The 288358-nt window shown below is 45.0% G+C and overlaps 2 protein-coding genes across 6 annotated transcripts in view; both read left to right on the plus strand.

The window, feature by feature from the left end:
* LOC115083252 (multidrug resistance protein 1-like) overlaps nt 1–5233 on the plus strand; it is a 21770-nt gene extending 16537 nt beyond the window's left edge. The window contains 1 exon segment of the mRNA XM_029587061.1: nt 4063–5233. Coding sequence (XP_029442921.1) covers nt 4063–4260 — 198 coding nt within the window. The 3' untranslated portion in view covers nt 4261–5233.
* A 13272-nt stretch (nt 5234–18505) lies between these two features.
* Nucleotides 18506–229418, plus strand: LOC115084331 (ATP-binding cassette sub-family B member 5-like). 5 transcript variants are annotated; one of them, XM_029589048.1, is made up of 29 exons: nt 18506–18678; nt 53043–53089; nt 58648–58744; nt 74061–74121; nt 76585–76735; nt 84123–84168; nt 96994–97185; nt 97280–97451; nt 124060–124184; nt 124284–124458; nt 126509–126622; nt 132018–132128; nt 137294–137419; nt 137568–137771; nt 139328–139498; nt 154220–154381; nt 160052–160198; nt 160676–160819; nt 169191–169295; nt 175845–175922; nt 190717–190800; nt 195791–195994; nt 199851–199951; nt 204829–204969; nt 209756–209912; nt 212149–212346; nt 221683–221889; nt 223009–223155; nt 228000–229418. In XM_029589048.1, exons 3-29 carry the CDS (start codon nt 58689–58691, stop codon nt 228195–228197), a joined length of 3777 nt encoding a protein of 1258 aa, XP_029444908.1. In that variant the 5' UTR covers nt 18506–18678; nt 53043–53089; nt 58648–58688; the 3' UTR covers nt 228198–229418. The 5 variants fall into 5 exon arrangements, with proteins under 5 accessions (XP_029444908.1, XP_029444910.1, XP_029444911.1 ...); XM_029589050.1 differs by having other exon boundaries at nt 18507–18678; nt 84126–84168; XM_029589051.1 differs by lacking the exon at nt 18506–18678 and adding an exon at nt 62075–62173.
* The last annotated feature ends 58940 nt before the right edge of the window (nt 229419–288358 follow it).

Consider the following 288358-nt stretch of genomic DNA (forward strand, 5'->3'; position numbering starts at 1 on the left):
TTGAAATTGGCTCTCAATAGAATCTCCTCTCTCATAGAAATTTTGGAGTAGATTTTCAAAGGATTACGTGCGTAATTCTTTAAAACCTATCCCTGCGCGTGCCGAGTCTATTTTGCATAGGCTCGGCGGCGCACGCAGCGCGCACATGTTATAAAATCGGGTGTACATTTGTGCATGCCGGGTAGTGCACACAAATGTACCCCGCGCATGTAACATTAAAAATCTGCCCCTTTGTGAATATCCTCCATTAAATCTCTATGCATTTCTTCTGTTTGCGATGGAGGTCTGCATATTCCACCAATATAAATAGATCTTCCTTTCCCTCTTTCCATTTTAATCCAAAGTGCCACTTTCTTACCTCGTAACAATTATTTTCCTTTAGTATTATATTTTATACATATTGCCACTCGTTCCTTTCTTCTTATACAGTTCTTCCTGAATAGATTGTAACCCGGTATAAATATATCCCAGCCATATTTTTCTGCACACTGTGTTCATGACAGCCACTACATCCAAGTCAGCCAATAGAATGACAATTTTTAAACAGAGCTCCAGAGTGATCTGAGAAACTATAGATCAGTGAGGCTAACATCGGTGCCATGCAAAATAGTAAAAGCACTATCTGTAAAAACAAAATTATTGGTCATATGAATAGACATGGCTTAATGGGGAAAAGTCAAAATAGATTTGTAAAGGCAAGACTTCCTTTTGCTAAAACATTACATTTTTATAGTGTAAATAAACATGTAGATAAAGGTGAATTGGTTGATACAGGGTATTTACAAGACCTTTCTTTTCATAGTAAATTACAGCAGAAAAAGACCCAAGTGGTCCATCCAGTCTGCCCAGCAAGATTTTTTTTCTTTCAGAGTAGTAACTGCAACTCCATGCAGATTACCTCTCATGCCTTCAGTTAAGGGTAACAACTGTTGCTCCGTGCAGTTCACCCCCGCTCCACATCATGCCTTCTGTTATAACAAAAAATATCAGTAGAAAAGTCATTTTTTTCACAGATTATTTTATAACATTAAAATTCCCTGGAAAAATAAAATGAAAATTGAAAATGAAGGTCCCTATATATTTTTAGATTTTCAGAAAGCAATTGATGAAGTCCCTCATGAAAGACTCCTCAAGAAATTAAAAAGTCGTGGGAGAGGAGGCAATGTCCTATTGTGGTCTGGTAACTGGTAAAAACATAGGAAAGACAGGACAGGAATAAATGGTCACTTTCCCAAATGGAGAACTACAGGGATCGGAATTGGGACCTATGCTTTAAAACATATTCATAAGTTATCAGGAAAAGATAATGAGTGAATTAATCAGATTTGCAGATGTCACAAAATTATTCAACCTTGTTAACACAGCAGTGGATTTTGAGGAATTGCAGAAGGGTCTTGTTAGACCTGTCATTGTTGGAGACAGAATGCTGGATTCGATGGATCTTGCTCTGACCCAGCATGGTATTTCATATCTTCTGATGAGCCCAGCACTGAGTGCAAAGTGCCTTTTTTTTTTTTTTTTTTACTTTTTCCCAGCCTGAAATGTACTCCTATAGATGCCCACTTTTTAGGACCCTAAAATTAGGGTCCTAGTGACACAAGGGGGCTAATTTTCAAAGGATTTAGGATCCTAACTTTTGGAGTTAGGCTTCTAAATTGGCCCTTTTAAACATTTACTAGGCCTAAGTGCCTAAATTCAGCCTCATGGTTTCATTAGGCTCCAAAATTTAGGGCCTTAAATAATGGGTGGCTACAGGGCAGGGAGCCAAAGTTAGGGGCTTAGCATTGATTTTAAAAACTAAGCTCCTAATTTAGGACCCTAAATCTAGTAAAATATATAGCATTCCTAAATGTTAGGTCCCTAAATTTATGTGAATTTTCAGCTAAAATAAATTCCTAACTACTCTTCAGAAAGGCTCCTAATTTGGCCTAACGTGCAAAGTTCTTTGAAAACTGGCCTCACTATTGTAACTGCACTGAACTTACTGCTCAGTAGCAATAAGAATACTATTTTTTTTTTTAAGCTTACAATGTGCTTTTCTTGCTGTGGTTTAGCAAGAAATAAATTGACAAGAAAAAAATGTTTACATAACAAAGAATGGCCTAGATTCACTAAGCATCGATGTTTTATTGCAGGAGGAGTCCTACTATCGCGGGGGGGGGGGGGTTACCACAATAGTGGGGCACTTCCCCCCCCTAAAAATTATTGCAGCTGCATGGCACACTTTTTTGTCTCCTTGGTAAACACTGTGGGACTAAAGAATGCAGCGCATAGCCCTTTAACGTGATGGCGTCCCTAACCTCATGGGACCGCTGTTGCCTTAAAGGGTCTCTGACTCCCCAAAATGTCATGGCAAATGAGGAGGTAGAGTAGGGATCATTGTTGACCCCTCTCTCAACCTGGGGCTGCCTTGACACTCCCAAAATGTAAAACATGTAGGTACAAGGTGACAGCTTCCCTTACCCTCCCCCCAAAAAAAAAACATCGGGCCGGATTTTTAAATCTTCGTGCGCGGGGTACATTTGTGCAGCTACTCGGTCCATGCACAAATGTATACCCGATTTTATAAGATGCGTGCGCAGCCGCACGCATCTTATAAAATCTGGGGTCGGCACGTTCAAGGGGATGCAAACTTGTGCACCTTGCGCGGGCCGAGTCCTAGGGGAGCCCCGATGGCTTTCCCCGTTCCCTCCGAGGCTGCTCCGAAATCAGAGCGGCCTCGGAAGGAACTTTCCTTCCGCCCCCCAGCCCTACCTAAATCCCTCTCCCACCTTTATTTTTTTATTTACGCCTGCCTATGCCGGCCGAGTGCTAGCGCGCGATCCCCTGGCATGGTCGCTGTGCCAGAGGCCCCGGTCCTGCCCCCAGTCCGCCCCACCCACTCCCCGCCCCTTTTTTCAAGACCTGGGACATGCGCGCATCTCGGAGCTTGTGCACGTCGCCGGGCCTATGCAAAATAGGCTTGGCGTGAGCAGGAGCGGGTTTTAAAGGCCTATCATGTCCATGATCCCCTTACCCCCAAAGCTTAAAATGAAAAATAGGGTCTCTTCCCCTTCTGATACCACCCCCCAAGTGAACAATAAGGTTCCGGTCCCACCTTTCTATATCCACCCCATCTCTTCCCCAGAAGCCAGAAAATAAAGATTAGGCAGGACCCCCCACACACACCAGCTCCCCAGTCCCAGGACCTTAGCCCAGTCACATGACTGTGACAAGGTCAAGCCTCTGCCATTTTGCACCCGGCCCTGATGCAGGATCCATTTGGGAGAGTGTGGGAGGGGGGATGGGGGGTTGGGTGGGGCCTGCACCTAACGTTTTTATTTTCTGGTTTCCAGGGGAAATAGGTAGGTGGGGCTAGGACACTATATTTGACTTGAGGGTGGGAATGGGGATTGGAAGGGATTGAGACCCTATTTTGATGTTATAAGCTTCGGGATAGGGTGAGGGGCCATTGCCATTTTGGTCTGAGGGGGAGGGGATTGGGTGTGCTGCACTCTTACATGTTTGTTTGGGTTTTTTGGTTTTGTTTTGTTTTTACAGTTTGGGGGTGTTTGGGTTACATCAACTGGTGGCCCTGGGTTGAGTCTAGTCCCAGTTTGATCATGCAACTTTAAAAAATTTTTTAGCTGGCTCTTTAAATGTGAGGCAGGAGGCCTGGCTCACGTTTACTGTTTTTATAAACGTGTAGGTATTTTATCACAGCTGTCCACGATAAAATAGTTGCATAGGATTGCATATGCATGACCATCTTTGCATGCATTTGAATTATTCATGCATGCAAATCACATGTAAAGAAGGTCATTGTAATAGTGGAGGGAACATGGGCGGGGAGATGCAAAATATCATGTAAATCATGAAATATCACCGCAATAGTGATCTATCGTGGCAATATTACGTGACATATGTGATATAATGTGCGTTAGAGTCCTACTGCAGCTGGATGCATCTCCCTGAATGGCAGGAAGGTGCAAAAATACTGTGGAAGGATTGTGACTTTGATACTTACTATGTCAAAATAATTTTAGAGGAATAACCTTGTTCTCTTATTTTTTCCCATTGCAGATAGTCCAGCAAGCTTTGGATAATGCCAGAAAAGGTCGAACCTGCATTGTTATTGCACATCGCTTGTCAACAGTACAGAATGCTGACATCATAGCAGTGATTCAGAATGGAAAAGTGGTGGAACAAGGGACTCATAGCCAACTTCTTGCTAAGCAAGGAGCATATTATGCTCTTGTAAATACTCAAGTTTCTCATTAGCCATTATGTTGGCTTTTAGATAGATTGTGTACTCCCTTTATTTTTTACTTTAAGGAAACGATGTTCATAGAATTGAAGATATATTAATGTGGGCAGAATTGAACTGCTATAGTGCATTATAACATGGGGAGAGCTGTGACTGACAGCATCTTCCTGGGTGGGACGGATCCTGTTGCTGGCACCCAGAGGCACATAGAAAGAATGGAAAAGATGGACCCTCTCTGCACATAGCTCCTCTTTTCTCTCTCTGAATCTTCTGGGATAGCATTAACACGCTGAGTTCCAGGTTTCTATGTGGGGAACAAACAATAGTTCTTATACCCATGTCTTGCAATACAAACCTTCCTCTGTCCTCTCTATACCTCCTCTTTCCACCGCACTGATAATTATCACAGTCTTTCATCTAAAAAACACACTGAGAATCAGGGTGGTTTCCAACTTCTTTTATTGATAGTGGATTAGATGACTGAATAGTATTTACAGCTTCAATTTGGATTCCAGTCATAGTCAATAATAAGACAGCAAGAAGGATAATAAACTTGTGACCTCACTACTTTAGCAAAGCTTCTCTCGCTTGGAAGCTCTCTCTCTCTCTCTCTCTTTCTCTCTCTCTCTCTCTCTCTCTCTCTCTTTCTCTCTCACACACTTCAATTCCTTCTTTTCCCAGTTACTCCAGTTACTTAGATTGAAGTAATCTTCTTTTGGATTCCCAATTTATATCCCAGCTCTTCCCACTGTAGGTGGCAAGAATTTATTATCAGAACTTAATTCCAGCTTAAATACATTTCCTAACTCTTCTGAAATCCTTTGACTCCTTAGGCACTTCGCTCTCATGTGTATTCTAGCTGAGTTAGCAGCAGCAAAGTTCTTGTTACCTTCAGTCTCCTTCCCTTTGTTCCATTGGCTGGGATCATCTCTTCTAGATGAGCTCCTCCACACCTCCAGGGTCTTTCAGGAAGAAAACACCACTCTCCCAATGGAGAGTGGTGTTTTCTTCCTGAAAGACCCTGGAGGTGTGGAGGAGCTCATCTAGAAGAGATGATCCCAGCCAATGGGCACCAAGGGCCATCAACTCCCAGAGGAACAAAAATAGCCTCTGAACCCAAAAAGGAGAAAAATCAAGCAAGAGACAGGAAGGGTGGAATAAAACTTCCTTGCCTCCAAAGGAAAGATTCCAAAATCCAGTTAATTTAAAGTTTAAATTCCTCTGCATTGAGTCCTCTGAAGGAGAAATAGCACACTGCCAGTCTGCCTTACATGTGTTAAAAAAAAAAAAACCAAAAAACCTGTAGACTTTCCATGGACCCAGGCAGTTTTAAAATTCTCCTCATAATGGAAAAGTCCAGGGTGCTGAAGAACCCATCATAATCACTTCCACCACATTGAGAGAAAAGGCTGCTGCATGCCCAATAATTAATTCATTTTTTCAGGTGTTTCTCTTGTTACTCCTGTGGTTAGGGCTCAGACTAAGTGGGTCTCAATAACTGTTTCACCATCAGAGGTATCTAAAATGCATTTGCCTGTTTTCCTCTTTCTATTGTAAATACTAGTATTGTCCAGGAAAGGTGGGCACATTTTTCTGTATTTATTCTCTTTCTCTGTTTTATCCTAAGTTTATGTTCCAGTGCCTTCTCCCCCAGGATTTTGTCCCTTAAGCTTTTTTTATATGTATATTCTCCTTCCTAGCAAGGTCTGAGGGGCTGAAGGTAGGAAATGGAGTTCCACAGCCTCCCACCAGTGTTAGAAATGAGTGAAAAGACTATGAAGCACAGCGCTGAGCTCATCAAACAGCAAGAGGGAAAATTTCAGTCCCTTGGTGTAGCTTGCAGGTCTGGAAGGGGTGCAGAAGGGCAGTTCTTTGCACAGCTAATCATGTGTTTCCCTCAATATTAAGCTTTGAGAATTGTCCTTCCCAAAATCATTGTCCTTGGGTCAGCTTCTGAAAGTGTCATCCTATATCTCAGTACATTGCTACTTAGCACTAACCTAACTCACGAAAGAGGAATATTTCACCAGTAAACCAAGCAGACAAGTCATAGAATAGCTTCATGTAAGAAACCAAAACATCTCAATTTTAGAAACTTATTTTTATCACCTGGAAATCTGCTTTAAAGTTCAATTTTCAGATTTGTTCAGACTGTAATAAGCTATCCTCAGATCATAACACCTAAAGCACCTTGCATCAAAGAAAGGTATGAGATCTATGGAAGTCTGGGATCTATAGCATTCTGACCATATAAAATGAATGTCTTTTTTTCTATATCGCCCCAGATTTATACTCAATTAAGACTGTTACAAGATCAGCAACCATAGGTACTGAAAGAGATTGCAGTTTTCTTAAGTGTTCCAACTCTGAGACAGGTGCCTACTGCTTCTAAAAGAGGGCTTATAAATATCATGTTATAGCTGAAATATAAGGTTTAAAATCTTGTGCCATTTATAATGTAATTGCTCATTATATTTTATCAAAAACAAGTGTTTTTATATTTAACATTTAAATATTTAAATAAAAATATATTTTGCAAATAGCATGGATGAGATTGCAGTCACTAATTAATTTGAAGGATGCTAAACACACTCATGTGCTTCACCTTTTTGTCACAGTTTACTGTGATTTATTTATTTATTGAGGTCCTCATATTCAGCACCACTTAGCTGGATAGGACCAGATTTATGGGTGGCGCCGTGCCAGTGTATGGGTGCTGCAAGTAATCTGGCGTCCGCTTACCCAATGTTGGGGAAAGCCATTACCAGGGATGAGATCAACAACTGGATCGGAATTGAGGTGGGTCTGAGACACAGCAATGTCCTGCTTAGGCTGTGTGGCCCGATAATGCCATTGGAGTGATCACACTACCTGATGACATTGGGATGGCTACGCGGCTTGATGATTTCAGGTCCAGGCAGAGTGGTCGTGCGCTCCCTCCCCCCCTCCTTTTGGGGGCACTTCAGGCGGGGGGGAAGAAACAATGTGTGTTGGGCTGGGGAGGGAGGGGGGGGGTGTAGTGGCCCATTGGGCCATTTTGAATTTCTAAACATGGCAGAGAGCTGAACCAGTGGGTGTGGGGGTTTAAAGGCAGGGGCAGCCCTGGGATTCATTCTTTTCCTTCCTGCTTCTCATATCACAGACACTGCAGTTTCCCACCCACCCCTCCTATATTGATCGCTTCACCCACTGATGATTAGAGTCAAACATCTATTCAGAAGGCTTCTCGTTGAATTACCAGATAGAATTAAATGTCTAGTTATAAAGTTTATATTAGGCTTTCTCATATTATTGCAATTGTTTCTTTATTGCTCATGCACTGTTCTATTATCGCAGCACTTTGAAGCTGGTGCACCCAAGCTTAGGAAATATTTGCCCCTAGAGGGGCAGGAGGTGTTGGAGTTGAGTTGCCAGAATTTGACGTCACTGGTCAGCCAGGGGCTCTGTTCCACTGTCAGTGTGGCATCAGGCCGATCATCCGTATTAGGTTACCAAGGTGGGCTGATGAGTGATGCCCTATAGCTTAGCCAAATGAAGTTATCAGGACTCTGCTTGATTGCAATGGGTCAGGCAGTTCCGAGGCAATTTCACATCACCCTCTCATCCTCTCCCCCATTAGTCCCTTTGTATCGTAGAATGACTTTGTCTGTGGCACAGCTGTCTAGGATATTTAATGCTAATTGTAACAAAGTTTCAACCATTATTTCCCAAACTAATTCTGCACCAGTATATATATGATTTTGAGAATGCTTTGGTTGGAGGTTTTTCTCCCCTCCCTGCAGCGGGTAAGTTGCAGTTTCCTAAACTAATCTGGCTAAGTGGCGCTGTTTGAATATTTGGCCTCATTCAGCTGCCACTATTTAGACAGATAACTATGTATCTAGCTAAATTATCTGGCTACGTGGTGGGCGGGATGAGGGCATTCCAAGGTAGCCAGGTAAGTGGTAATATTCAGTCTTATTTGGCTAAGTTAGCCAGATAAATTAGAGGAGCAGGTCTAAAGTTAGCTGGATAAACTTATCCAGCTATCCGTTACATGGGTATACTCAGTGATGTGGCTACGTTGCTGAATTTTGCAGATAAGTAAGCTTGATATTTTTATCCAGATATGTTTATGTTCAGCCAAATAGTGGCTGACTATGGACCTCTGAGTTGGTATAACTTAAACTGAAAACCCTGTATCACTATAACATTAAAGCTGCAAACACAGTTTTATTAGACGCTGTATAGCTTCCATGTAGGTATATATAGTTGGGTACATTGGATATGTAGATGTATAATAGACTCCTGCTTATATGATTTTAGACTAGGGCACAAAAATACTGTAAAATTTAAAAATATAGGATAAAGCCCTAAATACGAATACTGAAGTCAGGGGTTCTCAAATTGTACACAAAATTCTGTAAAACCGGGACATAATCAATAAACACAAGAATGGTAACCTTGATACCAATGTGCGGGCACACAGGAGGAAAAACACATATGCTGGCTCACGCTGAAAGATGCAGCCATTTTATAACATAAGCGTGTATATGCATGCATGGTATAAAATAGCTGTACGTGCACATATGTGTGCACAATTTTATATGGATGCATGCATGTGCACGCAAATGCTGCTTCTACCACGTAAGTGGGGGGATTTTAGTAGGCGCGCACCGACACAATTATTAGTTTCCCCAGTTCAATCTCAGTTCGCCCAGGTAAAGGATAGGACCTCCTAACCCTCTAGTTAATTAGCCTCTTTTTTTACCCTGTTAGCCCCTACCCTTAAAAACCCACTGACAAGCCTATTTTTTTTCTTGTTTTAGGAATTGCACACAGAAGTAAAGTTACGTAGTAGGGGACCCCATGAGCGCTTGAGCGCATAAGTACTTATGCACTGTTGTCATTTATAAATCCTGGAATGCCCATGCCCTGCTCATTTTTGCGAAAAAAAAAATGTGTGCACATACCAGGAGATGTGTGTATGTGGGCACCTTTTAAAATCCACACGGCATGCGCCATCTCAACTTCTGCGTGTATCTCCTGGCTTTAGTGTGCGCTAGTCTTTTAAAATTCACCCCAAGAGGATAATATTAGGTAAGCTGGCAAGCAGACAAGTTACCAGGCTGAAGGTCCCACTGAATATCCCTGATTATAGTTATCCCGCTACCTGTAGCTGAAATAACTTTAAATCTAACCAACCAGTTTTTGAAAATGGCCAGTTAGGTTAAAAGTTATCTGGTCATGTGTGGCACTCCTATTGAACAAAAAGAAAATAAAACAAAACTGTGGGCCTACTGACCCAATTCCTTCCCCCCCCCCCCCCCCCCCACTACCACCAACCCTTCTAATTCCTGCTATCAGAACCCCCCGCAAACCTTCCAACACAAAAAGACCTCTAATAATGCTTGCCTGACATTTCTGGCTGGATATCCAGTCGCCATCTTTTTTTTTTTTTGTCAAAATAGTTTTTATTGAGTCAGGAGCAACGATCAAACCGCAAAACAAACAAAACAGCTGCATACCAACTTCCGAGGTACAAGGAAGAATACCAAGCATAAACACAACCCTCTCACAACAGCATATTCCCCGGAATGGCCAGCAGCGTACACAAACAGTAACGTACCGACCGCTGACCCGTGACCCCTATTGTCTTTTCCTTATTTTCCCCCAGCACAGACCCCGAATCAGCAATAGCAAGACCCCCCTCCCCCCTTAACCAAGCCCGCCATGTAGAGCTTACTCTGCTCCCTACACGACTCACGCCACCTATCCCCCCCCTCCCATCCCTCTCCACCCCATACACACATTTGCCCGCCCGTCCCCAGCCCCCTCCCCCCTTCCCGACCTAAGGTCCATGGAATGGATTAAGTCCAATCATTAGAATAGCCAGAGATGAGCAAGTTAGCTTGAGCCCCGCCTGGGAGTCCTTGAAAGAAGGCCTGCCAACAGTCTTCATATGTCTGGTCCCGTGTACGGTGCCCCGAAATGCAATCCATACGCTCCATCTGCAGTTCAAAAGTCATCCTGGCAGACCAGGCCTCATCAGTAGGCTTACCCTGTGGCTCCACCCACACCGAAAGTATGGTCCTGCACGCCAACAACATTGCCAGCCGTGCGAACCTAGCCCTGCCAAGTGGGCATGGAGTCACAGCATACAATGGGTGGGTAATCAGCGCCCGTCCCTCGCAGCGGCCGTGCAGTCCAGTGCATTGAAAAATAGTCTGCATCACCCGGGTCCAAAAAGGAGCAACCGTAGGACAGAGGAGGAGCCTGTGGATCAAGCCCCCCTCCTCCCCCCCACATTTGATACAAAGTGGGGTATCAGTTAGCCCCATCCGGAACCTCTTGATATCATCACAATAGGACAAATGCAATATACGATACTGTAGCTCCCTCAGGCCCAGGTCCGGATTTTGACTATGCAGGGTCTGAAACCAATATTTCAGTTGTTCAGGAGTCACTGGGTTATGTAAAACCGCTGTCCATCGGGAAGCCAAGATAGTTAGGTGATCCGGCCGTTTGTAATCCATACACAAGCGTTTCCAGTGTTTAATCGAATTAGTCACACTGATAGCGTCCGATATTGTGGTAGCGAAAAGAGATTCCGCAGCCACGTCGTCTGTGGACCAACGAAAAGTTTGAGTGTAGTGACGCGCCTGGAGATACCCAAAGAAATGCTTAGGAGACAGTTGGTGTGTTCTAGCCAAAGTTTGAAAGTCCAAGAGCTCATGAGTGTCTGAATCAAACAAGTGATATAGATATTCCACGCCCCTTGAGGCCCAGGACTGAAAAATGCCACGGCAATCCCGCCCGGGTCGAAAATCCAGGTTGCCCAGAAGCGGGGTCAAGAGCGAGGAAAGGCCTTTCAACCCAGTCAATTGACGCAGCCAGCGCCAGGCCTTAATACACGGGGACAGCAGACATCTCGGGTATTGCAAAGCTTGCAGTGTCTTCGCATCCACCTGAATGAGGGAAAGAGGCAACCAGGGAGCAGACATACTAGCCAACAAACCCTCTTCGCAATAACAGTACTTCCCCGTAAGCCATTCCCCCACAAACCTCAGCTGGCAAGCAGCGTTATAAAGCCGAAAGTCAGGCACTCCATACCCCCCCGCCTCCCGGGTCTGTTGCAAAACCGTATATTTTATCCTTACACGTTTTCCTTTCCATAAGAACCGTGACAAACCCCATGTAACCTCCGCACATCCCTAACCGTCAACCAGCAGGGGAGCATGTGGAGCAAATATAAAAGTTTAGGAACCAAGATCATCTTAAGCAGTGTGCACCTGCCGAAAAAACTCAGTGGGAGGAGAGTCCATGCCTGCAACTGTATTAAGATGGCCAAGACAAAGCTCCTTATCTTTTCCCCCAAGCCCACTTCCCTTCTTCCTACTTTCTATGTTTCTATGGATAATACGATTGTCATCCCAGACCCATTAGCCCATGACCTTGGAGTCCTCTTTGACTCTCTTCTCTTTCCGCTATGCATATCCAAAACTCTTCTAAAATGTGTCATTTCTTTCTTTATAATATTCCCCAAATCCGTCCTTTCCTTTCTGAACACATTACCAGAACCCTTATCCACTCTCTCATCTCCTCCGACTTAGACTATTGCAACCTGCTCCTCACAGGTCTCCCAGCAAGCCATCACTCTCCACTGCAATCTGTCCTAAATTCAGCTGCATGACTTATCTTTCACCAAAGTGGCTATGCTCACATACCCCCTCTTCTGAAGTCACTGCATTAGTCCCTATCCACTCCCGCATGCACTTCAAGCTCCTCCTCCTCATCTACAAATGCCTTCACTCTGCAGCACCTCACAATCTCTCCTCTCTTATCTCTCTCTACACCCCTCCTTGTGCACTGCGGTCATAGGATAAGTCACTCCTATTTGTGCCCTTCTCCTCTGTTGCCAATTCCCAAATCCATGCTTTCTGCTTGGCTACGCCGTGTGCTTGGAGTTGTCTTCCTTAACTGGTGCATCATGCTCCTTCTCTTGCCATGTTTAAATTGTGGAATTTAGAGAAGAAAGACCCTCATTTTGTGGTTCTTAAGGTCTCCATATCTTCATAGGTCAGCTATACAGACTAAAACAGTGCTACATACATACATACATACATACATACATATATTTTGCAAAACCTATCAAGTCTGCTGTTTACTAGAGATGTGATTCGGTCGAACCTTTTCGTTTGGCCTTCATTATCGGCCTGCCATGGGAAAACTCATTTCCCGCGGTTTTGGCCCACTTTTTTTTTTTCAGCTGTCCCGAACTGAAAAACCTCCAAAACACCCCAACTCTTCAGATTTAATTAATTACAACCCCACCCTCCTGACCTCCCCAAAACTTGCCTAAAGTCCCTGGTGGTCCAGCAGGGGTCCCGGGAGTGATCTTCCGCTCTCGGGCCATCAGCCGGTGCTGTCTTAAAAAATGGCGTGGGCCATCCATTGCTGCATGTGACAGGGGCCGGCCAATGGCACCAATAGCCCCTGTCACATGGTAAGGGCAAAGGGCCATCTGTGCCATTTTGATTAGTGGCAGCCAATGGCTCGAGAGGGGGAGATCACTCCTGGGACCCCGCTGGACCACCAGGGACTTTTGGTAAGTCTTGGGAGGGGGGGTCGGGCAAGTCTTGGGTGGTGGGGAAGGTGGGGGGTTGCAATTAATTAAATTTGAAGGGTTGGGGTGGGCTTGGGAATGTTTTATGTGCCCTTTCTCCCCCCAAAAATGATAAGAAAACCACAAAAGTTTGTGGGTTTTCCTATCATTTCGGTGCCCCCCTGAAACGTGACAAAATAGGAAATATTGTCTATATTTCCTATTTCGTCACAAACACATGCACATCCCTACTGTTTACTAAGTTACTGAAATCTTATAAAATGATGTTGCAGTCTTAGAAATAGGGTTATTTATTTTTAGATCTGCAACTAGACCCATCGTTGTAATACAGTGCTAGCAATTTTTTTTTATAATGAAAAACATTACAAAGTGTTGTATTAGTTTTGCATCAGTTACCCCAGCATGGTATGGCTGAAATCTAGAATGGAAGTCTGAAGCAGCAAATGTGGCAGGAAAAATCCCAAGGCATTGATAGAGGGTCAAAGCAGTACAAAGAATGGCAGGAAGACCCCAAAGCACCATGAGAGATGTAGAGCCTGGAGTATGACAGCAAGGCAGAGTTACAGAAAGACCCCCAAGCTGTACCATTAGGGGTATTGCATAAGGCAGACTGGCAACAAGACCTCAAAGGTGTAGAATCAGGGGTATGACAGAAAGGCAGGAAAACCCTTATTCCTCTTCTCCTGCCTTTCTTCTGCCCCCTACCATTCCCCCCTCAATCTTTTCCTTGCAGTGGCATGAATTTAAAGTTCTGGCTACTGGGGTTTTTGATATCACAATATAATTTATGAATATTCTTTAGTGTGTTCATCAGTACCACTCTAATGCTTACTGCATTGTCACAAACAAACCAGTTGAAAGGCTGAGTGCTTAGCAAGCACTGACATAGTACACATAGGGGCGGATTTTAAAACCCCTGCGCGCGTAAATCCGGCAGGATTTATGCGCGCAAGGCCCTCGCACGCCGGCGCGCCTATTTTGCATAGGCCGCCGGCACACATAAAGCCCCGGGATGCGCGTAAGTCCCGGGGCTTTCGAAACGGGGAGGGAGGGGGCGTGTCCGGGGGCGTTCCCAAAATGACGTGGCATTTCAGGGGCGTGGTCAAGGCCTCCGGACCACGCCCCCGGGACCGCAGGACGGAGCGGGGCTGCCGGCGACGTGCGCAAAGTTACGCTTGCTGAAAGCAGGCATAACTTTGCTGACAAAGGTAAGGGGGGGGGTTTAGATAGGGCCGGGGGGGTGGGTTAGGTAGGGGAAGGGAGGGGAAGGTGGGAGGAGGGCGGAGGGAACAGGCAGGCCGCGCTGGGCTCGGCGCGCGCACGTTGCACAAATGTGCACCCCCTTGCGCGCGCTGACCCCGGATTTTATAAGATACGCGCGGCCATATGGCCATATGGCCATATTGCCGTACGGCCGGCGCCATTTTGCCATACGGCAATATGGCCATATGGCCGTACGGCAAAATGGCGCCGGCCGTACGGCAACACGATTCGAGTGCAGGAGGTCGTTCTCGGACCCCTGCTGGACTTTTGGCAAGTCCTGTGGGGGTCAGGAGGGCCCCCCAAGCTGGCCAAAAGTCCCTGGGGGTCCGGGAGCGATCTCCTACGCTCATCACGTCGGGGGATAGGAACCAAAATGGCGCCGGCGCCATTTTTCTATCAACGCACCCGTGGCCCGAGAGTGGAAGATCACAACGGGCCCCCCCACTGGACCCCAGGTAATTTAAGACATTTGGGGGGGGGGTTCGGGAGGGTGGGGGATTTATTTTAAAGGGTCGGGTGGGTTTTAGGGATGTTTTAGTGTGCCGGTTTTCCCACCCTCCCCCTTCCCCCGATTTACGATTTTTGACGATAAATCGGGGGAATTCCTATTAAATATCAACTCTAACGATTTTTGACGATTTAAAATATATCGGACGATATTTTAAATCGTCAAAAATCGGTACAGTGCGTGATACAATAGAAATTTTCACGATTTATCTGTCACATGGTAGAAGCACAAGATGGCGCCGGCCATCCAGTGCTCCTACCATGTGACAGGGTCCGGCCAATGGCACAGATACCCTGTCACGTGGTAAGGGCAAAGGTCCATCGGCGCCATTTTGATTAGTGGCAGCCGACGGCCCGGGAGCAGGAGATCGCTCCAGGGACCCCCACTGGACCACCAGGTACCTGTAAAATGTTTTGGGGGGGGGGGTCAGGAGGGTGGGGGAAGCTAAGGTATTAGTTTTAAAGGGTCGGGGTGGGTTTAGGGGTTATTTTTGTGTGCTGTTTTTCCCGCCCTCCCCCAAAACGATAAGAGAACCCCCATGATCAATATCGTTTTGGGGGAGCCCCCGATTTCTGACTATTTTGAAAATATCATCTGATATTTTCAATCGTCCGAAGCCCAATTCACATCGCTAGTGAGTGGGGCAAGATGGTGTTTCTTCTATTCCTCTTGTTGTGGATACGGTTTTGTCAGTTCCTCAACGTACTCTCTAAAGGCATAGAAGAATTCATTCTTTGTAAACCTGCTACTATAACCTTGGAATCTATTTTGGAAGCAATTTCTGGTCTCTTCTCCCAAGTGGATCAATATGTTGTCTCTCAGCAATCTCTATCTGTATCCCTGCAGACTTCACAAAATGATTTGGCTAACCTTTAGGTACAGTTTCAGAAGTCCCAACCTAAGAGCTCTTCGTTGCAAGAAAATATTGGGACTTTATTGAAGGGACATATAGATCTGCAATATAAAATAGAATCAATAGAAAATGTGGTTAGGTCTAAAAATATCGGACTGATAAATTTTCCTATAAAAATCTATATCACCAACAGAGATCTTGAGAATGTATTTTACTGAAGTTTTGAACATTTCTGAGCTAAAGCTTATTTACCATTAGCAAAACAATTCCTCATCTTCTTCCTGATCTACAAACTTCTTTAGATGTCCTCAACATTACAGATTTTCTAGAGAGTTCCGCCACTGAAGGAATTACTGCCTCAACTTTAGTTGCTACATTTAGGGGTGGATTTTAAAAGGGTTACGCGCGTATATTACGCACGTAACCCCGAAAACCTGCTCCTGCGAGCGCCGAGCCTATTTTGCATAGGCCTGGCGACGCGCGCAAGCCCCGGGACGTGCGTATGTCCCGGGACTTGAAAAAAGGGGCAGGAAGTGGGCGGGGCAGTCCAGGGGCAGGACTAAGGCCTCCGGCACATCGGCTGTGCCGGGGGATCGCGTGCTGGCACTCGGCTGACGCGCGCAACCTATGCCTGCCCAGAGGCAGGCGCAACTTATTTAACAAAGGTAAGGGGTGGGGTTTAGATAGGGCTGGGGGGCGGGTTAGGGAGGGGTAGGTGGGGGGGCAGAAGGAAAGCTCCCTCCAAGGCTGCTCAGATTTGGAAGCGGCCTCGGAGGGAACAGGGAAAGCCATTGGGGCTCCCCTAGGGCTCGGCGCGTGCAAGGTGCACAAGTGTGCACCCCCTTCTGCGCGCCAACCCCGGATTTTATAACATGCACATGGCTGTTTTAAAATCCGGCCCTTAATGTGGAATCAGATCGGGATTCAGTGCTGAGACACTTTCTATGGTAGATTAAATTCTTTTTTGAATTATCGGGTTAATAAATATCCAGATGTTGCAAAAGCAACTCAGATTAGAAGAAAGAGGTTTTTGTTGTTGAGACGTGGGGTGCTGAAACTTGGGGCTTTGTTCTGGCTAAATTTCCCCTGTAAGTGTGTGGTAAAATTGCAAGGGGTCAAATATATAGTTTTGATTAGAAACAATTGTCTAATTTTATAATTCAGAGACAAACCCTTGTTCCCCCTCTGGTTTCATCTTCTCCTAGTTTACCATTGCCTAGATTGGCTGCCGCTGCCGCTGCCATTGCCTTATTGGCTGCTTTTATTTTTCTCTGTATAAATTTCATTCATCTTTTTATGGTATCCTTCTCCCATTGTGGGCTAAAGTTTGATTACATAGTTTGGGTTTTTTTAATATATAATGTATTACAGTGGTCCAGCAGTGAGGAGATCACTGCAGGAATTATTGTGGTCAGGTCTGATTTCTCTATTTATTTATTTATTTGATTTATATTCCACTTTTCAGACACTTCAGAGCAGATTACATTCGCATACTATAGTTATTTCCCTACCTCCAGAGGGTTTACAATCTAAGGCTAAATTTACTAAACCACAATTATGTGTGCTAAACATAGTTTAATGAACATTAAATGCTGTTTATTATGCAATATCTCTATAACGCAATGATATCGCGTGATATTGTGTGATATCACGTGTTGTTTTTTTTTAAATTCCATGAATGCTTTGCATGTATTTGTATGCATAAAATTAACTAATCAAGGCAAAGCAGTTAATTACTAGTCAATTTAATGTAAATAAAATAGCACAGCTGACAGAAAAAATTCAACCCCATTATTTTATTGCATTTCAGAGATGAGTAGTTATTTTTTCCTGGAGCCTTCTGGATACTAACACGCATCCCAATGGCTCCAGGATGATCTTTAAAGTGCCACGTGGCCCGAAAGTAATGCCTTCCTGGAAGTGACAACCCCCTCCCAGGGGACCTACGGGCTAAAGAGCTTTTACGCATTGGGAAGCTGTTTCAACCCTTTTATCATTTGGTTGACCTTCTCTGTGCATTTTCCAGTTCTGCTATATCTTTTTTGAGTTGGAGCGACCAGAACTGCACACAATACTCAAGGTGTGGTTGCACCATGGATTGATACAGAGACATGATAGATATCCTCTGTTTTATTTTACATTCCTTTCCTTATCTAAAATTCCTTTTCCTTTTTTGACTGCTATCACTGGGCCAAGGATTTCAGAGTGTTTATACATGATTCCAAGATCCTGTTCCTGAGTGGCGATGCCCAGTATGGAACCTAGCGTCATACCTTTCGTGTGGATTATTTTCCCAATATGCATCACTATGCACCTGTCCATATTACATTTCAGCTGTCCTTCAGACGTCCAGTTTCCCCATTCTGGCAAGGTCCTTTTGCAACTCCTCACAATAGGCTCCTAATCTGACAATTTTGAACAATTTTGTATCATCTGTCAATGTAAACACGTCACTCACCACTGCCGGTTCCAGATCATTTATAAATATATTAAAAAGTCTCGGTTCCAGTACAGATCCCTGGGGCACTTCACTATTTAACTTTCTTCATTCTATCCTGCCCTCGGTTTCCCATCCTCTTGTTTTAAACCTGGTTATCCTATAACTTTGCCTAATACTATCGAACTTTGTCCAGACCGCAAAAGATCGAGATAGCGCATGAAAATTGCAGCAGCTCACGTCGTGTGTTTTCAGAGAGCTGCGGGCGAAAACGAAATCTTTCCTCAAATCATGAAAAAAACTCTGCTGGCTTCTTTGTCCAGCAAAATACAGACAGGCGCGTAGTATAAGGACAAGGGTGTTTGAATACCGCGATGTCATCCCTAGCGAAAAAGAGCCTGGCCTTGGATGCAAATAGTGCAAGGTCCTGCGGCGCAGCTTTTCTTCTCCGCTGGAGATCGGGCGCGACGAGAGGAAACGAAAGCTCAGCTCAGCCCAGACCGGGAAATCCTGCGCCCTGTGGGGAGGGAGGTTCACTCGGCAGCCCCGGGGGGGGGGGGGGGGGGGGGGTGCAGTGTGCCTGGTTTGCCGGCCCTCCGGGATGTGTGCTGAGGGCTCGAGGATTAAAGGGCGATGACCCGGCGCAATCCCCTCCCTCCCCTTCACCTCCAGCCTGGGCAAGAAGATGATCCGATGCCTGAGAGATCATTAACGCCTTTTATTCCCTCTTCTCACGAGGAAGCAAAGTCCCCTGCGGTCGCTCCCGGTCAGTCTCTGTCTACCTCTTTATAGCGCTGCTAATCTCTCTCTCTCTCTCTCCGTTCTCCTGCGTAGTACTGAGGTGCATCCTGCATCTCCTCTGTCTAGAAGGGAAGGATACACTACTGTGCAGTAGCTCTTCAAGTGCTTTTTTTTGTTTGTTTGTTTTAATGAACATAATTGTTTGACCTGGCATTTATCAGTTCCAGTATGGCAGATTTGGAGAAAAATCTGTAGCCTTAGGTCTATTGGAATAGTTTGAAATACTGTATTTTATGAATATATTGTACAGTTTAGTGCAGTGTATGTATGTATGTATTATTATTGTTATTTTATGTCTCTTATTAAATTATATTTTTCACTTGCTTTGAATGGATCTGATAAGGTGACATATCAAATCAAAATAAATAAAATAAATAACGATACGATTTTGGAAAGTGTCAGAGCATCAAAGGCAGGGCAAATGGAACTGCATAACCAAAGTCTGTTGTGTATGTGCAAAGTAAGTAAACCTCGCAGAGTTAAAAACAAGCCTTGAACCAAGTCATATCAATAAAGTACTTATCAGTCTGACCTCAGATATAATGCCAGTAGGGAATCTAGTTCCTATACTTTCTCTCCCATGTTCTTCAGGGCTGTGAATTATTAATTCGCTAGCAAACCCTGAATGGTCCAGCACAGGCTTCTTGTCTGGGAACCGGATACTAGTTTTCTTTGTTTCAGTTCAGTGTTATTAGTAGTTGTTGTTTTTTTAACTGATGATTTGTGAAGCTTTGAAATAGAAATAGACATACCATTTTATATTAAATTCAAATCTCTTCCAAAATGGAGATGAGTTGGAAGTGGCAGCAGAGTTGGGGGAGCAATCCAGTAATCAAATAGGAAGAGACTACAAACATTTCTAAAAGTTCTACACATCAGCAGTGCTGACCAAAAGTACCTAAACCCCCCTAGAAGAGTGTGTGTGTGTGTTTGTGTGTTGAGGGGTGGAACAAATCAGATGGACCTAGTGGGGGCTATCATGTCAGTAGTTTATGGATACACTGTCAATCAAACTGATTGACAGGTGAGATAAGGATGATGCCAGCCAATCAGCGCTTAAATTCTTTTTTAACACCTTCCACTCTGACCAGACCTGCCTATATGCACTCATTCACTCAAATATCAAATATTTATGCCTCTTTTATTTTCTTTTAACATTCTTCAGGACAGACAATACATGCTAGAGGAGGGCTGTAGCCAAGCAGTTCCCATTTTTTCTATGGGAACAATTTTTACACTTTTTAAAAATATTTTTTATACTTTGCAAAAAAAATAGGAAAACTATCTTGAAACCATCAGAAAAAACATTAAAAAAGTGTCCTATATTTTTAAACATTGCCTGATGTTTCTCCATGCAAAGGTCATGTGACAAAGCGATAGCTAAAGCCAGAAGAATGCCTGGCTGCATAGAGAGAGGAATAACTAGTAAGAAAAAAGAGATGTTAATGCCCTTGTATAGGTCCTGTTGCGAGCGCAGATGGACGCTCAAGTGCATGAGCCCCTGTGCTGCAGCATAACCTGCACAATCCCAGAGCTGGCCGCAGTCCACACTGCTGGCAGACAAACATATCTGGGGATAAGCTGACTGGATCGGGAATACTCTTGTCTTGGAATTAGGAACACACTTGCTTTGGAACAGGAACACCTGGATATCTAGCACGCACCAGGAAGGGAGACCCAGCAATGCAATGCTGGTCTCTGGGGTAGCCCTTCAGCCACTTGAAAGCCCTATCGGACTGCCACTTGGAAGCAGTTTGAACGTGAGGATAGATGGAGGCTGAGAAGATAAGACATGACGGAGGCTTGAACATAACTCTGAAGACAGAACAAGGTAAAGACTTGGAATTACACAAAGGCACTGAAGACTTGGAACTAGATGATGGCACTGAGGAGGTCCAGCACCACTGCACACCTTACACAACCTGTGGGCTTGTCGTAGACACTGGACTCAGGAACGAGGAATGTGCCTCATTGTTAACCGTTGTGATGGTTCCCAGCTTAACGACGGTATATAAACTAATTTAAATAAATAAATAAATAAACAAACAAACAGGATTCAGGAACTTAGATTCAGGATCTCGGAACTCAGACTCAGGAACTTGGACCAGGAACTCAGAACTCAAACTTAATAACCAGAGATGGACATCCGAAGATTTGAACCAGCAAACAAAGACACTGAAGACTCTGGACAGGATCAAGACTTAGAACCAGGAACAAGGTAAGGATATGGATTCAAGAACAAAGTGAAGACTTGGATTCGGGAACATAACGAAGAGACCAGGACATCACAGGAACCAGGAGACCAGGAATATAGAACAGGCAACTTGGAGGATCTTGAAATTGCAGGCAGAACTTTGCGAAGGCCAGGAGCAAAGACCTTTTATAGGGCAGATGCGCGCATGTTATAAAATCCAGGGTTGGCGCGCGCAAGGGGGTGTACACTTGTGCACCTTGTGTGCACCAAGACCTAGGGGAGCCCCGATGGCTTTCCCCATTCCCTCCACCCTCTCACACCTTCCCCTCCCTTCCCCTATCTAACCCGCCCCCAGCGCTACCTAAATCCTCCCCCCCACCTTTAATCTTTTATTTACGCCTGCCTTTGGGCAGGCGTATGTTGCGCGTGCCAGCCGAGTGCCGGCGCACGATCTCCAGGCCCAGCAGCAGTGGAGAGGCCTCTGGCCATGCCCATGCCCCACCCCAGGACTGCCCTGCCCTGACCACGTCCCATCCATTTTTTCAAGCCCCGGGACTTTCATGTATCCCGGGGCTTGCGCGTGTACTCATGAGGCTGGTAGCTACTGTCAAGGTTATAGCTTTTGCAGTAACAAGCTAGTGAGGCCGGCAGAAAGCCGATGCCGTGGTCCATGAGATGCAGGTAACCCAGTTGAGGCACGAGCGTCAAGGCACTCGAAGAGCGAGTACCTAGGCGTCCTTCTAGAAGGGGTACCTGGAGAAAAAGAATAGACGACCCCCGTGGAGCAGGTGTCCAGTCGATAGTAAGCGAGACAGCCCCAGAGGGTAGATAGTAGTGGCAGGGCTCCCGAGGAGCAGGTACCCAGAGCGTCCTGGAATCAGCGTGAACTCCGGAGGATAGTAGGAGGAGTTCCAAGCGGGCAGCGTAGAAGCGGTCAAAATGAGCTGGACCGGAATCCTTGCTTACTCGTAGCAGTGTTGGGGATCAGAGGCTAAGTACCCAGAGGAGGTGACGTCATGCAGTGGGGACACCCCTGAAGTTCCCGCCATATTGCATTCAAAGGTGAAGGTAATGCGCGCGAGCCCTAGGAGGCCTCAGGAAGAACATGGCGAATGCAATTGCCCATACCAGTCCGGGGACACCGGAGAGTACGGCAAACTGAAGCGGAGACAGCCATCTTTCCCAGAGGAGAGGAGAGAGGGATATAAGAGGTGAGACAGAGAGGTTGCAGCCATCTGCGACCAATGGGCACAACACCAAGACAGTTTTTGCATTTTCCTCCCATGGACTCCACCCTCCCAGGTAGCTGAGCAGGCAAGATACCGTTTTAGTTCATACACAGCAATCCTCCCCTCCCATATCCAAACATAACATCCCACCATTATCCAAACAGCCACCAGCATCTGTGCAACTGTTACTTAAATATTCAACCTTCTGGATCCCTGTTGCTTTTCCAGATGATGGCACCACCAACCTGCTGCACCAAAAGACATAAGAACATAAGATATGCCATACTGGGTCAGACCAAGGGTTCATCAAGCCAATCATCTTGCTTCCAACAGTGGCCAATCCAAGTCACAGCACCTGGCAAGTACCCAAACATTAAATAGATCCTATGCTACTAATGCCAGCAACAAGATGTGACCATTCCCTATTGATTAATAGCAGCTTATGGACTTCTCCAGGAATTTATCCAATCCTTTTTTAAAGCCAGCTACATTAACTCCCTTAACCACATCTTCTGGCAATGAATTCCAGAGCTTAATTGTGCGCTGAGTGAAAAATACTGTCTCTGATTTATTCAAAATGTGCTACTTGCTAACTTCATGGTGTGCCCTATAGCTCTTTTATTAACCTAAAGAGTAAATAACTGTTTCACACTTACCCACTTACCCATTCAAGAACTTTCATGATTTTGGGGACCTCTATCATATCCAACTCAGCCATCTCTTCTCCAAGAGGAACAGCCCTAACCTCTTTAGCTGTTCCTGATAGGGGAGCCATTCCATGCCATTTATCATTTTGGTTGCCCTTCTCTGTACTTTCAACAGTGCAACTATATGTTTTCTGAGATGCGGCGAACAGAATTGCATACCGTATTCCAGGCGCGGTCTTACCATGGAGCGGCACAGAGGCATTATGACATCTTCCATTTTATTTGCCATTCCCTTCCTAATAATTCTTAACATTCTGCTTGCTTTTTTAACCACCACAGCACACTGAGCCAACTATTTCAATGCAATATCAACTATGACGCCCAGATCTTTTTCCTGGGTGGTAACTCCTAATATGGAACCTAACATTGTGTAACTTCAGCATGGGTTATTTTTCCTTATATGCATCACCTTGCACTTGTCCACATTATATTTCATCTGCCATTTGGATGCCCAGACTTCCAGTCTTGCAAGGTCTTCCTGCAATTTATCACAAGCAGATTGTGATTTAACTACTCTGAACAATTTTGTGTCATCTGCAAATTTGATAACTACACTTGTACCCCTTTCCAGATCATTTATAAATATATTAAAAAGCGCCCGTACCTGAGGCACTCCACTGTTCACCTTTTTCCACTGTGAAAAAGACCATTTAATCCTACTCTCTGTTTACTGTCTTTTAACCAGTTTGCAATCCATGAAAAGACATAACTTCCTATCCCATGACATTTTAGTTTTCTTAAAAGTCTCTCATGAGGGATTTTATCAGATGCCTTTTGAAAATCCAAACACACCACATTTACTGGTTTACCTGTATCCAAACGTTTATTCACCCATTCTAAATAATATAACAGATTTGTGAGGCAAGACTTCCTTGGGGTAAATCCATGCTGGCTGTGTCCCATTAAATCATATCTATAATATGTTCTATGATTTTTTATTCTTTATAATATTCCTATGATTTTTCCCAACACTGAAGTCAGGCTCACTGGTCAATAGTTTCCTGGATCACTTCTGGAGCCCTTTTTATATATCGGGGTAACATTGGCCACCTTCCAGTCTTCAAGTACAACGGTTGATTTTAATGATAGGTTACAAATTGCATGTACTAGGTCTGAAATTTTATTTTTGAGTTCTTTCAGAACCCTGGAGTGTATACCATCTGGTCCAGGTGATGTGTTACTCTTCTTTTTGTCAATCTGGCCTACTACGTCTTCCAGGTTCCCTGTGATTTGAGTCTGTTCATCTGAATTGTCAGCATTGAAAACCATCTCCAGAATGGTATCTCCCCAACATCCTCATCAGTAGACTCCAAAGCATTCATTTAGTCTTTCCATGATGGCCTTATCTTCCCTAAGTGTCCCTTTAACTCCTCGATCATCTAAAGGTCCAACTGACTCTTTTACAGACTTCTTGCTTTGGATATATCTAAAAAGGTTTGTATTATGAGTTTTAGCCTCTATGGCCAACTTCTTTTCAAATTCTCTTTTAGCCTGCCTTATCAATGGTTTACTTTTAACTTTCCAATGCTTATGCTGTTTCCTACTTTTTTTCAGGTGGATCCTTCTTCCAATTTTTGAAAGATCTTTTGGCTAAAATAGTCACTTTTACCTCACCTTTTAACCATATCATCGATTGTTTGGCCTTCCTTCCATCTTTCTTAATGCATGAAATACATCTGGCCTGCTCTTCTAAGATGGTATTTTTTTTAAATGTCCCCGCCTGTTCTACACTCTTAACTTTTATACTTGCACCTTTCAGTTTTTTTTCTCATTTTATCGAAGTTTCCCTTTTAAAAGTTTAGTGCTAGAGCAGGGCTTCCCAAACCTGGCCTGGGGACCCTACAGCCAGTCGGGTTTTCAGGATATCCACAATAAATATGCATGAGGTAAATGTGCATTTATTCTGCAGTACCAATTTGACTAGCTTCCCTAATTTCTCTTAGCATTTTATTGTATGTCTCATCATTTTGGCCAGGTGGAAAGTAGTATACACCTATCACTATATTCTTCCCAACACACGAGATTTCTACCCTTAAAAATTAGGGATGTGAATCGGGCTTCGGACGATTGAAAATATTGGACGATATTTTCAAAATCGTCAGAAATCGGGGGCTCCCGATAAGAGAACCCCACAGTTTTGTTCCTGGAGTTCTCTTATCATTTTGGGGAGGGCGGGAAAAACGGCACACCAAAACAATCCCTAAACCCACCCCGACCCTTTAAAACTGTTCCCTTAGCTTCCCCCACCCTCCTGAACCCACCCAAAACGTTTTACAAGTACCTGGTGGTCCAGTGGGGGTCCCGGGAGCCATCTCCCGCTCTCGGGCCATCAGCTGCCACTAATCAAAATGGCGCCGATGGCCCTTTTCCCTTACCATGTGACAGGGTATCCGTGCCATTGGCCGGCCCCTGTCACATGGTAGGAGCACTGGATGGCCCGTGCCATTTTTAAAGATGGTGCCGGCCGTCCATTACTCCTACCATGTGACAGGGCCTGGCCAATGGCACAGATACCCTGTCACATGGTAAGGGCAAAGAGCCATTGGCGCCATTTTTATTAGTGGCAGCTGATGGCCCCGAGAGCGGGAGATCGCTCCCGGGACTTCCACTGGACCACGAGGTACTTGTAAAAAGTTTTTGGGGGGTTTGGGAGGGTGGGGAAAGCTAAGGGAACAGTTTTAAAGGGTCGGGTGTTTTTTTTTGTTTATCGGCTCAGGCACAGCCGATAAACAAAACCGCGATCGGGCCGCACAAAAAAAAATTAACAATGTGAATCGGAACCGGAATCGGAACCGATTCCGGTTCCGATTCACATCTCTATTAAAGATTCTATTGGGCATTTAGACTCGTGCAGGATTTTTATTTTGTTGGACTCTATGCCATCCTGGACATAAACCGCCACCCTCCACCAAATTGCTGCTCCCTATCATTGCAGTATTATTTGTAGCACTATTCCATTGGTTTTCCTCCTTCCACCATATCTCTGAGATGTCAACTAATTCTATCTCATCATTCACTGTTATACACTCTAACTCCCATTTTACTTCTTAGAATTCTGGCATTGGCATACAGATATTTCAAAGCGTGTTTTTTGTTTGTATTAACAGCCTTCTTTTCAGCTGGCAGAGATAATTTGGAATCTTTTAGCTCAGGTGATTCTTTACTTATAGGCACATGACATACTGCTGTTTTTATTGGAACCTCTGTCCTAATTCTTCTGTTTCATTAGTATCCTTCGAAGATACCTTTCTCTGAACTATGCACTGTTGAGCGACTGTTGGCTTTCCCCTTTGTTCTAGTTTAAAAGTTGATCTGTCTCCTTTTTAAAGGTTAGCTAGAGCAGCCTCATTCCATTCTGGTTAAGGTGGAGCCCATCCCTTTGGAAAAGACTCCCCTTTCCCCAAAAGGTTCCCCAGTTCCTTACAAAACTGAATCCCTCTTCCCTGCATCATCGTTTCATCCACACATTGAGACTCCAGAGCTCTACCTGCCTCTGGGGACCTGCATGTGGAACAGGAGAGCCATTTCAGAGAATCAGGATTTCAGCTTTCTACGTAAGTGTGAAAATTTGGCTTCCTGAAACTCGAGCCACATTTTTGTATTTTGTTGGTAGCCACATGTACTGTGACAGCCGGCTCCTCCCCAGCACGGTTTAAAATCCTATCTAAGTTGCACATTAGGTCCATGGAGAGCAGGTCCTTGCTATAGGAGCATATTCTGCTGCACAAGGTTGATGATTTCTGACCAGGAGACCTTCCAAATTGAAGGCTGCCAGACTGGAATTGAGACTTGGCTACTACTGTCCCTGAAGGTTTCATCTATATACTTCTCTATCTTTCTCAGCTCCTCCAGGTCTGCCACTCTGGCCTCCAGACATCAGACTCATTCTCTGAGAGTCAGGAGCTCTTTCCACTGGGTGCACACATACAACCTCTCCCTGGCAGGTAAAAAAAATCATACATGTATATGCTCTATGCAAAAGACTAGAAGGCCCCCTTCTTTCTGCTGATCAAACCTGATCAAAAGGAAGAGCATGTAGCTGCCAGACAGATCCAGCTACATGAGTACCTACATTTTCAGCCCTGTCCCCCCGCAGGTTGAGCCCTTAGATTCTAGGGACTGGTAGGCCTCAGGTGGGCAAGGTTGGGCATGATGGGACAGGCTGAACAGAGTGGGCAGGGCAGGCACAAGATGGAACTGAAGTCTGGCACAAACTAGAGATTGTGGGCAGAGACAGACTGGAAGCAGAGGTCTGGGTATGGAACAAGTAGGGAGGTGAGGATTGGATACTGGAACAGGCGCCTCCCTCTAGGTGCTGAATGTCTCAAATAGCTCCTCCCTCTGGGTGCTCAGTGTCTGGAATAGTGCCACTTTCTGGGCGCTTGGTGGCTACAGCAGTGCCTCCCTCTGGGCACTGAGTGTCTGAAATAACGCCTCCTTCTGGGCATTTAGAATCATGGATGGTACCTTCCTGGTGCTGGACATTTGGAGTGGAATTTCCCTGCCACTGGACATCTGAAGTAGCACCACTCTTCTGGCACTTGTCACCTAAAACAGCACCTCCCTGTGGGCACTGAATGCCTGGAACTGCATCTCCTTCCTGACAAATGACATCTGGAACAGTGCTACTGTGAAGCTGGGTGGTAAAAACAGTGTCCTTCTGGCTCGGGCTGGCTGAACTAGTTCAGCCAGCCCGAGCCAGAAGGACACCCCCTTTCTGGGGTGGAAAGGTAGGAAGGGAGTCCTGCAGAGGCTGAGGTAGGACTATGACTGCTGGATCAAGCTCCTACTGAAGCAAAGGCATTACCAGTGTTTTCTCATAGTTTGGTTGGAGTGAAGCACAAGATTTCCCAGGTGACTAGGCTGCTGCTGTGGTGTAGACAGAAAGCTGGAACACATTATGTGCATCAGGAGTGGAGTTAATTACTGGGTTTTGTATACTCAGGATGGGGCCAGCAAAAGAACATGCTGCTTTCTGGTGAGCCACAGCAGGTTTCATTAGCAGCTGCTTAGAGGCATCTGGTGATTGCTGGGTTCTGGCTGAGTCAGTTATTCCTCTCTGCTTCTGAGAATCTGTCGCCTAAGATCTGAGCAGGAGAACCGCTGAAGCACTGTAATCAGAGACTGGTAGGGTTTTTAAATTCACCTGGCATGCTTGAATTCTCTGTGTTTCTTAGGGGAGCTGTGCAGGATGTTAAAACAGAAGTGATTTCTACAGGTGCTTAGTTCTTGATACTTGGAATTACTTGGATCTGGGAAGTCTGTGGCTGAAATGGAGTTAGTTGTCAATTCCAGGGAGACCATGCTGAATAATTTTGGAGAGACAGCTCCTGTGTGAACAGAATTTAGAATTTGCATGGCAGACACTGAGCTAGCAAGTGTGGTTTTCAGAAAACCTGGACTAGATCTGGAAGCTGTCTTTGCCTCTGCAGAGGGAAATTTAGGCTTTTGCTGGTTGCATTTTCTTATATTTTGAAGTTCTAAGGTTTTTCTGGGAGCTGGCTTGGAGTCAGGGCAAATTGGACAGGCTCTGTCTTCAGGCAGATACCCAGAGATACATTGACACTTCCACCAGGTTGGATTAACAGAGCCACACCCCAAACAGGTAGGAAATAGCAGAGCATTTGTTGCCATGCATTTGCTGCATTGCTAATGTGCTGGGGTCTGAAGAGGACTTGCAACATCAGGCAAGGGTATTGTTAGTTTGAGATCAAGTTGGACTGTAGCCCAGCTGCAGACATTAGTAGGATTATTAGCCTAGCATTTAGAACAGCCCCATAATGTAAAGTTTGCAAAGTGACATACAATGCATTCTAAATAGTGTAGTGGCTTCAGGACCTGGCAGGTGGTACAGACAAAGCATCGCACAGAGCCAGGAGTGCATTGGGATACAGTTCGGAGACACCAGAGGGAATGCCTGTAGAATAATAATGAGACTCTGTACCTGATTTTGTATCTTGGCAAGGAGCCCTGGCTCCACTATTGTGGAGGTTCTTTGGCCTCTACATTCTGTCATGGGGTGCCTGGCTGGGGTTAGGATACATCCCCACAGGTGTGGTACAGGACTGTAGGGCTGGACAAGGGATGGTCTTTAGCCTAGCCAGTCCCCTCCCCTGCAGGTTGAGCCCTTGGGTTCTGGAGACTGGTAGGGCTTAGCTGGATGAGGCTAAACATGGGACAGGCTGGACAAGGCAGGACAAGCACAAGCTGGAACTGAGGTCTGGCATAAGTTGGACTTTGAGGGCAGAGATAGACTGAAGCAGAGGCCTGAGTATGGAATAGGCAGGGAGCTGAGGATTGGACACTGGAACAGGCTGGACAAGCTTGGAGAGGATACTAAGCAGGGATGAGGCCTGGATACAGACAAAGGCTTGGGCAGGAACTGGACTGGGCAGGGGAACACAAGACCAGAAAAGAACAGGACTAGACAAGACAACATAGAACAAAGAACACTGAGATCCGAAGGCAGTAATACTGAATGCCTGTGGGCCACTAAGCATAAGGCTTGGAGGCCAGAAGGTGAGGTAAGGCCTGAGTAGGCCACTGAGCAAGGTGCAATATAGAAGCAGACCCTAAGGACACAAGGCTAGGTTAGGCCTGAGTAGATCAAGGAGCAAATAGGAGACAGAAGGCCTAGAAGCCACAAGGCAAGGTATGGCCCGAGTAGGCCCAGAGCAAGGTACAAGGAGACAGAAGGCCCTGAGTCTAAGAAGCAAGATAGTAGGCCACAGAGCAAGGTTCAAGGAGACAGAAGGCCCAGAGGTCACAAGGCAAGGTGAGGCCTAGATAGGCTGCAAGAGAAGGAGCAAGAAACAAGAAGGCTCAGAGGCCACAAGGTAAAAGCAGCCAGGTCAGACAGCCAAGTAAAATAGGGTGCCCAGAAATGATAAATAAACAAGTAAATACCTGGAGTAGGGTCCAATGTCCAGAGCAATGGAGGAGAGGGAGACCAGATGCTGATACTGCTGCTGCAATCCTGCGAGTGAGCAGTGGTAAGCTGCAAAGAAGGAGGCTGGGTCTGCTGTTAGAGGGAAGCAGTGAAGTGGGGGGTGGCCGATTGAGTGGAATGGCGTCCGAGCTTAGCTGAGGCCAGGCCCTCCTGTTTCCTGTTGATGCCGCTCGTTCCCTTCTTTACCCATGCTGTATCGGAGACACGTCAGGGCCTTGGGGAAGCCCCGACATGCTGACAGTCCTGATTGTCGCTGTGGCTGCTGCTTCTGCCTACCAGGTCCATGATCAGGTGAATGCCCCATCCTTGCTGCTGCTATGCCATTTTTTGCCTACATTTTTTAAAATGTAGGCAAATGGCACCGAGGCCTTGGGGAAGCCCAGATGCCATGATAAAGATGTCCATAATGGGCTAAGAAATGATTTTTGGAACCAGTGGTGACCTGTATGTGTTTAGCAAAAATGGGAAATACGTTTTATATTAAAAAGAAAACTCAGTGAGCCTTTTTAAATTGAAAAGAAGGAAACAAATGACAAATGGTAGCATCCATCCCCAAAATTAGTGCACTGACCCAAATAGCCCAGAAAATCAAGGACTACCAGGACAACCTTGGAGATTCTGTAACCATCTCGAAGGTTATGTGGAAACTGCTTCACTAGCAACCGGTGAGCAGGTCAGCAGCATTAGAATGGGTTAAAGCACAGGTACAATTTAAGATATCAAGCATTGCTTTAATAAAATTAAAATAGAAATATTTCTGAACTTCTATATAGTTAACCCAGGGACATAAGCTGGGTTAACTATATAGAAGCTGACCAGCACTAATTTAGGGAACAAGCTGACCAGCACTAATTTAGGGAATGCCTAGCCAACATTAAAAATAGAACCTGACGGCATCACTGCACAGTGATCCAGTGAAGGCAGAAAAGCAAAAAAACAGTTTAGAATTTAAAGAGAACAGAGGCTGAACTTGACCAGAGAGGAAGCACAGTCAGAGAGGGGCTGAAAAGTTGTATGTTTTAAAGTGGAAATAACTTGTTCAGATAACAAGTTTAGTGTACAGAACACAGACCTACACATTTTTCAGAGCTTACAAGGAGTAAAGGTTAAGGTTACCGGGTTACAACAAAGTGACAACCCTGACCGAGCCAACCTCATATGCTACTAGCATAGCAAAAAAGAAATGAAACAGTTCTAGGCTTTGGGAGTCAGTGATAACAGTCTATAAATGCGAGTGGAAATGCTAGTAAAGTTCTTTCTCCTCAGATAGGGCCAAATAAATTATTCTTTTCTTTTAATATAAATAGATATACTGTAAACACTAACGGGTCGATACTCTAAGGCCGCGGTAGAAACAGTGCGGCAGTGTCAGGCGCACCCTCGTTCCCCGCACGCACAGTTCTCTTCACCTACCGCTCGATACTCTCTTCAAATTGCATGCAAATGCATGCCGCGGCTGCGAAGCCTTAGGCAAGCGTTAGGCCCACGCAACCCATTTTACTGTATAGAGCGCCTATACAGTATCCTGGGTTCGCGGGTGTAACGCTTCACGGCCGCGCTGGTATCTGTCATTTCAAATGTCATTTCAAATGACATTTGAAATGACAGGTACCAGGAAGTGGACAGTTATGTTCCCCGATGATCGGCAAACTATCCCCCAGTCCCCGCTCACCTGCCCTGGCCTCGTCCGGTCTCCGTTGCAGCCCCAGTCCTGTCTCCTCCTCCCGAAGCAAAAAAAAAAAAAAAACTGAAAAAGTAGCAAGGCTCGGGCCTGCTACGGTAGTCCCTTCTCCCTTCTCCTCTCCTCCCGATTTCGGCGCTCAAGGCGGCCGGGTGGGCGTGCATTCATCCAGGCAGAGGGAGCCGGCGGCGAAAGCGGCCTCCGGCTCCCTCTGCCTGGATGAATGCACGGCCCCCGCCGGCATTCATTCGCTGCCGGCGGGGGCCGTGCATTCATCCAGGCAGAGGGAGCCGGAGGCCGCTTTCACCGCCGGCTCCCTCTGCCTGGATGAATGCACGCCCACCCGGCCGCCTTGAGCGCTGAAATCGGGAGGAGAGGAGAAGGGAGAAGGGACTACCGTAGCAGGCCCGAGCCTTGCTACTTTTTCGGTTTTTTTTTGCTTCGGGAGGAGGGGACTGGACTGGGGCTGCACCGGAGACCGGACGGGGCCAGGGCAGGTAAGCAATGTTTTAACACTTTTGTTACACCATTTTTTACACTTTATTCCCGTTTTAATTTTCGAACACCACACTAACACCAAGTAGAGGGTAGCGGTAAACTAACAGGTTAAGGACGCGGCAAAATAGCGGGTTACAAAGGAGATAATCTGAGCGCGCGTCACAGTATCGGAGGGGAATAGCTAATTCCTTCATTATACAGCTAATTCGTTCATTTACATATCATATACATGCTGCGTGCGGAAAGGGTTATGCGTCTGTTTTAAGAAGCGCTAAGGACGCGTGAAACTGGAGACTATCGCTGAATCGCCTTACGCGTCCGAATTGTGCGCTCCCAGCACGTTACAGACGGGAAATCTTCAACCGCACGTTACAGTATTGACCTGAATGTTGTTGAGACTTGCACACTTGAGGGGAAGGGAGGTAGACTCTCTTGTTGATTTTGTTAAAGAGATAGGGAGTAGGAAGAGAAGAAAGCAGACAGAGGGAACTACCAATCAAGATAAAAGCTAGGTGTGTGCACCACACACCATCCCCAACAACTAAGTAATAGTTAATAGGTACCTCAAAGACATACAAGTAAAGATTAAAAGAAGATGAAACAAATATCAGTAAACATAGAAAAGGAAAGAAAAGAAAAAGAACAAAGTTATAAAAGAATGTATTCTTACCTGAATTACCTGGAAGACAACAGAAAGGAAGTTTCAAGTTACATTTCTGTCACCTGAAAGACACAATTCTTAAAATAATACACTTTGATAATTACAGAATATGCATTCTTAATGGTTTTAAAATATATATATATATAGAAAAAGATACATATCTGAAGAAAATGCTAGAAAAGAGCAAAGCTGGTTCTGTGATCTGGTTATATTCTGAAAAGAATGAAGATTGTTATCAGTTCTTAGTATACTATTTATGAAAGAGTTATTTAATAATTTATTAATAAATTGAATAAAAAAAACTAACAAACAGTGATTTCATCTCATTTTTCATCTAACAACTCTGCCTTCCTTCTCTTACACCAAGGGACTGTTTGGGTGGCTGTTATTCCCCTTGGTCCTAGGAAAGTGCCCTCACAGGAAGGAGGGTATTCCTCTTAGCCACCTCCCTTGTGAATACCTACTGACTCCCAACTGAAACCGTCTTCATAACAGTTCATTAACTCTTGGCCCTTGAAAGCAGGAGGATAGTCACGTCACAAGGGACCGGAGTTAAATAAGGGTGACCCCCTTGTAGAGGCATCTACGTTCTCACAAGGCAGGGTTAAATGGGGCTAGAGCTTGGGTGTGTTGCGAGCAGCAAGGAGAAGGCTGGCAAGGCTGTAGGTGACGCTCGCTGAGGACCCCCCAGTGTGGAGAAGACTACACCACAGACTGAATCAGGTGGCCAGTGAGCAGATGGCTCAGGTAGCTAGGAACAGAGCTCACTGGAGGCCTCTGCTGTTGGGGAGGTGACATAGTGGACAGGTTTAGGGCACAGTGAGGCTGCATGGCAGGCAAAACCGTGACACTGGATCACTGTATAACAACTAGCATTAATGACTATAGTATGTGTTCTCTCTATCAGACATAGGGGATATGTTTGTAAACACCCTTCCCACTCCGTGAAGGATGCCTAGTATGGGAGACTCTTGCTGCTATATCTGTCACTCCTGTGCTTGATGGTGATATCAAACAGACAGAGCTCTGGTGGGGTGAACATAGTCTGGGGAAATGCGAGTAACTAGATAGAGGTATTATATATCTGCTAGAGCGGAGCTTCCCAGACTTTTAGCCAATATGACCCCATTTTAACAGTTGAAATTTCTCATGACCCAGAGGATGACCAAAACAAATTAGCAGGGGTGTGGCTCCCCTTCAACAATCACTCCATTCTCACTGTCACCACACTCCAGCTGATGCTCTCTCTCATCCTTCACCTCTTCCAGAGTACCTACCCTCTAAACTCCACTCCTCCAGCTTATCCCCTCTCTCAATCTCCAGCCTGTTATATCTGCCAGGTCTTCTTTCCTTCCCAGCCTTTTTCATATCCCTCAGCTGATCCTCTTCCATCAACAAGCCCTTCCATCAACTTCTAACTGATCCTCTGTCATCCCCTCCCTTTCACCACATCCTCCATTCCATCTTCCCTTCCATCCTTTCTATCATCTATCACCTTCCTCCTATCCAACACTTCTCTCACATCTCCCCCGCTGAGTGATCACCCTTCTCTCTCCAGCTCCTTTCCTACATCTTCCAGTTAATCATCTTTCATTGCCTCTCTCTCTCTCTCTCTCTCTCACTCTCCATAGCCACCTCCTCTACAGCTGATCTAACCTTAAAACCCCTTCTAATCCCACCCTTCATACAGACCCTTCTCTAAACACTCTGCTGGTCCAGGGACAGGAGCAACATTTTTCTTTGGGGCCTAGGCTAAAGGTGGATGACAGCTGGTAAGAAGAGAGGACTGGCTGATAACAGAAGATACATTTTTCTCCTGGATAGGTTCAGTGGTGGATGAGAGGAGAGATGCAGTGGCAATCTTTACTAGCCCATGTACATCCAGCCATCCCCCTTCCCTCCCCTCATGGCTAGTCCTAAGCCCAACAGTGATATGCAAGCAAGCAGCAGTAGAATTAGTAACAAAAGTTGCCATGGGGCCTGTGAGCCAGTGCAAGCTCACGGGCCCTGCAGTGGCTCTAATCCCTCCTCATGCCGACTTCTCAGCTGAAGGTTTTATGATCTCATTTGGGATCCCAACAGTTTGGGAAGCCTGTGTTAGAGTATGCTAACTATGCATATCTCCTGCAAGATTCGACCAACTTCCTGTCTTCCTTTCACTGAAACAGTTAAGCAGAATAGTCACTCAGACTACTAGTTAGTGAGACACTTAGGGGCCCATTTATTAAACAGTGTTAAAGCCTTAAAATAAACTAATCACCATTAACATGCATTTCAGTTGTTTAATATGGATATTTTTTTCATTAATACTGATCTTTGCATTAAGTGATCTCTTTAATTTGCTTATCAGCTCATTTAAGCTTAACACAGCTCACTTTAATGGAAAAATGTGTAAATGTGACTATTAACTGTTCGGTCCCGGTCGCGAGTGTTGCGACCCGGCCCTTACCTCCATGGCCCCATTCCACCTTGGGGAGTCAGTGGCCTGATCCGCGGCGTTCCCGCGGGAGGGACACCGCCAAGAAGCCCCTCCGGGACACCTCCTTCCTAGGTATGAGCACGAGCCGCACTTATGAAGGCCTTTTCCCGCCACAGAAGACTCCGCCTCACGCCTGACGTCAGACGTGGCGGCCTATGTAAGGCCACCGCGGATCCCAGAACTTTGCCTTGCAACAGGGTTCCTTGTGGTTCTCAGTTGCTCCGAGCCCCGGAGTGTGCTTGCCCAAGCAACTCTGTTCCTGCCTGAGCCTCGCTGTGCTCTGGCTCTCGAGTCTTGCCTCTGTTCCTGCTTGCTTCCAGTAACCTGTCTTGCTTCTGTTCCAGTCCAGTCCCAGTAACCTGTCTTGCTTCAGTTCCAGCCCGGTTCCAGTAACCTGTTTTGCTTCCGTTCCAGTCCGGTTCCAGTACCTGTCTAGCTTCAGCTCCAGTCCGGTTCCAGTAACCTGTCTTGCTTCAATTCCAGTCCGGTTCCAGTACCTGTCTTGCTTCAGCTCCGGTCCAGCCCCAGTAACCTCTCCTGCTTCAGTTCCAGCCCGGTTCCAGTACCTGTCTTGCTTCAGTTCCAGCCTGGTTCCAGTAACCTGTTTTGCTTCCGTTCCAGTCTGGTTCCAGTACCTGTCTAGCTTCAGCTCCAGTCCGGTTCCAGTACCTGTTTTGCTTCAGCTCCGGTCCAGCCCCAGTAACCTCTCCTGCTTCAATTCCAGTCCGGTTCCAGTACCTGTCTTGCTTCAGCTCCGGTCCAGCCCCAGTAACCTCTCCTGCTTCAGTTCCAGCCCGGTTCCAGTACCTGTCTTGCTTCAGTTCCAGCCTGGTTCCAGTAACCTGTTTTGCTTCCGTTCCAGTCTGGTTCCAGTACCTGTCTTGCTTCAGTTCCAGTCCGGTTCCAGTACCTGTCTTGCTTCAGCTCCGGTCCAGCCCCGGTAACCTCTCCTGCTTCAGTTCCAGCCCGGTTCCAGTACCTGTCTAGCTTCAGCTCCAGTCCGGTTCGAGTAACCTGTCTTGCTTCAGCTCCGGTCCAGCCCCGGTAACCTCTCCTGCTTCAGCTCCAGTCCGGTTCCAGTACCAGTCTTGCTTCAGCTCCGGTCCGATTCCAGTAACCTGTCTTGCTTCAGTTCAGGTCCGGTTCCAGTACCTGTCTAGCTTCAGCTCCAGTCCAGTTCCAGTAACCTGTCTCACTTCAGCTCCAGTCCAGTTCCAGTATCCGCCCTGCTTTGGATCCAGACTCCGATCACCTAAGTCCCAGCGGCCGGGCTCCTACGGGCTCCTCCTGCGGGAGTACCGGCTTCCAGGGTGAAGCTTGTTCGTCCACCTCCTGCCTGGTATCCGCCTCCCGGCCTGTCCCTAGAAGAGACTATAGTCCATCTTCCTCCAGTCTCCTGCAGGCCGGCCCAAGGGTCCACTAAAACTGTTTCTCACAACAATTAACACCAAAAATTAATTACACCTCAAAAGATTTTCTTGAGAACATTGGAAAGCTAACACCTAGTTAGTTTTGTCTCATTCCTGGCCCTCCCACCACTCTTCTTAAAGTGACTGAAGAAAACCCCATTCAAAGAGCTCCCCTCACAGATTAAACACTCCCCCACTGGAGAAGGCCCCCCTCCCCACTTCCCAGGAATACTCCTTCTCCCTATGAAACCATCAATCCCTTCTAGAGCATTACTAATCCCCTGCTTGGCAAAAGCCTCCTCTCTCAACTAGATACTCATCCTCCATGTCCTCCATCTCCTCCTGGAACCAGCTTTATTAAAGGTCCTCCTTCCCAATATAAAACTCTCCCTGCTTGTTTGGGGACAGGGTCAATTGGCACTCACTCCTGTGTCCTGCTGGTTCCACAACATCAAATGATGCTGGCTCACCTCATGTTCTCCTTTGCCCTGCATGTGAATACTGCTAATGCATTCCCTCTGTTGTAACATCCATATCTTACCATCTGCAGTATAAGTGACTGTGACACTAATTTACTAATCTGGGCTTCATGGACCCTTGGTCTGATCCAGTATGGCAAGCCTTCTGTTTTATGCAGAATACACTTACAGAAGTTTAGGGAATAGCATGTTACGGTATATTAAACTCTCACATCAACATGTAATTTTAGCGCACTTAAGTCAAAAGGTCCCTTAAACAATTAACTAGCTATTGTCAGTAATTGACAGGGAGGGAACTGACCTGACAGAAGCAATCTCTGTGATTGACAGAGGCAGATTAGCTACTAGAATACATAGAAACATAGAAATATGACAGCAGAAAAAGACCATATGGTCTGTCTAGTCTGCCCATTCACACAACTGCTCAGCTCTACAATTCCTACCACTCCCCGAGAGAGGTCCTCTGTTTGTCCCATGCTTTTTGAATTCAGATACTGTCCTTGTCTCCATCACCACCTGTAGGAGGCTGTTCCATGCATCCACCACCATTTCTGTAAAGAATAATATTTCCTTAGATTTCAACTGAATCTATCACCTTTCATCCTTAACCCATGACCACTCATTCCAGATTCTTATTTCTATTGAAAGAGACCTTCCTTCTGTGTATTGATACCTCTAAGGAATTTAAATGTTATTGTCATATCTCCCTTATCTCACTTTTCCTCTAGGGTATATATGCATAGATCTTTAGGTCTGTCTCCATATGCTTTACAGTGAAGATCACTGACCATTTTAGTATCCATCCTCTGGACTGACTCCATTCTGTTTATATCCTTTTGAAGGTGCAGTCTCCAGAACTGTACACAGTTTTCCAAATGAGGTCATCAGGGATTTACACAGGGGACATATCACCTCCTTTTCTCTCATGACTGCTCCTCTCCCTATACAGTATACCCAAGCATCTACTTTACCCCTTCCCATAGCTCTTCCCTAAGACACTAAACCTCTCCATTATCACCAAAGGACAGAATTTGTTGAGACCCCCTGGCAAACTGAGGGCATGCAGACCAGCTGTAGCCACATTCTGAATGATTGTGAAGGGCAGGGACATTTTCCATGGGGTAGAAAATGGCACCCCCCTTTATACAAATAATTTCCCAAGGGCTAAGAGACAATATTTATATGGACATAATCATGTTAGCAATATAGTGTATCAACAAAATAAAATTCAGAAAGTGGAGATAATATCTGTAGTAAACAATTATATCAATACCATCACATTTGGGAATGAGGGGCTGCAAGACAACTTGCTTCTAGATCAATGTGAGAGAAATCTTCTCTCTGAGGAGTAAAAAATCAGTAAACCCTACAAATAAAATCAATCTTTTACAAATAATTATCCTAACATGGCCAGCACTAAATCAGTTTATAGAGTGCCTTTCTTTAACACCAGCTGATTACATTGTTACCACTTGGAACAGTTGCCAGATTTTTAGCTACTTCTGTGTTAACTCCCTTTGCAGTAACAGATACAGAAATCATATGCACTCCAAGAGAAAGAACGTTTTCTCCAAGAACGTTGTTCTTTGTTTTTCTTTTTCATTGTTTTTTTTTGTTTGTTTTTTTTTTTTTTACATTGATTTTCATTTGTTTTAACAAGCAAAACAATACATTATCCATGGAACTACATATTTAAACAATCTCATATTTGTTCCTGTGGAAAATAAAACAAGTTCTTACTGTTCAACTTCTTGGTTTTAAAAAGTCTGTGTTTTAAGTGTAAAAGACTAGGGTAACATAGGAGAATTTTAAATCAAGAGCTTGATGGTATTGTCTGTCCCCATATTATTGAGAAGTACAACATAGTACCATATACAACAAATATTTAAGATCAAAAGTAAATGGTCAAGGATTTGTATAACCTCTTCCAGTGAATTCCACGCATATGATACGACTAGGACTGGCAGGTCAGTCACATGGTTGGATCCCATTTTTAATTCCTCAATTCCCCATTCAGTCAGGCCGATGCAATATCAGATGCTAAGGTTAGCATGCTGCTGAAAGTGTGCGTCAACCCGCGTTTTGGATGCGTTAGACTTAGCCCAATGGAATACCGAGGTTAGCGCATCCAGAACACTCAACCAAACTAGCGCATAGCTAATAGCGTATATCACATGTAAATGCATGTTGATGAGGCTATTAGCTAGTACGTGATGTAAAAGGTTACTGCGTGCTGGACATGCAATTTTTTATGCTGAAAAATTAACGCCAGCCCTGGAAATGTATTCATCTGTTTGTGTTCTCTATGAGACAGGAACTTTGAGTGAACTTCTACAGTACTGTGTTCACAGATGCCATTATTTAAATAAAAATGATTAACATGACAAAAAAACAATTTGCCAAACACTCCTAGGTAAATTTTCAAAATGTTACATGCGTAAAAATTAGCATAGATGTAGTTAAGTAGCCACTACTCAAGTATTCCATATTTTATAAAAGTCCAATATTCATGTCTATTTTCATTTTCATGCACAGGGGTGATTTAGGGGTGTTCCTGGGCGGGACCAACGGTTTTGCATGAAAGCTGTGTTTTAAAAGACACTTTAAGCACATACATTTTCCAACTTACACCTGCTATATCCACCTGCATTTTTTAGTAGATTGCAAAAGGGTATAATTCAGATTGCAGTTGGGGCCCATTTCAGAACATATATGTTGCCACCCAACTTGGATGATTTCACCAAGAACATTCAGATAAGCAAGCTTGGGGGGGTCAAGCTGGCCAAAAGTTCCTTTTGGGTCCAACGAGGGTCCCGGAGCGAACGCGCGGGGAATCACGTGTTGTCCGCATCACTCCGACGTGACGCCGACGTCACGTGCTCCTCGCAAAGGAGTTCAGAAATGGCGTCCTGACTCCCCGCTGGACCACCAGGGAGTTTTGGTAAGTCTTGGGGGGGGGGGATTAAGGAGGGTGAGGGGTTTAAATTTTTATTTAGGATCAACAATCGCGATTTCCAACGTATTCAACATAGCTATGTTGAATAAGTTGGAAATCCGATCGTTTTCGCCTCATCACTTTTTTAAGTTAAAAAAAAAAAAAAGTTGCGTTTTACATATAAGTTCAAAACGAATGCACACCCCTAGATCCTATCAGGATCAGGTCATGAACCTGTGACCATAGATTGAAGATACTGGGAAGTTGCAGAAGAGCCATAGGAGATACATTAGCAGGGAAAGGGAAAAGCCAAGGGGATTTTACCTTCTGCTTACCAGGTAGTTAGACATTATAACCTGAGATCTTAGAAGATCTCATTGATTCAGCACAGGGCATGCCCTGATGAGTGATGGTGTATAAGGAGAGCTACAAGATTCACAGTTACTGGTACAACAGACTCCTGGGACATGTCCTTCATAACTTCAGCTTGCCTGGCCTTGTTCTGATGCTACATTCATCTCCATAGTCCTGCTCCAGTGTTCCCGCTTCTCATCCAGCCTTACAGTCTTCTGTTCCAGTATTCCTGCTTCATGCCTCTCTCTTGGATTCCTGAGCCTGCTCCACATTTACAGCTGCATATCAAAACATCTCCCAAACTAGGCCTGGTTTTACAGGCCTTGGCTCATCCTTCATCCGATCATACGGCCCCTTGCTCACATATTCACTAGGAACTGGACATACCCTGACAGCAAGTGGGAAAGTTACCCAAGTAAAGTCACTCGGATAACTTTATTCCAATATTCAGAAGATAGTTCTTTCACTGAATATACCCTGTTAAAGTTACCTGGATAACGTTTTCAGGATAGGTTTTGAGCAGTTACCTGGCTTTAAAGATCAGTGCTGGGGGTGTTCCAGGAATGCTCCCAGCACTGTTCTTTGTAGCCAGGAAGAGGGACAATATGTAAATCTACAGCACTAACTCTAAACTTTGTAAAGGGAAAACTTGATAAAATGAGGAAAATAAGAAAAAACTGAAAGGTGCAGCTGAAATGGTTAAGAGTGTACAACAAGCGTGGGTATTGTTTACAAATACCATCTTAGAAGTGCAGTCCAGATTGATTCAATGCATTAAGAAAGGTGGAAGGAAAGCCAAAGGATTACCTGCATGGTTAAAAGGTGAGGTGAAAGAGGCTATTTTAGTCAAAAAAAGCTTCCTTCAAAAATTGGAAGAAGGATCCATCGGAAGAAAATAAGAAAAAGCGTAAGCATTGTCAGGTTAAATGGAAAATATTGATAATACAGGCTAAGAGAGAATTTGAAAAGAAATTGACCATAGAGGCAAAAACTTATAATAAAAATGTTTAAAAATATATCCGAAGCAGAAAATTTGTGCGGGAGTCAGTTGGACCATTAGATGATTGAGAGGTTTAAAGCGACATTTAGGGAAGATAAGGTCATTGCAGGAAGACTAAATGAATTCTCATCTTCCATGTTTACTAATAAGAATGTTGAGGAGATACCAGTTCCGGAGACAGTTTTCAAGAATGTGATTTGGATGAACTGAACAAAATCATGGTGAACCTGGAAGATGTAGCAGGCCAGATTGACAAAGTGAAGAGTAGCAAATCACCTGGGTCAAATGGTATATATACCCCAGTGTCCTGAAAGAACTCAAAACTGAAATTACAGACCTATTAGTAAAAATTTGTTACATATCATTAATATGTACTGAAGACTAGAGGGTGGCCAATGTAACCCCGATATTTAAAAAAGGTCTCCAGGGTTGATTCTGGAAATTAGTGGAAAAATAGTGGAAATTATTCTAAAGAACAAATTCACAGAACATACATGGTTTAATAGGACTCAGAGAGCATGGATTTACCTAAGGGAAATCTTGCCTCTCAAATCTATTACAATTTTTTGCAGTGATTAATAAACATGTGGATAAAGTGAACCAATAGAGGTAGTGTATTTGTATATTCTGAAGGTGTTTGGCAAAATCTCTCATGAGAAGCTTCTAGGAAAACTAAAAAGTCATGGGGTAAAAGGTAATACCCTTTCATGGATTGTAAACTGGTTAAAAGACAGGAAACAGAGTAGGATTAAAAAGTCTGTTTTAATAATGGAAAAAGGTAAACAGTGGCGTGCGTCAGGGATCTGTATTTGGACCAGTGCTTTCCAATATATTTATAAATGATCTGCAGATGGATGCGATAAGTTAGGTGATCAAATTTGAAGATGACTCAACAATTATTCAAAGTAGTTAAATCACATGCGGATTGTGATAAATTGTGGGAGAATCTTGTGAGAATGGAAGATTGGGCATTCAAATAACAGATGAAATTTAATGTGGACAAGTGCAAGTTGATTCATATAGGGAAAAATAACCCATGTTGTAGATACACGATGTTAGCTTCCATATTAGGAATTAATAGCCAGAAAATATATCTAGGTGCCATAGTAGATAATACATTGAAACCATCAGCTTATTGTGCTGTAGGGATGTGCAGAGCAAAATTTTATGTTCATATTTTTTATGTCCGAAAGGGGGTCCCACTTGCGGCCAATATGGACATAAAAAAAATCCAATGAGTTGGGTATATGTACATATGTGCAAAAAAAAAAATTAAACCCCCTCACCCTCCTTAATCCCCCCCCCAGACTTACCACAACTCCCTGGTGATCGAGCGAGGAGTGAGGACGTCATTTCTGCAATCCTTGGTGAGAAGCATGTGACGTCGGTGGCACGTCGAGTGACGCGGCGTCACGTGATTCCCGGCTCGTTCGCGCCGGACGGCTCGTTCGGCCCAAAAAGAACTTTTGGCCAGCTTGGGGGGGCCTCCTGACCCCCCCAAGCTGGCCAAAAGTTCTTTTTGGGCCGAACGAGCCGTCCGGCGCGAACGAGCCGGGAATCACGTGGCGCCGCGTCACTCAGACGCGACGTCACGTGATTCCCGGCAAGTTCGCGCCGGACGGCTCGTTCGGCCCAAAAAGAACTTTTGGCCAGCTTGGGGGGGCCTCCTGACCCCCTCAAGCTGGCCAAAAGTTCTTTTTGGGCCGAACGAGCCCTCCGGCGCGAACTTGCCGGGAATCACGTGACGTCGGCGTCACGTGATTCCCGGCTTGTTCGCGCCGAACGAGCCGTCCGGCGCGAACTTGCCGGGAATCACGTGACGCCGGCGTCACTCGACGTGCCGCCGACGTCACATGCTTCTCGCCAAGGATTGCAGAAATGGCGTCCTCACTCCTCGCTCCATCACCAGGGAGTTGTGGTAAGTCGGGGGGGGGGGGATTAAGGAGGGTGAGGGGGTTTATATTTTTATTTTGGCTCAACAATCGCGATTTCCCACATATCGAACATATCTATGTTCGATATGTGGGAAATCCGATCGTTTATGTCGAATCAATTTTTTAAGTAAAAAAAAAATATGAGTTGCGTTTTACTAATGCGGTCAATCCGAATGCACACCCCTATTGTGCTGTAGCAGTCAAAAAAAGCAAACAGATGTTTTAGGAATTATAAGGAAGGGAATGGTGAATACAATGGAAAATGTCATAATGCCTCTGTATAGCTCCATGGTGAGACTGCATCTTCAATACTGTGTGCAATTCTGGTCCCTGCATCTAAAAAAAGATATAGTTGCACTGGATAAGGTACAAGGAAGGGTGACCAAAAAGATAAAGGAGATGGAACAGCTCCCCTGTGAGGAAAGGCTAAAGAGTTAGGGCAGTTCAGCTTGGAGAAGAGACGAATGAGTGGGGATATGATAGAAGTCTATAAAATCATGAGAAGAATGGAACGAGTAAATGTGAACCGGTTATTTACTCTTTCAGATAATACAAGGAGTAGGGGCCCTCCATGAAGTCAGCATTTAAAAGAAATCAGAGAAAAATGCACAATTAAGTTCTATTATTCATGCCAGAGGATGTGGTTAGGGAAGTTAGTGTAGCTGGGTTTAAAAAAGGTTTGGATAAGTTGCTATTAATCAAGATGACTTAGGAAATAGCCACTGCTTGTTGCCAACATTAGTAGCATGGGATCTATTTAATGTTTGGGTACTTGTCAGGTACTTGTAATCTGCAATACTTGATACATTGCCCATTCTGGGTGTGCAAAGAGGATTATATGGACTAGGCTTATGGAACACAAAATTTGCTTGAATACTAAAAAAAGATTCAGGCACTAATAGTCAATCATTGCTTCTCTTCTCAACATACTTTTTACCAACTTCAGTGGGCTATCCTTGAATACATTCCTATGCATTGGCACGGGTGTGACTATGAAGAATGGCATAGTTGTAGAGAGCAGTTCTCTTCTCAATTTTTACCCTGTGACATGTACAACCCCTTGGACTTAATAAAGTAACTGATTGTCATACTATACGGTAGTTTTTACTGATGTTATTTTTTCACCAATTAGCAGTGACTTACATGGCTGTTTGTTATTGCCTCTCGTTGCATTAAAAATGGGGTAACACAATACTGACTTCCTGTTCCCTGTGGGAGTATCATTTGGCTGCAGAATAATTCATTGCCCCTGCAGCACAGATGTTTCTTCAAAACGGTGTTGTGTCAGGATTTTAAGCGTGGTTACGTTTCAAGTTTCTGGACATGCAGTGAGGAATACTACACGTTTTTGAGATAAGTTTTGAGATACATCTTTTTGAAACTTTAGGCATATTTTTGGGACCTGTTGTTATATTTGAGGATAGTAACCATAACCAAAGCTATTGAAATGTAGCATTGGATACCCAACTGATTATGTGTGGAAGTCACAGGTTCATGTCCTGGGTCCATGATATGTCATGGTGAACATCCCTCTTCTTCCTGAAAGTCTCAATGTAATTAAACCATGTGAAACTTTCATATTACTTATACTCCCCAAAGATGGCAACTATGTAGGTCCACAAGGTAAAGATCTGTGAGATGTGTCCCTTGCAAACCATTGTAGTCAGACACTAGAAGGACCTCACCCAGTTTACCACTTCACCCTTGGCTGGTCCGATGGCTTGTTCCTCCTGCTTCCTCTCTTGCCTCATCTGGCTACACTTTCTATACCCTTGGAGTAGGCAGAAAATGTCCGTGTAATGCTGTCTCCTGATCCTGTGCCACAGGAATCTGGGTTGGTATCCCACAGCCTAGGGTAATCTGATGGTGCCAATCTCTCTGAAAGGAAAAAAGAGAATTGGAGTCAGATGACAGCCAACACTGAGCCCTGACTTTTACAGTCTGGGGTACTGATACACAGACATTAGGAAAAAAGCACAGGACTACATCAAAGGCAGTCCAAAACCAAAGCATGTTGAAGCAGCATTGTCTGAATTATCAAGATGGCTGCTCACCCTATAAAAACTTTGTTCTGGGTTTGATGGCTGTTTGGTTTTGATTGAAAAAACAGAATAAGGGATGTGAGTAGCTTATTAGCTATGAATAATGTCCGGTATTTGTAAAACAGGCATACACCATAACTGTGGTTATGCCGTAGGTTACTTAATATACCACTTTTAATTTCAAATTTTAAGATTGATTTTTAGACATCCAGTTTACATTTTTTTAAATTTTGTGATGCAGATACAATTGAAAAAGTCTGAATTCACATATTATCTTTAATCTCCAAATCAAAAGGCTCTCAAACGAAAGGCTCTCTGAAGAAAGTATATCTGTAAGCAGGTAAGAGCTTATCTTAAGCTGAAGAAAGCTGCGGTCTCTTTAGGTTCTGTTTATTTCTTGCTTTTCCCTGTTTTTACTTGCCCGACACTGCCAGCGTTTGACAATGGATGTCTGCTTCAGGGCCTAGAGAGAGCTGAAAAGATCAAAGATAAATCAAATACCATTATATTCCTGAACCAAATATAGCTATGAGTTTAGAACTTACTGTTTTTGCTGGTATCGTTCTCTTATATGGCCGCCATTTTCAGAGCGTCTGACGGCGTGTGTTCACTGAAAAGTTACAAAGGAGCATGGGCCAATCATAGTATACTCATCCAGGTAATTTCAAATAACATTATGGACACTCAGACAGATTTACTGCCGAACGCTCAGAATGATGAATGGTTGGAAATAGGGTCAAACCGCAGAGTGTACTGTATTTCTGTTGAATGACATGGAAATTAATAAAATATAGACCGGTCTACCTCTTTATTGAGGCCAAAGGGGGTACAGTGTTCCAGTTATAAATGAAGTGCTGTTCTAATTGCAACAGGTGAAGATCAAAATCACCACCTCTAGTAGAGCATTGTAATTGTATCAGACAGGCTGCTTTGACTTCCCCCACAGTATGCGATGCCTCTAGCCAATGTGCCATTAGGGGGGCCTCCTTTCTTTGATGTCTTATGCAACTTAGATGTTCTTGAATTTGCGTCCCAAATATACATATCTTCTTATCTATGTAGAACAAACCACAGGGGCACCACAGGGCATATACCACCCCCTCAGTAGAACACTTTTGATGTTGACAGAATTTGAAAGGTTTGCGATGGGGTAGAGTAAGTTCCTTATCTTGAAAAAACACCTTACAAATGTTACATTGCCCACATGAGTAGTGCCCTAATGACAAAGGCTCTTGATCAGTGATTTCTTGCCTATAATATGCTGAATGCACTGTGAGCCAGATTTCCAAAGGGGTACGCGCGTAAGATACGTGCATACCCCCTGAAAACCTGCCTGAAGTCCCCCCTGCACACGCCGAGCCTATGTTGAGTAGGCTCGGTGGCGCGCGCAAGCCCCGGGATGCGCATAAGTCCCGGAGATTTCCTGGGGAGCATGTCGAGGGGCGTGTCGCGGCAGCACATCATTTGGGGGCAGGGCCATGGGCATGGTTCCGGCCCGGGGGCATTTCGGGGCGTGGCTGAGGCCTCCGAAACGGCTCCCAGGCCTGGGAATCGTGCGCCGGTGGCCGGCCTGGTACGTGCAAGTTACGCCTGCCTCGGGCAGGCGTAACTTGTGCAACAAAGGTAAGGGGGGTTTAGGTAGGGCTGGGGGGGTGGATTAGGTAGGGGAAGGGAGGGGAAGGTGTGGGGGGTGGAGGGAACGAAGGCAGGCTGCATGGCTCGGCGCACGCAGGCTGCCGATTTTGCACAGCCTTGCGCGCGCCAATCCTGGATTTTAACAGATGCACGCAGTTACACGCGTATCTAGTAAAATCCTGCGTACTCTGCGCCTGGTGCGCGAAAAAAAGAACGCGTGTGCGCAAATTTGTAAAATCTACCCCTAAATGATCATGTAAATTCCTAGCTCTAGTTAGAGCAAAAATGGGAGGAGTAATAAAAATGGCATGCAGACTTAACACTTGCCAATATTTCTGGTTGCTAGCTTTCAATCTATATGTATTTGGCGTTTGGGGTAAAACACAAATACGTTTCTTATCTGCATCTCTTGCTGAAGGATGGAAGAAAAGCTGTCAATTTAACCAACGGGCCCTTTTGTAAGCCCACTTAATGATACAAATTGGGTACCCTCTTTCTGCAAAGCCATGTTCCATGATGGTTGCTTGTCTCTTATATTCTTCCACTGTGGAGCAAAGGCGCCGAAGTCTCAAAAATTGTCCTACTGGCAAATTGTCCTTCAGGTGTCTGGGATGAAAATTGGAGTAGTGTAATAGAGTAGCACAATCCTTGTCTTTGCGATAAATACTGAAACCAAACTCATTGTATGATAAAGAAATCTGTATATCCAGGAAAGATACTGTTTCACGACTGTAGGTGGAAGTGAATTTCAAATTAACATCCTGGTTATTTAACCAAACTACAAATCTCTCATGGAACATCACTTCACAGAACCCCTAGCCTTTAAGAAGAGGTAATTTTGGTTTGAATATAGTTACCTTTAACAGAAACATGAGGGTAACCTGCATGGAGTGGCAGTTACTACCATAAAAAGCTTACTGGCCAGACTGGAAGGACCATTTGGACTTTCTCTGCCATCATCACTGTTACTATGTTACTAAGTGTCTCCTTCAAGCAAGGAACCCTTCAATTTGAAAGAACTAGAACCTGCTTTCCCTGGAGCCAGAATTAGAGGATTGCCTCCTGTTTTGATTCTTGTGCCTGTGCTGAGCCATTGGCCCACTGATACTGTCACAGTGAGAGTGAGCCAGCTAGCTGTTCCAGAGCTGAAAGTTGTAAATATGATTGCTGCAGCAGACACAGTGGCTCTTTTTGAGCTAGAGTCTAGATTCTCTGGTGGAGGAAGGAATTATTGGTCTCTTATATCCACCATTCATATTGCTAAAGCTTCTGTCACAGGCAACTGAAACCTCACTCCTATGGACCATGAAGACCTGTCATGTCACAAGGTCACACTGGTGCAGTGATTTGAAGGAGAGAAATAAGATGGGGGGGGGGGGGGAATATCACCCCTGGCAAGAATTTATAGCAGTCTGGTATGTGCCTATGCACCCCTGCCTCCATTTCCACACTCATGGAGTCCTCCCAACCCACATGGTCCCCAAACTTATATCAAGGGGTGACCAGTACCTAATACCATGCTTCTCACAGTGTTGGCTAGAATCATGAAAACAATTGTAGTCTTCAGGATATCTGGGTGTTGAATGCTATCCTCATAAGTAAGCGAGACATCGCCTATAAGCACATTGCTCCCTCTTGGGTCCATATTGAAATGCCCTGTGCTCCCTATGGCAACACAGGTGTCCCTATCCAAAGGCCCACAGTCTTCAGAAGGGTCAGAGCTGCTCTCCCAATAGGTTGGGGCCTTTGTACTGAATGTTCCGAGGCTCTCAACCACTGGGCATTGTTTCTGCCAACCAAAAGACAATCATAGTGGGCTGAGGGAGAGAAGGCACTTATCTGCTCCTCACTTTTTCCAGGATGTTCCTCCCATACTCAGAATGAGGCATCCAACCTGTTCTTGCTGTGGGGGAAGTAAAGGATCACATAGGTACATATGGTCCTACCAATTGTTAAAGAGAACGTATGCACATAAGTCCACTTCAAAAACTAGGACTGAAAACTGTGTGCACTTTGTACACGTGGACTTCAGCATGGGCAGTTATATAATTATTCACTGAGAATATAATATAATTCAAATGCATAGATTAAATGTTAAAAAATACCATAGAAAAGTAATCTGCTTTAGGAACAAAAAGTTTTGAGAAAGTTAGAAAAAGAAAAGTAGTACTGCTCATGTTATCCCAGTTCTTGCGGTCTGTGGTATTTAATTAACCACATGTATCATCTTAATAGCATCTGAAATCCCTGTGACTCATTAAATTAAGCAATTTCTTTAGAAGGTGTGCTCCTGTATATTTTTTTCATTACAGTTCAAGCTTTAAGGATCACTTTCAAACAAATACATGTGACAGCATATACACGCATATCTGGCTGCGAGCAGATATTTGCAAGCATTTTATTACCCATGAATATGATATAGATGCATGTTATTAAATATGCATATCTCTAACTCCACAACATACGTGCATATGTAGGCTTAGGTGTGAATACATGTAATGATTTGAAATCATGTAATGCATAGAACGCACATATTTTTCCAAGCTATTTTAAAAATATATACTTGACTTGTATATTTTACACATGAAAGTAAAATAGGACTTACATAAGTCTCAATTTACATAGTAATTTGGCCAATTTTAAAACATGCGTGCGTAATTGAAATGCACCAGTTTACCAATGTTGCGTTCATGCCTGTTCTTGCCCTCGCTCTACCTTCTCTACCTTTGTGACGACTCCCTTTGGGTCTGAAGGACAGATGCTGCCACGTCTTCTCCTCGCCGCTTCTCCCCGGAATCCCCGGGCTGGCCTGACACTGTGGATCCGCCATGTTCCTGATGACGTAAGGGTGCGCGCATGCGCTCCAGAGTTTGTACCAGCAAGGGCGCGAACCTCGGGGGCGTCCCCTCGTAGTGACGTCATCCGCTTCCAACTTAAAAGGTCTTTGTTTGCTACTAAGAATCGAGTTAGCAAGGGGAATACTTCTCTGCTGCTCTGCCTCCCCAAACATACCTAGGGGTACCTGCTCATCGGGGGCCCCACTCTCTCTTCTTGATTTCAGACTGCTAAGACGGGATCCAGTACTCGCTCCTCGAGGGCCTATGTCCCTAAATGCTCAGAAGACTCCTTACTGCCTGGAAGCGATCGCAGACGTGAACACTGTGAGTTCTATTACAGATAGGAATCAGTAATCGCTCCACGAGGTCCTATGTTCCTAATCTCTGAAGACTCCCTTCTGTCTAAGATGTTATCGCAGGTACGGAGATCATGAGTTGTCATTGCAGATTGCAGATAGGAACCAGTACTCGCTCCACGAGGGCCCATGTTCCTAAAACCCTTCACGGACTCTCTTCTAGCTCAGAAGCTATCGTATACCTATATCTAGTACATTACTATTTCATATTGCAGATAGGAACCGGTACTCGCTCCACAAGGGCCCATGTTCCTACAACCCTTCACAGACTCTCTTCTATCTCAGAAGCTATTGCATACCTATATCTGGTATATTACTAATATAGTTTACAGATAGGAACCGGTACTCGCTCCACGAGGGCCTATGTTCCTAAAACCTTCCAAAGACTCTCTTCTATTACAGAAGCCACCTCATACACAGATATTGTGAGTTCTTATTCCAGACTGCATATAGGAACCAGTACTCGCCTATGGCTCCTGTTCCTGAATATACTGAAGACTCTCTGTTGCACTGAAGCCATTACAAGATATCTACAATTGTGAGTGTATCATCTACTACTGGTTATGTAGCCAGCATACCCTGTCTACTCACTATCTATAGTCTCTCTCTCTACAGCTCAGCAACCCAGAGATCTCAGTTCCAGTATCTGAGGGACTTCAGCCCTGCCGGGCACATCAATTCACTACTGCCACCTCTGGTGGTTTTACTTCCTGTCTAATAAAGAACTATCTGTGTTTGTCTCCATACTCCGGCCTAGCCGGTGGTCCCTCTCAGGATATCCTCCTGGGGGCGCTGTTATCTGCCATCGGCCCAAGGATTCACCAATTTCCATTAAGTGTTTATTCCTTACACTACTAGAGCCGTATCATACAGACTGCCACTCTGTGGGAGCTAAACCACATCAGATCATTAACTCCATCTACAGAGTACACCACTCTGCTGACTACTTTATTTATTTATTTATTTATTATTTATTTTTAATTTTTTATATACCGAGGTTCCTGTATAATATACATATCACACCGGTTTACAAGGAAATATAACTGTTGCCTCGAGGGCAGATTACATTGAAACATATAACAATAAAAGAATTTAAAGAATTTAAAGAATTTACAGAAAACAAACAAAGGCCTGATTAAACTGCAAAGTAGAACTATTAAGAAACATATGTACAGCAAGAGAAGGGATCGGGGTCTATAATGTATTCGTATTCCTCGGGTCTAGAATTCTGGGAAAGTTTGGGTGAAAAGCTAAGACTATTGTTACTTTTTGAGAGATCTGTGGCAGGGATTTAGGCGAAAGGGATCGGGGTCTATAATGTCCTCGAAATCCTTGGGTCTTAGTTCTCCGGGAAAGCTTGGGTGAAAAGCCAAGTCTTTATCTTCTTTTTGAATGTCCTATCGCAGGGTTCTAGGCGAAGGTCCGGAGGGAGCGAATTCCAGAGTAGGAGAGCCGTAGAAAGAGCGCGTTTCCTCAGGGAAGATTTTGCCGGTTGGGTGAGTAGCAAGTTCTTGTACGCATTTCTAGTTGGTCTCTTGGTGATGTACTGTTGGAATGGAAAAGTTAGGTTGAGAGGGGTGATGTTGTGAAGGGCCTTTTGCATCATCATAAGGGTTTTGAAGTGTATCCTGTGTTTAATCGGCAGCCAGTGAAGGTGCTGGAGGATGGGGGTGATATGATCCCTTTTGTTAGTGTTTGTGAGAATTCTGGCCGTGGCGTTAAGGACCATCTGGAGTGGTTTGATGGTGCTGGTAGGAAGGCCCAGCAGGAGTGAATTGCAATAGTCCAGTTTCGGGAGTATGATGGATTGTAGTACCAGGCGGAAGTCTCTGTGGAGTAAAAGTGGTTTTAATTTTTTTAATACTTGCAGTTTATAGAAGCATTCTTTTGTGGTGTTGTTTATGAACTTGCTGAGGCTGAGTCGGTTATCTAGTAGAACACCCAGGTCTCTTACTTGAGATGAGAAGTTTATTGAGGTGATACGACATTGGTTGGCAGTTGTAGGGATGAGGGGGAAGTAATTTTCTGGGGCTATAATAAGGATTTCAGTTTTGTTGGTGTTAAATACCAGGTTGAGGCTGGAGAGTAGGTTGTTGATTTCTGAGAGGCAGTTGGTCCAGTAAGACAAAGTTTTTTGGAGAGATTCCGCTATATGGATTACTCCCCTCTGGGGAAGCAGATCCATATCAGACTGCTAACTTCGCCTCCCTGGCGGGGTAATCTACATTAGATTGCCAGCTCCTCCCCTCTGGGGGAGCTGATCGCTAACAGATTACTAACTCCGCCCCCCTTGGCGAAGTGATCGCTAACAACCAATTAGTCCATCAGTTTGCCCAGTTTTTCTTAGGTCATTGAGACTTTCCTGGTTCTTCAACCTCATCTCCTCCCAGTTCACCCACACCTCCCACCCAGTCAGTATTGCACAATAAACACATTTAATATCCCTTATGCCAGATAATTAGCAGGTATAAAAATACGCAAGCGTAGCAAATGTATGCGCACAAGTGTCTTTTAAAATAGCAGCTTAGGTGCGTAAGTGTTGACCCTGCCCTAGAATGTCCCTAAACCTCCCCTTTTTTTACATGCGTATATGTGCGTGTAAAAGTGATAGTACACACATAATTTCAACTTGTATAAAATATGGAAATCGCAAGTAGAGGGTACTTACATGTTGATATGCTAATTTTTATGTACCTAAAGTTTTGAAAATTCACTTCTTTGATTGCAAAGAAATGTCATCATATTGCTGTGGGGGTGTATCCTTTGACTTCTCACTGCTATGAATAACCACCAATGAAATCTGAATTGCACTGCAGTATAATGATTGCCGAACCTATCTTTATTGCACTTGGCAAGCAAGACGAAATGACTCATTGCAGTATTGTGTAACATAGCCTCACAGATATTATTTAACAGGACTGAGACTAATTCAGCCTTCCTTTTTGTGTAGAGTGAGCATGCCATAGGAAGCACTCCCATCATTTCATCCCAAATCAGGTACGTATCCTATTTCTATAAAGTTAATCTGCTCTATGTAAAGGGGCACTTAATGTTAAAATATACTACAGTCTGACAGAGGCTAACTTCTTGGAAGTAACATATAATGTTAGCCAGAAATGGATTTTTTCAGAAATGTGGCACTAAAACCTCAGAGAGGACCAGAGGAGTATCCATTTTAGCTAGGGACCTTTCTTTACAGTTTTTCTTTTAATTTTCCTGGGAATTTATCAGTGTTTATTGTAAGAAATAACAAAAAAAATTGATAGAAAAAAAATGACTTATTTTTTTCCACTGATTTTCTCCCATTTACATTCATTATAAAAAAACTGACAAATTTCAAAGAAAAATACAATAAAAACTAAAAACTAAGGTCCCTATTTATTATTGGACCCCAGTGATCATGAGTGATAGGATGGTTCTTTCTTTCTTCTTTTCATTATTTTTAGTAGTTTTGATGTGGATATTTCTATACAGAAATCAAGGCACTCTATTACAAAAATTGAGTCTTTTTTTTTTGTTCTTTTAAAATTTTGGTTCTTTGAAAGTATTTTTTAAGGATATTTTTTCCTTTTTTACGATCCACTTTCTTTCAATGTCCTCATATCAACCATGCACCAATGGGAATGTAAAATAAGCCCTGCTTGTCACCATCTAGTTAGACTTCTGGTGAGCCTTAATTTTATACATACGGGTTTGTTCAGGTAAGTTTGCTCATCTTAAATTGTTTTCTTCACTTGTTCTCATCCACATCCAGTTTCCAGAATTATTTTTTCTGCCTATTAAAAGCCAAATACAAATGAAATTTAAAAGCATGATAACATCTTTAATGATATGGACTTATCTGTAAAAATGGAAACCCCTACTTATATTATGCTTACATGTTAATCACTATATACTGAATATTTATTTAAAAATGTTTCTATACGGCTTTTACAAACAAAGTTTAGTCAAAATGGTGTACATAGATATAAATCATAAAATAAAATAACATAACTAAAAATTACAAAGTCTCATATTAGTAAAATAGAATACATTAAGATAAAATTAATATGTTATAAAATCTAATCAAGTCAAACATAAAGCAGGCAAGAAACTCCATATCAAACATTTCATGTAGAAAGGTACTACTTATCATTCCTGTCACTGTAAATATTCGTTGAAATCAGACTTGTGGTCTAGTTTTCCTGGATCATTTGATGAGTCAATGAGCCCCCCCCTTCACTTAAAAGTCTCTTTTAGCTCCTTTAGGGAAAACTTCTTCTTACAGACAGCTGAGATTCAAAATCTGGATCTACTACAGCCTTGCTTCATTTCTTTAGAAAAATGTCCAGAATATATAGGATGTCAGTGGCAAAATATGTTGAAAATCTGTTTGCTTTAAGGTGAATTTTGAAAGCCCGATACACACATCAATTAGGGAATGTGCAATTATGTTGGGCTGGCGCATGTGGAGCCGGATTTAAAAGCTACCCCATGTACATGCTACTGACGCGCACAAATGAAAAGTTTCCCAAAAAGTGGCAGGGCTGGGAGATCTGGGATTTTAACATGAAAGTTTTGTGTGGAAAATATTTAGGTGAACTGGCGCACGCTGGGGGTTTCGCTGCCACGTAACTTTGCTTTTCTAAGAAGGCGTGTAAGTTATAAAACAAAAAAATCCAGGCAGATCAGGGTTTAAAGGTTAGTGCTAACATGGGTGAAGGGAGGCTATGAAACTAAGGGGCCTCATTTTCCAGAGGGATCGCATGCGATAAGGGACATTTTCGCATGTGAAAGAGTCCCTTATCGCGTGCGAGACCAACATGGGGGCGGAGTCGGCCCCGAAGAGGAGGAGTCAGGGCGTCACCGGGGTCAACTCCGCGAAGATGCCGCAGACGACAAAAAGATAAGGCCCTTTTCACGTCCGAGTTCGCACCCAATAGCTGCACCTTCTATTGTGGTGCTATTGGGTGCGAAACCGGCAGCGATCGCACCGTGACGGTGCGATCGCTGCCGGCTAGCGCAGCTCCGCCCCCCGTTTCGGCCCCCCACCCCTCATTCCCTAAAGTATCGCAGGCCTGCGATACTTTAGAAAATGAGGCCCTAAGTGGGTTTGCAAGATCTATTTCTTAAATGGGCGAACGAGGAATGAACTGGGAAAACTGGCCAATGGTGTCAGCGCAGGTCCCTTTTAAAATCCCCCCGCTTACGCGGTAGAAGTGGCATTTGCGCACCCAGGTGTGCACCCGCTTAAAATTGAGTTCACATGTGCACACGGTCAGGCAATTTGATAACATGCGCGGATATATATGCATATGTTATAAAATAGATGCGTCCCTGGGCACGGGCCACACACACCGCTTTGAAAGTTACCATCCCTTTGTTTTTTCTTTCTTTGTTTCAATGAGGCCGGCACCAGGAATTCCCCACTCTGTGAATGTCTAGAAGTGCTCAGCTTCTGATTATAGAAAATGTCCTTTTGGAATCCACTCCTTGCTTACTTCATACGTGGCTTCTACAAACCTACCACACTCCTACTCTTTCATAGGCAATTTGCATCTGGATGTCATCTTGGAGAAAAAACTGTCAAGATTTTTAACTTGACGGAATCATCAACTCAGATTACTGTGGAGGTGATGCTCTCAGGCCCAGGGAGGGAAGAGGGATAGCACAGCTGCGGTGACCCCTATCATCCAATGAGTGGTGCCAAGGGTGCATCTCAGGACTGGCCAGGATACTCTTGGGGTGGAGAAGGGGAACTGGCACAGACCACTGAAAGAGAATGATGGCAGACAAAACAAAATAGCTTAATTCCATCTAAGTGAGTTGAGTACTTAGAATATAATTTTTATTGAAGTCCAAGCATTTTTTTTTTTTCATAAAAACTAAAATTCAATTTCCTTTCCATGGGCATGATCTTAAGTATTTATTTTTTTTTTTTATGTCTGCCTATTCCATGAAGGAACAACTTTGTTTCTAGTTTATAAAATGTAATTTTAAAGATTTATAAAGGAGAGTATTTCAACTTCACTGTAAATTACTGTATATTAAAGTCTACTATGAATATGGAAAGTTATAGATACCATTGATGATATAAGCTTACTGTAATTAAATGGTTAAGATTAATGAGCTGTGGTTCATCATACAATGGTTTCTCATAAGCTCTTTGTCCATAATACTGACAATTTCTTGAGCCACACAAACAGCTGAAAGCCCAGAGGTATTTGACCTACGGCATTATTTTCTTCTTCTGCTGGAAATAAGATGTTCAGGCCAACACAGGTGATATTTTGTTCTGTCTCTCAGAGATTTACTCCAGTGCAGAAACTTTTGGAGCTCTCCAAAGTTCACAGAACAGAAGCTCCGAGAAAGAAGGAAGAGTTAGATCATTTGTATATGATTTATATGTTTAAAGTAAAATAAAATGACTAATTATAGCATTGTTTATGTTGGGCCTGGTTTCTAAAAGCTTTTTTCCCCCACAGGTATGAAATTAGATAAAAATAAACCCCTTACCAGCAAACTATAGTTTTGACATACTATTTTATGCATTTTGTTGAAACAAAGCGGAAATTTTAAAGATTTCTAATTGTCTTTCAATTCATTTTTAAAACAAGAGAAAAATAAAACAATTTAATTTAATTTTTTCATTTCATTTTGTTTTAAAAAATGCGGCTACTAGACACAGCCTCCCAACCTCCACAAAAAGCTAGAACTGCTACAATTTTTAAACCAAATCTCTCTCTCCCTCGGCATTCCCTGATACTCTCTACCCTACCCCAGACTCCCGCCTTTTAGCCCTGACCCTTAAAACCCCACAGATCTGCCTAGCAGGGATGTGCATTCATTATAAACAAATGTGCAAAATGCGACAAATAAGGCCAATTTGTTTCATCCAGGATGTCCTGAAATTAAAGAATTTTAGACCTTATAAGCAATAAAAAGGAGTTGATTTGTACACTGCAGTCCCTGCTAGCTGCATTTTACAAATTAAATGGTCCATATAGGGGTTGATTTTCAAAACCCTGCACGCGCAACAAATGAAACAAACCTTATTTGTTGCATTCTTTTTAAATGAATGCATCGGGCCTAGGCCTAAGCTCAAGGATGGGACCTTGCCTAGTACATAGGCTGAAGACCAAAGCAGGGCTGTGGCCTAGGTCTGAGCACAACACTAGGATCTTGGTCTAGGCCTGAGCCTCCCAAACAAAATTACCTGATCTTTTGGGTATCCATGGAAGTGGCCAAATCGGATACTGTCTCCTGGTCCTTGGCCTAGGTTGGAGCCTGGACCCAGGCCCAATGCTGTGGCCCAGCTTCCGAGCCAGGCCCTGGGATCAGGCTTCAGTCCAGGACAAGGCCCCGGCCTCAGGACCTGGCCTTTGGGCGGGCCATGGCAATAGGCGTGGGCCATGCTCCTCCCTATGCTGAGATGTTTGCTTTGCATAGGCCGTAAGTCCAAGTCTTCAGCCCGAGCCTAAGCCCACACTGGCAGATCCCCACCAGATCAGGTATTGGGAGCCGGGGGGATCCTGGCCCCAGCATTTTTCCAGGTGGATGGGAGGCCCGTTTTTGTTTTTTTGGTTATTTTTTTTCTTAAATGTTTGATTTTTTTTTCATATGAATGAAATGAATCAAACATTCCATGAACCAAAATGCGTAGGGAAATATCTTCCTGAAAACGAACCGAAAAACAAAAATATATATTTGTACACCTCTACTTTTTTTTATTTTTCAACTTACACCTCATCCATAGCAGAAGGAAAGCTACATGGCAGGGGACCCCAGAGTGCGCCAGCATGCATAAGTATTTACACACACTTCTCTGGTCATAACCCAAAATGCCTGTGCCTCACCTAGATCATGCCAATTCCTCACCCCTTTTTGAAAACTTGGAGATGTGCACACTCCAGGAGATATGCGCATATCCTTGATGGCTTTTAAAGTCTACTCGGTGAGTGCCATCCCAAGTTATTTGCCTGTCCCCTAATTAATGTGTGTACCAGGCTTTTAAAATTTTTTTTTGAACTGTGTTCACTATTTTAAAATATTACACTCATTTTAATGTGAATTTTAAAAGAGATGCGTGCTATAAAATACTTGAAAATGGTACCTTGATATGTGGTCTGTAATTACATCCTTGGAACTCCTGAAGGAGGATGTCTTTGGCATAATTCAAATACTGAGAGCATTAGCAGCTTGAAGCACATACCCAATATTCCCCTGGCTTTTGAGTGAGGTTCCATTTCCGTAATGATACGCACAGAATGAATCCATTTGAAGAAACTAGTAAGACGCATTGTAGCATTTTGTTTCACTTATCTTTTGGGACGAACGTTAAGGATGGCCTTTTAATTTTATATACCAACACAGCCATTTATTTTATGATTTTTTAAAAATATTTTATAATTGACAATAAAAAGAAAATTGATGCACCAAAGTAGTTTGTAAGTAGAAATCCTAATAACTTGAGCATTGTGGCCTTTCTAAGGTGTTCTCCATTTTTTCATGACTCGCACATCATTTTGAATAAAATGAAAATATACTGATTCTGCATACTCTGCACACTATTTCAGGTTAATAAATAGGAATCCTGGGAAAGGACTCTGCCCTAAAGATGACTAGAAGGACAAAAGAAACCTCTTTTCAAAATGATGTGCACAAGGATGCCACGTATGTAGCTTTACTCAAACTTCTCTCCACGGTTCATTTTTATTTGCTGCTTGTTCCTGTTTGATTTTTGCTTGTTTCTTTTTGCTAAAAGAAAGCTTTGTGCCAGTTACATAAAGCTGACACACATTTTACTTGTAGCACACCAAAGATAGAAAGATAATGGGTAGATTTTTAAATGACTGTGCATGCGCCCATGAATGTGCATATGTCGCTGTTTGGTGAGAAACGCGCTATTTTATAAAGTATGGGCCGGATTTTCAAAAGGCCCGGCGACGCGCATAAAGCCCCGGGATGCGTGTAAGTCCCGGGGCTTTACTAAAGGGGCGGGGAGGGGGCGGGGCGGTCCGGGAGCGGGGTCAGAGGCTCCAGGCACAGCGGCCATTTGCCGCTGTGCCAGGGATCTCACGCCGGCACTCAGCCAGCGTCAGCAACTTACTCCAGCCCCAGGGCTGGAGTAAGTTTGAAACAAAAACAAAACAAAAAAGGTAGGGAGGAAAGGGCGGGGGAGGTAGGGTAAGGGAAGAGAAGTTGGGTGGGAGGTAAGGGAATGGGAGAAGGCAGCGCGGCTCGGCGAGGGCTCGGTGCACGCAAGGTGCACAATTGTGCACCCCTTTGCAGGCGCCAACTCCGAATTTTATAACATGCACGTGCCTGCGTGCGCATGTTATAAAATTGGGCATACGTGTGCGCATGCCGGGTAGCGCGCGCACATGTATGCCCACGCGCAACCTTTTAAAATCTACCTCTATGCGCACAGGTTATAAAATAACCTTCACATGTGTATGTCTGCAGCTTTACACGCATATCATTTGAGAGCGAGAGAGAGAGAGAACCTCTTTATAAGGCTCAGCCTGACACTCAATATCAAGTAAATTTTCAAAGGGCCATGCCTGTAAAAAACAGAGGTTATGCTCGTAGCTGGGTCTTGCGTGCACCACGCGCATTTTAGAATGGGCCCGCCATGCGCTTAACAGGGTCCTGAAAAAGGGGCAAGCTGGGTGGGTTGGGATGGAGCCCGGCTGGGACAGCGACTACTAGCCACTGTCCCAGGGAAGCGCACACCGGCAGCTGGCTGGCACATGGAAAATACTTCTGCTCCGGAGGAGCAGTAAGTAGTGAAATAAAAAAATTTGGGGCAGCTCGGTAGAGTTTACAGGTTGGGGTGGAGAGGGGAAAGGGAAGGAAGGTTAGGTGGGGGGGGGGGGGGGGGTAGGGAAGTTTCCTCTCAGTCCACTCCTTAATTGGAGCAAACTAGGAGGGAATTGGAAAAAAGGCCGATCGTGTCGCCGCTCATAATTTGAAAATTCACCCCCTGCACGCGTGAGTTGTTAAAATCTGGCACGCATGTGCGCACGCACATTGGATTTTATAACATGCACGCTGTTATATAATTAGTGCGTCCATGTGCGTGCGCCGGGAACCGCACACACATAGTCGCGCACACAGGGTTTTGAAAATCGACCCCTAAATGGACCGTTTGATTTGTACAATCCTTTTCATTGCTTATAAGGTCTAAAATTCTTTAATGATGTCAATTTTACAATGACTGTTTCTGTAGCACCCCCCCAAGCCATAACCCACTCTCGCTCTCTCCCTCCCATGTTCACCAGATGCCTACTAAGGAGCTGCAGCAAAGTTAAATGCATAACTTACGCATGCTAGCTGAGGAAAATTAAGGGTTACACATGTCAGTGCTGGCCCCGCCTCTGGAACACCTATGCCCTACCCCCTTATCTGCCTACTTCCCGGCTATTTAAAATTCATGTAGCTTTCACGCAGCCCACTTGCTCGCATATATGGCTCTTTTTGCGCATGCAAGGCTTTTAAAATCTACCTCTAAGGGTTTCATGAACTCAGATTTGAGACTTAGAACAATTTCCTGCAGAAAGCTGTTTGACAGTGGCAGGAAGGGAAATATAGCCATATCCTATCTTAAAAATAGGTAGACAAGAAGCTTAGTGGCCCTGTCTATTTTTGAAAAGGGTGAATTGGGCAGAGGGAAGTGAGGTCGGTGTTTTTATTGTTTAAATATTGTATGTGAGGGGATGCATCTTCTGGGGGTTGACTTTTAAAGGAAGAAACTTGGTCGTATGTTTTGTGATTATATGTTCGTTATATAAAGCTGTGACTGTTGCATTGCAATTTCTTATTTGTGCACGTACTGGAAGATACGTGCATACTCGTGCACCTTTTAAAGTCTGCGCCAGACATACATACTTATGTATCTCCCAGTTCTGGCATGCGCCAGGCTTTTAAAATTCACTCCTATGCGTGCAAGTCCAAACCCCCTCCCCAGCTCCATCCATGAAAATGCCTCGGCATGAACAGGCAGTTTGGTCATACATTTACATAAATTTCAGGGGTCAGTTTTCTAAAAGGCCATTTCTATGGGTAAAACACTGTCATACCTATAAAATGCATTTGAAAATTGCACTCTTTATGATGAATTTTCAAAAGGATTTGTGCAAGTAAATAGGCTTTTGAAAATTGCCCGGGGAGGGGAGGTTTGTGTACATAAAAGGACACTTGTAACTCACATGCATATTTTTATGGGCCCAAAAAAAATAGAGACGTTCAAGGGGGCAGAATTGAGGTAAGGAAATCATTTACTTGTGCATTTCTAAAAATCAACATTACGCATATAAATTTATGCGGGGAAATTTACATCTCCTCTACAGCAGATGTAAATGCGTGTGTGTAAATTTAGGTACGTACTTCCGAAAATCAGCATTATGTGAGTAAGCCTGCCCTAATTTTCACAGCCCTAGTTTTAAAACAGATTAATGCATATGGGTCTACTTTGAAAATTTGGGTTAGAGTAAGCAAATACTTTTTAATTCAATTACTTTAGCCCTATTCGCATGGTTATTAAATTACCCTCCCTGAGGGGAAGTTTTAATCAGGCCATTAAATTTTCAGGCTGTTTTGTGCCCAAATTACATCAGTTTTCAAAGCAAACTTACATGTGTTTAAGTTCATTTTGAAAATTACAGTTAAACCCACTGGGTACATGTAGTTTTGCCAAGAGAATTTATGTGCATATTTTTTTCAATATAAGAATGTGAGTAAGTCCTCAAGGCCTTCCTTCCCCACAGATTCCAACCCCTGTATTCCTATCCCATGAGTGTAAAAGTATACTCATCCATTAATTTTATGTGCATATCAGTCACACAATTTTCTGTGGGTAAGGAACTACTTTACCCGCAAAAGTCCCTTTGAAAATTACCCTGCCCATGTCCATGCAGCTTTTAGGGGTTATTTTTTATGGATGTAAAGAAAATTTAAGTTACTTACAATGAAATTTAATCTGGAACCACCTTTCTAATCTAGAAAACTGGCATCCATGACTTATGAAATGAATAGCTGTTATGTGGAAAAAAGGATTTGCATTCAGACAACAACCAACAAGGACTGAACTTCACAATCTGGGTAAACAAATAAGTGTGGGGGTAGCTTGCTTATTGCAGTGGTTACTACCCTAAACCAATTAAGCCTGATACATCACTTTGAATACATATACAGCATTGCTCTCTGCTTCTATGGCAGGGGGAAATGTGAAAAAGAGGATTTGCATTCAGACAACAACAACAAGGACTGAACTTCACAATCTGGGTAAATAAATAAGTAGGGATGTGCTTCTTTTTTTTCTGCCGGGTCAGGCTACAGATCGGGCAACCCAAGGAAAACTTCATTTTCCAACGGGTTGTTTTTTTTTTTCTCTGTAATTTTCGCCGAAAAAAACCCCAAAAACCACCCCAACCCTTCAAATTTAGTTAATTACAACCCCCCACCCTCCCAACCCCCCAAAAACTTGCCTAAAGTCCCTGGTGGTCCAGTGGGGGTCCTGGGACTGATCTCCTGCTCTCGGGCCATCGGCTGCCAGTAAACAAAATGGCACCAGTGGCCCTTTGACCTTATCATGTGACAGGGGCTACTGGTTCCATTGGTCGGCCCCTGTCACATGGAAGGAGCATGGATGGTCTGTGCCATTTTCTAATAATACACAAGCAAAATCTATATATGTGTAGTTATGCCAATTTTTATACGTGTAACATTTGAAAATTCACCACATACTGTTGTGCCAGAGGTGGACACTTGGGCCAAGGTGGGGTTGACGCAACCCATAGGTTGCGTCAACCCATAGGTTGCGTCAACCTGCCAACAGTGGGGCCTATGGGTCCCCACTGTTGGCAGGTGGAAAGGGCTGATGAACAGAGGCAGCTGGAGCTTCACCAATTCACCGGCCCCGGTACCCATTTTGGGTACCGGGGCCGGCTGGACTTAGGTGGACCTCTATATGTAGTCGATGAGGAGATCGAGTTCAGCCCAGAGACAGCAGGAGGGAGATGGTACAGTCTTACACTGGACAAGGTAGTGTCCTGGAGACTCGGGCGCCTAAGGAACAAAGGCATACAGGGGGCGCCCGAGCAAGAGCAGGTCAAAACCTGAATTGACCAAGTCCAGGAGGTAAGCTGAAGAGGCATCGAGGAATAGGTTTGAGTCAGAACTGGCGGCAATCTGGAAGCAGTGGCAAGCAAGGCTGAGGTCTGATCACGGAGATAGTCTAGAGACGTAGTCAGGCAATGCAGAGGTCTGGGTCTGGAGAGAGGCAACGGCGTAGTCAGGCGATGCAAATGTCCAGGCTTGGAGAGAGTCAATGGCGTGGTCAGCGAAGCAGAGTTAAAATCTGTGTAGGCAATCCAAAGGTGCAAGGCAGGAGCGTAGGAACGAAGGGACAGGAACCAGGATCAAACGAGGAACAGGAACACAGGAAAGAGATGAATCTCTGAGGAGGCAATGAGTACTCGACCAGCGAGGAGACCCGTTGCAAAGGCAAAGCTAGGGAGCAGAGTCCGGGCTTAAGTACCGGTGCTCCGCTGACATCATCATCCGGGGCCGCACACGCCTAGGGAGGTGCGCGATGCCGAGTTGCAGCGTCTCCCCGCGGGCCATGTGGAGAGACCCGACGTGAAGCAATGGACGTGGTGGCTGAACGGGGAACGCTAGGGACAGCAGCTAAACCAGAGGCACCAGGGGAGGCCCGAGGATGGAGCTGGTGGCCTGCTGCCACCAGAGAGGAGGAACCAGGAGCTGGAATTACTACAGAGAAGTGAGGGGGCCGTGCTGCGGGTCTACCGCGGACGGCCGTATACCACATACTTTTAAATTCAAAATAAGTAAGCTTCAACTTCGCCTGAACTTCCCTTTCCCAAATGCCTTTCTCCAGTTCACATAAAGTTGCTTGTGAAACCGGATTATGAAAGTACTTTTACATGCACTGAGCCCTGGTCTAATTTACACAGCCATTTACGTCATAAGTTCGTGTTTTATGCATGTAAATAGCTTTGAAAATTGGGCCCTAAGAGAATAATTTTCAGAGCCATATCTGCAGGTAAAACAGTGCTTTATACATGGAAATGGGCTTTCAGAAAACTGCCTGCCTCAAATGTAAGTAAAAGTACATGTATAGGTCTTCAGTGTGTGTACCGCAGTGATAAAATTGTATGAGAGGGGTTGGGGAGGGATTTGCAGTTACGTGCACACTTTTGCATTTTTATGTGCATGCTTTTTCTTGAAAAAAATACCCCACAAATTAGCAGATATAAATGTGTTTAGGTAGTTTTTAGCAATAATTTAATTTTGCACAAATTTTCCCTTTTATAACTGGTGTAAAGTCAGTGGGTAATTGACTTTGAATCTATGGAGGTAGTAAAGAAATTACCCCCTAAATGCTGAAACCATCAATAGTGACCCCGTTTTTGGCAACTGAATAACAATATCAGTTTCAAATAAAAGGTTTCACCATTTACTTCTGCAAAATAGCCTACAAACCCACCTACAAACCCACAGGTGCTTTTATCTGCTAGCCTCTAAACTGTTTTAAAAGAGAAACTTTCAATAAAGTTACAAATTCCTACTGGAAGTATGGGCAGGTAATTAAAAATAAAACTCCCTGTGCCTGAATGGTCCTGCCTTCAACATCGCCACTTTTTACCACCAGAAAATGCATGTATGCTCATGTATTTTCCACATACTAGGGGGAAATACATTTCAAAAGGTTTGTCCATCTCATCGTCACAAAGAACCTACTTCTTATGTTGATACCCTGCTTGATCTGGAGTCAACAGCATAGTAGGTAGGTATCTTCTTCGCATTAGCAATGCATTGACACCCTTACATGTACTTGAATAACTCAGAGAAGTGCATAGGCAGTTAACCAGTGTACCAGTATCACATCAAAATTAACGTCCAGTCGTCTTGGTTGTTGCTGTAGCTGTGGTTAACTGTCAAACCCATAATTTTGGTGATAGTGGAGCAGACTAGTGTTTGCCAAATTGCATGTTTTGGTATAGCCAAATGTAATTGTTCTTGAAATTGTTCATTCTTGTTGCAATGAAATTGGTTGTACCATAATATTGTTGAATATGTAGATTAGCAGGTAAAATCATGAGATTGTAAATATCACTGAATGGACTATCCTCTTTTAATTGGTTGATACCATATGACCGTGGGATTCCAGCCTCTTCTGATTATTGAGGAAAAGAAGTGTGGCTACATTCCTTATCAGTTCTGGAGTGTTTATACCACAACTGTTGTATGCAAGTTTCAACATATGCTCATCTGTACTTTGGGAAAACAAAGAAACAGCTGATTCATTTCTGTAATACTTTCACAGAAATTCATTATCTTTTCTAATTTATCCAAGATTCTTCCACAAAGTTTACAGAGTATGTCTATCCTCACAAATATTTTGCATTTCTTGGTTGGTGATCATCAAATTCTTATTTCCTCTCATGTGCTTATTATGAACACGTCTACAAAATAATTAACGGAAATCATTATGATAATATATGTCCAATATTGCTTTTTTTATGTTCCTATTATTATTGTTACAATGTGAAGTCAACACTGAGTAGGAAAGTTATCTAGATGAAATTACCCACCAACCTCCAATTAACTTTACCCGGAGAAGTGTTCTACTGAATATACTCAGATACATTTATCCAGATAATCTTAGGACATGTATTTTTGTGACCAGACTCACCATGCTACGTTTAGTGGGGTAGTGCTGAATATCACCACTCACTGGTGGACAAACTGGTGAAACTGGTCATGATGTGGATGCGCGACGGTTTTAAAATAGGCCGACTTATGCAATAGAAATGGCATTTATGCACCTAGGCGCTTGCTCACTTAAAATTAGGTGGACATGTGTGCACACTCAGGCTATTCATATTTTATAACATGCACACATAAGTGTGCACAAGTTATAAAATTGCAGTAACCATGGGCATATGCCAATGCACACGAGCCAATGTGTGTCTGAGTGCCACTTTGAAAGTTACCGTCTAAGTTTTTATGCACTTTCTTCGTGTTATTGTCAACCTGTGTTTGTTCTTAAAGAGTTTCAGAACTTGTGCCTAAGTCGTTTTCATTTCATTTATTGATATTTATCAATTGCTTTCCAGATAAAAATCACTCAAAGTGATGTACAACAAAGTCAAATATACAAAATTACAGCATATTACATAAATATATGCAACATATAACAATCAAACGATAACAGTATTTAAAACTCTCTCCTTGACTCTACCGAAAGCTTAGCCTTCCATTTATGAGCTTTTTAGGCAAACATTCCATATATTCTGGTAAAAGTTATTATAAGAGGTACTGTTTGAGGTTGAAGTTTCTTCACATAATGGCAAACACATCACTAATGAATGTTTTAGGTTTTCCCTTGGCAGTGCTGCAACTTGCATCTTTGTTTGTTGGGCATTTCTATTCCATTCTTCCTAAATTTTCATCTCTTTTTCATTAACGAAAAATAAATAAATAAATATGTATGTAGATAAGATGCAACAACCAAAGAATAGGACTACCAAAATGTTAAGGGGCCAATTTTCAAAACTGGTTGCATTGATGAAAAGTCAGCAGGTACTGTGCATTTATCTCTGGGCTTTGTACCAGCTCCCAAAGTGGAAAGCAAGAGCATGTTTCCACTTTGAAAACTGCCTGGTGAAAAAAACCACAGACATTTCTGCCTGCTATTTCATAGATACAAGAATGTAATCTACATATGTTATTTCCCTCCCCTGACATAAACACACCCCTGGGATCAGTTACGTCGTACCAACTTAAAATTATACACATTGTTTATCCCTGTGCATTCTTTTACCCAGGCACGTGGTGGGCAATATTCAGACTATTTACCTAGATAAATAGGTATTTGCCTTGCATAAATTAGAACACATGTCATGTTGGGCTTTAAAAAGCAGTCAGTAATTTAGGGGCGGATTTTCAGAGCCCTGCTCGCGTAAATCCCCCCAAAACCGGGCGGATTTACGCGAGCAGGGCCCTGCGCGCCGGGAAGCCTATTTTACATAGGCCTCCCGGCGCGCGCAGAGCCCCGGGACTCGCGTAAGTCCCGGGGTTCTCGGAGGGGGGCGTGTCGGGGGCGTGTCGGGGGCGGGCCCGGTCGTCGCGGCGTTTCGGGGGCGTGTAGGCAGCGTTTTGGGGGCGGGTACGGCGGCGTGGCTACGGCCCGGGGGCGTGGCCGCGCCCTCCGTACCCGCCCCCAGGTCGCGGTCCGGCGCGCAGGAGGCCCGCTGGCGCGCGGGGATTTACGCCTCCCGGAGGGAAGCGTAAATCCCCCGACAAAGGTAAGGGGGGGGTTTAGACAGGGCCGGGCGGGTGGGTTAGGTAGGGGAAGGGAGGGGAAGGTGAGGGGAGGGCAAAGGAAAGTTCCCTCCGAGGCCGCTCCGATTTCGGAGCGGCCTTGGAGGGAACGGGGTAGGCTGCGCGGCTCGGCGCGCGCCGGCTATACAAAATTCATAGCCTTGCGCGCGCTGATCCAGGATTTTAGTGGATACGCGCGGCTCCGCGCGTATCTACTAAAATCCAGTGTACTTTTGTTTGCGCCTGGAGCGCAAACAAAAGTAGGCTATTCGCGCGCCTTTTAAAATCCGCCCCTTACTGGATAATATCTTCAAAATGCTGGAGGCATTTCCCGTAAAATCTAGTAGGATATTTTAATACCTGCTTAAAGTTATTAAGAAAAACAAAACCAGCCCCATAGTTTTCGAGATACCAAAAGTTATTCACCTCATTAATCATGGATGCCTTTTTAAAGATGGTGTGCATGCAAGATTAGAAAAGTACATAAGAACATCATGCTGGGTCAGACCAAGGTCCATTAAGCCTAGTATTATGCCTCCGACGGTGGCCAGTCCAGGCCACAAGTATCTGGCAGATCCCATAAAGTAGATCTATTTCCTGTTTCTCACTCCCAGGGACAGCAATAGCTTTCTTTAGTCTCTCTGGCTAATAATGTGTTCTGGACTTTTCCTCCAGGAGCTTGCCCATACCTCTTTTAAACTTCAATATGAAGACGCCTTGATCGCATCCTCTGGCAACAGATTCTACAACTTGACAGAGGACAGAGTGAAAAAGTATTGTCTATGATCTGTTTTGAGTGTGCTGGTTGTTAGTTTCATGGTGTGTCCCCTTGTTTTAGTAATATTTGAAAGGGTAAATAACTGTCCTTTTCTTTACCCATTCAACCCCTCTTATGATTCTATAAATGTCTATCATGATACCTCTCAGCTGTCTCTTTTCCAAGCTGAAGCGCCCTAGCCTGCGAAGCCTCTCATCTTAGGAGAGATGTTCCATGCCCTTTATCATTTTTGTCACCCTTCTCTGCAACACCCTCACCCCATGCTATATTTCTTCCATAGCAATTATGAATTCCAAAAAAATTAAAAAATGATTTCTCCCATAAATCTCATGGGCTTTATATATATATATGATAAGATATATTTGATGAGATGATGAGATATATTTCATGATCATATATATATATATATATATATATATATATATATATATATATATAATGAGAAAACAGTGGAGTGTCTCAGGGATCTGTACTGGGACTGGTGCTTTTTAATATAGTGGTTCTCAACCTTTTTCTGTCAGGTGACACACTGGACACATGACTGTCATAGGGCTAACAAAAACCAAATAATCTATATCCACAGAAACCCTCTAACTCCCAACAATGGGTGCAGAGCAGCACTAGGACATTCCCCATATAACTCACCATACAAAAAAGATATTCTGGTGACATCTCAGTAACAGCAACACCAACTCTCCCGACTACCAGGCACAATAGCCCTTCTTATGAAAAGGCAGAAGCTCACCAACAATGCATGTCCTACTGAGAAAACACAACTAATAAGACTGATACAAATGCCTACATGCTAGTAAATTACCTCACCTCGGTCATGCACACAAGACTGACCTTCTCCAAACACAGAAAGACAGCAAATTACAAATATGGATTCAGAAACTGGAATGCAAACCTCAAAAAAGCCACTCTGCATGCAGTGCAAAGCTGGAGAAATGGAAAGAGAAATATAGCACCTAACACAGTCCCAGGATCTGCAATAATGCACACAAACTAATGCGCAAAAAGTTACACCTGCATTATGAAGCACACTTGAACGGTAACAACCCAACCTATGAAATGGCAACACTACAAATATTAATCCTGGCCCTGAACACCAATGCAATCTTATTAGGAAAAAATAACAAGCCACGCTGCTATAGATCCCTTCACAGAAACTACAAGCTTACCTGGGTCACACATGGAGAACTCAACAGACCCTCACCAAATACAGAATAAAGAGCCCACAAAGCTAATGGTTTTGTTTTTCCATTGTTGCACTACATACAGAGGGGGTCATTCATCAAATTGCGATGGGCAGTTATTGCATGCAATTTGAAAATGTAAATTAAGGAAAGGGGAGGAGTTTGGATGGGGTTTAGGTAAATTAAGGTCCTGTAGCGCTGCGGAAGATAATGTATCACAGATTATCACCTTCAGTAGCGCCGGAAATAGTGACAGCTATTTCATTGGCGCTATGGAGGCGATAGTGTGCAGTGAAACTGCAACCATGGCAAGTAAAAATGCACCTCCACAATGTGGCCACCTGCTCACTATTGCCCCCGTCCCTTTTTTTTGCAGCTCATCAGTGGAATGATGAATCTAGGGGAGAGTTTGGATTCTTGCTGTTTCCAGTTCAGATTTTGTCTGCACATTTCTATTTATACACTCCTCACGAAATCTAAAATAAAAATTGTAAAACTATACTAATAAAGTGAATATATGTTTCAAAACAACTGATGAATACAATAATATCCAATAATGTACAAACTCATAAAAGTTATTAAACATTTTCCAAACACCAATAAAATATTTCAAAATAGCAGACACATCACAAAATAGAAAATACCCAATAATTAATATGGCAGTCAATCAAGAAAAATGAACTTAAAAAGCTACCTTAACTTACCATCTCCAGCAACTTTCCTACTCCTTTCCCTTGCAGGCCAGTAGCACACACCAGAAGCAGCAGGGGCTGCTGAAGCTCTGTCCTCAGGGTCTTCTCTTTAGGACCCAAGACCAGTCTCTCTGTCTCCTTTACACACTCACGTCACACCCCCATGACCAGTATTGCATCCATCGGTCTTCGACGGCTTCAATCCACTTGTTGCACCCCTATCTTGGCTCTTCCCGCTTACCGCAGCATCGTCAAGCCGACTTCTCTGGCATCCCTGGAATGGCTATGGTGCAGCTGTACTCCATTGCTCCTCCCAGGTACCTGCTAGAGTATGTGCATGCGTGCAACCCACGTTTAAGTACGCCCAGTGGCGTGAACCTCAAGGGTGTTCCCTTATCTGATGTTACGCCGGGTATATCTACTTCTCAAGATTGCTAGCTCATTGCGTTGGCAAAGACTCAAATGGACAAGAACTGTTCCTGTCTGCGCTACTCTGCCGCTTCTCTGCTGCCTGCAGGAAGCTTTTCTTCTGCCCTTCGGGATTTTACTACTAACTTGGGTACCCGCTCCTCGGGGGCCCTCTGTTCTATTTTCAGGTGCCATTCAGGGAACAGGTACTTGTTCCTCGAGGGCCTGCTCTCCCTGCCTCAGTGCCTGTACCTATGACAACTATCTGGTGGAATTGCATCCATAACAGCTAACACCGAGTGAGTACTCTAATATCTCATCTGTCTCATCCACAGTGACCCTTGCTGTGGAACCTCCTGATGTCACCTAGGAGAGAAGGGCTCCCTCTGCCGAGGTCCCTGAGACTACAACTCACCACTGCCACCTTGTGGCTACTTCAAGCTGTATAATAAAAGAGTTCAATTCCGGTGTTTTGTGTATAAGAGTCCAGCCCAGTGCTGTGGCTCCTCATGGGACTCCTCCCCATGGGCGTGGTCATCTCCACAGCACCCAATGATTCACTAAAACACACGTAATAACAACAACCAGTTTCTGACTCTCACATACCAGTCATCTCCCTGACCAGTTTCTCAATTTCACACACACAACAGTCAACTCCCTGACCAGTCTCTCTCTCATTCACCTTCTTGACCATTCTCTCATTCACATACACTAGTCACCTCCTCAGACACACACACCAGTCACCTCTCTGACTAGTCTTTCTCAACCAAAAACCCAGTCACCTCCCTAACCAGCCCCTCTCTCTCATTAATGCACACCAGTCACCTCTATCACCAATCTCTCTCTCTCTCTCACAGATACCAGTCACCTCCCTGACTAGTCTCTCTCTCACACACACCTCCATGACAGTTTATTTCTCTCTCTCTTACATGCATACCAATCACCTTCCTGACCATCTTGTTCTCTCTCTTTCTCGCACGCACACACAGTCATCTCCCTGATCAGCCCTCTCTCTCTCACATGTACACAAGACATCTCCCTGATGTTTCTCTGATGTTCACCAGTTTTCTCCTTGACCAGTCTCTCTCTTTAACATGCATACCAGACCTTCCTGACCAGTCTCTCCCTCATACAGCTGCCTCCCTTATCAGTCTCTCTCTCTCTCTCTCACTTAGTCACCTCCCTTACCAATCTCTCTCACACACACACATACCAGTCAGCTCCCTGACCAGTTTCTCTCACACACAGTCATTTTCCTGACCAGTCTATATCTCTTTCTCTCTTACATGCACATCAGTCACCTTCCTATCCAGTCTCTCTCTCTCTTTCACATGCATACCAGTGACCTCCCTGACCAGTTGCTCTCTTTCTCTTACATGCACACCAGTCACCTACCTAACCAGGTTTTCTCTCAAACACACACATGCTCTCTCTCTGTCACTTACATATACACATGATCTCTCTCTTAAACCTAAGCTCTCAGTCACATATTTTCTCACTCTCTCACTCTCTCATTTGTAAACATGCTGGTTCACTCTCAATTTAACTCACCCTCCCCCCAAATATAACTAAAACCTGCATCAGCCTCCTCTTCCAGCCCCCACGGCCCAAGAAATAATCCTATCGGCTGTGGGGACTAACTCTGCTGTCTCCCATTGTGGATCATTAGCTGTTTTTCTCTAGCTTGTGCTGCTCCTTGGGATGATGCTGTCACTACTTTTGAATCCAGCATGGCCCTTTCTTCTTCCTGTGCACCCACTGAGCATCACTTTCTCTTTCGGGCTGTCAGGTGTGGGAAGAAGAAAAGGCTATGCTGCAGTAACCAACTCCCACTAATATTGGTGCAGTTTCCATCTGGTCTTGAGCATTCTGACAGACCGATTAGCAATGGCAGCAGTGAAAAGATACCTGCACTCAATCTCTCACTGAAGGGGAAGAGAAGAGCAGCCAGGTTAGCAGGAGTACAAGACACAATGCCAGTGCTTGGTGACACACTGATATGTCACGACATACTGATTGAGAATCACAGTTTTAATATATTCATAAATGATTTGTAAAAGGGAATGAGTGATGTGATCAAATTTGCAGATGAAACAAAATTATTCCAAGTTGTTAAATAACAAGTGGATTGTAAGAAATTGCAGAAGGAACTTGAGAGACTGGGAGACTGGGTAAACAAATGTCAGAAGAAATTTAAGTTACATGATATTAGATTTCATATTAAGAGTTACCACAGGAAATTGATCTGGGCATCATAATGGACAATATTATGAAATCTTCAGCTCATTGTGTGGTGGAGGTCAGAAAAGCAAACAGAATGTTAGGAATTATTACGAAAAGAATGGAGAATAAAATGGAGAATATCATATTACCTCTGTATTGCTCTATGGTGAGACCGCATCTAGAACATTGTATGTGATTCTACATCTCAAAGGGCAGGAGCAATGCCCATTTGGTCCTACTGTCATGGTCTGTATTTTAAAAATGTCACTGGCAGCCGTCAAGATGGAGGTAAAGTGACGTCATTTAGAACCTATCTCAGGTGCCTATCTCAGCCCAGCTGGGTAGGTGAAGGCTTGGTATTATGGAGCAAGAGGGCAAGGTTGAACCTGTCTCAGTTCAGCCATGTGTCCTAGGTGTGATTCCTGAACCTTGCCCCTATCATGTGATGGGGCAAAGTCAGATTGGTGCCATTTTGAAAAATGGAATCAACCGGGAGGGATGCTAGGGGACACCCCAGCTCTAACGAGGGACCTTCAACTATTTTCAAAGATTTGGGGGTGCAGGAGGGGGTCATGGGGTAGGGGTGTGTGCATGGGAGTATGGGGGAGTGAAGAGATCCCTGAACCCCCAATGATTTTACTTCACACCTTTGGGGGGAGACACTATACACTAATGAGGTTAGGTGTCTGTTGGGGTGGTGGGTGCTCCTGAAGCCCACAATGACTTTAGTGTTAAACTTCAAAGAGGGGTAGAAGTGGGGAGCTGTTGCCACATGCAATTTTTAGCATTTATTTTACATGGAAGAGTCGTGGACGTTTCAAATGTTGGCCCCAGGCTGAACCTGGGATCAGCCCTGACTCCTGCTCAAACCTTTTTTTTATCAGCTGCAACACTTTTTTGGGGGGTTCTAGGCCCTTTATATAAAATGTGGGAGCCTCAGGACCCTTGTCACATTTATTGATTTTTGAAAAGGTGTTACTTTATAACAGCTGACCACTTTCTTAGTTGGCCATGATAAAATATTAACATCAATTGCCTATTAATGACCTTCTATGCATGTATTTACATTATTCATGCATGCAAATTGCATACAAAGAAGGCCATTGAAATAGGGGCGGCAACCTGGGTGGGGCCATGCATAATACTGTGGTTTGATGCATCATCCAGTTAGATTGCAAGCCCTCTGGGGACAGAGAAATACCTACAGTACTTGAATAAATCCACTTCAAAGTATCTGAAAAAGCAGAATATAAATCAAAAAAATAAAAATATTTCATGCAAAAAAAATCAAATCCTTTATTTTGAAAATGAGAACAATGAACTTTAAATTGTTTCTATTATAGGACAGAGGACAGAAAAATGAAAAAAGCAGAAAAGGCAAAGGCTGTCAGTTCAATCCAAATTGTAAGTAAAACCAAGTTTTAAATGGTGTTTTTAGCAAAACATTAATCCGTGAGAATGCATTTCCATCTCTTTTGTATGTGTGCAAATTTCATTTTGAAATCCTTTCTTTATTGGATCCAGATATGACAAATTTATAGCCATAGGGTGGTCCTAGCTCCATGTCAAAAGGGGAGACTGAGCCAGTCTTGCCTTTATTTCCATTGTATGTATAGCCTTGTGGTTCTCAAGGAGCAACAAGTCAATCCATGCAATGCAAGTAAAATCGGCCTGTTGTGTTGGATGTGAAACCGCAGCCTATATTCATCCCCAGTTGACAACCTGCTGTTGCAAATCTGCTTTTGCAATCTGATTGTAATTAGAGATGTGAGAGCCTTCCAAAATGTAGGGGGTCATTCTCTAAAATGCGATGGGCCATTATTGCGTGTCTTAGGGTATTATCGCATGGGCGTATCACGGTGGTAAAATTTAAATTAGGGGAAGAGGTGGAGTTAGGGAAGAGTTTGGGCGGGGTTAAGGCTAATGAGATGGCGGCACCACTGCAGGCGATAATGGTTTGGACATTATCGCCGGCAGTAGCACAGGAATAGCACCACCTTTTGCCGTGGCGCTATGGGGATGATAATGTGCGGCACAGCCGCACCTGCGGCCGGCGAAACCACACCGCCACAATGCGGCTGGCTGCACACTTTCGTCCCCCCTGCTGCTTTTTTCACCGCAGCTCATCATTCCACTAGATTTATAGCGGAACGATGGATCTAGGCCATAGTTTGCAGGAATTCATTAGAGTTTCTCAAAAGTTCTATAAAATGTCATAAAAGCCATTAAAATCGAACCACATCTAATTTGTTGGACTTCCAAGTTCAATGAACCTGCAGGCAAGTTCCAGCATATGAAAACATTTGAAGAAAGTTGGCAGTTATTTTGTCACAGGCACCTTAAAATAGGTCTGTCACCAGGAAGGGCGGTTGGGTTTGTGACTTTTGTGCCAAGCTAGAGGCCAAAAAAATGAGGGAACAAAAAAAAAGTGAGAAAAAGAGGAGATTTGGGGATTTTTTTGTGTTTGTGGATGCTTGGGTGGTTTTGGTCCTTTTTCATTCTTGGTATTTGCTTCTTCCGTACTAGAGTCCAGAAGGACACAGGAGTGTGTAGTGGCACAGTGATGAGGAACAGGAGAGTCAGTGGTGACAGTCCCATGAATGCAGCAGCTATGCTATTGCCAGGGCCTGCAGCTGATCCTGCTGTTGAGGAGGAAGTGACTGCTGGGCTAGAATTATTATCTGGCTTGTTTTTGGCGGACAGGTTGATCCAGTCCTGGTTTTACCCCACGGCAAGGATGGACTTATAGTTTCAAATTTTTTTTTTTTCGATTGATTTCCCCTAAGAAATTGAGAACAACAGCAATAAAATCCTGGAGCCTGGATCCCCCTAAATATTCAGCTTTGATGCAGCTAATGTAACCAAAATAATTAAGGCCTCTACAAAAAAAGGTCAGCCTCTTCATATAATGGAAAGGGCTGGGGATGAGTTTTCTCTGAGGCCAGTAGTCATGGACTGATGGCAGAGGATGGTTGTCATGTGGTTACTTTCCTGTGAGGGAGCCAAGGAACTGACAGTCTCCTGGGATGAAGTCCATGGAGCTAGAATCAAAGCAGCATTTATCGTAAAAGAAAAACAACTCGAGAACAATAGAGTCCATCAGAGCTTCCCGTATCAAAGTAAACACTAAGTACATTCTGGCTACTAGCCACAGTGAGAATTTCAAAAAGCTGAGTCTCCATTCAGAAACAGGTGGGGCAAAGCACCTCAAACCCTAATCCGCATTTCTGAAGCCTCCGGCACGTTGATTGTGAGACTAATAGTTGTTCGCCTATAGGTAGTGCAAAGCTATATAACTCTGGCACAGCCTTTCCCATAAAGTAAAAGGGCTGCCTACTATAAAATAGCACAAAAAAAGATATGCAGAGGTTAAATAGATCCACATGGCTATCAGGCACAGCCTGAATGGTTACAAATAGCACAAAAAAAAAACAACTTCAAAGTGTCCAGCAGAGCTTTTAGCTTTTCCAGTGAGAGAGAGAGAGATATCCTAGTATGGATGTAAGTAAGACAGAGTGACACTAAAAGGGATTGTTTATAAAAAGGTACAATCTCCTTGTTATTAACGAAAGCTTTCTACCTGGTCCTTTGCATTTATCAGAATCACTCTGTAGGAATGGTTCCTCCCTAACTCTCCTCCAGCTCTGTGGATAGCTGGGTGTGGCTGCGTGGGTCAGCATGTCCCCTTTCAACCTCCTTGGCTCTTTGTTTTCCTACCCGAACCCTGATGATGTGGTTGAGGGAAAGCTTTCCTAACTCGGTCGCTTACAGGGTGGTACTTGCTCTATCACACTTCCCAAAGAACTCATTAAGATTGCTCAAATCGTACCACCTCTCTTGGGTTCAATACTTTTATTGTCTCCTCAGTTTCGATATGCAGATGGACTGGACATCTTCTTAATGATAGTTGGAACGCTCGGATCTCTTGGAAATGGGGCCTGCCTTCCCTTAATGACACTTGTTTTTGGTGACATGAGCGATAGCCTTGTCTGCGGCAGTTCATCCTCCACTAATTCATGTAAGAAAATGCTCTGTTCTTAATCTTATCTTCTATGTATAATAATTAAAAGAGTTTATATTTTAAACCCTAATCATAAGTCTGTAATTTATCTCCCTGTGATTACTGTTGGCCACAGCTGCATTAATTTTCCATGTGGAAAACAAATAAACACCAATGTAATATTTTTGTTATAATATTGGAGAGAATTGCTATTTACAAGGGGCCTTAGTGTTTGATATATTGGCCATTGTGTTAGGCATTGTAATATTTTACTAAAAGCACATTTATTTAAGAATGCGAACACATATTCTAGTTTATGTACCAAGCCCTTGACAGTCTGAATTTAGAATTTTTCCATACAGTGATGCAGTATTTGATTTCCAGCTTGCCTAGGACAGCTCATTAGATAGATATGCATTTTTATCTGTGAAACTTAGGTGTAGTTTGCCTGCTTAGTTAGGAGGGCAAAGAGTAGGGAGGGCATGCTGGTTGGAGGGCAGAAGGGGCCCAATTCAGCAGTAGCAACTGGAGCATTTGGGGGATCACTGCCCCAATTGTCCCCCCAAACTATACCTATGCTAAAAGTAGAGAATCCATGCAGTCATGTCTGTCCTTCCTTATATTTATTAGGGGATGTGCAGCTGGAAATTTTTCATGTTTTTTTGCCATTTTGCTTAGTTTTTTTAAAATTTGTTTTGATAGCTTTCTGTATTCTTAAAAATGTTCATTTCCATTTAATGTGCACAAAATCAAAATAGTGTGCACAAAATTGAAATAGCACACACTAAATCGATTTACTGCACACTAAAATCTGAAAACAAATTTAATAAATGCATATCCCTAATATATACATTTGTGTCTGTTTCTGGTGTGAGGGTATTAGTGCACATAGGTTTATTCTTGGGAAGGGCAATATTCAAAGCCATTTACCCAGTACGTTTTATTTGCATATATCAGGATTTACACATGTAAGTCAGTGTATTTTAAACACACACGCATCAACGAAATTACCAGTTTTACCAATTAATCCACCAGTTTATCCAATCCTTCTAAAGATCGTTGAGAACTAGCTCCAGTTCACTGCTATACAATAAACAAGTTTAAGATCATTTACAACAGATAATTAGCAGGTGTACCAATGCATAAGTAAGTTGGCAAATTTACATGCGTATTTCTAAAAATAGCAACTTATGTGCATAAAAGTTTGCCCCCTCCCCAGAATGCCCCTTGTGGGGGTCAGGAGGGTCCCCCAAGACTTGCCAAAAGTACCTGGTGGTCCAGCGGGGGTCCGGGAGCAATCTCTTGCACTCGGGCCTTCGGCTGCCATCCATTAGTGTGCAGTAAGCAAAGGAGTAGTCAACATCGATAGCCTTTGACCTTCTATGTCACAGGGACCCTCCTGACCCCCACAAGACTTGCCAAAAGTCCCTGGTGGTCCAGCGGGGGTCCAGGAGCGATCTCTTGCACTTGGGCCGTCGGCTGTTATCCATTAGTGTGCAGTAAGGAAAAGAGTAGTCAAAGTCGATAGCCTTTGACCTTCTATGTCACATGGTAGGAGCAATGGATGGCCAGTGCCATCTTGTGCTCCTACCATGTGACAGAGGCTGACCAATGGCACCGGTAGCCCCTGTGACATAGAAGGTCAAAGACTATCGGCGCCATTTTGAATACCGGCAGCCGAGGGTGTGAGTGCAGGAAATGGCTCCCGGACCCCCCCGCTGGACCACAGGGAGTTTTGGTAAGTCTTGGGGGGGTCAGGAGGGTGGGGGGTTGTACTTAATTCAATTTTAGCTGGGAAACGAATAACAATTAATGCATGTACGTATCGGGGCCCCCCCTTGCCAAATGCAACGTATCTGCCCCCCGACGAATACGAATCCCGAATGCAACATAAGACGTCCCTCTGCACATCCCTATCACAGACTTTGACTACTCCTTTGCTTGCTTCCTGGACCTGACTCCGTCCTGCTTATTGCCTGCACTGATTCTTGGCCCATCTCTGGACTCTCTCTTAGATCACCCTCAGGATCCACTTAAGTCCTGCCGGCCCCAAGGGCTCAACCTGCAGGGAACGGAGCTAGTTTAGGCATAGCTCCAGCCTGTCTCAGACCAGAGTATCTTTGCCAGCTGTCAGTGTGGGCCTAGTGGGCTTGCTCATGAGATAGTGTCAACAGAGCCACAACATAAGGGCTCACAATTCTTACACGCTGAGGTAGATCTTCAAAACATACACGCGCGCGAAAAAAAGTATACCAGATTTTATAAGATACGCGCGTAGCCGCACGTATCTTATAAAATCTGGGGTCGGCGCGCGCAAGACTGCGCAAAATCGGCAGCCTGTGTGCGCCAAGCCGCGCAGCCTGCCTCTGTTCCCTCCGAGGCCGCTCCGAAATCGGAGCGGCCTCGGAGGGAACTTTCCTTCCGCGTCCCCCCACCTTCCCCTCCCTTCTCCTATCTACCCCACCCCCCAGCCCTACCTAAATCCCCCCCCTTACCTTTGTTGGGCAAGTTACGCCTGCTTGAAGCATGCGTAACTTGCGCGTGCCGCCCCGGCATCCCCCGGCACAGGCCGCAGTGCCGGGGGACTTGGGACTGCCCTCCCGGCCCGCCCCCGAACCGTCGCCATGCCCCCGGACCTGCCCTGGACCGCCCCTGCCCCGGACACGCCCCCTCCCACTCCTTTTACGAAGCCCCGGGACTTACGTGCGTCCCGGGGTTTTGCGCGCGCCAGCAGCCTATGCAAAATAGGCGCGCCGGCGCGCGAGTGCCCTGCGCGCGTAAATCCACACATACCTGAGACAATGAAGGGTGAAGTGATTTGTCCAAGGTCACAAAGATCATCAGTAGGAGAAGCAGTATTTCAACGCTGGGTTCTCTGGTTCTCAGCCCTGATCTAATCACTAGGCCACTACTCCATTTCCTTTAGCTGACTAAAAGTATGCATGAGCTTCCATAGCCCATGTACATTTATTTGGGTAATAAAGAGGTGGATCTGGGAATATATTTCAGTCAGGAAAGAAAACAGTGTATGTACATGTGATTTTCAAATTTAAGCATACTAGTTTGCACCTATCAGCCATCTGCATAAATAGCAATTGCAAAGTACATGGCCACTTGTACTATGCATACTTTATGCTAATTTTTAAAAAGAAATTACCCAAGTAGTTTTTCTTTGAAATTAGCTACAAAGTACACAATTTGGGTTTCATTTTTAAAAGGAGCATTACCTGCTATTAATTAAGTTGACTTAGAAAATAGCCACTGCTATTACTAGCAACAATAACATGGAATAGACTTAGTTTTTGGGTACTTGCCAGGTTCTTATGGCCTGGATTGGCCACTGTTGGAAACAGGATGCTGGGCTTGATGGACCCTTGGTCTGACCCAGTATGGCATGTTCGTATGTTCTTAGGATTTATACACATAAAATGTGGTTTTATGCATATAAATGGACTTTTGAAAATTGCTAGGGATTGTGCTTGCTAAAGTACACACAGAATTGATTCCATGCAAATTTTTACATGCATTAGAAAGAGGTATACTGGGGGGCAGAGTTAGGGCAGAGATAGTAGAGATTTGCATGCATACTACGATGATTGTTGTCTGTGGATTGCCCCAGAAATGAGCAATCTAATTCCAGGAAATTCAAAACCAGGCCACCAACGATGTACTTTTGCTTAGGCCATCCACTTTCCCTTCAGGATGAACCCTCTGGTGCCGGTTGCTGGTGAGGTAGGATAAACGGGGAAAGCCCTCGATATGCCAAACACAGAGTAAGGAACAGGAACTAACCAGAAACCAGGAACCCAGAAAGGAGCACTGAATTTGGAGCTAAAGATAATTAAATACAAGCACAAGAAAGTAGTATCAAGCTCTGGCAACTGACTGCTGAGGTTGACTCAGTAAAAGTACAAGTCTACACATGAAACAAGATGGCCACTGGGGAGAAGCGAAGAGCACAGAGCTTGGAGGACTAGAAAGACAATTCAAGCAGCTCACAGCACCACCTGCAGGCTGGAAGAGAATTCAGCAATGATTCTTACACATACTTTCAGTTTTCGAAAGTATACACGCAAATCTACTTGCACATATATACATCTGTTAACAAGTGCACATGTAGCACTGTATTGTCTGCACACCATCTAATTTTCAAAGGAAACATATATATAAATCCGCTTTGAAAACTCAGGCTTTATACATGCAGATTTCAGCTCTGCATAGACCACTGAAAGTTACCCTCTTTAAGAGCCTAACTTTCAAAGCTGTCAGTAGTACAGAATTTGTACGGAGATTTTGCTAGTATTTTATAAAGTGTGTGGCGGGATCTGCATGGTTGGAGTTTCTAAAATACCACATATTTCTGCCTTGAAAGTATGCCCATATGTATTAGTACACATATTTTTGTAATGCAGGAACATATATAATTTCTCTACTCATTTTTAAAAAATACATACATATTATTATAAAAATTCATAGGAAATACCCCACAATTAAATACAAAGGCAGGTACATTTTAAAGTATGCATGAATACCATTCTGAAAATATTTAGTTGCATACATACTTGGATTTTTCCACCAGTTTACTGATTTTTCCACCAGTTCATCCAGACCTGTACCATTTCATATAGATTCTCTATCACATTATCCTGAACCCCAACCAGTTCATTCAGATCTCCCACCCAAAATCTGAAGACATAAGATAAGTCCAAATTCAATTGCATGAGCCAAGTAGCATGTGCAAAGGTTTCAAACAAGTTTGGTGGTGTATGTGTGTAAATCTTTTCCAAAACAGCAACTTGTGAGTATACTTCAGAACTCTGCCCCAGAATGCCCCAGACCACCTTTCTTTTCCTTTAAAATGTACACACAATACTGCAAGTATTTTATGTTTATGCACCACTGTTCTGTAATCAATCACAACAGTTTACAAAATAAAATGATAATAACATAATGGCAAGTTACATAAAATCAAGAGATACTAATAAATAACATCAATAAAAGCAAACAGTACAAAGGTAAAAAAACATTATGAAATCAGTGGTAAAAATGAATTCAAATTAGAAAAAAAAAGTTTAAATACATTAAATAAAAATTAAATAAAAAATAAAATAAAATAAAAATAAAAGTAAAAAAAATAGGTCTTACTTAATAGTCCAGTTCCAAAACATCATACCAGCCAGTGTAAATAACTGCCTTATTTTAAACATTAGTCTCATAGGCTAGTATAAAAAGCCATGTCTTCAATTCTTTCTTAAAAACAGAAAAGTCTTTTTGCAGTCTTAGTTCGACATGTAGTGAATTCCATAATTTAGGACCAGCTATTGAAATAGCTCTCACTCTAACTTTGCTCAAATGTGCAGTTTGGACTGAAAGAACTGTCAACAAGCATTTATTGGCAGATCTTAAATTCCATTGAGGGGTATGCAAATGAATGGCTGCGTTTAGCCATTCAACCTTATCCTTATGCAATGATTTGTGAAATAAACATAAGACTTTATAATCGATCATGAATTTTATCGGTAACCAGTGTAATGCAATTAATGTAGGATTATATAGTCATATTTTTTACTACCTGTTAAAACTTTTGCTGTGGCATTTTGGAGTAGTTGGAGTGGTCTCAAGGAACTTGCTGGAAGGTCCATTAAAAGGGCATTACAGTAATCTAAATTAGAAAAAATTAAAATCTGTAGCAGAGCGAAAACCATTGTAATTGAGGAAAAGTTACTTATATGTGTACATGCTATGCAAACAATCCCTGTGTAACTTTGAAAATTCCCTCCTAAGGCTATACACATAGGGCCGGATTTTAAAAGGGTTACGCAAGTAATCAAGTCTACGTGCGCCGGGCCTATTTTTAAAAGGCCTGGCAACGTGCATAAAGCCCCGGGACGCGTGAAAGTCCCAGGGCTTTACAAAAGGGGCGGTCCGGGTGTGGGAGCCAGAGGCCTCCCACAAAGAGGCCATTGCCACTGTGTTGGAGGCGGGCGCAAAAGGTAAAATAAAATTTTGGGGGGGTTAGAGTAGGGTGGGGGGAGGGAACGGGGAAGGCAGCATGGCTCAGCACAATTGTGCACCCACTTGCAAAGTACGGGGTAGATTTAAAAGGAGTGTGCGTGGCCTACATGTGCGTGCACTACCCGGCGCGCGCACATGTACACCCGATTTTATAACTTGTGCACGCTCCTTTTAAAATCTACCCCATACATTGCAATTTCATGAGCTATTGAAAATTGCCTCCATAATGTTATTTTTTTCCAAGATCAATTAAAAATGAATCAGATATAGACTACAGAGATCTTATAGTTCATTTCTTGGAACCCCTCAGTACTGCTTGAAGCCCTGAAATAGCTGTGTCTTTTGCAGTACTCAAAACCTGAAAATTAGGGATGTGCATTCATTTGAAATGACTCAGACAATATCAACAATATTTTCTATGCCATTTCATTTCATTTTTTAAATGAAATGATAGAAAAAACCATGATATTTTGTGGATTTTTTCTATCTTTTTTTTGTGTGCACTATTGCAAATAGTGGGCCGGATTTTAAAAGCCCTGCGCGCGTAAATCCGGCTGGATTTTGTTCGCGCCCGGTGAGCGAACAAAAGTACGCGCTTGTGTAAATTTATAAAATCTACCCCAGTGTGCACAGGTACCCTGACAAATAGCACAACCCTGGGGTCCCCGGAGACCCCCTATTCCTCCCCCCAGGGCTCCTGGAGGTAGCCATTTCCTGAGAAAAATTAAAAAAAAAAAAAATATATATATATATATAAAGAAATATATATATTTCTTTTTTAATAAAACCAGTCACAGGCACTGCCGCTCCCCTTTGTTAAAATATACCCTCCTGGGAGCTGGCTCCTTCATGGCTCACCCTAGCAAAAAACTATATAAAACTTAAAATGTATAAATGTATCCAGAAAATTACTATTTGAGAAACTACTCAGGTCGGCCTACTCAGTATATTTCACACTTTTTTAAAGCACATTCTAACTTAGAAATATTTTCCAAATTAACAGATATAGGGCCATAATAAAAATTATTTTACCTTTATATTGTGTTAAAAATTAATCTACAAGCATATGCACTTTGCAGAAAAGTTTGTATATAAAAACAAAAAAAAAACCATGCAACTCTGCCAATGATGCTACCTTTTCTGTCCCATGCTTTTGAAGATATAACCCTAAATTAATACTAATGCTTAAAAAGTTATTTTGTTGGCTGTGCATTACTTATTGTCCCATTTCACTTTGAGGCAGAAATAAATGAGCTAATTACCTCAGTTTCTCTGAACTGTAAGGTTAAAAGAGGTTCAATGATAAATTATTAACAGTACATAGGCCAGAGTCCATAACAATTATCAATGTCATCTGTACCTAATATCTGTCACCTTCTTTTTTCCTCAGCAGCAGTCTGTGCTCAGTTCAAGTCCTTTGAAGAACAAATGACAGTGTAAGTTCAAAGAAACTCTAAAAATCAAGTTGTATATCTGCTGGAGCAGTGTAAGAGTACTGAATACATACTGTGAATGACCATGTTAATTTGAGTATACTGAATATTAGAGGAGAACCAAAGCACATTGAAAAAACTATAAAACAACAAAGAGGTCAGTAGCACTTTATAGATGTGGGGATCCCCAAACTATGGCCTGCAGCTGGATCCGGCCCACAGAACTCGATTCTCCAGCTTGTCATATTTTTCCTTCACAAAAATTTTTTCTTCACTGGAGGATTTTTTATCTCCTTGGGTGCAGCTGCAACAACGGCAGCAGCACCAGCAAGGCTGATAGGCATTGCCAAGCTCTGCCTGCAGAAGCCGAAGAAGATGCACAGGCCAGAAAACACCAACAATAGGAAAACCAGAAGACCCATGATCTGGAAACAGCTGCTAGCAGGGAGGCCAGGCCTCATCAGCAATAGCAAAGCCAGAGGACCTGCAGTGATGGAAACAGCTGCTTGGAGGGTGGCCACTTCCTAAAATCAAAAGGCGGCAAGGGAGGGTGGGGATAAGGGAAAGGGAAGGCTGTTGCAGTAATCTGAGAGTTAAGAACCTTTGCACTGGATTTCAGCACACAGTTTTAATGCACAAATTACAATTTTTTTTACTCCCGATGCAGTAAGCTAATGCTATGTTATTGCATCGGGATTTAAAAAAAACAAAACAAAACATTGCAAGGAAAATGTTTGATCGGTACAGGCTGAATGCACATTTTAACTCAGGAAGGTGAGAGCATTATGGGTGTTAGGAGAGAGTACTTATCCAGCTAAGTGGGAGCCACCACCAAGAGGCCGGATACATATTGACTTATCTGGCTTTTTGGCCGTAGTTAGCCGCTGCTACTTAGTCTGATAATTACTGACCTATCTGCCTATCTGGCCGTTGTTCACAACTACTTATCCAGATAAGTACTACCTTAGGGGGTTATTTTCTAAAGGTTTATTGCACACAAAAAGAGCTTTTTTGCATGTGTTAGGATGTAAATGACTGAGAGGAGAGGAGTCGGGGCGGGGAGGAGATGGGGCGGGGAGGGGGAGGAGTCGGCCACGGCACCGCTGCCGGTGAGAATGGGAGGAACATTCTCACCAGCATTAGCGCAGAAAATAGCAACATCTTTTACGGTGGCGCTATTCGTGTGAAAGGCTGCAGTCGACTGCACTGCAGCTGGCGAAATCGCACCACCGCGGTGCGAATGGCTGCAGTCTTTCGCAGGCCTGCCCCTCTTCGCCCCTCCCACTTTTTTGCGGGATTCATCTTTCCATGAGGAATGATGAATCCTGCCCTAACTTGGCTAAGTGGTAGTTGCAAAACCACAGCAAGATAGCTGGATAAATCAATACTTATCTGGATAAGGGGCAGATTTTAAAAGCCCTGCGTGCTGGCGCGCCTATGTTGCATAGGCCGCCGGTGCATGCAAAGCCCCGAGATGCGTGTAAGTCCCGGGGCTTTGCTTGGGGGGGCGTGTCGGGGGGGCATGTCGGGTGCGGCGTGGCATTCAGGGGTGTTCCAGGGGTGGGGCCACGGGCGTATTGCCGGCCCGGAGCATTCCAGGGGCGTGGCCAAGGCCTCCGAACCAGCCCCTGGGCCGGGGAATGGCGCGCCGGCAGCCCGCTGGCGCGTGCAAGTTACACCTGCCTCCGGCAGGCGTAACTTTCTCAACAAAGCCAGGGGGGGATTTAGTTAGGGCTGGGGAATGGGTTAGGTAGGGGAAGGGAGGGGAAGGTGGGGGGAAGGTGGGGGGTGGAAAAAAAAGTTCCCTCTGAGGCCACTCCGATTTCGGAGTGGTCTTGGAGGGAACGGAGGCAGGCTGCTCAGTTCGGCGCGCGCATGTTATAAAATTGGGCGTAAATTTGTTCGCGCCGGGTTCTCTGAGCAAATCTACACCCGCGCATAACTTTAAAAATCTACCCCTAAGTGTTCCATATTTTTTTCCCCCTTTTAAGCACTGGAAACTTAACTTCATCTCTGATCTGGAATTATATTTCCAGTGCTAAGAAAATCTACACCTCTCTACACTGGGGAGCATTACTTAATGCTCTCATTTGCATATATGACCATGCACAGATCTACCCTCATATTTTATAACCAGTATGTATCATGTAGGTGTAGGTTATAAAATATGTATAAATCTACTCTGCGACATTCACGTGTATCTATACATATGTGTAAATATATACATTAGTTAGCCGGATAAGTCTAAAACAAAAGCGCTACTTCTCCGGGTAAGTAAGTTAGCCCAGATAATTCTCAAAAAGCACTACTTGTCTGGCTAACTTATTTAGCCGGATAAGTAGCTTATTATGAGACATATGCGTCTAAGTGTCAGTGTTTAGGTGCCACCACTTAGCCAGATAAGCCGGAATTGCAGGCTGAACAATGGAAATACCGAGGGCATTTTTCTAATCTAATCTATAATTTTAAAATTATACGTGCAGATTATTTGCAGGCGAAAATTAAGCAGGACTCACCCACGCAAATCCCTATTTACATGTGCAAGTCAGAGAATTTTCTAACATGCGTGTGTAAAGGAAATTAAACCATTTTTCAATTCCTCCACCAGTTTGCCAGTCCATCTCCAGATTATCCAGACCTTCCTGGCTCTGCAGCTTGAACTCCCCTCCCCTCCCCTCCAGTTCACCCAGACCTCCTACTCAGCCAATAATACAGTATAAAAACATTTGATATCAGTCATGGAAGATAATTAGTGAGTGTAAAATTAAGCAAGTAAGTTGCCAAATCTACACATACAAGTCTCTTTAAAAATATCAACTTATGTGCATATGGGTTGACCCTATCCTGGAACGCATCTAAACTGTCCCTTTTTTACACGTGGCTATTTGTGTGCAAACCCTCATTTCTGCACCTATGTTTGATGTTTATAAATAGCATGTGTGATTGTATATGCTATTTAAGTTATGGCCGCCGGCCGTGGCTTCCCGCGACCGGTGCCCATCACTTACCGGTGCGGGGCCGCTTCCCTGGGCTCGCTGGCTGCGGCAGCCGCCTCCGGCATTGCTCTTCACGGCCAACCCAGCTGCTGCATGGCTAGGCCATATTCCAAGGCCTGCCGAGACGCCTGCTGCTTCCTGTGCAGGCTCCTCCCCCACAGGGCCTTCCTAGGGCCGCGCGCGCGTGCGTCTCTCCACTATTTTTAAAGGGACCATGGCTGGATATTGCCGCAGTCCCTCCTACTGACCCCACCTGGCTCTTTTTTATTTAAGGCAAGGTCTACTCCACAGACCTTGCCTTGGCTTCTTGGCACCCTGACTTCATGTCCTGTTCCTCCACGGAGGATCTCTTCTGGTTTTTCCGTACCGCCTGACTTTTCCAAGAGTCTGACCTTTTGCCTGGAACTTGACTCCGAAAATTACTGCCTGTCCCAAGCTTTCACCTGGATCTTTGACTCAGAAAACTGCTGCCTGTTCCTACCCGGTGCCTGGGAGTTCACCTACAAGAATTGTCTCCTGTCCTGACCCACGCCTGGTCTCCTGTTTCTGGGTCGAGGTCCGCTTCAGTTCTCGCTCTCCACTCCAGCCTTCCTCCACTTCTGGTCCCGGGTCTGGAATCCATTCCAGCTTCTCATCTTCACTCCGAGACCCCACGTAAGTCCAGCCGGCCCCGGTACCCAAGGGCTCAACCCAAGGGGAACGTGGGTTGGTAGTGGTGAAGCTCTAGCGGGGTCTCTGCTTCATCCCAGATTTGCCTTCCGACAGTGGGGACCTGTGGGGGTTTCCTCCACAGGTGGCATCAACTCCACCCGGGCAAGGGGGTCCACCTTTCAGAACCGTAACAATTTACGCTTGTATATGATAATTTTTCCATGCACAATCTTTTGAAAATTCATCCCTAAGTCTAGAAAGTGCCACAAGCCTCTTCATAATTTTTTGCTGTTGCAAATTAACATGGCTAACTCCTTGGGTGTTTACTTATACAACCCCCATCCCCGGGTGTGGACTGCACTCCGATGGGGCCATAAAAGAATGTGTTAGTCTCTGGGGCTGATTCACTCTGGCTAGCTCTTTTACACTGTCTCTTTTCTTCCCAGGGTCTGGATTCTTTGGTCATGGGTGGAAAGATTTATCTCTCAGGGTGCAGAGTGACAGGGGTGACTGTTTATGCTTTCTTTTCCCTGGGAGAGGTGTACTTGCCCTCAGTGTATGTGCTGTACATGCCAAAGATATAGTGACCAAAGATAAAGTCTTTATTGATGGGTAATCAGGTGAAATATGGCACAATAAACTCAGTCCTCAGCACCACAGTTGCACTTGTTAGTTACTTACAGTTTCTCACTCTGTCTGTACAGATGTCTCATATTCCAGGGCATGGAGAAACACTCACCCTCCAGGGATTGGCTAAGTGAGGTTTCCCCAAATGGCCAGGGTATCCCTTGTTGGGACAGGAAATCCTCTTTGATACTGGTAAAAAAAAAAACCCAACAAACCAACCAGTAACACAGCTATCCATACACAGAGAGTAAATCCTCTCTCCCCCCAGGGGTGAGACTCCAGATGGGTGTCCTCAATGATCTCAAAGTTTCTTACTCACAGTTAGATGATCTTCTTTATTCTCTTTCTTTCTCAATCGAATCCCAGATGTAAGGGATCCTATATGGAACAGGCAGCTCACTCTGTTCCATGGCAGGAAGGAAGGACAGGCAAAATGCTTCCTGCTGAATTTTTCAACCAAAGTCCTTTTCCCCTTCAAACTGAGTTCTTTCCTGCTGCAGGTCACCACCATACCTCCTTCCTTGTTGAGGGGATGGAGGGGGCAGGTCTTCTCTAAGAAGGGCACCCCAAACACAGGGTTCCCCATACTCCTTCTTGAAAGCTTTCCTGTCTGCTCCCAGCAGGTTGGAGTCTTGGGGCAGCCGTTCCATGAATGGCTTTAGCTCTGCCATTGTGTAGTACCCTGGAAGGCAGGACTCGCTCTTCTCTAGAGGCTCTTCCCATGGCTGGACAGAAGCTTTAATCTGCAGCTTGTTGTTCACAGCTCCCATCATCCTATCAATAACGTGGTCCTTCCTCTCAACAATGTTACACAGCCAGGGGTCCTCCTGGCTTCTGGCTCTGAAGTCCTTGTGCATGATAAAAAGAAAGATCAGAAACACCATTACTGCAAGCTTCAAAGGGCCATAGCATTTCTGTATCAACCTCATCTTCTGCCTCGAGTCCAAGGCCTTCTGAAAGACCCAGTCTCACAAAGCTCCTACCACAGAAACGTGGACTCCTGGAAAATAATCCAGAGGGAACCCCAACGCGGCAGTGAGTGGATTGGTAGGAACTGCCTCCCGACCTTGCAGGTTTTGCCTGGATCCGAGCTTTGCCTGGATCCTCTAAGTAGGCCTGAAAATCCAAAGAAACAAACACACCTTAATGCCACCTAACTCTCCAAAAACTTAAAAGCACTGCCCCACAGCTCTCAGGAGAGAGAGAGTGGTTTATATGTCCTTCCAAAGGGGACGGCCATTCCAGCACCCTCAGAGGGAGGGGCTTTATGTGAATTTTGCCTCCTTGTTTTCCTAACCTATACCCACAGTAGCTCATAGGAGTACCCAGGGCCATACTGCTAATGAGCCTGGACAGCCATTACACGTACAGTGACTTGCAAAAGTTTTCAAACCCCCAAAAAAGTCAGCAGATTTGTGCGGATTACAAATGACACACAGATTGTTCCAGAAGTATGTTTATTGCAAACCAGTATGCTCTTAAAGTAAATTTTCAAAGTCACGATTCATTATTTTTCTGTATTTTTTGTAAAATAAAATTAAAAACTGAAAAATGCTGCTTGCATAAACATTCATCTCTATTAAACTAATACTACTTGGTAGAACCATCTTTTGCTGCAATAACATAACAGCTTTAAGTTTATTGGGGGTAAGTTTCTATCAGCTTTGCACACTGAGTGATTTTTGCCCATTCTTCCTGGCAGATTTGCTCCAGGTTGTTCAGATTGGTTGGTTGATGCTTATGGACTGCAATTTTCATTAGTGCTACAGATTCTCGATTTGGATTGAGATCTGGACTTTGACTTGGCTATTTTAAAACATTTACCTTTTTGTTGTTCAACCATTCCTGTGTTGCTTTGGCCTTCTGCTTAGGATCATTGTCCTGCTGAAGGGTGAACTTTCTCAAAAGTTTTAGTTTTTTAGCAGACTGAAGCAGGTTGTCTTGCAGTGTCTCCCTGTATGTTACATTATCCAACTGTCATTCAATTTTAACAAAATGTCCAGTTCTTGCTGAGGAAAAGCATCCCCGCAACATGAGGAGGCTGCCGCCCCTGTACTTTATTGTTTGGATGGTATTTGCTGAGAAATGGGTAGTGGTAGGTTTGCACCACACATAGGGACTGATTTTCAAAAGCATTTACATGCTTAGAATTGGGTTTTACACAGGTAAATGCACTTTACCAGTGTAAGTGACTTTTGAAATTGTTACAATGTATGCCATTGAATTGTCTATAGGATTTACCCACGTAAGTGTACGTTACGCATGTAAATGACTTTTGAAATTTGCTGTGATAGTATGTTACATTTATGCACAAAACTCCTTTGAAAATTCACCTGATAGTGTTTTGAATTTTGGCCAAAAAGCTCCATTTTTGTCTCATCTGATCACAAAACCTTTTCCCACATTTTAGTTGGGTCAGTCTGATGCTTTCTGGCAAACTCCAGATGTGCTTTGATGTGGTTTTTCTTCAGTAATGGTTTCTTTCTAGCCACTCTCACAAGCAGGCCAGTTATATGCAGAGTCTTGATATGGTTCACTCCAGTCTCAGCCACTAAACACTGTAGCTCCTTCAAAGTGATTATTGGCCTCTCTGTGGCTTCCTCACAAGTCTATTTCTTACTCTGACGCTGAGTTTTGAGGGACGGCCTTGTCAGGGCAGTGTCTGGGTGCTATGATGCAGCTTCCATTTCCTCACAAATGATCCAACTGTGCTAACTGGGATATCCAAGCACATGGATATTAATTTGTAGCCTTTTCCTACCTTGCTCATATCTATGACTTTATCTTTAATTTCCTTTGATTGCTCTTTCCTTAGATTTGCTCTTTCACAGCTTTCCTTCAGATTCACAATCTGACCAATGGTACTGGAATTAGGGGGTCTTTTATCCAGAAAAGCTGACCTATTTTAATGATTCACTGGTAGAAGTTAATTGTAAGCCAGTTGTTAGGGCGATATCTTTCATCTTTGTAAACCTGGAACTTCCACAGCACATGGGTTGAATACTTATGCAAGCACCATTTTTAATTTTTCAATTTTAATTTAACAAAAAATGCATAGAAAGCATGAATTGTGACTTTGAAAATTTACTTTAAGAGCATTGTGAGGCAGTCTACAGGAAACTCACTCAGACCACCTTAAGGGACCAGCTACAGCTATCTGGCCTGGTCCTCCTTGAGTCCCAACCCAGCAAAAGATTCTGGGCCTTGGCAGGATCTCTCTTCAGCCTAGCATAAGAAGGCAGGGCCCAGACATGTTAGATAGGCCCTGGGGAACAGGCAAAGACCCAGCCTACACAAAGACCTGCAATGTTTGAGGACTGTGTGTTACCAGAAGGTAAGATGACCTACATTATTTGTTTGATTTTGGCTTTCTCACTATAAATATACTGCACCTAAGGAAAGCACCAGAATCTGCCTCCTTTTTTCTCTTGGCTGTTTCATATGCCACAACTGGCCACATTACCACAAGCATACTGGTTTGCATAAACATACTGCCTGGAGCAATCTGTGTAAGTGGCATTTGTAATCCACACAAATCTGCTGATCTTTTATGGGGTGGAATATTTTTGCAAGCCACTGTATCTATAAGCATAGATGTGCTCAGAGACTTAAAAAAATCAGGCACAGAACAGACAAGTGGCTACTATTAATGGTTCACTTAAGCAAGAAACAAATACTCTTGTTTGATTTTGAATTAACAACCAGCAGTACTGCCAAAATACCAATCCAGGCACTCTTTCCTATTGTTTGACATATGCGTAAGGCATGCTATTATCACCCAGGTTTCCTAAACCCAATAGACTGTGAAGGCATAGGTAATCCTAAATTTGCTTTAATAAAGTGGACTACCTTGAGAGTTAATTCTTGTCCAGTTTTATTTTACAGTGTAGACATTAACTGCACTGATAAAGAATGGATTAAAATAGTGTGGCTGCCATGTTAATCCATTTGAATGCATGGAAATAAATGGTAACAAATAAAAACAAAAGAACAAAAATCTATAAATGATTTTATATATTTTAGGAAGAGTATGGAAGTGTGTCTTGCTATTGATTATTATTGTATGTTTTCTATGGTTTTATAATTTGCGGTCTATACATTTTAAAAACAAATAAATAAATATAACATGATATTTATAAGTTAGTAAGCACTTTGAACTGTGGCAAAGTTGGTACTGCCCAACTGGTGAACCAGCTAGGCCTCTGCTGACAGCAGGCAGACACATTAGGGCTAGGAAAAGGGCAAGCTTCACCTGGTCCAGTCTCCTCCCCCGCAGGTTGAGCCCTTGGGTTTTGAGGCAGGTAGGAATTATGCAAGGGTGATTCAAGGGGGAGACCAAATATGGGCCAAGAGTCAGGGCAGGCCAGGCATAGGCAAAGCATGAGGCAAGATCAGGTACAGGCAGCAAGCAAGGAAGAAGTCAAAGTATGAAGCAGTAGTCAGAACGGGAAGCTCAGGCCAAAACAGACGAGAGACAAGAGGACAAGACAGGACAAAACAGTTAAGACAAAGCAGGACAAGACTCCAGGGACAAGAACAATGCAGACGGTCAGAGTGAGCCAACAGAGACAGGACTAGGAAAGGAACAGGGCAAGGCTGGGCAGCAAGCTTGGATGAGGGCTGGACGAGGCAAGGCTGGAAGGCAGGCTTGGGTGAGGGCTGAATGAGGCAAGGAAGAGCAACACACACACACTGCTAACAAGCAGGACGACCCATTGCTGAGGCAAGGCAGGGAGAGTGACTGGGGCCTTTAAACCCAGCCATGTGACATCATCGGATCGCACTGGTGGCCCTGCTTCCTGCAGCGGGGACATCAAAAGGGGCTGTGTCATGCATGAGCATGCCTAAGAGGAGTCTCACCTGTCAGCACTGGCTGTGTTTCTGCTGCACCGGGGCCTGCCAGTGTCTCGTGGTGAGTGCCGCTGATTGCGAGATGATCCTGCAATCAGCAAATGAAACAGTACCCCCCATTCTAAGCCCCCTCCCCAGGCCTCTTGTCTTCAGTTTCTGGGGAGAACAACAGTGGAACACTTTTACCATCTGGAGACCTGGAAGATTCAGCATGAATTCCTGAAAGGATTCCAAGGCTTCTTTGGTTTTGGAAGGACCTGAAAGAATATCCACCAGCTGAATCTCTTCTATAGGTGTGGATCCTATGGATAAAGGAGAGCATGACTCGTGGATCTCTGAATCATCATGTTGAATGAGGACAGCCCTGATCTTCTTGACAGTTGTATCTACCTCTACAACGATGGGCTTCGAGAAATCTGGATGGTCAGTAGAGTGGCAATTTGGCAAGATTCTAGGTTATTTATATTGTCAGTCAGTCAGTGAGATGTACCTGAGCGGCAGGACTGGCAAGTCCAGCAAGATGGTCCAGACCACTGTAACTGGAGGCAGGATCTGAGCAGCACAATGTTCTTGGCAGGAAGGGCCCCAATGGGTAATCTGCAATGCAGACCAGTCAATGGAAGACTGATGGAGCCTGAGACAGGGTAATCCGAGAATGATGGGGTTCATTGCCTTAGGTACCACATAGAACTCAATGCTTTCCCAATGTGAACCAATCTGCATGGTGATGGACATGATGGCCATGGTCACATAGACAAGCAAAAGTTTACCATAGATGGTGAGAGGTGTGGTTGTTGGTAGTTGGTCAGCCATACTTATTAGAGATGTGCTTTGGGTATAAATTTCGTGTCGGGCTTCGTTTCGGGGCCCCCTGTGGGAATTTCATTTTTCCCATGGTTCAGGTCTTTTTTTTTCAGTGCCCCGATTTTCAGGTTAGTGCGCACTATCGGGAGTTAGTGCGTGCTAACTCCTGATAGTGCGCACTAACCTGGCAGAGTTAGTGTGCACTAACTCCCAACAGCGCGCACTAACTCAAAAATGAATTTTTCCCAAATTTCAGAAAAAATTCAATCGTTTTTCGGTTTATCCCGAACCATTCCGAATTAGGCAATTTCGTTGACATTGCCTAATTCGGGAAAAACGATTGCACATCCCTAATACTTATGCAGTAATGATTCCTAGATGAAGGTGCCTCCCCCACCTCCAGAATCAAGTAATATCTTGGTCTGGATAACATGTTTCCCAAAGGTGAAACATGACTAGGGCAGGAATAGGGCGAGGCTGGGTGGCAGACTTGAATGAGGGCTGGACAAGGCAAAGCTGGAAGGCAGGCTTGGATGAAGGCTGGATAAGGCAAGGAAGATCAACACACACACTGCTAACAAACAGAATGTCCTGTTGCTGAGGCAAGGCAGAGAGCGTAGTTGGGACCTTTAAACCCAGCTGTGTGACCTGATCGGTTTGCGCCGCCAGCCCTGCTTCCCGCCACGGGTACATCAAAAGGTGCCGCGTTGTGCTCGCCTAAGTAGAGCCTCTATTGGAGGTGTTGACAGTGTTCCTGCTGCACTAGGGCCTGTTGGCATCTTACGGTAAGTGCTGCCAGTTGCGGGACAATTCCGCAACAGGCAACCATGCCATTACCTTGCTGTTGGTCTAACTTAATGCATAAGAACATAAGAACATAAGAAAATGCCATACTGGGTCAGACCAAGGGTCCATCAAGCCCAGCATCCTGTTTCCAACAGTGGCCAATCCAGGCCATAAGAACCTGGCAAGTACCCAAAAACTAAGTCTATTCCATGTAACCATTGCTAATGGCAGTGGCTATTCTCTAAGTGAACTTAATAGCAGGTAATGGACTTCTCCTCCAAGAACTTATCCAATCCTTTTTTAAACACAGCTATACTAACTGCACGAACCACATTCTCTGGCAACAAATTCCAGAGTTTAATTGTGCGTTGAGTAAAAAAGAACTTTCTCCGATTAGTTTTAAATGTGCCCCATGCTAACTTCATGGAGTGTCCCCTAGTCCTTCTACTATCCGAAAGAGTAAATAACCGATTCACATCTACCCGTTCTAGACCTCTCATGATTTTAAACACCTCTATCATATCCCCCCTCAGTCGTCTCTTCTCCAAGCTGAAAAGTCCTAACCTCTTTAGTCTTTCCTCATAGGGGAGTTGTTCCATTCCCCTTATCATTTTGGTAGCCCTTCTCTGTACCTTCTCCATCGCAATTATATCTTTTTTGAGATGCGGCGACCAGAATTGTACACAGTATTCAAGGTGCGGTCTCACCATGGAGCGATACAGAGGCATTATGACATTTTCCATTTTATTCATCATTCCTTTTCTAATAATTCCCAACATTCTGTTTGCTTTTTTGACTGCCGCAGCACACTGAACAGACGCATTTCTTGACCAGCTTTCAAGAGCTAATACTCTCTCCCTCAGGTAAGAATAGAAACAGCAGATGTAAACGTGGCTGTTCACGCAGGCCTTTCCTAACTCCAACCCCATCTAACTCCCTTCATGCAACAAGCTCCGCTAGTATTAGCGTTAATAGCCACCTCTCACAATGTTATTTATACATATATATAACTTTCTAATCTTCATTTCCCTTCTCATTCCAAGTTATTGTTTTCCTTGTTATATGTAACTGCTTTTCTGCACTATTGTTTAAATGGTAAAGTTTATTATAATTTCACCCCTGTTTCTTGTGAACCAGCATGATGGGACCACTGTCTTGAATGTTGGTATATAAAAAACTTAAATAAATAAAAATAAAATAAATAAATAAATGTAGCCTGAAGGATAGACACTTTCATTTAACTTGTTAGTTAATAAGGGCGTACAGTAATATTAAGTTTCATATGCTTTGTAGAAGACTAAATTGTAGTGCAAAGCTTTCTTAAAAAGGAGAAAACTTTTATTGTGTAAGTTATTTTCCTTATGATTGGGTCACAGATTCAGATTTAAATGTCTGTGAAAAGTATGGCCAAATAAAAGTAAAAAGCCTGCAAGGCAGTGCACTTCCACAGATTTCAAAATAACCCATCTTTTACTCAAGGTTATAATACCTGGCCGATTCTGGATGATAACAATTCCACAACAAAGTTACGCCAGGAAAACAGCACTGTGAAATATTCTGCCCATTATTATGAAATTTGTTTCTCTTCCTTTTTGAATCCTTCTCTGTTTAGTCTATCATGCAAGCAATGAGTGAATTTTTCTGTCTGATCATTTCTGGTCTAATTAGTTGATAATCTTTATTCGAAAACTTTTTCGAAGTCAGTCTAGTATGTTTACTGGGTGCTGTTAATCATTGAATGTCCAAGACCATAAGAACTGCCATACTGGGTCACAGCAAGGGTGCATCAAGTCCAGTAGCCTGTTTCCAACACTGCCTGAAAGGATCCCAAACAGTAGATGAGATCATGTAGATTGATCATGTGGTTTTTTTTTTGTTTGCTCGTCTCATGAAATTAAATTATGTAATTAAAGCATTTTCACCTAAGTGCATGCAGTGGAATCTTTCACCATTCCCCAGAGTTTTAGATCCAAACTTGGTTACAGACAGCTCTGACAGTCTGGAAGCTGTTCAGAGCATCTAAAGGAGAAATTACATTTTATTTTTAGAAAAAGAAAAATGTGTCCTTCCTTTTAAATCTCAATAATGGCAATTTTTTTTTAAATCCTTTCAGGTATGCCCTGTACTTTGTTGGCATAGGAGTCGCTGTCTTAGTATGCGGATACGTGCAGGTTTCATTTTGGGTTTTAGCTGCAGCACGGCAGACGAGGAAAATCAGGAAGACTTTCTTTCATGCCATTTTGAGTCAAGAAATAAGCTGGTTTGATATCAATAAACCAGGAGAACTGAACACCCGGATCTCTGAGTGAGTGGCCTTTCTTTTTTTTTTCTTGGTTTGTGTGTTTTTAAGCATCTGTTATCATAAGTAAAAACGTTTCTATTTTCACTTATTTTTTTAGCGATATTAACAAAATCAATGATGGCATTGGAGACAAGATTGGCCATCTGTTCCAAAACGTTTCAACATTTGTAGCAGGCATCGTGATTGGTTTTATAAAGGGATGGCAACTCACTCTTGTCATTCTGGCCACCAGTCCTCTCGTAGCCATATCAGCTGCATTCTGTTCTAAGGTAGGTGAATTCTGAAATTCATGTATGAGAAAAAGACGAAAAGAATTCCCTATAGCCCCTTAATTTGACAGAGAATGTTCTATAACTCATAAAATGTGATCCAGAATTACATCCTGAGTTTTTTTTTTGTTTTTTTTTACTGAAAAATGGCCTGATTTATTAAGCTTTTTCCTACAGGCTCAGAATAGAGAAAAAGCCTTAACTAATATGGCCCTTCCTTAAAAATCAAAAGTCTACGTCATTGAGTACTGATAAAATAAAACACCATACATATATATATATATATGGACTCTGATCTGTTATGGGAAACTTTCCTCCCACCCTCTTCACACCCATTTTTTTGTCAGTTTTTAAGTTACTTTCAGCAAAGCATGCACAAGAACAGTGATGGCGAACTCCAGTCCATGAGTTCCGCAAACAGGCCAGGTTTTCAGGATATCTACAGTGAACATGCATGAGAAAGATTTGCATACACTGCCTCCATTGTATGCAAATCTATCTCATGCATATTTATTGTGGATATCCTGAAACCCTGGCCTGTTTGTGGCACTCGAGGACTGGAGTTCGCCATCACAGCACTAGAGGAAATGTGCCATTCCTGGACCAAAATACTTGGTTTGAGCTGTTCCTGTGATTCAGTCTCAGTGCCCTGTACAACAGCACAAGAAATCCAGGTTGAAATCCCCCATCCAATGGGGGTTGGTTGGGTCCGGGTCTGAATATAGCATGATTGGGCCTGAGGTAGGAGGGAAAATGGTTGTTGCTCTACTGATGGCCTCCCTTGGCTAACTAGAGGTGCTGAGGGTGTGCCTTGGAGGAGCCATGGGGTTAACAAGGAATTCTTATGACATCTGGGAAGGGACAAGAGTGGCGGAGACCGATGAGGCAATGAAGTGTAAAAATAATATACTAAAACATGGTACGTTATCTAGCTAAATGCTGACTTTTGACTTTCCCTGGCATGAATCTGGCTACATTTTAACAGGTAACTCATTATTTGGCTAAAATTTAGCTGGATGAGGTAGGGGCAATTTGGGGGTTGTTCCAGGGTAAACCTGAGTTAGCCAAATACCTTATTTGTCTTAAATAAGTTATTCGGCTATGGCAAGAAATGAGCAGGAGGAGGTTTAAAGTTAGCTGCAAACTTTTTTCTGGCTAACCTTAATTTAACCAGCAATATTCAAAGGATATCGCTGGTTAAGCCAAGCTGTGAGGAAAATAAAAAGCTCCCAAGTGGGCTTTGCAGCACAATTCCCAACCCACCACCCAAGTGAAAATAATACTGGCCCTGCAAGCCTATCACCTTGCCACCCTCCCTCCCAAGTCCCCCAAAATATAGAAAAACATTGTGGGCCTATAGGCCCTAAAAGCCTCCCTGCTTCCCCTCCAAAAGTACAAACATAGATTATGCCAAAGTTGCCTTCATAATGGGATCCTCCTCTATACCCCTCCCCTTCCATCAAGTCCACCCTAAACCTCTTATGCCACCTTTACCCCCTCCCCTCCAAACCTCTCACACTGACCAAGCACTAGGAACTGTTATCCAGCTCCCAGTGCATCAAGGATTTCAGTCTGATAACAACCCTTGTAGCTTATGTGACCAGTAACTGGATGATAGTTCTGAGCTCCTGATTGGCGTGAGAAGTTCGGGGTGGAACAAGAGGGTTAGGGTGGGCTTGATGGGGGTAAGAGAGAAGAGGGAGACTGACTTTATGGAGCGACTTTGGCTTAATCTATGTTTGGACTTTTGGGAGGGAGGGGCCAAGGAGACTTTTTGGAACTGTAGGCCCACAACATATCATTATATTTTGTGGGAGGTGGGAGGTGATAGACTAGTATGGCTGATATTATTTTCACTCAAGTGTGGGGGTGGGAAATTGGGCTGTGAGGCCTGCTCAGGAGTATTTTAAATTATTTTTTTGCAGTTTGGCTTCACCAGCTATATTTTAGTGTGGTTTCAAGATGGCGTCTTAGAGATTGGATGCAAGTATTGCTGTGAGCTCCTGCTTAACTTGATTTCTTCTTACTCAAATTTTCTCTTTTGGACATGGGAAGGAAGAGAAAGAAGGGAATTCACCTCCTTTTTCCTCAAAACCCTACTGGTTCCTTAACACAGCAGTCGATTTTACGGTTCGCGACCTTGGAGTTTTCTGCGTCTACCCCCAGATCAGAGTCTCTTTCTGCTGCGAGTGGGGCCGAGGTGGGGTTGATGCTACCCATAAGAGAGATCCTACAGGTCCCCACGTTGGTAGGCAGAGGGGGCTGATGGACGGAGGCCAGCTGGTGCTTCACCAATACCAGCCCTCGTTCCCCACGGGTTGAGCCTTTGGGTGCCGGGGCTGGCTGGACTTGTGGCCTCCGTCAGTGGTCGTCGATAGGTGGATCGAGGTCAGCCCTGAAGCAGCAACAGGTGTATCAGTCTGTACTGGACGAGATGGAGTCCCGGAGACCCAGGAACCAACTTGAACACAATCAGACAGGGGGGGCGCCTGAGCAAGAGCAGGCCGGAGCCTGAATAAGCCACATCCAGGACAAAGACTGAAGAGGTGTCGTTGAGCAAGCTGGGTTCAAGTAGCAAGCAAGGCTGAGGTCTGGACGAGGAGAGAATCAATGGGTGGTCAGGCAATGCAGAGGTCTGGGGTTGGAGAGAGGCAACGGAGTAGTCAGGCAATGCAGAGGCCCAGGACTGGAGAGAGGCAACGGAGTAGTCAGGCAATGCAGAGGTCTGGGGCTGGAGACAGGCAACAGAGTAGTCAGGTGATGCAGAGGTCCGGGGCTGGAGAGAGGCAAAGGAATAGTCAGGCACTGCAGAGGTCCAGGGCTGGAGAGAGGCAACGGAGTAGTCAGGCGATACAGAGGTCCGGGGCTAGAGAGAGGCAACGGAGTACTCAGGCAATGCAGAGGTCAAACCAGGTCAGCAATCCGATAGGAAGCTGAAGAGTCAGGAACACAGGAACGAGGAAGCAGGAATGAGGACACTCAGGATCAGGAACCAGGAACAGACGAAGCAATGAGTACTCGACTAGCAAGGGGACCTGTTGTAAAGGCATTCTGAGGAAGCGGGGCCCGGGGTTATATACCGGAGCACCGCTGACATCATCATCTGGGCCCTGCGGCTAGGTTCCCGCCGCGGGCCCTACTTATGGTTTAGTTGAGCGCGCACGCCTAGGGAGGGGCGCGACACTGGTTGGAACGGCATCTCTCCATGGGCCATGCGGAGAGGCCCGACGCAGAGCACCAGGAGCTGTAGCAGAGCCGGAGGTACTGGGGCGGCCAAAGGATGAGCCAGCAGCCCGCAGCCGCCAGAGACAAGGGACCAGGCACTGGATTAACTTGAGAGAGGTGAGGGGGCCGAGACGTGGGTAACAAGAAGCTTCCTTCCGGTCTGAGATTGAGGTTTCACTCAACCCGAATACGCGGTCTCTTCCTCCATTGACTGCACATTTGGCTCTCGGTGCCACAGCTAGCCCAGAAGAAGTTGAACCACTGGAGGAAGGAGCACAGAGGGCCCTCCCGGGTACAATGAGGCTGTTGGGATCAGCTTCTTTGTCTGGAGAAGCAAGTAGTGGATCAAGGAAGCCATCTGTTAGTGAGTTGGCAATGCTGAGGGTTTCAATCGAGGTTGGAGTGCCTCGAGGAGTGGGGGAGGTTTTCCCCTCCCTTCCTTATATTCTGGACCTGGTGCAGATGCTCACAGAGGACAGGGTGAGATCTTCTTAGAGTCTATCTGGAACGCTATTGGTGCTATGAATTCTACTGGAAGACACTGAATCTCTTCTTAGAGATGATAAAGATCATACTGACAAGGTAGAACAAGTTGTTAAGAGCCATACTGAGAAACTACAACTGTGTGAAGGGACTTTGGTATTTCTACAGCCTTCCCACATGGCATTAATGAAAGATAGTAATAAATTACAGTGGAAGCTTGAGAATATGGAGAACAGTCTGAGGGCTTTGAATCTTTGGGTTCTGAATTTTACTTAGACCCAACTGATTAAGCCAAAGAAACTTTTTTTTTTTTTTAAATATTTATTTATAATTTTCATATTTACATAATATGAAATATTCAAGATACATTATTCAATGTTTAGCAATGTGATAAATTCCAACTATTAAACAAACAAATTCATTCTTATGATATAAACTTATACACCTTTAGTTGGAAAATAGAAAATAATTTGTTGAAACAATTTTTTTAAGATAAACAGATTAATCAAAGCACTTTTGGATTTTAGAAGAAATCTAGAAAAGAAAAAGGAAAAACCATAGATTTGTTTAACCAACCACCTAACAATTAATATACTTTCACTCCCTGTATTTCAAGATTCAACAGGTGACGAGGTAACTGGGACACGAGATTCAACAAATTGAATTAGATGTTCCACCTGTGTAAAAACAAAAGATTCTGTTCCTCTTTTAAGAACACAGCTACATGGGTATTTAAGGGTAAAAGAAAACCCTAATGACAACACTTTTTGTCTTAATTCAAGAAATTTTTTCCTTTTTTGATGTGTAATTACTGAAAGATCAGGGAATATCTTTACATTTTGTCCCAAATATGTTGTTGGAAATTTCTGAAAGTAAGTCCTCATTAGTGAACTTATATCTGTTGTAGTTACTAAAGAAACAATTAAAGTTTCTCTCTCCAAAATTTGAACCTCTGAATTTTCCAAGAAACTAGTTAAGTTAGCCGGAACAGAAACTACTAATCCAGAAATTCTCTTTTTTATAAAGAAACATGAATTTATCGATATCATATTACTTTCAGTAAAACCCAAAACTTCAGTTAAATATCTCTTGAAGGAAACATATGGGATTTCTCCTGCTATTCTAGGGAAGTTCGTTACTCTTAAATTTAATTGTCTAGTACTATTTTCAATAGATTCTAGTCTCCTAGAGGACAAAGCCTGATCTTTAATCAATGCTACATTAACAGCCTGTATAGATCTGATATTCCCTTCCAATGAGTCCATTCTAACATCAATCTCATTTACTTGTTGTTGTACTTCTACATACTGCTGTGTTAACCTTGAGGATACAGTATCTATCTTACTCTCCAATCTATTGACAGTCTCGTTTAGTCCACTGACCAAGTCCCATATTGAGGCCAGAGTAACCATTTCAGGTTTAGATGTTTTTGGCCTAACTTCCACTAGATGATCCAAGTGAGAGGGATCCTGTTGACACTCAGCAGACATTCCTGCTGCTTTATCCAAACTCTCAGCTACCAAGTCCACTACACCAGAAGCTCCCTCTGAAGCTAACGGTTGACCAACCACTTCGGTGGATACCGCTGCTGCTACTTCACTGGGAAGGGGTTGGGTTGGTGGAAGACGCATAACAGGGCTTAGGGAAACCTCCTCCTGGGCAGTCTCCCGTTCTTCTACCAGAAGGCTACCAACGGAGTCACTGGTGCCCTTTAAATCTAATTGTTGCATAAATCTGTCTATTTCCAATTGCAACAGGGGGGGTAAGGGCTCAGTGGGAAATACCCTTACCTTCCCTTTACGTTTAGCAGGCATTGTTAATCAGGAAACAAAATAATTGAAAATAGGGATTTACCGGTGTTGTTTGCGTCCAAAAGGCTCAGCCATCAAGATCGGGCCTTCTTCCCCTGCTCGGCCTGCTCCGGACTAAGCCGGACAAAGCCATGCGCACCCCTTGGGTGCGCACGGCTTTGTTCCCTGTACGTACCTGGATCAGTCCAGACAGTGGGTTATGTCCCCAATCCAGCAGATGGAGTCAGCCCAAAGCTTCGAGGGGGCGTCACCATAAATACTACTACCCCCTCTGCAGGAGTTCAGTATCTTCTGACTCCAGCAGATGCGAGTAGTGGAATCTGGGCTTGCTCCCGATTCTCTTTTTCCTTTGTTCTTTTGCTTCCCTTGGTTGGAGGCTTTATTGTTTGTAGGTTTGTTTGGTTGGATCAAGTTGTGTTACAAAAAAAAAAAAAAAAAAATTAATTAAGTTAATTGATTGATTGGGGAGGCGTGGCTTCTGTATTGTTCTCTGTCTCTCCCTTTCTCTATTTACCGGCGCTGTCCGTGGCTGCTGCGGGGTAAGTGTGATTTTCTTCTTCTTCCCTTGCAGCTAGGTTACACGCGGCTGCCGGTGCTCCGGCCTCCTCGCGTCTTCACCCTCTCCCGCGGCCATTTTGCGGCTCCACGTGGGCTGCACCGGGGAGAGGGCTGCTTATCACCGGCGGGTCGTGCGGCCAGGAAGGCCCCCCCGCGGCGCCGTTTCTGTCTTCGGCGGGTAGCGCAGGCCACCCGGGCCCCCCCGCAGCGGCGATCCGTTTCGCGGCCCCCCCCCGGGTTTTTCAAGGCGTTCTGGGCTGTCGGGGGCTGTTTCCCTTGCGCTCCAGATGCCGCGGCCGGCGCGTTGCTCGGCCTGTGGGGAACCTGGATCGCGCGTTTCAAGGGAGGGAATTTGTGCTCGGTGCCTTCCCAGAGGAGAAGGCACCTCTCGGTCCCTCACGCATCGGGCCTCCATGACAGCCTTGCCCGGGCGGCGTGGGCCGGCCCCTCCCCCATTCCTGGCGGGAACGGCGGCCATCTTACATACGCTGCGTCCTGAAGGAGCCCAGGCAGCGCGGGGGGACGAGGTGGCTTCAGAGGGCTCTCCCCCGAGGTTAGTACCGGAGACAGACCCGGAGGAAGGCCCGCGGGGGCAGGGTCCCTCGGGGCCCCCACCCGCGGAGGCCCCCCCGACTAGGCCGGGGTTTTCGCCGGAGTTCATACGGCTGATGCATACAGCCTACCTGCAGGACCTGGCTGCGCCCGCGGATCCGCCACCACCCAAGCTCCCGCGACCTTCGTCCGCCTATCCGGCCCCCCCCGCCCCGGCGGGAGTGGGGGCCCCACAGCTCCCCAGCCAACCACGGCTCCCCGTGGGCTCGGGGGGGCCTGGGTCGCCACCAGCCTCCCCTGGGTCGGACCCCGCGGCGGCGGGCCAAGGGGACTCCACTTCAGAGGGTGAGGACCCACGCACCCTGCGCCTCTTCCAGCGGGACGAGCTGGATGACCTGATCCCACAGATCATTCAGGGATTGGACCTTGATCCCCCGCCGGACCCGCCAGCTCCCGTCGCGCCCGCTGTAGTCACCTCCTCGAAGAAGGGAGACCCGGTGCTGGCAGCCCTTCGCCCGAGGGCTCGGGCTTTTCCCATTCATGAGTCGTTCCTGCAGTTGCTCACCAGGGAATGGGATGCCCCGGAAGCCGCTCTGAAGGGTAGCCGCGCCATGGAACGGCTATATCCGCTGCCGGAAGATTTTCTGGAGCTCATCAAGGTACCCAGAGTGGACTCCGCGGTGTCGGCGGTCACGAAGAGGACGACCATTCCGGTGACAGGTGGAGCAGCGTTAAGGGATACGCAGGATCGCAAGTTGGAAGTCTTCCTCAAGCGGGTCTTCGAGGTCTCCGCAGTGGGGCTGCGGGCTGCGATGTGCAGCTCGCTTGCCCAGCGGGCCAGTCTTCTCTGGGTGCAGCTACTGCTCACGTCTCAGGTGTTGCCACCCGAAGAAGCCGCCCAGGCGGATAGACTGGAAGCTGCGGTGGCATACGGGGCAGACGCTTCCTATGATCTGTTTCGGGTCCTTGCCCGCTCCATGGCCTCGGTGGTGGCGGCGCGTCGACTTCTATGGCTCCGCAACTGGGCGGCGGACACGTCCTCCAAGTCAAGTCTGGGTTCCCTGCCATTCAGGGGTAAGTTCCTGTTCGGCGAGGATCTGGACCAGATTATCAAGTCTCTGGGGGAAAACGCGGTCCATCGCCTGCCGGAAGACAGATATCGCTCCAGCAGGGCGTTTTCGTCCTCCCGGACCAGAGCCAGAGCGCAAAGGCGCTATAGGAGTTATAGGCCGGCGGCGGCTCGGCCCTCTGCCCCCAGGTCTCAGCCCTGGTCTCGCTCCTTTCGCGGGCGCCGCCCCGCGCGCCCCGCTTCCACGGCGGGACAACCTTCGCCCAAGTCCTCTCAATGATGTTCAGCTCGCCCACTCCGCCGTCCCCAAGATTGGGGGGCGGCTGGCGTTCTTTTACGAGGAGTGGGCACGGATCACCTCGGATCAGTGGGTCTTGGACACCATAGGACGCGGCTACGCTTTGGAACTTGTCCGCGCTCCGAAGGGTCGATTCATCTTCTCGCCCTGCGGCTCGGCCATCAAGCGAGAGGCGGTGCAGGCGACGCTGGACAGACTGTGGGAGATAGGCGCCATTGTGCCCGTACCCTCCGGAGAGGTGGGCTCGGGCCACTATTCCATCTACTTCGTGGTACCAAAGAAAGACGGCTCCTTCCGCCCCATACTGGACTTGAAGGAAGTCAACAAATCCCTCAGAGTGATCCGGTTCCGCATGGAAACGCTGCGTTCGGTGATCGCGGCGGTACACCGAGGGGAGTTTTTGGCCTCCTTGGATCTGACGGAGGCCTACCTTCATATCCCCATTCGCCAAGAACACCATCGCCTTCTCCGGTTCAAGATTCTGGACCAGCATTTCCAATTCGTGGCGCTTCCGTTCGGCCTAGCAACGGCCCCACGTACCTTCACCAAGATCATGGTAGTTGTGGCGGCTGCCCTTCGGAAGGAGGGTATTCTAGTTCATCCTTACTTGGACGACTGGCTCATACGGGCGAAGTCCTTCCGGCATGGCCAGGCGGCAGTGGCCAGGGTGATAGAGTTTCTGCAGTCCCTGGGATGGGTGGGTGAACTTCTCCAAGAGCTCCCTCGTGCCTTCGCAGCGCTTGGATTTCTTGGGGGCGACCTTCGACACCCGTCTGGGGGCGGTTTTTCTGCGGCAGGACAAGGCGCACGCCCTGCGGGAGCACATACAGCGGTTCTCTGCATTACCAGCGCCCACTTCCTGGGACTATCTACAGCTCCTGGGGGTGATGGGTTCCACCATCGACATGGTTCCCTGGGCCTTTGCGCGCCTCCGGCCGCTACAAAGGGCACTTCTATCCCGCTGGAAACCACTTTCGCAGGACTACCAGGTGATACTCCCGCTGCCCCAGTTTGCACGGAGCAGCCTGGACTGGTGGATGGTCCCGGAGAATCTGGCTCGAGGCATGTCCCTCGATCTACCAAATTGGGTAGTGGTAACCACCGACGCCAGTCTCGTAGGCTGGGGGGCAGTCTGCGACCGCAGCGCCACGCAGGGGACGTGGTCCGCGGAGGAGTCGACGTGGTCCATCAATCGTCTGGAGACCCGAGCGGTCAGGCTGGCTCTTCTTCACTTCCTGCCACTCCTTCGGAATCGGGAAGTCAGAGTCTTGTCGGACAACGCGACCACGGTGGCCTATATCAACCGACAGGGCGGAACCCGCAGTCCGCAGGTCGCGCTCGAGGCAGAGATGTTGATGCAGTGGGCGGAACGGCACCTGGCCCGCCTGGCGGCCTCGCACATAGCGGGAGTGGACAACGTCCAGGCAGATTTCCTCAGTCGCCAGCTCCTGGATCCCGGAGAGTGGGCCCTCTCCGACGAGGCCATGCAGCTGATCGTTCGGCGGTGGGGTCCCCCCCACCTGGATCTTATGGCATCCGCTCAAAACACCAAGGCGCCTCGTTTCTTCAGTCGCCGGAGAGAACGGGGGGCGGAGGGCGTCGATGCCCTAGCGCTCCCGTGGCCGGCCGAGCTACTTCTATACGCGTTCCCCCCGTGGCCACTGGTGGGAAGGCTACTACGACGGATAGAGGTTCATCGGGGGACTGTCATCTTCGTCGCGCCAGAGTGGCCGAGACGTCCTTGGTTCGCGGACCTTCTCCACCTAGTAATCGACGGGCCCATACGGTTGGGACATCTTCCCCGCCTCCTCCACCAGGGACCAGTATTTTTCGACCAGGCAGAACTCTTCTGTCTTGCGGCCTGGCTTTTGAGAGGCGTCGCCTTCGACGACGGGGATACCCGGAGGCGGTAGTATCCACGCTGCTGCGGTCTCGGAAGACCTCGACGTCGGTGGCCTATGTGCGGGTCTGGAAGGTGTTCGAGCTGTGGTGTACCGGCCTGAACACAAGACCCTCGGAAGCGTCTGTTCCTCAGATCCTCCAGTTCCTGCAAGCAAGGGTGGACAAGGGGCTCGCTTACAACTCGCTTCGGGTTCAAGTGGCCGCTCTTGGCTCTCTCCTGCGTGACGGAGGATCTCTGTGGCGACACCCGGACATCGCCCGTTTCCTCAAGGGGGTCAAGCATTTGCGGCCTCCACTGCGCGATCCTTGTCCCTCGTGGAGTCTCAATCTGGTACTACGCTCTATGTCAGGACCTCCGTTTGAACCGCTGCGGAATGCGACGATCAAGGATCTCACCCTCAAGGCGGTGTTCCTAGTGGCCATCTGCTCCGCTCGGCGTATTTCGGAGCTGCAGGCCCTGTCGTGTAGGGAACCTTATCTCAGGTTCTCCGATTCGGGTGTTTCACTTCGCACTGTCCCCTCCTTCCTTCCGAAGGTGGTGTCTGCGTTCCACGTGAATCAGACGGTGGAACTCCCATCGTTCTCTTCGTTGGAGCCGCGGTCTCTTCGTCTCCTTGACGTCAAGCGCACCCTGAGGCTCTACCTGGAGGCTACGAATGATTTCCGGACTTCTGACCATCTCTTCGTCCTTTGATCCGGTCCCCGCAAGGGATCTCAGGCTTCGAAGACGACCATTGCCAGATGGCTGAAGGCCGGCATTGCCGCCTCCTATATTGGGGTGGGGCGGACTCCCCCACCCGGCATCGTAGCACACTCTACACGCGCTCAGGCGGCCTCCTGGGCAGAGAGCCGCTCGGTGTCTTCGCAAGAAATCTGTAGAGCGGCCACCTGGAAATCGTTGCACACGTTCTCGAGACACTATAGACTACATCTCGCCTCGTCCGTCCAGGGACATTTTGGCGAACAGGTCCTACGAGCAGGCCTCGCAGGATCCCACCCGGGTTAGGGAAGCTTGGGTACATCCCACTGTCTGGACTGATCCAGGTACGTACAGGGAAAAGAAAATTATTACTTACCTGCTAATTTTCGTTCCTGTAGTACCATGGATCAGTCCAGACGCCCACCGCATTTGGGTCCTAGGGCCTACTCCTGCTCGGCTGTATGTGGATGCTGAGTCTGTTCAGCTGTGTCTCCTTTTACAGTAGTGCACTTACTGCTGTTGTTTGTTGTTACGTGTTTCCAGTTTTCCCTCTGTCACTGTTTTACTCCCTTGGAGGTTGACACGCTATGTTCGTGTCCGCCCACCCGTTGGTGGGTCGGTTTTTCAGTTTACTAAGTTATCACTCAGCGGCTTATTGTTGCCGTCCTGTTTCAACTTGATCCAAGCAGGGGGTTTCGGTTTACTCGGGCTTTGATATACTCGATACTGAACTCCTGCAGAGGGGGTAGTAGTATTTATGGTGACGCCCCCTCGAAGCTTTGGGCTGACTCCATCTGCTGGATTGGGGACATAACCCACTGTCTGGACTGATCCATGGTACTACAGGAACGAAAATTAGCAGGTAAGTAATAATTTTCTTTCAGAGCGGCAGCGGCGCCCCACCGCCGGCGGCGGTGGGGCGCCGCTGCCGCTCCGATTTTCAATGCGCTCCGGCTCCTCCCCTCACGTTCACGTGGGCCTCTCAGCTGTGTTCCGGGCTGAATCAGGGGACTGCAGGTACGAGTCTCTCGCCTGTATCAGCTCTGCCGCGCCGATTTTCAATGCGCTCCGGCTCCTCCCCTCACGTTCACGTGGGCCTCTCAGCTGTGTTCCGGGCTGAATCAGGGGACTGCAGGTACGAGTCTCTCGCCTGTATCAGCTCTGCCGCGCCGATTTTCAATGCGCTCCGGCTCCTCCCCTCACGTTCACGTGGGCCTCTCAGCTGTGTTCCGGGCTGAATCAGGGGACTGCAGGTACGAGTCTCTCCAAGAAACTGTTTAAGAGTTATATCACCAATGTGTTGAAGATTTCTTCAGAGTCTCTTCCTCCTTTAAATAAAATCTATTATCTGTCTCAGAAGAAATGTGTTGCAAATTCTGAAGTTTAGCTAGACACTGCGAAAAATCAGATCAATATATATACCTTGGAATTGACTGTCTTTCTTGAGAACTGTCAGAATGAAATAGAAACTAGGGCCATCCTGTTAATGTCTTTTGTCTTCAAATCTGATAAAAATTATGTTATGTGGCTTTTCTGTAGAAATTAGGATGTTATGTTTATGGGTCAAAATATTTTTTTTCCTGATGTTTCTTTTGAAAATCAAACAAGATGCAAGCATTCCTGCAGTTACATAGGATGTGCTTGCTATGGGAAGTGAATTTTTTCTTCACTTTCCTTGTAAATGTTTGGTGAAACTTGAGAATGTACAATCAGGTAAATTTTCAAAGGCCCATACGCGTACGTTTTGGAGTTTATGCACATGGCTGGGCCTTGCGTGCACCACGCACATTTTACAACAGGCCCAGCGACACGCGTAAACCCCGATATGCGCACAAGTGCCAGCCTGTCAAAAGGGGTGGACCGGGGAGGGGGGGGGGGGGGGGGGGAGAGGCATGGTGGGGGGCGGGCCGGGACAGCTCCATTAGCTGTTGTCCTGGGAAAACACGCGCTGGCTGGCATTGCTTCTGCTCCGACAGAGCAGTAAGTGAAAAAACAAAATAAATGGGGATAGTTAGGGTTAGGTTAGTGGTTGGGGGGTGAGAGGAGAAGAGGTAGGAAGGGTAAATAGAAGGTAGGAAGGGTAAATAGAAGAGGAGATAGGAAAGTTCCCTCCCAGTCCGCTCCTTAATTGGGTTAGGGTTAAGCCATGTGTGTGCACCGGGAACCGCATGCACATGGATGTGCGTGCTCCTTTTAAAATCGACCCCCATTGTATCTTTGTTGACCCTAAACAACTGAAATTACTTGTGGATGCAAAAATTGCCATTTGTGATGCTAATGCTACTGCTGAGGGTCTCTAGACTACTTTCTGATAGATTTGCCTGTTTTTCTTCATTGACTTATTGTTTGGATATTAGCTTCATATTTGTGGAAATTTAATAAATATGAAGTAAACCTATTCAGATAACTTGGCAACTTAACTGGTGATATTCAAAGATAGCTGGTTAGGTTTCAAAGTTATTCCAGTGGGTTTGCCTGGATAATAATCTCCAGCAATATTCAGCAGAACGTTTATCCCAGTGAATACCCTGGATAACTGATCTAGTTTACTTTAGCTGGATCACTTTTTCCATTGAAGGGGATTTAAATATTTGCTTCCATGTTTTTACCTTTATTTCCTCATATCTATAATAACACAGCCACCAAATGACTTTAATTAATCAATGAGAAATTATATACATACCCCAAATATAAGGATCCAAAAATGTATTCACCTTCAATTAATTAGACCAGAAATGAAGCACAGACCAGATAGATTCCATGCATTAAAAACCTGGAAGGAACTCCAAGCAATGCTGGCATGGTTAAAAGGTGAGGTGAAAGAGGCTTTTTTAGCCAAAAAAAACCCCTTCCTTCAAAAATTGGAAGAAAGATCCATCTAAAGAAAATAGGAAAAAGCATAAGCATTGGCAACTTAAATGTAAAACACTAATAAGACAGGTTAAGAGAGAATTTGAAAAGAACTTGGCCACAGAGACAAAAACTCATAATAAAATATTTTTTAAATCAGGAAGCCTGCAAGGGAGTTAGTTAGACCGTTAGATGATCAAGGGGTTAAGGGGGCACTTAGGGAAAAGTGTAAATTAATTCTTTGCTTTGGTGTTTACTGATTAGGATGTTGGGGAGATACGCATTCTGGAAACAGATTTCAAGGGTGATGATTCAGATGAATTGAACCAAATCACGGTGAACCTGGAAGGTGTAGTAGGCCACATTGACAAATTAAAGAGTAGCAAATCACCTGGACCAGATGATATACACCCCAGGATTCTGAAAGAACTTAAAAATTAAATTTCAGACCTATTATAATCAATTTCATCCGTTGTACGGAAGACTGGAAGGTGGCCAATGTAACCTCGATATTTAAAAAGGGCTCCGGGGTGATCCGGGAAACCATAGACCGGTGAGCCTGACTTCAGTGCTGGGAAAAATCGTGGAAGCTATTATAAAGAATAAAATCACAGAACATATAGATAGACGTGGTTTAATGGGACATAGCCAGCATGGATTTACCAAAGGGAAGTCTTGCCTCACAAATCTGCTACATTTTTTTGAAGGGCTGAATAAACATGTGAATAAAGGTCAACCTGTAGATGTGGAGTATTTGGATTTTCAGAAGGTGTTTGACAAAGTCCCTCATGAGAGGCTTCTAAGAAAAGTAAAAATTCATGGCATAGGAGGCAATGTCCTTTTGTGGATTATAAAATGGTTAAAAGGCAGTAAACAGAGAGTAGTTTTAAATGGTTTGTTTTCACAATGGTAAAAGGTAAACAGTGTAGTGCCTCAGGGATCTGTACTTGGACTGGTGCTTTTTAATATATTTATAAATGACCTGCAAAGGGGTATGTTGAGTGAGGTGTTCAGATTTGCAGATGACATAAAATTATTCAGAGTAGTTAATCACAAGTGGATTTTGATAAATTGCAGGAGGACCTTGCGAGACTGGAAGATTGGGCATCCATATGGCAGATGAAATATAATGTGGACATGTGGAAGATGTAGGGAAAAATAACCCATGATGTAGTTACATGATGTTAGTTTCTATATTAGAAATTATCATCCAGGAAAAATATCTGGGCATCATAGTTGATATTACATTGAAATTGTTGGCTCAGTATGCTGTTGTGGTCAAAAAAGCAAACAGAATATTAAGAATTACTATGAAGGGAATAGCAAATGAAACGGAGGATGTCACAATGTCTTTGTATCACTCCATGGTGAGACCGCACTTCGAATATTGTGTGTAATTCTGTTTGACACATCTAAAAAATGATATAGTTCCACTGGAGAAATTACAGAGAAGGGTGACCAAATTGATCAAGTGCATGGCACGGCTCCCCTATGAGAAAAGGCTAAAGAGTTTAGGACTGTTCAGCTTGGAGAAGAGACGGCTGAGGGGGGATATGATAGTGATCTATAAAATAATGAAAGAACTTTAACGGGTAAATGTGAATTGGTTATTTGCTCTTTCGGATAATACAAAGACTAAGGGGCATTCCATGAAGTTAGCAAGTAGCACATTTAAAACAAATTGGAGAACATTCTTTTTCACTCAATGCACAATTTATTGCCAGAGGATGTGGTTAAGGCAGCTAGTGTAGCTGGGTTTAAAAATGGTTTGGATACATTCCTGGAGAAGTCCATAAACTGCTATTAATCAGTACGGAATAGCCACTGTTAGTTGTCAGCATTAGTAGCATGTGATATATTTAATGTTTGGGTACTTGCCAGGTACTTGTGATTTGGATTGGCCACTGTTGAAAACAGTATATTGAGCTTAATGGACCCTTGGACTGATCCAATATGGCATATCTTATGTTCTTGTGTTCTTATAATCAGTCAGAACAATGCACTGATTGGTAACATAACAGATTGCACAGAGTAGGATGCCTTCAAAATCTGTGACTAACTTCCTCCTCTTTCCCTGTTCAGTTTGAGGTGTGGCTGATATGATGAAAACCCACCCACCCTAAGCAAGTAGGCAAGTGAGTAGATGTTCAAAAGCTTGCATAGATGCACATGAAATGCCACTTCACATATGTGTGTAGCAGGGACAGAGGGCACAGATGTTACATGGAGCAAAGCTTTTGGAATATAAAAATTGTATTCTTCAAAGCACATGTCTGTGGGCTATGAAAGCATTATGATTGTTTTGTAGAGCATATTTGGTAGGGCTTGAACAGGAATCTTTGTGGATTATCTGACCATATGATTACTCTGTTCAGAGATGTTGCTAAATACCTAAAAAATCTGGGGCACAGGCCCATAAGCAATTCCCTTCCCTCCCCTGAGATTTTGATAATTAACTCATCATGATCAACAGCTTTCCCTCTCCCCAGAATAATTGTGTAAAAATGCATAATTAAACATTGCAATTTTAAATATTAAATTTTAAATGATCTCTACTCTACATTGCCATGTAGCTGTCATCAAGGAGTCATCCTATATGACCTCTGTCAAGGAAACAATCTAGTTAGTTTGATCCTAGAAGGGGCCCATGGCTTTCTCCACATCCACCTCTTACCTCCGACCATACAGAGACCGAACATCAGTGCTCATGAAGCAGGAGGCCCAGCTACAAACATTTTGCATCATTAGCAAAAAGTGCTGGGCATGTTTGTCAGTGGCATCTCTAGACAGAAGGACTTCTATGCAACAAAGATACCCCTAGCCAGTTTCAAATGTCTAGTAAAACTACTGTTAAGAGCATCAATCAATAAAGTTCCTCTTTTGGGAGTGAAGTCTGGGAGCTAAACAGGATAGGACAGAATCCCAATATAAACCCTGCACCTCAAGTTCTACAGTACCCTATGTTTAGAGATGCTCCCTCCACAAAGGATGCAGAGCAGAACGAGAGATGTCCCCTTACTTCTCACCACAGAAAAATAATATTCAGATTCTGGTGACCACCCACTGTAAGAGGAAGACATTAGCACACCTCAGTAACATTGTGTAATAATTCAAATCCCTGCAAAAAATGTACTCAGAACCTACAGCAAATCTGTCATACCATAACACACTAACTGCCAGACTCAAACTGTAACAACCCTACCCATGAAAAGGCAACACTCAAATAATACATCAGGCCCTAAATCATCAATGTACCTCCTATTAGAAAAACAGAATAAGTGAGGCTGCTATATATCCCTACACAGAGACTACATGCTAGCAAAACACCTCACCTTGTTTACATATGCAGAACCTAGACAGATCCTCATCAAATAAAGAAAAAAGAGATCATATAGTATAAACAGAATGTTATGTTTTGGTAAGGATGTGAACCCTGGGCCAAGATGAGAGGTGTATCTGCCCACAGGGAGGAGCCCTGGGAGCCTCACAGTCGGTAGGCACGGTCTTAGTGATGTAGGACACAGCTGTATGATAGAGACTTTATTATGAAGGAAGGAAAAGCAGAGCGGCAGATGCAAATAAGTACAGTTCTGAGCAGTGGGGTATACCCAGGGTGTAACCACTGATGTGAAGATCCGGTAGTGGCCCGCAGAGTGGGGTACGCCGAGGATGTCTGTACTGTAGATGATGAAGAGATAGTCTGAGGTGCCGGAACCCAGAAGAGAATCCTGTAGCTGGTGCGACAATACCCTGCAGCACAGGGTGTACTGGAACAACTTCTACTGAAGAGGAATGGTAGTGGCCCGAGGCATGGGGTACACCGCAGAGAACCTTCAGTAAAGCTAGTATCATTGAAGTGTTTAGTAAAAGAGGTAGTTCCAGGAGAGTGTCCCGAGAAGTGGGTCAGGTAGAAGTCCAAGGCAGGAAGGCCCTCCGTGGAGCGGATAACCAGGAATGCGGAAGGGCCCCCGAGGAGTGGTTACCCAGAGCATCTACACGTCAAGAGAGGAATCTGGAACTGGAAGTCCAAGAATGGAGTGGATTCAGCAATGAGGGAACTCATTGCTAACTTGTTGAAGCAAAGGGCCGGTCAGCTTTACAGCAGCAAGTTGACATCATCCGGAGGGAACGCCCCCGAGGTTCCTGCCATGACATGTACAAAGGAGGCCCTTGCGTGCGTGCCTTAGGTGATTCCAGAGACAAGATGGCGGTCGGCAGTGCCCACGCCGGAGGCCGCCATTCTTCCGAGGATTGATGGTGCAGGGAAAAAGGAGGTGAGCAAGAGTGGTCGCAGCTGTCTGCGACCAATGGGCGTAACATAGAAACGTGCAGACAAAAACTGAACTGGAAACTGCAACAAACCAGACTCTGTATGCAGTGCAACAATGGAAAAATAAAAAACATCACCCTTCCTCATTAAACATCAAATACAATCAAGAAATATAAATATCAGTCATCCCAATAAAAAGAATAAATATGTCAAATTAGCTGATGAATAGAACATCCAATAACTAAAAACATACAAAAATGTTTAAAAAATTAAAAAACACCAATAAAATATTTCAAAGCAGGGGGTAGTTCCAAGATGGCATCGTGAGGAGAGGACGTGGAAGTAGCAGCTCCCGAATCGCTCGCTACTATTGAACATTTACCTATTATGCCACATACTAAAAGAAAAGGACGGGTTAGTGAAGGAGCCTCGGCCTCCCTAAAATCTACCTTAGTTCAGATGAGTAGCGCTGAATTCTACTCTCCTGCAGATGACAAAGCTCCGAAGGATCCTGCGAGAGCGCAAGGGGCAGAGCAAACTCCTCCACTCATGAGAGACATCGTTGAGTCCCGGAGCTCCGACGACACCTTCCCCACTGTTGTGTGCCGCGACTGTGGGACCGGGCGTGCTCCTCGGACGGATGGCGTCCTTTGGGGTGAGGACCCCCAAGGTGGGACCCACAGGAGTCAAAGTGGCATCTGCTTTTGAAGGTGGAATGTTATTCTCCACCCCGTAGATGGAAGGATTAACCCCTGACTTGGAACTTGATCGAAGTGGTATGCAAGCCACTGAAGAAGGGAGAGAGACTGTGGGAATGGCTCGGATCCAAGATGGACATCCTCAAACCGTCCAACTGGTAACTTTTATTACACAATCTTTACTGGTGAAACCAAATGTAGTAATATTGGACTCACAGTGGCAAGCTATTTCTTTATTAGAAAATTAAATAATAATGCTTACCACGTTATAAAAGACACTCAAGCCCAGTTCAAGAATTTAAATCCTGTTGTATCTTTGCACACAGAAAAAACTGAAGAAATAGACTCTAAACTTATTCAAATAAAATCAGTACAGAGTGGATTGATACAAGGTGAAACAGCTTTAATTAGAAGAGTGGAAATTTTAGGGAATGCTGCAAGATATCTAAACCTAAGAGTTTTAAATTTTCCAAAGTGCAAAATGGTCTCGCTGAGGGAACAATTTAGGAGCTATTTACAAGAAATATTACCAATTTCAACAGAAGCATTGCCACCAATTTCTAAAGTGTATTTTCTTCCAGAAACTAAGATGGGAAGGAGAAAATCAACAAGCTCCTACAGTATATGCTTCTATGCCAGCATCTTTGAATCTATCAGAGTTCCTGGAAACTTCTTCAGAGGCTCAAATAGAGAAAAGGGGTACATTATTGGTAAACTCTGTATTGACTTCTGATTGGGACAATATTTTGAAATTATTTCTTCGTAATAGGAATACCCAAAAAGTCTGGATGTACCCAGATGTATCTAAAGTAACACAGCAATGACAGAAGACGTTTCTAGCACTTTGTCTACGTGCACGACAGATGGGTGCCCAGATAGTTATTCGATTTCCATGTAAAGGGGTTATTTACTAAAGGTTTATCACTTGCGTTAGGGCCCTAATGCACATGATAAACCCCTATTGCACGCGAAAAGAGCCTTTTTGCTTACAATAGGATGTAAATTAGCTGGAGGGGAGGAGTCGGGGCGGGGAGGGGGAGGGGGAGGGGTCGGCCACGGCACTGCTGCCGGCTATAATGTAAGGAATATTATTGCCGGCAGTAGTGCGGCGAATAACAACACCTTTTACGCAGGTATGCCCCCCGCCCCCTTTTTCACAGGATTCATCATTCTGCGAAGAATGATGAATCCAGCCCTAAATGTGATATGAAGATTAATGGCGCTAGATATATTTTTTATGATCCCTCTCAGTTAGGATCATTTTTGGACTCTCACAAACGATTCAAGCAACTTCTCAAGTCTCAGACATCGGTGATTGATTATTAGGGATGTGCAGAAGGAAACAATTCATTTCAATTCATTTTTCATTTCACTGGGACCCAAATGTGTTTCATTTCTTTCATAGGGGGAAAAACTAATTTGTTTTTTAGTTTTATTCGTTTTTCATTTGCCATTAAAGTCAATGAGGGAAGTATTTGCAGCCTACTTTTGGCTGCAGAATTGGGATTTTCTTATCAATTCTGATGAAACCTCTGGGGAGCAATCATCAGAATGAGAAAAGAGCTCCAAGGTACTTAGACTGTGGCAAAGTGGTACCAAAGTGGCATGAATAGCCTAAGGCACTGTAAAGGGGCAAAGGGGTACCAGGAGTGGCAAGAGGGCTCCCTGGAATGGGTTGGTCCCTAGAGTGGAAAACGAGCCTTCAAAGTGTGGTGAGTCAATGTGAAGGAGGTTTCCATGTGAACAGTAGTTCTGGTTCAACATGGGTCAATGGGTACTAAGAGAGAGGCTAGCTACACCCGGGGAGAGTTCCCTTTCTTTGCGCAGGAAAGGGCTCCCTGGAATGGGTTGGCCCCTAGATTGGAGCACGAGCTTTCAAAGTGTGGTGAGTCGATGTGGAGGAGGTTTCCATGTGAACAATGGTTTTGGTTCAACATTGGTCAACGGGCACTAAGAAATGGGCTGGCTACACCCGGGGAGAGTTCCCTTTCTTTGCGCAGGATAGGGCTCCCTGAAATGGGTTGGCCCCTAGAGTGGAGCATGAGCCTTCAAAGTGTGGCAACGTGGAGGAGGTTTCCATGTGAACAGTGGTTCTGGTTCAACATGGGTCAACGGGTACTAAGAAATAGGCTGGCTACACCCAGGGAGAGTTCCCTTTCCTTTGTGCAGGAAAGGGCTCCCTGGAATGGGCTGGCCCCTAGAGTGGATCACGAGCCTTCAAAATGTGGCGAGTCGACCTGGAGGAGGTTTCCATGTGAAAAGCAACTCAACATGGGTCGGCGAGTGTTAAGAGATAGGCTGGCTACACCCGGGGAGAGATCCCTTTCCTTTGCACAGGAAAGGGCTCCCTGGAATGGATTGGCCCCTAGAGTGGAGCATGAGCCTTCAAAATGTGGCGAGTTGACATGGAGGAGGTTTCCATATGAACAATGGTTCTGGTTCAACATGGGTCAACGGGCACTAAGAAATAGGTTGGTTACACCTCGGGAGAGTTCCCTTTCCTTTGCGTAGGAAAGGCCTCCCTGGAATGGGTTGGCTTCAAAGTGTGGAGACATGGAAAAGGTTTCCATGTGAATAGCGGTTCTGGTTCAACATGGGTCAATTGGTACTAAGAGAGATGCTGGCTACACCTGGGGAGAATTCCCTTTCCTTTGCGCAGGAAAGGGCTCCCTGGAATGGGTTTGCCCTGAAAGTGTGGTGGTTCCGTTGGCATGTAGTGAATACCAGAAGCTATTAACTGCTTATGCACTTCAGCTGATGACAAAGAAACTTGAAGAGCTCTCAGAAATAAGAAAAGTGCTATTCAAGTCCAAATCTACAATATCAACCTATGTTGACTTTGTACCCTGCACAGTGCCTCTGTAAACTATGGGAACACAGAGGATGAACTGGAGTGCAACTACCACCAGTTTTCTATAGTACTAGAAACATTAATGTTGGCACCTAAGAAAGATTTAGGGAAAATGGCCCATTTTATGAAGTTCACGAAAACTATTGAGCATATGAAATATGCAAGCTCCAAACAAAAATCTTAAGTCAGCTTTTTATGTTCTTACATTCCAAATGTTGCAAAACAGGAAAAAGAATATTCTGTAAAGAAGTGATGCACAAATACATGAAACTGAAATTAGAAATACTAGAACTAAACTCAGACAGGCACAGTGTTTGAATTCAGGCCCTTGTAGTGACGTAAGGGCTGGATGGGCAGGCACAGCGTTTGGGGTCAGGCCCTTGTAGTGATGAAAGGGCTGGACAGTGGACAGACAGGCATAGTGTTTGAGGTCAGGCCCTTGTAGTGATGTAAGGGCTGGACGGGCAGGCACAGCGTTTGAGGTCAGGCCCTTGTAGTGACGTAAGGGCTGGACAGACAGGCACAGCGTTTGGGGTCAGGCCCTTGTAGTGATGAAAGGGCTGGACAGTGGACAGACAGGCATAGTGTTTGAGGTCAGGCCCTTGTAGTGACGTAAGGGCTGGACGGGCAGGCACAGCGTTTGGGGTCAGGCCCTTGTAGTGACGTAAGGGCTGGACAGACAGACACAGTGTTTGGGGTCAGGCCCTTGTAGTGACGAAAGGGCTGGACAGTGGACAGACAGGCATAGTGTTTGAGGTCAGGCCCTTATAGTAACGTAAGGGCTGGACAGTGGACAGACAGGCACAGCAGTTGAGGTCAGGTACATGTGCTGATATTATTTGGAGCATATGAGGCAGTTGGAGCTGCTGCAAGGCTTTAACTTGCTTTTATTCATCTTGCCATTCACAGGGAAAATTTGGAAACTCAAGCAAAGGCATGTTTATTTTCAAAAACACTAGCATTTCCATCAACCCTGGTGCCAGCCTTGAGTGGTGAGGGCTCATGATATCCCCTGTCATTGAAAATACACGTTCACTAGGCACACCGGTTGGTGGACATGACAGATATCACTGAGCCACTTTGGCTAGGTGTGGCCAGACAGTGGACTTGTGTGCCCAATATGCCAGGGGATCTGTCTGCATGTCCTCTATGGGCTCTGTGAGATACCGTGGCATTGACATTTGCTTGGGTGGGCTGAGAGTCCTTGCCAGATCTTTCACTCTAGCCCGTTTCAGAACAGATGCTTGTTTATGGGCAACATGGCTTTGGCGTACTGAAGTGGAGGAGGAAGTACTAGCTGTCGCTGACAGAGTGCTGCTCCTGCTTGGGCTTGCACTACTCTCTGAACTTCCCGCTGTTTCCTCCTCTGCTTCATGCTTAATCTGTCTCTGCCTATGGCGCTCCTGTTCACGGACTTTTACTAACAGCAGGTCCTTCACAAATGTGAGACAATCGGACTGTAGGGCAAGTTTCCCTTTCACATGGGGATCACAGACTGTGGTGAGCATGTATGTGTGGTCTTTTGCTAAAGGTCTTAATCTCTCTTCAACCTGCTTCTGCAAAACGTCCAGACAATGCAGCAACTCTGCTGTCATTCCCTCTTTCTGTTTAAAGCCCTCCAAAGTTTCCTCCAAAAAATTAACTATAGGGATGATGTCAGCCAAGGTGGCACTTCTGGAACTCAGCTCCTCCATGGCATCCTTGAAGGGCTGCAGGATTTTTACCAGCTGACTCATGACTAACCAATCATGATGCCCTAGGGGACTCTGCACACCTATTTCCATTAGGGATGTGAATCGTTTTTGAATGATTAAAATTATCATCAGATAATTTTAAAATCGTTCTAAATCGTTAGAGTGCACGATGCAATACAAATGCCCCCGATTTATCGTCAGGGGCATTTGTATTGTATCATTAAATAGGGCACGGGAATTATTTGGGGGAGGGCGGGAAAACCGGCACACCAAAACAACCCCTAAACCCACCCCAACCCTTTAAAAACCAATTCCTTACCCTCCCCCACCCTCCCAAACCCCCCCAAAATGTTAAGTTACCTAGTGGTCCAGTGGGGGGGGGGGGGGGGTCCCGGCGCAATTTCCCGCTCTCGGGCCATCGGCGCCATTTTGGCTGCCACTAATTAAAATGGCGCCGATGGCCCGATAAAAAAAAAACCCCACCCGACCCTTTAAATCGACCCCCCCTCCAGACCCCCCCCAAAACCTTTTAAAATTACCTGGTGGTCCAGGGAGGCCTCGGGGGCCTCGGGGAGAGATCCAGGGGGGCCTCGGGGTGAGAGGAGAGATCCAGGGGGGCCTCGGGAAAAGATTTTCCGTTCCCAGGCATTAGCTGTTCTAAAAAGAAAGGCGCCGATGCCCCTTTGCCCTTACCATGTGACAGGGTATCCGTGCCATTGGCTGGCCCCTGTCACATGGTAGGAGCACTGGATGGCCGGCGCCATCTTTAAAGATGGCTGGCGCCATCTTTACTCATCAGCCCTATAGCCCTGCGTGTCGGGGGCGTGTCGGGGGCGGGGCCGAGTGACGCGGCGTTTCGGGGGCGGGATGTGCCATTTTGGGGGCGGGACTGGGGGCATGGCGCCGGCCCGGGGGCGTGGTCCAGGCCTCTGGACCAGCCCCCGGGTCGGAAGACGGCGCGCCAGCAGTCCGCTGGCACACGTAGATTTATGTCTGCTTCTCGCAGGCGTAAATCTAGGGACAAAGGTAAGGGGGGGTTTAGATAGGGCCGGGGGGGTGGGTTAGGTAGGGGAAGGGAGGGGAAGGTGAGGGGAGGGCGAAAGAAAGTTCCCTCCGAGGCCACTCCGATTTTGGAGCGGCCTCGGAGGGAACGGAGGCAGGCTGCGCGGCTCGGCGCATGCAGGCTGCCCAAAATCGGCAGCCTTGCGCATGCCGATCCAGGATTTTAGAGGATACGCGCAGCTTTGCGCGTATCTTATAAAATCCAGCGTATGTTTGTTTGCGCCTGCTGCGCAAACAAAAGTACGCGATCGCGCTTTTTTAAAAAATCTACCCCTATGTGCACACACCAAACTTTTAATTACAAAAGAGGCCTACTGGGGATTTGGCTTAAAAGAGCAATGCTGTCCCAATATATGTGAGTCTGGAAAACTGCCCACAGATGCACGGTTCAGTGCCTTGATGTACACTATAACTGAGACTGCTCTGTGCACAAAAAAATGAAACAGCAGCGAAAAAACTTAACTGGAAGCCTGAGCAAGCACAATTCCTAGTGATGTTGCTTCTTGTTTGAAGATACCAACTCACACTATCTCCCACCCACACCCTGCCTGTGCCTGAACCAACCTACCCCAGGGGGGTAAGATAAGCAGCAAAATGCCACTGCTGGCAGCTTGTCTCATTGCGAGAGACAGAGAGAAAAAAGTACGGTCAAAAAAAGCCTGGCTGGCACTACAGCAAAAACAAACAAATATCTTTTTCAATGGAAAATTCTATCAAAGTAGCTAGCAATTGAATACAGATTTAAGACACTCAGACTAATTCTGAGTAAAGCCACCTTCTTGGATAACACCTGCAAAGAAAGAGCGTGGCACGCCGCGTGCTTAAGGTATAAATAGTACAGTGTCATCAGGAACAGCGTCACAGAGCACTGAGTGAGAACGGCGATTGGCTGCATTAGAAAAATGCTTAGCTCTGATGGTTGCATTCTCGTCTCCTTGACAACCTGTCTGACCCACTCTGTGACAGGGCTGTGAGGTCACTTATGACTCACAGGAAAGGGCTGGTTTTAGCTATGGATACTCCCACATGGCCTTTTCCTATTTCAAAAGGCTAAGAAATTACTGCGAACCAAAAGAACGAAACTAATATGATATGTTTTATTTGCGGGGATCGCCATGCATTTCGCGAACCCACGAATCAAACGAGCAGGGACTTATGCATTGCGGATTGCACATCTCTATTGATTATAGATATGCATCCTCTCCTCTTTCTTTTTATTAGTTATATGTTGTAATTTTCTCTATTGAAGGATATCCCCCTCCACTTTATTGTAACTTCAGGATATGGATAATACAGTGTGTTTGGTAATATTTTGTTGATGGAAAATATTTCCTTTTCATGATGTACCTGATATTTTCTGGGGCATGCTATTGCTGTCTGTAAATTGTGAAAATTCATAAATAAAAATAAAATAAAATATATATATATATAGATATTTCAAAACAGCAGACACATCAAATAACACCCAATAATTAACACTAATTAGGATTTTAAAAAATCACCCGCTCTTCATACCTGAAACTGTTGTAGATTAGAGGAGAATGTACAAACGTTAACCGGTCTCTCTCATATACACATACATACAGACACTCTCTTATACTCTCTCTCACACACACATATATACACAAACACACAGGCACTCTCTCACATGAGGCATTCTCATATACTCACAGAGGCACACAAATACACACAGAGACACTCACTCTCTCCCTCTCTCTCTCTCTCTCTCTCTCTCACACACACACACAAACGCAGGACCTGTATTCCTATCACTCACCCAGATTTACTCTGGACCTGTCCTTCGGCCTCCAGCTGCAGAGGAAATGTCAGTGGACAACTAATACAGGTTGTTTCTAGTACGGCAGAAGCATTTTTGGACATTTCGGATGGAGAACATTTTCTAAAGAAATGTAATACAGGTCAAGGATAGTGTTTGCAGCAGTTGATGCACATGTTTTCTGATGGGAAACGTTTGGGAAAAGCCTTCAACAGCTTAAGGATAGTGATGCCAATAATGGAGATAATTGATATGCGGGGCCTTGAGATTGGTGCTTGATAAAATTGATTAATTTTGAAAAATATAAAAGTCTCTTGCAAGACATTTTCAAAGTGGATCCCTTTTTCTACTTTTTTAATTTTATTTTTCATATCTTTCTTTACATTGTCTACCGTTTCTATGTTTTTAAGGTGATGTGGGTTTGTATTTGAGGGAAAAAGTGCAATTGTTGGGATATTAGTGGTTATGGTGTAAATGAGCTATCATGATTGACTGTTGTATACTGGTTTTAGTAGATGAAAAGGTGAGACATGCAGTGTTATATATTTGAGATGATATGCATTTTTAGATATTTACTTTAGAATAATAAAGGTATAAATAAAGATATAAAAAAGGTATAAAAATACTTTATTTTGGGCTTCTGTGATAGAAGTCTATAAAGTGTTTACTGTTCTGGGATTATTGTCAACATCTTCCTGTTAAATACTGTGGATAAAGGTTTAATTGGAAACATTTTTCAGAAGGAGATGTTCATGCTAGTTCAGATATGTCTTGGCTGACAAATGCATCATGTTTCTTTATTAACTAGATGCTAGTCTCCCTGACCAATAAAGAGCTCTCGGCCTATGCAAAAGCAGGGGCGGTGGCAGAAGAAGTCCTCTCATCCATCAGAACAGTTGTGGCCTTTGGGGGACAAGAGAAAGAGATTAACAGGTTGGTATTCTGGAACGATAAACATGCTTTATTTTCCGCCACTATACCGAATATTCCTAATAGCTTATTTATAACTGTGACATTTTTTGTTTTAAACAGATATACAGGCAATCTGAGTGAAGCAAAAAGCCTTGGCATAAAGAAAGCTATTGCTGCTCAGCTGTCCCTTGGTTTTGTATATCTAATCATAAACGCATGTTATGGGCTTGGATTTTGGTATGGAACTACCTTGATACTTGGAAATAGCGGTTATTCTATTGGGTCTGTTCTTGTGGTAAGTTCATGTGTCAAATAGAAGAATCATTCTTTAAAGGTTTGACTATAGAAATGTTACTTGGAGATTATCATTATTTGTGATTATCATTCCTGGGATCTGAAATATATAGTTTCCTGACCACTTTTATGGTCTTAAAAAAAGGAGGCAACAAAGTCATATTAGGGAAATCTGAAAAGCCTATGACTGCCGCGGATGATAAACTAAGAGAGAAAAAAATCCCTTACGAATAGATTAGTGAAATAGAAATGGGAAGGCAGCATACCCACCCTAGTCGCAAAAGGTAATAAGTTAATACAACAAAAGACTTCACCTAGAGTTTATTTGCTGACCTTTGTTTCTATGTACTCAAAAGGACTAACTTGACAACCATACTACGTATTTGTAAAAGTTCAGTAGAGGAGTCTCTCTGCTAACGCGTGTTAACGAACATATGTGTCATAACGTGTTTAACACATGCATTCTGTAACTCTCATCTACTAATGCAGCTAATGCAACATTTGTACCATTAACACAGCTACATTAAAAATAATGTGATGGTATTAACGTTTCATGCAGCCACAAATTTAAATCTGAAAATATTTTGATAGAAAGCTCATTAATTATCACTGCACTGTTTGCTAAGGTGTATAAAAAATACTTTCACTGTTGCCAAATTAAATTTAACTCTACCTTTGTAGATAAAGTTCTGCTTTATTTACTATTTTTATGATATGTCATTGTTTTTTATGTGTACCACTGATGTGACTGTATCTACAATAAAAGTTTTTCCTGCCATGATGTATATTGACCGGTGATTTATGCTTGCCACACATTAGTTACGCTGCATTTGCTCTACATGTGTGTGCTGCTTACTCTGCCCTTTGTGTGTGCTATTAAATAGAAAATAACATAAAAAACAATGACATATCATAAAAACAGTAAATAAAGCAGAACTTCATCTACCCCACACCACAATTTCCTTGATTAATGTGTAGCACTGATGTGACTGTATCTACAATAAAATTTTTTCCTGCCAAGATGTATTGACCAGTGATTTATGTTTGCCACACATTACTTATGTGACATTTTCTATTTAATATAATATTTATGGTTTTATATACTTTTACTGTTATTTAGTCTTCTTTGTGTCTTATTATTATGTATGATTTTTTTTGTTACCTGCCTAGGATTGTAGATGGGTGGGTTATACACTTTTAAATAAATAAATAAACGAAGTGGCAGGAATCAAAGAGGCCACGTTCCTCCTCCTTCTGTTGCTTCTCCAGTCATGAAGAGGAAGTTGGTGAGCAGAAGGGGATGGAAGGGATCTGATGCTTCAGTGGGTTGGGAACTTTCTCAAGTGGAGGGTGGAGGAATCTGACTTCACTGGAAGGATGAGCAGAGAGCCCCTGGATCTTGCTCATGCCAGATCTCCTACAACCCCCCCTACCCAGGACCATATTTCTAGGCCAGTTAATATGAGCTGCAGGGGATTGCACAGATTTCAGTTTCATTAGGACACATTCAGCTTAATGTGGCCATTTTTTATGAGGCCACAGTCTGCATCTCATTAGCGTGATGGATACCAGGATAAAATTCAGTTTAATGTAGGCACTGAGATTAGCAGATAACTTGCGTTGCCTACCCATTTTAATGTGCATTAGTAGATACATCCAAGCCATGTGAATGAATGAATTTCTAAAAATATTCTTCCCAAATAATTTTTACTAATGATGTAAAAATGATATATCATCTGGTGTCGGGAAAATATGGGTCTTCTTTATGGAGATTTACTAATCTGCAAAATTTCTAGCAATACTTCTGAATTTCATAAAATGCACGCATAGATGAGAATCAGGGAACATTGAGGGCATGTGAGCTGTGGACTTTACATTTACATAGTATTATGGCATATGGAATATTAAACATTCATATTATCTGTTTTTCAAGTAACTTTTCTATTATTTCTGTACATATTCCTGAATATAAATAACCTTGCAAAGATTACCTTGCATATTGGGTTCCTGATTTGATTAACATTTTACATTTATATTATTTCTTTCTTTAGGTTTTTTTCTCTGTGATTTTCAGTAGTTATTGCATTGGACAGGCATCTCCTCACTTTGAAGCCTTTTCGATTGCCAGAGGTGCTGCTTTTAATATTTTTAAGATAATTGATCAGGTAGTATATTTTATTTGCCTTACATTCCATTTATTGTTAACAAAAAAGCTATCTGAAAATATTGTGTACATCTGTGCTTGCACAGTCTGTATTATGGTTATTTTTCCCTTCCTGAAATTGCAAGATCTTAAATCCTTGCACAAACTCTGGGTTATTTCAAAACTGTACAGGTAAGTTGACTGGCAGACTTTTTGCCTGGCATATAAATTTGACCTTTAGCATTTTCATCTGAAACTGGTCATAATTTTATCTACTTCAAAACTATCAGAAATAAATTGATTACCAACCAAACGGGTCTTTGATGAATCATGTCGGCATGGTAACACTAGCACCGGCCCATATCAGATTTTACACTGCATGGCTTCTGTGTTCCACAACAGAATTTTTATCGAAGAGATGTCCAAATATACTTTAAGAAGGTAATTTTTAGCAGTCCATGCAGGGCTAAAATCCATTAGGTGAATTTTCAAACAACGCGCATGTAAACATTTGATCTGGTGCACACAAAATAGTCCATATGCAAATGCATGCTATTTTCAAAACCACAACTTACATGCGTAAATCAGAGTCCATGAGTAACATTGCGTGCGTAAGAAAGGGGCGTGCCCTGGGTGTTCTGAGGTGGGGGGGTGAACATTTACGCAAATAAGTTGCTATTTTAAAACCTGCTAGAGTGACGCGTGTACATCGTTTAGTTGCAAATATTTATTTCTGTTCAGTATCTGGTGTAAGTGAATGTAAACATCATTAAAGTGAAAAAATGACTAAGGAAAGGGTCCGGGTGCAATGAGGTGACTTCAGGCTGAAGAGCCAGGAGGGCCTTCACGTGCTGCAGATGAAGTGGGCAAACTGGTAGACTAATTGATAAAACTGGTTATTTCAATGCCACGCGCATTTTATAAAATCTCCTGACTTAGCACATGTAAAAGCCAACTTACAGGGGGCAAAAGCATACGATTAAAATCTACATGCATATCCTTTTAAAACTGGGAGTACAAATATGTGGGTATATGATTTGCGCACACGTATCTGGCTAATTTCCAATGTATTCAGCTAAGTAGTGCCTTTTCCATTACTTAGACAGACAAATTTGAACTTATCCGGATAAGTAGCATCACTTATCTGGCTATATTCTGATTTATCTGGCTAAGTAGCAGAAGGCCTAAATAGCTGGATAATTCTGAAAAGCGCTACTTGTCCAGCTAAGTAGTGCTTTTTGGACTTATCTGGCTACGTCCCACTACTTAGTCGAATAAATCGGCATTTATCCGGAGTAAGTCCAAACTTGTCCAGCTCCTGGTTTTTACCTACATGAGCATTTGTGTGCGCATATCCTTTCTGCTCAGATTATAAAATTCAGTAGCAAATTTGAGTGCACCCATATACACACGTAAATGGGCACCCATGAGCAGTTTTGAAAGTTATCCTTCCTATGTATAGAGTACATGCAAACTTTAGCCTGATTTTTCAAAGCAGATTTATACACTTAAGTCTGCTATGAAAATTAGAATCCCACTTCTAGGACCCGATTGGCTGTTCCACTCCAGACCTGAGATTCTAGGGGGAGATAACCATTGATCCAATTCCTCCCTTTTAAAAAGCCCTGAACTCTTCTTCTCACCCAGACCAGATCCCTGCTCTTTCCTAGGGGTTAACTGCCACTCATCCCTTTATTCCTCAGTTCTCCACGGGAAGGTGGGTCTTCCATATGTTTCCCTTTTCAAAAGTTTGTGTGTGAAATTTTCCACAGCATTTCTGTGTACATAACAATGGGCATAATTATTTGCAGATAGTTTTGATAGGTTAAGTTTCAAAGAGAACTAACATGCACAACTTCACTTTGACAATTGGTGTAGCTTATGTGTGCTTTCATCATCTAATTTATGCAGACAGTTACAGAATTACCCACAATAAATTTAGCATGCCATAGATAGGGCTGGACTAAGGACTGGATAAAAGTGCAAATAACCTAGGGTCCGATATTCAAACGGTGGATAGCCAAATAAGTAGGACTTATCTAGCTATCTGGTGGCCACTGAATAATATCCGCTCACATTCAGCAGCCGCCAGATAGCTGGATATGAGGCTGTTAGCAGACAACTTTGTGGGCGGGCGGTGGGCGGATCAAGGCGGCACTACTTGGCTAAGTAGCCATATTGATACTTAGCCGGATAAGTTATCCATCTAAGTTAGACCTGCTCAATAGCAAGTCTAAACGTAGTCAGATATAACTTATCTGGCTAAGTTGCAAAATATATGCAGATATTCAGCAGCATAGTCATGCCGCTGAATATCCTTATATCTTAGCCAGTAAGTGTTATCTGGCTTAAGTTACTAGCCCTATAGGATTTGAATATTGACCCTAGTATGTCTGCACAGAAGGCATATGCATGCCAAAAAAAAATAAATTGGGGGGAAGGGGGGTGTCATTATTTCATAACATAGGCATTCAGTCCTTTTCTTGACTCTGTCTCCCACCCAGATATGATAACCACCCAAATATATATATATATATATATATATATATATATATTAGAACATATGGGCCACAGCTGTACTAACACCTCAACAAACATTATAACAAACTTGAAAATTAGAAATGTCAACATTAGATATGTCATCAGTCAATCACCTTCCCCTCCAACCCTTCAAATCAGCCATGTAGCTCCTATTAAGCATTAAACATATATTCAGCTACTGGCTGGAAACCATGTCCCTTATAGGGCTACTAGCCCAAGCAAAGCCCGCTGCCAAACTCAACCATCTGACTAGTCAGTGCCAGTCTAAGGATGAGGTAACTGTACCCAGATGATTACTTCAATCTATACCCAGGTACTTTCAAATTATTGCTGGATTCCTGGAAAGCCCATTATTCCACGGTGGTATGACTTGTAGAGTTCGGAGTTCCAGTAGCCAGCGCTACAAGATAAAGGACATGCTTTTTGACTGATACCAGGGAGATTGGAATCTCAAAACCCCCATTTTAGCTGTGAAAAAACAAAAAAACCTCATACACACACTCCAGCCCTCAGGCCATCTTATCCTAACCCCACCCCTCAAAAAACCCCCCACTACTCAAACAAACACCAGCTGGGAAGGAGGGAGTGTGAGAAAACTGATAAAGCCAATGACTATTGAGATTGCTTTGGCAGGCCTCACCAGTCTTCACGAGTCCTCTGGATTGGCCAGTCAGCTCCTGACCCCTCTCCCACTGCTCCATTTTCCCATTGGTTATACCACAAATGGACGGCAATAAGGAAAGTATTCAATCACTGAAAAAATCACGTTAAAATTGCCTCTGCTAAACAAGACTTATGTCATGGATATTGGTTTATTTCCCATTTACGTCATATTTTTCATGTTTCTTTTTTTTAGCATCTGTTATTTTTTTTCCCAACATGCACTTGTTTTTACAACTCACATACTTCAATGAATAATGTGAATAATATGCACCGCAACATTTTGGTGTCTGTTAAAATAACATAAACAATATTTCCTTAGTTTTTTGAGTAGTTTCAGGTTGGAAACGACACAAAACAGTATAACAAATATTGTTGATGCATTTATGTCATTTTAAAACAAATGGGTAGCTATCCTGTCCATGACTCCATTCCCCATGCGGTGCATGAGGCACTGCCAGTCCCCGACCCCCCACCACCATCCCTGGCCAGTCTTAACCTGGACCCACCCCCGCCTTTTTTTGTCTTGCTGGGGTGGGGAGTCAGGGGTAACTCATCAGTACTGGTGAGAGAGAGAGCTCATTGGTCTAATGGGAGAGGAAGAGGGAGCATGATACATAGCACTCCCAGCCACGTGGTTGTGGCGGCTTCCCCTTCTCTCACGGGGCTGTATGGCATAAAAGCCATGTAGCCACAAGGCTAGATATCGGGATTTTGTCTGGCATGCTGCATATGGCATCACGGGGTGGCATCACGGGCTATGGCATCACGGCTATGGCATCACGGGGTGGCTATGGCATCACGGGCTATGGCTATGGCATCACGGGCTATGGCATCACGGCTATGGCATCACGGGGTGGCTGGCTTCTAGTAAAGGCAAATGTCAGGCTCCGAAGAGGAGGGAGGGCACTGACAGAGGGATAACGAGAAGGAGAGCCAATTCCCCCTTTAGATTTCTGCTTTTGCTTTCCCGGCAAGTAGCCTGTGTACCAGTTTTCTATTCCTTCTGTTGTGTTCAATGTCTCCATGTTAGACCAGCATAGCTGGATATTTGTATAGGGCCAGAGTGCGTTCAGATGTTGGGAATGCTCAGGTAGGGAGCTTTAACCATATTTCTGTCATAGTCAGTCTTCCTGCCTCTGGTTCGGGCATCATACAGACAAGGCCCTGTGATACACAGGGTGATGTAGCTTGAGGACTGGAGCAGAAAGTTAAAGCATTTAATGAAAGACATGCTGTTTCAAATTGTGCACTTGAGTCTTTCTGTTTTGTCCCACTCTTCTCCAGTCCTTAAATATAGCTCTTTATCCATTGTATTGCTTGATGTGTCTCCTGTCCTTTTTTATGTACTCCACATCTTACTATTTTGTATATCTTTCTAATGCTTTTTATAGCTCAATATGAATATTGATTTTCCGCACTAAGCCTTTTTGTCTGCCTTTGATCTCATGTTTCTAAGGAACAGAAAAGCTTTTAGTTCCTAATTATTTCTGTAAGAAGTAATATCATAGTGCCATAATGGAATAGTCATTTGCAACAACACTGTTTTGCTGCACTGGTTTTTGAACATTCCGAAAATCTGTAATGTGATTAATAATGCATTACTTTGCTTCTTATTTTAGGGAGGGAAATAAAATGAGACAGATTAGATGGACCCTATAGTCCTTTATCTACCATTAAATATTTCTGTTTCTTTTATTATTTTATAAATAAACTATAATTCAGCACATGCTTTTTAATGGAGATAACCAAAAATACATAAACATAGGAGTGGGCAGGAATCTCTTTCAACTCCTGAAGTTATGCATAATTGTGTCAAAAGAATACAGTGCAGCCAATGCTTCATACCAGCAAGTGGAAACAACCTCACAATTAAAGGTGTAGACCAACTGCTGGGAACCACACTGAGCACAGATTCAATAAGTCACTTCCTGTTTTCTCTGTCATGGGCCGTCGAAAAGGGGATGTGACATACTGATGCTGCAGCATGACCACACCCATACACAGGTACAAAGTGTCATTTACATATAGCATTGACCAACAGTCATGGAAACTTGCTATTCTATCATCCCATACTGAATTTTTTTTCATAATCAGTTTAATCTTTAGAATAACAGAATTATTGAAACAAAAATGTTAGGTAATGTTTTCTTTTGTAAATCTCCGTTGAAACATTCCAGTACTTTTTACAGCCATTCTTTCTGTTTTTCTTATAGAAACCTTTCATAGACAGTTTTTCAGTGGATGGTTATAAACTTGATAATGTAAAGGGCACTGTGGAATTTAAAAATGTGAACTTCAGTTATCCCTCAAGACCAGATATTCAGGTAAAGAAAGTGTGGTACCTTTTCCTCTTGCTTGTTTTATGATTACTGTTATTATTTATGCATATTTCAGACACAATAATTCCAGATATTAAGCGTGAAGATGAGATTTTGCACACCCATTGTTTTATTATGAATTATCTCTCAGGAGATGATGATGAGATGGATGATTAGTCCTGTAATCAGAGAACTCTTTCAGTTTGACCGGTGTCCTTGGAACAGCTTATACCAAGTCTCTGGTAGAACTGCAACTTCCTCTTACCTCAGCTTAACACAATATATGTCAGAAGGCTTTATGAAACTTTTTACACCCTGGGGAAATTACACAATTATATGCTGCTAAATTTCAGGCACAATTAATGAGCATGTGTGTAGTCATGCAAAATGTCGTAATTCCCTGAGTATTAGGCAGGGCCTAGCAGTGGAGAGGTTGAGCACATATGGTGGAACAAAAAAAAACATTGTAGCGGTAAGCAGGTCGTGAAGTGATTGGCAGTCTTCCAGGGCCAGGGCCTGTGCTGAAAATATGGGTTGTCAGTGGGCAGCTCGCACTGAGTTAGCAGAAGGTGGAATGAACTGGGCAGTATGCTGAAAAGACCCTGACACCCAGCATGGAGTGGAATGGATTACTGGCCTGATAATAGACCTGTGTGGTGTGTATGCAGGCCTGAGAGGGGAGACAACAGCTGCACCTGTTGCCTTGTGTGCTGCAGAGTCCCTGCTCATTCTTCTGCCATCTGCTCCTCCACAGATCTCCCCCACTGCAGGGCTGGCTGCAGCGGATTGGTGGCAGCAGTGGCATGGGAACTGCTGGACTTCATGCTGCTTGTGGAAGGAAAGAGAAAATGCAGAACTGACTGCATGCCTACCTGCAGCTCTAAGGAATCTGGTTGACATAGGAAGGACAGATTAATGGGAAAGAGAGGGAAAGTGGGAGACCTGATCATAGAAGCCAATTTCTGAAAATGATTTGAGTGTGCTAGACTCAATACAAATTACCCCTCCCTGGGCATAGAAAAGGGGTTTCCTGAATATTGGAAGTGCTCATGCATCACTGCATTCACAGATCTGTCACCTAGGGAAAAATAGGGATGGTGTTTAATGGGGAAAGGGAAGAAGATGTAGCCATAAGAGAAGAGTGGATATTGATGGGCAAGAGGATGATACTTAGAGGAGGGGAACCTGACAGAAAAGTGGATCTGATGGGATATAGAAGGGTGCCATAAAGATGGAAGGTGACCTAGTGGTATGAGTGAGATCTGACGGGGGTAGGAAGGGGATTGAGGAGGGAGGGAAATGGCTAATGGGAAGAAGAGAGTCCCTTAAGTGAGGAAGGGGACCTGATGGGGTGAAAGGGGCCAATGCAGAAGGGGTGATTTTTATTTGTTTATTTATTTATTTTTTAATTTTTGAGGGTCTTTATGGTTAGGGTTTTATGTGGTTTTGATGTTTTATGTTATGATGTTTTATTGGCTGTGGCTTGTATTGATTCTGTTGTGGTTTATTAGCTGCCATAAATTTAGTTTTTAGTCTTTTGTAGTTATTTTTAATTATTTGTATGTATATTGCCAGAGGTTTCCTGAATGATGAGGGTTTTACTGAATTTTATATCTTGTTTCTGATATATGTATTTTTCTGTGGTTATTACTTAGGCCCGCTCCCTACCTCCTTCATTAATCTCCCTCCTATTCCCATCAGGTTCCCCCTCCCTCTTCTATCAGGTCTCTGTCCTGTGAGCAGCTTCCTCTCCCCCACAGGTCCCATTCCACCCATGAGGCACCTTACTCTCTCCCATCATATCCCCCTTCCTCTCTTGTTAGGTTCCCCTCATTTAAGCACCCATCACTCCCCATCAGGTCCTCTCCTCATCCCCTTTCCTGTCAGTCATCAGGTTCCCATTCTCCTTCCCACCTTCCCCATCACTGTTAGTGTTGCCGGCCGTGGCAAGCCAGGACCGGGTGTCATGGCCGCCGGCCGCGGCCGACTGCGACTGAGGCCGGGCCGGCAGGTGCAACAGTTTAACTTACCCGGGACGCCAGGCTAGTCGAGGGTACCTGCCAGGACAGGCAGTCCCTTCCTCTTCCTTCCGTGGCCGCTGCCATTGCTGATCAGCAGCATGGCTCCGCGGCGATCCGGCTCCTCCCCCTCTGCTCTTAGGAGCCGCGTGCGCGGCTGATGGGGAGTCTTAAAGGAACCATGACAGAAAGTGTCATGGCTCCCCCTGAGGCTCCTCCCCTGGCTTCCTGTACTTAAGGCAAGGGCTGAGCATTCAGTCCTTGCCTTGGTATTGAGGGTCCTGCCTGAGTGTGTTCCTGGTTCCTGGTTCTTTGTTCTTCGTCCCGCTCTTCTCCCCTGCTCCGTGGATTGATTCTTGGCTTCTGACCTCTGGACTGGTGGACGTGTCTTCTCCTGGCTTGACCCCGGTACGGCATTGGACCCTTCTCCTGCTTGGACCCTGGACTGGACTCGGATCCCGCTGGTGTATCGAATCCCGGACCGGCTTTGGACTCTTCTACGACTCCATCCTCAGACTGTTTCGACCTGCTGGAGGCACCAGCCATCCTGGAACTCACGACCTGCAGGAGGCGCCTGCATCCAGACCTTCTACAGTCTTCAGAGGAGTCACCTAAGTCCCAGCGGCCGGACACCAATGGGCTCCTCCTGGGGGGGGTTGCGTGCTTCCAGGGTGAAGTCTTCGAGCAAGCCTCTTCAGTCCAAGCGGCCTCGCCCTTCGACGGTAGCTATCTACCTCGAAACAAGGGTCCACTTTCATAACAATGACTTCTACATCCGTTCCCCATAAGGTCCCCCCTCTCCTATTTCCCGTTATTTATTTATTTATTTATTTTAACATTTTTTTTATACCGTCGTTTGGTGAGAACCATCACAACGGTTTACATTTAGGCACATAAATGATGCTAACGTATCTTAAGTTACATAGGTGCCATTTTAGGGTCGGTAACATAGTTTGTAAATGATATCAAATGGTAAGTGTAATGAGTCATTTCCAATTCACATTTTAACAGTTTAGGTTACTAGAATACCTCTATCATTGTACTTTCACCCTTTTGCTGATTTTTAAAAGAATGAAACTTAATCTGATTAAAATTACACATATTGATTTTGGTTATGTGTTTGTTGTTCAATTCTTTGTTTGTACCTTCTTTTTCTTGAGTACTATTCTCCTGTTTCTTTTTGGTAAGCTCTTTTAAAAAGCCAGGTTTTTAGATTTTTTCTGAAGGTTTTGTTGTTGCTTTGTAGTCTTAAATCCGTGGGCATGGTGTTCCAAAGTATGGGTCCTGCCAAGGATAGAGCTCCGTTAATCTGTCCTTCCTTTGTCAACCATATTCCCTGGGGCTGCCAGGGGGCATGCATTCAGTTGGTCCTGTGATCCCTCTTTCTTCCCACAGGCAGCATGAAGTCCAGCAGTTCCCCTGCTCCAAAACCCTGCCACTGCTGCAGCCAGGCGGCAGATCACAGCACAAAAAGCGCAACAGCTTTCTCCCCTCTCAGACTTGCTCACACCACACTATCTACTATTGGCAGGCTGGTGATCCATTGTACTCTGGGCCGAGTTTGGAACTTGAGAATGTGCTGAAAGATTTTCCAAGATTTCTTGGATCTGGGGCAAACTTGACTGATCCAAGCTTGAGATTGAATTGTTTGCATATCCCTAGTTGGACCTGCTGAGACCTCTACTGAACAATGGAACTTATCTTGTTTGGGAAGATAACAGTTTTAGAAGGGCTTGAAGCTTGGGTGTAAAATACCATGAGAGGCAATTTTTGCATCGGGTCCACCTTTCAGTTTCAAGAAGTGAAGATTTGTGACAGGTGTTATGTGTATGTTGTTTGTGTGAGAGCAACCCTGATACTAAAGGACTTATTCCTATTCTGTATTTATGAGAAAAGACCTTGAAGAATTAGACCTTAGGGAGGTCAATATTTGGAGCAGTTTGTCTGGCTAAGTTCAGACTTAGCTAAGCAAAGCATGGGATATAAAAATACCACTGGTTTGACCTCTGCTGACATAGCAGGGTAAGGCATTAGCTGGCTATGTTGGCGTGGTCTGGGAGTATTATGAGGAGGACCGGTGTTATCTGCCCACTCTGCTGAATATTTCAGGCACATTAGTTGCAATATTGGGCCCCTCCCGCGATAAAATATTGTGGCATAGTGAATCTAGGCCTTAATTTGCCAACCACCCAGCGGCTGAAAATGGACCCCCTAAGAGACTTCTTAAATCACCTTGCAAGTTTATGTCATGAAAACACTGAATGAGCTCGAGAAAGAAAGCTCCATGAATAAATTATGCTGAATTCACAGGAAATATAGATGCCCTGAAGCAGCCTTGTCGGTGAAACCCTTGGCTAACATCGGCGGCAGATAATTAATATTTGAGAAGTGCAATGGACAATGAATCAAGATAAGTTTTACATCTAAAGAAAAAAAATCAAAAAAATGTTGGAATAAATAAAATTTAGGCAGGTTGGAGGTTTTTATGACCGATGATTGAATTGCACAGAGCATGTTCTTAAGTTCTAGGAACCAGGCATGCTCAGGCCCTGAGGTCTTTTCCCCCATTGCTTATGGATATATTTAATTCAGCTTTGATATTTGAATAATTTTGAACATTTGCTGAAAGTTATTTTTCACATGCATTTCTGTGTACTTACACTTACTTTCCCTTGCCTGTATTGCTTTGAGTTGTTCATAAAAATATTTCTGCCACAATTTTTTTTTTGCTATGGAAGGTTTCAATGGCAAATATGGAGACAGGAAAACCCACTGTAGCATTATTAATGCAGTCACAGAAAGGCTCGCTAATTAGAAGTGCTGTGACTTTGTAACAAAGCAGACTCACTAGTGTGGATCTAAATCAATTACAGCTATTTCATGTCAAGACAATTTTCCCATACCAAGTAGTCTTTGAAAGGCTCCCCCCAAGTTCCCAAGTTTGCCAGCAGACATAGCATTGGAACCACTGTGGCTCGGTAAAGAAAATCCGAGGCACAAAATGAAAGACGACTTCCTCCCACGGCTTCTGACAGCTTCAGCTACGTCTTGCAGCTTGTCAGTACTTGACCGAACGAACTGAAAACCTGTTCATGATCCACTTCAAAGAAGGAAAATTGCATTCTGTGTTTCCTGTTCTTTTTCTGCTTCCAGGTCCTAACAGATCTCAGCCTGAAGGTTAATTGTGGAGAAACCGTGGCGCTGGTTGGAAGCAGTGGCTGTGGGAAAAGTACAACGGTCCAGCTGCTGCAGAGATTGTACGATCCGCAAGAGGGCATGGTGAGAACAAACTCATTGCAATTTGCCCAAATTAATGGGCAGCAAAGTAGGAACACAAACGAGCTGAGACGTAGTCAGCTTTGCTGCTTTGCAGTCATTTCTAATTGTTTCCCTGCATGAAACAATTGCTTATCATTTCTATCAATAGATAACTTTGGACGGGCATGATATAAGGTCCCTCAATGTAAGGCACCTCAGAGGACTCATTGGTGTGGTCAGCCAAGAACCTGTTTTGTTCGGAACAACAATTAAAAACAACATACGATATGGGCGAGAGGACGTAAGCGACGAAGAAATTGAGGAGGCTGCAAAAGAAGCCAACGCTTACAATTTTATCGTGGAACTGCCCGACGTAAGTATTCAGCCTAATGTGTATAATTTTGAAGGTAGCTGAAATAAAGCTGTGAGCTGCCTCACGGCTGCATGGCTGTTATGGAATGGATTCTTTGCTGCCTTTGTTTTGGGCAGCTAATCCGAAAGGCCTTGGAGCTTCTCAATGATTGCATCACGTGGAATCGTGATTTACAACAGTATGACGCAGGCATTTGTGCACTGCTGCTCCATTGCCTTTAGGTTAGTTAATTATGGATGCTCTGTCAGTTCTCTTTTCTTCATTCTATACATGGAGCTGTAGTTCCGATTTCTCTTTAAAAACAAAAACAAAACAGTAAAGCTGTAAGTTCAATGATAATATGGAAACCCAGTTGACAGTCACAGCTCATAAGTGGCAACAGGCACGGAAATTGGCAGCCATGTATCAGGAGGAGTGTTTTTTAAACGTGGGGTCATGATCTAGTATTGGGCCATTACATGGTAGTGACTGAGACACAACTCCAGCCCTGTTCCCATTACCTTTCAAATCCCCACCCTTGTTCCAGCTGTTCTTGGGTGGGGGGGGGATGAGGACGCGCAGCATTGGCAACAAGCGAGTGTTCGTGCGCATGTTATAAAATCGGTGCGCACGTGGACGCCCGTGCACAGGTCTTAAAATTTCCCTTTATAATGTGCTCACCAGGTAAAGTTTATCCCCACCTCTGGAATGCTTCCATTGATGCCCCGTTTTGTCTGGACAAATTCTGTCCAGACAAAACGGGGAGCTGCATGGCTTATAAAATATTTCTGCTCCGAAAGTACTTGCATATATAGCCAATGCAAGAAAGCACATACTTACTTTATTCGTTTTATAAATATATGCATGTATGTTTTATGCGCAAAATATTTGTGACGCTGCACAAATAGACACCAAGAATTAAACGTGGAGGCAGGTATTTTATAAAGTATATGTGATCCTGTTTTGAAAATGCTTGCATACATTTCTTCAATGACCAGCGTGCTGGTTCCTCCCCCAGATCATACAGCCCTTCTCCAGTTCATCTAGGCCCTCTAGCACTCCACTCTGAACCCCCACCTATTCATCCAGACCTCCCACCCAAAAATAGAAGATACCAGACAAGTCCGGTTTCACTTGTGCTAGTCAGCAGGTATAAAAGGGTATGAAAAAGTTTGGTAATGGATACGTGTTATATGTATATCTCTTGGAAAATAGCAACTACTGTGCATACTTCTGAACCCCACCCTGGAACGCTCCTAGCCCGTCCCTCCCCCTGTAAAATGTACATGTGAAATGGAAAATATGTGTGTATTTTTGATATTCATAAAATAGCATATCCTCAAGCACATGCTACTTATGAGCATATTTGCGGTCTTTATATGTGGAACCCCTTTGCAAATCCACTCCTAAATGTAGGTGGTCAGTGGGGGGAAGTACTGAAAGTTCAGTTTTTGCGTGTGCAACCCACACAAAGGCTTTCAGCGCTGAACTCTCAGTATTATGTCTGAGCTGTCACTGTTAACAATAAACTTCTAGTAAAAAAAAATAAATTAAACTTCTTTTTTTTTTTTTTTTAGAAATTTGATACACTTGTTGGAGAAAGAGGTGCACAGCTGAGTGGAGGCCAGAAACAGAGAATAGCCATAGCAAGAGCATTAGTCCGAAACCCTAAAATTCTCCTGCTAGATGAAGCCACATCTGCTCTGGATACAGAAAGCGAATCAATAGTTCAAGCTGCCCTGGAAAAGGTAAGAAACACCATATTATATTGAGAGCAAGCAACTGTCAGGCCGATTCAGTACGGTGCGCAAAGGCCGAGCGCACCGCTAGCCCCCGTCTGGATGCGCATTTTCAACGCGCTATTATTACCCCTTATACAGTAAGGGGTAATAGCGTGAGGAAAACGTGTGTCCAACCCCCCCAAAAACTAATAGCGCCCGCAACATGCAAATGTATGTTGATGAGCCTATTAGTTAGTTCCGCCCGATACAGAAAGTAAAGGGGTAGATTTTCAAAGGGTTACACGCTTAATATACGCACGTAACCGCGAAAACCTACCCCTGCGCGCGCCGAGCCTATTTTGCATAAGCTCGGTGGTGCGCGCAAACCCCGGGACGCTCGTATGTCCCGGAGCTTTGAAAAAGGGTGGGAAGGGAGCGGGGCCGGGGTGGCGGTCCTGGGGCGGTCCCGAGTCCTGCAGCACAGTGGCTGTGCCGGGGGATGGTGCGCCAGCAGCCGGCCGGCGCGCGCAAGATACGCCTGCAAGAGGCAGGCGTAAAAAATAAAGTAAGGTAGGGGGGGATTTAGGTAGGGCTGGGGGGTGGGTTAGATAGGGGAAGGGAGCTGAAGGTGGGGAGGAGCGAAAGTAAAGTTCCCTCCAAGGCCGCTCCGATTTCGAAGCGGCCTTGGAGGGGAAAGCCATCGGGGCTCCCCTAGGGCTCGGCACGCGCAAGGTGCACAAGTGTTCACCCCCTTGCATGCGCCGACCCTGGATTTTATAACATGCGTGCGGCAGTGCGCATGTTATGAAATCGGATGTACATTGGTGCGCGCCGGGTAGCTTGCACAAATGTACCCCGCGCGCGTAGAATTAAAAATCTGCCCCAGTATGTGCAGCCAAGCCGCACATTTTACTCTCAGAAATTAACGTCTGCCTAAAGGCGGGCATTAATTTAGGCTGGCACCAAGAAAGTGTACAGAAAAGCAGAAAAAAATGCTTTTCTGCACACTCTATGACTTAATATCATAGCGATATTAAGTTGGAGGCCCCAAAAATAAAAAAAATCATAAAAAATAAAAAATCAGTCCACGACTCGCGGGTTGGAAGACAGACGCTCATTTTTGCTGCTGTCCGTTTTCCAAACCTGTGGCTGTCAGCGGGTTTGACAACCGACACCAGTAAAATTAAGCGTCGGCTGTCAAACCCGCTGACAGCTGCCTCCTTATTAGCACGGGCCCTCATTTGAATATTCGATCGTGCACCCAGGAGAGTGGCCTGGGCGCGCATTGGGAGAGCGGGTGCTCGCCTCGGAGTGCCGGCTCTCCCGTTTGATTTACTGAATTGGCCTGTATTTTAGTCTACTAATCTGCATGGAGTGGCAGTAACAATTCTAAACATAGGCTGGGCCGACTAGATGGGCCATTTTGATCTTTATTTGCCATCATTTGATACACATGGCAGCAAAATTCCAGAGGTACCTTTAACTCATGATCTTTGTACCAATTTTCAAAGCTAAAATATGCACATATTTTCACTTTGAAAATTGTCACAGGTACAAATTGCACACAGACATTTGCATCAGTTTTTTGTGTGGATACATTTTGCATGGAAAATAACTAGGGCTTCTGATTTTCGGTTCTTAGAAGTTGTAAATATGGGTGTCCATGTTCATCTTTATCACTGTCTTTATCTTTATTAAAATGTATTAATCTCCTAAATACTAGGCGATGTACAAAGTAAGAACATACATAAAATTTCAATCTAATGCTACTTAGCCAGATAAGTGGCTGCCACTGAATATTTGGCTATACTACTTAGTAGGGATGTGAATCGTTTTCCATATCGTCTTAACGATAGAAATCGTGTGGCAAGGCAAGAAAATCGTCTTAGGCACGATTTTTTAGTTAAAAAATCGTTAAAAATCGTTTTTTTCCGATTAGTGCGCACTAACTCGAGTTAGTGCGCACTAACGGGAGTTAGTGCGCACTAACTGGGAGTTAGTGCGCACTAACTGAAAATGATACAATTTGACACTTTTCAGGTCAGTTAAGGTCAGTTTAGGAATGAATATGTATTCCTATTGGCTGCCCTCTTATTTATTCATGTTACCAAGTTTCCTACTGACAGTATATGGGGGATGGGAAATGGAAACAGTTGGTAGCTTGACAAAACAAGTAATGTGATCAGTCAATGTGACTAGAACTTGTGCCCTAACCCTGATACCAGGGGTATTGTGATCTTCCTGCACACAGTGCCCTATCCCTATTAATACCAGGAGTGTTGTGATCTTCCTGCACACAGTGCCCTATCCCTAATACCAGGGGTGTTGTGATCTTCCTGCACGCAGTGCCCTATTCCTGATACTGGGGGTGTTGTGATCTTCCTGCACACAGTGCCCTATTCCTGATACCGGGGGTGTTGTGATCTTCTTGTACACATCCCGATATCAGGGATAGGGCACTGCATGCAGGAAGATCACAACACTCCTGGTATTAATAGGGATAGGGCACTGCATGCAGGAAGATCACAACACTCCTGGTATTAATAGGGATAGGGCACTGCATGCAGGAAGATCACAACACCCCTGGTATCAGGGATAGGGCACTGTGTGCAGGAAGATCACAATACCCCGGAGGAGTGAGGGTCAGGCAGCTCCCCCCTGTCTGTGAAGCCAGCCTCTCACTAGTAATGCAGGGAGGGAGCTGTCTCAGACTTCACCATCCTCCCCCTCCCCCTTACCCACACACAATTCACTAGCTGGGACATGGGGGAAGTCAGGAGTGAGGGTCAGGCAGCTCCCCCCTGTCTGTGAAGCCAGCCTCTCACTAGTAATGCAGGGAGGGAGCTGTCTCAGACTTCACCATCCTCCCCCCCCCCCCTCACCCACACACCATTCACTAGCTGGGACATGGGGGAAGTCAGGAGTGAGGGTCAGGCAGCTCCCCCCTGTCTGTGAAGCCAGCCTCTCACTAGTAATGCAGGGAGGGAGCTGTCTCAGACTTCACCATCCACCCCCCCCCCTCACCCACACACCATTCACTAGCTGGGACATGGGGGAAGTCAGGAGTGAGGGTCAGGCAGCTCCCCCCTGTCTGTGAAGCCAGCCTCTCACTAGTAATGCAGGGAGGGAGCTGTCTCAGACTTCACCATCCTCCCCCCCCCCTCACCCACACACCATTCACTAGCTGGGACATGGGGGAAGTCAGGAGTGAGGGTCAGGCAGCTCCCCCCTGTCTGTGAAGCCAGCCTCTCACTAGTAATGCAGGGAGGGAGCTGTCTCAGACTTCACCATCCACCCCCCCCTCACCCACACACCATTCACTAGCTGGGACATGGGGGAAGTCAGGAGTGAGGGACAGGCAGCTCCCCCCTGTCTGTGAAGCCAGCCTCTCACTAGTAATGCAGGGAGGGAGCTGTCTCAGACTTCACCATCCTCCCCCACCCCCCTCACCCACACACCATTCACTAGCTGGGACATGGGGGAAGTCAGGAGTGAGGGTCAGGCAGCTCCCCCCTGTCTGTGAAGCCAGCCTCTCACTAGTAATGCAGGGAGGGAGCTGTCTCAGACTTCACCATCCTCCCCCCCCCCCCTCACCCCACACACCATTCACTAGCTGGGACATGGGGGAAGTCAGGAGTGAGGGTCAGGCAGCTCCCCCCTGTCTGCAAAGCCAGCCTCTCACTAGTAATGCAGGGAGGGAGCTGTCTCAGACTTCACCATCCTCCCCCCCCCCCTCACCCACACACCATTCACTAGCTGGGACATGGGGGAAGTCAGGAGTGAGGGTCAGGCAGCTCCCCCCTGTCTGTGAAGCCAGCCTCTCACTAGTAATGCAGGGAGGGAGCTGTCTCAGACTTCACCATCCTCCCCCCCCCCTCACCCACACACCATTCACTAGCTGGACATGGGGGAAGTCAGGAGTGAGGGTCAGGCAGCTCCCCCCTGTCTGTGAAGCCAGCCTCTCACTAGTAATGCAGGGAGGGAGCTGCCTCAGACTTCACCATCCTCCCCCCCCCCCTCACCCACACACCATTCACTAGCTGGGACATGGGGGAAGTCAGGAGTGAGGGTCAGGCAGCTCCCCCCCTGTCTGTGAAGCCAGCCTCTCACTAGTAATGCAGGGAGGGAGCTGTCTCAGACTTCACCATCCTCCCCCCCCCCCCCCTCCCCCACACACCATTCACTAGCTGGGACATGGGGGAAGTCAGGAGTGAGGGTCAGGCAGCTCCCCCCTGTCTGTGAAGCCAGCCTCTCACTAGTAATGCAGGGAGGGAGCTGTCTCAGACTTCACCATCCACCCCCCCCCCCCTCACCCACACACCATTCACTAGCTGGGACATGGGGGAAGTCAGGAGTGAGGGACAGGCAGCTCCCCCCTGTCTGTGAAGCCAGCCTCTCACTAGTAATGCAGGGAGGGAGCTGTCTCAGACTTCACCATCCTCCCCCCCCCCCTCACCCACACACCATTCACTAGCTGGGACATGGGGGAAGTCAGGAGTGAGGGTCAGGCAGCTCCCCCCTGTCTGTGAAGCCAGCCTCTCACTAGTAATGCAGGGAGGGAGCTGTCTCAGACTTCACCATCCTCCCCCCCCCCTCACCCACACACCATTCACTAGCTGGGACATGGGGGAAGTCAGGAGTGAGGGTCAGGCAGCTCCCCCCTGTCTGCGAAGCCAGCCTCTCACTAGTAATGCAGGGAGGGAGCTGTCTCAGACTTCACCATCCTCCCCCCCCCCCTCACCCACACACCATTCACTAGCTGGGACATGGGGGAAGTCAGGAGTGAGGGTCAGGCAGCTCCCCCCTGTCTGTGAAGCCAGCCTCTCACTAGTAATGCAGGGAGGGAGCTGTCTCAGACTTCACCATCCTCCCCCCCCCCCTCACCCACACACCATTCACTAGCTGGGACATGGGGGAAGTCAGGAGTGAGGGTCAGGCAGCTCCCCCCTGTCTGTGAAGCCAGCCTCTCACTAGTAATGCAGGGAGGGAGCTGTCTCAGACTTCACCATCCTCCCCCCCCCCCCTCACCCACACACCATTCACTAGCTGGGACATGGGGGAAGTCAGGAGTGAGGGTCAGGCAGCTCCCCCCTGTCTGTGAAGCCAGCCTCTCACTAGTAATGCAGGGAGGGAGCTGTCTCAGACTTCACCATCCACCCCCCCCCCCTCACCCACACACCATTCACTAGCTGGGACATGGGGGAAGTCAGGAGTGAGGGACAGGCAGCTCCCCCCTGTCTGTGAAGCCAGCCTCTCACTAGTAATGCAGGGAGGGAGCTGTCTCAGACTTCACCATCCTCCCCCCCCCCCCCTCACCCACACACCATTCACTAGCTGGGACATGGGGGAAGTCAGGAGTGAGGGTCAGGCAGCTCCCCCCTGTCTGTGAAGCCAGCCTCTCACTAGTAATGCAGGGAGGGAGCTGTCTCAGACTTCACCATCCTCCCCCCCCCCTCACCCACACACCATTCACTAGCTGGGACATGGGGGAAGTCAGGAGTGAGGGTCAGGCAGCTCCCCCCTGTCTGCGAAGCCAGCCTCTCACTAGTAATGCAGGGAGGGAGCTGTCTCAGACTTCACCATCCTCCCCCCCCCCTCACCCACACACCATTCACTAGCTGGGACATGGGGGAAGTCAGGAGTGAGGGTCAGGCAGCTCCCCCCTGTCTGTGAAGCCAGCCTCTCACTAGTAATGCAGGGAGGGAGCTGTCTCAGACTTCACCATCCTCCCCCCCCCCCCCCCCCCCCCCCTCACCCACACACCATTCACTAGCTGGGACATGGGGGAAGTCAGGAGTGAGGGTCAGTCAGCTCCCCCCTGTCTGCGAAGCCAGCCTCTCACTAGTAATGCAGGGAGGGAGCTGTCTCAGACTTCACCATCCTCCCCCCCCCCTCACCCACACACCATTCACTAGCTGGGACATGGGGGAAGTCAGGAGTGAGGGTCAGGCAGCTCCCCCCCTGTCTGTGAAGCCAGCCTCTCACTAGTAATGCAGGGAGGGAGCTGTCTCAGACTTCACCATCCTCCCCCCCCCCCTCACCCACACACCATTCACTAGCTGGGACATGGGGGAAGTCAGGAGTGAGGGTCAGGCAGCTCCCCCCTGTCTGTGAAGCCAGCCTCTCACTAGTAATGCAGGGAGGGAGCTGTCTCAGACTTCACCATCCTCCCCCCCCCCCCCTCACCCACACACCATTCACTAGCTGGGACATGGGGGAAGTCAGGAGTGAGGGTCAGGCAGCTCCCCCCTGTCTGTGAAGCCAGCCTCTCACTAGTAATGCAGGGAGGGAGCTGTCTCAGACTTCACCATCCTCCCCCCCCCCCCCCCTCACCCACACACCATTCACTAGCTGGGACATGGGGGAAGTCAGGAGTGAGGGTCAGGCAGCTCCCCCCTGTCTGCGAAGCCAGCCTCTCACTAGTAATGCAGGGAGGGAGCTGTCTCAGACTTCACCATCCTCCCCCCCCCCCCCTCACCCACACACCATTCACTAGCTGGGACATGGGGGAAGTCAGGAGTGAGGGTCAGGCAGCTCCCCCCTGTCTGTGAAGCCAGCCTCCCACTAGTAATGCAGGGAGGGAGCTGTCTCAGACTTCACCATCCTCCCCCCCCCCCCTCACCCACACACCATTCACTAGCTGGGACATGGGGGAAGTCAGGAGTGAGGGTCAGGCAGCTCCCCCCTGTCTGTGAAGCCAGCCTCTCACTAGTAATGCAGGGAGGGAGCTGTCTCAGACTTCACCATCCTCCCCCCCCCCCTCACCCACACACCATTCACTAGCTGGGACATGGGGGAAGTCAGGAGTGAGGGTCAGACAGCTCCCCCCTGTCTGTGAAGCCAGCCTCTCACTAGTAATGCAGGGAGGGAGCTGTCTCAGACTTCACCATCCTCCCCCCCCCCCCTCACCCACACACCATTCACTAGCTGGGACATGGGGGAAGTCAGGAGTGAGGGTCAGGCAGCTCCCCCCTGTCTGTGAAGCCAGCCTCTCACTAGTAATGCAGGGAGGGAGCTGTCTCAGACTTCACCATCCACCCCCCCCCCCTCACCCACACACCATTCACTAGCTGGGACATGGGGGAAGTCAGGAGTGAGGGACAGGCAGCTCCCCCCTGTCTGTGAATCCAGCCTCTCACTAGTAATGCAGGGAGGGAGCTGTCTCAGACTTCACCATCCTCCCCCCCCCCCCCCTCACCCACACACCATTCACTAGCTGGGACATGGGGGAAGTCAGGAGTGAGGGTCAGGCAGCTCCCCCCTGTCTGTGAAGCCAGCCTCTCACTAGTAATGCAGGGAGGGAGCTGTCTCAGACTTCACCATCCTCCCCCCCCCCCTCACCCACACACCATTCACTAGCTGGGACATGGGGGAAGTCAGGAGTGAGGGTCAGGCAGCTCCCCCCTGTCTGCGAAGCCAGCCTCTCACTAGTAATGCAGGGAGGGAGCTGTCTCAGACTTCACCATCCTCCCCCCCCCCTCATCCACACACCATTCACTAGCTGGGACATGGGGGAAGTCAGGAGTGAGGGTCAGGCAGCTCCCCCCTGTCTGTGAAGCCAGCCTCTCACTAGTAATGCAGGGAGGGAGCTGTCTCAGACTTCACCATCCTCCCCCCCCCCCTCACCCACACACCATTCACTAGCTGGGACATGGGGGAAGCCAGGAGTGAGGGTCAGGCAGCTCCCCCCTGTCTGTGAAGCCAGCCTCTCACTAGTAATGCAGGGAGGGAGCTGTCTCAGACTTCACCATCCTCCCCCCCCCCTCACCCACACACCATTCACTAGCTGGGACATGGGGAAAGTCAGGAGTGAGGGTCAGGCAGCTCCCCCCTGTCTGTGAAGCCAGCCACTCACTAGTAATGCAGGGAGGGAGCTGTCTCAGACTTCACCATCCTCCCCCCCCCCCCTCACCCACACACCATTCACTAGCTGGGACATGGGGGAAGTCAGGAGTGAGGGTCAGGCAGCTCCCCCCTGTCTGTGAAGCCAGCCTCTCACTAGTAATGCAGGGAGGGAGCTGTCTCAGACTTCACCATCCTCCCCTCACCCACACACCATTCACTAGCTGGGACATGGGGGAAGTCAGGAGTGAGGGTCAGGCAGCTCCCCCCCTGTCTGTGAAGCCAGCCTCTCACTAGTAATGCAGGGAGGGAGCTGTCTCAGACTTCACCATCCACCCCCCCCCCTCACCCACACACCATTCACTAGCTGGGACATGGGGGAAGTCAGGAGTGAGGGTCAGGCAGCTCCCCCCTGTCTGTGAAGCCAGCCTCTCACTATTAATGCAGGGAGGGAGCTGTCTCAGACTTCACCATCCTCCCCCCCCCCCTCACCCACACACCATTCACTAGCTGGGACATGGGGGGAAGTCAGGAGTGAGGGTCAGGCGGCCCCCCCCTGTCTGTGAAGCCAGCCTCTCACTAGTAATGCAGGGAGGGAGCTGTCTCAGACTTCACCATCCTCCCCCCCCCCCCCTCACCCACACACCATTCACTAGCTGGGACATGGGGGAAGTCAGGAGTGAGGGTCAGGCAGCTCCCCCCTGTCTGTGAAGCCAGCCTCTCACTAGTAATGCAGGGAGGGAGCTGTCTCAGACTTCACCATCCCCCCCCCCCCCCCTCACCCACACACCATTCACTAGCTGGGACATGGGGGAAGTCAGGAGTGAGGGTCAGGCAGCTCCCCCCTGTCTGTGAAGCCAGGCTCTCACTAGTAATGCAGGGAGGGAGCTGTCTCAGACTTCACCATCCTCCCCCCCCCCCTCACCCACACACCATTCACTAGCTGGGACATGGGGGAAGTCAGGAGTGAGGGTCAGGCAGCTCCCCCCTGTCTGTGAAGCCAGCCTCTCACTAGTAATGCAGGGAGGGAGCTGTCTCAGACTTCACCATCCTCCCCCCCCCCCCTCACCCACACACCATTCACTAGCTGGGACATGGGGGAAGTCAGGAGTGAGGGTCAGGCAGCTCCCCCCTGTCTGTGAAGCCAGCCTCTCACTAGTAATGCAGGGAGGGAGCTGTCTCAGACTTCACCATCCTCCCCCCCCCCCTCACCCACACACCATTCACTAGCTGGGACATGGGGGAAGTCAGGAGTGAGGGTCAGGCAGCTCCCCCCTGTCTGTGAAGCCAGCCTCTCACTAGTAATGCAGGGAGGGAGCTGTCTCAGACTGGTATCAGGGTTAGGGCACCGTGTGCAGGAAGATCACAACACTCCTGGTATTAATAGGGATAGGGCACTGTAAGAGATGACTGTAGTAGATTGAATAAAGATCTGATGTTTCTGCTCTCCTCACACCAAACAAAAACAACACACAAGCAGAGAAGCCCTTCTTACAAAGCTGAGCTAGTGAGTTAAGTAGGAGGAAAAGTAAACATACTGGTGCCAGTGTGGCTACTTAAAAAATACACTTACCAACAATCAATTACATATATTTGAACTGTGTACAGTTCCAGCCAGGACCACCTTTCTAAAATGCACAGTGATTGGCAAATTCAACATGCACTAGCATTTCAGGTGCCTGCTAACAAAAATAATAAACAAACAAGTTCTAGTCACGTGAGTGCTGATCATTACATTACTTTTTTTGTCAAGCTTCCAACTGTTTCCATTTCACATCCCCCCAACCATATTGGTAACATCAATAGATAAGAGCACAGCCAGCCAATAGGAATACATACATACATATTCATTCCTAAGTGACCTTTACTGACCTGGGAAGTGTGAACACTTTGTTTCATTTTCTGTTGGTGTTCGTTAGTTTCCAGTTCCATTTCCCACCCCCCCCAACCATCACCTCAGTGGTAACCTTGGTAACATCAATAGATAAGAGGGCAGCCAGCCAATAGGAACACATATTCATTCCTAACTGACCTTCAGTGACCTGGAAAGTGTTTATTTGTATCATTTTCAGTTAGTGCGCACTAAATCGAGTTAGTGCGCACTAACGGGGAGTTAGTGCGCACTAACACGATTTAACAATTTTTAACGATAAATCGTTAGAATTTCTATTGTATCGTGTTCTATAACGATTTAAGACGATATAAACATTATCGGACGATAATTTTAATCGTTGAAAAACGATTCACATCCCTACTACTTAGCCAAAGAAGTCACTTATCTAACTAAATAATTAGCCAGATAGTCAGTGGGCAGACAGTAGTTATAACTGGGCAGTGCTACCTATCTGGTTAACTTAGCAAGATAAGTCACAATATTCAGTGTTATCTAGTAAGTTAATTGGATAAATTAGACATGGCCCATAGCAGGTCTAAATTTAGACAGATAAGCTTATCTAGCTAACTTTAATATTTATCTGGGCATATTCAGTGGCATTAGCCACTGCTAACTGAGTAGGTAGTGTTAAATATTGGCCTCTTAATTGATTATTTTGTAGTTAATTAGGGGTTCTATGTGGGTACCAAAAACCAGTGTTTATCAGCGTTTTCGCGGGACAGGTGCTGTTCTTGGTTATCTTTTTCGGCTGAAACAAATAGAAACATTTATGCAGCTGAAGAGTTGCTAGCATGGTAAAGGCACAAAACCAAAATGTAGGATGCAGGGTAGACAAATGGGGATGGGGGGGGGGGTGGAGGGTGAGAAAGTACTGAAGGAAGTGGTGTTTGTATAATAAACACTTTTTTTTTTTTTTACATCTGAGGTATTTTATCTGAGTTTTTCAGTTAAAATCTAAAATCAGAAGCCCTAAAAATAACATAGGTGGATTTGAAAATACACTCTAGGTGACCCCCCTGACATAAACATGCACCCAGGAATGAGGCCACACTTCCCAGTTCTACAGAGCACTGAACCACCAGAATCAGGTGAATTTTCAAAGGAGTTATATGTGTAAATGTAACAATTTTCAAAAGCCATTTACCCGCATGAAGTGCACTTAATGAGGATAAAACCTATTGACAGTTCAATGGTACATATTGTAGCAATTTTCAAACGCCTACTTACTTGGGTAAAGTGCATTTACATGTGGAAAGCCCAGCACTAAGGGCCAGATTTTCAAAAGGTTACGTGCGCCAGGACTATTTTCAAAAGGCCTGGCGGCGCTCGTAAAGCCCCGGGATGCGCGTAAGTCCTGGGGCTTACAAAAAGGGGCAGGGCAGGGGTGGTCTGGGGTGGTGCGGGGGCGGGGTTGGGATCGGGGTCAGCGGCTCCTGGAACAGCGGCCATTGCCGATTGCCATTTGCCGGCAATCGGCCGGCACGCGATCTCTGACACAATGGTAAATGGCCGCTGTGCCAGGAGTCGCTGACCCCGCCCCCGCACCACCCCAGACCATCCCCGCCCCGCCCCTTTCTGTAAGCTCCGGGACTTACGCGCATCCCGGGGTTTTACGAGCGCCGCCAGGCCTTTTGAAAATAGGCCTGGAACGTGTAACCTTTTGAAAATCTGGCCCTTAGTGCTGGGCTTTCCACATGTAAATGCACTTTACCCAAGTAAGTAGGCGTTTGAAAATTGCTACAATATGTACCATTGAATTGTCAATAGGTTTTACCCTCATAAAGTGCACTTCATTCGGGTAAATGGCTTTTGAGAATTGTTACATTTATACATATAACTCCTTTGAAAATTCACCTGATTCTGCCCAGAGGCAGGCGCAAAACGTAAAACAAAAGTTTTTTGGGGGTTAGAGTAGGGCTGGAGGGGGAAAGGTTAGGAGAAGGGGGTGGGAAAGTCAGGTTAGGGGGAAGGGAATGGGGGAAGGCTGTGCGGCTCGGCGCGCGCAGGGTGCACAATTGTGCACCCCCTTGTGCGCGCCGACCCCGGAATTTATAACTTCCATGCGCTTGCACACGCAAGTTATAAAATCTGGTGTACATGTGTGCATACCGGGTAGTGCGCACATGTACGCCCGCGCACAACCTTTTAAAATTTACCCCAATGTGCGTAAATGCCTTTGAAAATCAGGCTCATAGGGTGGGGGAACAACGGTTCTGTGATTTGGGGGCAGGAATATAGTTTCAGGACCACTTGGAGATCTACCAGTCCACTAAATAAATAGTCCACACCAAACAGAATAGAGCAATTTACTGAAGAATCCAGAATTTAGCAGAGTTACAAAAATTAAATACAGGCTCAGCTAAAAATCCAAAAAGACAGTTCTTCGGGTTATCACAATCATAAATACAAACACATTTTTTTATGCTGTTTAAGTTTTTTCTTCATCAAGAAAATCAATATATTCCTCTTCTTGTACAAACAATTATTCAAAACTGGTTGGCTTGATCCGAACAAAATCTTCTCCTGTTCTCTTTGGGTTGGATTTTCCTGAAATAGTACTTCACCCTTGCAAGAGAGACATCCTCTCCTATGAATCAATGAAAATCAAAGGCACTCAGACACTATCCAAGATGTACATCTATTTACTCCTCTAAACTCCTCATAGTGACTCCAAGAATCACATCTTAGACTCTCTCCCACATGATTCACCCCTTTAGGGATGAACCCTTGGTATCGATCAAGATGACCAGCACTCCCATAGAAACTCCCATTGCTAGAAGCTTCCTCTGTTAAAGAATAGAGAAAATGACATTCTGCTATTTAGAGATAGCATCTTTACACTATGGAATATTGACCTGTAATGCCATCCTCTATTAAGTGGCATGAAATCTGTCTGTGGGAAAAGCACAGATCTTTAAAAACATTATATTAACAAAAGAAAATAGTGCTGAGTATATGTGAGTGTATACAACAAGCTCCATATAAGCAAAAAAACATGTATTTTAAAGAAGGCAAGACAGACAGTAGGGATGTGCAGAGCAAAATTTTATGTTCATATTTTTTATGTCCGAAAGGGGGTCCCACTTGCGGCCAATATGGACATAAAAAAAATCCAATGAGTTGGGTATATGTACATATGTGCAAAAAAAAAATTTAAACCCCCTCACCCTCCTTAATCCCCCCCCCCAGACTTACCACAACTCCCTGGTGATCGAGCGAGGAGTGAGGACGTCATTTCTGCAATCCTTGGCGAGAAGCATGTGACGTCGGTGGCACGTCGAGTGACGCGGCGTCACGTGATTCCCGGCTCGTTCGCGCCGGACGGCTCGTTCGGCCCAAAAAGAACTTTTGGCCAGCTTGGGGGGGCCTCCTGACCCCCCCAAGCTGGCCAAAAGTTCTTTTTGGGCCGAACGAGCCGTCCGGCGCGAACGAGCCGGGAATCACGTGACGCCGACGTCACGTGATTCCCGGCAAGTTCGCGCCGGACGGCTCGTTCGGCCCAAAAAGAACTTTTGGCCAGCTTGGGGGGGCCTCCTGACCCCCCCAAGCTGGCCAAAAGTTCTTTTTGGGCCGAACGAGCCGTCCGGCGCGAACTTGCCGGGAATCACGTGACGTCGCGTCTGAGTGACGCGGCGCCACGTGATTCCCGGCGAGTTCGCGCCGGACGGCTCGTTCGGCCCAAAAAGAACTTTTGGCCAGCTTGGGGGGGTCCCCCAAGCTGGCCAAAAGTTCTTTTTGGGCCGAACGAGCCGTCCGGCGCGAACGAGCCGGGAATCACGTGACGCCGGCGTCACTCGACGTGCCGCCGACGTCACATGCTTCTCGCCAAGGATTGCAGAAATGGCGTCCTCACTCCTCGCTCCATCACCAGGGAGTTGTGGTAAGTCGGGGGGGGGGATTAAGGAGGGTGAGGGGGTTTATATTTTTATTTTGGCTCAACAATCGCGATTTCCCACATATCGAACATATCTATGTTCGATATGTGGGAAATCCGATCGTTTATGTCGAATCAATTTTTTAAGTAAAAAAAAAATATGAGTTGCGTTTTACTAATGCGGTCAATCCGAATGCACACCCCTAACAGACAGTGCTTTCCTATGAGTAGTGATACATCAACATATAATCTAATCAATATCTGAGTGTCTCTACCGCTAGTGCCTTCTCATCTTCTTTGGTGATATATTTCACCATTTGTGTGTCATATGACTCAGCTTTTTCGCATAGTGTAAAAGATGAGGATCAAGTGATATGTAACATTACAGAAAACGTGTGTCAATATGTAGGTCCCAGAGGTAAATTAAAATCCACTAGATTTTCTTTTTATAGGAGGAGACAAAGTAATCAAATAGAAAAATAAAAATACATGTATTGGTGGAAAGCATAATGAGCTAGAAGAAGGCCATACCTTCAAAACCATATAGATAGGGTGGATCCAGTCTAGGGAAAGGCTACCAAAATGGTACAGGGTCTATATCAAAAGTCCCATGAGATTAGATTTAAGTACCTAAATATGCATTCCCTAGAGGAGTAAAGAGACAAAAGGATATGATAGAGAAATTCAAATACCTCAAAGGTAAAAATTCGCCAGAAGCAACTGTTTTCAAAGGAAAGAATGTTCTAGAAAAAGAAGTCAGCATATGAAGCTCCAGGGGATAGACAAGATGAACATCTGAAGATATTTCTTCATGGGAAACATGGTGGATACATGGAACGGCTTTCTAGTGAAGGTAGTGGGGCCAAACATTGTAACAGAATTCAAGAAAAACATGAAATAAGCACATAAGATCCCTAGTTGTGAAGACCAGGAATAAAATTGAGCAGACTAGATAAATGTTTTGGTACTTACCTGCCATTACAGTATGTTTTTTGTGCTACTTCATAGATGCCTGAGAGAACAATCATCCTTTACTATATCTTCATTCCTGAGATGATTTCTATGTTATAGATATTTTGACATGTGTTCTTTTTATAATTTGATGTTCCCAGTAAAAGGCCTAATCCCTGTTTTGCAGGCTAGTGAAGGTCGAACCACTATTGTTATAGCTCACCGTCTTTCCACCATTTGGACTGCAGATCTGATAGTGGCCTTACAGGATGGCTCTGTGGTTGAAAAAGGAACTCATTCTGAGTTAATGGAGAGAAAAGGCGTATACTATTCACTTGCAACAGCACAGGTATATATAGGCTTTGCTTAAATATTATTTTTGTCATGCAATTGACTTGTCGCTTCAAAATTGCTCAAAATATCAGTTTGTCCATGACTTAGTTCATTTTCTTCCTTCTTTGGTCTTATTCCAAGTCTTCCTTTTTTTTTTGTCATAATAGGAGTTGTCTAGTGGCTAGAACATTGGTCTGTGAATCAGGAAAAGTCCGTGAACATAACTTCTTTCTCTGCCATTAACTTTCTATGTGACCTTAGACAAGTCACTTTATCCCATTTATATCCCAAAAATGCGGCATTTGTAGTAATTTAACTTTTCTGATCAACAAATGAAAATATAGGTATATTATTTCTCAGGTTTTGATACAATTTTTTTTAAATAATAGGTGCCCAATTTTTTACTAGGACTGCCCTACCTGTTTGTTTTTTTTTAATCTCTTTCCGAAAATCCATTCTTAAGTTGTTCATGCTGTATTTCTATTTCTACTTTATATACTGTGCATCACAGTTTGATATGTATATGAGATTCTAATTAAGATCAGTATAAAGCAGTAGGATGTCAAATTAATTAGATTAATTGTGATAAAAGCTGCTGAATAGGAGGTGGCTTTCAAAAGCTTTGGTCACCAAATCTCTCTTCACATATACAATAGGAAGTGTAAAAAAGAAAAATATTTTTTAATTGCAAACTGAAGTACTTGCACTCAGTCCCCTTCCTCCCTCCGAATATAAGTATACCTGACAAATATATTGGAGAAAACCATAATGAAAGCAGGAAAACTATACCTGCATGCACTTTTTTGAATAACACCACCAGCTAGAAAAGTTATATCTTGCTAACTTGCCTCAAGTGTTATTTATGAATAGGGAGGGCAATATTCAAAAGCCATTTCCATGCAGAAATGGGGCCTTTGAAATGTCCTATCCTATCTGCCGACAAAGTGAAGCATGCAGTGTGATGCTAAGGCACTGAACTTGACCCACAGCGAGGGTAGGGGTGGGGGTTGGGAAGGAGTTTGCAATTCCGTGTGAATGTTTGTATTTCCGAACATGCATGCATACGTTTACTCGCCAAAAGAGGTGCAACACTTCTGGTGTGTATTTTCTTGGGCGGTTTTCAAATGGAAAGAGAGCTCTTTGAAAATCGGCATAAAGTCTGCTGGCAAAAATATCCGCAGACTTTGTACTTCAGCCTAAACCCAGTAAGAAGTTAAACCTCCGATTCATGTTTTTAAATGCGCCTTAATCATAACACTTTAAACTGGATTTGTTCCTAGAGGCTATTGGAATTTCTGGCTGTTCCGACTTGTTGAGATTCTGCCTGATAGATGCTGGTCCAGGGGTTTTCTCAAATATCCTTTTTTTGAATCAGGAAGGAATTTATTTTTCGGGGAACATAATTGACTTAAATTGTGCAGGGTTTGAGGCCTTCCTTGGAACATCCCAAAATATTTATTGATTAAAAGTAGTTTGAAGCAAATTAAGCTAATAGGAAAGAAAGACCAGTATCTTTTTCAAAATAGTCATCTGACAAGCTAAACGTACAAAGGATCTGAGAAAGAGGAGAATAGGGAAGCTGAGGATAGCAAGGAAGGTAATCAGGATAGTAAAGGTAGAACTGGAGGAGCAGGAGGGAGAAGTAAAGGGAGTTCATACCATTGAATATTAACCTCCTAGCTTTACTCAGTAGCATATCTGAAGTTAGAGTCATTTGTATCAGTGATTTTGCTATTGAATTGTTAACCGTGATCCTGATGCTCCAATTCGAAACCGTACAGTGGTTCTCAACCCTGTCCTGAGGACCCCCCCAAGCCAGTCCGGTTTTCAGGATATCCACAGTGAATATACATGAGAGAAAATTTGCATGCACTGCCTCCATAACATGCAAATTTTCTCTCATGCATATTCATTGTGGATATCCTGAAAACCCGACTGGCTGGGGGGGTCCCCAGGACAGGGTTGAGAACCACTGCGTTAGAAGGAGGAGGTTTATACTGGAGAAAGAACTATATCAGGGAGGCTGGGAAAAGCAGCATGCTTTTAATATCCTTGAGAACCTTTTCTAGAAAGAGAGTGCTGTAAAATATAAGAAATGGAGCTGTGAAATTCACCCATTGCCTCTCTACAGAAAAACCTGGACCTATGTATACTGTACCTGCGGAATAACATTGTAAATAGTTTCCTAACAGGCTGATACTGTAAAGTGTGCTCAGCTGAGCACACTGTTTAACTCAGGTTGAACGCACGTTTTGGATGTGCGTCCACACCCCTTATACAATAAGGGGCAGATTTTGAAAGGGTTATGCGCATAAGATACGCGCGTAACCCCCGAAAAGCTGCCCCTTCCACCACCTGCAGTGCTGAGCCTATCTTGCATAGGCTTGGCGGCGCACCCAAGCCCCGGGACGCGTGTAAGTCCCGGGACTTTCCTGGGGGGGGGGCGTGCTGGGGGTGTTGGGGGGCATGTCGCGGCCGGTGCGTCATCAAGGGACATTCCAGGGCGGGGCCGTGGGTGTGGTTTCGGCCCAGGGGGTTCCGGGGGCGTGGCTGCGGCCTCCGTATCAGCCCTGGACTGGAACATGGTGCGCCGGCAGCCGGCCGGTGCGCGCAAGTTACGCAAGTGCCAAGGGTTACGCAAGTGCCAAGGGTCTCTGAAAGGGAAGGAGTAGAAGGCATCTACTACTGTAAGTCACAACATGTTATTTATTTATTTATTTATTTTAACATTTTTATATACCGGTAGCCGTTTACACATCATACCAGTTTACATGTAACAACAAGGACAAGCCAAAAAGAGGTATATCTTTTACATGGAACAGAGAACAGTTAATAAAATAAGATATAAACAATAACGGAAAACTTTGGTTAGGAGGTCATAGATAAAGGATGAACAGTTAACATAAGTTCTTAGAGCAAGGGCAGTTAAGCGAGGAGGATGGTAATAAATATTTAACAGTTCATATAGGTTAGAAGAGGGTATTTACAAAGCGAGGGTTTGTTAGCAAACCGGTGCATAAGGAGAGGGGTGTACAGGAACGGGAGATGATTTGACAGGCCTTTAAAAGCTGGGGAAGAGAATGCTGTGGTGGGAAAGATTAGTGATGAGTGCATCACTGAGACCAGAACAGGGGGGAGCACTTCATTGGGAGCATTTAAAATACTACAGAGAGGTTTGTGGCATTAAGGTCTTTAGTTGAAGGCCTGTAGAAATAACCATGTTTTTATTTTTTTTTTTGAACTTTGGTGTGAAAGTTTCAGTGCGTAAATCGTGTGGCATAGAGTTACAGAGGGAAGGGCCAGCTAGGGAAAGGGCTCTTTTAGAAGTAGAGGAAAGTCTGAGTTTCAGGGAGGGTGTGTGTAACGTTCCTTGGAGGACAGTTCGAATTGGTCTGGCTGAGACATGAGGTCGGAGAGGGGGATTGAGCCATTGTGTATTGTCATGTGTAATAGCTTTGTGGATGATGGAGAGAACTTTGTATTGAATTCGTGAGGTGACAGAGAGCCAATGTAGGTCTTTCAGAGTAGGTGTAATGTGGTCTCTCTTTTTGGTATTCATGAGGATACGAGCTGCAGCATTCTGCAGAAGTTGAAGGGGTTTGATGATCGTGTTGGGGAGACCAAGGAACAAGGCGTTGTAATAGTCCAATTTAGAGAAAATAAGAGCCTGGAGTACAGTACGGAAGTCAGAGTCATGCAAAAGGGGTCTGAGTTTTTTTACAGTGAGCAGTTTAAAGTAGCAATCTTTGAGTATAGAGTTAATGAATGGTTTTAACGAGAGATGACTGTCAATAATGGTTACGAGGTTACGAGTGTGAGGTGAAAAAATAGTGGGGGGAGTAGAGGGAGGGATGGTGGGGGGGCGGAGATGACGATGAGTTCGGTTTTTTTGGGGGTTTAGAGCGAGGTGCATATCAGGATGGAGTTGGTTAATGGAGGACAGACATGAATCCCAGGTTTGGAGGGCTTTCTGGAGAGTTTGAGTTATGGGGATGAGAATTTGAACGTCATCTGCGTAGATGAAGTGGTCAAATCCCAGACTGGTGAGGAGGTTAGCTAGGGGGAGCATGTATATGTTGAACAGTGTAGAGGAGAGTGATGAGCCTTGGCAATACTTTTGAAAGAAATAAAGTCCCTCATAGGAGGCTTGTGAACAAAATGAGAAGCTTGGGAGTGAGTGCCAAGGCAGTGGCGTGGATTAGAAACTGGTTGACTGATAGGAGGCAGCGTGTAATGGTAAATGGACTCTACTCTGAAGAGAAAGTCATGTTAAGTAGAGTGCCACAGGGATTGGTATTGGGACCGGTTCTGTTCAATATCTTTGTGAGCAACATTGTGGAAGGGATAGAAGGTAAAGTTTGTCTATTTGCAGATGAAACCAAGATCTGCAACAGAGTGGACACGCCTGAAGGAGTAGAGAGAATGAAAAGTGATTTACAAAGGCTTGAAAGGTGGTCGAGGAATTGGCAGCTGAGATTCGATGCCAAGAAGTGTAGTCATGCATTTGGGATGCGGTAATCTAAAAGAGCTGTATGTAATGAGGGGAGGAAAGGCTGATATGCATGGACCAAGAGCGGGACAGTGATAGTGAGGGTGATAGTGTCTGGTGATTTGAAGATGGCGAAGCAATGTGACAAGGTGATAGCTAAAGCCAGAAGAATGCTGAGCTGCATAGAGAGAGGAATAACCAGTAAGAAAAAGGAAGTGATGTTGCTCTTATACAGGTCCTTGGTGAAGCCTCACCTGGAGTACTGTGTTCAGTTCTGGAGCTGCATCTCAAAAGGGACAGAGACAGGAAGGAGGCGGTCCAGAGATGGGCTACCAAAATGGTGTAGAATCAGTATCAGAAAACCTATGAAGAGAGACTGAAGGATCTGAATATGTATACCCTGGAAGAGAGGAGGCGCAGGGAAGTTATGACACAGACCTTCAGATACCTGAAAAGTTTTAATGATGTACGAACATCAAACCTTTTCAATTGGAAATAAATCAGTAGAACTAGGGATGATGAAATGAAACTCTAGGGAGGACATCTCAGAACCAACGTCAGAAAATATTTCTTCATGGAGAGGGTAGTGGATGCCCTGAATGCCCTTCTGGAGGAGGTGATGAAAACCAAAACAGTGAAAGAATTCAAAGAGGCATGGGATAAACACTGTGGATCCCTAAAGGTTAAAGGATGGAAATGAAGAAAAGAGTGCATGGAGATAACTTGCTGGTGTGGCGGTTACTACCCTTAACAAATAAGTCTTCATACTGTTGATGCAACTTCATCATGGCTCGCTGCTTCAAAGGCAGAGTGAAACGGGAAATTGGATTTGTACAGCAACCAATGAGGACCCTGACTTTTATGGTCTGGAGAAACAAATAAGTATGGGGGTAACTTGCTGATGTGGCAGTTTCTACCCTTCACCAATAAGACTGATACTTTGATGCAACTCCAACATTGCTCTCTGCTTCAACTGTAAGGCGTAATGGGGAATTGGATTTAAACAGCAACCAAATGTGGGCCCTGACTTTTATGGTCCGGGAAACTGATATGCATGGGGGTAACCACAAATACTACCATAAGCTTGTTGGGCAGACTGGATGGACCATTTGGTCCTTTTCTGCCATCATTTCTATGTTTCTATGTAAAGTACAATTTGAGCAACCATAAAATATGTTAATCTCATTTTGTGTTTAGTCTATAGTTATAGAAAATAAGGAGGAAGACTCGGTCAAAGCACTTACACAGAAGGAAGCATCTCCGATAAAAGGCGTACTTTCAAAGCAATTAAGCATAAAAGATGTTATAAAAAAGGATGAAGAAGAAGGTAACAAGAATGAAGAGGTAAACATTAACAGAAATGTTCTCCTAGATTTGCTCAATAATTGTATTTTTATCTTAAAAGGAATGTAAAAATATTGTAATTCATAGATGTGTCTCTTATTGCATGATGGCCTCAATTCTGCAAAGCTTCTGAGCTGCATAAACGACGACCAAATATCCAGAAATATTTGGCCTGCCCCATTTTTTCTTATGTGGCAAGAAAGATACAGTGCATTATTTGGGTCAACCCAGGGGATAGTTCTACCTGAGTGAAAAAGAGATTACTCTTCTGCATGACTTCTTTCACACCTCTGAATTTCACAAAGTAAAAATCATGTACATTGATCAGCAAAGAGACCTTAAAGCATTTGCCTGGTTTGCACAATAGTTGGTGCCTTCTGTTGGTTCAGGGGCCCATTCAAAAATCTAAGGATTAATTTGATTACTGCTGGCATTGTAAAAAGAGTAAATTCATCAGTGTTATTTCTTATTTTACAGGATAATATTCCTAAAGTTTCCTTCTTTAGGCTTCTAAAATTGAACAAATCAGAGTGGCCATATATAGCATTAGGGACATTGGCCGCACTCATTAATGGAGGAGGGCACCCTGCATTTTGTATCATATTTGCAAAAATTATAACAGTAAGTTCATTAATTAATTCTTATTTTATCCATTGAATCAAGACTGTGAAGCTATTCTGCACCTAGTTAAAAGTTGATTATTGCTGAAAGAAATTGACTGTAATCAAAGAATGGTGGATACTGTTTTAAAAACTCATAAAATACTAAATGCAACACTAGTTGAGTGCCTTCTATTTAAAAATTTTCACAAAGATGATTTGGAAACATTTTCTGCACATTTTTCTAAGTTATTTTGTGACATAGTCTTTTCTCCTCCTGGCTCAGCAAAATACTAAATGCAGATAGCTCTGACAGGTGTCATCTCTTTGTATTTTTTTGTTCAATGCACATCATTGACAGTGACCAATGCCAGATCAGAAACCAGTTCTGAATGGGGATTGATCTATTCACAAGGAGGATAACTTTCAAACAACTCCGCATGGCCCCCATATATATATATATATATATATATATATATATATATATGTGTGTGTGTGTGTGTGTGTGTACTAGGGATGTGAATCGTTTTAGGACGATTAAAATTATCGTCCGATAATTTTAATATCGTCTTAAACCGTTATGGAACACAATACAATAGAGATTCTAACGATTTATCGTTATAAATCGTTAGAATCGTGAGCCGGCACACTAAAACCCCCTAAAACCCACCCCCGACCCTTTAAATTAAATCCCCCACCCTCCCGAACCCCCCCCCCCAATGACTTAAATAACCTGCGGGTCCAGCGGCGGTCCGGAACGGCAGCGGTCCGGAACGGGCTCCTGCTACTGAATCTTGTTGTCTTCAGCCGGCGCCATTTTCCAAAATGGCGCCGAAAAATGGCGGCGGCCATAGACGAACACGATTGGACGGCAGGAGGTCCTTCCGGACCCCCGCTGGACTTTTGGCAAGTCTTGTGGGGGTCAGGAGGCCCCCCCCAAGCTGGCCAAAAGTTCCTGGAGGTCCAGCGGGGGTCAGGGAGTGATTTCCCGCCGCGAATCGTTTTCGTACGGAAAATGGCGCCGGCCATACGCGTATGGCCGGCGCCATTTTCCGTACAGAAAATGGCGCCGGCAGGAGATCGACTGCAGGAGGTCGTTCAGTGAGGCGCCGGAACCCTCGCTGAACGACCTCCTGCAGTCGATCTCCTGCCGGCGCCATTTTCCGTACGAAAACGATTTGCGGCGGGAAATCGCTCCCTGACCCCCGCTGGACCTCCAGGAACTTTTGGCCAGCTTGGGGGGGTCCTCATGACCCCCACAAGACTTGCCAAAAGTCCAGCGGGGGTCCAGAAGGACCTCCTGCCGTCCAATCGTGTTCGTCTATGGCCGCCGCCATTTTTCGGCGCCATTTTGGAAAATGGCGCCGGCTGAAGACAACAAGATTCAGTAGCAGGAGCCCGTTCCGGACCGCTGCCGTTCCGGACCGCCGCTGGACCCGCAGGTTATTTAAGTCATTTGGGGGGGGTTCGGGAGGGTGGGGGATTTAATTTAAAGGGTCGGAGGTGGGTTTTAGGGGGTTTTAATGTGCCGGTTTTGCGATTTTACGTTTTTTCGATTTTTCACGATTTTTCACGATATTTTACCCCCCCAAATGGCAACAATACGATTCCCTCCCCCTCCCAGCCGAAATCGATCGTTAAGACGATCGAGGACACGATTCACATCCCTAGTGTGTACATGGTCTCAAGGAGATCTGCTACAGCATTTTATAACCTGCGAATATCTGGTCTGTGCAGATTATAAAAAAAATGCATATATATGGTTATGTGCAAATATTAAAATCTAGCTGGATAAAAAAAGAGGTGTTCTGGGGTTGTTATAGAGCATGCCTAAGTTTTTTGACCAACCGAGTCGAATTTCAGTTCTATCGGCTAAGTTAGCTGGATAACTTTAGACCTGCTTCGAGCAGGTCTAAAGTTATCTGGCCATCTGTGGCCAAATAACTTGCTACTTTGCCCGACATCTTAAAAAAAAAACAGAAAAAACAGAAAAAAGGGTGCCCTAGGCATGATTTCCTCCTTCCTCCCATAATGCCCCTCACTTATAGTCTGAAATGCCTCTGGCATTGTGCTGCATCCCAGGAACATAAGCTAAGCTTCCTGCACTTTCTGAGCTGCTATTTTAGTGCCTGCACTCAGGAGTTCTTGTGACATGCACACGTGACGTCACATCCTGCTTCGTATAAAGGACGCTCAGAACCACCTTCCAGAGCCTTCGCAACAAGTCTCAGCTCTTTCTGCAGTGCTGGTTGTTTAGTGTGTTCCTGCCTTGTTCCTGGTTTTGTTCCTGGGTGTCCCTGCCTTTTTATTTTTTTCTGGTTTCATCCCTGTGTGCTCATGCCTTACTCCTGGTTTGTTTCTCTGTGTTTCCTGCCCTGCCTTGTTCCAGCCTTGCCCTCTCCTGTCTGTCCTGTTGTGTTTCTCCCCCTGGTCTGATCCCTCGTTGCCTTAACCTGAGCCTGGACCTTGACTTCGCTTTGCTGTCCGTCTTGCCTTGACCTCATCCTGGGACCTTGACCGCTTTGCTCTCTGCCTGCCTTCAACTAAGCCTGACCAGTGACCTTACTTACTCCTGTCCGTCCTGGAAAGACCTGTCGGCCGCCAGAACCTGCGGGCTCAACCCAAAGAGAGCGTGTCCTGTCTGGCAGAAGATGTCATCTTGGTGGCTCATCAGCTGCTCTCACAGTATAGACAGTACCAACTTCACAGCAACCCAAAGGCTCACTATCTTCCCTTTGTGATAAACCCTAAATTTCATAAGGCCATGCACCCCCCCCCCCACAACCCCTCCTAAATATTCAAATTGTTCTGGGATCCACAGGTTGGGCGCCCCCCCCCCCCCAAATATGTAAAAAAAAACCCTACTGGGAACTGGATCCAGTGCTTACCTCTCCCGGCGCTCCCTGCTCTGCTTCTGACAGATGGTGCACCAGACGTGTAAGTTGCCCATAGTTTATGCTTCCAGCACCGAGCACTGCTGAAGCATAAATTATTGGTAGTTTATATGTAGTGCAGTTTCTATCAGAAGCTGGACAGGGGGGTGGTGAGTACTGTATTTCTCTCCCGGCAGGGGATTTTTATGTGTTGGGGGGTGGAGGCAGTCCCGGTGGTGTTGGTGGGGGTGATGGTTGGCAGTGGGAGTGGCCGGATCAGTTGTTAGTTACAGGTGGGAGCAAGGGGGTAGAAAACAGATTTTATTTTCAAGAGACCGGGGAAGTGGAAGGGTATGGGGCCTTGACTTGCAGACCTCGGAATAATTTGAATATTTAGGAGGGAGTGGAGAGTGGAGCATGCATGGCCCAAGAGGGCCATCTATGAAATTTGGGGGCAGGCAGGAGGAAATCAGGCAGCAGGCCCCTTTACTTCTTTTTTTTTTTTTTTTGGGCAGCACTATTCAATAGGATATCTTTTGAAGATATCCTATTGAATAGTGAACCATAAATAGTTATTTTCAAACAAAGCCGGTTAGATTTTTTTCCTTATCCAGATAACTCTAGGCAGGTATATTCAGTGAGACATTTATCCTATTGAATATACGGGACAATTATCTGGCTAACTTTAGCCAGATAACTTGTCCATTCACTGGCTTGCTGAATATTACCCCCTTAGTATTCAGCCAAACTGGAAGGAGGTAACATCACGTCCTCTTCTCGGTTCGACTTGGAGAGGACAGAGGGGGGTTTGGACCGGTGGGAAGAGGGAGTCAGAAGGGGAATATTCCCCAGGGTCTGTTGCCCCTCATCCTTCCATTTTTTTTAACTGCTGGAAAGGATGAGGGGATGCCGGAGGCAGTGAATATGATGGGCAATTGTAAATCAACGCTACATGCCTAACTTACACCCCCAACCTCTCCTCAACCACTGCTGAGATACATAAATATAGTAGCTGCCATGTGAAATTAGGAGCTTCCATTTAGGAATATTTTTCCATTGCCAGATATAGGCTCCCTAACTCTTAAACAGGCTGATGCTATAAGGTGCGCTCAGCAGAATGCAGAGTTTAAACTGTAGTCGTGCATCCATTTCTTGAACATACACTTTACTGCTGATCATGCAGCAAGGAGCTCTGCCCTCAAACATTATCTGTACAACACCAAGGGGCAGATTTTAAATGCCCTATGGGGCAGATTTTCAAAGGGGTACGTGCGTAAGATATGCGCGTACCCTCCAGAAAACCTGCCCCAAGCTCCCCCTTTGCGTGCCGAGCCTATGTTGCATAGGCTGCCGGCGTGCGCAAAGCCCCGGGACATACGTAATAGGGGTGTGCATTCGGATTGACCGCATTAGTAAAACGCAACTCATATTTTTTTTTTACTTAAAAAATTGATTCGACATAAACGATCGGATTTCCCACATATCGAACATAGATATGTTCGATATGTGGGAAATCGCGATTGTTGAGCCAAAATAAAAAATATAAACCCCCTCACCCTCCTTAATCCCCCCCCCCCCCGACTTACCACAACTCCCTGGTGATGGAGCGAGGAGTGAGGACGCCATTTCTGCAATCCTTGGCGAGAAGCATGTGACGTCGGCGGCACGTCGAGTGACGCCGGCGTCACGTGATTCCCGGCTCGTTCGCGCCGGACGGCTCGTTCGGCCCAAAAAGAACTTTTGGCCAGCTTGGGGGGGTCAGGAGGCCCCCCCAAGCTGGCCAAAAGTTCTTTTTGCCGGGAATCACGTGACGCCGCGTCTGAGTGACGCGGCGCCACGTGATTCCCGGCTCGTTCGCGCCGGACGGCTCGTTCGGCCCAAAAAGAACTTTTGGCCAGCTTGGGGGGGGCCTCCTGACCCCCTCAAGCTGGCCAAAAGTTCTGTCTTGGGGGGTCAGGAGGCCCCCCCAAGCTGGCCAAAAGTTCTTTTTGGGCCGAACGAGCCGTCCGGCGCGAACGAGCCGGGAATCACGTGACGCCGCGTCACTCGACGTGCCACCGACGTCACATGCTTCTCGCCAAGGATTGCAGAAATGACGTCCTCACTCCTCGCTCGATCACCAGGGAGTTGTGGTAAGTCTGGGGGGGGGATTAAGGAGGGTGAGGGGGTTTAAAATTTTATTGGCACATATGTACATATACCCAACTCATTGGATTTTTTTTATGTCCATATTGGCCGCAAGTGGGACCCCCTTTCGGACATAAAAAATATGAACATAAAATTTTGCTCTGCACATCCCTAATACGTAAGTCCCGTGGGTTTCCTGGGGGGCGTGTTGGGGGCGTGTCGCGGATGGCGTGTCATCGGGGGTGTTCCGGGGGCGGGGCCGCGGGTATGGTTCTGGCCCGGGGGCATGGCCGCGGCCTCCGGACCAGCCCCCGGACCGGAACATGGCGCGCCGGCAGCCGGCCCGGCGCACGCAAATTACGCCTGCCTCGGGCAAGCTTAACTTTTGCAATAAAGGTAGGGTAAGGGAGGGTAGGTTAGGTAGAGGAAGGGAGGGGAAGGTGGGGGGGAGGCGGAAAGAAAGTTCCCTCTGAGGCCGCTTCGATTTCGGAGCTGCCTCGGAGGGAACGGAGGCAGGCTGCACGGCTCGGCGCGCGCAGGCTGCCGATTTTGCGCAGCCTTGCATGCGCCAACCCCGGATTTTAATAGATATGCGCGTAGCCACGCAGGCATACGTTTTTAAAATCTGCTCCTATGCGCGTAAATCCAGAGGATTTACGCACGTAGGGGGGTTTACATGCACCGGGCCTATTTGAAAAAGACCCATCGACGCGCATAAAGGGGTAGATTTTCAGAGCCCTGCTCGCCTAAATCCGCCCAAAACCGGGCGGATTTAGGCGAGCAGGGCCCTGCGCGCCGGGAAGCCTATTTTACATAGGCCTCCCGGCGCGCGCAGAGCCCCGGGACTCGCGTAAATCCCGGGGTTCTCGGAGGGGGGGCGTGTCGGGGGCGTGTCGGGGGGGCGGGCCCGGTCGTCGCGGCGTTTCGGGGGCGTGCCGGCAGCGTTTTGGGGGCGGGCACGGGGGCGTGGCTACGGCCAGGGGCGTGGCCGCGCCCTCCGTACCCGCCCCCAGGTCGCGGCCCGGCGCGCAGGAGGCCCGCTGGCGCGCGGGGATTTACGCCTCCCTCCGGGAGGCGTAAATCCCCCGACAAAGGTAAGGGGGGGGTTTAGACAGGGCCGGGTGGGTGGGTTAGGTAGGGGAAGGGAGGGTAAGGTGAGGGGAGGGCAAAGGAAAGTTCCCTCCGAGGCCGCTCCGATTTCGGAGCGGCCTTGGAGGGAACGGGGGGAGGCAGCGCGGCTCGGCGCGCGCAGGCTATACAAAATCGATAGCCTTGCGCGCGCCGATCCAGGATTTTAGTGGATACGCGCGGCTCCGCGCGTATCTACTAAAATCCAGCGTACTTTTGTTTGCGCCTGGAGCGCAAACAAAAGTAGGCTATTCGCGCTCGTCTGAAAATCTACCCCAAAGCCCTGGGACGTGTGTAAATCCCGGGATTCGCAAAAAGGGGTGGTCTGGGGGTGGGGCGTGGGCGGAGCGTGGGCGGGGAGGGGGCAGTGCCAGAGGCCTCTGACACAGCAGCCATTGCCACTGTGTTGAAGGATCGCATGCCGGCAGGTATTTCCCCGGGGATATAGCTGGTATTTTTTTCAGACGTACAACCAGGTATATCCCCGGGGATATGCCTGGTTGTACGTCCAAAAAAAATCTTTGGGACGTTCAGATAAATAAAATGTTAATAATTTTTGAAGGTAAAATTTAAGGGTTTGGTGGGGTTGATATATTTTGAGTAATATTGATTTAGTTTGTCAAATGTTGTAGATGAAACCCGTTGGAAATGTGTTGATGATGTATGAGCAGTAGGAGATTCTTTAGAAGTTCTCCTGAAGAAGCCTGTGGGAAGGCGAAACATGTTGAGAAGATGAAGAAGGATTGAAGGATTTTCGTTCTTTGAGCGAAGAAAAATTTGTGCAATAGAATTTTCTCTGCTTATAAACAAATTGTATTTTTAAAAAATTTACATTGTATTGTGAAAAGGTTTACATTTATGTATAATTTTGAAATCATGCAAGTATTTTAATGGTAGGTGATATAGAGAATGTGTGTGGTGTGAATGGGTATGATTAATGTGTGAGATAAAGTGGGTATTTTTAGACGACTATTCCTTGGGGTGATGTGGTAAGGTTTTGAGTACTGTTTTGTGAAATTTTGATTCAATAAAGATTGAGACAATATATTTTATTTATTTATTTATTTTTAATTTTTATATACCGAAGTTCTTGTTGGGACTACAAATCACTCCAGTTTACATAAAACAAAGAACTGCTCAACAGAGCATATATGTCACTATATGTTATTTGATTATACCAAAGAGGCATCAAATCCTGTTGTTTCTAAAATTAGTCCTTTTTCTTTTTAAGAATACATTAAAACTATTTTCAATAAAGTTTGTGCATCACAGGGCTTTAATAGGAACCTGCCCTCTATGGCACCGTGAGACTCCCCCTGCACCCCCAAATTAAAATGTGCGTTCAGCCTGTGCTGAATGCCCATTTTAACTCCCGATGCCTTAGCATAACATTATCTTGCTGCATCTAGAGTTTAAAAAAATGAGCTTGTGCATTAGGAAACTGCTGAATTTCTGTGCACAGCTTTCTACATTGGCCTGAAAGTTAGGTGCTTAGATCTTTTGAATATGAGACTCAAAGTGTTTGATGCAGCCTTCTTGAAATTTGCATATAGTTCAGGTTAGAAATACTTTTTCAAGAAACATAAAGCTATTGCACCAGCAAAATTGGATATTTAGGAGATGGTTAATAATATCTGTGCACAGCACCAAATAATAAAACGCTCCAGATTTCCATATAAATCTGTAAACAACTCCATGCCATAGTGATCCACTTTCCTATGATTTCCTGCAGAAATCAGGCACTTATCTTGTCAATCTACACTGCAGACACCTCACATAGCAGAGTTATGTATGCCAGCGAAGTTCTGAATTAGCTAAGATGCAAGTTTCACCCTTCTCTGCCATGTGAGGCTGCTTTGGGATACATGCATGTTGAAAATGTTTCATTCTCAGCTGTTACTGGAAAAACATGCCTTGCAGAGAAACAATATATGTCAAGTGCTTTAAAAATAAAACATGGGAGGAAGCACTGTTTTTTCGAGTTCTTTTCAACCTTGACCTTACTAAAAATGACCTTCCATTTATGGGATGAAGATACTTTTCAATAGGATAAGTGTAAGGACAACGCTCCATCTTCCCTCCATGTGTACACCTGATCTGTGAATTATCACAAAAGATATGCCCTCGGACAGATGGACAAATTGAATCAATGCCATAGATCTTTCAGACTTGGATAACAAGCACCAAAATGTCCTTATAGTAAACTTGTCAGTATATGTCTAAATAAACGTTAAGCATTCAATTTTTCTTCTCCTTTCTTTACAGATTTTTGCCAGTGATGACCCAGAGCTGATAAGACACCAGGCTGACATATTCTCCATCATATTTGTGGCCATTGGTGTTGTTTCCTTTATTACCTATTTCATGCAGGTAACCCTCTTGCATAATACAGCAATTGTCTCATGGTATTTTATATAGGTTTTAGTTGAAACATTAAAAGGGCAATTGTCCACCCTCCGTCTGGCTAAAAGTATGCAGAATGTTCCACGACATGCATAATTTTATCCTCATTTAGGGAAAGCGCTCCGGGGGTGGGATTTTGGACAGAAATGGAAAATAGCCCACATCATTTTCCTTACAGAATCTACCCACAGTAAATGAAGCTATGGTACAAAAGTCCGCTGGCACTTTACATTATGGCAAGTTTCAACCAGAAAGTACATATGCATTTCTGCCATTAAACATATTGCAAAGTCCATGGGTAAAATGTAACTGTGGACTTTACTCCAAAGTGAACAGTCTGCACATGGCACCCAGAGCTGTCAAGTAAATAAGGAGGGGAAATTTTAGAAACGTGCAGGCCAAATATATTTTAGTTCAGTTCATTTCTCTAAGTGAAATAAATATGAAAGGAAAAAAATCCTAAAACAATAAAGAGAATTGAAACAAGGGCCCCCCCCCCCCCCCCATCTCCCGCATCCCTGCCCCCCACCAAGACAGCTACAGAGCTCAGACTGAGTCCAGCTGGAGCCTTTCCTGGACCCTCCATTCCCCTCCCACCCCTCAAAGAAAATTATGGGACCTGGGCCTACCTGGCTAGACTGAGCCAGGCCCGGCCCCTTTTTTATACCCCTCCCTGATAAATTTGTTGGAGACAGGGACCTTGTCGGCCACAAATAACCCCTTCTGTGGAGGGTGCTGGTGAAGAAAGGGGCAGGAGCATTGCCTGTTCATTCCTGCCCCTAGCAGTGTCCTGTAGAAATGGAGCCCCTAGCACTGAAAATGGCACCAAAGTGAGATCACATCGATCCCATTCTCAGAGCTGCCGATGCCATGATGTTGTACATGGAGTTGTGGAGGGGTTTGGACTTATGTACTGTACATTCTTTTGGATTTCAAAAGTGTGCACATAAAATTTCCTGAAAAATGTTGGCATACATTTTAACACAGGTAATTATGTGTAGGTAGTTTTGGTTGGATAATTTTCAAATCAAACATATGCACATATGTTCACTTTGAAAATTAGTGTAACTTATGCATGTTTTTGCCAAGTTTTTTAAGAGAGCTTTTTTCTAAATTTCAATATCTCTATTATCTATACCCTGGAGGAGAGGAGAAGCAGGGAGATTTGGCAGAAACATTTAAATACCCAAGAGGTATAAATCAGGCAAAAGAAGCAAACCTTTTTTCAAAGGAAAGAATGATCTAGAACAAAGTTGCTGGACCACCAGGGACTTTTGGCAAGTCTTGGGGGACCCTCCTGACCCCCACAAGACTTGCCAAAAGTCCAGCGGGGGTCGGGGAGCAACCTCCTGCACTCCGGCCGTCGGATGCCAGTACTCAAAATGGTGCCGATAGCCTTTGCCCTTTCAATGTCACAGGGGCTACCGGTGCCATTGGTCAGCCCCTGTCACATGGCCATCGGCGCCATACGTTTCGCTTCCCCATGAATACATCGAATAGGGTCCTATACGTTGCGGATTCCCAATTCGTAGGGAACGAATGCACACCCCTAGAGAATAGACAAATGGCATCAGTGCAGGAATAGAAGGAGTGAAAAGGGGTGAATAACATGAATGCAAAGAAGGCAGGAAGAAGGAGAGATTAGCTGTAGCAGAACATGGGGATTAGGATGGAGGAGGGAAGCATGATATTACATGTGGGAGGAAGAAGTGCATAGCATATATATTGGTCTGGGAGGAGGGGTGCAAAACGAGTCTCGGTGGGGAGGGAGGAGGTATAGGTAGGTAATATGTTGGAAGAGAGAAGAGGGATGGGGAAGCATGTCACTTTAGTGGAGTGGTGAGCGTGGATGAGTGAGAGTCAGAAGTCATGAGGGGTGAGTGGCATCTGATCAGGGGATGGTAGAGAGATATGACTGCTTCAGAGAAGGTAGTAAGAGAGAGAAGGGGTGAGTGCAGGGGATGAACAGGAAGAGAGCTGACTGGTATGTGTGCAAATGAGTAGGCAGGGGAGGGGCTGGCAACACATCAGTGTGACGGATTATTGGAGGATGAAAGGGGAATGATGGGAGAGATGTTGATACCAGGGCAGAGGTAGGGAGGAGGGGGAGAATGGCAATTTTGTGGTGGGTAAGGAAGAAGAACCAAGAAGGAGCCTGCCAGTGTGGGGTAGGTATTAAAGGGAGGAGAGGTATGTGGGATGAGTTCAGGAAGGTTGGATGGTAAGTGGGAAGGAGGGAACTGGGCAGTGCTACAGTGCAGGGGTGAGGGATAAGAGGTAGGAGGGTTGGTGGTGCTGAAGTGCACAGGGTGATGCAACAGTGGGTGGTGGATAGTGCTTTAAATGCAGTGGAGGGATGCTTCAGTGTGATTGTGCCATGCTTAAGTGAGGTGGGGGAGGGGGGAATAGATTGGTGACAGTGGACAAGGATAGCACAAAGCAGAGGAGTATATCTTCTTCATTCCATATCCTGCTGGTTAACCTATATGGAATGTGACTGTAATACACTTCTACACATATGCTCAATGCTTAGTGGTGGTGATGGATGGATGGACACAGGCAGATTTGTTTAAGTGTAAGGGGGATGCCCATTTTCTGCCCCCAGAAAAATATCCCTGCCCCTTACAAAGATGTAGTATGTGGCTTCAGCTGGTTTAAGTGCCCTTAGTGCCTCTTATTAGACCTTTTCTGCCTGTAATAACAGTGTGCAAAGGAGCAGCACCACTCCCCACTGAGAGGGATGATGTGAGAGTACAAGACTCCTGCTTCCACTTAAAGCAGGAGACTTTTGTGGAGAGGAATCTAAAATCTGGAGTCCTGTTGGAATTTGCAGCAGTCTCTTCATAAAGTGGCACCATAGAGCCTGTCTCTCCACAGAGGGTCCAGAGAGGTTTGAGGGAGAGGATTCTAGGAGAGAGATTCCTGGAAGTCCAGAAGTTGAAGAAGAGGGTCCTGAAAGTTGAGGAAAAATGTGCTAGGAGTTGTCAGAAGGTCAGCTTGCCTGGCAAAGTCTACCAGAGTGAATTTGAGCACCCTAAGGAGAAGAAGATTTCCATGGAATGTGTGGTCCAGGTTACTGGAATGTACCAAATGAAGGGCAATCTGCCTGAGAAAGTTCACCAGAGTCAAAGACTGATTCAGCTACAATCAGCCTGAGACTTCAAAGGAGAAAGAGAATGAGAGCAAGAGACAAGGACCCAGTCAGAAAAGATTATAGTTACCAAACAGGTACTGAGAAGGCCAAGGGTGGAAGGGTACCTATCCCAAAGAGCTGACTTATTTTGGGGGAAGAAGGTGAAAAGATACTGTGTTTATTTTTTGTAAGTTTTGAACTGAGTTGCTGTTGGAGCACCACTCAGAAGTGTACCTATTTTTGGACTTTGTTTTTGTTCCCTTCCGACAGTCAGTAAAGATTTTTATTTTGAACAACAGCACTGGTGTGGATTGTGTCTTCTATGATAATGCCTGGACTGGAGAGCAGGATGAGCCCCTGTGAAAAAAAAACCCTAAGGGTCTTGATAACAGTGAAATGTTTCTCCCTGTGCGGGAACCCTAGGAGGTCATGAGACTTTGCATGATCTGTAGCCCATCCCATAGCTATCAGAACTCTAAAATTAATTATTTCTCACAAAAATTATTTGTGCATTCTTTTTACATTGAAACAGAAACATGACAGCAGAAAAAAATTCGAAGCCTATCAAGTGAACCTAGATGTATTAGGGCAAATTGACAAACTAAAGAGTAACAAATCACCTGGACCAGGTGGTATTTATCCCAAAGTGCTGAAAGAACTGAGAAATGGAATTGTGGACCTGTTATTGGAAACAGTAACATCGTCTATGGTACCTGAAGACTGGAGGGTTGCCAATATAACACCATTTTTTAAAAAAGGATCAAGGGGTGATCCAGGAAACTTAAGATCTGTGAGTCTGATGTCTGTGCCAGGCAAAATGGTAGAAACTATCAAAAAGAACAAAATTGCTGAACATATTGCTAGGTATAGTTTAAAGAGACAAAGCCAACATGGATTTTGCCAAGGGAAATCTTGCTTCACAAATTTGCTACATTTTTTTGAGGGCATAAATAAACGTGGATAAAGGTGAGCCAGTTGATACAGTATATTTGGATTTCAAAAAAGCATTTAACAAAGTCCTCATGAGAGACTTCTTAGAAAATTAGAAAGTCATGTGATGGAGGGCAGTGTCCTTTTGTGGATTACCAACTGGTTAAAAGAAAACAGAGAGTAAGGCTGAATGGTAAATTTTCCCAATGAAGAAAGATGATTATTGGAAAGCCCCAAGGATCTGCTCTGGGACCACTGCTTTTTAATATATTTATAAATGACCAGGAAATGGGAAAAAGTGAGGTGATCAAATTTGCAAATGACACAAAGTTATTCAAAGTTGTTAATTCACAAAAGGATTGTGAGAAATTGCAAGAGGACCTTGCAAAATTGGGAGACTGGGCATGCAAATGGAAAATGAAATTTAATGTGGACAAGTGCAAAGTGATGCATTTATGGAAGAGTAACCCAACTTATGGCTACACAATGCAAGGTTCCACATTAGGAGTCATCACTGAGGAAAAGGATCTATTCTAGATGTCATCATTGAAACTTCTGCTCAGTGTGCAGCAACTGCCAAGAAAGCAAATAGAATGCTACGAATTATTAGGAAAGGAATAGAGAATAAAACAAGGAATGTCATAATGCCTCTGTATCCAGGACTCCAGGACTGTATCCAGGACTCTTCAGCTTGGAGAAGAGACAACTGAGGGGGCGATATGATAGAGGTCTATAAAATAATGAGTGGAATGGAATGAGTAAACATTAATCAGTTGTTTACTCTTTTGAAAAGTACAAAGATCAAGGGACAGATAATGAAGTTACTAGGTAATACATTTAAAACTAATAAGAGAAAATATTTTTTGCTCAATGCATAGTTAAGTTCTGGAATTCATTGCCATAGGAATTTGGATAAGTTCCTCAAGGAAAAGTCCATTAATCATTATTAAGGTAGAGTTGCAGAAATCCACTGCTTATTCTTGGGATAAGCAGCTTGGAATCTATCTGCCCCTTGGAATCCTGCCAGGTACTTGTAACCTGGATTGGCCACTATGGGAAACAGGATACTGGGCTTAATGGAACTTTGGTCTGACCCAGTATGGTAATTCTTATGTTCTTAATTCTGCATATCCACACCCACTGCTCAGTTCTAGAATCTGTACCACTCCCTCAGAGATCTCCTGTGCTTGTTCCATGTTTTCTTGAATTTAGATATTGTCCTCGTCTCCATCACCTCCTTTGGGAGGCAGTTCCATGCATCCACATCCTTTTCTGTAAAGAAATATTTCTTTAGATTATATCTGAGTCTACTCCCTTTCGCCCTTATCTCCTGACTTCATGTTCTAGAGATTATTTGCCATTGAAACAGGCCCACCTCCTGTGCATTGATATCTTGGAGGTATTAAAATATCTCTATTATATCACCCACTTTTCCTCTGGGGTATACATGTTCAGATCTTTAAGTCTGACACTATATGCTTTACAAGGAAGACTATTAATCATTTTGGTAGGTGCCTTCTGGAATGTCATGTTGAAGGAGTTGTCTTCAAATTTATACAGTATTCAAAATGAGGTTGCACCAGGGGGTTTATATCAGGGGCAATATCACCAGAGGAACTATCACCTATTTTTTCTCCCCCCATGCCCACAAGTATCTTTCTGGCTTTTGCCATTGCCTTATCTACCTATTTGGCAATCTTGAGATCATCAGATACGATCACCTGCAGATCCCACCCTTGTTTTGTGCATAGAAGAATTTCACCCCATATACTGTAACACCCCCTTTGGGTTTTTATATCCAAAACACATGACCCTGCAATTTTTAGCAATAAATCATAGCTGCTAGACTCTAGACCATTCTTCAGCCTTCACTAAATCCCCCCTGGGTACATCTGCTATTGCAGATTTTGGTATCATCTTCAAAAAGACAAATCTTTCCTGATAGTCCTTCTGAGGTAGCATTTATAGATAAGTGCTCTGCTCAGCATTTGTGTTATTATATTACAGGTTACTTGATGCTTGCATACTGTAGATAGTCATCTTGCACTGAACTCACATATTCAGTACAGTTTGTTGTGCCGATATTTATCTAATGTGCTTGTTCTGTACTGCATTTTGAGTTCTTGACAGGGATTTATGTGCAGTACTATTTAATGAACAAATAAGATAAGTTAGCAAAAGAAATAGTATTAGCCCAGGATCAAATGGCATTTTGATTTTAAAAAAATGCAGTACAGATTTAAGAAAAAAAAAGGCAATCCAGCACAATGCAAAACTAGTAGTGGTCTGGAAATGTGAATCAAAAGGAGAGATTTATTGAGCAATTACTTTTAGTAAAAAAAGACAAGATTGCAAAAGATGAATAAAAATGCCATGCAATATTGTGCAAGAAAATTAATAGAAAAGCACATTTGTACTGTGTAACCAAACCAAATATTGATTTTTTTTTTCAGGGATTCCTATATGGAAAATCTGGAGAAGTTCTAACTATGAGGCTGAGACACATGGCATTCAAAGCAATGCTGCGTCAGGTCAGTTCAAAATCGCTGGCAAATGATTAATTTTACAAACAGTATTCCTGTGCTTTTGAAATATTTTGCCCCAAATTACAATATCGTGTTCCACAATTATGAAGTTTTCCCGTGAGGCCACCCATGAAATCACAAAAATTGTACAAACCACAAAAAGACAAACTGTGAAGGCCCCTAACTAGATTAATCACTCTATTTAAATATTATTCTTTCCCCTTAAAGTTAGCAAAGTATTGCAAGAAACACAAAGTGTGGCTGTTTCAAATATTAGGTCAGTTGGGAAATGCATTCTGATGACAAAATGTTGAGTGGTCATATCTGTGAGTCTATTTGCTTTTAAAACAATTGTTCATTAGCATGCACTTTAGAATAATCATTGGGAGCTCCATGGTAATACTAATGCATATGCTAATAGTCCATGCTTAACAATCAAAAAACGTATGGGATCAACTCCCTGCCTATCCTCCTCACTCACTACTGGGAAGCACAGCAACAAACTGGCTGTCTTCACTGGAAAGGTGGCCCAGATCTCTAATTGACTAGACAAGGAAACAATGGATAATTCTCTACAAAATATGACAACCACCTCCACTGCACCCTCCAACTGACTTCACCCCCCATACTCTCTAACAAGTTTTAGCTTTCTACAAAAAGAAGATGTGGACATCTTGCTTACATCCTCAAACTAACCACTTTCCTTGATGATCCCTTCCCATCCTGGTTAATTAAGCAAGCAAAATCAGGACTCGTTCCCTGCTTCCAATCCCATCATAAACACATCACTTACAGAGGCCAACCTCCCAATTGGCCTAAAAAAAGGAAAAGTCAGACCAACCGTAGACCTAAATGATCCAAGCAACTACCATCCTAATCTCTTCTTGAACAAGATCATAGAGAAGGTAGTATTAGTGCACTCTCTGATTATCTGCTCACTACTAATGCCCTAGATCCCTACCATTCTGGCTTCCACCCATACCACAGCATTCTGATTAGCCTGGTGGATGAACTCCAGCTATGTCTGAATCATAGACACTCACCAATACTAATACTCTTAGACTTCTCAGCAGCCCTTGACACAATAGACCACAACCTTCTCATCTTTAGACTAAGTGACCTAGCAGTGGCAGGCCCAGACATGGTCTGACTCATATCCTTTCTGTTGGACTGCACCCAATCAGTAGCTCTGGGAGCAGCTTTCCCTATACCACACATTCTCTCCTACAAAATGTCAGGAGGCAAAATCCTGTCACCCATGCTGTTGATCCTCTGGGAAAGATCATCAGATATATACCCATGTAACCCCATTCTGAAAATCCTTCATTGGTTCCCAATGCTATATTGCACCAAATTCAAAATCCTTGTTCTAGCCTACATAACACTTAAAGGCCAAACCCCAACCTATCTCTCCCTACACACCTACTTACCCCCTGCCCTCACTATCCCAGGTACAACTGGAAGTACCATCTCCCAAGACAATAAGTCTCATTAACATCAGGAGAAAAACCTTTGCAGCCTCTGCTCCCACACTGTGGAACTCCTTGCCTCTCCACGTCAAACAGGCCCTAGATCTCACATTTTTCAGGAAACTAGTGAAAGCCTGGTTCTGTGCAGCAGAATTTGCCACCAGCTGAGTGACATGACCTTTCTGAGGCTCCGCATACAGCCATCAACAACAGTAAGAAGGAACTATGCTACTCCTAATCTCCAAGACTTACTACCAGTATCTGAAATGTAGACCACGAGAAAATCACCATGAATTATGACCTTAGCTATGCTATCTGAACATGGCTGATCTAAACAATTGGAACTACTAAAGACAATGTATATGCTCCTAAGCAATATTGTACTACCCAGACACATTACACTATTTGATCACATTGCACTATCTACACGAGATACCTCTTGCTCTTGCCATCTGACTATAGGAAACCTTTGGATCCATGTGTATCCCCCACAACTGCTAGGATATTCCAGTATTATATAGCACACATCTTTTCAATTATTTTGTCTCAGTATATTAAAATCTTTATCTGTATCTGTTATATCCTACACAATTCACTCAGCTATATTATATTATTAACTCTGCCTGGTTTTTAATATGTTCTGTTGAAATTTGCATTAATGTACTGTGATATTATTTAGAAATGTAACATGCCTTGAACTCCTTGGCTGGAAAGGTGTGCATTAAGTAAAAAATGATGATGATGATGGTGATTCACATTAATGAATATGCAACACAAATATTAGCATTATCACTCATTATCACCCATTGGCATTTTTGCCATAGAGCATAATTATGTAAGGTAGTGGCCTACTGACCAGGAGGGAAGAGTTAGGTCGGCCGTCATAGTTGGTGATTCGATTATTAGGAATGTAGACAGCTGGGTGGCTGGTGGGCGTGAGAATCGCCTGGTAACATGCCTACCTGGTGCGAAGGTGGCGGACCTCACGGGTCACCTAGATAGGATTTTAGACAGTGCTGGGGAAGAACCGGCTGTTGTGGTATGTGTGAGCACCAATGACATAGGAAAATGTGGGAGGGAGGTTCTGGAAGCCAAATTTAGGCTCTTAGGTAGAAAGCTTAAATCCAGAACCTCCAGGGTAGCATTCTCTGAAATGTTCCCTGTTACATGTGCAGGTCACCAGAGGCAGGCAGAGCTCCGGAGTCTCAATGTATGGATGAGACGATGGTGCAAGGATAAGGGATTCAGTTTTGTTAGGAACTGGGGAACCTTTTGGGGAAGAGGGAGTCTCTTCCGAAGGGATGGGCTCCACCTTAACCAGGGTGAACCAGACTGCTGGTGCTAACCTTTAAAAAGGAGATAGAGCAGCATTTAAACTAGAACAAAGGGGAAAAGCTGACAGTCGCTCAGCAGCGCATGGTTCGGAGAGAGGTATCTTCAAAGAATACTAATGATGCATTAGAATTAGGGCATCCCGACAGTGAGGTTCCAATAATAAGAAAAGTAGTCCAAGTGCCTGTAACTAAAAGCTCACCTGAGCTAAAAAATTCTAACTTATCCCTATCAATTAAAAAGCAGAATGAAAATACAAACAAAAAACAAACTTTGAAATGTTTGTATGCTAATGCCAGGAGTCCAAGAAGTAAGATGGGCGAATTAGAATGTATAGTAGTGAATGATGACATAGACTTAATTGGCATCTCAGAGACATGGTGGAAGGAGGACAGCAAACGGGACAGTGCTATACCGGGGTACAAATTATATTGCAATGACAGTGAGGAGCACCTGGGAGGCAGTGTGACGCTTTATGTCTGGGATGGCATAGAGTCCAACAGGATAAACATCCTGCATGAGACTAAATGCAAAATTGAATCTTTATGAGTAGAAATCCCTTGTGTGTCAGGGAACACTATAGTGATAGGAATATACTACTGTCCACCTGGTCAAGATGGTGAGACTGACAGTGAAATACTAAGAAAATTAGGGAAGCTAATCAAATTGGTAGTGCAGTAATAATGGGAGACTTCAATTACCCCAATATTGACTGGGTAACTGTATCATCGGTACATGCTAGAGATATAAAGTTCCTGGATGGAATAATTATTATAATTACACAATGTTAGGTTTCATATTAGGTGCTACAACCCAAGAAAGAGATCTAGGCGTCATAGTGGATAACACATTGAAATCGTCGGTTCAGTGTGCTACAACAGTCAAAAAAGCAAACAGAATGTTGGGAATTATTAGAAAGGGAATGGTAAATAAAACGGAAAATGTCATAATGCCTCTGTATCACTCCATGGTGAGACCGCACCTTGAATACTGTGTACAATTCTGGTCGCCAAATCTCAAAAAAGATATAATTGCAATGGAGAAGGTACAGAGAAGGGCTACCAAAATGATAAGGGGAATGGAACAGCTCCCCTATGAGGAAAGACTAAAGAGGTTAGAACTTTTTAGCTTGGAGAAGAGACGGCTGGGGGGGATATGATAGAGGTGTTTAAAATCATGAGAGGTCTAGAACAGGTAGATGTGAATTGGTTATTTACTCTTTCGGATAATAGAAAGACTAGGGGGCACTCCATGAAGTTAGTGTGTGGCACATTTAAAACTAATCAGAGAAAGTTCTTTTTCACTCAACGCACAATTAAACTCTGGAATTTGTTGCCAGAGGATGTGGTTAGTGCAGTTAGTATAGCTGTGTTTAAAAAAGGATTGGATAAGTTCTTGGAGGAGAAGTCCATTACCTGCTATTAATTAAGTTGACTTAGAAAATAGCCACTGCTATTACTAGCAACAGTAACATGGAATAGACTTAGTTTTTGGGTGCTTACCAGGTTCTTATGGCCTGGATTGGCCACTGTTGGAAACAGGATGCTGGACTTGATGGACCCTTGGTCTGACCCAGTATTGCATGTTCTTATGGTATGGTCATTGAAATGTATGCAAAGACTTCTGGCTTCTTGTCCTTATCAAGCTGACATCATAGCAGGAGCATGCTCAGTGTACTTTGTCTAACTCCCAATGCTGGTGACATCAGCAGAGTAATTTTCCATTATTGAAAGTGTCTAATAAGGGTCAAGTGTGTTTCAATGATGCTGATAATGAATTATACTATTTCAAGTCAGGTACAGTCTTAAATTGTTACCGTACTATGATGGCACATGATTATTTTGTAATATATACCACACATATTTCTCATTATCATGCCCTTCTGTAAACCGTTGTGATGGTTATTTAAATCAACAATGGTATAGAAAAGTTTTTAAATAAATAAATAAATAAAAATGTGTTTTTGTACAGCTATTCTAAGATATGCAGAGCCTCTAAACCACTTAATTAATATAGGATGCTATTATGTTTGGTATACTTGCAATATACTTTTCAGTTGGAATTTTTCTAAGTTCTGATTTATTTATTTATTTATAAACCTTTCTATACCGATGCTCATGAAAAGACATATAGCACCAGATTTGTTGGAATCATGACCTTGGGGACAATATTCAGCTGCTGATCAGCTAATTAACAGGGTCTTAAGAACATGCCATACTGGGTCAGACCAAGGGTCCATCAAGCCTAGCATCCTGTTTCCAACAATGGCCAATCCAGGCCATAAGAACCTGGCAAGTACCCAAACACTAAGTCTATCCCTTGCTACTGATGCTAGTAATAGCAGTGGCTATTTTCTAAGTCAACTTGATTAATAGCAGGTAATGAACTTCTCCTCCAAGAACTTATCCAAACCTTTTTTAAACCCAGTTACACTAACTGCACTAACCACATCCCCTGGCAACAAATTCCAGAGTTTAATTGTGCGTTGAGTGAAAAAGAACATTCTCTGATTAGTTTTAAATGTACTACATGCTAACTTCATGGAGTGCCCCCTAATCCTTCTATTATCCAAAAGAGTAAATAACTGATTCTCATTTACCCGTTCTAGACCTCTCATGATTTTTAAAGACCTTTATCATATCCCCCCTCAGCCGTCTCTTCTCCAAGCTGAACAGTCCTAATCTCTTTAGTCTTTCTTCATAGGGGAGCTGTTCCATCCACTTTATCATTTTGGTCGCCCTTCTCTGTATCTTCTCCATCACAACTATATCTTTTTTTGAGATGCGGTGACCAGAATTGTACATAGTATTCAAGGTGCGGTCTCACCATGGAGCGATACAGAGGCATTATGACATTTTCCGTTTTATTCACATTCCCTTCCTATTAATGCCTAACATTTTCTTTGCTTTTTTGACTGCCGTAGCACACTGAGCTGACAATTTCAATGTATTATCCACTATGATCCTTAGATCGCTTTCCTGGGTGGTAGCTCCTAATATGGAACCTAACATCGTGTAACAATAGCATGAGTTATTTTCCCCTATAGCATCACCTTGCACGTATCCACATTAAATTTCATCTCCCATTTGGATTCCCAATTTTCCAATCTCACTAGGACCTCCTGCACTTTATCACAATCCACTTGTGATTTAACTACTCTGAATAATTTTGTATCATCTGCAAATTTAATTATCTCACTCATCGTATTACTTTCCAGATCATTTATAAATATATTGAAAAGCACAGGTCCCAGTACAGATCCGTGAGGCACTCCACTGCCTACCCCCTCCACTGAGAAAATTGTCCTTTTAATCCTACTCTCTGTTTCCTGTCTTTTAACCAGTTTGTAATCCACAAAAGGACATTGCCACTATCTCATGACTTTTTAGTTTTCCTTGAAGCCTCTCAAGAACTTTGTTAAATGCCTTCTGAAAATCCAAATACACTGCATCTACCAGTTCAACTTTATCTACATGTTTATTAACCCCTTCAAAAAAGTGAAGTAGATTTGTGAGGCAAGACTTGCCTTGGGTAAAGCCATGCTGACTTTGTTCCATTAAACCATGTCTTTCTACATGTTGTGTAATTTTGATCTTTAGAACACTTTCCACTATTTTTCCTGGCATTGAAGTCAGGCTAACGGATTGCCCCTGGAGCTCTTTTTAAATATTGGGGTTACATTAGCCACCCTCCAGTCTTCAGGTACAATGGATGATTTTAATGATAGGTTTCACATTTTTACTAAAAGATCTGAAATTTCATTTTTGAGTTCCTTCAGAACCCTGGGGTATATACCATCCGGTCCAGGTGATTTACTACTCTTCAGTTTGTCAATCAGGGCTACACATGTTCTAGGTTTACCATGATTTGGTTCAGTCCATCTGAATCATTACCCATGAAAACCGTCTCTAGCATGGGTATCTCCCTAACATCCTCTTCAGTAAACACCGAAGCAAAGAAATCATTTAATCTTTCCATGATGGCCTTATCTTTTCTAAGTACCCCTTTAACCCCTCAATCATCTAATGGTCCAACTGACTCCATTGCAGGCTTTCTGCTTTGGATATATTTTTTAAAGTTTTTACTGTGAGGTTTTGTTTCTAAAGCCAACTTCTTTTTAAATTCTCTCTTAACCTGTCTTATCAATGTCTTACAATTAACTTGCCAACGCTTATGCTTTATCCTGTTTTCTTCTGTTGGATCATTCTTCCATCGATGTTGGGCTGAATCAGATGATTGGTTGGCATGATGATGGTTTAGTGACAGCATGTAGTGAGTTAGCTGGTGCAGGCGTGTGTGTTTGTGTGAGGGGTTGTTTGCTTGGCAGGTGCCAGAGGCCTGGTGTAAGTCCTATTTGAGAGTCCCTATTTGCAGTCAGTGGTCTGCTTAGCCTCCTCTCAGTTGATCATATCATGCACAGTTGACATAGAGGATGCCACCCCAGACCGCATCATTTGGAACTCACTCTGTCCTCTTTATACACTGGCAGGGTAGAGCCACCTTCTTTTTGCTATATATAATTCAATAGCCTTCCTGTGCATACAGAGGTGGTCACCCATATGTACTGTACAATCTAGTTGACATGGTTTGCTTAGCACGTTAGGGGCTCCACTTGTACACTAGCCTACCTTTCCCTTCCACACTGCTGTGTACTTGCTGACTCTTGGAACAATGTCAGCTGCTGTGTGACAACTAGGGAGGATGAGTGAGGGAGTAGTGTATTGTCCAGAATGTCCACAGGCAAAGAGAAGAGGGCCTAGAGGGTTGCTGTTGCTGCTTGGGACTAGGCAGACTTTCACAGACTGACTGCCATCCCAGTAGTGGGCTGCCTTCATGATCTGGATGCTATCTGTAATATCATCTTTACCTTAAACATATTATACATTTCCCCAAGCCATGCCAGTACAGTGGTAAAAGCCAGTCTGTGGAAGTCTGCCTGGTCCCAAGCAGCAGCAGTATCCCTCTTGGACCTCTGCACTTCACCTGTGGGCATTCTGGACAAGACACTACTCCCTCTCTCCTCCTCCCTAGTAGTCACACAGTAGCTGACACCCTGTTCCAACAGTCAGCAAGTAGACATCATATTTAGTTTAGTGTGAACTGTACAAGTGATTGGTTTCAGATAGCCTTTGAGTCATGACACAAGTAAGGGGGTCCGAAGATCAAGTCTTGAGTGATGAGGAATCTAACTTCCCTTTAACACCACACAAGCTGTTCATGTACACAATATACTGTGTTGGGCAGCTTGCTACTGTCCATCTCACATTCAGGCCCATGTGAGCAGGAGTTAACTAAGAGTATGCAGTGTGAAGAAGGCAACAAGAGGCAATACTGAAGGTTCCCAGTAATTAGCTTCTTCTTTAGCTCTTACTGTCTTCCTTAGGAGCATACACTGAGCTTTCATTTGTATGGCCTAGGCCATATGGACTTGCTTGCTAGATAAATGGCAAGTAGGAATGTGTAAAGGCATTCTAACATGCAAGGTCATGTGAAGGGCAAACCTTTTTCCTAGTGAACCGTTAACACAAAAACCACACAATGAAAGGAGCCAACCAGGAAGTGTCTTTTTCATACCAGTGACCACTTCATTAGTGAAGACATGTAGTCCACTGTTTGAAATAAATTCAATGTCTTAGGTAATCACATTCTCCAAAGTCAAGATAGCAAATAGCACAAACATTGTAAATGTAAGGAACAGCAATTCTGTGTAGACCTGCACATACATTATTTGAAATGGTATCATTACATATAGAGACTTAGCATCTTATCCTTTTTGGCACAATCATGATTACAACTAAGAATATAGAAAGCGGAAGTGGCATTCCCCCCCCCCCCCCCCCCAAGTAGTTGCAATACGCCTTTAATGTTGTGCCTGACAGCAGCCTTGCTATGTAATGGCTAGGTAAAGGCTTCAGACAGCCCATGTAGAAAGAGTGCACTCAAGGGGACAGCCTAAGGAGCAAGGCAGCATAGTTTAGCAAGAAGGCAGCAGGACTAGGACCAAAGAGCACAGCATGGAGGCAGGAGGGCTAGGAGGAGACCCAGCAGCATGGAGGCAGCAGGAGCAGAGAGGAGATGAGACACCAGCAGCATGGAAGCAGCAGCAGCAACAGGAGCTGAAATGAGATGAGACATCAGCATCCAGAGCAAGAATGAGACATGATGAGAAGAGGCAGCAGCTGGACCGTGACTGGAGGCTGCTGGTGGATGGAATACAGGTAGAGCATCAAGGAGGGTTTTAGAGTTAGGCTGCTGGACCACAATGGCTGATAGTAGACCATTCCTTCTGTGTGCTGGCACAGCAACTCTGTAGAAAGGAAAGCCCAGCAGACTTCTTCCATCTAGATGGCATAATAACTCTGTAGTGAGGATGAGGATGGGCCCAGCAGGTTTCTTCCATCTAGATGGCACACCAAATCTGTAGAAAGGCAAGCCCAGGATTGTTGGTACAACTCTTCTTATTTGGCATTTGATGGAACCACCTTTAGTTCTTTATGGTCTCTTTCCATGTCATGGCTTGCCACTTGAGGTGGGGGCATGGATTTTGGGGGCCTATCCCTCAGGCGTCTTTCATACCGGGAACTGCTGTGGGGTGTGTACTCCAGTGATGCTGGGGAAGACTTGGATGACTACTCAGGCATCCTTTGCAGTGTTGCATAGGAGGTGGATCCTTGGGCTGAGTTGGGGTTGATGCAACCCGTAGGCAAGGGCCTATGGGTCCCCACCATCAGCAGGTGGAGTGGGCTGAAGCTGGAGGCCACTGGAGCTTCACCTATACCAGCCCACGTTCCCCTCGGGTTGAGCCTTTGGGTGCCGGGGCTGGCAGGACTTAGGCGGGCCTCGAGGTTGAGTATAGATAGGGGATGCTTCAGCCCAGAGACAAACAGCCAGCAGATGGCGTGGTCCCATCTCGGACGGGATGTGGAACAGGAACCCAAGCACCAAGGGACGAGGGAAAACTGAAGGTGCCAGAGCAAAGGAAGGCTGGAGACTTAGTAATCTGTGTCCAGAGGATAAGGACAGAGGCGTCACTGTCAAGCTTGAATGGAAGCTGGTGGCTCTTAGAAGTGTTGTAAGCAACGTGGAACTCTGGACTCAGGAATGTCTGAGGCAAAGTAATTCGTAGCAATGGTCAAGGCACGGAGAAGGCAGGCGTGGTCAGATGTAGCAATGGTCAAGGCATGGAGAAGGCAGGCATGGTCAGATATAGCAGCGGTCAGGCTTAGAGAAGGCGGGCGAAGTCAGGCATAGCAGAGGTTGGAACCAGGTAGTCGATCAATAGACAGATGAGACAAATACGAGGAGCAGGAACCAGGAATCACAGGAACAAGACTAGCACAAGGCAACTTGAACTCGGAAACCGGAACTGGAGATCAAGGTGACCTGTTGCAAAGGCAATGCTGAGGAGCGCTGCCTGAGCTTTTATATGTTGAGGGAACTGACGTCAACATCCAGGTCTGTGGCCAGGTTCCCGCTGCGGGCCCTTTAAATGTTTCACTGGTGTGCGCGCGTGCACCTAGGGAGGGACATGGCGCTGCCGGCGGCATCTCTCCACAAACCCTGCGGAGAGGCTCGACGGAGGGAGGCATCCAGGCTGGAGGTCCCGGGAAGTGGAGCAGAGCCAGAGGAGCTGGTGGAAGTCCGAGGTCGAGAATGGAGGCCCACCACCACCAGCGACGAGGAGCTGGAGCCTGAAGCTTGTGTAAAGAGGTGAGAGGGCCACACCGTGGGGCTGCCGCGGGCGGCAAGCATAACATGTGGGATCTGTATCAGCACATTTGTCATGCTGTTGATTGCTGCAGCCAGCATTTTCATGTTCTGTGTGTTTTCCAGCTGTTTGATTTTGCAGGATCTAGTTCTGCCTCCTTTCCAGCTTTTCCAGCTGCTTATGTATGGAGCCTGCTGCTGCTCATCTTCCTCCTCCTTGCTGATCTGAGTCTGGGTATCCAAGAGGAAGGGCCTGTGTAAAGGTGGTGGTGTGCTGCTGGTCCCTGGGTGTTCCTGGCTGGTCCCTGGGGCTTCCTGGCTGGGACCGGAAGCTTTCTGGGCAAGATCTGTGGAAATAAAACATAAGACATAAGTACAAATGGCAGCAAGTATCCTTTTTAAATTTGGCATCAGAGGTGTACGTTAGGGGTATGCATTTGTTCCCTACGAATTGGGAATCCGCAAAGTATAGGGCCTTATTCGTTGTATTCGTGGGGAATCGAAATGTATTGCGATTCCCCACGAATACAACAAATCTTCGCCGAATTATTTGGCTGCTTAGGAGCCAATTTAAACAAACTCCCCACCCTCCTGACCCCCCCCCCCCCAAGACTTACCAAAACTCCCTGGTGGTCCAACGGGGGGTCTGGGAGCCATCCCCTGCACTCACACCCTCGGCTGCCGGTTTAAAAATGGCGCCGCAAGCCTTTGACTTATTATGTCACAGGGGCTACCGGTGCCATTGGTCAGCCCCATCACATGGCCATCGGTGCCATCTTGTGCTCCTGACCCCCACAAGACTTGCCAAATGTCCAGCGGGGGTCCGGGAGCGACCTCCTGCACTCCGGCCATCGTTTGCCGGTATTCAAAATGGCGCCAATAGCCTTTTCCCTCACTATGTCACAGGAGCTGACCAATGGAACCGCCGGCCCCTGTGACATAGTGAGGGCAAAGGCTATTGGCGCCATTTTGAATACTGGCAACCGATGGCCGGAGTGCAGGAGGTCCCCCAAGACGTGCCAAAAGTCCCTGGTGGTCCAGCAGGGGTCCGGGAGCGATCTCCTGCATTCCGGCCGTCGGCTGCCAGTAATCAAAATGGTGCCGATAGCCTTTGCCCTTACTATGTCACAGGGCCTACCAGTGCCATTGGTCAGCCCCTGTCACATGGTAGGAGCACAAGATGGCGCCAATGGCTATGTGACAGGGGCTGACCAATGGCACCGGTAGCCCCTGTGACATAGTAGGTCAAAGGCTATCGGCACCATTTTGAAACTGGCAGCCGAGGGTGTGAGTGCAGGGGATGGGTCCCGGACCCCCCGCTGGACCACCAGGGAGTTTTGGTAAGTCTTGGGGGAGTCAGGAGGGTGGGGGGTTGTAGTTAATTTAATTTTTGCTGGGAAACGAATAGGAATTGACGTATAGAACGTATCGGGGGGCCCCCTTGCAAATGCAATGTATCTGCCCCCCCGATGAATACGAATCCTGAATGCAACATTTGGCGTCCCTCTGCACATCCCTAGTGTACATTCCTTCTTAGCATTGTGAGCATCTTATGCCAAATGATGTGTACACCCGTTGCTGCCTGCCCATTTACAGGTGGGGTGAACTTACCAGCTGTGGCTCATGTGGTGTCCAGCCGCTTAGTCATGTCCTCGAAGACATCCAGTCCCAGCCTTTGCACGAGTCGCTCCTCCATGGGTGTCAGGATGATGGGCAATGGACTCCTCCTCCAGTCCTTTGCTTTCAGCTGCGCCTTGATGTCCCGGTAGCTGTAGGCCACCTGCTCCCTGCTTCATTGTACTCTGCTGCGCGTTGTGATGCCCTGGGCTATGTTGCGCCAAATTTCACCCTTGGCTGCCTTCAAGGTCTTGGCCACATGGTTGCCAAAGAGTATGGCATAATGCTGCAGGACCCCTGCAATAATCATCTCATTTTCCCGGATGATGAACTTGATAACCCTGATACAAGGGCATACTGCTGCCTGGCTGCCAGAAGGGGTGCCACTTCCACTTCCAGAGAGGTATCCTCCTGTTCCTCACTCTCTCTTCCACTCCCCTCTCCCCTCCCTTCCTCTTCCCCTCACCTCTGCCCTGCCAAGTCCCTACCCCTCTGCCCTCTCTGTCTATCCCTAGCCTGCTGTCCTCCTCCCTCCGTCATCGCCTCCCTATCCCCTTCCCCTTTCCGCGTCCTCCTATCCCTTCTCTCCTGCCTCTTGCTACTCCTGTCCTTGTCCCTACTTCTACTCCTCCTTCCCCTAGCATTCCTGAACTCATCCCCATGCCTCATCCCTCATCCCCCTCATCTCCTCATGCTTCTCCTCTCCTCTATCCCCATGTCTCTCACACTTCATCCTTCTCACCACAAATACCACTCGTCCAACACTCCTCACTCCTCCTCACTCCTCCACACACACTGCGCCACTCCTCCTCACTCGTCCACTCCTCCTCACTCTCTCACACTCCTCCACACCACTCATCCTCATGACTCCACTCCTCCACCACCACCACACCTCAACACCAAAAGAGAGACAAACAAACCAGACTAACAAACAAAAGCTTTCACTCCAACAAAGAAGACAAAAGACCAAGGCAAAGGGAAACAGATGTCAACTGAAAACAAGACAACTCACTCAGTAATCATTATAAAGAATCTCCAACTAGTCACCAACACCACCTACTTGCCTCCTCTCTCCAAACGCCTGACACACCTTCAAATATTTATTGGCTGGAGACGCATAAAACAATAAAAATTGCCCAACTCAGGCCGAGTTTCGCCACATCCGTGTGGCTGCCTCAGGGGCTTACAAATCACTGTCAAATTTGTAGCAGATTGGAATTTGTTCGCAGCAAATTAATCCTATGGATTCTTAAACATAAACCGAAGCACGGACATATCTTAATGAAGTTCAGCTTGCTCATACGTTCTTGCTGGCTCCATAACCTTAATGGTGCCTTATACGATTTGCGCCGCTGGTTGATGTATACCGTCTCCACTCAACACAAGTAAAACATTCTTCGGCATCTACTTTCTTACGTTTGCTCACGGCTTTTCTAGATTGCCTACCTTGTTGCTTTTTGGGCCCACACCTTCAAATAGTAGGGATGTGCAGACCAAAAGTTTAAGTTCATAAGTCCATAAGTCGAAAGGGGGTCCCATTTGCGGTCAATATGGACATATGTCCATATGTGCAAATAAAAATTTAAACCCCTCACCCGCCTTAATCCCCCCCCCCCCCAAGACTTACCAAAACTCCCTGGTGGTCCAGCGGGGTCAGGACGCCATTCCTGAACTCCTTTGCAAGGAGCACGTGATGTCGGCGCCAAGCTGGCCAAAAGTTCCTTTTGAGCCCAACGAGGGGTCCGGGAGCGAACCCGAGGGGAATCACGTGACACCGCGTCACTCCGACGTGACGCGGACGTCACGTGATTCCCCACGCGTCCGCTCCCGGACCCTCACGGAACTTTTGGCCAGCTTTGGTAAGTCTTGGGGGGGGGGGGATTAAGGAGGGTGAGGGGTTTAAATTTTTATTTAGATCAACAATCGCGATTTCCAACGTATTCAACATAGCTATGTTGAATACGTTGGAAATCCGATCGTTTAAGCCTCATCTTTTTTTTAAGTTAAAAAAAAAAAAAGTTGCGTTTTCCATTTAAGTTCAAAACGAATGCACACCCCTATCAAATAGTCAGCTGCAGGAAGCCTATAGATATAAACTGAAAATTAATGCACCACGTACTTATTTACACTAGCCATGGAAAATGACGTGGCACACACTGACACAATGCATGATGTGCTGACGCAACGTGGAACACGCTGATATAATGCACCATGCATTGAGACAATGAGCGTGCGCTGACTCAACGCCACATGCGTTATTTACCTATGCGATGCGGCAGGCTGGAAATTTGCCTAACCACACCCTTTTTTATTATGGACACTATTTTCAGTATATTTATTGCGATTAGATGAATCTAGGTCTTAGCTGGAGAGACATATATGGCTAACTTAAATTGCATATACAGCAGCACAACCGCTGTCTATCCGGCTAACTTTAGACCTGCCCTAAGGCTCGAAATATTGCAGTTAGCTGGTTAACTTAACTGGAATAACTTGTTATCTGGCTAGAATTTAGCTGGATAAGACTTTTAAATATGCAGCTAAGCCATTTAGATGGATAACTTTCCCGTTATTCATCTAAATGGCTTTTGAATACCTCCCCCCTTATATCTATAAGTCTCTATATTTATCTCTATAATCTCTGTACATATATCTAATGTTGCTACTCTCTGCAGGAAATATCATGGTATGACAATAAGGAAAATAACACTGGAACATTGACAACAAGATTAGCCACAGAGGCATCCCAAGTTCAGACGGTATGTAATTCTATTCATATCTGATTATTAATTGGTTTCTATGTAAAGCATAACATTTATGTGAGCTGCTCTCCCACTATAATCTTTAATGTCCAGATAACTCTGAGAAGAAATACTAATGCACTTCCAAACTCAGGACTTGCAAAGTAGGATATTATTCCACTTTTAAAGTCACAAATATAATTATTGATTTGATGCACAAAAACCATCAGAATACTTGTACATATGAACATTTGACATCTAACAGTGAAGCAGTGGCTGAATCCTTAATGGAAGGTATAATAATGCTTTACTAATTAAAGACACATTGAGATCCTCTTTTCATTTGGTTGCAAGTGTAAGCAATGCAGAGCATGTTAGCACAGATAAAGAGGTTCATTCTTTACTGAATGCTCATGGGAAAAATGTAAGATTCTGTACAGCACTCCTTAACTATGTGCCCATCAATTGCCTTTCATCTTCAATCATTACACATACCTGACCTTAATTCAACGATTATTTTTTACTTAATAGGAAGTCCCTCAATGTGTGCCAAATAAAAAGAACAACCGGAAATATTACATCCACATCTAACTTCTGGCTTTTTTCTAGTTTCTCCGCCCCCTAAACCTACAGACGTGTTTGCCTTCAGGAAGAAACTTGTTCTCTATTTTATGCTTTCCACTCCACATTCCAGATGTTGCTGATGTCATCAGGGTAGCATAGCTTCAATGTATAGCATTGATGAAGGATGGACAAGAGCATTGAATGGAAAAGAAATATTTAAATAGCAGTGAAATCATTTAGACACACATGGAAGAAAAGGAGAGGAAAATAAAAGTACTGAATGCAATAAAGCATGAAAGCAATAAATGTCTTATGTAACAAACCCTGTCTGGTGTACCTCCTCAGCTTGGCCTGGATACACCCTTGAACACAAATCTCATCCCTTGCTATTTAACAAGATATCAAATCATAGGTTACATTAGGGCTCCCCAAACTTTTGGCCAATGTGACACTATTTTATGAATTGAAAATTCACATGGTCCCAGAGGATGACAAAACAAATAAACATGGATGCCCTTCCCCTCCAAAATCACTCCTTCTCACCCTCCCTGCACTCTTACTGATCCTCCCTCTCAACTTCAACCCCTTCCAATTGACTCCCTCTTTCAACCTCTGCTTCTCTCACCTTTCCAGCCCATACCATTTCTTACCCTCTCCAGGCCTTTTCAAATCCACACAGCTGATCCTCTCACCCCCAAGCTCTTCTTATAACCTCCAACTAATCCTCTGTCATCCCCTCCTTCTCACCTTATTCCCTCCTCTCTCATCTTTTATCCCATATCACCTCCCAAATGCCCCTCCAACCCTTTTCTCACATTCACCCTCAGCTGATTCTCCTCATTGTCCATCTACTCATACATCCCCCAGTTGATTTTCTGTCATTTTCCCCCTCTCAATCTCTCACCATCTTAGCCAACCCTCAAACCCTGCCTGCATTTCTTATTTCCCTTCAAATAGTCTTATAAACATCCCCCACCCTGACAAGAATCAGTGGCAACATTTTCCTATCAGTCCTGGGCCAAAAGTAGATCACAACTGGTGGGAAGAGAGGGCAGGCTGAAGAAAGGGCCAATGTTTTTCTTTTGGATAGGTTCACCAGTGGATGAAAGGAATAGTGGCAATCTCTACCATTCCATGTACACTCAGCTTTCCCATCCTTTCACAGCGGGTCCCAAACACAGCATTGATCTGCTGATTACTAATGAAAGTGAATATTGGGCCTGTCGGTTAGTGAAAGCTTATGGACCCTGATCCTTCCTGATATAGGGCTTTCTATTACTAAAGAAACCCATGCAAGGGCAGTGCCACTCCAGGGCCTGCAAAGCCAAATATAAGCCTGCTCACAGGTGCAACACTGATTTCCACTACTAAAGATGCTGCTGCTGGCCCTGCCATTTGAGGCACTTGAAACCCCAGCTGAAGGTTTTGTGACACCATTTGGTATCCCAACCCACAGTTTGAGAAGCCTTGTATTACACCAATACAATACAAAATATAGAGGCAGAAAGCTTTTTATGCACAGAAATGGCCTTTTACAATTGCCTGAACAATATGCATGTAAACTTACATGTTTGTACCATGTTCATGCTTACATATTCCTGCACTGAATAGAGGCATTCCTATGGGTGGATATGTGCATTTCTGCACATACCTTTAGATTTTTAAAAGAATATGTATTAATTTTCATGGAAAATGTGTATGGATGTTTTATCAGGTATAACTTGTGCAGGTAGTAGGGTATGCATTTGTTTGAAATGAATGGGTAAAACACAACAAATGAATTCATTTTCATTTCAATCTTGGACCCCAAAATGAATGGAGGGTCTCAAGAATTTAAACAAACACTTTTCTTTTATTTACTTATATTTCCCATTCAAATCTATAGCTGTGTACTACTGAGGAAATAAACAACTGGTAACTATAGCAACCAACTCTTGTCTGGGTTACAAGACAGCCTTGTTAGAGCTGAGGCAGGGCAAGTTGGAAAGGAGATGAGACAAAAGGCAAATCATGATGCAGCATCTTTTTAACTAGCCTATAGCTGCTATCTGGTTTAAGTTATGCTAAGGTACTCCCAGTATGAAGTTTGAGCATATGCAAGAAGTTCTGTATTCCCTCTTTAACAGTTGTTAGTGAAGGACCTATTTTGAAAAACTCTCTTAGGATTATAAAAAAAAGCTATGAAAAGTTGGATTTGGTACTGGTAAAGGACTTTCTCTGATTTTCTCTGCTGTAGTAGATTAATTCAGTTTGCCAGAAAGAGAGAGGCAATGGCACTGCTGCTTTTTTTCTTTGCTGGAAGAGGGTCATGGTAGGAGTGTGGAGATTGTAGTAGTGTTAGTGAATTTTTTTGTATCTCTTTGCCTGTGTCATTTTGTATCTCTTTGCTGGCGCCATTTTGCACAAAATGGTGCCGGCCGTACGGCAAAACGATTCGACTGCAGGAGGTTGTTCCCGGACCCCTGCTGGACTTTTGGCAAGTCTTGTGGGGGTCAGGAGGCCCCCCCCAAGCAGGCCAAAAGTCCCTGGGGGTCCAGCGAGGGTCCGGGAGCGATCTCCTACGCTCCTGACGTCGTTTTGCCGTACAAAATGGCGCCGGCGGCGCCATTTTGTACGGCAAAATGATTCGAGTGCAGGAGGTTCGCTCCCGGACCCCTGCTGGACTTTTGGCAAGTCTTGTGGGGGTCAGGAGGCCCGCCAAGCTGGCCAAAAGTCCCTGGGGGTCCAGCGGGGGTCCAGGAGCGATCTCCTACGCTCCTCACGTCGGGGGACAAAAAACAAAATGGCGCCGGCACTACCTTTGACCTGTCATATGACAGGGCAAAGGTGGCGCCGGCGCCATTTCTACAACGCACCGCAGGCCTGAGAGTAAAAGATCACACCGGGACCCTCGCTCTGGACCCCAGGTAATTTAAGGCATTTTGGGGGGGTTCGGGAGGGTGGGGGATTTATTTTAAAGGGTTGGGTGGGTTTTAGGGTTGTTTTAGTGTGCCGGTTTTTCCGCCCTCCCCCTTCCCCTCCCCCTTCCCCCGATTTACAATTTTTGACGATAAATCGGGGGAATTCCTATTGTATCGCGCTTCTAACGATTTTTGTCGATTTAAAATATATCGGACAATATTTTAAATCGTCAAAAAACGATTCACATCCCTACTTGCTATACTTTGTGATCCACGAGCAAAAGGGAGTCTCGTCCTTCAGTCCAAGCATCTCAAATTCATGAAGAAGATGCTGGTAGCTAGGGCATGTGAACAGGACAGGAGTGAAGAGGCAGAGGCACAGTGGGGATGTAGCACAGGAAAGAGTGGTCACCTCAGAGAGTAGTGAAGCATGAGCGGCACCCTGTCAGTTACCACTTTCTCCCCCACCTAAATAAGCAAAGGCCACATTGCCTGCAAAGGACCATCTCTCCTGACCCAGGCCATAGCTAAAGCTGCCATGTGCTCTGCTTGCATACCTGCTTTTACCATATGCTCCTTCGTTCACTCCACAAAGCTAAATGAAACTCACTGGAATCAGATAACCCTGAAACCAACGAGACTGGAGTTAAACTCAATTTTTTAATGTTTCATATTTAGCAGAACAAGTCTATTAAATACATGACCTATTTAGTCACTATCAGCATCATTCAGAGGAAGAATGCAGTAAGCAAAGTCTCCTCGGACCCTAGTTACAGACAGTGGAACGGGAGAAGGGTGAAAAAGAAAGAAAGAAAATCCTCTTTAAGCTAAGCATTAAAACATTCTGCTTTCATATTATCATACACAATTCTATTACAGAGCAAGACTGTCCAAAAGAGAGTTAAAAATGATATCTCTATGACATGCAGCAATTGAAGCAAATCACTCTCATCGTTCTGCAACCCCCTTCCCTCCCCCTCAGAAACAGCTTTCTAGGCTATTAGGCTATGCGCCACCCAAAGAGGAGCACAGGAACATTTTAGCAGAACCATGCAAAAGAGATGGCAACTCCTTTTCTACCCGCTGCTTTTCCATTTATTTGCAAAGTCAATCATCCTCTACCAAAAACAAAATGTAGATAACATGACAAATGCTTAAAAGATTCTAAAAACAAAGTTAATTGCAGTTATGGTAATAGTTAAAGTATTTATTTTTTATTGATAGTGCCTCAAGATACAGTGCAAGAAAAGAAAGGCAAAATATACATGGTAGACAATTTTATACCAAGGAGACACACTAAATAAACAGGTATAGTCAGTGGCAGGTCTGTATTCCAAAGAACTGATATTTCAAAACACATCATAGCAATAGACGAAATGGAAGCATTTAGAGAGGAATGACACTTACTAATAAAGTATCTTTTCATAGTTTTAAGGTTGTGAGGTGTTTTCATTCTACTAATGGTGACAAAGACATTATTTTCAAAATGCATACAAGTTTAATTCATGTTAAATAGTGAGGTTTTCCAATGTTTTTCATTTCAGGCAACAGGTTCAAGACTGGGTCTAATAGCACAGAATGTCTGCAGCATGGGATTGTCAGTCATCATCGCATTTGCCTATGGTTGGGAGATGACTCTGCTGATTCTAGCCATGGCCCCAGTGCTTGCCATGGCTGGATTGTTAGAGACCAGAGCCTTATCTGGATTTGCCAACCGTGATAAAAAGCAACTCCAAAGTGCTGGAAAGGTAAAGTCTGAGAAAAATCTTTTAGAACTCTTGATGATATCACAAAAAAGGTTTCTGTACTAAATAAAAGAAGTAGATAATATAAACCAAGTAGACGACAAAGAAGGCAACTATGAAGTCAATATTCAGAACACAATCCAGTGGGAGCACTGAGAGGAGAGGATCACCTTGCTGGTGGCTGAAAGGAATCAGTAAGTTTTTGCTTGGGACATTGTCTTTTTTAAAAGCATTGGGGCAAAGTTAACTATTTGGTAATATTATTTAGTGTGTTTGTGCTTTTAGTAGTCAGTAAGCCAGCAAATAAACAGAAGTTAGACTTTTTGTATTTTTAAATAGACAGTCAGTAAGGCAGCTAGTAAACAGTAGTTAGTGTTTGTATATTTAAAAAAAAAAAAAAAAAAAAGTAGCCAGAAGCTACAAATAAGCTAGGAACAGTGTATACCTAATAGGGATGTGAATCGGGCTTCGGCGATTGAAAATATCGTCAGAAATCGGGGGCTCTCCCAAAACGATAGGAAAACCCCACGATATTGATCGTGGGGCTTCCCTTATCGTTTTGGGGGAGGGCGGGAAAAACGGCACACACAAATAACCCCTAATCCCAACCCGACCCTTTAAAAGTAACCCCTTAGCTTCCCCCACCCTCCCGACCCCCTCCAAAACCTTTTTACTAGCCGAGGGCAAAGGCTAGCGCCGGCGCCATTTTGAATACTGGAAATGCGGCCGAGTGCAGGAGGTCGCTCCCGGACCCCCGTTGGACTTTTGGCAAGTTTTGTGGGGGTCAGGAGGCCCCCCCAAGCTGGCCAAAAGTCCCTGGGGTCCAGCGGGGGTCCGGGAGCGATCTCCTGCACTCGTGCCGTCGGATGCCAGGAACCAAAATGGCGCCGATAGCCTTGCCCTTACTATGTCACAGGGGCTACCGGTGCCATTGGTCAGCCCCTGTCACATGGTAGGAGCACAAGATGGCACCGGCCATCCAGTGCTCCTACCATGTGACAGGATCCGGCCAATGGCACGGATACCCTGTCACAAGGTAAGGGCAAAGGACGGCCCGGAGCGGGAGATCGCTCCCGAGACCCCCACTGGACCACCAGGTACCTGTAAAAAGGTTTTGGGGTGGTCGGGAGGGTGGGGGAAGCTAAGGGGTTACTTTTAAAGAGTCTGGGTGGGTTTTTTGTTTATCGACATTGATAAGACAGGCTAAGACAGAATTTGAAAAGAAGTTGGCCGTAGAGGCAAAAACTCACAGTAAAAACTTTTTAAAATATATCCAAAGCAGAAAACCTGTGAGGGAATCAGTTGGACTGTTAGATGATCAAGGGGTTAAAGGGGTACTTAGAGAAGATAAGGCCATCACGGAAAGATTAAATGATTGCTTGGTGTTTACTAAAAAGTATGTTGGGGAGATACCCATTGCGGAGAAGGTTTTCATGGGTAATGATTCAGTTGGACTGAACCAAATCACAGTGAACCTAGAAGATGTAGTAGGCCTGATTGATAAACTGAAGAGTAGTAAATCACCTGGACTGGATGGTATACACCCCAGGGTTCTGAAGGAACTCAAAAATTAAATTTCAGACCTATTAGTAAAAATTTGTAACCTATCATTAAAATCATCCATTGTACCTGAAGACTGGAGGATAGCTAATGTAACCCCAATATTTAAAAAGGGCTCCAGGGGCGATCCGGGAAACTACAGACCAGTTAGCCTGACTTCAGTGCCAGGAAAAATAGTGGAAAGTGTTCTAAGTATCAAAATCACAGAACATATAGAAATGCATGGTTTAATGGAACAAAGTCAGCATGGCTTTACCCAAGGCAAGTCTTGCCTCACAAATCAGCTTCACTTTTTTGAAGGAGTTAATAAACATATGGATAAAGGTGAACTGGTAGATGTAGTGTACTTGGATTTTCAGAAGGTGTTTGATAAATTTCCTCATGAGAGGCTTCTAGGAAAAGTAATAAGTCATGGTATAGGTGGCGATGTCCTTTCGTGGATTACAAACTGGCTAAAAGACAGGAAACAGAGAGTAGGATTAAATGGACAGTTTTCTCAGTGGAAGGGAGTGAACAGTGGAGTGCCTCAGGGATCTGTATTGGGACCCTTACTTTTCAATATATTTATAAATGATCTGGAAAGAAATACGACGAGTGAGGAAATCAAATTTGCAGATGATACAAAATTGTTCAGAGTAGTTAAATCACAAGTAGATTGTGATAAATTGCAGGAAGACCTTGTGAGATTAGAAAATTGGGCATCAAAATAGCAGATGAAATTTAATGTGGATAAGTGCAAGGTGATGCATATAGGAAAAAATAACCCATGCTATAGTTACACAATGTTAGGTTCCATATTAGATGCTACCACCCAAGAAAGAGATCTAGGCGTCATAGTGGATAACACATTGAAATAGTCGGTTCAGTGTGCTATGGCAGTCAAAAAAGCAAACAGAATGTTAGGAATTATTAGGAAGGGCATGGTGAATAAAACGGAAAATGTCATAATGCCTCTGTATCGCTCCATGGTGAGAACACACCTTGAATACTGTGGACAATTCTGGTCGCGGCATCTCAAAAAAGATATAATTGCGATGGAGAAGGTACAGAGAAGGGCTACCAAAATGATAAGGGGAATGGAAAAGCTCCCCTATGAGGAAAGACTAAAGAGGTTAAGACTTTTCAGCTTGGAGATTGCTGAGGGGGGATATGATAGAGGTGTTTAAAATCATGAGAGGTCAAGAACGGGTAAATGTGAATCGGTTATTTAGTCTTTCAGATAATAGAAAGACTAGGGGGCACTCCATGAAGTTAGCATGTGGCACATTTAAAACTAATCGGAGAAAGTTCTTCTTCACTCAACATACAATTAACCTCAGGAATTTGTTGCCAGAGGTTGTGGTTAGTTAATTTAGTATAGCTGTGTTTAAAAAAGGATTGGATAAGTTCTTGGAGGAGAAGTCCATTACCTGCTATTATTTAAGTTGACTTAGAAAATAGCCACTGCTATTACTAGACTTAGTTTTTGGGTACTTGCCAGGTTCTTATGGCCTGGATTGGCCACTGTTGGAAACAGGATGCTGGGCTTGATGGACCCTTGGTATGACCCAGTATGGCATGTTCTTAAGTTCTTAACACTGGTGAGTGGATAAGTTATCCAGATAAAGTTCTGCGCATAATTATTCCCAGATATCCAGTGGCTTCTATGTGCATAAGTCTGCCACTCAATATACCTGGAAATCCAGAGAACTTTAGGATAGCTATTTTTTTTCAACCAGATTTATGCATAGAACGTTAACCAGACAGCATTCAATATCTGCATTCACTGGGTAAAGTTCAGCTCAACCCCTGAAATGCTTCCAGTACACCTTGTTCTCAATTGGCTAAATTTTCTTCATTCGCCTATATGGAAAACATTACAGAATTTTGAGATGTATATGTGTACTATAAACAATAATGGAGAGAATAGTAGGCCTTCTAACAACAGGCAGTAGTTTCTCTGGACCCTGGCAATTAATTACACATTAAAATCAGGCTTAATTTTGTCATTTACTGAAAAGAAGATGCTAAGATAGCATTCCAAGACATAACATAAGGTTTATATTTTCTTATACTGTCAGACTCGGGAATAGAAAGTATAAGAATAATGTTGGGAAAGAATTTATTTTTTGTATGTAATTACATGTTGCTGTTTGACTCTTCACTGAAATGCAATATCTGTCATACATCTTCTAAATCAGACTCAACCTAGTGAGAAATGTTATTTTACTTGATCAGCATTTGTAACTGATAGAAAACAAAACATCAGTGTCAAGTTTCAACAAGTTTTGTCCCCTCTTTTTAAAAACCATGCAAAAAGGTAGCAACAGAAGCTGTGGAAAACATCCGGACAGTTGTTTCCTTAACGAGAGAGAGAGCTTTTGAAGAAATGTACAATGAAAATTTACAGAAGCCTTTCAGGTCAGAAATCATTTTATAGTCTATTTTTTAGGGATGTGAATCGCTTTTTGCCGATTTAAAATATCGTCCGATATATTTTAAATCGTCAAAAATCGTTAGAGCCGCGATACAATAACAATTCACCCGATTTATCGTTAAAAAATCGTAAATCGGGGGAAGGGGGAGGGGAAGGGGGAGGGCGGGAAAACCGGCACACTAAAACAACCCTAAAACCCACCCCGACCCTTTAAAATAAATCCCCCACCCTCCCGAACCCCCCCAAAATGCCTTAAATTACCTGGGGTCCAGAGGAAGGGTCCCGGTGTAATCTTTTACTCTCGGTCCTCCGTGCGTTGTAGAAATGGCGCCGGCGCTACCTTTGACCTGTCATATGACAGGTCAAAGGTAGCGCCGGCGCCATTTTGTTTTTTTGTCCCCCGATGTCAGGAGCGTAGGAGATCGCATCCCGGACCCCCGCTGGACCACCAGGGACTTTTGGCCAGCTTGGGGGGGCCTCCTGACCCCCACAAGACTTGCCAAAAGTCCAGCGGGGGTCCGGAACGATCTCTTACCGCGAATCGTTTTTCCGTACGGAAAAACGATTCAACTTCAGGAGGTCATTCCGGACCCCCGCTGGACCCCCAGGGACTTTTGGCCAGCTTGGGGGGGCCTCCTGACCCCCACAAGACTTGCCAAAAGTCCAGCGGGGGTCCGGAATGACCTCCTGCAGTCGAATCGTGTTGCCGTACGGCCGGCGCCATTTTGCGCAAAATGGCGCCGGCCATACGGAGGACTGAGAGTAAAAGATCACACCGGGACCCTTCCTCTGGACCCCAGGTAATTTAAGGTATTTTGGGGGGGTTTGGGAGGGTGGGGGATTTATTTTAAAGGGTCGGGGTGGGTTTTAGGGATGTTTTAGTGTGCCGGTTTTCGATTTACACGATTTACATGATTTACACGATATTTAAAAAACCCAAACTGCAATGATCCGATTCCCTCCCCCTCCCAGCCGAAATCGATCGTTAAGACGATCGATCACACGATTCACATCTCTACTATTTTTCTGCATAATGCATGTTCACATATGGATACATGTTCATGTATGGATACATTTTCAAAAGTTTAGTTTGGAATTAGGCACCTTGCATTCAATCTTAGGATCCTACAGAACCTTCAAAAGTAGGTTTCTGTTAGGGTTGTACCTTAATTTGAAAGAAAACTGCAAAATAGGACAAATGAGCCCATTTTTATTTTTATATCAGCAATAACAATTTGGTCTCCCCAAAATGAAATTGTTAATTTTCTTCCATTTGCAATACTTTGCTGAAAATGGATGAAAACAAAAAAATGAAAAAGATGAAAAGACCCAAAAAATGAAACATGAAAAAAAACAACCCATGAAAAGTGAAAACAAAAACAACAGTTTGGCCATAAATATTCTGTACACCTAATTTCATTAAAGGGGCAATAATCAAACTGCCTGTGTTGATGCAAACCTCATGGGTACTTTTTACCCAGGGGGTTTGCACCAATTATCAAAGTTAAACTATTAGGGTAAGTTTTGCTTTCATCATTGCCATCAGAAAACTTGCCTGCCAAGATTAGCACCTGCCTTCTCTGAGGGTCATTTTTCATCTGATACAAATCACAGTTTTGATTATTCAAAACTATAGGCATTGTTATATAGCCCATCCTCTTCTCGCCCCAAAGAATGCCTCTGAACAATGCAGTAGGTAATTGTAGAATGAAATGAAAAATTACTGGCTGGTGTAAAGATTTAATGTTGCTGGTATTTAATACAGAGTATCCTTAGCATGAATATGTATCAGAGAGGAAAAGACCTGAACTTTGCCATCAGATTTTTTAACCAGTAGTTGCAATCATGGGTCATAAAAACCTCTCTCTTCTTTTTATTATTTTCCAAAAGATTTTTTAATTATTTTTAATTTTATTAACAATGGCTTGTTAAACTGGTTTTATATTTTCCATTTGTATGTAGCTATACGTCATTTCTCTTGTTGGTTATAGCTCAAAGGTAAAACCAGATTGCAATTGGTTATTATCCTAAGCAATGTCTCACAAATACTGTTTTGTTATAAGCAACATATTCGCCTGATAGAGACCAATTTTTCACACTTATCTTAATGTGGAGATTTCTTTGGAGAACCTTTCAGCAAATGCCAGCGATTATGTACACATTACTCCTGGGGGGATTCTGCGCAAAAAAATTGAAAATTCTGCAACAAAAAATTGAAAGTTTTACGCACACATTTTCTGAATTCTGCAAAATTCTGCACATTTATTTTTCAAAATAACACAATATTTTTTGCAAATTCTTCTTCATTTCAGTGCAATCCAGTCCCTGGCGACTTGACACTGCTGGCAGATGAGCCAATTGCTGCTGCTGGCAGATGAGCCAAGCTGGCAGGGACTGCTGCAGTTGTTGCTAACCTCTCCACCTGAGTATCCATACCGGGGCCCCTTCACTGCATGGGCTCTGATGTAACTGCACCTCCACCTCTGTGGCGTGGAAGTGGCTTCTCTAATGGTTGCATCATGCACTGCCGTATGGGACACTTGGGATGAATCCCCAACATGCTCTCACTGTCTCTCTTACATGATATCAGACATATGCTTTCTCTCACATGCCATCTGTCACTCACATGTTCTGTCTCCCCACATACAACTGTCTCTCTCACCCACCCACCCACCCACCCACACTCCCCCCCCCCCCCCGTACAGACTCCCAGGCAGACACCTACCCACTGGCTCACAACAAACACAAGGGCTCAAACAGTCTCAGGGCCAGGGTCTTTTCTTTAGCCCCTCTCTTTCCCCCTCCCCTTCTTTCTCTCTTTCTCTTTCCCCTTCCCCCCTCTGTTCCCCTCCCTTCTCCTCCTTTTTCCACCTCTTCTCCTTTCCCCCTTCCCCTTCCCCTTCTTTCTCTTTCTCTTTCCCCCTTCCCCCCCTCTGTTCCCTCCGTTCTCCTCCTTTTTCCACCTCTTCTCCTTTACCCCTTCCCCTTCCCCCTTCTTTCTCTCTTTCCCCCTTCCCCCTCCCCCCTGTCCCCCTCCCTTCTCTCTCTCCCTCTCCTCCCAGGTAGACACCTACCCACTGGCTCACAACAAACACAAGGGCTCAAACATACAGTCTCAGGGCCAGGGCCTGGGTCTCTTCTTTAGCCCCTCTCTTTCCCTCTCCCTCCTTCTTTCTCTGTTTCTCTTTCCCCTTCTCTCTTTGTCTGACCCCATTCCCCCTCCCCTCTGTTCCCCTCCCTTTTCTCTCTTCTCCTCCCCTTTTTCCCCCTCTTCTCCTTTCCCTCTTTCTCTCTCTTCCTCTCCCTCCCCTCCCCCTGTTCCCCTCCTCTCTGCCTCTTCTCCTCCTTTCTTTTTCCCCCTTCTCTTTCCCCCTTTCCCTCTTTCTCCATTCCCCCTCCCCCTTTCTCTCTATTTTCGATTGTTTTTAGTTTTAAGCACGGCACAGCTTGCTAACCTCGAGCTGCCGGTGCCGTGCTGTGATGCGATGCCCCCACTCTCCGTGCGCCACCTGACTTCGCTGTCCCGGATTGGCCACCGTCCATGCGTGGCATGCTTCCGGGTTTTTTATTTCCTTTTCCGGGGCGGGAGGAAATCGCAAGGCAACAGTGCGAGGAAGGGCAGCGAGGGAGGAAATCTGTGGGAACTGCGTCGAGGGAAGAAATCTCCGAGGTGAGGGAGGAAATCTGCGTGAAGGAGGAATTCTGCGCAAATTCTGCATTCCGCAGTAGCGCAGAATTCCCCCAGGAGTAATACATGGTTACAAATAGGCTGATAACGCATACATGTGTACAATATTTGAAATGTGCCTCCACATGTGTGCGCAAATCTCGCTTCCATCACATAAATGGATCAGTGAAGTAGCCCATATCCCACTAGTAGTACACTTCCCCCTAACATAGAAGATTTAGGATGACAGAGCAGGTAAGAAGAGGGTTTTTTTTGGCCCAGCAGGGTGTACGCAAGAAAAGCCCTCGTTTTATCGCTTGCAATAATGACTGCCATGATAGCTGTGATCCGCAATAATGGCGGCTATCCCACAAAAAATATTTTCTCACTCTACCACATAAAAAGCCCACGAAGTCCTAGCTTTTGCACACTCATTATCATATTTGCATACAAACTCACAAAGGAATAAACATCGCACGTTTATCCTGCATTAGACCCCTGTTTTTGCACCATAGAGCCCTAACGCAATTTTGATGAATGACCCCAAAATTTATCTGTAGAGCAGATCTAAAGTTTTCCAGCCTTGTGTGGCCAGATAACTAGCTACTTGACTGGATATCTTCAAAGTTACCTGGTTAAATATTACTTCTTTAAAAAAAAAAAAAAAAAGTCGCAGGCCTCCCAGCCAAATTCCCCCACTCCTCCAAATACAGAAAAAAAATAATGCTTCCTCTGCTGCCTAAACAAGCGCTCTCCCACTGAAGCTTTCCCAGCCAGATACATTTAGGTTAGTATATGCAGTGGACGTTTATCCCGCTAAATATATGGGTCCAGTTATCCAGCTAACTTTAGCCGGATAAGTTGTCTAGTACCCAGCCTACTGAATATTACCCCCATCCTTTATGCCTGAAAAGAGAGTGACATGGCAGATACTATGGCAACAGCAGTCTTTAATGCTTAAAATCTCTGTCCTTTTTTTGACTTAGCATGCAAAACCTAAGCTTCCTACCTATAAAGTACTATTAATGCCCCACTTGCTTTTTTTTCAAACCATGTTTATGTAACAGCTTTAACTGCGATTTAGGTTAGCATCTGAAAATCAGTTTTGATGCCGGTATGTCTCTGCAATGATGTGAGCTGGAATTCGCTAATTTCCCAACAGCCAAATATTTTACTAGGTGCTCTCTGTTACAGAAACGCTCAGAAGAAAGCTCAGACCTATGGTTGCTGCTTTGCATTCAGCCAGGCCTTTTTGTACTTCACCTATGCAGCAGGCTATCGATTTGGAGCTTACTTAATAACCATTGGAAGAATGAATATAGAGGAAGTTTTCTTGTAAGTCTTGCATTTAAGTGCATTTTGGCAATGTTACTACTTCCCCTATTTAAATCAGAAACTCATCCTGTGCCCGTCAGTCAAATACCATTAGCAAAAACGCTCTTCATTAAGATCCACTTGAAAAAAAAATTGTTTTAAACCCAGATACTTCTCTTTTGGCTAAGATCACATGTCAGGTCCGAGTCATGAGCTGATGATGGTGCCTTCGTAGCCTTTTGGCTGAAACTATGAACCTACATAATGTGAGCGCTGATTCCACTTGGGACACAAAACTGCTTGGGAGGAAAAAGCCTTCCATTCCAAAAAAAAAAAAAAAAAAGTTTGCAAATAAAATTTTGTTTTTCTTCTCTGTAAGACTTTCTCACTGCATTTCCCTTTGGAAGGTTCATAGGCTTACATCAGAGTTACATCAGCATCAGGTGGGAATAAATATGTATGGATCTAAGGGCTGATGGGAGGTGAATAAAAGACACCTGTGTATGTGGGTATATGATGTGTATGGGCAAAGGGGAAGGCATTAATGGAGCATTCAGGGAGACTCTTTCCCCGATATGTCGTGAATATCTTTTCTTTAATGCTATGGTGGTGATGATAATGATGATGGAATATATGAGCCTCACAGGGAGGACATTAGTTTGAAGGAGAGTCCCAGGCAACAGAGAGAAAACTTATATCCCCAGAGAAGAGACACAAACAGGTATAAAGTTGTACAAAGTTGCACTGGAAAAAGAAAGAAAGAAAGAGTGAAGAAGGGTAACCTTGGGGCAGGAATTTGGGAGAGCGAGGGACCAAGCATCATTCAAACCATCACATCCATGCCCTACTAGGGCTAGTAAAAAGCAGAAGAAAGCCAGAAAAAGCAGAAACAGCAGGAAGGAGGTCTGTGCTTGGAATATGGCTTGTGGATAGCAGGATTAGAGATGTGAATCGTGTGCCCGATCGTCTTAACGATCGGGTTCGGGCTAGAGGGGGGAAAAAATCTGATCGTGGGTGATGTGGGTGATGTGAATCGGAATTGGTTCCGATTCACATCGTTATTTTTTTTTTTTAGTGAGGCCCGACCCTTTAAAATTAACCCCTTACCTTCCCCCACCCTCCCGAATCCCCCCAAAACATTTTACGATTACCTGGTGGTCCAGTGGGGGCGCGGGGACCGATCTCCCGCTCTCGGGCCATTGGCGCTATTTTGGCTGCCACTCAAAAATGGCGCCGATGGCCCGATAAAAAAAAATACCCACCGGACCCTTTAAAAACGACCCCTTAGCTTCCCCCACCCTCCCAAGCCCCCCAAAACATTTTAAAATTACCTGGTGGTCTAGTGATGGTCCCGGGAGCGATCTCCCGTTCTCGGGCCGTCGGCTGCCACTCATAAAGATGGCGCCGATGGCCCTTTGCCCTTACCATGTGACAGGGTATCCGGGCCATTGGCCGGCTCTTGTCACATGGTAGGAGCACTGGATGGCCAGCGCCATCTTTAAAGATGGCGGCGGCCATCTTTACGATGGCGGCGGCCATCTTTATGATGGTGGCGGCCATCTTTAAAGATGGCGCCGGCCAGCCAGTGCTCCTACCATGTGACAGGGGCCGGCCAATGGCACGGATACCCTGTCATATGGTAAGGGCAAAGGGCCATCGGCGCCATCTTTATGAGTGGCAGCTGATGGCCGGAGAACAGGAGATCGCTCCCGGGACCACCACTAGACCACCAGGTAATTTTAAAATGTTTTGGGGGGATCGGGAGGGTGTGGGAAGCTAAGGGGTTGTTTTCAAAGGGTCGGGTGGGTTGTTTTTTTTATCGGGCCATCGGCGCCATTTTTGAGTGGCAGCCAAAATGGCGTCGATGGACCGAGAGCGGGAGATCGGTCCCCGCGCCCCACTGGACCACCAGGTACTCGTAAAAAATTTGGGGGGGGGGGTTCGGGAGGGTGGGGGAAGGTAAGGGATTCGTTTTATAGAGTCGGGGTGGGTTTAGGGGTTTTTTTGGTGTGCCGGTTTTCCCCGCCCTCCCCCCTCCCCCGATTTACGATTTTTCACGATAAATCGGGGGAATTTCTATTGTATCGCGACTCTTAATGATTTTTGATGATTTTAAATATATCTGATGATTGTTTTAAATCGTCAAAAAACGATTCACATCCCTAAGCAGGATAAACATGGGAAAGGTAAACCAGAATGGGGGTGCCAGGCTGAGAAGAGTGGAGGAGAGACCAGTGACAGATTAAGGGGTTGCAGATGGGGCAGTCACCTAGGTCCAAAGCTTAGAAGGGAACAAATACCAAGTTGAATTAAGGGCAAAGGTAAAGGGGATTGGAGGGTCCGTGACTGAGATACTGCCCAGGCAACGGCCCCCATTAATCTGTCCCTGGTGGAATGAAAGGTAAAGACAGCTGGGAGAACCAATTTGGATTCCCAACCCCCTTCTCCCACCTGAAGAAAGGCCTTGCCCTGTTACAGAGGCAGGTAAAGAGAATGGAGCAGAGTGTTCACAAAGTTAAAAAGGGAGTTCCAGGGACCACAGAGACTGAATGTAATGGAGGTCATTTTCAAACGAGTTGCATGCATAATTGTAGCGATTTTGAAAAGCCCATCTATGCGTTTAGACGGTGACGTTAAAACAAGTGCACAGGCGTCCATACATGCGCATATGGGCGCGCGAGCAGACAGGCTAGAATTTTAAATCATGCGCACAGTTGCGCACATATGACTTAGTGGGCTTTAATGCACACAGGTAAGCGGATTTTAAAACATGCTCACGTGAAGGACATTGCCAGTTTAACCAATTAGACCACCGGTTTCCCAATCCATCTCAGGACACCTCATTAGGAGCAGCAGTAAATATACCGGATTAACAAGCCGCCACTTGCTGAAACCACCGGATTTAAATTTCGATCTAATGTAGGGCCTGCCTCAGAATGCCCCGACATGCCCTAGACCCTCCCCATTTTATTTTTTTACTCACGCCCATGTATATACATTGCATAATTTCCAGCTTTTAAAATATGCGTTTCTCGCATGCGGACCAGATACTTATTACTCACCTATATGGGCATTTTGGTGCAAACATTGCTTTCAGATTCACCCTCTGAAGTGCACTTTATTGTGTAAAACCTTTTGACAATTCAGTGGCATATATTGTAGCAATTTTCAAAAGCCCATTTACATGCATACAGGTGAATTTTAAAAGGGCTGAGTGCACTGAAGCCGGGAGTTACGCACGCCAGTCTGGCCGGTGCTTACCTTGTGGATTTTAACGAGCAGGCGAGTGTATCTCCTGGAACATGCACAAAATGTTTTTCACAGAAAAGGGGCAGTGGATGGGTGGAGTTTGGGTGGGACACGGGCATTCCGGGCCTGTAAACGGAAGTATTGATGCACACAAGTACGCGTCGGGGGTCCCTTACCGCAAAACATTTCTTCTGTTACGGATGGCGTGTAAGTTTTAAAATAAAAAAATCAGGGCTAGTCAGTGGGGTTTGAAGGGTCGGGGCTAATAGGATAAAATGAAGGAAGGTTAATTAGAGGAATTAAGAAGTCCTAACCTTTACCTGGGTGAACTGAGAATGGACTGGGGAAACTGCTATTATGTCAGCATGCGTGTCTAATAAAATCCCCCCCACTTAACGTGGCAGATCCAACATTTGCATGCACAAGCAAGCATCCGTTCAAAATTGGGCACACATGTATGCGTGTGCAGCTGATTTTAGTCATACGTGCATATATGTGTGTATGTTATAAAATGGCTGCATCCATTTGCGCGAGCCAGCATACGTGCGAACATTTTCACCCACATGGCTGTTTAAAAATTACCGTCTCCAAGTGTAAAACCTAGCTTTAAATGTATAAATCCTTGTGAAAGCGACCTCCAATGTGAGCGATGGACAGTAGAAAGCAGCCTAACCTAGTGTCCTTTATTGTAAGGCCTGGGAGCCAGTGGCTGCTCTCATCAACCCTAAATGCAGCTCAATCATTCTCTTTCCCCAGTACACAATCTCCTCCCATTTTCTTTAGAAGTTTGATGCCGGCACTGTTTCTGGAACAGCTGTTCTGGGGTTTGTTTGGTTTTTTTCCAGGACCGTAAGGTTCTCATTGAATTTGAGATGTGCAGTGCCCAAACTCCTGTGCTGTTCTTGAGCATGAGTTAGGTTACCATTTGACTCAAACTCACTGAGAGCTGTGCAGTGCCAGAAAAAAAAAATTAACAGCTGCACCAGAGACAGCTCTGGTATCAACCCTCTGAAGAACATGAAGGGGTGGGGGGGGCTCCGAAATTGAGTGGAAAACCAGCATGGAGGGAATGGGGATGGGAACAGGATAGTGGAAACCGATTGGTGAGAGAGGCAGGGGTTGAGACTGGCTGAGAAAAGGCTGGGAGAAAGTGTGCATTGGGGGAGGACAGTGTGGGGAGGGGGAGAGGAACTGGAGGAAGTGTGTATTGCGGGATAGTCAGACTGAGGGAGAGCATGAATGGGTGGGGGAGACTTTGTTTTAGTCACATAAGTTGTTTTGAGTGCGTGTGAGCAGTCAGGCCAGCTACGTTACCAAAGGGAACCGTCAGCCCCGTCCAGGCCGGCAGTGTCATTAGAGCAGACCTACTCTTGCCCTGGGCGCCAGCCACATTCCCTGACAGATGGTCCTGGATCTCAGTAGATCTGTAAATATATGGTAAACCCGTCTGCTGCATATTGTGTACATTGTTCATATATCATTTTTGTCCGTTTTTCTGTATGTTTGTTTATATACTGTGAAAAATCAAAAGTAGTATAAAACGTATTTTTTTCTATAGGGTGTTTTCTATAATGGCATATGGAGCTATGGCAGTTGGGCAGACATTGTCCTTTGCCCCTGACTATGCAAAGGCAAAATTGGCAGCTGCGTACTTGTTTGCGTTGTTTGAGAGGACTCCAGTTATAGACAGCTACAGCCAAAGTGGACAGAAACCGGTAAGCAGAACCGAAGCTTCCGACACTTTATATCTGTTCTCATTGCAGCTAGCTAGCTAACCTGTTTAGATCTCTGTTTAAAAATGAGCAAAATAATTGCATTGAAAGAAGAAAGTGGTAGGGGTATGCAGGATAGGGATGTGCAGAGGGACACCATACATTGCATTCAGGATTCGTATTCGTCGGGGGGCAGATACATTGCATTCGGCAAGGGGGGCCCCCGATACGTTCATGCGTTAATTCTTATTCGTTTCCCGGCTAAAATTGAATTAACTACAACCCCCACCCTCCTGACCCCCCCCCAAGACTTACCAAAACTCCCTGGTGGTCCAATGGGGTGTCCGGGAGCCATCTCCTGCACTCACGCCCTCGGCTGCTGGTATTCAAAATGGCGCTGATAGCCTTTGATCTTACTATGTCACAGGGGCTACTGGTGCCATTGGTGCCATTGGTGCCATTGGTCAGCCCCTGTCACATGGTAGGAGCAATGGATGGCTGGCGCCATCTTGTGCTCCTACCATGTGACAGGGGCTGACCAATGGCACCGGTAGCCCCTGTGACATAGTAAGATCAAAGGCTATCGGCGCCATTTTGGATACCAGCAGCCAAGGGCGTGAGTGCAGGAGATGGCTCCCGGACCCCCCATTGGACTACCAGGGAGTTTTGGTAAGTCTTGGGGGGGTCAGGAGGGTGGGGGGGGGGGGTTTGTTTAAATTTGCTCCTTTAGACGGCTGAATAATTCGGCGAAGATTCATTGTATTCGTGGGAAATCGTGATACGTTTCGCTTCCCCACGAATACAACGAATATGGCCCTATACATTGCAGATTACCAGTACATAGGAAACAAATGCACACACCTAATGCAGGGGCCAAATATTTGTTTCAATTTGCTTTATTATTTATTTTGTTGTTTTGGTAGGAGGAGGGGTTGGATTTGGGATTCAGTATGTTTAATGGTTGCTTTGCTCCAGTTTGTTTGATAAACCAAAATAATCCCAGTCATTCCTGGTCCACTGGTTCCACTTCAAAAAATGGCACCAGTCACATGGCTGGCCAGCATGATATTGTTTTATGACTATAAAAGGACATGGGACGTTGGTCAGCCTTGAGACCAGCACCATGTTTTGAAGCAGAACCGATGGGACAGGACTAACTGGGGATTGCTCCCACCCCCTTTTGCCCTTGGATCAGTGCTACGAAAAGGGTAAAGGGGAGAGGTGAAGTGTGGTGGGGGCCATGGTGGGGTTCAATTTATCTGCATATAGTGTACACTATTTGCTTAATAGTGCACTCTATGGAGTACATTTTCAAAGGAGTTTCGCTCATATAAATAGTATATAGCACATAAATAGTATGCACTGGAGGATATGCTATTATACATTATATATATATATATATATATATATATATATATATATATATATATATATATATATATATATATAAAGTATACATGTATTTTGCATTTCATGCATAAATTTTACTGGCAGAAAAAAAGGGATGGGCTAGAGGGGGCAGAATTCAAAAGTAAATGCAGTAGTTGCTATTTTATAAAAGCTATACATGTATGCATTTCTAAACTTATTCATACACTTTTACACCTGCTAATTGCTGCAAGTGATATCGGGCTTGTCTGTTGTCTGCAATTTTTGGATGGGAGGACAGAGTGAAGTGCTAGAGGGTCTAGGTGAACTGGAGATGGACTAGGTGAGCTGGTATCAGAGAACTGCTGATTTTAAGTACACGCTCACATTTTTTTCAAATTGGTATATGAGCATACTTTATAAAATATCAGGATTATTGCATGTACACGTTATATTTTTTTTTCATGCCTGAAATACACATGTATGTTTATAAAATAGGGAGAGAGAATAAGCATTTTCTTGCATTGGAAATAGTCATGTGCTCTGAAACATGCAAATTCTTTTCGAGCAGAACTATTCGGTATTTTATAAACTGTGCAGCTCCTGCCACACAGTTTATAAAATGCTAACATGAATTTCTATATGTCCACTTACACACTCCCTTGGCAGGAACAACAAATCTGAAAACTTAATGGTTTGACAGAGCCTTTGGGATTAGTTTCATTTGAAATGAACTGAACCAAAAATGGACATGTTCAATTCAGACTGCACATTTGTTTCAAGCGAATGCCTTAGAAAGTGATGACTGTCTTTCATTTTGTTTGTCTGTCTGCATGTGATATGAAGCTATACTTTTTATTTCTTTCAACAGGACACATTCAAGGGAACGTTAGAGCTCCGCGATGTCTTTTTCAGATACCCAGCTCGCCTTGATGTTCCTGTCCTTAGAGGTTTGTCCATCCAGATTGGGCAAGGACAGACTGTGGCATTTGTTGGCAGCAGCGGATGTGGGAAAAGCACATCTGTGCAGCTTTTGCAGAGATTTTATGACCCACATCAAGGACAAGTGGTAAGATCATAATGCCGTAATACTTGCCTCTGGCAATTTTATGTCCAGTGTCATAAATTAATATGAAGGTTAAGTCTTAATTAAATGTTACCAGTATTATTAAAGGGACAATTGTTAGGCACCCCGGTCAGGCCCCCTCACCTACATGGGCAGGAAGCCTGTTCCTCCATCCACCTTCTCCCTCCATCGCCGCCATCCAGTGCGGTCTGCTGCCATCGCAACCTGCTCGCGGCGCTCCCAACAACTCTGACCCCGGAGCAATCCTTGGGCCCCCTAGTCACCTTGGCCAGATTTAAAGGGCCAGAGGCGGGAAAGTTCCCTGCGGCCTGGGTTGATGACATCAGGCAAGGCAGGAATAAATAACCTGCCTTGCTGCCTCCTCTTCATCTTGGCAACAGGTTAAGCTCCTTGTGAGTGCGTGTTTTCTCATCCTTATCCTGGTTCACCTGCTGTTCTCCTGTTTCCTGCTCTGGACCCTGCTCCAGCTCCATTCCCAGGCCCTGTTCCTGCTCCCATCTGCCTGATTTCAGCTCCAGCCTCTTCCTTGCTTCCCACTTCCTTGGATTGATCTTCTGGCTCCGACCATGCTTGTCTTCTGATTTCCGCTTGTCCGCTGCCTGCCCTGATCTTCTGCCTGGTTCATCGTCTCTGCTTGCCCGCTGCCTGCCCTGATCTTCTGCCTGGTTCTTCATCTCTGCTGGTCTGCTGCCTGCCCTGACCTCGGCCTGGCCTCTGCTTCTCCTAGTCTGCTGCCTGCCTCGACCTTTGGTACACCTGACATGTCCTCCACCTGCTGTCGCCTGGTTCGTCGCTAGAAAGACCCACGCCTAAGTCTTGCCAGCCCCGGCACCCAAGGGCTCAACCTGCATGGAACATGGGCTGGTATAGGTGAAGGTCCTGTTGGGTCATCTCTCTTTAAACCACCTCCCAACAATGAGGACCACCAGGAGCCTCCCCTTGGTGGTAGCAACAACCTCGTCTCGGCTCAAGGGTTCACCCTCCTTACAACAATGACTCAATGGTTATTTGTTGTAATTAAAAATGGGCAAAAACATCAGTGTCCAGCAATGGATGCTATTTGAGAAGGCATTATTCTGATTGACAGGTGTGGTTGAGTGAATGCTAACCCTCTGGGAAGTTTTAACCCAGAAGTCCTAGCTAATCTTCAAACTATCATCATGCTAATTTTTGTCTTTGTTGCTCCTCTTTGGGTTTTATTACTGTTTTGTTTTTCTGTTCTAATAAATCTTATCACACATTTATTAAGGCATCCACTCCTTTATTTAATTTGTTCCTGGGTGCCCCTTTTATGTATATTTCTAATCCAGACCACTACCTTGGAATCTACGCCCCTGCTGCTCTTTTTTATTTATGATCCCCTACGTGGGACAGCATCAAAAGCTTTTCTGAAATTCAAATAAACCTCATCCTGTGCATGCCCTTGATCTAATTCTCTATTCAAGCAAGTGGAAAAATCAATCAAATTCATTTGTCACAGTCTGCCTCTGGGACAACCATGCTGCCTAGGATCTTGCAACCTACTGGATTGTTCACTATCCTTTCCTTCAGTAGTCTCCATCAATTTCCCCACCACAGAGGTAAGGTTTTCTGATCTGTAGTTTCCAGCCTTCTCCCTGTTATCACTGTTATGAAGAGAGGCCACCACCACCATTCTACAGCCCCATGGAACCACTTCTGTCTCCAGTAATCTATTGAACAAATTCTTCAGCGGACCAACCAGAACCTCTTGGATTGAACTCTGGTCAAATATAATTTGGAATAAAGCTGATATGCTTCTATGACTTCCCTGTGTGGATAGTTGGCCTTATTCTTCCACACGTTGCTTTAATTTTTCAGCCACCTCTTTAGAGAACCAAATTGGTTTCCTTTTCTTGTCACTTTTGTTTACCTTCCTTACATAAAGCTTTGTTGCTCTTATTGTAACTCCTTTTAGTTTAACCCACTGTTATTCCATTCCAGCTATCTCTTCCCATCCTGCCAGCTCCTCATTAAGGTACTTTCCCATTTTACCAAAGTTGGTATTTTGAAATCCAGGACTTTGAGTTTTGTGTGTTGGCTTTCTCCTCTGGCCATTATATCAATCCATACCATCTGATGATCATTTGTCCTCAGGCAGACACCCACTTGGACAATAGAGATATTGTTGCTGTTAGTAAATACCAGGTCTTGTATCACTCCTCTTCTTCTAGGTTCCATCACCAATTGTCTGAGCAGAGTCCCTTGAAGACTGCCCACAATCTCTCTGCTTCTAGACAATCTACAGATGGGATACTTCAATTCATATCTGGCAGGTTAGATTCATCTATCAATAACACCTCTCCCTTCATTTCCGCCTTTTTGCTGTCATTAGCCAGATCTCAGTCTAGTTCCTCTGTCTGGGCTGTAGGTCTCTAGACCACACCCAGTGTGGATGGAATTGCCATCACCCCTCTGACTTTTATTTGCTTGTTCCCATCTGTATTGCACATCCATCAATTAGTTAATATTGATAGTTAGTACTCTGAAGTTTTAAAAGGGCAATTCAAACTTCGCACAATTAGATAAATGAATTCCCTTAAATTTTGTCCAGCAGTTTAAACCTAATTCATTCATGTTTTATTTCCTGGACAGTGAAATGTTTAACAGGTTCAGATGCAAGATGTTGTGCTCATCAGTCGCAGGTGGCTGCAAACTTTGCTGCTCACCTCCTTTCTCAATGCAGCTCCGAGTCTGGGGAGAATGGCGACCTCCGCTTCCACATGCTGACCCTCATGGCGTGCCCTGGACAGCGTGGGCAGTCCCAGCCACCATCTTACATCCGGGGTTACCTAAGGCATGCACGCACCTGCCTGCCCCTTCTTAAACGCGTCATAGCGGGAACCTTGGGGGCGTCCCCACCGTATGACGTCATCCGCTTACCATACTTAAACTCAACTGACTTCTTGCAAGATGAGTTAGCAAGGATTCCTGTCCTGCTATCTCCACCACACTGGGACTATGTCTCGCTATCCTACTGGGTGTCCTATGTACCCATTCCTCGGGGGCCTTGCCACACTCAGGGCTATCCGCTCCTCAGGGAGCCATTACTTTCTGTTTCTCTGTTCCAGTGAGTTCCTGCATCGTCCTCGGATGACCCTTGCTGTTCTTGTTCGGACCAACTTGGTGCCTCATCCTCCAACTACTTCCACAGTACCGGCATGAGTACAGAACCTGCTCTTCTACCTTTGTGGCACGGATCCTCGGGTTACCCCGCTTGCGGGCCACAACCAGATCCCTCCAGTCTTGTTTGGCTTCCGGCCTACCCCGCGCTGCGGACCTCTACCGGAGTTGCTACATCTAGAGAAGGTATTCATCGGACTACTCCACGCTGAGGATTACTACTCGGACTGACCAGCTGCAGGTCACTCTCTCGGGACTGACTCTATTGATCCGCTCCTGGGATCACCATTGGCTGTATAATAAAGTTGTTTCCTCTGTTTCCCATCACTGCTGAGACCTTGCCTGTTGTGATAAGGGCCCACAGGGCTCTTCCCTGTGGGCGGAGTCTTCACTCGCCACAACCCAAGGGCCCACTATTAGTTCAAGACTCACAGAACGTAACAGATTGCTAACTCCATGGACCCGGCTTAGCTCTCAGCCTTGCAGGCCATTCCTGGCCTGGCCCAATGGATCACCGAGCAACAAAGGTCACTCAACAAATTGGCTACCGCCTTTAACCAGCTGAATTCCAGGCTGAAGGATTCTTCTATTTCTAGCGAGAATGCATCACCCCCGGTGGTTACCGGGCGAACTACAGTTCCTCTACCAGCCTCCACGCGTTTCTCAGGAGATTTCTGGATGCATTTTGCTCTACATCCAGCTTACTTTCCTTACTTACATTTTGTCCTTGTTGGATGGGAAAGCCCTGGCCTGGGCTTCACCCCTTTGGGAAATTACTTGTCTGGGTTTCTGGCTCTCTTTAAGTCAGTTTTTGATGACCCCGCTCACCAGTCTATTGCCAGTTCAGCACTCGTGGATCTACAATCCCAGATTACTTGATTGAATTCAAGACCCTGTCTTCCAAACTCCTATGGGATTCAGGTTGCTTAAGAGCTATATTTCTACAAGGACTCAATTCACGCATAAAAGATGAACTTGCCGCTCGGGAGTTACTTGACACTTTAAGCTCACTGATGGACCTTGCTGGGCGAATTAACCACCGTATACGTGAACGCTCAACTGAGGTAAAACATCTGAAGAAACATGTATCCAGTGGTATCTGTTCACGGAATCTGCCGCCAACTCCGGTCCAGGCTGCACCCAGCCCTGAAGAAGAAGATGAACCTATGCAATTAGGCTGTAGTCATCTGATAGCCAAAGAGAGGCACTTCCGTAAAAAGATGGGCCTGTGCATGTATTGCGGGAAGACCGACCATGCAGTTCAAACCTGGCCTATCTGTCCGGGAAACACGCAGACCTAGGATCTGCTAGAGGAATCTTCCTAGGTCTAACTGCTCCTTCTCCTCCACTGACTCTTCCTGCTTCCATCATCTCTGGGCCTCTCGAATTCACCACTCAAGCCCTGGTCGACTCGGGTGCAGGTGGGAAATTTATTCTCAAATGATTGGTTGAACACCTACGAGCTAGTACCCACACTGCTGCTCCTCACGTCCATTCATTGCGAGCCCTTGCCTGGAGAAGTTACGATCACGACACAGCCTGTTTGCCTCTGCATGGGATCTTTGCATACAGAGATCATCACGTTCCTGGTTCTCAAAAAGGCCATTCACCCTATAGTGCTTGGCATACCCTGGCTACAAGAGCACTCTCCTCAATTTAATTGGTCATCTATGGAACTATCTCTATGGGGTCCTGACTGCCATAACATATGTCTAAAAAAAAATAACTCCACTGCCATGTATGGCTACTACTTCCGCTCCTCCTGGTCTACCACCACAGTACGCTTCTTTTCAAGGCGTATTCTCAAAGCAAGCTGTAGATGTACTTCCACCACACAGACCCTTTGACTGTGCAATCAATTTAAAGCCCAATTCCGAGCCACCCAGAGGAAGAGTTTATCCACTCTCCCTGTCTGAAACAGAGGCCATGTCAGCTTATAGCCATGAAAATCTGCAGAGCGGATTTATTAGACTCTCCAAATCTCCGGCAGGAGCTGGATTCTTTTTTGTCGGCAAGAAGGATGGATTCCTTCGCCCTTGCATTGACTACAGAGGTCTGAACGAGATCACCATCAAAGACCGGTATCCCTTACCATTAATTTCAGAATTATTTGACCAGATCCGGGGGGGGGGGGGCCAAGATTTTCACAAAATTGGATCTAAAAGGCGCCTACAATCTTGTTTGTATCCGTCATGGTGATGAGTGGAAAACGACCTTTAATACTCAGGATGGCCAAATTTTTGGTAATGCCTTTTGGCCTCTGTAATGCCCCGGCCGTATTTCAAAATATGATGAACGACATTTTGCGTGACCTACTGTACCAATGTGTGGTTGTTTACCTAGATGACATCCTTATTTTTTCCCGTGATGTGCAAACCCATCAAACTGATGTCATTACTGTTTTACTGCGGCTTTGGGATAACCGCCTGTATGCCAAGCTCGAAAGGTGTGCCTTTCATCAAGAGTCTGTTCCATTCCTTGGGTACATCATGTCCAGAAAGGGATTTCAGATGGATCCCCAGAAGACAAAAAGCATACAAGACTGGCCCCAACCCACCGGTATCAAGGCTGTATGCTACTTTCTTAGCTTTACAAATTATTATCACACCTTTGTCAAGGACTACTCTACCTTGACTGCTCCCCTCACTGCTATGACGAAAAAAGGGGCTAACCATTCAAACTGGTCTCCAGAGGCCATCTCTACATTCCAACTGCTCAAAAGGGCCTTCCTCCAGAAACCCTGTTTATGCCATCCTGATCCACACAAGTCATTCATTGTCGAGGTGGATGCCTCAGACATTGGCGTTGGGGCCGTACTTAGCCAGCACATTGATACACTTGTTCTACATTCCTGCTCATTCTTCTCGAGATGCTTCTCACCAGCAGAGAGGAATTACGGCCTTGCGATAAGGAACTGCTTGCCATCAAGCTAGCGTTTGAAGAGTGGCATCCCTGGTTAGAAGGTGCCCAACATCACATAACCATATTAACTGACTACAAGAACCTGGAATATCTTAGCCATGCTCAGAGGCTCAGTCATCGCCAAGTTAGATGGTCACTGTTTTTTAACAGGTTCAACTTCCTGTTCAAATATTGTCCTGCTGAGAAGAATGTTCGGGCAGATGCTCTCTCCCAGTCCTGCACTCCTGATGATGTCCCAGATGAACCACGTCATGTCATTGATCCTGAAAAGTTAATGCTGGCTGCTAACCATTCGGTTCCCGTAGGTAAAACGGTGGTTCTACTGTCTCTAAGGAAGAAGCTGTTGAATTGGGCTCACAACTCTAAGTTAGCAAGCCACCCAGGACAAGCCCATACCTTTGCTACCCTACGGCGATACTATTGGTGGCCGTCTATGAGAAAAGACGTGCAAGCGTATGTGGAATCCTTCACCTCCAGCGCTAGGCAAAAGCCTCCTGCCAGTTGTCCCTGAGGTCTGCTCCAAACTTGGCCCATTTCTGATGAACCCTGGATGCATATTGCAACCGACTTCATGGTCGATCTACCTCCTTCTAGTGGGAACAATACGAAATGGGTTACCGTGGATCGGTTTTCGAAAATGGTGCACTTTGTTGCTCTACCGGGACTGCCATCTGCCCCAGAATTAGTCAAGCAATTTTTGTGCGGCAATTTTTTGCTTACATGGGATGCTGAAACACATTGTATTCATCAGAGGAGTCCAGTTCACCGCTAAGTTTTGGAGGGCACTATGTCAAAAGTTCAATATTTCTCTGGATTTGACATCTGCATATCACCCCCAATCTAATGGACAAACGGAGAAAATGAACAAGACTCTTAAGCAGTTCATTCGCGCCTATGTCAACTCTAGGCAAAATGATTGGGCAGAGTTACTACCCTGGGCTGAGTTCGCCTTGAATTTGCATCCAGCATTCACCTCAGAATCCATGCCATTTCAGATTGTGTATGGCCGTCAGCCACTTCTACCACTTCCCATATCATTGACTGGTACGTCTCTGGCTGCCCAAGCTACTGCTGACTAGATTCACCAACTCTGGACTCAGATCAAGGAGCTTCTACATAAGGCTGGACAATGAGAAAAAAGATTCTATGATGCTCATCATCAAGCGGCTCCCCAGTTTAAGCCAGGAGATAAGGTATGGCTCAGTACCAAATATATCCAGCTCAAGCTACCTTTGGTTCGATTCGCTCCGCGATACATTAGACCCTTCACCGTCCTCCGATGTTTGGGAACTTTGACTTACAGCTTGAGGTTGCCACCCTCAATGAAAATACACAACAATTTCCATGTTTCACTCCTGAAACCACTTATCCTCTCAGAGTTTTCTCATAAGACTCCTGATCCACAACCCCTCGATGCTGAAGATGACATCACGTACAAGGTGGATGACATATTGGATGTTCATAAAAGAGGAAAGCACTGGGAGTATCTCATCTCCTGGGAAGGGTATGGACCAGAAGAAAACAGCTGGGAACCTGCTGCCAACATACTGGACAAAGAGATGCTACATTGCCTCCACTTTGCTCATCCTAGGATGCCAAAACCCCCTGGGAGGGGCCGTAAGAAGGGGGGTACTGTTGTGCCCATCGGTCGCAGGCGGCTGCGACCTTTGCTGCTCACCTCCTTTCTCTATGCAACTCCGAGTCTGGGGAGAATGGCAGCCTCCACTTCCACATGCCGACCCTCATGGCATGCCGGGATGGCGTGGGCGCTCCCAGTAGCCATCTTACATTCGAGGTTACCTAAGGCACGCGTGCATGTGCCTGCCCCCTTCTTAAACACGTCATGTGGGAACCTCGGGGGGCGTCCCCACCGCATGACGTCATCCACTTACCATACTTAAACTCAACTGACTTCTTGCAAGATGAGTTAGCAAGGATTCCTGTCCTGCTATTTCCACCACACTGGGACTCCGTCTTGCTATCCTACTGGGTGACCAAGTACCCGCTCCTCGGAAGCCTTGCCGCACTCAGGGCTATCCGCTCCTCAGAGAGCCATTACTTTCTGTTTCTCTGTTCCAATGAGTTTCTGCATCGTCCTCGGACGACCCTTGCTGTTCTTGTTCAGACCTCCTCGGTTTCTGATCCTCCATCTACTTCCACAGTACCGGCATGAGTACAGAACCTGCTCTTCTCCCTTTGTGGCACAGATCCTCAGGTTACCCCGCTTGCGGGCCACTACCAGATCCCTCCAGTCTTGTGCAACTTCCCATCGGCTTCCGGCCTACCCCGCGCTGCGGACCACTACCGGAGTTGCCAGCACAAGCTATGCCTAGAGAAGGTATTCATCGGACTACTCCATGCTGAGGATTACTACTCAGACCGACCCGCTGCAGGTCACTCTCTCGGGACTGGCTCTATTGATCTGCTCCTTGGATCACCATTGACTGTATAATAAAGTTGTTTCCTCTGTTGTCCATCAATGCTGAGACCTTGCCTGTTGTGGTAAGGGCCCACAGGGCTCCTCCTTGTGGGCGGAGTGCTCACTTGCCACGACCCAAGGGCCCACTATTAGTTAAAGGCACACAGAACGTAACACAAGGAACTGAATCAGCATGACAGTTTGTATATGATAAAGACTTTTCTGATTCCTTAAGGCTTTTCTCTCTTCTGTTTCTATGGGAAAAGATCTTGATGAATCAAGTTCTAAGTGATAAAACTAACTTGATTCATTTGTCAGTTTAATGCCACTGCTTGTAACACTAAAATGACATGTTTTTATTGTTCATGAATCTTAAGATTAGTGAAAAGCAAGTTTCTTTTTATTTTCCATAAATGATTTCAGATGGTATTATCACATTTTGTCTGTTCATGAAAACTGCTGCCACATATTTGGTGCCAAATCCTTTTGTACAAACAGTAAACTGGTGAATATTTTATGAAAAAATTGAAAAGTGGCAAGTGTTTGTGAAGATAAAATGGAATCAGATGTGAGCTTTCTGCAAAGAAATCCTTAGTGTGACATTAGTGGGGTGTTTATAAAATGTTTCTGGTATGAAAAGTGGGGATTTTTTTCAAGTAAAGTTTACACTGCCAGATTGGAATTTTTCAGTTTTCACTTTCATTGTGAAAGATTTTGCACACATCTACTTGTCATTATAAAGTTAGTATGGATACTATTACACTCAGTTCATGGTACAGCAGAAACAAGTTATTGGAACTGGAATTTTTCATAACAGTTTTAAATTGTCTTTGCAGCTCTTTGATGGCTTGGATGCAAGAAATTTGAATATACAATGGATTCGTTCTCAAATGGGAATTGTTTCTCAAGAGCCCATGCTGTTTGACAGAAGCATAGCTGAGAATATTGCTTATGGGGACAACAGTCGCACTGTATCTCAAGAAGAGATAGAAAAAGTAGCAAAAGCAGCAAATATTCATTCATTTATAGAAGATCTTCCAGAGGTAACAGACTTAACTGAGAGATTTAAATCTATAGGATTTTTCTGTAATATTAAACGAATCAAGTTGAAGTTGTTACAAAAGAGTTGGGTTTTTTTTAAGGTATGCTTTACAAAGATAACAATAAAGAGGAATGGATGAACTGTTTTTCTAATAACTCTGCTGTTAGTAACCAGAGCTCAGCTTAAATCAATGTAGGATCTTGGTCAGGGCCTTAATATTCCAGCTCAGAGCTGTATCAGATATTTCAAGGCCTGGCTTGTGTTTCTGCCCCTCCTCTGCAACTTCCAACTTGAGTGTAGAAGTCATGGGCTGCAGGATCAGAAGAGAGTGGAGAACTGCAGTCTGTGAGATGAGCTCTCTATGCGCCTATTGCCCTCCTTCTAATGTCATCGCAAATATTGCCCACTCCTTGAAGATCCTCTATGGGCATACACAAGCCTCGGAGAGAAGATTTGTGTTTACTATTTTCCTGCATTCTTCTCTGGCTCTGTAGGAAAGAAATGCAAGCCATTTCAAAGCTGCAGGAACACATACCCGTGGCTTTGCACCAATTTTCAAAGAGAGAGCACATGTGCATTCCCTTTTTATCCCTGCTGACTCTTGCACCTGCTTTTTGGCAGGTAGATGTTCTATGGAAAATGAATAATTACAGCTTAAGTTTAGATCAGACTTAATCTTATAGCATGTATAATCTTATATTCAGGCATAATTTTTGTTTTCTAGTAAGATTTTTTTATCATACACCATTCTTGAATTATTTACCTCCAGAATATACCACTTTGTCAATTAGTCCCTCAAAACAGTATCATTAGAGTTTGCATGTAATAAGCACATTTGTGGCATGATCTAAAGATATCATTTCTGAAAGGGAAATATATCTGATATAAATGAATTTCACAGTGGACTTCCTTTACTTTTTCCTTTAGAGTCTGAATATCGCAGTTCAGCAGCATTCGTGTTTTACACTTAAGCAGTCGCGCATTTTATATCTTTTGAGCAGTTAAAAGACAGAGTTAAAATGTTTAGTTAATTCCTACTTACAGATAATGTTTTACAGATTAAATCTTAAAACTGAAATATTTCAAAACCTATATTCTAAATGTAATGTTTTTGTTCTAGAAATACAATACCCGGGTTGGCAGCAAAGGAACCCAACTTTCTGGAGGCCAGAAACAACGAATAGCTATTGCAAGAGCTCTTCTCCGGGAACCAAAGCTTTTGCTGTTAGATGAGGCCACTTCGGCGCTGGACAACGAAAGTGAAAAGGTGACTTTGCTGAATCCAACAAGATAACAACAGATGCATTCATTTACAGGTTCAAAAGCTGAACTAGGAAGGCAACCTGCAAATTAATCTCTAGTATTTTTGAAGGCAATGAATGTGAAGTATTTGCTTAATGATATACAGTACCTTAGGATAAAAGACCAACTATGTCAAAACTTGAATGTTATGCTTTGCACGACGTGTCGATTTGCATGTTATAAAATCCGTGGGCTGCACACACATGCGCACCGTGCGCGTATGTGCGGACGGCATACACAGGGGTGGGGGGGGAACTGTCGAAATTTCCCTGCAGCGATGCATTCCGGCCTTCCCCAGTTCCCTACCCCCTCCCTCTTCCCCTCCCCTTAAACCCTACCTTATCTTTCCTTTTTTTTTTTTGTTTCATAGCTGAAGTAAGATGCGTGCGCCGGCCGGCTGCCAGTGTACGAGTCTTCGGGACAGCAATCCATGGTGCTAACCTAGCCTGCCCCCCCCCCCCCTGCCCCCCCCCCCCCCCCGGCCTGCCCCTTCGAGGTGGCCCAGCACTTAGGCGCACATCGGGGTTTATGCGCGTGGCTGGGCCCCTTTAAAAATTCACCTGGTGCGCAAGGCCCGGCCACACGCATAAAACCCGGGATTTACGTGGGCAGGCCTTTTAAAATCTATCCTTAAGTTTTTTCCATAGACACAGAATGGGAAAAACTCTTAGTGAGCTGGGTCCTATATATGCAATCCATTTGATTTGGCAATCTAGTATCAAAATTGCATATATCATTATTTCATTATATCATTTTGTCAGCACTGTTCCAAGCTTTAATGACTCAACATTACAGATTCATACTTGCCTACTTTCCTTGAGTCACCTGGTTAATAACTTTTTATGGACTTTCCTTTCCAGGATCTTGTCCAAACACTTTTTAAACCCAGCCTTACTCGTTACATTGATGACATCCTCTGGCAACATATTCCATAGCTTGATTGGGCATTAAGTAAAAAAAATACTTTCTCCAATTTGTTTTTAATTTTCTAACTGTTTAATTGCAATGAGTGATCCCCAGTCCAGGGGTGAGCAAACATTTTTGTGCAGGGGCCACATTACAAGTTATCGAGCGCAACAAGGGCTGGAGGTCGGGGCGGGCACAATATGGTGGGGTGGGGCAAGGCAGGTCCTCGATACAGCAATCACATCTCCACCCCTTGCTGAAGGCATTTCAGCATCCAGCAGGCTTAAGTGCTATCATTTTTAGCACCCAAAAAGCACCTTCAATCATAGATCCTCAGCCTCTACCAAACACAGAAAAACCTTCATCCAAACAGATACAAGATATTTTCCCAGCTAAAAGACCAGTCACAAATGCAGGCCATAAATATAAATAGTAAGGTGCAGACACAACAACTGGACCGGAAACTAGTAAAAGCCAGACTCAAATGCAGTGCAATAAATCAAAAACAGAAATATCACCATTCCTCATAAAACAAAGTTAAGAAATATAAATCAATCCTAATAGTGAGGAAACCATACTATTGAAAAGCATATTTCAAAACAGATGACAGATAGAACACCACCTAATAATTAAGAATGATAAGGATAAAAAAAAAAACTTAAACTTTTCCCCCAAATCAATCAAATATTTCAAAAGAGCAGACATATCAAACACCCAATAATTAAAACTAATAAGAATTAAACAAAATTCACCCCCCTCACTATACATGGAAACTTTTAATTTCCAGTTAAGATTGAGATTGTAGACACACTTTCACAAGCACACACACAAGCAGGCTCCCAATCTCTCTCTCTCTTTCACAAGCACACACGCAAGCTGGCTCCCAATCTCTCTCTCTCTCTTTCACAAGCACACACGCAAGCTGGCTCCCAATCTCTCTCTCTCTTTCACAAGCACACACACAAGCAGGCTCCAATCTCTCTCTCTTTCACAAGAACACACGCAAGCAGGCTCCCAATCTCTGTCTCTCGTTCACAAGCACACACACAAACAAGCTCCCAATCTCTGTCTCTCGTTCACAAGCACACACGCAAGCAGGCTCCAATCTCTCTCTCTTTCACAAGCACACACACAAGCAGGCTCCAATCTCTCTCTCTTTCACAAGAACACACGCAAGCTGGCTCCCAATCTCTGTCTCTCGTTCACAAGCACACACACAAGCAGGCTCCCAATCTCTGTCTCTCGTTCACAAGCACACACGCAAGCAGGCTCCCAATCTCTGTCTCTCGTTCACAAGCACACACGCAAGCAGGCTCCCAATCTCTGTCTCTCGTTCACAAGCATACACGCAAGCAGGCTCCAATTTCTCTCTCTTTCACAAGCACACACACAAGCAGGCTCCAATCTCTCTCTCTTTCACAAGAACACACGCAAGCTGGCTCCCAGTCTCTGTCTCTCGTTCACAAGCACACACGCAAGCAGGCTCCCAATCTCTGTCTCTTGTTCACAAGCACACACGCAAGCAGGCTCCCAATCTCTGTCTCTCGTTCACAAGCACACACGCAAGCAGGCTCCAATCTCTCTCTCTTTCACAAGCACACACGCAAGCAGGCTCCAATCTCTCTCTCTTTCACAAGCACACACACAAGCAGGCTCCAATCTCTCTCTCTCTTTCACAAGCACACACAAGCAGGCTCCCAATCTCTCTCTCTCTTTCACAAGCACACATGCAAGCAGGCTCCCAATCTCTCTCTTTCACAAGCAGACACGCAAGCAGGCTCCCAATCTCTCTCTCTCTCTTTCACAAGCACACATGGCAAGTAGGCTCCAAATCTCTCGCTCTCTTTCACAGGCACATACGCAAGCAGGCTCTCACTCTCTTTCACAGGCACACATGCAAGCAGGCTCCCAATCTCTGTCTCTCTTTCACAGGCACACATGCAAGCAACCTCCCAATCACTCTCTTGCACAAGCACACACGAAATCAGGCTCCCAATCTCTCTCTCTTTCACAAGCACCACACGCAAGCTGGTTCCCAATCTCTCTCTCTCTTTCACAGGCACACACGCAAGCAGGCTCCCAATCTCTTGCTGTCTTTCACAAGTACACACACACACACAAGCAAGCGCCCAATGTCTCTCTCTCTTTCACAAGCACACACGCAAGCTGGCTCCCAATCTCTCTCCCTCTTTCACAGGCACACACGCAAGCAAGCTCCCAATCTCTCTCTCTCTCTTTCACAAGCACACACGCAAGCTGGCTCCCAATCTCTCTCTCTCTTTCACAAGCACACACACAAGCAGGCTCCCAATCTCAATCACGCCACAGACACAAACACTCTGCCAAACACACAATTGTACTTCTGCTCATTCTTCAGCCCGTTGGCCTGGGTTGAAGCGGCAGCCCACTACCCACCCAGGCTATTTTCTTCTCATCTGGTGGATGCTGCTGCTGCATCTCCCTTCTCCTCCTTTGGCCCTGATAGCCTGGACTTGCTGTGTCTTTTTTTCTTAGATTTTGGCCCCACCTGCCTCGGTTCCAGCGGGCGCTGCTGCCATGACATTTTTTATTCTTTTTTCAGTCCTGCTGGCCTGAGCTCTGGTTGGTGCAACTGCCGCAATTTTTTTTTCTTCTTTTTCAGCCCTGCCGGCTGGGCTCTGGCAGGCACCGCTGCCACATTGCTGTCTATTCTCACTAGCAGGAACCCCACCAGCGCCGACGGACAGGATCTCTCCTCGATTGGGGGTTCCTCGCCAGTACCAATGACCCACTGGCGGGGGTGGGAACCCTGCCAGTGCTGACGAATGATGATTCTCCTCACTGGTGAGGGAGTCGGGAATCCTGCCAGTGTGCCGAAAAATGGGGCCTCCCTTTGCCACCCACTAATGTTCCAACCTCCCTGCTCAAGCAACATCAGGTCAGAGCACTGGCAGGCAGCACATAATAGAGTGTCCCAAAGTGAAAGGCAGGCCAAATTAAAACCCTTTAAGGGCTGGATTCGGCCTGCGAGCCATAGTTTGCCCACCTCTGCCCTAGTCCTAGATTTATTTGCAATGGTAAATAACCATATGCAATTTACCTTTTCCACTCCACTCATGATTTTATAAAACTCTGTCATAAACCCCCTGAAACATTAAACAAATTAGAACCTTTTTGGAAAGATAAGAGCATAGAGAAAGACTAAATTTGTTCTAGACCGCCAACCAGATTAGAATCCAGCATGGAACAAACATTACCAGACTGTACATTAAGATGATTCAGAGGCAAATTTGTCTTCCTGGTAGTCTCTTTATATTATCCTATACTGTGATCATGCTAAAGGTTTCTAATATGGTTGATAAATCCCAATCCTAGCCTTATCACCATCATGACTAAAAGTATGTCATGCCATAGGAACGCACATCTTTTCTTACAAAATAAGGAAAAACGAATTACTGGAAATCCCTTACTTGTCGTTGGGAGTTAGCAACAAGAAATTGCATTTACATTTTGGGATTGGCCACCATTGGAGACAGGATGCTAGACTTGATGGACCTTTGGTCTGACCCAGCAGGGTACTTCTTATGTTCTTAAGGAGCAGGAGGAAACTGACAGGCCAAAAACAAAGAGAAAATAAACTAAAAAGTGCTAGCAAGATCCACATTTTCCTTTCCTATGCAAAGAAACAAGTAGGGTAGCAGACAGGTTCTCCTCAACAGAGGTCAAGTTTGAAAAGGCTTTAAATTGTTGGCAGAAAGATCTAATTATGAGCAATTACAAGCAGTTTAAAATATTGCACACAGAAAATCTAGAATGTTAGTATTAGTACAATCAGGGAAAATGGTACTTTTATCACTCATAGCTGAATCATTGTTTGTGAATTTAACGTACACATTTTTATAATAATTGTATGCTTGTTTTCAGGTTGTACAACAGGCCCTTGAGCAAGCAAGGAAAGGAAGAACCTGCATAGTAATTGCTCACCGACTATCCACCATACAGAATGCAGATTTGATCATTGTTATCAAGAAGGGAAGAATAGTAGAACAAGGGACTCATCAACAACTCATTGCAAGTCGGGGACAATATTTTAATTTGGTGAATGCACAAACAATGAACTAAAAATTGGAAAACCTCAGAAAAGCTTGTAATGCAACCATTATTTGTGTAAAGCACCATGAACCAGCTTGAATGCGGACTTGCTTGTGGCTATGGTCAGGGACTGAGAGAAAGGGAAATCCTCCCCTTATACTTCTGCTGTAAATCTCTCAGATGGGTGTCAACTAGAGCCGGAAACCATTAAAGGATTTCAGTGTTTCTCAGCAGAAACTCGATTTGCACTGAAACGATAGTTTGCTACTCCACAAATATACAGATAAGAGTACAGTGAACAGAAAATGATGGCATACCAATTGTATGCAATGTTCGCTGAAAAAAAAAGGTCACCCAAACCAACAGGGAAGCAAAGATAGCACTAAATACAACTTCCCTATAACTAATTATAGAAAAATGTTTTTGTTGAAAACATAGATTGAAAAAAAAAATGTTTACTCCAAAAGATTTTTAAATGGCCATCTTATCAGTGAACACTGCAAGAAACTGCAGGGAAACACACAGTTATAATCATAGGTTCATAAACCCTCTCTTTACATCAGTCTTTTTAATACATTTTCCTTTTTTACACAAAAAATTCAGTTAGCTTCAGTTTCAAACACTTGATTGGGCTCCCTCAAGGCTGGGTTGGAAGAATGTAGAAACCCGACACAGTACATGTTTCGATGACTAATTTAGTCATCTATGGATTTTAAATCTGCACATTATGGACATTATGTCTGCGGTCATTGTTCTATGTGCAGCCAAATTATTGAGGGCAACCTCTGGACACATCCACTGACAAACGTTACATATAAAATAAGGGGAAGGACTTATGAATTGTCTGGGCTTTATTTAATTATGTGCTCTTGTCATCTGGTATATTTGGAACACACTGAACAATATTGCTGGAGCATGATAATTGTTTGAATACTTTGAAACATCAAGCAGCCATGGCTAATCATTGTGCTAAGACCAGACACTCATTTGCTGATTTAAAATGGATATAGTCACTGAGCAAGTAGTTATGTCTACAAGAAGTGGTAATTTGTGAACTTTGCTGACTTTTCATGAACAGTACTGAATTTTCATGTTGAGCATAATATGCCCCTCTGGCTTGAATGAAGAGCTGAAATAGTATTACTTATTGTGACTGATAAGTTTTGTCAAAAAAAAAAAAAAAAGGTTTTCTAAAGATTTTTGTATGAATTTACAGAAAAAAATGTTTTGGTGGTCACAAATCTATGAGTATTGCAAACAATTTGAGTCCCTTACATAAGAATTGCCATACTGGGTCATAGCAAAGGTCCATCAAGCCTGGTATCCTGTGTCCATTGTCCAACAGTGGCCAACCAAGTCAAAAGTACCTGGCACGAACCCAAACATTAAGGGATCGATTTTAAGACCCATGCACGCGATTCCTGGTGCACACACATGGACACCCTGATTTTATAACATGCGCATGGTGACACGATAGGGCTTCTTCCCAGTTTCCTCCCAGTCGGTTCCAATTAAGGAGCAGACTGGGAGGGAACTTTCCTATTCCTAACCGTACTCTTCCTACCTCTTCCCCTCTCCACCCTGACCCCTAAATCTATCCTAGCTATCCCTTTTTTTCTTTTTTAAAACTTATTTTGTGCCCCAAGTTGAAGAAAGTTGTGCGTGCTGGCCGGCTGCCAGCGCACGAATCATCGGGACAGCGCAGAATGGCACTGTCCCTGCCCACCCCTCCTTGCCCAGACCACGCCCCCGGCCTGACCCTTTTGCAGGGCCTGGCACTTATACAAGTAACAGGGGTTACGTGCGTGGCTGGGCCCGTTCTAAAATGCATGCGACGTGCGCAACTCCCAGCCGCGCACATAACCCCCGTTTTTTACGTGCACAGCCCTTTTAAAATCGGGCCTTTAATAAATAGATCCCAAGCTACTAATCCTTATTGATTAATAGCAGTTTATGCACTTCTGCTCTAGGAACTTATCCAAACCTTTTTTAAACTCAGCTACACTAACTGCGGTAACCACTTGCTCTGGCAATGAATTCCAGAATTTAATTATGAGTTGAGTGAAAAATAATTTTCTCTGATTTGTTTTAAATGAACCAGTTGCTTACTTCATGAAGTGCTCCCCAGTCCTTCTATTATCCGAAAGAGTAAATAACTGATTCACATTTACCTGTTCAAGTACTTTCATGATTTTATAGACCTCTATCATATCCCACCTCCAAGCTGAACAGCCCTAACCTCTTTAGCTTTTACTGACAGGGGAGCCATTCCACCCCCTTTATCATTTTGGTCATCTTTCTCTGTACTTTCTCCAGAACAGCTATATCTTTTTTGAGATGTGGTGACCAGAACTGCACACAGTATTCAAGGTGCAGTCTCTCCATGGAGCAATACAGAGGCATTATGGTATCCACCATTTTATTTGCTATTCCCTTCCTAACAATTCCTAACATTCTCTTTTTTTGAGCACCACAGCACACTGTGCTGACGATTTCAATGTAATATGCATTATGACTCCCAGATCTCTTTCCTGGGTGGTAACTCCTAATGTGGAACCTAACATCTTGTAACCACAGCAAGGGATATTGATCCCTATATGCATCACCTTGCACTTGTCCATATTAAATTTCATCTGCCATTGGATGCCCAATTTTCCAGGCTCATAAGCAATGTTCCCTCTAAGCTGCGCAATTGCGCAGCCGCGCATAAGTTAAATTCCTGCCGCGCAAATGTTTTTATCTGCCGCGCAAAAAAAAATAAAGTATAAATTTACGGATTTCAATGGGTAGGGCCATGGCAAAATTGTAACGAGTTTCAGTAAGAATAGACGTGTAATGGTGCTACAAAAATTAAATTTTCTTATCGACAGTGCATTAGTCATACTTTCGTTGATTTCCGTTTCCTGTTTTCCGTTTCCTGTTGATTGTGTGGTGTGGTGAACGGCGTTAACGAGAAAGAGTATAGGCAGACAGAAGATAGCGGAAAATTATGTCGAAACGTGAATTCAAAGACGGAAGAAACTATAAACGTTTGACTAAGAAAGCGAGATTGATATTTAAAGTCGAATGGCTCAAAGAATATGTAGAAGCCGATATGCCGGAGTGCGCCGGCAAACAGCGAACGATTCTTGGAAATATTTTTAAGTTCAACTCGGAGAACTCTGTTGTCTGCGACATCTGCAAACAGGCGAATGCCCATTGTGCTTTCGCCCAAGGAAAACAGTGGGACGAATGGAAACTGGATTATTTAAAGCGACATTTACTCCAGAAAGCTCACGTTCAGTCTGTCGATTTGCTAAGAAGTCAGCGTTAGGGAACACTTCGGGCATTGCTGAAGGAAACTACTGAAGAAAAGAAGACAAAAACTGAAATTTCTGAAAGAAAGTCTGCTTCCAGTGAGGAGGTAAAAATTCTAATTGATAATGTCCTCCTTGCCATAAAATTGAATTCTTCGATGCTATCTGTTCAGGAAATTCACAATCACATTGGAAAATATGTAAAAATACCGGAATCTTGGAGAAGTAAAAATTATGCGTTTGAATTTCTAGAGTGCATAAACTCAGTGATACAAAGAGATATGATAAATGATTGGCGCCAGTCGTCATTCCACACTCTCTTAATTGATGAGAGTACAGACATTACCATGACAAAAATGTTAATTCTTTATGTAAAATTTTGAAAAGAAGATGAAGCTGCTTACTGTACTTATTTTGCTGGAATTCTGAAGCTGACAGAATGTAACAGTGCAGCTATTGTGACAGCCATTACCAATTTCTACCAAGAGAACAATCTTGACTTGAGCAAAATGGTAATGTTCATATTAGACGGGGCTTCTGTGATGCTCGGGAAATATAATGGTGTTGCTGCAATACTTTGACAATCTAACAAACATTTGCTTGAGCAACACTGCGTGGCACACAGAGAGGATTTAGGACTTGATGATGCTTGGAAGCATGACGCTGTGTTGAAAGATATAGAAACTAATTCGAACAGTTTACACGATTTTTAGTCGGTCATCTGTGAAGAAATCCAGGTTTGAGGAACTTTGTCAGGCATCAGAACATGATGCAGTTGCATTCAGGCCCCTTAATGAAGTCAGGTGGTTGTCTCGACATTTTGCTGTGAATGCCTTAGTCAAGAACTACGATATGCTGATTCAATATTGCAGAGAACGGATAGAAGAAGACGATGACCCAATACACAGATACTGCTTAGACAAGTTGACAAAACCTGAGTATCATGTTACCATCTTTACTTTAAATGATGTATTAGGAGAGTTGGCAGAGTTGTGTAGACGTCTTCAGAGGAGCAATCTAACAACTGTAGAGGCGTTCCAGATGACAAAAGCCAAAATAATGAAACTTCGATCACAGTATCTTGGTGACACCATTCATTTCTCAGGGGAAGTTCGTAATGTTATAGCAACGTATCCTTCTGTCAACACCACTGCTGTCATCCATTTCATAGAACGTGTCTGTGATTACTTTAGCAGTAGATTTCCTGAAGATGAACTTGGCGAATGGTCAGTCTTTGATAAAGATTCCTTTGCATCTGTTGAAAATGTTCTGTTGGTTCTGACAAAATTGAAATACTGGCAGCTAGATACTGCACCTTGCTAAACAAGCCAGAAGTTGTTCTTAAGAAGAATTTTGTTGCTCAGTATGTGGACTTTAAATTCATCATGAGTGAAAAATTGGCACAAGGTGCACTGAAGAATTTTGACGACATGATTGTTTATATTAGGCAGCAGGATGGGTTTTCTGACTTAGGCCAATTGCTTGACATTTGTGGAACTTTCCAGGCGTCTAGCGCAGATTGTGAGAGAGGTTTCAGTCTCATGAATCAGATTAAAACAAAGACCAGAAATCGGCTAGAAGTCAACCATCTGGACAACCTCATTAGGATAAAACTATATTTAATGTCAGGACAAGCAGTTAATTTGGACGATGTGTATTCATTTTGGAAGAACTGCAAAGGACGACAAAATACTTCTACGGTTGATGTAATGTAATGTTTTCTCTTTCAACTTTCTGCAAGGATCATAAGTTGAGAAATTTTGCACAATAAAATTGACATGTGAAAGTTTTGCACATTAGTTTCAATTTTTGCACCATGCCACCAAACCTTAGAGGGAACATTGCCCCTAGCTACGAACATGTCATATACCATAATACTGTCTTACTCCCTTCTGTATTTTTTTAAATTAAATAACAGAAATAATATAATTAGCTACTGTAAATAACAAATACTGAACAGAAGAGCTTTAGCCAATATCTCCATAACTTCATAACTCAGGTGCAGCCCGTTGCTGTCCTCTGTTTATCCAGAGCTGGATTTACGATTTAGGCACCCATAGGCATTAAGGGGGAAGCGTCCCTCGGAAATCATTAAAGAGTACAAGGGGTAGACCCTCCTGCCAGCTCCCCCACTCCCAGAAATCACGGAGGGATCAGGGAGAGTGAGGTGGGGAGTGGAGTCTCCCCTCCCCCCCAGAAATTATCAGAGGGTGCAGGAGGAAAGAATATCCCCCTGCTTCCTCCCCCCCCCACAATAATTTGGAGATTTGGGGGCCCCCTGCCCAGATCTTCCCCTCTCCCCTTGGTGTCCTGCAGCGCTTCTCCCCCTCCCCTCTGACCCCGCCAACCCTTTCTTCTTCTTCCATATTTACACTGCAGCAAAAACTTCCGCTAAACTGAGCATGGGACCTGGGAGGGGGCCACGTGCCCTGTGGCGCTCCATCTCTATCATGAGCCTTCTTGGTAACAGGAAGCCCGTCCTGGAGCAGGGGCTGAACTGGCAAGCGCTACAGGACCTGTGAGCCTGCACAGACCAGCTCCGGTCTTTGCGCTCAGTTTAGTAGAAGTTATTGAGACGGCGTGGGATCTGGAAGAAGGAAAAAGGCCTGGTAGGCCTGGTTGGCAACACTTCACTGCCTTTTAAAATTTGGTGCTGGAGGCAGTTGCCTACATTGCCAGAGCCTAAATCCAGGCCTATGTTTATCCCATCATCATTGCACTGTACAAAAGTATGTGCCTCACATCCCCCTAGTCAGTGGTCTATTTATTTTATTTATTATCTTTTTTATGACCTGACTAGACCTGACTAAAGCTTATCTGTATTTGGGTCATAGTGGAGGTGGAATAAAATTTTGCACTTTGCACTGATCCGAGGTCTAAAAACTTAAAGGTATATACAAAGCCAATCCTATCTCCAGGGACAGCATAGCCAGACTTTCTTTATTCCCAAAAGTGACTCTTTCCCTTATGGTGGCTCTGACTTCCTTTACTCCCGTAGAAGCAATCCATCCAAAATAATTCTGATTATTACACAGGAGAAAGTTTAGAAAATCCTTTTTTATTCTCAGATGCATTACCAGTCATTCCAAGACACGCAAGCAAGCACTAACAATAACGATTAATAACTTACTAAAGATAAAAAGATTAAGTCATGCTCCCTTAAACTACACGTAGAACTACACAATGGGATGAAATTGCATGCTTACTTGGATCCAGCTAGTTCTGGTGACTGAGAGCCTAGAATCCTGCTCAATTGTCCCACTGTACCTTACAGGGGATGATGCAGTTGAATGACAGCCAGCAGCTACAGTGATGGCCCATCTCCTCCTTATAGGTAATGATCTATCTATGATTTTTGTGCATATGTTTACAGATATTTATGGAATTTTCAATCCATGAAGTTGTGTTAGGTTACAGAATTATTATTTTTTTTTATTAATTGTGATTAAAGCTTTTCTTAAACACCATCATTTGCTCCTCACGTAGCTCATGTATCAGAATCAACCAGTCTTTTTTTTTCCAGCAAGAGACCTTCATCTGAGTAACCAAGCTACATAAAAAGGGAAAAGAACCCAGATTACCTTCTCCTGAATACACTTAATCAGCATTCCAAAAAAATAAAACTAATCACTTGCCCTTTCAAGTGAAGTGATACAGACAATAGATAATAAAATTCACAGGTTATTCCCACTCAAGAACACAAACTACCATCGCTTAAGTGCACTTAATAAACATTGTAAGAAATAAGAACAGATATTAAACATTTTCAAATAATGTGAATGATACAGACAGTAGAGAAAAAGAAATCACAAGTTATTGCCATTCATGCACCCTTTATTGAATGTACTTAATAACCCCACACACAAGAAAGAAGCAGACAGTAGGTGGTTATGGGGCAACTTATTATGGAAACGGTTCCTACAGTAATAAAGTCATAAAAATGGCTCTTTTTTCTGTATGTGTCCTGGAAGATAATATAACACAGAAAGGCTATATGGAAAGGCCAAAAAGGAGTAAATGCCCTATGAAATATACTCAGTGAAGGGAATGTTTTGGGTTTTTTTGCAGTTTTCCCTAGCTGTATTGTGATGGCATCACATGCACTGGCAGCTCCTTTGCAGAAGTTGAACTTTTTTTGATCTGCATTTAGTTCTGAAACAATCAAACCCTACTACATGTTTTGTTTTCTCCTTGAGCCATCAATAAAAACAATATTTGTGTAAACAAACAGTATTTAAATGATTTTTACCACTTTCTTGTGTGTGTATGCATGTGTGTGTGTGTGTGTGTGTGTGTTAAGTAAATAACTAAATATTGGAATGAACTATGAGAAAAGATATGAGCATTGAGGAGGGGCAGTTTTCAATAAGCCACTGAGCTGCAAAAATATCTGAATCATTTTTACCCAGCTAAATTTTAAGCCAAACCTACCAGCTAGGCTTTCGACTAAAATTTGTCAACATTCCACCAGACAAAATATTTCTGGCTAGATTTAGGCCAACTATTTCTGTGCCTGGAATTGTCTAGATAAATTTACCTGGTTAGCAACACAGTAACGTAATAAATGATGACAAGATAAAAACCTAAAAGGTCCATTCAGTCTGTCCAGCAAGGTGTTTTGGGTTGAAAGTGCAGCTCCATACAGGTTACCCCCGGGCCTTCTCTTTCGGGTTGTAACTGCCAAACTGTGAAGGTCACCTCCATGTAGAAATGTTCCACTAAAATTACCACCAGCAGTTACCATGATTCCTCTAGTGCTAAAAGTCCACATTGCCAAGCTAAATCAGAAAGCCACCCCCGAAACATTTCCAGAGCTGCTCCTTTTCTATGTGACTAAATGCGTGCACTCTGTGAATTTGGGGCCAGAAAGGAAAATATTTCAGAAGTTTACCCGGCGACATCAGGTTAGTGGGGTAAACCTTTACAAACTGACCCGTGAACATACATGTGTATATGTATCCATACAGTGAAACTAAAATTGGAAGTTTGACCTATTTTTCACAATTTTTGACATTTCCAGAGATTTTATTATTGCAAATTATCATTTCCATCTGATAAATGTGGTCCATGGGAAAAAGAATAAGTACCAGGCAAAGTTTACAATTCCAATTCTAGATGATGATTTTTCAGTCCATCTTTATTCTCGATTTGTACATCTGAGATAGCTCACTGGCTACATCTTGCTCCTTGCATTAGTTGTTTTTTTTTTTTCCTGGCCAGTTTAGTGCTTCCAGTTTTAAATAACAGGTCTCATACACTGCAAAGCAAAAATTAAATATCCATGCTTTTTGTTTTTAGGTCTTGTGTATCTTGATGCCTTATGTCACAAATGCAACCTTTAAACAGCAATGTAAGGTAGATGAGTTTTCATCTCGGTTTTTAAGATCCTTCACCTCTCATGATGGATTGCAAGTGATAATGTCATACTGACAAAAAGTGGAGGAAGCATATTTGTATGTCAGGGAACTTTGGAGATACAAATAGTGTTAAGCAATTGATATTAACATACACCTTAGCTGGGTGTGTTCGGGGCCGGTGGAATCACTAGGTGAACTAGGCGGGGTTCTAGGGTGCCAGGGGCAGCAGCCGTGGCAGCAAGAGCCAGTGACCCGTTCGTCCTTACCCAACCCAGTGCTTCTCTCAGTCGTGCGGTAAAACCTGGTCACCCCCACCTTGCAGCGGCTCCCTCAACCCGGACCCTGGCTCTCGCCCCCTCCTGCCATCTTGCTCTGCCTTCTTCCACGTGGAGGAGTGGAAGAGAGTGCGCGAGCCCAGGCGGGGCATAACAGGGGGAGGGGGGCGGGCACAAGAGCAGAAGCATACCCTGTCTACTCACTATCTATAGTCTCTCTCTACACACCCCTTGCACCAGCCTTGGGTGTGTTAATCCCAAGGGCACACAAACCAATGTATTTTTTTTTTTTCAGGGGCTGCTCTGACTAGCAATTCCATGGCACACGTGACTCTCTTTCCCTGAAGGGATTCTTTTTATGGAGGGTAAACTCTTGCTCGTGGCCCAGACAATGTTAAAAGGTTCCCAGTGTGTGTGTAATGTATTGGTGCTTCCCAAGAGGTGAGAGGCTCTAATAACTCAGACACAACTAGGTCTGGGTGTTAAAATAATAGTTTGCTGATTTGTACTCATATATTAAAGTGCATCTATCCATAATATTGAAGTTACATCTGAATGTTGGTACATGAGTGGTTCTAGGTAGTAGGGCTATGCAGCAGAAAGTATTTGTTGCGTTCGGGATACGTATTCGTCGGGAGGCATATTTGTTGCATTCGTACAATGGCGCCCCCGACGTTGATACGTGCATTCATTTTCCGGTTCCCATTAAAGTCAATGGGGGAAGTATTTGCAGCCTATTTTTGGCTTCAGAATTGGGGTTTTATTATCAATTTTGATGAAACTTCTGGGGAGCAATCATCAGAACAACAAAACAGCTCCAAGATACTTAGACTGTGGCAAAGAGGCACCAAAGTGGCATGAATAGCCTAAGGTTCTTTAAAGGAGCAAAGGGGTACCAGGAGTGGCAAGAGTGCTTTAATAGAGGCACAAAGCAGCAGCGAGAGTGTCAAAAACACACCACAGCTTCAAAAGAGAGCACCGATAAGAGATGCATGAACCCTCGAAGGTAGCACGACAGGCAAAGCGGCAAGACAAGTGGCATCGACATCCTACAGCACAATGAAGGAGGAACATAGCAAGCAGAAAGACTAGCACCAACACACTGAGGAACCATGATAGTAGTAAGAACACCACAAGGAGTTGAGTGAGTCATCTGGTGTATGGCAGCAAGGCACAGAGGCAGAGGGTAGATACAGGCTGGCTACACCCGGGGAGAGTTCCCTTTCTTTTGTGCAGGAAAGGGCTCCCTAGAATGGGTTCGCCCCCTAGAGTGGGGTGTTTCCGTTGGCGTCTAGTGAGCTCTCGCTGGTCTTTTAAAATTTGGTAGAGTTAGCAGATATACAAAAGAGAATTTTCAGGCTGAGGCGAAGGAGGTTACCATGTAAACAGTGGTTCAACATGGGTCAGAGGGTAGATATAGGCTGGCTACACCCAGGGAGAGTTCCCTTTCCTTTGAGCCGGGAAGGGCTCCCCGGAATGGGTTGGCCCCTAGAGTGGAGCACAAGCCTTCAGTGCGTGGTGACCTGGAGCAGGGTCTCACTGTGTTGTGTTTGCTACAGTCTAAGTACCTTGGAGATCTTTTCTTGTTCTGAACATGGGTCAACAGGTGGTAAGAGATAGGCTGCAACAACGGGGAGAGTTCCCATTCCTTTGAGCAGGAAAGGGCTCCCTGGAATGGGTTGGCCCCTAGAGTGTATAATGGTACAAATTGTTAGGAATTAAGCATTTGCAAACAGATCATGACTTCAAAAGCAAGACGGAGGAAGTTGTCTTCTCTGCCCTGAAACTAAAGAAAAGTGTTTGTTTTATTTAAGGATCCATGCTGTGAAGGATTACTAGTTTGAATTGCCAGAGACTGAGGTTTCCCTTTGCAATGAGGGTTCAGCCGTTAGGACTGGACATAAGGCCTGGACTGACAGGCACAGCATTCGAGGACAGAGGTGTATCCCACCTAGGGACATAAGGCCTGGACTGACAGGCACAGCAGTCGAGGACAGAGGTCAAACCCTTGTAGGGACATAAGGCCTGAACGAACAGGCACAGCAGTCGAGGACAGAGGTCAAGCCCACATTGGGACATAAGGCCTGGACGAACAGGCAAAGCAATCGAGGTCAAACCCTTATAGGGACATAAGGCCTGGACGAACAGGCACAGCAGTCGAGGACAGAGGTCAAGCCCACGTAGGGACATAAGGCCTAGACTGACAGGCACAGCATTCGAGGACAGAGGTGTATCCCACGTAGAGACATAAGGCCGGGACTGACAGGCACAGCATTCGAGGACAGAAGTGTATCCCACCTAGGGACATAAGGCCTGGACTGACAGGCACAGCAGTCGAGGACAGAGGACAAACCCTTGTAGGGACATAAGGCCTGGACGAACAGGCAAAGCAATCAAGGTCAAACACTTGTAGGAACATAAGGCCTGGATGAACAGGCAAAGCAGTCGAGGACAGAGGTCAATCCCAAGTAGGGACATAAGGCCTAGACTGACAGGCACAGCAGTTGAGGACAGAGGTCAAGCCCACTTAGGGACATAAGGCCTGGACAGGCCCAGCAATCGAGGTCAAACACTTGTAAGAAAATAAGGTCTGGACGAACAGGCAAAGCAATCGATGTCAAACCCTTGTAGGGACATAAGGCCTGGACGAAAAGGCAAAGCAGTCGAGGACAGAGGTCAATCCCAAATAGGGACATAAGACCTAGACTGACAGGCACAGCAGTTGAGGACAGAGGTCAAGCCCACGTAGGGACATAAGGCCTGGACAGGCACAGCAATCGAGGTCAAACACTTGTAAGAACATAAGGCCTGAACGAACAGGCAAAGCAATCGAGGTCAAACCCTTGTAGAGACATAAGGCCTGGACGAACAGGCAAAGCAGTCGAGGACAGAGGTCAGGCCCACTAAGGGACATAAGGCCTAGACAAACAGACAAAGCAATCGAGGTCAATCCCACATAGGGGCATAAGGTCTGGACGGACAGGCACAGCATTTGAGGACAGAGGTCAAGCCCACATATGGACATAAGTGGTTGCCAGGTCTCCAGCATCTGTCTGATGCATGCTAGAATATTGGCTGCAGTATGGGCCTGGTCCATCAGGTGGGTGTGCAGTAAAGCCCACCTCCACCCTGATACTTCTTCAGTAATAGAGCTGCTGGCTGCCCCTGCCTCAGCCATGTCCCACCAGTGTGCTGTCAGAGAGAGGTAAGAGTGTGCAGCATTCATGGTGGTCCAGATATCACAGGTGAAATGCACTTTCCCCTCTGCCTTAGCTAGCAGCGCTTGCATGCGACTGCGACACTGCTTGTACAGGCTGGAGATGACCTTTCTGCTAAATGTGGTTCTGGAGGGGACTTTGTAATTTGGAACTACGACCTTCAGACATAAGGCCTGGACGAACAGGCAAAGCATTCGAGGGCAAACACTTGTAGGAACATAAGGCCTGGATGAACAGGCAAAGCAGTCAAGGACAGAGGTCAAGCCCACGTAGGGACATAAGGCCTGGACGAACAGGCACAGCAGTCGAGAACAGAGGTCAAGCCCACATAGGGACATAAGGCCTGGACAAACAGGCAAAGCAGTCGAGGACAGAGGTGAATCCCACCTAGGGACATAAGGCCTGGACAATGGATGGACAGGCACAGCGTTTCAGGTCAAGCCCTTGTAGAGATGTACGGCCTGTCAGTGGACGGTCAGGCACAGCATTTCAGGTCAGGTACATGTGCTGCAGTGCTCATATTATCTGGAGCATAGGAGGCACTTGGAGCTGCTGCATACTTTCAATTGCTTTTATTCATCTTGACATTCACAGGGAAAATTTGGAAACCCAAGCAAAGGCAGGTTTTCTTTCAAAAACACTAGCACCATGTTTCCCCGAAAATAAGACAGTGTCTTATATTCATTTTTGCTACCAAAGATGCACTAGGCCTTATTTTCAGGGGATGTCTTATTTTTCCATGAAGAAGAATTCACATATATTGTTGAACAAAAAAATGAACATTTATTATATTCTGAATAGTTGTCTGGTTATGCTGGTTTGTGATGACAACTAACTGTGAATCCTGCAGGGTAAAAAAAATCACAGCTGCATGCTCTGGTGTTCTGTGCGACGGGCATGCTCTCAAATAAAAACTTTGCTAGGTCTTACTTTCGGGGGAGGTCTTATATTTAGCAATTCAGCAAAACCTCTACTAGGTCTTATTTTCGGGGGATGTCTTATTTTCGGGGAAACAGGGCATTTCCATCAACTCTGGTGCCAGCCTTGAGCGGTGAGGGCTCATGATATCTCCTGTCATTGAAAAGACACGTTCAGCGGGGGTCCGGGAGCGACCTCCACACTCGGACCGTCAGCTGCCAGTATTCAAAATGGCGCCGATAGCCTTTGCCCTTACTATGTCACAGGGGCTACCGGTGCCATTGGTCAGCCCCTGTCACATGGTAGGAGCACAAGATGGCACCGGCCATCCAGTGCTCCTACCATGTGACAGGGTCCGGCCAATGGCACGGATACCTTGTCACATGGTAAGGGCAAAGGGCCATCGGCGCCATTTTGATTAGTGGCAGCCCGGAAGCAGGAGATCGCTCCAGGGACCCCCACTGGACCACCAGGTACCTGTAAAAAGTTTTTTTTTGGGGGGGGGGTCGGGAGGGTGGGGGAAGCCAAGAGATTAGTTTTAAACGGTTGGGGTGGGTTTAGGGGTTATTTTTGTGTGCCGTTTTTCCCGCCCTCCCCCAAAACGATATTGTCGCATGCAACTGCGACACTGCTTGTACAGGCTGGGGATGACCTTTCTGCTAAATGTGGTTCTGGAGGAGACTTTGTAATTTGGAACTATGACCTTCAGAAAACACTTGAAACCCACATTCTCCACTAACTACAAGGGCTGTTCATCAAGGGCAATCAGTTCCCCAATGCTCCTGGTTATAACTTTTGAAGCTGCCTGCTTCCTACGCTAAGTGTTAGTCGAGACTTCTGTCCCCCTGCTGCTTTTTGGTGTCGACATTTTCTCTGGCATGACTCAGCCTCCCCTTCTCTCACCTCCAAATCTACAGGGCCAGAAACAGGTGGTGGCGATGGTGATGCATCATGGTCAGATTTCATTTTTTTCTGGTTGAAACTGCCTTCCCCTACAAAGAGTTTAGATTGTGACAGGTGCCTTTTTAACTTTAATGGGGGAGTAGCACTAATGTCTTTTGAAGTGCCTCCTCTGCCAGTCCCAATCACTCGACTACATCTAGCTTTCCCTGACATTATGGATTTAATGTCACAGCCTGGTGCCTTGCTATGCACTAATGTAACGTGTGTGGTGTGCACACACACGCAGCTTGCTTGTAAGCAGAAAAGAGGCAGACTGGGGACTTGACTGCACAGACCGTACCAATAATAAAGTTGTCTGTTCAGCTACCCACTGCTCACTGTCACGGTGCCTTGCTATGCACTAATGTAATGTGTGTGGTGTGCACACACAGAGCTTGCTTGAAAGCACAAAAGAGGCAGACTGGGGATTTCACTGCACAGACCGTCCATATAATAAAGTTCAGTCTGTTCAACTACCCACTGCCCACTGAAGCCCAGTGCACAGAGAGACTGAGTGACTTTAATTAAACAAACATAGTTTTAAAAAGCTGGAATTGTTGGCACACCAGGAAAATGGATGAAATATATTTTCCAATGCAAATTCTAACAAAATTGAATATATCTCTCCCAGCCACAACACCCAAATGGTGCTTGCTTCCAGCCTAGCCCAGAGGGTGAAAGAAAAAAAATGGTACTGCTAGCAGTTTCTCTCCCTGGCACAGACTCACAGGAAAGGGTCAGACAGGTTGGCATGGATACCGGAGTGCAGGGTATGAGCGCTGACATTTTGTGAAATGATTGCAAATGGCGGCAAAGAAAAGAGCACGTGCTGCGCAATGCATTAAACAGATAAGTTATATTCGTGGGGAGTCGCGATGCGTTTCGCCTCCCTATGAATATAACGAAAAGTGACATATACTTTGCGGATCGCCGATACGGTGAAAACAAATGCACACCCCTACTAAGTAGGTAGGTATCCTTTTTCCAAGCCCCATGGTGACTTTTAATGCACACAATGTACCCAGTGGCTGTGAGGAAATCCTAGTGGAGAGGTCCCCAACTTTAGTGCAAAAATCCTACCTTTGGACATCTTCTTCTTGGATACCCATCCTGTCCTGGTCCCTTGGTGTGTGAAGATCTGATTGGGATTTCCTGTTCTTATTCTTTCATCCTTTATTTGTTAATATTTCTGGAGGACTTCTCTTGGGGAAAAGTCATCAGAATCTTGCAGGTTCTCAGTTCTGCAATCCCAGTGGGGAAGGGAAATCCAAAAACCTTCGCACCCTGCTAAAGTCCAAAAAGTAATTTAAATGTTAATGCTAGATACATGTTCTGCCTTTGCTGTCTCTTGCAGCAGGATCCATTATTGATGCTTGCCCACCTAGGGTTTAAAATAGGCTCACAGGTCTTTGGTAGAGATGTGCTTCATTTATCACGAATTAGGCAATTTCAACGAAATTGCCTAATTCGTCGTGGATCGGGGCCCTGAACCCCGAAACTGATTTTCCCTGAAATACGAGGAAAATTAGTTTTTCGGGTTTGTACGGTGGGGGGGGGGGCACATTTTATTTTTTTAAATAAAAAACCACCCCAAGCATTAACATTTACTGTAATACAACCCCCCCCCCCCACACACACACCATCCCGATCCCTCCCCAAGACTTACTAACATCCCTGGTGGTCCAGCGGGGTCCCGCAAGCGATTTCTCCCTGCATGTTGTCGGGCTTTCCGGCCTGCCTTGCATCAAAATGGTGCCAATAGCCTTTGACCTACTATGCACAGGGGCTACCGGTGCCATTGGTCAGCCCCTGTCACATGGTAGGAGCAATGGATGGCCGGCACCATCTTGTGCTCCTACCATGTGACAGGGACTGACCAATGGCACCGGTAGCCCCTGTGACATAGTAAGGGCAAAGGCTATCGGCGCCATTTTGATTACTGGCAACCGACGGCGAGATCGCTCCCGGACCCCCGCTGGACCACTAGGGACTTTTGGCAAGTCTGGGGGGGACAGATAAGAAAAACCAAAGCTAAGTAAATATATAAACAAGCTTGTTTATTCACAGTTTTGGAATTAAAAGAAATGTATTTATCAGAGTAACAGAGATTACAGAGACTGAATTGAAAAATGTCTTTAAATACCTTATAATAGAGATAAATAACAAGAAACACAAAGGATTGCATTATATAAGTACAACTGATGTAAAATTATAATATTAATTGTTATGTTTTAAATGGTTAATGAATATTTAAGATATTTAAGGTATTGTTAAAAAAAATATATAAAACATTTAAGGTAAAAGATAATTACCATCACAACATTGGCTTTTATCCTTTTTTTATTTACTTCATTTCCTCTCCTAACCAGCAGGAGTGTAACTGATCAGGTGATACAGTGTATTATGCTCTATCCTTTATAAATTACCTGATAAGGAAAGAGGATTTTCATATATACCTCTTTACTATTAACACCAAGGTTACCCACATCCTTCCCTCGGCCTGGGTATTATTAAAAAGGGAGGGTAACCCGTGTAAAGGCGGTTTACATAAGGAAGCTGAAGGATAAACTCAGCAGAGCACTGCATGCGAAAAAATTGATCTTGCATCACATGCAGGCCCTTAAGGGTCAGTTGAACTTTGCTTGCAGAGTTATTCCCATGGGTAGGGTCTTCATTCGGAGATTATCCAGCCTAACCAGGGTGTTTCTCACACCTGACATTTCATCCGAATAACTAGGCCTGTGAAGGCAGATATGAAGATCTGGTCCCGTTTCTTGGAAAAATTTAATGGCGTCTGTGCTTAGCAGTCACCCGCAGTGTTCAATTCTGACATTGAATACTTTACTGATGCATCTGAGGTTGTGGGTTTTAGGGCATATTTCCAGGGGGCTTGGTGTGTGGCTCCATGGCCATTTGAATGGAGATATTTGGGTTGGATTTTCAATGTCACAATGCTTGAATAGTTCCTAGTAGTTGTTGCCCTGTTCAGATGGGGCCAGGATTTGGCTAACAGGAGGATAATGATTTGTTCTGATAATATGGGTGTTGTAGAGGCTGTTAACAGGCAAATAGCGAGATACCTGAGTACTGTTGAGCTAATTAGGGTGCTGGTACTCCGATGCCTTTTTTTGAATATTCACTTAGGGGTAGATTTTAAGAAAGTGCGCCTTCGCGTACTTTTGTTGACGCACCAGGCGTAAACAAAAGTACGCTTGATTTTAGTAGATACGCACGTAGCCGCGCGTATCAGCTAAAATCCAGGATCGGCGCGCGCAAGGCTGCCGATATCGTGTAGCCGGCGCGCGCCGAGCCGCGCAGCCTGCCGCCGTTCCCTCCGAGGCCGCTCCGAAATCGGAGCGGCCTCGGAGAGAACTCGCTTTCGCCCTCCCCTCACCTTCCCCTCCCTTCCTCTATCTAACCCATCCCCCCGGCCCTATCTAGACCCCCCCCCCTACCTTTGTCGGGGGATTTACACCTCCCGGAGGGAGAAGTAAATCCCCGCGCGCCAGCGGGCCGCTAGCGTGCCGAGACGCGACCTGGGGGCGGTTCCGGAGGGCGCGGCCACGCCCCCGGACCGCCCCGGGCTGAAACCACGCCCCCGGGCCCCCCCCGAAACGCCGCGTCCCGACCCCAAAACGCAGCGCCGATCCAACACGCCCCCTGACACGCCCCCCTCGAAAAACCCCGGGACTTACGCGAGTCCCGGGGCTCTGCGCACGCCGGTAGGCCTATGGAACATAGGCGCACCGGCGCGCAAAGCCCTGCTCGCGTAAATCCGGGCGGATTTACGCGAGCAGGGCTTTTAAAATCCGCCCCTTAACAGTTAGGCATGTTCCAAGTGCTGTCAATGGCATAGCCAATGCTTTATCCCAGGCACAGTGGTTGAGTTTCAGGTTGTTGGCTCCAGGAGCAGAAGATTGCTCTACCTGTATACCAGCCCACCTCTGGGACATTATTCCATATGGACTATCAAGCTGCTGAAAGTGTTGTGGTAGGGATGTGCATTCATTTCAAACAAATTTAAAAAATGTGACAAATATGTGCAATTTGTTTCATTTGGGAGCCCCAAATGAATTGCCCCCCCCCCCTCCCCGAATGAAACAAACCTTATTCATTGCATTTGTTTAAAATGAATGCATCAGGCATGGACCTAGGCCCAAGACTAGGGCCTCATCTAGGGCTTAGGCCACAGACCTGAGTGTGATGCTGGGGTCTCAGCCTATGCCCGGACCAATGCCAGGATATTGGCCAAGACCTGAACGCTCGAATAGGTTCTTACCTGATCCATTGGGTATCCAATGGCCAGGCCTCCGCCCAGGCTGATGCTGGAGCCTGGCCTGGAGTCTGGGTCCTGATGCCTGGGCCTCGGCCTAGGCCAGAGCTCAGGCTCAGGCCCAACACCACAGCCTGACCAGGAGGTCGGGTCCTGATTTTGGGGCCTTAGCCAGACTCAGGCCCGATGCCGGGACCTGGTCCAGGGGCGGATCCTGACGCCTCGGCCTCAGCCTAGGCCAGGACCATGGCCCAGGCCCCATGCCATGGCTCGACTTGGAGGCTGGGTCCCAACACCTGGGCCTTGGGCATAGGCTGGAGCCCGGAGCCAGGCCCAATGCCACAGCCCAGCCCGAAGTCCAGGTACCAATGCCGGAGCCTAAACCTAGGGTCAGGCCCAGACTCAGAGCCCAGACCTCATAGTTGCCGTCTTCTTTGTCTTTTTTCTTCTTTCTTCTGATGCTGTGTGCTGATGTATGGCAATTGTCTGGGCTAGGTTGCATCATTGGGCTTGGGTCTGGACTCTGGCCTAGGCTGAAGCACAGGTATCAGGACCCAGTATCTGGGCCAGGACCTGGCATCTGGTCTGGATCTGGGCTGAGGCCCCTACAAGCAGTGGGATCTGTTTGCTCCACACCTGCCAAGGCTGCATTATTCTAGGTAGCTTTTTCCTTTGCCTTTTTTGTGGCCCTCAGGATAAGTGAGTTGGTTCTGCCAGCACATCATTTTACAGGGACTACTGGCCTCCTGTAGCAGGACATACAAGTCTTGGATAGCAAGGTGATCTTGTACATTCAAAAATCCAAGACTGTTTAGCTGGGCAGAGGCCAACTGGTCTGCCTCTGGCTCGCTTCAGGGGTAGCAACCTGCCCCATAGCCAATGCATTCATATTCCTGCAAGTTAGGGCAAAAGAAGGGTTAATTGACTGGTTCACATGGTCATCCTTCTAGTTCGGGGCAGTCCTTAAGAAATGTGTAGCAGTGGTTGGGCTAGTCCACTGTTTTTTTGGCTCCCACTCATTCAGGATCAGTTCAACCACCCTTTTGGCCTCCCAAGGCCTACCATTTAGGCAGATTAAGTGCATTGGACACTGGTGTTCTATCCGATATAAAGGTTATGTTCAGGGAGGGGAAGTTGTATAGATGTAGTGCCAACATAGACAGGGACAGCAACAGTTGGTGTGGTGGGAGATCTTCAGCCACCCACCTTGAGATTAATTTGACCCCTATTTATTTATTTATTTATTTATTTATTTAAATATTTCTAGATGCTTATCAGGAGTTCTAAGTGGTCTGAAAATGGTATGGGTTTGTGGCCATTCTTTCATCTTCTGAGATGGTAGGCAAGCAAGGAACAGCACCTGGGGTGAGAATCTTCATTTCACCACCATATGAGTCAAATTCTGCTGGTTGGGGGATAGAGGAATGCGATGGGCCCAGTTGATCCTGGCCCTTCTTGAGGCCAGGAATTCACCCCCCATTACCCACCGCCATTTTGATTCACCTAGGGGGAAACAATCTTTGCTCAATCAGCAATACGGAGTTGATCACCCAGATGAAGGCGGATGTGCTCCAAGTTCTCTCTATCTTCTCAAGAGCAATTCTGATCTGGGTCAATATAATTCCTTGTCGAGTTTGGCGGTAGCGGGGGGGGGGGGGGAGGGATAAAAATAAATAAAAAAATAAATCACGGAGACAGGTCAACTGGGAGGTATCCAAATTTGTGGCTTCTATGGATGGTTTCATGGTTGTACATGACCTTATTGGTTTCAATTGCCCTGGCCTATATCAGGCTGATGGAGTGCACCTGACATTGGCTTGATGTTTTCTTGAATTCCATTCATGATGTTCTGGAAGCAGGAGTGGTTCCCTAGTTGCAGTAGTGGGGATAGAGCGAGGACAAGCAAAGCCTCTGTCCTCTCTTATGGTAAGAGCCTTTATTCATTTCCCTTGTGTTGCGTCTGTCGCTGCTCGACGCCGTCACTCCACCCTCTTTATCTCTATGGTGACTCCCTCCGGGTCTGATGGATGGTTGGCTGCCGCGGCGTCTTCTTGTCGTCTCCCTCTGGTGTCCCCGGACTGGCACGACGCTACGGATCTGCCATGTTCCTGATGACGTAGGGTGCGCGCATGTGCGTGCTCCGATTGATGTACCTGCAAGGACACGAACCTCGGGGGCGTCCCCTGAGATGACGTCATCCTCTTCCAATATGAAAGGTCTCAGAATTTGCTAACACATCAAGTTAGCAAGGGTTACCATACCTAAGCTACTCTGCCTCCTCGGACTTACCAGGGGTACCCGCTCATCGGGGGCCTTGCTCTCTTTTCTTTATTTCAGATTGCAGATAGGAACCGGTACTTGCTCCTCGAGGGCCCATGTTCCTGAACACTCTGAAGATTCTCTACTGCCTGGAAGCTATCGCAGATACAGACATTTGTGAGTTACTATCGCTCTCTCAGAGCTTTCCCTAGAACCAGGTACTCGCTCCTCGAGGGCCTAACCCTTTCCAGCTACTGAGCTTCCTAAAGACCTTATGTGAGTTTTATCATCTAGTTCTGGCTATGAACACAGCATACCCTGTCTACTCACTATCTATAGTTTCTCTACAGCTCTACCCTGGGATCGCTGTTCCAGTACCTGAGGGACTTCAGCCCTGCCGGGCATATCAGCTCACTACTGCCACCTCTGGTGGTTCTACTATCTTGCCTAATAAAAGAATTATCTGTGTCTGTCTCCGTACCCAAGCCTAGCCGGTGGTCCCTCTCAGGATATCCTCCTGGGGGCGCAGTCATCTGCCATCGGCCCAAGGACCACCTATCCACATTCCTCTACAGCTGGGTGCCTCTCCAAGAACTCCACTGGTTACATATTGCTACTCCTTACCCATCAGGAGCCTTCAGCAACAGATTCATTACAGATTGCAACTCCGCAGTCTATAGATTGTTATCTACTCCCTCTACAGGAGCTGAGCATATCAGATTGCTATCTCCTCCTTCCACAGGAGCCATTCCATAACAGATTGCCAACTCCTCCCTCCTCAGGAGCCGAGACCTAACAGATTGCTAACTCCTCATGGAGATCATAACAGATTGCTAACTCCTCCCTTCTTGAAGAGTAGAACTTAACAGATTGCTAACTCCTCCTTCCACAGGAGCATAGACCATAACAGATTGCTAACTCCTTAGCAGATGATATCTGAGACACTACAAGATCGCTGACTCCTCCTTCTTAGGAGCCATTCATACAGATTGCACCTCCCAGCAGCAGATCTATATAACAGATTGCTAACTCCTCCTTCCACAGGAGCATAGTTCATAACACCTTGGGTCCAGGAGAGAGACATGTCACCCATGATATCTGCACAGAGGGAGAGTCACTTGGGATATTGGCAGAGCCTGCTAGGTCTAACCGGGACCCCTTCGAGTGTTGCTGCTGTAGGGTCAACTTGTGGGCCAGCAGGTGGACAGAGGATTAAAAGACACAGGCCCTGCATTATCACAGGTCATGAAGTGCCAGTCGGTGGGCTTGGCCTTGTGATGCCGCAGGTCAGTATCCCTGAACCAGGCTAGTAGCCCAGCAGATGGACTTGAATGATCAAGGTAACAGAGCTGAGTATAAGGATTATTGAGCTGGAATTGGGGGAGAGTGAGGAAAGAGGGAAACCTGTGTAAAGGGCAAATGGTTATGTAATTTGGGGATGGGATGTCTTATTGATAGGATATCCATTGTATTAGCTTGCCTAGGAGCATTATGTATTAGACTGATATGTTCATTGACAGGATACAAATTATATTAGTTCGCATAGGAACAATATGTATTAGATTGCATCATATTGTGATTGATGTTAAATAAAGCTGTGGCCATTTGTACCCATTACCTGCTACATTTCACTTGGCTGTGCCACCCTGAGAAATGTTTTTATATATTTTGATTTTTTGCTGTCATCCAATTTGAGTGAACTGAACAAAACAGGACATACATTTATTAAAATAACCAAGTAAAAAGTGAATCTAGTCCAGCGCTTTTTAGTAAGTGTTAATCTTATTTTTCACGTGTTGCAAACTATAGCATTATATTTATTTATTTATTTATTTATTTCACATTTTTCTATACCGAGCTTCAAGGTTGAATACCATATCAGATCGGTTTACATCGAACGAGGGATAGAAACTTGTAACCAAAAAACAGAACAATAAGTTATAATCAGAAAGAGAGCAAGAAAGTTACATTGAACAAGGACTATTCATTTAGAATGCTATTCTTAATGGTTATACTGACATCTAGTGGCTTATGATAGTTTCTTCCTCGAAGAACCTCATTATGGAGTTGAAACTAACTGCAGAGTTGTTTGCTTTTTAAATCTTGATTCATACTTTTCATCTACACACACAGGGACCAGTAGATGGTCCTTGTGCATCTGAAATCTGACCTAGCCAATTTTATAGTACCCCAGCCGTGTAATTAATTATTAATGCACAAATGTGTCTAGTCTCCCAGTTCTCTTAAGACACTCCTGGGCTATCTGCTCCCTATTCCACCCCTTGATTACTTGTAAGGTGTTCTACTATAGTGAGACTTCATATTTCCAATTGAAAGCAATCTGCAGCTACTAATCAGGCCAATACTGTAAAGTGTGCTCAGCTGAGCTCACTTTTTAACCTGGTTTAGATGGGCGTTGAGGATGCGCATAAAATAAGGGGTTTAGTGCATCTACAACGAGCATCCAAACCCTCCCTCTCCTGAAACGAATAGCGCTCATCACATGCAAATGCATGTTGATGAGGCTATTAGTCATTCGCCCAGGATACAGGAAAAAAAAGTCCGGCCAATCCGCACATTTTATGCTCAGAAATTAGTGCCTGCCCAAGGGCAGGTGTTTCTGAGCAGCCAAAAAAAGTGTACAGCTTTTCTGTACATCCTCCGATTTAATATCATAGTGATATTAAGTCAGAGGAACTAGGATAATAGAAGGACTAGGGGGCACTCCATGAAGTTATCAAGTAGCATATTTAAGACTAATCAGAGACAATTCTTTTTCACTCAATGCGTAATTAAGCTCTGGAATTTGTTGCCAGAGGATGTGCTTAGTGCAGTTAGTGTAGCTGGGTTTAAAAAGGTTTGGATAAGTTATTGGAGGAGAAATCCATTAACTGTTATTAATCAAGTTGACTTAGGGAATGGCCTCTGCTACTACTGGCATGAGTAGCATGGATCTTCTTAGTGTTTGGGAACTTGCCAGGTTCTTGTGGCCTGGTTTGGCCTCTGTTGGAAACAGGATGCTTGATGGAACCTTGGTCTAACCCAGCATGGCAATTTCTTATATTCATATGCTCTTAAAAGATAAAAAAAAAGATAGAAAAAAATGTGCCAGCATATCAGGTTATGAAAACGGAAACTCGATTTTACGAGCGTCCATTTTCCTAATCCGTGGCTGTGCATTGGTTAGGAAAATGGATGCTCGCAAAATTGAGCATCCGTTTTCCAAACCCGCTGACAGCCACCTCCCCTGGGCCAAGGAAGTGCTAGGGGCACGCAATTGTCGCTATTGCCTCCTTCTAGCATAAACCTTTATCTGCATTTTATATTGCATGCCCAGGAGAGGGGGCTGTTTGCACGTTCAAATAGCGGGCGCTGAAAACAGATGCACATTTTTTAGCGAGTCCATACTATATCGGCCTGAACTGCAAGCATGGTAGAATGGTACAGTGGGGAAAGGGATAGACAGCAATGACCCACTACCCCTACAGGCACACCAACTCTTCCTTTCCCCATAGCTTGCTCTCCTGGGTTACTGAGGAGGTAGAGACTCAGAGAGGAGAAGGAGGAGGAGGTCTACAAAATCATGAACGGACTTGAACAGGTAAATCTGAATCGTTCATTTACTTTTTCGGATAATACAAGGACTAGGGGGAATGGCATAAAGTTATCAAGTAGCACATTTAAAACAAATTGGAGAAAATTCTTTTTCACTCAATGCACAATTGAGCTCTGGAATACATTGCCATAGGATGTGGTTAAGGCAGCTAGTGTAGCTGGATTTATAAAAGGTTTGGATAAATTCCTAGGGGAGAAGTCCATAAACTGTTATTAATCAGTAAAGAATAGTGGCTTGGGATCTATTTAATGTTGGGTATTTGCCAGGTACTTGTGACTTGGATTGGCCACTGTTGGAAACAGAATACTGGGCTTGATGGACCATTGGTCTGACCCAATATGGCATATCTTATGTTATGTCTTATATTGTGTTATATTAAAATAGAACTGCAGAAAAAGCTACTCGTCTATTTTTTTTTTTAACAAACATATCTTGTAGAGATGTGAATCGTGTCCTCGATCGTCTTAACGATCGATTTCGGCTGGGAGGGGGAGGGAATCGTATTGTTGCCGTTTGGGTGTTTGAAGTATCGTGAAAATCGTGAAAATCGTGAGCCGGCACACTAAAACCCCCTAAAACCCACCCCCGACCCTTTAAATTAAATCCCCCACCCTCCCGAACCCCCCCAAATGCCTTAAATTACCTGGGGGTCCAGCGGCGGTCCGGAACGGCAGCGGTCCAGAACGGCCTCCTGCAATTGAATTGTGTTGTCTTCAGCCGGCGCCATTTTTCAAAATGGCGGCGCAAAATGGCGGCGGCCATAGACCAACACGATTCGACTGCAGGAGGTCGTTCCGGACCCCCGCTGGACTTTTGGCAAGTCTTGTGGGGGTCAGGAGGCCCCCCCAAGCTGGCCAAAAGTCCTTGGGGGTCCAGCGGGGATCCGGAAAACGATCTCCTGCCGCGAATCATTTTCCGTATGGAAAATGGCACCGGCAGGAGATCGACTGCAGGAGGTCGTTCAGCGGCGGTCTGGAACCCCCGCTGAATGACCTCCTGCAGTCGATCTCCTGCCGGCGCCATTTTCCGTATGGAAAACGATTTGCGGCAGGAGATCGTTTTCCGGACCCCCGCTGGACCCCCAGGGACTTTTGGCCAGCTTGGGGGGGCCTCCTGACCCCCACAAGACTTGCCAAAAGTCCAGCGGGGGTCCGGAACGACCTCCTGCAGTCAAATCGAGTTGGTCTATGGCCGCCGCCATTTTGCGCCGCCATTTTGAAAAATGGCGCCGGCTGAAGACAACACAATTCAATTGCAGGAGGCCGTTCCGGACCGCTGCCATTCCGGACCGCTGCTGGACCCCCAGGTAATTTAAGGCATTTGGGGGGGGGTTCGGGAGGGTGGGGGATTTAATTTAAAGGGTCGGGGGTGGGTTTTAGGGGGTTTTAGTGTGCCGGTTTTCCTGCCCTCCCCCTTCCCCCTTCCCCCGATTTACGATTTTTTTGACGATAAATCGGGGGAATTGGTATTGTATCGTGGCCCTAAAGATTTTTGACGATTTAAAATATATCGGACGATATTTTAAATCGTCAAAAAACGATTCACATCCCTAATATCTTGTCTGTTTACACTGGGATGGCTAAATCAGTCTGACTCAGAGGTTTTCTTGCAGTTTGGCTGCTATAAGAACAAAATTCTAGCTGAAAAAGGAGGCAAGAAGTAGCAGGGTACGAGGTTTTGATCCCATTTTGACACTAGACATGTGGACTTTCAAGATAGTGATACCACCCATGTTCTAGTAGTATGACTGTGACTAGTTAGTTAAAAAATGGTTTCTCGATGCTTGGTGGATGTCTGGATGATCACAAGTATACATATTTGTAGTACTGATTTACTATGTTATTCCCATTTTATTTGCAAGGTTACTGAAAGATTTTATAAAAGATAGATTAAGTATTTAAAATTTGTACTATACATAATTATAATGTTTGTACATTCTATATTTATTTTTATAGATTTATTTTTATTTTATAATTTTGTTATATATTAGTAGTTGAAAAATGTGTTAAAATAAATATACAGAAAAAAAAGGGGGGAGCTTAATCTTTTTTCATTAACTTACGCATGTATTCCAAAACAGAAAAAAACACTGAAAAACTTACTCTCGCTCAACACCTCTCCAAATTATATCAAGGCATGTATGTTACCGCATCAGCAAGCCTGACGACGTGCTTACCCCTGGTTTGTAAAGGGAAGCCGTCCGGTCTTCTAATCATCTGCGGTGTAAGTCTATTTCAATGTGTATATTGTTTTTTTCAATTTGAATTTTTTCAATTTTCCATTTTTATATATTTTTCATATATTTTTTTCAGCTCTCTGTGGTCCCAATCTTTCCAACAGGAAGGTATCAGCTCCTTCTTCAGGAGCTGTTGATATTAAGCCTTTCCCGCCAATTTTTAAAGGGAACGCTACTTCAACAATAGTTCTCGCTTTCATTCCGTGTTCATTTCTCAAAATCCTTCTCACAGGACGACTCTCATCTCAACTTAAAATAAATATATAAATTTATATATACTTAAATACAAATTTTGTATAATTGGGTGCTAATGGGCCAGAATTGCTAAAATTCACTGGGCCAATATTTTCCCACAGTTAGCACATGTGAAGCCCACCTGCTCTCCATGAATCCAATATTCTCTGGTGGTCCTTGTGGACCCCCAAGCTCCTTGAAGCTGTAAATGAAAAAATAAATGTTTACTAGGATGCCCTGTTTCTCCCCTCCCCCCCCCCCCCCAACAAATGCTTATGACATCTAAAGGGTGATCTTCTGGGGTCAGGAGTGATCCCACTCACTCCTGCCTCTACTGGTGTCAGTTTTCAAAATGGCAACAGCTGGCCCCCATAGACACTTTCATTCATTTTGGGGGACAAGGAGTTAAACTTCCTAGAAGACATTCATTTTAACATTTACTACTGTGATTTGGGTGCCAGAGGTCCACATGACTACCAGGGAGATTTTGATACATGGGGGGGGGGGGGGGGGGGGGGTGCTTCTAACGGGCTGCAAGGCTCTTTTAACACCACAAGCTGCATGCAAAGCAGTAATCCTATGGGCCAGAGGCTAAGATAATTACACCTCATTGAAGTGTAGTCATCTTTTTTGCAAAAACGGTCTGTGAAGCATTTATTGCACTCCTGTTTTGGCAAAATCTTACATTAATGAGAGGTTTCTCCTGTATTTGCATTGCAGCAGCTCATTAATGTAGGATTTAAATGATTTTTTGTATATGTGCAAAACGTTACTATTGTGAAGCATATTTTTGCTAATTTTTTTTGCCAAAGAAGTCTGGTGAAAAATAGCGCAAAACACATTTTGAATGTTTCTTAGCTTCTTGCATTGTTTTTATGCAAAGCTGCCTTTTGCAGGTTAGTACATAGGATGATCTAGCAATTACTTGTGGACAATTGAGCAATCATTTGACTTTATTTTCTTCTCAAGCATTTAGTTAACCAGAGTTGTTAACCAGAGTTGTTATCATTTATCAAAATGCACTAAATATCGCATGCGATAGGAAAAGGGGTGTGTTTTATGGTAATAGGTAGTTTATTGCAATTTGCACTAATACCTATGCAAAGTGCTAAGATAGTGCAAATTGCCATAACATTTTTGCACTTTGCGATAAGTACCAGAATTGTTGTATTTCCTACATCCAACCACTGGGGGGACCATGTTTAGTACTTTTAAGCTCCTGGACAGCCAGCCTAGCTATCAGGCCCCTCCTATGAGAGAGAGAGAGAGAGTGAGAGAGACTAACCGTAATGCCCTCGTACTAGATAGGTATTTATATCTCTATAGGAATTTAGGTATTAGTGTAGGGGTTATGGGGCCACTTTGACATTCAGTGTGAGACATACGAACAGAACAGTGTTCTCTTGTGAAGATTTGATGTACTTTAATACTTTAAAATTGTCGGCTCAGTGTGCTGCAGCAGTCAAAAAAGCAAACAGAATGTTAGGAATTATTAGAAAGGGAATGGTTAATAGAATGGAAAATGTCATAATGCCTCTATATCACTCCATGGTGAGACCGCACCTTGAATACTGTGTATAATTCTGGTCACCGCATCTCAAAAAAGATATAGTTGCGATGAAGAAGGTACAGAGAAGGACAACCAAAATGATAACGGGGATGGAACAGCTCCCCTATGAGGAAAGGCTGAAGAGGTTAGGGCTGTGCAGCTTGGAGAAGAGACGGCTAAGAGGGGATATGATAGAGGTCTTTAAGATCATGTAAGGTCTTGAATGAGTAGATGTGACTTGGTTATTTACACGTTCAAATAATAGGACTAGGGGGCATTCCATGAAGTTAGCAAGTAGCACATTTAAGACTAATCGGAGAAAATTATTTTTCACTCAACGCACAATAAAGCTCTGGAATTTGTTGCCAGAGGATGTTGTTAGTGCAGTTAGTGTAGCTGGGTTCAAAAGAGGTTTGGATAAGTTCTTGGAGGAGAAGTCCATTAACAGCTATTAATCAAGTTTACTTAGGAATAGCGCCACTGCTATTAATTGCATCAGTAGCATGGGATCTTCTTAGCGTTTGGGTAATTGCCAGGTTCTTATGGCCTGGATTGGCCTTTGTTGGAAACAGGATGCTGGGCTTGATGGACCCTTGGTCTAACCCAGCATGGCAATTTCTTTTGTTCTTATGCTGAAATCATTACTTCCTTTCCATACTCTACATTCCTTAATGTCCTCTCTACTTTGTATCATCCTGCCCTCCCCTAGCCCCAGCCACCACCACCACCATCTCCTATATCTTCATGTATATATTCCCATCTCTTCAACCACACATCTTTCATCTGACAAGTTGGACTCTTGTGGGAAATATGCGCTTGCCAGCAAGCCATTTCATCAGGGTTTAAACACTAACTTCCCTTCTCCCTGACCTTTGCCTGAATAAAAGCATCACTTGTGCTTAAGTCTCTGCCTAGGAAAGGATACCTGACTATCATGTATTTCTCTGGCTTGTGCTTAGCCCTGAATTCCTGGGGGAGGGGCTGGGTGTTCCCTAGTCAGAGGCAGGACAAAGTCAGGAGGTATAGATTTCAGCAGCCAATGAGATGATCCGTGCACACCCCCTGAGCCAAAGCCAATAGTGTAGGGACTCGTCTGTTGCTATGGGAAAGTAGCCAATCATGTAATGATACATCATCTGCCTTTGTATGAATGTACAATAAAAGGAAGAGCCTCATGAGGGCTCACCCCTTCTCTTCCTGCCTGCGATGAAAGCTGCCTCAAGTGTGTTCCTTGCCTCCATACTCAACATCTGGTGAGCCCGACAGTGATGATAAACTCCATGCTTATTTCGGCTGGTCATAGCTTAAGGTACGTACCGTTCAACAGATTTGCAATCGTAATATTTTTTAAAAAGTACTTCTTAGTAAATTTTTAAAGTATTTCTCAGCAAGTTTGTTCCCCACATTCGTAAGCATGGGCAATGATTTGACTGTACAGCAGAGGCTACATGCCAGGGAGCTGCAGCAAATCATCAATAATCATTATTTCATCACCAGAAGAAAAATAGCGCAAGTCAGCCTGGGGGACTTAGAAAAATTAATAAGTGAAATAGCTTGCCGTTGCCCTTGGTATTCAATGGAGGCGGGAACTCTAAATACCCAAGACTGGATTTCAATCGGCAATTGTCTTCATACGGCTCCCAGAGCTCCCATAAAGCAAAGATTAATCTGGCAAAATTGTACAGAGGCCATCGAACACATAGAAAAAAAAAGTTTAAAGACAGCAGTTTCAAACCATGTGCTTTTAGAAGCAGGCAGACTCAATCAGAATACCCTTCCCCCATCTTATGCTCAGTCTTCCTCAGAGACAGCAAATTCTTTGTATCAGCTCTCCATACCCACACCCAAGCCCATTCACACTTCTTTAGAAAAGCAACCCTTGAGAACAATAGAGCCACAACCTGGCCTGGGTGGGGCGATTAGCATTGAATTTCAGCAGAAAGAAAACTTTACAGAAGAAGAATTATTAGAAGGACTTCAAGCCTTCCCCATCACAGAAAAGAACCATGAACAAAGGGGGACAGAAAATGAAATAGAACATCTGGGGACACACACTCACATGGCTCCTGTGGCTTCCTCTGCGTCCACCTCAGAGAAAAGGCCCCAGGAAATAGAAAACACTGAGGTCAGAAAAACTAGCCTTCCTCCATCTTGCCTGCAACCCCCTTCCCCCACCAACCACTCCCTGTACCCCCATTTGCCATTGCCTGAGACAGTCATTAATTCTGCATCATCAATTTGTCCAGGTAAATTACCATCTCAAACCACTGCTCCCGGTAACAATTTATGTGCCGCGGTCAGCATGGGATTTCACCTAGAACATGGAAATCTCACAAAAGAGGAATTATTGAAAGGGATTCAAGCCTTTCTCATTACAGAAAGAAACAAAGAACTAGGTGTGGCAGCAATAGAGTTGAATGCCATGAGCAGTGGCTATGCCCACAGGTCTTCAAAGAAATCAGTGTATAAGACCTTGGGCCAGGCAGCTGCACTCCTGCGTTACAAGCAAAGAAAAAATCAATATGAAAAAAAGGATTTAATTAGACTCCTGCGTTACAAGCAAAGAAAATATCACTATGAAAAAATTGATTTAATTATACACTTCAATGACCTATTGCAGTCCAGATTAAATAGAGTAATTGAACAAACAGTACAGATTTGGAAAAAATGGTTTCTCCTGGTCTTCAATGTTCAGTTGCAGAGGGACTGCATGCTTAAGGAGTAGTTTCTATTTGAATTCAGTTACAAAAAATCTGCATACTTTGAGAGTATTTTCCCCCACAAAGTGTATGCAGAACCTTATGTTAAAACTGTACTGAAATTTGAACAATTGCTGTGTGGATTTCATGTGGGATGTTCACTTCTTGCAAAATTAATTTGGCTCACATTTAAAATGACTCCATTTCTCTGAGCTTTAAGTTTATAGTTTGAATTGCTAGCGTACAGAACTTATATTTTTACTGTGATTCTCCCTTTCAGGACAAAGGTAAATAAAAATAGTATCTGTCTGCAAGGAATCAGCAAGTCCTTGCCAAGCCATTGTCTATGGTCGATGTTATCAATTGTTAAACAATGCTATCTTTAAGTTCCTATTGACTGAAGGATTAACTCCTTGGGTGCAGTTCTTTTCTTTTGAGAAACACTGCTCCTCCCCCCCTTTACTGTAACTCTTGCTTGCCACTCATGGGGGAGGGAGGGAGAACTTTTGAAAAGAAAAAAAACTGGACTTAGTACTGCAGTTTCTCTCTCTAGTTTATATATGTTATAACTCAGACAGATTAATAGTAGTTACAGTCACTTTAGCATGCAGCAGACAGAGCTGAGCAAACAGCGTGTTTAATTTCCTATTCTAATAATTATAAGAAGAAATTCTATTCTGATATTCCACATTGAATTTAAGCTCAGAGTATTATTGATTGCAACCTGGAACAATAGTTGCAATCTATAAAGTAATGATGGTGTCTCCACTAGGAGGCGCTATGTTATTCTACAAGTTATATTATATTATTGTTTTAATAATTCTGTTGTATAATAGTTTTTATTTTTCAGACCTACAGACCTTCTGTATTAAGGAAACTTCAGTTTTATTTTCTTTTTCACAAAATTTATACAGAATTCTGAACCTTAAAAGTTTTACTGATAGAGGTTGCTACATCTAAAGCAATCCCTCCCAAGCCTTTTCTTGCAAATCCAAATTGATTTTATTAAATTGAATGATAGAATTGATTTCTTCAAGGTTAAAAAAGTAAAAAGCTCACTTTTATCCTTACCTTAGTAAGTTTTTGCAGTATGCCAGTTTTTAATATTTTCCAGATTTACAGCCTTCCTGCCATGAGGAGATGTGAAGGTGAACACTTTGCAGTTTATTTTAACATTTTTCTAACACCTTTTGACTTTTGATTTTTGATCCTTGATCTAATTTTGTTTTTGATAACTTTTTGATAAGATTTTTAGCTCAAATTATGTGTTATCTGTTGTCTGTCTTGATGCCAAGAAGACTATGAATGAATATTTGCAGAATGAATATGAATATGTGTCAGTTTTGTGTAAATGCATAATGAATATGAATATGTGTCAGTTTTGTGTAAATGAATATTTGCAGGATGCATGAATATGAATATATGTCAGTCTTGTGTAACATATGTTTAATGTAATGTCTAATATACTTGTCATTTGATTCAGCTTACAGCAAATGACTTTTCCTTTAAATGATTAATTTACATTTATTGCTATTTTACTGAATGAAAATTGATCACTGCATAAAAACTTTCTTGATAATGGGGTTACCCTCTGTTCGGAAAACTGATAATGGCTCTGCTTATTGCAGCCATTCCTTTGCATGAATTTTGTCAATAATTGAATATTAAATACGTATTTGGCATCCCCTACAACACCACAGGGCAAGCCATTGTGGAGAGAGCAATCATACCCTTAAGAGCTCTGGACCAAACAAAAAGAAAAAGGAGGGATTTCCCCCTAAGAAGGACTGGCTGAACAAGAACAAAGTATTGTTTTAAATCACTTTAAATCATCCAAACATTTCAAATTTAAGACCACAGCCATGAGTAATCATTATGGGACTAGGGTTAGTCACCCACAGCCATCAGTTTTGTATAGAATATTTAATGTCTGGTACGGTCCCGTTCCCTTAAAATGGGGAACGAGGATATGTTTCTCTGCTTGCTTCCACAGGTATCAAGCCGTGGAGAGATGGAAAGGTGTCCAGGTCTACAAGACCCGATCCCCAACTTCTCCCTGAGCCTCCACAGCCCTCAGAAGGACAGAGACCGGACTCCTTGCAAAAAGCAGCGCCACATGACCTGGGGACAGATCAAGGCCCTATCCAACCAATCTGCACAACTCTTAGAACAGCAAGGCCTTGAGAAAACTCCAGAGAACTTATTAGCCGCCTTTTCTTGCCTGAATGCCAACTCATTAACAATTGTGTTCTGCATCCTCCTCCTTTGCCTTATTTCTCCAGCTATGGCGATTTCAGAACAAGGACTCTGACAGAACTTTTCACACCTGTTGAATCGAACAGACTGTTGGATCTGCGCACACATGCCAACCCAAGCCCGCGGAGAATGACTGATGCATGCTGTACCATTTAACCTTACAGTATGGACTAATTATCCTTTACAGAGAGGTTTTCATTAACTCTCCAGTTAATAATACCATACTACACATTGGTAGCTATATTCAAGAGACTGCCGCTCTTTGTTGGGACTATGATACAGGGGATGGAAAGGGAATTCAGGTGGGAAATATCCATATTGTAACCGAACCTTTGTATTAATCACTGAACACTTACATAATTATACCACATATATGTATGCAATTGGCAGATTTCAGGATGTGCAGTGGGAGACCCAAGCAGGTGCAGAAAGTATAGAGGGGACGAAGGATTTACCCTTTGTATTATATAACCTAAATGATATGAATTACAGAGACTTACACATCCTAGCTAACTGGATGACTGCCATATTTAATCAGACAGTCCATGCATTAAAACTACTCACAACAGAAGTCTCTCAGATTAGAGAAGTAGCCCTACAGAACCGCTCTGCCTTAGACACCATTTTAGCATCAAAGGGTGGTGTTTGTGCATTAATTGGATCTCATTGCTGTGTGTACATATCAGACTATAAAGCAAACCTCACACATACCATAGAGCAGATAGAAACCATGGTTGCTGATGCACCACTTTCAGACAGAATACCAACTTCTCCATGGGACTGGCTATGGTCCTGGCTCCCTGATATTTCTGGTCTCAAAAGGGTGATTTCTATTATAATTACTGTAATTATCTTAATTATTTGCCTGTGATGCTGTATTCAGTGCATACCCAACCCTCATATCCATATTGAAACCTTGCTCTCAGCCCGGATATAAAGATGTCTTGTAAGATGCCTAATAGGGAATCATGAGCCCTGCAGCGTTGGCACACCACTTGCACCAGCTCTGGGTGATATGGAGATTCAGGAGCTCATCGGCAGCTGGCACACCACGTCGAATTAGCTTTCTTATCTCCATAATCCCCCTTCCCCTATTTCCAGCCCATACCAAGACATAACAGATTTCAGTAAGGGTCTAAAGCTTTATTGAGTTGCTTAAACAAAAACAGAAAGGGTGAGATGTGGGAAATATGCGCTTGCCAGCAAGCCATTTCATCAGGGTTTAAACACTAACTTCCCTTCTCCCTGACCTTTGCCTGAATAAAAGCATCACTTGTGCTTAAGTCTCTGCCTAGGAAAGGATACCTGACTATCATGTATTTCTCTGGCTTGTGCTTAGCCCTGAATTCCTGGGGGAGGGGCTGGGTGTTCCCTAGTCAGAGGCAGGACAAAGTCAGGAGGTATAGATTTCAGCAGCCAATGAGATGATCCGTGCACACCCCCTGAGCCAAAGCCAATAGTGTAGGGACTCGTCTGTTGCTATGGGAAAGTAGCCAATCATGTAATGATACATCATCTGCCTTTGTATGAATGTACAATAAAAGGAAGAGCCTCATGAGGGCTCACCCCTTCTCTTCCTGCCTGCGATGAAAGCTGCCTCAAGTGTGTTCCTTGCCTCCATACTCAACAGACTCTTATTCCTAAAAGCTCATGCCTCAATAAATTGATTAGTCTATAAGATGCCACCAGCCTCTTTGTCATGTAACCAAACATTACAGGGCATACATTAGCGTCATTGGCTTTGGAAAGCAAAAAGCATGATTTTTTGCAGTCATTATGAAGTGTTGTCCTGTCCACAAAGGGGTAACATGACTTCCTCAGAAGACTAAACAAATTTTTCTGTTATTTTAAGGAAACATCTCTCCACTTTTCCAATGTTAGGGTGGCTTTTTCTCTCAAATACACTTAAGCCAGGGCAAAATATCATCAGAAAAGTTTGGGGTAGGGTGAAAAGGTGCCCAATCTGTCCCTATATGCCACACAATGCTGCTAAAATAAAGAACAACATAGCAATGTTATAGTTAGGCAGCTACACAAACACCCTTAACATCTACAAATCTCATTGACTGGGTCATAAAACCTACGCATCACATGCATATCAGACAAGTCTTAGCTAAATTATTGGGACTCTTTGGGACGAATGTAAGAAGCTGTGCTAAGATCTAGCACAATGCTTAGAGTTGGGGCTGTGCACTTTTATGCAACTCTAAAATAACTTTTGATGTATTAATTTTAGCACTGAAAAAAGTATGCTATTGGCAAATACCAGCAGTATGCAAAAATACTGCACTAGTATTTAAATGAACTTTAGTGCTGAAATTAGCTAATACTTCAGATGTAAAGAGGTGTGGTAACATTTCAGCTCTAAATAACTTAGGGGTAGATTTTAAAAAGGTGGATGTGGGCGTACATGTGTGCGCACTACCAGGCACGCGCACATGTACACCCGATTTTATAACTTGCTCGTGCAGGCGCATGCAAATTATAAAATCAGGGGTCGGCGCGTGCAAGGGGGTGCACAATTGTGTACATTGCGCCCGCCGAGCTGCCTTCCCCCATTCTCTCCCAGGCCGCTCCGAAATTGGAGCAGCCTGGAAGGGAACTTCCCTTCCCCCTAACCTGATCTTCCCACCCTTTCCCCTAACCTTTCCTCCCCCTAGCCCTACTCTAACCCCCTGCAAAATTTTTATTTTACCTTTTGTGCCTGCCTCTGGGCAGGCGCAATTTGCACATGCCAGCAGCCTGCTGGCACGCGATCCTCCAACACAGCGGCAATGGCCGCTCTGTCAGAGGCCTCTGGCCCTGCCCACGCCCCGTCCCCGGATCACCTCACCTCACCCCACCCCGCCCCTGAACCACCCCTTTTGTAAAGCCCCGGGACTTACACGCGTCCCAGGGCTTTATGCGCATCACCGGGCCTTTTTAAAATAGGCCTGGCGCATGTAAGACAGGATACGTGCGTAAATCCTCCAGAATTACACGGGTAACCTTTTTAAAATCTGGCCCTTGGGGTTTTACCCCGGGTGTTTTTTTTTTTAATTATTATTATTATTTCATGGTAGAGATTGAAGTAAAATTCTGCGCTAAAGTTCTACCTCAGGAGTCAGAAATTAAGTAAGGCACCGAGGTTGTTTGATTGACAGAAGACTCACAGATATTGCTGATGTTCCTGCTATGTTGTTACTTGCTGTGTTTCCTGGGTTTTTTTTTTTTTTTTTTATTTATTCTTTATTAATTTTTTCAATGATTAGATCATGAAAACATTTACAAATATGTATCCCAATATCTAAGGCAATTATACATAAACCAAACCATAATATTACTATTGTTGTACATATGCCATAATTGGGGAAGATTATCATAATGATTTTAAAGGAAACAATATCTATTATTATCCCAAAATCTTCTTGGGACTAATTTTAGGTACTGAACATAATAGAGACAGGAGTTATTACTATTTTTATTAAGGACCCTTTACCTCTAAAGTTCCAATTTCAGATAAAGATTGAGTTTTATCTAACAGGAATGTCTCTAGGTGTACTGGATCCACAAACCCAAATTTCTTCCCTTTATAGGTTACATAACATAAACATGGAAATTTTAAAAAGAAACTAGCCCCAATAGCCACCACTCGATGTTTCAATGCAAGGAAGGTTTTCCTCCTTGCTTGTGTGGATCTGGCTACATCAGGGAAGATTTGGATTTTGGATCCACAGAAAGAGACATCCCTGTTAAGAAAAAATTTTCTGAACAGCTTGTCCTTGTCCTGCTCTGAAACAAAAGCTATAAAAAGGGTTGCCCTATTCTGGATTATGTCCAGGGATTCCTCCAAGAAGGTTGATATACCTAAACTTGGATGTTCCCCTGTTCCATCCTCCAGAATATTCTTCTCCCCTTTCTTCCTGAAATAATATATTTTGGATAAGATAGGAAATTCTTCCTCTTTATACATTAAAACCTCTCCCATAAATTTCTTAAACATTTCTAATGGGGATAAGAGTCGAGTTATTGGAAAATTCACAATTCTCAGATTGTTTAACCTTGACAAATTTTCCATACGTTCTAGTTCTCTGTGGATATTTAAACTATCTCTTATAAACGTACTCTCTGTTACTTGTACCACTTGAATTTTTTCTTTCATATCACTTATATCTTTTTCACATTTTAATACTTTCAACCCTTGTTCCTTAATTTCTTCAGTGTTCGCATTGATCACAGCAGACAATGACCTATTCATAGCAACAACATTGTTATCTAATTTGGAAACTATTCTCCATATATCCAATAGGGTAACATTGTCTGGAGGAGTATCCAAGACAGTGCTACCTATAGGAACTGGTAAAGGTTCAACATTTAATACTTTAAGTAAAGGCTTCTCTACCCCTTGGTTTCCTGCTTGGGTTACCAAGCTTACTTCCAAGGGATTTAATCCTACCAGTTCACTCGCCAATTCAAGTTGTGGACTCTTTCTTAGCTGAGGTGGTAAAGCGGGTCCTTCTCCAGGACTGAGGGAAACCAAGGATGAGTTTCCCGAAAGGTCCTCGATTTGATCAGCCCTCTGTCGAATGACATGCTGATCCATTGGGCCGGTGCGCTGTTGTAGCACTGGAGATGATGTTAAAATCTTGGCCTTTCTTTTCTTCCCCATCCACAAGGAGAAAAAAACGACTAAGGTCAAGTTCCTGGCCAAACTCCCAAACTCTCCCGGACGAAGCCGGACTAAGCCGCGTGCCCCTTCGGCGCGCGCGGCTTAGGCGATGCGCCGCGGCACGTAGAGTTTTAAATTCCGTACCCACGCCCCCTCCTGACATCAGCGAGCGCGTCCGTCTAGGCCCAGCTGTTGATGATACCGGGACTCTCCCTGGACGGCGAATCTCTCAAGTTCCGCCGCAGCTGAAATCAGGTACAAAGTCTCTGGCAGCGGGTAGCTCGGGGAGAGATGGCTTGCAGCCCATTCCTTCTCCTCTCACTCCCCGAGTCTGAAGCGCGCCACGGAGAGTTTTAAATTCCGTAGCCACGCCCCCTCCTGACGTCAGCGAGCGCATCCGTCTAGGCCCAGCTGTTGATGATACCGGGACTCTCCCTGGACGGCGAATCTCTCAAGTTCCGCCGCAGCTGAAATCAGGTACAAAGTCTCTGGCAGCGGGTAGCTCGGGGAGAGATGGCTCGCAGCCCACTCCTTCTCCTCTCACTCCCCGAGTCTGAAGCGCGCCACGGAGAGTTTTAAATTCCGTAGCCACGCCCCCTCCTGACGTCAGCGAGCGCGTCCGTCTAGGCCCAGCTGTTGATGATACCGGGACTCTCCCTGGACGGCGAATCTCTCAAGTTCCGCCGCAGCTGAAATCAGGTACAAAGTCTCTGGCAGCGGGTAGCTCGGGGAGAGATGGCTCGCAGCCCACTCCTTCTCCTCTCACTCCCCCTTCCTGGTTTTTTTACTGGCTGGAGACTAACCTTTTTGTTTATAAAATGGAATACATAATCATTTTTTAAATCTTTCTTCAGGTCGTGAGACTAGAATTACAGGTGAAACAAAACATAAAACTGACTCAAAGAAGACTCCAGTAGGTTGAGGCACCCCCAGTTTGGCTTAACAAGGAGACACAGGACACAAGTATTCTGTCCATGCATCACGCTACTGGGAATCCCATAGCAAATGTAATGTGACTTTACTAGCTCAGCTGAAAGGTGATCTTGGACCTCTGTGAGGTGCTCAATAGGGATGTGATTCGTTTTAGGATGATTAAAATTATCGTCCGATAATTTTAATATCGTCTTAAACCGTTATGGAACACAATACAATAGAGATTCTAACGATTTATTGTTATAAATCGTTAGAATCGTGAGCCGGCACACTAAAACCCCCTAAAACCCACCCCCGACCCTTTAAATTAAATCCCCCACCCTCCCGAACCCCCCCCAAATGAGTTAAATAACCTGCGGGTCCAGCGGCGGACCGGAACGGCAGCGGTCCGGAACGGGCTCCTGCTCCTGAATCTTGTTGTCTTCAGCCGGCGCCATTTTCCAAAATGGCGCCAAAAAATGGCGGCGGCCATAGACGAACACGATTGGACAGCAGGAGGTCCTTCCGGACCCCCGCTGGACTTTTGGCAAGTCTCGTGGGGGTCAGGAGGCCCCCCACAAGCTGGCCAAAAGTTCCTGGAGGTCCAGCGGGGGTCAGGGAGCGATTTCCCGCCGCGAATCGTTTTCGTACGGAAAATGGCGCCGGCAGGAGATCGACTGCAGGAGGTTGTTCAGCGAGGCGCCGGAACCCTCGCTGAACGACCTCCTGCAGTCGATCTCCTGCCGGCGCCATTTTCCGTACGAAAACGATTCGCGGCGGGAAATCGCTCCCTGACCCCCGCTGGACCTCCAGGAACTTTTGGCCAGCTTGTGGGGGGCCTCCTGACCCCCACGAGACTTGCCAAAAGTCCAGCGGGGGCCCGGAAGGACCTCCTGCCGTCCAATCGTGTTCGTCTATGGCCGCCGCCATTTTTCGGCGCCATTTTGGAAAATGGCGCCGGCTGAAGACAACAAGATTCAGGAGCAGGAGCCCGTTCCGGACCGCTGCCGTTCCGGACCGCCGCTGGACCCGCAGGTTATTTAAGTCATTTGGGGGGGTTCGGGAGGGTGGGGGATTTAATTTAAAGGGTCGGGGGTGGGTTTTAGGGGGTTTTAATGTGCCGGTTTTGCGATTTTTAGATTTTTAGATTTTTAGATTTTTAGATTTTTAGATTTTTCACGATTTTTCACGATATTTTACCCCCCCAAACGGCAACAATACGATTCCCTCCCCCTCCCAGCCGAAATTGATCGTTAAGACGATCGAGGACACGATTCACATCCCTAGTGCTCAAGGTTCATGAGTGTGCTGTACCTGGTCTGGTGAAATTACTGAGTGAACTACATTTCCTGGCTTCTAGATCCTTCCAGAGCACTATGGGTGTTGTGGGAGGTATTTGGCAATCTACTTTCTCATGCCACTTTAGGTAGGTGTTGCTGGCAATGAAAATTAATCTGCCTTGGTACATCTCCTACCCTCAGGAAAGGATGTAATGGAAACATATAGTGAGATTTCTAGACCATTGCCAGCATACCTAATATTACAAGAACACACAAAAAAGAGACACACTATGAAATGCTAGAAACTATAAAGTCACCACTAGCAGCACTAAAATACAACAGTACTTGCGTGGTAAAATGCTGTTTCTTGGATCTTCATTACACATACTGTATAATCATAGAAACATAGAGAAGTCTATATTCAGACACAGTATGCATAGCAAAGTTAGCCAGATAAACTCATCTAGCTAACTTTGGAGGCATATTCAATAGTGCAGCCACACTATTGAATATTGCCAGCTAACTATAGCCAGCTAACTTTAGGACAGCTCTTTGACTCGACAAGACTTAGCCGGTTAAGTCATTGGGCTAACTCTGAATCGGAGTTAGCCTTTTAACTTAGCCCACTAACTCAACTCCTCCCAGTTACACCCCTGGACCGCTCTTAACTTTTCTGGCTAATCTCCAGCTTCCTAACTTATTAGCAGACTAGAATTTAGCTGGATCAGGGCTGAATAAAGCTGGGTAAGACATTTGGATGGATAACTATTACATTATCTGTCTAATTGGCTTTTGAATATGGACCTCAGAATATTTTGGCAGATAAGGACATTAAGGCCCATCAAGTTTGCTCAATTTCATTGTTGGTTGAATGCCATAGACTCCAGTTGATCTTTGGTTTTCTGCACATTTCTTTGCAACTAAAGATACTCTGTGTTTATCCCATGATTTCTTAAATTCCATTACTGTTTTCATCTCCACCAGCTGAACTGGAAGATCATTTCATTCATCCACCAACCTTTCTATGAAAAAATACTTTCTGATGTTGCTCCAAAGTCTTGGTGTTCCATATATTGAACTCTTATTCTAGAGCAAGGTCAATATAAGGGCAATTTCAAACAGCTAACATGCATGGAAACTAGGAAGGTGGTTTTAATTCACATACTTTGTTGTGTTCCGCGGCCATGGCGCCCCCATGACCGCGGCCCCCTACCGTGGCCGCGGCGTTCCTTCGCCGCGGGAGCCGCGAGGGAGGGCTCTGATTCAGGCCATCGCTCTCGCGCGGCCTCCGGTGCTGCTCACTGCAGGGGGAGCCGTCCTGCTACCACCTTGCGGCGTCCAGCGGCGTCTCTCCTCCGCGGGGCAAAATCCAAGATGGCCACCACCATCCTTAGGTGCGATGCCGCGCCTCCTCTACAAATTTAGAGACCTAATCCCTTTAAATGGCTTCACCTGTTCTCTATCAGCTAGAGCAGGGGAAGTATAAAAGGCAGCTTCCTCTGCTCATCCAGTGACTGGGCAATGTCCTTCAGCGCTGTCTAGTCTACTTGCTTTGGTGAGTTCCTTGAGCTTTGGATCTTGTTCCTGCTTCATCTTGATGTTCCCGGTTCCTGACTTCGGATTGGCCTACGGTGATTCTCTGGTGTACGACTTCGGATTGGCAAGCAGTGATTCTCTGGTGTACGACTTTGGACTGGCAAGTGGTGATCCTTCGGTGTGCGACCTCGGACTGGTGAGCGAAGACCCTCTGGCACTCGACCTAGGACTCCTTCCAGACTACCGTCTCCAAGGGCCCGCCTAAGTCCCAGCGGCCCGGGTCCCTACGGGCTCCTCCCGGGGGGACCGCGGGCTTCCAGGGCGAAGCTCCAGTCAGCCCTTCCACAGTCACCCTGACCTTTCAAAGGTCTGCCTAAATCCCAGCGGTCTGGGTCCCTATGGGCTCTTCCTGAGGGGACCACAGACTTCCAGTGGTGAAGACACAGCTTCCCTTCTCGTCTCTTCATCCGCCTCCACAGTCGCATCAGTCTCTAGTGCCCAGGGTCATCCGGTCCCGTCTCCTGCTCTGCCTTGCCACCTGACGAAAGAACCTATGGATCCTTCGAAAAATATACCATCCTCCCATCGGCCAAGGGTTCACAAGACTGAGCACAACAGATTGCCAAGTCCATGGACCCAGCAGAGGCATCCACCCGCCAGGCCATTCAGGGAATGGCCCAACGACTGGTGGACCAGCAGAAAACCCTGGATGCCCTGGTTTCCTCAGTGCAGTTTAAACCAGCGTTTTGATGCATTGGGTCCCATGAACCCTACGCTGCCTTCCCCGCCTATGGCTTCTGGGGGTCGGCCGGTCATCCGCCTGCCCACACCGCCACAGTTCTCCGGGGAACCTCGGGCCTGCAGGGGTTTTATGAACCAGTGCAATATGCACTTCCGCCTGCAGGCCGCTCTCTTTCCAGATGATGCCACCAAGACCACCTTTATCCTGGCTCTTCTTGAAGGGAAGGCCCTAGAATGGGCTTCCCCCCTATGGGAGCGGGGCAATCCCGTTCTAAGGAACCTCAGGGAGTTTTGGGAGTTGTTCCGAATAAACTTCGGGGATCCGGCTCAAGAAGTTTCGGCAGGCCCGAGACTACTGCAGTTATGTCAAGGCTCGAGGACATTGGCGGAATACGCCATTGACTTTTGGGCCCTCTCCTCGTACCTCGGCTGGGGCTCCGACTGCCTCCACACCATTTTCTATCAGGGGCTGAGCCCCCAAATTAAGGACGAGCTCGTGGTGCGAGAGCTACCAAGGTCCTTAAACACCTTGATCGACTTGACAGGCCGCATAGATCGGCGACACCAGAAGCGCCGCCAAGAGACCCAGACGACATCTAAGTCCGCAACCCCGTCCAGATGACCTCGACATTCGCCCTCACCCAAAGGTAGGTCGGGAACCCCCCGGTCGCTACCCGATGAGCCCATGGATGTGGGACGTGGGAAGTTGTCCTCCCGCGAACGCCATCAGCGAATAAAGAAGGACCTCTGTTTTTATTGCGGCGCAGCGGGTCACCGGATAGTCGCATGCCCTGCACAATCGGAAAACTCCTGTGCCTAGGACCAGGGGGAGGTCTCTTCCTAGGCTCAACTACATCTGCACCTCCACTAACTGTTCCAGTGGCGCTAACGTCACCCGTGGGTGAGTTCCATATGTTAGCCCTGGTCGACTCAGGCGCCGGCGGCAATTTCTAATGCAGAAATTGGTGGAGCACCTGGAGATTCTGCTGGTCCGCATCCCTGCTCCACTGGTCATCTCTTCCATCCAAGGGAAACCCCTCCCAGGTCGTGTGACCCAAATGACTGAACCTACCCTGCTAAGGGTCGGGCTCCTTCATCGTGAAGAGATGTCGTTCCACGTCCTGGAGCACTCGATGCACCCAGTAGTCTTGGGCCTCCCGTGGCTCCAAGAACACGGTCCCCAGTTCGAGTGGAAGACTTTACAGCTGACCCGTTGGGGCCCGAGCTGTCATGGTAAATGTCTCCAATTAGTAATTCCAGTCTCCTACTCTGTGGCCTCCACCGGTCTTCCAGGCTTGCCAGCGCCCTATGCTTCATTCGTGGATGTGTTCTCGAAGCAAAAGGCAGAGATTCTTCCTCCTCATCAATCCTTCGATTGCGCCATCAATCTACTTCCTGGCACTGAGCCTCCTCGTGGTTGCACCTACGCCCTCTCGCCTGCAGAAACGCAGGCCATGAATGAATATATCAAGGAAAACCTGGAGAGGGGCTTCATCCGGAAGTCAAAGTCCCCCGCAGGGGCTGGATTCTTCTTCTTCGGGAAGAAGGATGGAACACTCCGCCCCTGCTTAGACTACCAGGGCTTGAATGCTATAACGGTCAAGGATCGCTATCCCTTGTCCCTCATCTCTGAATTCTTTGACCGCTTGCAAGGGGCGAGGATCTTTTCCAAGTTGGACCTTCGAGGGGCTTACAACCTCATTCGAATTAAGGAGGGTGATGAGTGGAAGACGGCCTTCAATACCCGGGATGGCCACTATGAGTATTTGGTGATGCCATTCGGGCTTTGCAATGCCCCCGCAGTATTCCAGAATACCATGAATGAAATATTCCGTGACCTCCTGTACCAATGTGTGGTAATATATTTGGATGACATCTTGATTTTCTCCGATTCTTTGACCGCCCACCGCCGGCACGTCGTTCAAGTCTTACAACGTCTCAGGGAACATAAGCTGTATGCAAAGCTCAAAAAGTGCCTGTTTGAGCAGGAGTCTCTTCCCTTCCTGGGATACATAGTCTCCAGTCAGGGATTCCACATGGTTCCGCAAAAGCTAAGTGCCATTCGGGAATGGCCACAGCCATCCGGGCTCAAGGCACTCCAAAGGTTTCTGGGTTTCGCAAACTATTACTGGTCTTTTATCCCTCACTATGCATCCATTGTGGCGCCAATGACAGCCCTGACACGAAAAGGAGCGGATCCCAAAAAGTGGCCTCTGGCAACGGAGGCCGCCTTTCGTCGTCTCAAGGAGGCATTCATGCAGCAACCCTGCCTTCGACATCCAGATCCGCAACGGCCATTCTTTATCGAAGTGGCGCAACTTTGGAGGGAGTAGGGGCCATCCTGAGCCAGGACTCCGAGGGCCACAAGCTACGTCCGTGTGCCTTCCTCTCCCGCCAGTTCACGCCAGCTGAGCGGAACTATGCCATTGGTGACAAGGAGCTCTTGGCCATCAAAGTGGCCTTAGAAGAGTGGTGCCCATGGCTGGAGGGGGCACAGCACCAGTTCACGGTCTTCACAGACCACAAAAATTTAGAGTATTTACACCGGGCACAACAGCTCAATCCCTGACAAGCCTGTGGGCCCTGTTCTTCACCCGTTTTAACTTCATTCTTCGATACAGACTGGCTGAGAAGAATACTAAGGCTGACGCCCTATCATGGGTATTTGATTCCACGGAGGGTTCTGAGGAACCACAGTACATCATTAAGCCATCCTGGATCCACCTGGCAGCTACCACAACCATCCCGCCTGGGAAAATCCTAGTCCCGCCGCACTTGCGGAAACAAGTGCTGGTGTGAGCCCACGATTCTCGTTGTTCCAGCCACCCAGGGCAATCCCGCACGTTGTAGCACCTGCGCCGGTACTACTGGTGGCCCAAGGTGAATAAGGATGTCCAGGCATACGTGGAGTCCTGCCAGACCTGTGCTCGCCACAAGAGGATCTCCAGTTCTACCCCAGGCTTACTTCAACCATTGCCTGCCCCTGCGGAACCGTGGACCCAGGTGGCAACTGACTTTGTGGTGGATCTGCCATTATCCAATGACAACATGGTAATATGGGTGGTTGTCGACGTTTTAGCAAGATGGCGCACTTCGTGCCTTTGCCAGGGTTGCCATCCACACCACAGCTGGCTCAGCTATTCGTCCAGCACATCTTCCAGCTTCATGGCCTACCTAAAGGCATCCTGCCTGATCGAGGGCCTCAATTTACTGCCAAATTCTGGAAGGCCCTTTGCCAGAAGTTCGACGACACCCTAGATTACACGTCCGCTTACCATCCACAAACCAACGGTCTCGCAGAGAGAACAAACCAGACCTTAAAGCAATTCCTTCGTCTGTATGTTAATGAGAAACAAGATGACTGGGCCAGCCTGCTACCCTGGGCCGAATTTGCGCTGAATTCCCATATCTCAGCAGCTATGGGATCATCCCCATTTCAGATAGCATATGGGAAGCAGCCATGCCTGCCACTGCCGTTCCCATCACGGTTGCATCTCCGACAGCTCAACTCTCCGCCAATGAGTTGCATTGTCTGTGGATATCCACGCAACGTGCCCTGATCAGGGCCGGCCAGGAAGCTAAGAGATATGCGGACCAGCGCAGAAGGCTGTACCCGCTTCTCAAGCCGGGCCAAAAGGTTTGGTTGAGCACGCAGTTCGTCCGGTTGAAGCTGCCATCATCGCGACTGGCCACGCGATTCATCGGACCGTTTTCCATCATCCGGCAGGTGGGTGCTGTCTCGTATCAACTTCGTCTCCCTCTGTCTCTCAAGATTCACAACAGGTTCCACATCTCCCTACTGAAGCCTCTGGTACTGTAATGGCCTTCCAGCATGCCACCGACCCCGCAACCTGTTGCCTCTGAAGATGACCTCACCTATCAAGTCCGAGAGGTTCTAGATGTGAGGAAACACAGGAGGAAATGGGAGTACCTGATAGTGTGGGAAGGCTTCGGCCCTGAGGAGAACTCCTGGGAACCACTGGCTAATATCCTGGACCGGAATTTGCTGGAGCAGTTCCACAAGGGCCATCCAGCTAAACCCAGGCCTCTGGGGAGACACCCTAAAGAGGGGGTTACTGTTGTGTTCCGCGGCCATGGCGCCCCACGACCATGGCCCCCTACCTTGGCCGCGGCGTTCCTTGGCCACGGGAGCCCTAGAGGAGGGCTTTGATTCAGGCCATCGCTCTCGCGCGGCCTCCGGTGCTTCTCGCTGCAGGGGGAGCCATCCTGCTCCCCCCTCGCGGCGTCCAGCGGTGTCTCTTCTCCGCGGGGCAAAATCCAAGATGGCCACCGCCATCCTTAGGCGCAAGGCCGTGCCTCCTCTACAAATTTAAAGGGACCTAATCCCTTTAAATGGCTTCACCTGTTCTCTATCAGCTAGAGCAGGGGAAGTATAAAAGGCAGCTTCCTCTGCTCATCCAGTGACTGGGCAACATCCTTCAGCGCTGTCTAGTCTGCTTGCTTTGGTGAGTTCCTTGAGCTTTGGATCTTGTTCCTGCTTCGTCTTGACGTTCCCGGTTCCTGACTTCGGATTGGCCTACGGTGATTCTCTGGTGTACGACTTCGGATTGGCAAGTGGTGATTCTCTGATACGTGACTTCGGAATGGCAAGTGGTGATCCTTCGGTGTGCGACCTCGGACTGGTGAGCGATGAACCTCTGGCACTCAACCTAGGACTCCTTCCAAACTAACGTCTCCAAGGGCCCGCCTAAGTCCCAGCGGCCCGGGTCCCTATGGGCTCCTCCCGGGGGGACCGCAGGCTTCCAGGGAGAAGCTCCACCGTCACCATGACCTCTCAAAGGTCTGCCTAAGTCCCAGCAGTCTGGGTCCCTACGGGCCCCTCCTGGGGGGACCACAGACTTCCAGTGGTGAAGACGCAGCTTCCCTTCTCGTCTCTTCATCCGCCTCCGCAGTTGCATCAGTCTCCAGAGCCGAGGTCAGCGGGTCCCGTCTCCTGCTCTGCCTCGCCACCTGACGAGCGAACCTACGGATCCTCCGAAAAGTATACCATCCTCCCGTCGGCCAAGGATTCACAAGCCTGAGCACAACATACTTTATGCAAATTTTCAGAGAAATTACTTATATTTTTTTTCCTTTGATAAATAACAAGAGCAAAGAATAATCATTAAAAATGTCCACATAGTTTGATCTTGTTATTTGTGTTGTTGGCAAAGAGGGAGCATAATATTATGTATACATTTGAAAACTGCATGCATGCATGTTGCTTTCTTCCCCTGACCTAAACACAGCCACTGAAATGTGCTGCCGCAACATTTTCAGTTCAGTTTGGTTTTTTTTTTTTTGGGTTGGTTTGTATGCCGAACTGAAAAAACAAATAAAAAATGCCCCCCTCCAAAATCAAAAAAACTCCTCAAACCAGGCCCCTCCTGACCCCTTCCAATCAAATTTTCTGGGTCCAGGTTGCTCCCATCCCAGCCCCCAGTTACTCCCTTCCCGGGTCCTTGAAAATGCCTAAAGGACAGGAGCAAAGCCCACACACTCCTGTAAGGGATAGGGGTGTGTGAGCACTTAGTACTGTGGCATGATAGATGCAGCCTCAAGTGCAAGCCTCTGAGGCCTACATCAGCAGCTGGCGAATGCACCCTGTGGTGGGAAAGTCTTAAGCTTCATCTTTACCAGCCACCTCCTCTGCAGGTTGAGCCCTTGGATTCTGGACTTAGGTGGGTTCCTAGGGCAGAGCTAGTAGTTAGAGTCCAGAGACACACCAGAGACCAAGGAAATGGCAGGCTTACAGAAGTCAGAGGATGGCCAACTTCGGGGTAGGCAGCGAGCAAGAATAATAGGGTCCAGGCAAGTGGTCAGATCCAGGTGGCAAACAATCATAGTCGGGCCCAGGAAGGAGGTCAGGTCACTACCATTCCTCTGTTCTCAAAAAGGGTGAAAGGGGCAGGTCTTCCTTACCCTGCCGCTGCCCCCCCCAATTGGGATAAATTCATGTAATCTTTCTCGAGGCCAAAAACCAAGGGTCTCGCAAGGCTTCTTACAAAAAAAATAGAAAAATCCCTCAAAACAACATGGAAAATCAACCTAACAAACCAGAAAGTGGACTAGAAAGGCAGCTTCCCAACATTCCTCCTAAACTGCAGGTTAGTGGTGCATGAGTCCAGACGTAGGCCCAAAAAAACAATTGAAACTGAAACTCCTGACTCCTCCTAACTCCAAAACCAAAACTGCACTGCCACACTCTCTAAGGGAGAGAGTTGTACCAAATGGTGCCTCACCCTAATGACCTAATCTTTATGGTTTTCAGCTAAAAGAGTTAAACTAAGAGCACTACTGGTAATGAACCCCAGTGTGTCATTACACATGCATAGAACCATGCTTAACACATGTAAACACTTTTGAGAATTACCCTGAATAAGCAGTAGTAGTAATAGTAGATAGCTGGGATATAAGTCATGCTGGATACACTTGATTGGTCTTTTTCTTTTGTCAGTTCCTCTAAATCTGCCTTGGGATGAAATATTCTTCTTCAGGAAGCTCTGCTATTTCTGCAATGTGCATAAAAGAGTAGATGTATTCATAAAACTGCTGAAGTATACCTCAAATGCATATCTACAGTGGAAAGGGAAGCACTACCTAAATCTACCCAGGCTCTCACCAGGGGTAAATATATTCATGAAACAGGCCTTTGGGAAGCTACTAGAAATTGATTATATAGTTGGATGAAGGTCAGAAGTGGAGCAAACTCTGATCATGAAGAATATAGGCTCTCTCTATCTCCTGGGCACACCAAATAACTATTTTTTGAGCCCTTCTGAATTACGTTTTAAGTTCTTCACCAAAAGGCTGTTCACTGTTCCCTTTTGTGATGGTAGACATTAATGAAAACCTGAGATTTGGCTGCTAGCGTAGACCCAAATGTCTGGGGTGAATCAAGTCATAGCTCCTAGAAAGGGTAGCCCCATTGTTAGGGCACTGCACTGTTTCCTGGGGAATCTGGGATCAGATCCCACACCCATTGAGCCTGGCTGGACCTGAGCATCGAGGAGGTGGTGCACTAAGTCCCAGCAAGAGAGGGAAGACCGCGGCCAGGACAACCAGGGATACCAAGGGCCACCAGGGAATGCAGGGAGGAAACAGATGAAGGAAAGGCCAAAATTAAACCTCCTAGCTTGCTATTTGATGCAAGGAAGGTTACACACACACCTATTTCTAGATGTAAAAATATCTCTGTTATTCATTTTTCTCAGTTACTAATTATAATTTCCATGTGTAAAACCTCAGTAAAATATAATGTACATTTACAACTAAAATCTTTAAATATAAATTGTTCATGATATGATTTTGCATTGTTATTTCAGAGGAGTAGCCTAGTGGTTAGAGCAGTGGGCTACAAACTGGGGAGAGCAGTATTCAGCTCCCACTGTAGCTCCTTGTGACCTTGGGCAAGTCACTTTACCATCCATTGTTTCAGGTACAAGCTTAGATTATAAACCTTCTGAGCACAGGGAAATACATACAGTACCGGAATATAATTTGCTTTGAAGTGGAATATAAATATTTATATTTATTTATTATTTTATTTTAGATTTTTATATACCGGCATTCGAGACAGCAGTCACATCATGCTGGTTCACATAAAACAGGGGTACAAAGTAAACATAACTATAACAATGGTGCTGAAAAGGCAGTTACATATAACAAGGTGATAAGAACTTGGCTTAGAAGGAAGAGAAAGGACAGGTTATTAATTCACATAAGAAAAACGATAGAAGATAAGGTCAACCATAGTGTAGATGGAGATTAGGGGTGGCTTGGAAGTATTAGATCAATTGGCGTCTGGGAAGGCTTGTATGAATATCCAGGTCTTTAGTCTTTTTTTGAAGGTTGAGATGCATGGTTCTATTCTGAGATTTGAGGGGATGGAGTTCCATAACGGTGGGATGGCTGTAGAGAAAGCTCGGTCTCTTAGTGTGCTGTGTCTGGTAGATTTGGGCGGTGGTACCTGTAGCGATCCCTTGTATGCATCTCTTGTCGGTCTTGACGAATTGTGTAGTTGGAGAGGGATCTGTAGGTCAATGGGAGCCAGTTGGTGGATGTTTTTGTATGTGGTAAGAATGGCCTTGTATATTATTCTAAAGTGTATAGGTAGCCAGTGGAGGCTCTTAAGAATGGGGGTTATGTGGTCCCTTCTCCTGGTATTTGTCAGAATTCGTGCAGCCGCATTTTGCACCATCTGAAGCGGTTTGGTGTATGAAGCGGGAAGGCCAAGTAGGATGGTGTTACAATAGTCTAATTTTGAAAAAATGATTGCTTGCAGAATGGTTCTGAAATCTTGGGCATGGAAAAGAGGTCTAATTCTTTTCAGCACTTGTAGTTGATAGAAACAGTCTTTGGTGGTTTTGTTAATAGTGGCTTTGAAATTCAGGCGATTATCAACTAGGACTCCTAGGTCTCTCACTTGTGTGATTGTTTGCGTGGCTTGCAGTGCAGAGGTAATGGTGTTGTTCTCTGAGGCGATGAGCAGTAGTTCAGTTTTGCCGGAGTTTAATACCAAGTTTAGGCTGGTGAGGAGGAGTTTAATTTTTTGAAGGCATGTATCCCAGTAAGCCAGAGTTTTTGCGAAGGAATCCTTAATGGGTATCAGGACCTGGATATCGTCCGCATAAAGGAAGTGTTTGAGGTTGAGGTCGGTGAGTAGTTGGCATAACGGTATAAGGTAAATGTTAAATAAAGTAGGAGACAGGGAGGACCCTTGTGGGACTCCTACTGACGACGGGTGTAGAGAGGATTCTTTGTTCTGGATCTTGACCTTGTATCCTCTGTTGCTGAGACCAAGATAGTGCTGTGCCTGAGATACCTATGGAGGCTAACTGGTTAATGAGTAGGGAATGATTGACGGTGTCAAAGGCTGAAGAAAGGTCCAGTAGGATCAGTAGGAAGGCTTGACCTTTATCGATGCCCAGGATGAGGTAATCTGTTAAGGAGATGAGGAGGGACTCCGTGCTTAGTGTTTTGCGGAATCCGTATTGAGATGGGGATAGGAGGTTATTTTCTTCAATGTAGTTTGAGAGTCGGGTGTTCACCAATTTCTCCATAATCTTGGCTATGAAGGGGAGGTTGGCGATCGGTCTGTAGTTGTTTGGGTCATTAGGATCTAGATTAGGTTTCTTGAGTAGTGGTTTGAGAGAGGCCAATTTTAGGTCATCTGGGTAAGATCCTTGTGTTATTGAGCAATTTATGATGTCTGACAGGGATTTGGCAATGGAGTCAGGGATTGATAGAAGCAATTTCGAGGGGATGTGATCCGAAGGGTGAGAAGATGGCTTCATTTTCCGTAGTATAGCTTGGATCTCAATGGAAGAAGTGAGTTCCAGTTCTTCTAAGCGGGTATTTTTGAGGGCGGTCTGAGGTGGTATTGAAGTAGATGTGATGTTATGGGGCAGCTGAGTTAGTAGTTTGCTTATTTTGTTGTTGAAAAATAGCGCTAGTTCTTCCGCTTTAGATTTGGCTTGGTTGAGAGCGATTTCTGATGGGTTTATTTGTGTGAGGTTAGAGACGTAGCTAAAGAGGGCTTTAGCGTCGAAGATTAGATGGTGGATCTTGGATGCGTAGTAGTTCCTCTTGGATCTTAATGTATTGGATTTATATTGGTGAAGGGTTGATTTATAGGTAGATAGGGTGATGGTGCATGGGTTTTTACGCCATTTGGCCTCATTTTGTCTTAGCAGTAGTTTAAGCTTTCTTAGCTCTAGGGTAAACCATGGTTTTCTTTTGGAAGAATTGGGGTGAGGTTTTTTTGTTGTTAGAGGGCATATCTTGTTGGCTATCGATTCCGTGATGTTGTTCCAGGAACGAAGCGCTGAGTTCGGATTGGTGCAGTCTATTTGGCTGAGATGTGATGATAAGTGGTTGCTAAGATCTTCTATGGTGCATGTTTTTCTGTAGGTGAAGCAATGTGAGGGTATGCGAGATGGAATGGAATCTTTTATTGAGAATGAGGAAGTTATGAGGGAGTGATCTGACCATGGTACCTTCGTGCAGGTGGGGTGCTGAACCAGTTTGATTGCAGTATTGACGAAGATAAGGTCTAATGTGTGTCCGGCTTTATGTGTGGGTTTGTTAACTAGTTGTGTGAAACCTAAAGCGGAGTATGCTGTGAGTAAGGCTTCGCAGTTAGGTGATAATATGGAGTTGTCGACGTGCAGGTTGAAATCACCTAAGATTATAGCTGGGGCATCTAGATTGATAAGGGAAGTAGTTATTTCGACCAGAGGAGAGGCGTCTACTTCCAGTACACCTGGAGGAGCATAGACAAGTAGAATTTGGAGTTTGTCTGACGAGAAGAAGCCAAATTCGAGTTTAGAGTCGGTATTGGTGGAGTGCTGAGTGAATCTGAGGTCCTTTTTTGTAGCTAGGAGGATTCCTCCTCCTTTCTTTTTTCCCTGGCGTGGGATGGAGAAGAAGTTGTATGTCTCTGTGGGTAATTGGTTGATTATTGCAGTGTCTGAAGGTTTGAGCCATGTCTCCGTAATTGCGCATATATCCGGTTTCACATCGATGAGATAGTCGTTTAGTATTACTGCTTTCTTAGTTAGGGATTGTGCATTGAACAGTGTTAATGAAAATAGTGTGAGGCCTAGCTGTTGGGTAATGGGAGTGATCATGATTGGAGAGAGGGATTTAAGGTTGTGGTGGTGGGCGTGTCGAGTTGAATGTCCTTTGGAAGGAGGACAGTGTGGGAGGATTGGGATTGGGAATGATGGAGACATTCTTCCCAGATTGCTGGAGTGTATGTTGAGCGGCTGGAGTGGGTGAATGCTGGAGCGGCTGGAGTGGATGCTGGAGCGAGTGGAGTGGAAGCTGGAGTGGCTGGAGTGGAAGCTGGAGCAGTTGGTTGAATGCTGAAATGGCTGTAGTAGGTGCTGGATTTAAACCAGGCAGTGAAGTCTGTTTGGCTCAGGATTTTAGCTGTCGGCTACCGTATTATGGATGTAATTGCCTCCGTGGGTGTGGGTCGGGGCTCCCTCGGGGCTGCACGAAGGGGCGAACAAAGGGGCCTGCCCCTTTGTTGCGCGACGCTCGGCGCGCGGCGCCGGGCAGAGCAGGAATTTAAATCCCTAGCAGGGCTCGCTCTGATTGGCTGCGCTGGGTGGTGGGCGGGTCCTGGGTCTCGGCGCGTTTTTCGTTTTTTGTTTTCTCTTTGCAGGGTCTGCTGTTTATTTAGATCGCGCTTTCGGCGCTGAGGCCCTCCGGGTGGGGAGCATGCTTTACTGACCTTCCCCCGGTGGGGCTCGGCGCCGATCGCGCAGGTCCTCCCCCGTGGCCGAGAACGCCGAAGAAAGGAGATGGCGCCGGGCAGAGCAGGAATTTAAAGCCCTAGCAGGGCTCGCTCTGATTGGCTGCGCTGGGTAATTATTAATATAATAATAATAAAATAATATTATATAATAATTATATATAATTATATAATAATATAATATAATATATATAATAATATAATAATATAATAATATATATAATATATAATAATAATTATATAATAATAATAAAATAATAATAAAATAATATTAAACTATTTATTTTTCCTAAATAGACCTTGAATTTAAAAAAATATAACCAGTATGATTAAGTCCTTAAATGTTGGTACCCTAATATCTGAATGAAACACTTCTGTAAAATTGCCAGCACAAAGACAGTGATCCTGCTTATTCACTCTTTAGTAAATCCATTAGACAAATCTGGAGACCAGATCAGTATTCGTGTCAGACAGCTGTCGGGTATACTGTCTAAATAATCAAGGAAGGTGTTCACTCTAGGCAAACTTGATCCCTGAGAGAAAAGTGTTTGGTGATATTGCATCAAGTCACCAGAGGGGAGCAGTCAGCATCACAGATTAACTTGAAGTATATTCTTTCTTCAGAAAAGTCCAAACCCATAGCCCAAATCTGCTGGGTGTAGTTGGAGAGTGTTCTTTCCCAATCAGTGTTACTGGAATTTGAATTGTGGCCGCCTGCAGCATACTTTAGACAAGATAAGATTTATAGTTTCCTACCCAGTCAAACCCAAAGGCATAGCAATTATAGAAGGAACAAAAATGCCAAATGGGTGTTTTTAAAGACTCATGTGAAGTTCTATGGGCAGACCAATTGTCTATGTTACTAAAGAATGATGATTTTCTCACTTGCCCTTGAAGCCAAATGTACCTTACCTGAAACTGTATTTCACTTACAAAAGGAATGTTTTAAATAAATATTCGTGATCTGCTAAGCATAGGTCATAAACTTCACAAGAGGTGATTCACGGTCCTTTTGGGTAACCATAATCCAGTGAGCCAACTGCCAGCCTTGACAAATGCTTGCCATGTTATGTGAGACAATAAATATTTTGCACATTTTTTAAATGAAAAAATTGATCTTAGTTGTGCTAACTGGGATAATGTACCACTTGAAGTTTAACTTCAGTCTAAAGGTTGCTGAACAAGCACCACTCTTGTACAAATTCAAACCTGTTGAATATTAAATGTGGAAATAGCTCTTGCTAAGCTGCATGCTACTATGTGTGCATCAGATCCATACCCAACCCATCATAAAATCATTAGGAAGAGAAATGTCCTAGTAAATGCCTCATTTCAGGAAGAGCTTATACCTATTGAAAAGGATAGTTTTCAACCCCATTCTTCAAAAACCTTCACTTGATCCTAAAATGGCAGACTATAAACCAATTTATCATTTCTTGGTAAAATAATAGGTCACATGGTTTTTCTGCAACTTCTGTCATTTTTGGATAGTGGAAGCCCTTTAGAACCTTTTCAATCAGGCTTCAGACCCCCACAGCACTGAGACTCCACTGCCAGCCTTAGTAGATGATATGCAGCAAATTGTAGACAAGGATAGGGCTTCATTGTTCATTTTACCTGACCTGTTGGTGGCCTTTGACACCATCAACTACTCTATCCTGCCAAATTGGCTTTGAAGTGGTCTTGCAGTGGTTCTGCTCATCTTTAAAGATAAAACACGGAAAGTTAGCTGTAAAAGCCACTGCTCTAGCCCACGCTCCCTTGTGCATTGGCATCCCCCAATACATTTGTACAGCCTTTATGCAAGTCAATTACACTTATCAGCTGTATGAAGTTCATATCCAAATTTGTTGTTCTTTTGACTCAGATCCCAAAGAATCAGAGGAAGTTTTCAATCAATGTGTTCTAACAGTGGATGAAAGCCAACTAACTAAAGTTAAATCCTAGTAAAATGGAGGCATTACGGCTGAGTAAAAAGAGAGTTTTCAAGTCTTGACTTTTCATCCAAACTTGAATGGTTGGACTCTACCTGCAGACTCACAGGTTCATAACTTAGAAATTATTCTAGATTCTAATTTAAACATGGAGGCACAGACCACTGCAGTATGCACCATGACATTTGCAAAACTATGCCTCAATTACCAACTGTGCACTTCTAAAAGAAACATTTTAAAACTGTAAGGCATCCTTTAGTCATTTCCTACCTAGATTCGTGTAATGCATTATTTATAGAATTACCTTTTAAAAGTATTCATAAGCTGCAGCTGGTTCTAGACATAGCAGCCCATGTAGTAGCTGGCTTTCAGAGTCAGTGAAAAATAATTTTAAAAGAGCTGCAATGGCTGCCAATATGTTTTCATGTCCTGTTTAAAATGTTATCTCTTGCTTTTAGAGCCTTGGACTAAGACCTTTGTACCTAGAAAATCATCTATCTTTTTATGTCCCAGACTAAGACTGAGACCTTAGAACTGCACAAGAGGCTTTATTACATAATCCACATTTAAAACTTCAGGTTACAGTGGTTCGTATGCATACACCAACGTTTTCTTGTGTTCTTTCTCAATTATGGAATTCCCTTCCTAGGGAGTGTCATTTGGAATCCTGTTAAGAGTTCAGACATTTAGTCATGTCTTGGCTTTTCATTTATGCTTTTAAGGACTAATTACAGGTTTTACTGTTATTTTACTTTCTTAGCTATGTCTTATTAGTAAATTACTAAAGTTTATTGAGGGCAATTTTCAAAGCGATTTCAGAGGGTAAAAAGCATTTTACCCACATAAATTGGCTGCCTGAAAATTACACAGTCAAAATTATGTGCAAAGTTCCACAACATGCATACTTTTATCCACATTGTAATGGAGTCAGTTATGGGGTGGGGGTAGAGAAAAATACATGGATAGGTTTGGATTTTCTAAACGATGCATGTAGTTTTGGTCAAAAAGGTATCTGCAGAAAAAGCAAGTGCAGATCTCTGATGGTATTTTATTCTTAGGCAATTTTCAAAGTAAAAGTACATGCGTACTTTGAAAACTGGTGCAAAGACTGTTGGTAAAACGTATCCACAAGCATCACACCAGGGCTGTAACTAGGTGTGGACACAGGGTCAGTGACAGGGCACAAAGCTCCTTGGTGATGGAGGGTGGAGAAATACAAGCATGGGATTAATTTAATTTAAGATTTATAGCTTCTCTTTTCAAGGTCTGAAAACCCGTTCAAGGCAGATTACAATGGTAAAACCTATACCAGATGGAAAAATTGAACAAATCACGCAATAAAAATTACATTGTCAATGAATTCAGCAGTTCCATGCCATTCAATGGCAACCTGCTTTACCAGCAGATGAAAAGCCAGGAAGAAAAAGGTATTGCTCTCTTCCTATTTTCAAGGCTGAATGGAGGGAGGGGGAGAAAAGAGAGGGGAAAAAGATCAGAGATCAAAGTGGGAGAAAGGAAGAGAAACAGGGATCAGGGTGGGAGAAAGAGGAAGTGCAAATATGCATGCTGGCCTTTCAGGGGCGGCTCTATAATGAGGCAGGGTCAGGCAACCGCTTCAGGCAGCAAGATTTTGAGGTGGCAAAATTGCCTCCTGAAACCTTCCTGCCAAAGCCACCTCACCCTTCATGCAGGCAAACTCTGGTGGCAGGACTGGCTGCATGGAGCAGCGACATGCTGGCAGGGTTTCCTCTCCCTGCCAGCACAAGATAGGTCCCGGCATCCTGCGGCGGTGTTGCTATGTGATGGGCTGGCAGGGTTTCTCCCTGCCAGCAAAAGAAAGGCCCTGTGGTGTTGCTGGCACAGAGTGGCGTGCAGCATGGCGGAGATAGCAGCCCAGAGTCCCGGGGATCAAGGTGGGGTGTATGTGTGTATATGAGAGTGTGGTGGGGGTCATGTGTGTGTGTATGAGAAGGTGGTGGGGGTGTTGTGTGTGTGTATGTGTATGAGATGGTTTTTGTGTGTGTATATGTGTATGTGTGTGCGTGCGTGTATGAGAGGATGGTGGGAGTGGTGTGTGTGTATGAGAGGGTGGTGGGGTATGCGTGTGTGTGTATGTGTATGAGAGGGGTTTTGTGAGTGTGTGTGTGTGTGTGTGTGTGTGTGTGTGAAAGGGTGGTGGTATGTGTGTGTGTATGAGAGGAAGGTGGGGGTGGTGTGTGTGTGCATAATTTAATTATGTTGGGAGGGGAAGGAAGGGGGAATGAAAAGCTGTAAGGTTTGTCTAGGGCAGCGGTTCTCAACCTGTGGGTCGCGACCCCGGCGGGGGTCGAACGCCCAAAACACAGGGGTCGCCTAAAGCAGGGGTCCCCAACCACCGGTCCGCGGACCGGGACCGGGCCGTGGGAGTTTTTTGCCTGTCCGCGGCGCCGCCAAGCACCGGCAGGTGTGTCGCGCGCTCCCGGTCTCTCCCGCTGCCGTTGCCGCCGGGCTGTCAGCACGTTCAAGCCCAGCGAGAACGGCAGCGGCGCTAGAAGAAGCTGTGCACCCGTGGCTGGGCCTTTTCTTCTTCCTGCGCCTGCCCCCCCCCCCCTCCCGTGACCCGGAACAGGAAGTGAATCGCGGTGCGCGGGAAGGAGAGAGAGCCGCGCCGCGCGAAAAAGTAGCAGCAGCGGCTGCAGCATCGGTCCTCGAGCAATAGAAGTAGCCGGTAATGGAGAAAGGAGACAGCAGCATGAGCCTCCCGCAGCCGATGGGATTCTTCTTTCTTGGCCAGCGGAGGCTGCTGCAGCTCCCATTTGTGCTCGGGGGAGAAAAGGAAGTGAGTGAGAGAAAGAGAGAGAAGCAGCCAGCCAGCCTGTGTGTGATTGACTGGTCAGAGAGCTGATGTGTGTGTGTATGTGAGAGACAATGAAAGTGATTGCTCAGGGAGATGACTGATGTGTATGTGAGAGTGTGAGACATTAGTCAGGGAGGTGACTGATGTGTGTGTGTGAGAGAGAGAAAAAGCATGGAAGTGAGAAGTCTGGGTATGTGAGAAAGCATGGGCGTAAGAAGCCTGGTGTTGTGGGGCTGAAAGAAAGCATGGGAGTGAGAAACCTGGGTGAGTGTGCATGCATGAGAGAGAGAGACTGCTTGGTAAGGTGATGGTGCGTGTGAGAGAAAAAGACTGGTGTGTGTGTGTGTGAATATGAGAGAATGTGATTCAGGGAATGAGAAGCCTGTGCACGTGGAGAGTGAGCATGGAAATGAGAGAGACTGGTGTGTGTGTAACAGAGAGAAAGTGATTATGGGAATGAGAAGCCTGTGCATGTGGAGAGAACAAGCATGGGAGTGAGAGACTGGTGAGTGAGTGAGTGAGTGTGTGTGTGTGTGTGTGTGTGTGTGTGTGTGTGAGAGAGAGAGAGAGAGAGAAAAAGTGATTATGAGAGTGAGAAGCCCATATATGTAAGTAGAACACGGGAGTGGGAAGCCTGTGTGTGTGTGTGTGTATGGCATGAGAGAAACTGTTCAGGAAAGTGACTGGTGTGTGTGTGCCAAAGACTGTTTGGGAGATGATTGGTGTGTGAGAGACAGAAACTGGTCATGGGGGCATGACTGGTATGGTGTGTGTGTGTGAGAGACATGGGCACTAAGGAAGAGGACCATAAGTATAGAGCTTAGCTTCTACTGCTGCTTCTGGTGAGTGCCACGGCCTGCAGGGAAGGGGAGTAGGAGAGCTGCTGGAGGGGGTAAGTAAAGGTGGCTTTTTAAGTTTATTTTTCTTGACTGCCATTTTAATTGTGTGATGTCTGCTTTTTTGAAATATTTTATTGGTGTTTGGAGAATGTTTAATAGTTTTTATGAGTTTTTAATTGTTGGATGTTCATAGCTGTTTTGAAACATTTATTCTGCTTATTAGTATAGTTTTACAATTATTTCTGTGTGGGGATCTATAGCTGCTTGCTAGTTCTGTTTTCCTAATAAGAGGTGTATTGGTTTTTAGGACCTGATTTAATATTTGTAGTGTTGCCTTTTCATAGATAGGGTTGCTCCTGTTTGAGTGTATTCCATAATACAGGTGTAACTGTGTGCGGATTAGTTTATGTGCATTACTACAGATCCTGGGAGTATGTTAGGTCGGTTCTGTGTCTGTTACCGAGATGAGATATTTTGCTAGCATGTAAGCGTTTGTATCGGTCTTATTTGTTGTGTTTTCTCAGAGGACATGCATTGGTGGTAAACTGCTGTCTTTTCATAAGTAGGGCTATTGAGCCTGGAAATAGAAGGAGTTTGAGTTGCTGTTACTGAGATGTCACTAGAACCAGAATATCTTTTTTGTAGGGTGAGTTGTATGGGGAATGTCATAATTCTGCTTTACATCCATTATTGTGGGTCAGGGGGGTTCCTGTGGATACAAACTGTACTTTTACATCTAGCCCCGTGACGATCATGGGTCAGTGTGCCATGCATGTGAGAACCTATGGTGAGTTGAGTTACATTCACATTATAAATGTCATAATTAAATGATAAGTGTGCACTAAAATCCAACCCCATCCATAACCCCGCCCCCATGTGACCAAAGCCCCGCCCTCACCCCACCCTCACGGGGCGAGGGGTCACTGCAACATGAGGAACTGTATTGCGGGGTCACGGCATTAGAAAGGTTGAGAACCACTGGTCTAGGGCATCTAATACCCTTCTATCAGCCCTAAGAGAGAGTGTGTTACACAAACAGACTCCCACCATTCACCAACCTCTCACATCCCCAGG

This window comes from Rhinatrema bivittatum, chromosome 2 (assembly GCF_901001135.1).
Source record: "Rhinatrema bivittatum chromosome 2, aRhiBiv1.1, whole genome shotgun sequence".
Taxonomy (NCBI): Eukaryota; Metazoa; Chordata; class Amphibia; order Gymnophiona; family Rhinatrematidae; genus Rhinatrema; species Rhinatrema bivittatum.

Bases quoted from the DNA above. Each gene is read 5' to 3' on its own strand.
- LOC115084331 (XM_029589048.1), top strand. From the start codon at position 58,689: ATGACTAGAAGGACAAAAGAAACCTCTTTTCAAAATGATGTGCACAAG. The intron at 97,452-124,059 runs GTAGGTGAATTC...TTTATTAACTAG, and splicing joins CAGCTGCATTCTGTTCTAAG to ATGCTAGTCTCCCTGACCAA. The intron at 195,995-199,850 runs GTAAAGTCTGAG...CCATGCAAAAAG, and splicing joins AACTCCAAAGTGCTGGAAAG to GTAGCAACAGAAGCTGTGGA.